The 288,358-nt window shown below is 42.3% G+C and overlaps 1 protein-coding gene and 1 pseudogene across 2 annotated transcripts; one reads left to right on the forward strand and one right to left on the reverse strand.

The window, feature by feature from the left end:
• Nucleotides 1–32,664: 32,664 nt before the first annotated feature.
• Nucleotides 32,665–160,415, reverse strand: prkx (protein kinase X-linked). 2 transcript variants are annotated; one of them, XM_060826288.1, is made up of 9 exons: nt 159,976–160,415; nt 117,682–117,850; nt 110,701–110,964; nt 73,912–74,031; nt 67,974–68,069; nt 52,382–52,439; nt 42,955–43,032; nt 38,384–38,526; nt 32,665–36,858 (listed from the first exon to the last, which is right to left on the reverse strand). In XM_060826288.1, the coding sequence occupies exons 1-8, from the start codon at nt 160,184–160,186 to the stop codon at nt 38,401–38,403; spliced, it is 1,122 nt and encodes a 373-aa protein (XP_060682271.1). In that variant the 5' UTR covers nt 160,187–160,415; the 3' UTR covers nt 32,665–36,858; nt 38,384–38,400. The 2 variants fall into 2 exon arrangements, with proteins under 2 accessions (XP_060682271.1, XP_060682272.1); XM_060826289.1 differs by lacking the exon at nt 110,701–110,964.
• On the forward strand, nt 64,038–64,439 carry LOC132816606 (large ribosomal subunit protein eL34-like; annotated as a pseudogene).
• Nucleotides 160,416–288,358: the final 127,943 nt, after the last annotated feature.

The raw sequence follows: 288,358 nt of genomic DNA on the forward strand, positions 1-288,358 counted from the left end.
GGAGGTTCCTGGTTACAGATGTTTCAGTAAGATTAGGGAGGGTGGTAAAAAAGGAGGGGGGGTGGCATTGCTAATTAGAAATGGTATAACGGCTGCAGAAAGGAAGTTTGAGGGGGATCTGCCTTTGGAGGTAGTATGGGCTGAAGTCAGAAATAGAAAAGGTGCAGTCACCTTGTTGGGAGTTTACTATAGGCCCCCCAATAGCAGCAGAGATGTGGAGAAACAGATTGGGAAACAGATTTTGGAAAGATGCAGAAGCCACAGGGTCGTAGTCATGGTTGACTTCAACTTCCCAAATATTGATTGGAAGCTCTTTAGATCAAGTAGATTGGATGGGGCGGTGTTTGTGCAGTGTGTCCAGGAAGCTTTTCTAACTCAGTATGTAGATTGTCCAACCAGAGGGGAGGCCATATTGGATTTGGTACTCGGTAATGAACCGGGACAAGTGATGGGCTTGTTAGTGGGCGAACATTTTGGTGATGGTGACCACAATTCTGTGACTTTCACCTTGGTTATGGAGAGAGATAGGTGCGCACAACAGGGTAGATTTTACAATTGGGGGAAGGGAAATTACGATGCTGCAAGACAGGATTTGAGGAGCATAAGTTGGGAGCATAGGCTGTCAGGGAAAGATGTGGTGGAAATGTGGAACTTTTTCAAGGAACAGATACAACGTGTCCTTGATATGTATGTACCTATCAGGCAGGAAAGAAATGGTCGTGTGAGGGAGCCTTGGTTGACGAGGGAGGTTGAATGTCTAGTAAAGAGGAAGAAGGAGGCTTACATAAGGTTGAGGAAACAGGGTTCAGACAGAGCAGTGGAGGGATACAGGATAGCCAGAAGGGACCTGAAGAAAGGGATTAGGAGAGCTAAGAGAGGGCATGAAAAATCCTTGGCGGATAGGATCAAGGATAACCCCAAGGCATTTTATGCGTATGTGAGAAACATGAGAATGACGAGAACGAGGGTAGGTCCGATCAAGGACAGTAGTGGGAGATTGTGTATTGAGTCGGAAGAGATAGGAGAGGTCTTGAATGAGTACTTTTCTTCAGCATTTATGAACGAGAGGGACAGTATTGTTGAAGAGGAGAGTGTGAAACGGACTGGTAAGCTAGAAGAGATACTTGTTAGGAAGGAAGATGTGTTGGACATTTTGAACAACGTGATGATAGACAAGTCCCCCGGACCTGACGGGATATATCCTAGGATTATGTGGGAAGCAAGAGAGGAAATTGCAGTACCGTTGGCAATGATCTTTTCGTCTTCACTGTCAACGGGGGTGGTACCAGGGGACTGGAGAGTAGCGAATGTTGTGCCCCTGTTCAAAAAAGGGAATAGGGATAACCCCGGGAATTACAGGCCAGTTAGTCTTACTTCTGTGGTAGGCAAAGTAATGGAAAGGTTACTGAGGGATAGGATCTATGAGTATCTGGAAAGACACAGCTTGATTAGGGACAGCCAGCACGGATTTGTGAAGGGTAGGTCCTGCCTTACAAGTCTTATTGAATTCTTTGAAGAGGTGACCAAGCATGTGGATGAGGGTGGAGCAGTGGATGTAGTGTACATGGATTTTAGTAAGGCATTTGATAAGGTTCCCCATGGTAGGCTTATGCGGAAAGTCAGGAGGCATGGGATAGAGGGAAATTTGGCCAACTGGATAGAAAACTGGCTAACCGGTCGAAGTCAGAGAGTGGTGGTAGATGGTAAATATTCAGCCTGGAGCCCAGTTACAAGTGGAGTTCCGCAGGGATCAGTTCTGGGTCCTCTGCTGTTTGTAATTTTATTAATGACTTGGATGAGGGAGTCGAAGGGTAGGTCAGTAAATTTGCAGAAGATACGAAGATTGGTGGAGTTGTGGACAGTGAGGAGGGCTGTTGTCGGCTGCAAAGGGACTTAGATATGATGCAGAGCTGGGCTGAGGAGTGGCAGATGGAATTCAACCCTGCCAAGTGTGAGGTTGTCCATTTTGGAAGAACAAATAAGAATGCGGAATATAGGGTTAACGGTAGGGTTCTTAGTCAGGTGGAGGAACAGAGGGATCTTGGGGTCTATGTACATAGATCTTTGAAAGTTGCCACTCAGGTGGATAGAGCTTGTAAGAAGGCCTATGGTGTATTAGCGTTCATTAGCAGAGGGATTGAATTCAAGAGTCGTGAAGTGATGTTGCAGCTGTACAGGACTTTGGTTAGGCCACATTTGGAGTACTGTGTGCAGTTCTGGTCACCTCACTTTAGGAAAGATGTGGAAGCTTTGGAGAGGGTGCAGAGAAGATTTACCAGGATGTTGCCTGGAATGGAGAATAGGTCGGACGAGGATAGGTTGAGAGTTCTCGGCCTTTTCTCGTTGGAACGGCGAAGGATGAGGGGTGACTTGATAGAGGTCTATAAGATGATCAGAGGAATATATAGAGTAGACAGTTAGAAACTTTTTCCCCGGGTACAACAGAGTGTTACAAGGGGACATAAATTTAAGGTGAAGGGTGGAAGGTATAGGGGAGATGTCAGGGGTGGGTTCTTTACCCAGAGAGTGGTGGGGGCATGGAATGCGCTGCCCGTGGGAGTGGTAGAGTCAGAATCATTGGCGACCTTTAAGCGGCAATTGGATAGGTACATGGATAGGTGCTTAATCTAGGATAGATGTTCGGCACAACATCGTGGGCCGAAGGGCCTGTTCTGTGCTGTATTGTTCTATGTTCTATGTTCTATGTTCTATATTCATTGGAGTTTCGAAGAATGAGTGGGGATCTTATACAAACATATAAAATTATGAAGGGAACAGATAAGTGGAATGGGTTGGGGGGAGTGGGCAGTGGGGACATGCTGAAAGATAAATGGAAGGGGGTGTGGGGCAGGGGGCAAGGTAGCTGGGAATGCGATAGGAAGATAAAGGTGGAGGTGATGGTGATAGGTCAGAGAGGAGGGTGGAGCAGATAGGTGGGGAAGAGCCTACATTTCCCATGGTCAATCCACCTAACTTTCACATCTTTGGACTGAGGGAGGAAACCGGAGCACCCGGAGGAAACCCACGCAGAGACGGGGAGAACGTGCAAACCCTACACAGACAGACAGTCACCCAACAGTGGAATTGAATTTGGACCCCGTGCTAACCGCTGAGCCACCATCCTGCCCCAATCTCTTTCTTTTGCTATTATTACCTCTACCAACATCAAAGTCCTGTATAAATAAATGTTAATCCTGTGAACTCTCTGAAGAAAAGTCTTTATCTCATGCTAATGATAATTTTTGAGTAGAATCAGCATCTCTCAGGTTAAAAACCTTTCTAGGACAAAATTGACCAATCTCCCCATGAAAAATAAACCCCTTCTAATCTGTTACATCTCCATTTCGTGCCAGGGTAAACACTTCAGACACATTGCATTTCACACAAGCTTTGCTTTCAGATGCGGCTTTCTCTGTGGAAATTCCAGTCATTTGGTGACATTGTCATTGGTTTATTATCTTCTGAAGCATTTATATGCTTTCCAATTCCTGCTACCAGTTTACTGCCCCACTTCCTGAACTTGCCAGATGTGCACTACCTTATGTTAATGACAGCAGATGATCTTCTTTACATCACTTCTATCAACGAGAACCACTTCTGTCTTCTGCCTAAAGCCAGCCACTTTTCCTTTCCTCCAGCTACACTGTTGGTCTCCCTTTAGCAACTTATCAAAACTTAACTATTTGTGAGAAATGTCACAGGTATCTTCCATAGCCGCTGCCTCTTTGACGTTTATCCAAATAGGACTTACATGCTACCAACTGCTATTCCCTTGTCCTCATGTTTTCAAAAGTCTGTTCTATCATAAATGATCAAAAGGTTTGTAAAAATTCTTTCACTCTCACAATGAGAGTGTCATTGGCATTTATTGTCCGAGAACTGAATAGCTTGACAGACCATTTTGCAGTGCAGATTCAGGTACATAGTTCTTTGAAAGCTGTGTCACAGGTAGACAGGGTGGTTAAGAAGGCATTTTGCACGCTTGCCTTCATTGCTCAGGCCATCGAGAATAAGACCATAAGACAGCGGAGCAGAACATAGACCATTCAGCCCATTGAGTCTACTCTGCCATTTACTGTAATCATGTCTGATAGGTTTCTCAACCCTATTCTCCCCGTAACCCTTGACCCCCTTTTACATTCAAGAACCTATCTATCTCCATCTTAAGTTAAAAATCACACAACACCAGGTTATAGTCCAACAGGTTTAATCGGACTCTAACTTTGTATCCTTGAAGGAGTCTGATATCACCAAGGTCATGATTATCCAAAAGCAAGTCGACTGGGGCTTGCCACGTGCTTAGGATGCCTGAGTTCTTTGCCCAGTTCAAAGAGGGCACTCTACCAAGAGGAGAATGAAGGAAGTGTTTCATAGAAATGCAACTTGAATGTCAATTTTTAACTTTGTACACCCCAGTCCAACACCGGCATCTCCAAATCGTATCTCCATCTTAAATATACTCAATGATCTGGTCTCCACAGCCTTCTGTGGCAGTGAATTCCAAAGATTCACCACTCTGTGGCTGAAGACGTTTCTCCTTATCTCTGTTCTAAAAGGTCTTCCCATTACTCTGAGCTTGTGCCGTCGGGTTTTGTCTCTCCTGCTAATGGAAAGATATTCCCAACATTCACTCTGTCCAAGCTATTCAGTATTCTGTAAGTTTCCTTTAGATCCCCACTCCCCCCCCACCTCACTTCTAAACTCTGAGTATAGACCCAGAGTCCTCAAATGTTCGATATGGGAGTTAGGATGTCGTGTAGAGGTTGTATAGGACATTGGTGAGGCTAAATTTGGAATGCTGTGTACAGTTCCGGTGACCCTGCTATAGGGCGGATATTATTACATTGGAGAGGTTTCAGAAAAGATTTACCGGGGTATTGCCAGAACTGGAGGGTTTGAGTGATGAAAGTTGGATAGACTGGGACTTTTTCACTGGATTATCGGAGGTCAAGGGATGACCTTAAAGAGGTTTATAAGATCATGAGGGGTATAGATAAGGTGAAGAGCATAGGTCATTTCCTTAGGGTAGGGGAGTTTAAAATTAGAGGACATAAATGTAAGGTGAGAGGAGAAGGATTGAACAGGGACCTGAGGAGCAACTTTTTCACACAGAAGATGGTTTATATGTGGATATCCTCTAGTATATGTTTATACTAGAGGAAGTGGTAGATGCAGTTACAACACTTTAAAGATAATTGGGCAGGTGCATGAATAGGAAAGATTTAGAGGGACTCGGGCCAAACACAGGCAGGTGGGACTAGTTTAGTTTGGGAAACTTGGTGGGCGCGGACAACTTGGACCTAAGGGTCTATTTCCATGCTATATGATGCTATGACTCCATAACTACTCTGCCAGCTCTTGTAGGCCAGGTCAGGTAAGAATAACAAATTTCCTTCCTTAAAGGTCAAAACATGATAGATGGATAATGACAATCAAAGATAGCTTTAGTCCATGAAGCCAATTCTTTCCCACAGAGTAATCCATCTCTATACATCATGCACCCGCTAACAAAAGCGACCTAAAATCCTGACGGGCACCCAGAAAAATTCTCTAACTCTCACAGACATAATGCAACTTGAGAGACTGTATTTTTATCCTCCCATAAGCCTTCATTGTTGAATTATTATCTGGTAGCTTTCCAATGATAGTCCTTGATCAGTTATACCAACGCAGAGACAATAGTATACTGGATTGCATTCAGTTATCCAGAACAGCCATCATCGTTGGCAATTACTTGCTAGTGAATATGACTGTCCAGCTAGAAAAGTCCATGTTAACTGGTCACTGGGTTCTGTCTGTCCTTGTGTGGCTGATGAGCCCTATCCTTGAGCCACATCACCAATCACACATTTGGCAGGTGTTTCCGGGAGATGGAATTGGTCATTGGCCTCAAGACAACTGGAATCCCTTTCTCTGGTACCTTTTCCGTATTTCCTCTTGCTGCACTCCAAGTCAGTTTCCCCTGAACAAGGATCGTCCAAGCATTGACATTCAAGTTGCATTTCTATGAAACACTTCCTTCATTCTCCTCTTGGTAGAGTGCCCTCTTTGAACTGGGCAAAGAACTCAGGCCTCCTAAACACGTGGCAAGCCCCAGTCGACTTGCTTTTGGATAGTCATGACCTTGGTGATATCAGACTCCTTCAAGGGTACTAATGTTAATAATGCCATTTACAGGTTCGGTGATGACACCACCATAGTCGGTTGAATCTCAGATAGTGACGGAACAGACTACAAATGGGAGGTGGAAGACCTGGAAAAATGGTGCACTGAGAACAACCTAGCTCTCAATGCTGGCTAAACCTAGGAACTCATTATTGACTTTTGGGGATGTTACTCATGCCCCCCTACACATTAATTGCACAGAGGGGGAATGAGTGGACAGTGTCAAGCTCCTGGGAGTGGTCATCCACAACAAGCTTTCTTGGACCATTCATGTGAACACACTGGTTACAAAGGCCCAACAATGTCTCTTCTTCTTCAGGCAGCTGAGGAAATTTGGCATGAGGGCGAATACCCTTGCCAACTTTTATGCGTACGCCATCGAGAGCATTCTGTCTGGATGTATCTGACCTGCTATGGCAACTGTACCATTCAAGATTGGAGACAGTTACAGAGAGTGGTAAATTTGCCCCAGACAATCACAAAGGCCAACCTCCCATCTATAGAATCCATCTACCAGGTCTGCTGTCAAGGAAAGGCCACCAGCATTCTCAAACATCCATCCCACCCTGGCAATGTTTTTCTACAAGCTCTACCATCAGGGAGAAGGTACAGAAGCCTGAACACACACACCAGCCGGTTTCAAAACTGTTTCTACTCTACTGTTATTAAAGTACTGAATGAACTCACAAACTCTTAACATTCGCCTGTACCTGTGTTTTTGTATTTGCCGGTTTATCTATTATTTACTTATCTATGCTACTTAACTCTGTGAGCTGCCTGTATTGCTCACAAGACAAAACTTTTTATTGTGCCTCAATACATGTGACAATAAATTCAATTCAATTCAATTCAATTCAATTCAAGTGAGGAATGCAGATGCTGGAGGTTAGAGTCAAGAGCGAGGCGCTGGAAAGGCACAGCAGGTCAGGCAGCATCCAAGGAGCAGGAGAATCGACGTGTTGGGCAAAAGCCCTTCATCAGGACGTTGTGCCTGAAATGTCGATTCTCCTGCTCCTCAAATGCAGCCTGACTTGCTGTGCTTTGCCAGCACCACACTCTCGACTACTAATGTTAATACACCTGTCCTCCTGATTGACATGGAAAATCCATCTCAAACAGCATCGATGTACTTCTCAAGAGTCTTGAAGTGGCAGTTATGCACAGTCCACATTTCAGGCCTATATAGAACAGTCAGAAAGATGAATGTCTCATACACAAGGATCTTGGTATCAGCCAGGATGTGACAATGGTCAAAGACTCTGTGATAGCCAAAGGAAGTGCTCAGGGATTGGATGCAATGTTGAATCTCTGCATCAGTATTAGCATTCAATGAGAGTGAGCTTCCCAGGTAAGGTAAACGTTCCACATTTGGAAGAATTTCTCCATTGATTTTAATGGAGCAGTGGACCGGAATGTGACCTGGAATGGGTTGGTAAAGCACTTACTTAGAATCACACTGCTTTTATCTAAAACGGTGTCAGATATTTAACTCATTCTTTTTAACAGTGATATTGTTGGTTTGTCTGAACTTACAAAGATCTTCTTGAGTGTATTTGTTTTTGGTGGGATGTATTTGTCACTAATAGGACCAGCATTTATTGCCCATCTCAAAGTGCCCTTGAGAAAGTGGTGGTGAACTGCTTTCTTGACCCACTGTAGTCCACTTGCTGTGGTGGACCCACATGGAGTTCAAGGATTTGGACCCAATGCCAGAGAAGCAATGGCGATACATTTCCAAAGCAGGATGGTGAGTGGTTTGGAGGGAACATGCAGGGGATGGCGTTCCCATGTATTAGCGACCACTGTTCTTCTAGATAATGGTGGTCATGGGTTTGGAAGGTGCTGTCTAAGGAGTTTTGGGGAACCACTGCAGTGCATTGTGTAAATGATACACACTGCTGCCACTGACCATCAGTTTTGGATAGAGTGAATATTTGCAGATGCGGTGCCAATGGTGTCAAAGTTCTTGAGTTTTGTTGGAGTTGCACTCATCCATCACATTGCTGACTGTGTATTGTAGTATCGTAGCACCTTATAATAACTTGAATGGTTTTATTTGTAGAGTTGGGAATTGATGACACGTTATTCAAAATCGCAAGTTTCATCTGCAGCGGAGAATCTTTTCAAATCTCTTTTGCCATCGGGGCAAAGCTGAGCTGGTTTTGCATTAAATCTGACCAGCTCACTAATAACGGAGAGTCACTGACAGCAAAAACAAACAAAAAACTGGTTTCCTTTCCTTAGCGCTGTTGTCCGTCATCTTAATGAGCCCATGAACAGCTTTGGGTTTCAAATTCATTGTAGAATACAAGAGCTGGAAAACAGAATGTTTTGCAATTTCCCGTCACCATCAGGCGAGTGGGTGGAGACTGAAGGTCTGGAAAAAACCCAAGTCCTAATTATTCCACTTAATTTGCAACCGATCAAAATGTGAGCACAATAGTTGTACAGGAAAGTCGTATTACCTTGGGTCTTAAATGTTAGACTGAACAACCTTGTTATGCTACGTCCACCAGTTTCATGATGAAGGCATAGAAACTTAGGGACGACATTGTATCTGTCTCCAATTTGACATCAATGTTACTAACCCTTCAGCACGATTCCTGACATAAGCAAAAATCTGACCTTTTACATCCAAACTCTTCCGGCATCTGTTGCACTCCCCCAGAAGATGTTGACTTTTCATGTGCTTCTGTTCTACATATAATGATGATTTATATTCATGTAGCACCTTTAACATGGTAAATGGTCAATGGCATTTTGCCCAAATTTCCCCTCCATGTGAAGCAGCCTAAAAATTATTTATGGGCAAGTTAATTATCTATGCAATTAAGAAATGACTTGATTTTCCCAAAGCTCCTTACAGTCAATACAGTATGGATGCCTGAATGGTGGCAGGTTTAGGGGCAGCACATTTGTCCATATCCAAGCAGGGGAGCCTGGTCTCCAATATCCTTTGCTGTTGGATAAAGATCTCGCTATTTCTTTTATCTATTACTACCAACTAAGGACGAAGGACCCGATACCCAACATGAGCAAAACTAATGTAGTATACAAAATACCATGCAAGGACTGCACAAAACACTATATAGGACAAACAGGAAGACAGCTAACAATCCGCATACATGAACATCAACTAGCCACGAAACGACACGACCAGCTATCCCTAGTAGCCACACACGCAGACAACAAGCAACATGAATTCGACTGGGAAAACACTACTATCATAGGGCAAGCCAGACAGAGAACAGCCAGGGAATTCCTAGAGGCATGGCATTCAGCCACAAACTCCATCAACAAACACATCGACCTGGACCCAATATACCAACCACTACAGCAAACAGCTGAAACTGACAACCGGAAGCGGCAAGGACAGACCACTATAAATACCGGAAGAAACATCAAAGAAGTGCTTCGCAGGAGGCTCCAAAGCACTGATGATGTCGCCTAGCCAGCGGACGAAACGTTTGCAACAAAAACTTCCAGCTCGGCGAACAGAACCACAACAACGAGCACCCGAGCTACAAATCTTCGCACAAACTTTGGACTACGAACTAACATGGGAGATAAAATAGGGAGGCAATGGCCTATTGGGGTTATTGCTAGACTATTAATCGAGAAACTCAGCTAATGTTCTGGGAGTTTAGATCAGAGTGGTGCTGGAAAAGCACAGCAGGTCAGGCAGCATCCGACGAGCAGGAAAATCGACATTTCAGGCAAAAGCCCTTCATCAGGAATGGAGGCAGGGAGCCTCCAAGGTGGAGAGATAATGTTCTGGGACCCTGGTTCAATTTTAGTTCAATAAAAATCTGAAATTAAGACTCAGTTGATCATGAACCCATTGCAGGCAAACCCCACCTGGTTCACTAATGGGCTTTAGGGAGAGAAACTACAGTCTGGCCTACATGTGACTCCAGACCCACAGCAATGTAGTTGACTTTAAACTGCCCTCTGGGTAACTAGGGATGGAAAACAAATGCTGGCCTATGAGACACTCTCAACTTGTGAATAAATATGTTTAAAAAAACAACATAATAGGTGACATTACCTTAATAGTGATTAACTATGCTACGCTTGGTAACAGCTCACACTATCTCCTACAGGACTAACCTAATTTACATGGTTGTTTTCTCTCTGAAGAACTTTCAAAATGCAGTCTCAAAATAATATTAGCCATTTTATAACAGATGTATCAGAAATTATTTAATCCTGCATGATAGGTGACTGAGTTAAATAGATTATGTTAACCTGCAGAATATCAATAGCATTATCTCGATACTGTTGAGATATGCAAAATAGCATGAGATGCACTGCACTGAATGTTGGTGGAGAAGGGAGCAACAAATCAGGTCAGTTCTTTCTATACAGTTCGGGTATATAGTCCAATAGGTTTTTTTGGAAGTAAAAGCTTTCGGAGTGCTGCTTCTTTATCAGGTAGCTATGGAGGAGCAGCACTCCAAAAGCTAGTGCTTCCAAATAAACCTTTTGGACTATAAACTGGTGTTGTGTGATTTTTAACTTTGTCCACCCCAGCCTAACACTGGCACTTCCACATCAATCTTATGTCTGTAGTAATTGTTCTTGTCTCTTTGTCTTACAGCTATAACTGACTCCACCCAGAGACAATCCTATATATTTCAGTAGGGGGGAGCTATACAAATGCTTCAGTGTTAACCCTTTAGGGCCAACTGCCTTTGTTTTTACAAAGTTAAAAGTCACACAACACCAGGTTATAGTCCAACAGGTTTAACTGGAAGCACCCTAGCTTTTGGAGTGCTGCTCCTTCGTCAGGTGATTGTACAGCATGTTCAAAGAGGTAGGTTTTGAAGTGGGTCTCAATAGAGGATAGCGCAGACAGACTTGTGGGATGGAGATGCAGGAATGGGAGGTGTTGGAATTCCAGAGATTCGAGCTGAGAGGATTGAAATCCATGGTTATCTGGGAAGGAGTCAAGGGAGTGGACGATTTGCACAAACATGTGATAAAAGAATACAGAGTGCCTGGGAAGCTGTAGAGTCGAGGCCTGCAGAGCTTGGGAGGGCCAGGTCTGAACACAATAATAAGAATTATCATGAGGTTTTGTGCTTCCTGGGAAACAAATTCGATCAACAAGGACAGGGTGATGGACGGACATGTTGCATTGCATAATGGGATATTACGTGCTCTGGTTATTACGCGATTATCTGTTAAAGCAACACAATCATGGAATTATTATGGTGCAGAAGGAGACCGTTAGGCCCCTCGTGTCTGCACTGCCTCTCCACATGAGTATCACAATTTAATGTCAGTCTCTTGTCAATGTGCACTGTTTCTGTTTAAATAACCATCCGATGGCCTTTTGAATGCCTCAATTGAACCTGCCTCCATCACACCTCCAGGCAGTACATTCCAGACCAGAATCATTCATCATGTGAAAATGCTTTTTCTCAGCTGACATTTATTCTTTTACAAATCACTTTAAACATGGGCCATCTCGTTCTGATTATCTTATGAACAAGATCAGTTTCCTCCTACTTTTCTGAAAATCTCCTCTTCTCTCTAAGGAGGACAAGTCCCAATCCCTCCAACCTATCCTCACCACTGACATTTCACATCCTTGGAACCATACATGTAAACTCTTTCCAATATCTTCACGTCCTATAATGAGGTGCCCAGAACTGAATGCAATACAAGTGCCTTGCACAAATTCAGCATCACCTCCTTGCTCTTGTACTCTATGTCATCATTAATAAAGCTGAGGACATTGTTTGCTTTATTAGCTGCTCTCTCCACCTGTCCTTCTACCTTCAATGATCTATGCACATATCCATGCAGTGCCTCTGCTCCTGCGCCCCCTTTAGAATTGTAGCCAATAGCGTCTATCCATTTCTCCCATAAATATATATATATGGCTTACCGGTAGAATGGATTCTAGACTGCGAGTGGGCGTGCCCACTGCGTTCGGAGGTCACGTGGTCCTCTGTTGCGTGCGCAGAGGATGATCACGTGATGCTCCGAGACGTGGGCGCGGTCACGTGGTCTCCCTGTTTCGTGCTCTGGAAGAGTGCCGGGAGGTCAAGTGATCGGCCGTTTCGCGCCCCGGAAGTGTGCGAGTCTGCCATTTTGCGCCCGAAAGGAGGCCGCGTGGTGCTCCTTTTCAGAGACAAAGGAGGGTTACGTGGGATCGGACATTCGGGAATGCGAGGAGGCGGGGAATGGAGTCAGAGCAACAGCCAATTAGAAGACAATCTCACTTGAGTGATGGTATGATGTTTTGTATGGTATAAAAGACTGGGTCAGGGGCAGGAATATGTCTTTGTTCTTTGTGAACTGACTTACTTAGTAGTTTGTCAGGGACAGAAAGGTTAAGACCCAGAGCTCTGTATACTTTATCCACTTACACTTTTAGTTTTATTCTAGCAGTAAGATTGAATATCATCTCCTATTGCTTTATTTAAAGAGCACGCAGGACTGGGCTCACACATAGAAGAAAGTAAGTTGGTAGATTGAGCCTAAGTCCAACACTCCCTACCAGAATGCATCAACTTACATTTCTCCACATTGAACTTCATTTGCCACATTCATTCCCCAATCAATTCATGTCCTTTTGAAATTCCATACTGCCGTCCTCACAGGAGCCTGTTCCAGTATAAGAGGTATCGATGCTCTTGGTGGATGTCTGTACCAGAACTGTATAGCAAGAATCAATCTGATTTGTTGCTCCCTTCTCCACAAACATTCATTGCAGTGCATCTCATGCTATTTTGCACACCTCAACAGCATCTGGATAATGATACTGATATTCTACAGGTTAACATAATCTATATAAAATTCAGTCACCTACCATGCTGGATTAAATAATTTCCGACACATCTGTTGTCAATGGCAAATATTATTTTGAGACTGCATTCTTAAAGTTCTATATGTATTCATCTATTAAGGTTTATTTCAAAATAATGAGTTAATTGTTGGCAGTAAAATCACCAGATGGGCCATTCAGCTCATCAGGTCCATGTTGGTTCTGTGAAGAACAATCCAAAAAGATCAAATCTCTCCTCTATTCCTACTGCTCTATTCAAATCTCTATTTTGGTTTAAGAAAGTTCAAATATATCCATTGCACTGCAGGAAATGTGCCTTGCAAATTTCTGTAAAATTCTATTCGCAAATTTCAAATTATTCCCATTCCTTTACTCAGGCACTCATTCCTTCACACGGACTCTTCATTTCTTTGATAAGTTACAGCATGTGGTAAAATCTAAAAGCAACTACTGCACTATTTGGGCTTCTTTTCCAGGTCTTAAGTGAATTACTCAGGAAGCTGTTGTGCCTGGAGCCTTGGACAGATGGATCCAACATACTGTCAGCTTTGGTTTCTCTTACCGGAGTAAGAAGTGCTCCAGGGAACAATGTTATGCATCTGTAACTGCACCATGACCTGCTCTCTTAAGCCTGAAGCACTTCACTGCACTTCCTTAGTCAAGGCCTCTTGTCACATTTAACTTGTGCCAACTTACTGGTTTGCCAACTCCGTTCTCACCTTGTGCCAGGATACTAGGCACACCAGTGGTTTCGCATATCTAACCTTGTGCACTTTTGATTTAATTGTTGGCGCATTAATGGAAGTGAGGATATCTTTGTTGACAAGTTGCGTGCACACCCCACCCTTCATTAGACCAGCCAACATTCTTCCTGATTAACATTCTTCCCTCAAATCTGGAGCAGTCAGTCCCAGCAGTGCAGAGTGAACTAAAAAAATTAGGGAAATGGTTAGCTCGTTCTGGGGCAGAAGTGCATTTTATATCCAAACTCCATTCGGTCTTGGCATTTGCACATTTTGATTCTGACCACAAGTAAAGAGGTGGAACTCTTTAAACATCCTTTGTTGATTGGCAGAATGCAGTCTTTGGAGATTGCTTCTCACTTGCACACAAATGAGGAACGGTGTTTCTGCAAACGATGGGCTCACACTCTGCTATTTTTTGTGAAATCACAGGCAATGCAGCCCAATAAATGACCTGCCATGGAGCACGAGTGACTTATGAAAGTGGTGTTACTGTAGCAATTCCTTCCAGAGATGACCGTCTCTCGAAGTGGACACTGATTCCAGGAAGGAGGGTTTTGTAAACCTAATGTTGCCAACTTCCACTCTTCCCATTCAGTTCTCGCCAGCACTTGGCAGTAGGGATGAGATTGAATAACAGCTGGTTGTTATGGGATAGAATGATGCAGATTTTTTTAAAAATGCTACTAATATTTACAAGAAACTGAAGGCTGGAAATTAACTCTTGGAACATTCAGGGAGGTATTTAACTCACTGCCAGGAGGCAAACTTTTCTGTGTGCAAAGCTGGTTTCACATTCTATGGTAGTTTTCAACCAGTGAGCTGTGACAAGGTGAGAGGTATGCCACAGAATTTCCGGGAAGCAGCGTCACTTTACCCGAATGCCGAAACCTCATGGGTGTTCCCGATCTCCTCTGAAGCCTCAGTGTGCATTACTGAAGGCAGTGTCTGCTGACACCAGGGCGGGCCCATCGACTGCTCACATACAAGCCTCCAGAGCTGCACATATGTCGACCTCCAATACTGCACGCACATGGCCGCATGGCTGGCACTGCTGCCTCTCAGCACCAGGGACCCAGGTATGATTCCTCTCTCAGGCAACTGTGTGTGGAGTTTGTATATTCTCCCTGTGTCCATGAGGGTTCCCTCTGGGAGCTCCAGTCCATGTGTAGGTTAGGTGGATTGACCATGTGAAATTGATCAGTGTCCAGGGATGTGTAGACCAGGTGGATTAACCATGGTAAACATCAGCTTACAGAGTAGGAGGTTAGGTGTGGGTGGGATGCTCTTCAGAGGGTCGGCACAGACTTGATGGGCTGAATGACTTCTTCCCACCTTTATAGGGATACTATGGCGGGGGGGGGCAAGAGAAATCTGGTCAATTATGCAGCCTGCTTGTCCATGCACAGAACCATATATTTCCATGTTAGCGCAGATTTTAAAAAGTTTTTCTTTGACATTATGACTGGATACAAGCTTTCGACTCTAAGAAGAAATTGATGAGTTTCTTGTCAAACAAGGTGAATATTCTGCCAATTCAGCTATTGATAAATCTGAACTCAGAGAAACAAGACATAACTGTTCAGAGACAGTACAAGAGTGATCTGGCCTTGGGATTTTATGGGTCGATTTGCCCCTTACCCATGGAGAGAAGCAGCAAACATTACCATGCTACCAAGTAAGGGCAACGTTTTTCTCTCCACAGATGCTGCCAGACCTTTTAAGGTTCTCCTACAATTTCTGTTTTTATTGCAGTTGTTTTATTTAGTCATTTACAGCCATTTGAAAGCCAACACCTTCAGTACTTCCAGAGCCTGAGGGTCCAAAACATCAAGTGGGCCCAAGGTCTGATGGCAGATCTCAGATAAAACTCAAGAGGCCAGCGGCCTGGTGCCTGAGCCCGGAGCAAAGCCAAACAAGGAGAAAGTGAGAGCTGCAGATGTTGGAGATTAGAGTCAAAAGTTGTGGTGCTGGAAAAGCACAGTTGGCCAGACAGCATCCAAGGAGCAGGAGAGTCAATGTTTCAAGCATTAGTTCTTTGTCAGGAATGGGTGGGGGGTGGGAGAGCGCAAAGTGGCTGAGAGATGAATGAGAGGGGATGGGGGGGGGGGCGGTGTAGAGAAGGTAGCTGGGAATGCGAAAGTTAGATGGAGGTGGGGGCTGATGGTGATAGGTTGGAATGGAGGGTGGAGCAAATGGGTGGGAAGGAAGATGGACAGTTAGGACAGTTCAAGAGGGTGGTGCCGAGTTGGAAGACTGGATCTAGGATAAGGTAAAAACAATGACTGCAGATGCTGGAAACCAGATTCTGGATCAATGGTGCTGGAAGAGCACAGCAGTTCAGGCAGCATCCAACGAGCAGCGAAATTGACGTTTCGGGCAAAAGCCCTTCATCAGGAATAAAGGTAGGGGCAGGGCAAATGAAGAAACTGGTGAAATCAACATTGATCTCAGGTAGTTGGAAGGTACCAAAGTGGAAGCTGAGTTGTTCTTCTTTCAGGCATCGGCCTCATGTACTTGCTGACACCTTAATCATGGCTGGTATGTAAAAGAAATATGGCTGTGATGCTTGGAGCTGAAGCTGCAAAACTGCTCAACAAAATTCCCCTCTCTGATAACAGTTAAACAGTGAATTGATGACATATTAGCTGATAGTGAGGAGATGCTGCAAGAGAAGCTAGCTGTGAGTAGGAAGTGTGCCTTGAAGATTGTCGAGTCCACCAATATAAGCAGATAGTACCAGCTGCTGGCCAACATTCAGTGTGTTGACAGGATCACCGTTCATGAGAACGTCCTCTTTTGCTATTTATCCCATTGAAAAGGGGTAGGAATGATTTACAAGAGTATTGCTGGGGGTCAAGGGTTTGAGCTATCGGGAAAGGCTGGTGTTCTTTCCCCTGCAGCGTCGGAGGCTGAGGGGAGACCTTACCGAGGTTTATAACATCACGAGGGGCATGGATAGGGTAAATAGACAAGATCTTTTTCTCAGTGTAGGGGAAAATCCAAACCAAGAGGGCATAGGTTCAAAGTGAGCCAGGAAAGATTTAAAAGAGACTGAGGGGTAACTTTTTCATGCAGAGAGTGATGAGTGTATGGAATGAGCTGCCAGAGGTGGTGATGGAGGCTGGTATAATTACAACATTTAAAAGAAATCTGGATGGGTACATGAATAGGAAAGATTTACAGGCATATGGGCCAAATGGGATGAGATTAATTTACGGTATTTGGCTACATTGCACATGTTGGATGATTGGCACTGGGAGGAGGGATGGGAGATGAGCAGCCCACCAGACGAAGGCAGCTCTGAGAGTCACATGGCAGAGGCGAGCTTTGGGTTGGACAGTGATAAGGTGGTGAGGGGCTGGGTGGAGAGCAGGAGTTAATGATAGTCAGCCTGCTGGGTCACTCCCGCTGATCTTTCATTTAATTTTGAAAGAATAAACATTTTTTAACCAAACTATATTCAAGTCTCTCTGGAAAAGAAAGAACTTAGTCACATACATTTGCTGGTGAGGTAATAGTGCTAGTGAAAACTTTTGAAGTGCAAAGCCTCATGGATTATCTTCAAGTTAAATGCAGATAGGATAGGGGTATTTAAGGGAATTTTAAATAAGAGCATGAATATGCAAGGAACGGAGGGATATGGACCAAGGGAGGGCACAAAGGATTTGCTTAATTTGGCGCCATGTTCGGCACAACATTCTGAGACAAAGGGCCCATTCCTGTGCTGTACAGTTCATTGTTCTATGTTAATGGGGGCAGAATAAGACTGACAGAGTGGGAGAGGAATAAGAGGCAGTGAGGGGGTAAATGTCAGAGAGATGGAGTGAGAAAGAGGGAAGACATTATGAAGGAAAGGGACAAGAGTGTGGGACAGCAAAATAGGAGAGAGAAAGTGGGAAAACAGCTGTAAGAAGAGAGAAATCACTGACTGAAGTTCAACTTATTTCTGAGCCCTACTTCCATGTGAATTCCTCCCAGAGCAACACAAAATCATGCAATGCTGCAGATTTGGATTCATGACATAAGTTTATTCAGCAAAATAAACCAAGCTATTTACACGATACAATATGAACATTTCAAAACACACAGTAAAAATGTAATTCCATCTATCCCATCACCCTGTCAGTGGGAACTAGGGATAGCCTGTAAATGCTGGCCCACACAGTGGAACCCCAACCCCATCAACAAATATATTTTTAAAAAATATCTGGAGTAAAAAACAAATTCTCAGAACACCTCACATGGGCTCCAGAAAGATGTAGGATGAGTAATTCCAAAATCTGAAGGGTGGGGTGAAATATATTGTTGAAGAGACAGGCGCGTTTATAATGAAACCAATCCATTACAACCCACAGCTCTTTAAAACTCCCACTTTAAACCTCTGCTTCGTTTTGCAAGGCTCTTCAAAAATCCGTCCTATCCTCATGTATAATCTTTTCAATCTCTTGGTTTTCTCTCAATTGTTTCCTCGTTTCCCCCTTTTTTCTTCTTCCTCTTTGTAAAGTCTCATCACCCTCTGTGTAAGCTGCAGAGCTAATCTACCTCATGAAAAGGTACTATATAAATGCATTTTCTTTATTTTTATTTAATTCTTACTTTCTTTATTTTTATTCTTTATCTAATATTTTTCCTTTTTACCCTCCTGCCTCCAAATTCATAACGTACAACCAAAATAAGGGATACCCTCTATATAGTTCAAAGTAATAAATAAAGTTGATTATACTAACTGGGGGAAGAATGACCACGATTTAAAGTTGGCCTCCCACAACCCCGCACCGCCCGTTTCTACCTCATAGTCCCACAACCCCGCACCGCCCGTTTCTACCTCATAGTCCCACAACCCCGCACCGCCCGTTTCTACCTCATAGTCCCACAACCCCGCACCGCCCGTTTCTACCTCATAGTCCCACAACCCCGCACCGCCCGTTTCTACCTCATAGTCCCACAACCCCGCACCGCCCGTTTCTACCTCATAGTCCCACAACCCCGCACCGCCCGTTTCTACCTCATAGTCCCACAACCCCGCACCGCCCGTTTCTACCTCCTGCCCAAAATCCACAAACCTGCCTGCCCCGGCCGACCCATTGTCTCAGCCTGCTCCTGCCCCACCGAACTCATCTCCCAATACCTCGACACGGTCCTGTCCCCTTTAGTCCAAGAACTCCCCACCTACGTTCGGGACACCACCCACGCCCTCCACCTCCTCCAGGATTTTCGCTTCCCCGGTCCCCAATGCCTTATTTTCACTATGGACATCCAGTCCCTGTACACCTCCATCCCCCATCACGAAGGACTCAAAGCCCTCCGCTTCTTCCTTTCCCGCCACACCAACCAGTACCCTTCCACTGACACCCTCCTTCGACTGACTGAACTGGTCCTCACCCTGAATAACTTCTCTTTTCAATCCTCCCACTTCCTCCAAACTAAAGGAGTTGCCATGGGCACCCGCATGGGCCCCAGCTATGCCTGCCTCTTCGTAGGATATGTGGAACAGTCCATCTTCCGCAACTACACTGGCACCACCCCCCACCTTTTCCTCCGCTACATCGATGACTGTATCGGCGCTGCCTCGTGCTCCCACGAGGAGGTTGAACAGTTCATCAACTTTACTAACACCTTCCATCCCGACCTGAAATTCACCTGGACTGTCTCAGACTCCTCCCTCCCCTTCCTAGACCTTTCCATTTCTATCTCGGGCGACCGACTCAACACAGACATCTATTATAAACCGACTGACTCCCACAGCTACCTGGACTACACCTCCTCCCACCCTGCCCCCTGTAAAAACGCCATCCCATATTCCCAATTCCTTCGTCTCCGCCGCATCTGCTCCCAGGAGGACCAATTCCAACACCGCACAGCCCAGATGGCCTCCTTCTTCAAGGACCGCAGATTCCCCCCAGACGTGATCGACGATGCCCTCCACCGCATCTCCTCCACTTCCCGCTCCTCCGCCCTTGAGCCCCGCTCCTCCAACCGCCACCAAGACAGAACCCCACTGGTTCTCACCTACCACCCCACCAACCTCCGCATACAACGTATCATCCGCCGCCATTTCCGCCACCTCCAAACGGACCCCATCACCAAGGATATATTTCCCTCCCCTCCCCTATCAGCGTTGCGCAAGGACCACTCCCTTCGTGACTCCCTCGTCAGATCCACACCCCCCACCAACCCAACCTCCACCCCCGGCACCTTCCCCTGCAACCGCAGGAAATGTAAAACTTGCGCCCACACTCCACACTCACTTCCCTCCAAGGCCCCAAGGGATCCTTCCATATCCGCCACAAGTTCACCTGTACCTCCACACACATCATCTATTGCATCCGCTGCACCCGATGTGGCCTCCTCTATATTGGTGAGACAGGCCGCTTACTTGCGGAACGCTTCAGAGAACACCTCCGGGCCGCCCGAACCAACCAACCCAATCACCCCGTGGCTCAACACTTTAACTCTCCCTCCCACTCCACCGAGGACATGCAGGTCCTTGGACTCCTCCACCGGCAGAACACAACTACACGACGGCTGGAGGAGGAGCGCCTCATCCTCCACCTGGGAACCCTCCAACCACAAGGTATGAATTCAGATTTCTCCAGTTTCCTCATTTCCCCTCCCCCCACCTTGTCTCAGTCGGTTCCCTCAACTCAGCACCGCCCTCCTAACCTGCAATCCTCTTCCTGACCTCTCCGCCCCCACCCCACTCCAGCCTATCACCCTCACCTTGACCTCCTTCCACCTATCCCACCTCCATCGCCCCTCCCCCTAGTCCCTCCTCCCTACCTTTTATCTTAGCCTGCTTGGCTCTCTCTCTCTTATTCCTGATGAAGGGCTTATGCTCGAAACGTCAAATTCTCTATTCCTGAGATGCTGCCTGGCCTGCTGTGCTTTGACCAGCAACACATTTGCAGCTGTGATCTCCAGCATCTGCAGACCTCATTTTTTACTCAAAGAAAATTTAACACTTAAACTGCATTTGTTTTTGGCTAATGAATGTTTAACGACAATGTTACATAATGCCATTACAGTTAAATGGAAAAAAATACAGTGACATTTTAATGAACTAGGCTTTTGCTGCCAAGTTGATATTCCAGTAATTTTACTGCAGGTCTATTAAAGCTGTGAAGCCAAGGCCAGTTTGGAGCACAGGGGCTTTTGTGAAGTGCTTGTTATCCTGAGCTGTCAGATAAAGAAAAACATACTTAGCGAAAAACTTGTAAGCTTGAGTTTTACAAGATGGCAACGGAGAATAGGGACACAGTAATCATCTAATTTCACTCCAGTTGTGCCCAACAAATATTTAGTTTACCGTTACACTCAACTGTTTAAAATCCAAGTTTTGACATTAGAAGTCAAAATATGACTTCAAAAAGAAAATCAGAATTCAGAGCTACTAGCAGCTGCACGCTGTCGAAATTCATACTTGCAAACCGAAGTTAACTATACCAAAATGAGAGAGTAAAAGAAATAAAATTTGAATTAAACAACTGTCATTGTTGTAAAAACCCACCTGTTCACTAATGTCCTTCAAGAAAGGGTCCTGCTGCCCTTACCTGTTTGGCCTGTGTAGTGATTGAAACTAGGTGGATTTTTACCTAATGATTGAAACTAGCTAGATGTTACTGACTGAGATCCTTGACTGGGACTGTTAATCTGGATGAATCAGGGAGCCCTGGCTGACTGATATAAATAGGGGATTCTCCAACTTTATTTTGATTTAATCCCTGCCCTCCCCTTCACTGTCTGATCACACAGCATTGCCCTTCGATGTGATGGGCCCTGTTCGTCACTGGCCACCCGGGTGTTTCCTTTCTTCCTGGGGTGGAAATTTGAATAAAGATTCATGCACCTTGTGTCTTTCACTGTGTCTCACACCTGCACACACACAACATGGGTGCTGGGGGAAAATATAAGCACTACTGCTGTTAGGTCGTAGTGTGGGGGTTAAAAGAAAAAAAATGAGTAAAACAAAAAGGGGGATTCTCCAACTCTATTTTGATTTAATCCCTGCCCTCCCCTTCACTGTCTGAGAAGGGCACCGCTGGTCACTGGCCACTCAGGTGTTTCCTTTCTTCTTGGTGGTAAAATATAAATAAAGACTTGCACACTTGGTGCTTTTCACTGTGTCTGACACCTGCACACACAAGACATGGGTGCTGGGGAAAAATAAATACTACTGCTGTCAGGCCGTAGTGTGGTGAACAAAAAAAAAGTAAAAAGAAAAATTAGCGTCAGAAAGAAAAACTGGGTGTTAAACATTCTGTTGACGGAGAGGTGCCTCTGAGGGAGATGGATCAGTGAGGGGAAAGACTCTCCACTTTTCAAAAGAAAGGGGATTCAGAAAGCCTCCTGACTTTAGGGATTGATCCTGAGCTGGCTGGTCATAGCCAGTGTACTGTGCACACATAAATATAGGGTAACTTGGTGACGGGATACTGGCCTCTGTGCAGTTATTTCAGCCTGTATGTAACTTCAGATCCACAGCCAAGTGGCTGATTTTTTACTACCCTCTGAAATGGCCTGGCAAGCTATTCAGTTGAACCTAACTGCTAAAGACATTAAAAAAAAGATTGATACTGGACAGACCATCTGGCATTGGTCTAGGTAGAAACAGCAATGATAGGCTTAGCAAAGTCTTCCTTAATAACATCTGGAAGCTGGTAAAAAATTGGTAAAGCTACCCAACAGATTTGTCAAGCAACAGCAGACCCTCTCCTTACAGACAATGTTCCAGACAGCACCATCACTGGCTCAGGATGCCTGGTCCAACTAGAAGGACAGCCCCAGCAGAGATGGCTGCACAGTGGCTTACATTCAGGAGGGAATTGACCAAGGAGTCCTCAACATGGACTCAGGACCCTATGAAATCTCAAGGCTTCAGGTATGGAAACTTTCAGCTGATTACCCCAGTGTCATCCCCACCCACTCCCTTTGTGGGCACGTCCGTATCTTTCCATGTTGAGCACTGCTTGGAGGAAGCACGAGGGTGACAAGGAATCTAAATGTGGGTGGGGAACATCAATGTTCACTAACAAGAGTGGTTTGGCAGCACCACTACTGACCAAGTTGGTCAAGCCTTAAAGAACATAGTTGAGATGGAAGCAACAAGAGGGAAATATTGTACTTCACCTTATCCTTGCCAACCTGCAGGTCACAAATGCATTTGTCCATGACAGTAATGATACAAGTGACTACCATACAGTCTATGTGGAGATAAAGTCCTACCTTCATACTGAGGGTACCCTCTCTTATGCTGTGATGCATCAGCACAGTGCTAAATGGTATAAAGTTCAAACAGATCAAGCAGTTCAAGACTGAACACCCATGAAGTGCTGTGGGCCATCAACAGCAGGAAAATTATACTGAAACACAAAGTGTGGTCTTTCCCATTCTATCATTAGCATCAAGCCAGAAAATCAATTCTGGTTCAATGGAGAGTGCAGGAGGGTGTGCAGGAGCAGCGTTAGGCATACCTAAAGGTAAGGTGTCACCTAGTGACGCTACAACACAGGATAACAGAATAAGTAGTGGTTGATAGACAGAGTAAGGTGAGCCCAGAACCAACAGATCAGAACTAACCTCTGCATTCCACCATATCCAGTCACGAATTGAAGTGTTACCCTAGTCGAAGGACATCCATCCTAGGATAACCCAAACAAGACATGCACAAGAATTCCTAGAAGCATGGCATTATCAGCACCGTTTTGCCTGAGGCTCACTAAAGATGTTACCTAGTAGGGTGACGAAACGTCTGGAAATGAATCTTCCAGGTCAGCGAGCAAATCTACATCCGAAACCTCAACCGGAGTTAGAAATCTTCTCAAAACCTGTGTTTTTGTTTTTGCCTGTTTACTTATTACTTACTACTTATGCTACTTAACTCTGTGATCTACCTGCATTGCTTGCAATACAAAGCTTTCCCCTGTGCCTCAGTACACGTGACAATAAATTCAATTCATTCATTCAAATCAACATTGGTCTTGAATATACTTAATGACCAGGTATCCAGAGTTATCTGTGCTGGATAATCTCAACTACTCAAGCTGTGGAATGAAGAAAAATACTTCCAATTATTTTGAGACCATGACCCTGGAAAGGAGAAATATCCCTCCAGCCTTTATTCAATCTAGCCTCTTAATAACTAGGTGTTTTAACTCGATCACCTCTTTTTTTTTTGAATATAAGACAACTCTAGCTCTCCATGAAAAACATATCTAGAATCCCTACAGCATGGAAGCCCAGGCTATTTGACCCATCCTCTGAAGAGCATCCCACCCAGACTCTCCACCTTTATTCTAGTCCTGTAATCCTGCACATCCCTGGACAGTATGGGACATTTTTCATGGCCAATCTACCTAACTTGCACATCTTTGCACTGTGGGTGGGAACCAGTACACCTGGAGGAATCCAATGCTGACACGGGGAAAATATTTTTTTTCCCTTTGATAAGACTGAAACTGCGCAGAAGCGATCTAAATGTGATCTCACGAAACTATGCCATTTTAAACTAATACACACATCCTGCAAAATAATGTGTCATTGGGTAGACCGGCATTCTTTGCCCACCACTAATTGATCTTGAGAAGGTAGCAGTAAGCTATGAGCTCATGTAGCATTAGTACACCCATTGGGCTCTTAGAAAATAGTTTCATCAACTGTCGCTACCTGTTCCCCTCTGCCTTTCCAAGCACTGCAGTTTTTGTTTCAGATTTTCAGCAACCACAGTATTGTGCTTTTGTGCTGTTAAATAGATCCAGGATGTAGATTCATCGACAATTAAAGAAAGTGATATCGTTCCAAATTGAAGATGGAGTTGCATGAGTTAGTTCCTAGTTCCCTTTTCTCCCTGGAAATCCCAATTTAGAATGTACTTTGGTTGAATGGTGGTGAAGGGCAGGGCCAGAAATAAATGCCCATTAACCAACCCTAAATCTGTGTTTATATTTCAAACTTGGCTTTAAATTGAGTAATAACCTTTTGTGCAACACTTTATCATGAGCTTTTTGAAAATCCAACTGTCTCATCTATCCATCCTACTTGTTACAACCTCAGCAACTGTTTCTTAGAAGCAGTTTCCTTTTCATATACCTGTGCTGACAATGGCCAGTCACATTATAGTTTAAGTGCTATTATCAAGTCTTCAGGCATGGATTTCAGCATTTTTCCGACTTCAGATTCCAGGCTAACTGATCTACTCGCCTGTTTTCTCTCTTTCCTTGCTTGAATAGAGTACATAGGATTTGAAGTTGCGAGCCCTTCACATCAAAATTCCTATAATTCAGTACAAATAGATTCTAAATTTACAGTTTAGATGGATATTGAGAATCGTCAATGTAGCAATGGGAAATCATATACTGATGCAGCCATGTCTGATAAAAGTACTTAGTGAAGCTCAAACTTCAGATATAAGATACCTAGCGCCCCGAAAACAGGAGAAATACTTCATTCTGCAACACTAAAGAATTATTTTAATAAAAACTATGGAACACTATTTAGGAAGACATTTCCTAACTCTTGTCATTGATTGGCCTTATAATGTCATAGTGTGATGATTATAGTAACATCCATATACCCCACTTGTCAAGAGAAATACAGGAGATGTTGCTGTATGACTGAATATGAATGGTTTTATTGTCACCTATTTTACAGCGTGAAAAGCAGCAAAATACAGTGAAAAGTTTTTCCACTGTCACCATGACCCAGCATCACCTAATAAATTAGGAAGAGAAATGACAAACAGCCCTTGAAAATAAACAAGCAACTCTTAAAAGCTTTGGGGTAGTAATCCAAAGTATTGAATAAGGCTCGAGGCAGCACAGTGGCTCAGTGGTTAGCACTGCTGCCTCACTTCACCAGGGACCCAGGCTTGAGTCCAGCCTTGAGCAACTGTCTGTGCGAAGTTTGCACATTCTTCCAGTGTCTGCATGGGTTTACTCCAGGTACTCTAGTTTCCTCCCACAATCCAAAGATGTGCAGATCAGGTGTATTGGCCATGCTAAATTGCCAACAGTGTTCAGAGATGTGTAGATTTGATGTATTAGTCATGGAAAATGTCAAGTAATAGGACAGGGAAATGGGATACACTTCAGAGGATCACCGTGGACTTGTTGGGCCTGTTTCCACACTATCGGGATTCTACCATAATAATCTAGTGACATGAACACAAATTCTATCACAACAGCCTTTGAATTTAAATTCAGTTTGTTCAGTAATTCACCTGGAAGGGGAAAAAAAACTAGCAATGAGTAATGGTGATACATAACTACTGAATGCAACATGCATCTGGTTGACTAATGTCCTTTAGAGAAGGAAATTTGGCATCCTTATCCAGTGTGGTGTACACATGATTCCAGACCATTTGAAATGGTCAACCAAATCATTCAGTTATCAAGACAGCTTGAGAAAAACTACAGAGTGGAGGTTCAACGTAGGAAAGTAAGAGATTTTATTGTAAACTCACTGAAGTTTCAAAGATGGCAAAAGTGTTTGTTTGAGGAAAGGTGAAGATATTATTGGTTACATCCATTATCCAACAATAGTAGCTCAGGCAAACCATTTAGATACCACACCCATGCGTGTGGCTTGATTTGTCATCACGTCTTAGACTTGCTGCAGAGAGTTCTACCCACTTTAATTTAGCATCACTGATATAATCAGATGCAAAACCAAAACTGCTGAGCATTAAAAGATAAGATTACAATGGGAAGGCTCCCTATTGTACATTTTACAGTAGTCGATTTGGCAGACACCTAACCTTGGCCTGCCCTCTTAGCAACAATGCAACCTGGAAATATAAAGAAGAATTTGTTTTTTTGGGGAAAGAGTACAGACAAAACATTCCAAATGTTCTACCGAAGAGTGCATAGCAATCATCATCACCTTCATGCTGCCCTATAAATAACACATTATTCTGACTGGGGTACATGCAAACGAAATTCAAAGGGAAGCACAGCAACTGCAGAAAGTAATCAGAAAGACTCATGAAATTTTGGCCTATCTTAACAGAAGTTGTAATACAAACGTGGCAGACGTTTCAATTGCATGCAGCCTTCATCAGACTCCATTTGGAATACTGCAGTTGTTTTACAATAAGTCTCAGGAAAGATGGATCAAGCTTTGATGGAGTTACAGTAGAGATTGCTAGAATGATACCAGGGCTTCAATTCAAGACCAACTAAAAGACTACAAGAGGCTGGATGAACTAATGTCTTGCTCCTGTCTACCATTGGATGGGTTAGAATTCTCTGACAATCATTGTGAATGCTAGCTGTTAAAGGGGCCCCGCCAACATATCCTCAAGACAAGCAGCTTGAGGGGTTCCTGCAACTCAGGACATGCACATGTTTCATGTTCAAACATTTAACAGTGATCTTTTTTTAAAAAAAGTAAACTGTTTAGTTTCAGAGTTAAAATCATCTCTTGGCACAGAACTTGTTCCCGATGTAGGCAAGTTCATTTTGCAATGTCATTGCTGCAGTAGCTGCCACACACTCACCACATGAAATACAATGCCATATTCTACCTTGTATTGGTCCAGCCAGCCATCACCAAATCCTTGTGGCCTAGCCTCTCCACCAAGGAGAGGCCCCTAGCAGCAATTCCTTGTCGTCAGGAAAGACAAACAATCATTCTTAATCTCCTCTTTGGTGGTAAGAAAGCCTGCTCAAAAGTGTTTGAGATAGAGTCACAGAGGTGCACAGTACGGAAACAGACCAATCAGTCCAACTCGTCCATGCCGACCAGAAATCAGAATCCAATCTAGTCCCTCCTGCCAGCACCTGGCCCATATCCCTCCAAACTCTTCCTATTCATTTACCCATCCAGATACCTTTTAAATGTTGCAATTGTACTAGTCTCCACTACTTCCTCTGGCAGCTCATTCCATACACGTACCACCCTCTGTGAGAAAATGTTGCCCCTTGGGTCTCTTTTACATCTTTCCCCTCTCACCTTAAAAATATGCCCCTTAGTTCTGGACTCCCCCCACCCCAGGGAAAAGATCTTGTTTGTTTATCCTATCCATGCCCCTCAATTTTGTAAACCTCTATAAAGTCACCCCTCAGCCTCTGACCCTCCAGGGAAAACAGCCCTAGCCTATTCACCCTCTCTCTAGAGCCCAAATCATCCAACCCTGGCAACATCCTTGTAAATCTTTTCTGAACCCTTTCAAGTTTCACAATATCTTTCCAATAGGAAGGAGACCAGAATTGCACGCCATATTCCAGTGGCCTAACCAATGTCCTGTACAGCTGCAAAATGACCTCCCACCTGTCTTGAGCTCCAGAATGGTTGAAAAACTCAGTGATGGAACCTCCCGTGCCTTAGCAGTGTTCACTTTTCACCATGCTGTATCAATTTCATGTCTGTAAGTGACAGCATTTATAACGTGTCCATGGATTGTGTGGTTTGGAATGGCCTAACTCTTCTTATTCAGTTGGCTATATGAGGCGTACACGGAGCTGTCAGTTCAGAAATCCTGCTCACCACGAGCATTTTTCTATTGGATTTCCTATTCTGGCATCGGGAATAGCTAACAACTTGGTCAGAGCTGAAAAGTCCAGGGTATTCTGAACTTGACACACTATAATTTCACCATAACCAAGGTGCAAAGAAGCAAAGGAAGGAATTTCAAGATAAACAATTTGTACTACAGGAATCTCTCATCAGGAAGGGATGTATAGTATTGAAAACAGGGCAGTGCACAGCTGTAGGAGCAATATGAAATGAAACGCTAGGTATAGATGACAACTACAGCACCTAATTTTATATAAGGAAATTTTTGGATCAGAAGATTAAAAGCAAAAGAGGGAGAGACTCAGAGGTGAAAGAAGACAATTCTGAACTTTCAGGCTAGGCAATGAAGGCATGGTTACCACCACAAATCAAAGCAGGTATTACAACAACATGCAGATGGGACTTTACATGGAAGTCCCTGTGCAATTTTGTTCAGCTAATCAACAATAAAATTGCTTTGATAAGGGGTATCAGGAAGCAAGATAAGTTCAGTTACCAGGAATATAAGTAGGACATTCAAGTCAGCTGAATTTTAAAAGTCACCTAATTGAACTTTTCTAATTGAGAAAAGGGAATTACTGCAAGTGACCTACGCACATTGCTGACAGGAAAAATCTCAACAAATTAAAGAGTAGGACTGAAAGTAAGCATAGTACATTCTTGACAAGTTTTATTTTAATTAGTAATACTGGCGTCAACTTTTTGAAATCATTTAATGCATTAGTTAGAATAAAGGGGGACCAATTTGAGACTGAGATGATGAATTTCTTCTCTCAGAGGGTTAAGAGTCTTTGGAACTCCTTGGCAGACAGAGATGCGGGGGCAGCATCGTTGGGTATATCTAATGCCGAAGTGGATTGATTTTTGATCAGAAGGGGAATCCAGGGTAATGGGGAAAAGGGCAGGAAAATGAACGTGAGGAATGTCGGATCACACATGATCCTACTGAATGGCAGTACAGGCTTGAGGTGTGCTCCAAAACATCCTCTGATACTTTGGTACAGGCCTCCAGTTCAGGCTGGTCTTCATTTTGTGAGAAACACTAGCCCCATCTCCACTATCACCCCCTAAAAGATCCTGCAGCACAGCATTTACACAATTCACCAGGTCTGAATGACAACTGCACTATTTCTATTTCATAGTCTTATCGGTAATGCTTGAAAGCCATTTCAGTAAATTTTTTTCCACAAACCTGTTGTTATGAATAGGAAGTTAATTCTCAATTCTAAAAACTAAACAGTAAATTGTAGACCTCCCCTTGTTAATTATGGGAATCTATCTAATCTCTCTCTAAATACATAAAACGTCAAAAATACAACAAATGTGCAGAAAATGTCCAACTCAAAAATTTGTCGGGTAAGGTAAACATTGATATATATCCACCACTGTTACATTATTAGTCTTAAGTGTAAGAGGCTCTGATGAAAGATTAATTACCTGGAGGTGCTCCACAAATGTAGATTTTTTTTTGGACTTTACATCTTTGCATGATAGAAAAAATGTTTTTGCTCTCTGCTGAACTAAGATAACATTAAAACTCACCTGGAATGCTGTTCCAACTTTGCAAACCAGTGCTTCAAGCATAGTGCACTTTTTGTCAGATGACAAAATTACCCAAAAAGTCAGCACAGGTTTTTGTGCATTTCCAATTCTCCAAACGCAATACTTGAGTCAAAGTGATGCTTGCTTTATAACTGAAAGGTGAGAATAAGATGGAATGGGGTGATACAAGTGGACACGATAGGATTTCTAAATATCTTGAAGATCACAGCTGCAAATGTGTTGCTGGTCAAAGCACAGCAGGTTAGGCAGCATCTCAGGAATAGAGAATTCGACGTTTCGAGCATAAGCCCTTCATCAGGAATAAGAGAGAGAGAGCCAAGCAGGCTGAGATAAAAGGTAGGGAGGAGGGACTAGGGGGAGGGGCGATGGAGGTGGGATAGGTGGAAGGAGGTCAAGGTGAGGGTGATAGGCCGGAGTGGGGTGGGGGCGGAGAGGTCAGGAAGAGGATTGCAGGTTAGGAGGGCGGTGCTGAGTTGAGGGAACCGACTGAGACAAGGTGGGGGGAGGGGAAATGAGGAAGCTGGAGAAATCTGAATTCATACCTTGTGGTTGGAGGGTTCCCAGGCGGAAGATGAGGCGCTCCTCCTCCAGCCGTCGTGTAGTTGTGTTCTGCCGGTGGAGGAGTCCAAGGACCTGCATGTCCTCGGTGGAGTGGGAGGGGGAGTTAAAGTGTTGAGCCACGGGGTGATTGGGTTGGTTGGTTCGGGCGGCCCAGAGGTGTTCTCTGAAGCGTTCCGCAAGTAAGCGGCCTGTCTCACCAATATAGAGGAGGCCACATCGGGTGCAGCGGATGCAATAGATGATGTGTGTGGAGGTACAGGTGAACTTGTGGCGGATATGGAAGGATCCCTTGGGGCCTTGGAGGGAAGTGAGTGTGCAGGTGTGGGAGACTAGTGTTATGTTTTCTCCTTGCTTTAATAAGTTTGGATTGTAACACACATCAGAATGTGAAAGAATTGTTTGTAAATTAATGAAAATCTAGCAACAGGATTCAAATAACCAAGAATCTTGCATTTTTAAGTTGTGCTGCTCATATAAAATGATCCATTAATGATCAATGCATTAGCTGTTATTTAACAAATTCCTCCCTATTGCATAATAAACCAACACAAGCACCAAATTAGATGATGCCTAGAGAAATTATAGCACTCAAGTAGTTCGACACCACCCAAAACAAAGCAGCATATACAACTGGGACACGCCATCCACTACCTTCAACATTCACTCCCCCCACCACCGATGCACAGCATCAGCAGTGAGTACCGTCTACAAGAATCATTGCAATAACTTGCAAACTCCTCAAATAGCACCTTCCAAATGCATGAGCTCTACCATCCATAACCACAAGGGCAGCCACTTAATTGAAACAGCATAACTTAAAGATTCCCGTCCAAGTCACATGCCGGAAATAATTTGGAGTCACTTCACTGTTTAATTACTCTCACTAGGTCAAAATCATTGAACCCCATAATTGCAATATGAGTATCGTGACACCTCAAGGACTGCAGTGGTTCAAGAAAGCAAGACCACCCCATCTCCAGATCAATCAGGAATGAGTAATATATGCTGGCTGAGACAGTGATGCTCACTTTTTGTGAATGAATCAAATAAATTAGCTCATTCATATCAATTGAAATTACTCCTCACACCCCATAGCATCTTCCCATGCAATTGCAGAACATTCCAATTTACCTCATCCTTCCTCAAAAACACAGACTTTCCAGGTGAAGCAGCAATTTACCAGCACCTCATTCAATCTAGTCTACTGTTTTGCTGCTCAGAATGGGACTCCTCTATCCTGGGGAGACAAAACGCAAAACGGGTGACCATTTTGCAAAACACTTCTGCTTTGTCCATTAAAATGATACCAAGTTTCCAGGTTCCAACACACAATGTTCCTTTGCCAACATTTCTGTCTTTGGTTTGTTGCAGTGCTCCTGCAAAGTTCAGCACAAGCTGGAGAAACACCACCTTATTTTCTGCCTAGGTATGTTCCAAACCTCAAGACTCAACATTGAGTTTAACAATTTCAGATGTGAACACTTTCTTCAGTGTTCAGTACCCAACCCCAGGTCCTGTTCTGTATGGGTTGTTCCCAGCATAGGCAAGCCATTTTCAACTGCTCACACTTCTCACTAGCACCTATTCAACATCAATCTCTCTTCCAGTTTATTAGCAAAAATCCCTCTGTCTTGTATTTTTTCCCCCTTTCTCGGCACTGTCTCCATTTACTTGACACATTCCTTGCATTCTCTACCCCAAACCCCCCAACTCCCCAGTACCTACCCCCATACCCAATCACCTGCATGAATACCATTTCATAGTTGCTTTCAGTTCTGCCAAAAGGATCATAGGATTCAAAACATTAATTTGATTTATTTCGACAGATACTGCCAGACTCTGCTGAGTATCCCCAGCAATCTGTTTTTATTGCAAATTACTTTGGTATGGGGGAGGGGACCGAAAGGAAAATGGCCATTCATATTACTCTCATTGCACATAGTAGCTCTTCTTTCTCCATTGCTCAGGTGATAAGCTGGGTGGTTCTGGCTTAGGACACTCATTACTAGCGATACTATTCCATGACCAGATCAAACTGACATGCTTCTACTATTAAGACATTACGGCTGACTTCTTTTTCCTTTTCTTCGTGCAGCGTTGCCACGAGGTTCTCAATATCACCGACATTCGCAAGACAGAAAACACTTGATTCAAATAACGAGTCGCTTAATCCTATCCTAGGATTTAGCAGAACTTCTCTTAAGAATCAAAATATTGAATAATGTTAAGGCTCAACATGTGTATACAAGTATGATCACAACACTATTTCAAGTCAGGTTTCTTAGCAACTTCCTAAGGAAAAAAAATACCCTGACACAATTAGAGAATGCTGGTTTATTAGGCATTGCAAAAATAACAATCCAAGGCGGCAAACCCAGTTGTTTGACAATGCTATAGCAATTTAAAGAATAAATCAGTTATTTTACAATGCTGCAAAATTGATTTACAGTATCAAACTTGTTCAAATAATTGCAGTAATTAAACAGATTTTGTATGAAAATGATAATAATCGCACCTCATTCAATTAATGCTGAAGAATGTTCCGCATCGTGTTTCAGCAGGTCTCTTTACATTACTTGATTTACAAATTGCACTTTAAAGTGACAGTTCAGGAGATAAAAAAAAACACTGATCTACCATGTGTTGTTTCAAGTTTTCATGGTAACAGCCATGACTCCCAAGCCTAGGGCAAATTTCAGATCTATAAATTAAACTATACTATTAAGGTAACCTCAACTCTCGAGAGGCTAAATCCACATAGCACCAAGCTCCTAGAATGTGGATTAAAGAAGAAACATCTGGCAGAATAGCATTTCTTGCATTCCACATCAGTTTAAGACAATGAAGCTTGCTAATGCTTTCAGTAATTCTCATGTAATATGCTACAATGGCCCTTTCTCTTGGCCCCAGCAAGAGAATAGCTTCTCCAGGGAGCTTATACCTGGGAAAGATTGAAGCAGGTTTGACTGGCAGCTCAACTAGCTGATCCTCTCACATTGAACTGAGGGTGGATCAGAGGCCACACTTTTGGCTTTGAGTCTACTATAACATAACTTATTCAGCAAATGTCAGAGTAACAGTTGAAGAGGAAGGGATCACACTTCCTAATGTTAGGAGTGGAGGAGTTTCTAGGATTTGAAAGTATGAACTGAATTCAGCCCACAAATAGGTACACGATGATGTTCTTTATTACCTTCAATATTTAACATGAACTCAAAAAAGCTTGTTGAACTACAACTGGTTTCCCCTCAATAGTGTTTATGAATCCACTTGTCAGATCACAGCTTCCAGTACACACAGGCGCTTTCATGTTTTAATTCCTAGGTCATATGATTCGACGTTGGGCAGCAAAGACGAAACCTTTGACCGTAAGGAACATAGAAAAACACTGCTAGTCATGCAAATTATAAATTGGAGTCTTGAAATTTGAGGTGGAGCCTTAAAGATCAAAATGGCCTGTGCTTAATGTCCTGAAGCACTGTCCTACAGCAGAACACTGTCCAATTTGGTTAGAATTGTTACAAAATGTAATATAAATTAAAAGATGAACCTCAACGAGCTGCTTCTTTATTACAAGTGAGGATCTCAGTCTTGACCAAGACTGCGTGCTATTCTCAACCATACTGTTTTCATCAGGTACCAGGAATCCACTGGGAATTAGGGTGGGAGACATAACGATACTATTTAAAATAAAAGCTGCAAATACGATCCACTTCAAATGGACTCCAACAGGTTCACAACTGGTTGGATTAAATGAATCTGGTCAGAGAGACCTGCAGCCTGAAGTCTATTTTTACAATCAAACAGTAGAATACACTGGTCGAGGCTTACAAGGACTAACAGTCTTCTGAAAAAGAAAACCAAATATTTTCAATTCTCCATTAGGTTTAAAGTGACTGAATTAGTAGAAGCTGTGATAGCAAACAAATGAAGCACCGAAAATAATTAAACAATGCCAATACCCTGATATCAATTACTTTTCAACATTAGATTGTCATTAGTTCCTGTAAAATAACAAGCACATTTGGCTAAAAAATGGTTTCCATCAACAAGTAACATTTGTAATTCAATATTTACAATTCAATTACATAACAAATACAGTATAAGCTGTACAGGGTGGCAGTCTATTCTGCATCTTAGAAGTCCTCAAGAAGTCAGTTGATAGGAAGGTGCCGTATTTTTAAAAAAACATTACAATGGCTACCACCATGGTCTTTTTACCAATGTAATTGGTTCATGTTTCTTTTGCTTGCCCTCAAGATGTGAACAGCACGGACGTCAGGTTGTGCAAAGTGATAATTAACTGTCATGATCAAAGGTAGAACTTTGTAAACTTACACTGCCTTCAAACTAACAGTGTAATGCTGCTAAAAATAGAACCAACATTTTTTTTTTAGAAACATTATTCAAGAGCACACATTTAACAGGAGATGAAAATAAAGTATTTTTAGTACATAAAACAAGTTAGAAATTTGTCTATGTACATTAATATCAAGGCTACTATGAATACAATATTCATACATGTTAAATTGTTCTTGGATAAAATAGTTAGTGGGAAAAAGGAAACTGATTTATAACCTTGACCAGTATCTCATTATATAAACATTCACAGAAACAAGGATGATTGGGGTTGACAAATTAAGTACACCATATATACACATATATCACAAAATGCCTTTACAACAGACATACCTTATTTCAAATTGCAGCCTCTGATTTCACAAATATAATTTTGTATAGCTAGCCATTCATTATCTGTCTAGCATTTTATTCATCAAACTCAAACAAGTAAAATACAGTTGGACAAAATCATTAAGAAATGTAAACTGTAAAGTTCAGTGCATAAGCCAGATTTAAAACAAAAACAGATCTTTATGGCCTGTGATTTTGTAGAGATGTTTATGTACTAATATTCTGTGAGAATCAGATACTATCTGTACAGAAAAACATAAGGCAGTATGCGGCATGTACACAGTGGGACTTGCCACAGAGTGACAATGCCACGATTCCTCATATAATGATTTGGGTCTGTTGGTAAGCGAAAAGGTAAGATATTGAACAGAACTCTGTTCAAGCAACACATAAAAGCTCACACAGTTGCCAGTCAAGTAGAGGAATTGGAGATCATTTATCTACAGTCTTGATTAAGAAGTAATACAGTAAATATTATTTAGAACATTGGTTGATGACCAATGTAGCCATTCTGTAAAAAGGAAGTAAACCTATTTCAAACAAGAATGGTCAAATGCAACAGTAGCTAGAAATTACTGTTTTGCTAGGGCTGTTCCAATCAATTAAACACATGATAAAAAGTGCACTCAAGCACTTTTCAAGATAAACACAATGGAAACCTTGTGTCATGATCAAGACAAAAATTATTTCCTTTACTGTTAAAACCTGGTACATAGATGTACAATACTTGTCAAATTACTCTTTCCAATATTTTTACTCAAGATATAGACAGGTTTATTCCACCTGTTATAATTCTTACCCATCTACATCCTCTCAATATTCTGTATTTTGGGGAAAAAAAAAGAAGTGAAATTGATACAAGAAACGCTTTCTGGTTCAACTTCCAGAAAAGAAAGAAATAGGTAAGAAATTTTAAAATTAAAATGCTGAAATGTTTGTTATTTCTCCACACTCCTAATCAATGACATTGAAGCTAACATCATGGTAAAGGGGTCAATTAGCATTCTGACTCTGTCAATGAACAATACAGTAATCAAATTGTAAGCCAGGGTCAGAAAAATAAATGAATCTGCAATGTACAGCCAACAGGAGCCAGTGATAACTCCGAAGCTCATTGCACTACGGCATCAAATACTTACAGTGTCAAATAAGAAAAAGAATAGCAAAATGCTGGTATTTAGGATGATCCCATTAAACAGAAAATTATACACATATATCTTTCATAAAAACCTTAATCTGATTCTACTCAAAACAAAAACCCTAAAACTTCGAATTGATTTTTATGCTTGCATAGTGCATCCACTTCAGTTATCTGTATTTACAAAGTGATACGATCCTAGTTTTACATCTCTATAAACACAAATAATTCTTCTCTTAAAAAATAAATCATTGTAAGGAAATACTTGTGCTTGTCAATCAAGGCAATTTTATAATAATAAAGAAATCTGGATAATACCACATTTTAGAATAAGCAGGAATTCAATTATTAAAAACAGGTGCTGTAAAGGACATGCGATAATATTGTTATTATAAAAAAAATCTGTTTTTCTATTTTACATAATCTATACCACATTTTCATGGAAAGAAAATTCCAGTTTAGACCTCCAACCTTTAACGTACACCTTTAAGTAACAGCCTACTGATAGGTACTTAAGTCAAACCATGTTTCTGAATGGAAACTTTCAATGTGCTTACTAGGACGAGGTCATATAGGCACAGGGAGGCCACGTGGCAAAAACAAAAAGAAAGAATAAAATGTGCAATTTGATGTATGATCCTTCTTGGAGCATGTTCCGTTTAGTCACACTTCTCATCAGTGCTCTGTGGGTAGAAAGAAAGTACATATATTGAGGAAATAGAGAATATTTTGCAACAGAGATGGTCTTTCTTTTTGAAAAAATTAAAACTTTTCAGGTTTCTGATCAACGAGATGGACTTCAAGCCCATCAGAATCTCACTGCTCAATGTTACATGATTTACTTGATGCTACCAAATGTAAGAAACTATACTGAAACATTAAATAGGGTTACAGATCTCTAATCAAAGAATTAATTAAACAGTGGAACAGAATGGTGTTTGGATCATCCAGTTTCTAGATGAGAATCCAGCAAAACTAAGTTCCACTTTGAAAGTTGGACAAATGTTGCATTTAAAAAAAAACTAGAGAAGACTGGTAACACACGGCATTCTGGTAGCACACATGAGTGGAAAACATAGCCAGAGTTTCTGGCAAATGACTCTTCAGTAATGCATGGAGATGGAACTAATCACTAAACTTAAACAAAAAAAACACTAACTGAACCAGACGGTGTCCAACATAGTGAAAGACATATTTCCGTCATACACTGTATTCTGCTGGCCAATTTGGAAACATCTCATAATTCAGTGTGAAAAGGCTATGTAAATGTTGATCCACCCTGAATAAATGAAAATGTTACCATTAGAGGTAAAAGTTAAAGAATATTGCCCTTTCTAATAAACCACAACCTTTTCACACCTCTCAACTTATTCTTCCTTGATAAAATTATTGTTGTGCTTATTCATTGATTTTATATGATAACTTCAGCCACACTGAAAAGGAAAATTGGTGTGACCGTGAGGAAAAAGCAGAGGAGTGAAATGATGGGACAGTTTTTAAAAAGGATGATACCTGAATAATGGCCTGAATGGTCTCTTTTGACACTTTATCAGTCTGACAAAAATGTTTCTAGTTTCCTGGAAACGTGCGCTCAGATTTCCATAGATGCTGCTGGACTGGATGAATACTACCAGATTTTACGACTTTTATTTCACATTTCCAGTACTTTGCATTTGGTCCATCTAAATTTTTAGAGCCATTCATTATAGTCAGTAATTCACAAGATTCAGTTTAGCTAATTTGTTCATAATCTTTAAAAATTTAGATAATCCCAGAGAAAACAACCCAATCTGCCTCAATTTAAATTCCTGATCCCAACCAACATATTATGCTTCTGCACAGACTCAAAGGTCAATTATCCTTTCAAACTAAAAAGCACAGACTTTGCAATTGAAAGAGTAACAGGAAATTCCTGAAGTTAATCCGAATAGGAAAAACATCTTTAATATCTCCAGAATGAATGGCTGTGCTTCTTTCGGAAGTAATCTTTATTTCCAATCTTGAACACCCAAGTTGTTTAAACATAATCATTAGAACCTCAAAAACAGACACAAACGAATTAAACAACAAAAAGATCTACCACCTTAAAAAAAATCTCAAATACTTTTTTCATATAAAAATGAAATATAAGATACTGACTTTAAAGAAAACCATATAATGCTGCATTAAAACAAAAGACTGTATGTATACAAGGTATATAGAGTTTACCTGGTCTAGTAGCATAATCAAAAAGTCTTGAAAATTTCCAGATCCTTGGGTGGAACAGGTGGGATCTTTTTCCACTCATTTTCAGGATAAGATTCAAAATTTGAAGTGTCCCCATCATGAGATAGCTTCGGTACTATTGGTGGCTGAAATAGAAAGTTTATTTTCAGGTAATAGCTTTTGGACAGATCTATAAAGGTATTGCCTGATGATCTGTAAGTAACAGAATTTTTATCTTCTGTACGGTCAAAGAAATGTAAAGATATCCTTCTTCAACTAACAGGTTTGCTGGTGGTTTTATTTTTGCAATGTTCGCTTAATAAACACAATTATAACTCGTATACATGAACCATTTTATGTTCCTCAAAGACATGACGACGTATTGTGTATTCCTGTAAACTCAATTCATTACAGCCATTCCTATGAAAAACATACCCTCATTACATTGGGTGTAACCCATTAATGAAAGAATCACAACAGTAAGTCAGAACTTTTCCCATTTTCTTTCTAGACTAATAGGAGCATGAGGATCTGTTTCACAATTAAGTTGGATCATGAAATGAATATATTTCTTAATTTGTATTCCTAATGTGTTTTCCTAATTCCTAATTAAACTATCCTCTCGGTCTTGAAAAATTCAATTGTCCCAGCAACTGCAACCAATGACAAAAATAATTCCACACATCCCTTTCTTTAAACAGAGCATTTTCTAATTAATTTCTGAAAGAGCTAGTTCTAAATTTTAAAATTCTGCCCAATTGATTCAGAATCCATTAAAGTCCCTCACATACATCTTATCATGTGCTTACATATAATATACAATATCACAATAAAACACCTATTAATCTTCTAAACTCAAGGAAATATAACCAAGCCTGTACTATCCTCAATTTAACCCATGAACTTCTGGCATCATTTTGGTGAACCTGTGCTTCATTCCATTCAAGATGAATAAATCTTTCTAAAGAGCTGATGCCCAAAACTGAATACAGTACACAAAAGTAAATTGCTGGAACAACTCAGCAGGCCTGGCAGCATTTGGAATCATAGAATCCATAGAGTGGGGAAATAAGCCAACTAGCCGATCGAGTCTGAACTGACCCTCCAAACAGCATCCCACCCAGACCCAGCCCCTCATCTTAGTCTTGTACCCCCATATTTACCATAGCTAATCCACTTAGCCTTTATACTCCTAGATGCAGACAATATGGGACAATTTAGCATGGCCAATTCACCCAATCTTTGAACTGAGGAAAGCAGAACACCTGGTGGAAACTCAAGCAGACATAGGGAGAACATACAGAGAGAATCACTCAAGGCTGGAATCCAACCTAAACATTGACACCAGTGAAAATGTTAATTCTGTTTCTTTCTTCAAAGATGCTGCTAAGCCTGTAGAGCAATTGCTGTTCTTGTGTTTCAGATCATCAGCATTCATGGTCCTGGTGCTTAACAATTGAAACATCAGTTCCTTACATTCAACTTCCTTGAGAGAAAGGCTGAAAGTTAGAAGTTTTTAGATTGCTTTTCCCTCAGTATGTTTTACTGCAGATGTTTTTGATGCATCTGAGCCTTTGTAGTCTGGTCTTTACCCTTTCTCAATGTGACTAAATTAAACTACTTGCAAATGAATAAGGTAGTCTATGACTCAATGACAATCTTTTCCTCAAATCCTTGTCTATAAAAAATTCTCATCTTCTACACAGCCTCTGTTTAAAATCTTTGATATATCAGGATATTAGCAACAGAGCATGACAGAAGCAATCTTCATTTTCCCTGCTACAATTAGGATCTTCAACACATTTACACCTCATCCGTCACTTTCAACTAGTTACTTATATTGGAGATAACCTTACTACCAACATTATTGTTACAAAAAAAAAATCACAATCATTCAAAACTGTATCAAGATGCAAAGAAAGGAAAATGGGTAGAAACAATTATAAGTTTAAATATTATGGGACATAAATTCAAGACAGCATGCTTACGATTTAGGAAGAGTGTGCATTTCTATTTAAATGTCCTGTTTATTTAACAAACAAATGATAGGAAATGAGTGTAGAAAACAAATTACTACAAAGATGCCAAGCAATCCTTTAGTCTCTAACATCAGACTTAGAAACATGCAAAGCTGATCATTATTGAAAGCTAAGTTTTGAAGTATGCACATCAATGGGCAACAGTCCAAATTTTCACTATTAGAAAGCCAATCTGAACTAAAAAAAAAGGAATTACATGCACATGGAGCAATGTGTCTGGGTGGGCAATGACTGCACATAATCCACAGATTACCTTATTTGGCTGCAGGAAAGCACATTTCTCTAAAGGAAAATTAAACCATCAAACTGCATAAAGGTAGAAGGGATTCAAATGGAAGATAATTGTTTCATTTTAAAAGTTGGCCCTATGGATGCTGGTTTTACAGATCTACTGCTTTATACAAATACTACTGTATGGCAATAAAGAGTCAACTTGGCAGGTTAATTCAATTAGCATTTAAAAATATACAGTAGACAGATGGCTGATAATTTTTCAGGATTGTAATGTCCACTTAATAACTTATTTACTTTCATAACCTCATGTTTATAGTTAAAAAATCAGGAATACCATAACAGAATGTCTGCCAATGTAATTTAAAGCCCCAAGAAACAAAGAAATTTAACTGAAAATTCCAGTGCATAGTTTTCAGAAAACTCACTGCAACTGATACCTAAGATGGTCGCCACCTAAAATGCATTCCAAATAGCAAAACTGACCTTAGAATCCTGCTGATTACTGTCCAGGCATGTTAATTATTATGAAGAGACTGTTTTTGTTCGAGAGGTCAGTAATGTTGTTTATTATTCATACACAAGACGCAGACTTAACTGGAATGAACACCATGCTTTGTTCACCTCTAACAGCTCAGAGCCTTCCTTGGCCACTTCAAGTTGAGTTTGCAATTTGAATGGGACTGGCATTGATCAAATCAAGGAAAGGCAACAGATTGCCTAATCCTAAAGTACATGAGCACACCAGTTCATTTTCTGAAACAATCCAACAGCTACACATTTTCAGGTAATTCTGCTGGCATTATATTCTCAACTGCCATGGAAGGATTGATGTTCTGTGGGTTAGTAGCTCAGTAATACATAAAGAAAATCCCTTCAACTTAAATTCTTCACATATACAGTGCTACTTTTTTTTTTAAACCATTTCCCCAATTATTTTCTAGTATCAATTTCCCCTCTTCATTGAAGCACCTTTGGACATTTCCTACTTTTAAAAGGTTCTAGTTAAGTGTATGCACTTACTTTAGATCAATAAAAGGTAATAGTTCAACAACAAATGTGAACATTTTAAAAGGTGACTTAATTATATAGCAGATATTAGCAACAGTGGGAAAAAGACAGCACTTGTGAGATTATTGATCTTCAAATCACACTGTGACAGTTGCACAGGATGCCATGACCTTCTAACCATAACCAGGTGAATGTCTCTCCTCTGGCACCACATGTCAGAAGACAAAGATTCAGTTAGCTCTGGTTGGAAAACTATGGCATCCAGCCTAACTGTCACAATGTGGGTCATTTCTGGGATTTGCTGGTGCTCGGCTTGGGGGTGGAGCTTGCAATGCTCTCTGGGGATAGGGCGCCACTTGTGTGCGCACGCATGCGTGTGTGTGTGGCGGGGGAGAAAGAGGGCGGTGCAATGTGGTGTGGATCTTTTGTGGGAGATATTCAGAAGTATTGAAGCTTGAATGTGGAGTGGCTTCTGTAGTTTGGAGGGTAGATGGCCTAAGGAAAGAGCAGTGTGTTTGGTTATTGATTATAATGGAAGTTTTGGAATGTCATAATATCAGCTATTGGCTGGAGGTGGAGGGATTGGACCTGGGAATGGAATTGAGCAAAGCTGGTTGTGAAGGAAGTGGGGCAGGCTGGGGTTGGAAAACTAAAACTTTGTTGAAAGATGGAAAAGTGTATAGTAGGTGCCACGGTGGGACAAATAAGCATCATAGTGGGGCAATTTATAAAACTTTTACTGTATTTTTCATGTAAGAAGTACCTGTGACAATAAAATTCTATTCTATTGCATTCACCAGTCATTAAAAATTCCATTCAACAGAGAATATTGTGAAGGTCTAGCAAATTTTCATTCTTCACAATTGAATTTTAATATGTGTGAAAAACTTAACCTTGCAAACGTTAGGGATACATTTAAGAAACTGGGGATAAATTATGTAAATTATCAGATTATATTACTTAATGCTTTCCAGTACATCAAAGAGGAAGGTTTATGAGCAGACTTACATCTGAACATGTGTTCATTGGAGAAAAGATCATACTGGAATAAGTGGAAAGCTTGCTTCCCTGTTAAACAGGATATTCTAAAGTACATACACAACAAGAATGAATTTTTCACATTCTGTTCCTAAATAAAACACTGCAAAAGCATGCTAAATACTTGAGACACCCATCCATAATTGGTACACAACAGTAAACTATTTAGTGGAGTGTCACTTTACTTGACTAGTGTGTTAAATCCAAAAATAACAAAGTTGTATATTTTGGAAGTAACCACTGTTCTTAACTCACCTTTAGTTTTCTTAGAGGCACTGATTCCCAGTCCACGTATTTAAACCATCTGTGTCGCTTAATGTCATCTGCTCCATTCTGAAAAATAATGGAAAGAAGTTTTAGAATTCTTACCCAATAAGGATTACATCTACACCAGGATTAAAAACGAGAGAATTTACTGTAATGCTATTGTCATGACTAGCCCATTACTGTGTACTCACTGCACAGTGGATAAAATTCTGTGTCATGAATTTAGTTTTGCATTGTTGAACGAACTTCAGGAAACATCTTGTTAAGGACTTCAACCTCAGAATGTACAGCCGAATAACACATCTGATGTGATTAAGAAAAGTCTAAAATATTTGCAAACATTCTACGATACGAGAAGAAAAAGGTTTCAAATGTCAAATCTATAACAAGAGTCACTTTTTTTGTGCAAAAAGCAAACAAATAGCTGGAATGGTTGGCTTGGGAAAGCGGATGAGGGAAAGATATCATGATTATTTAATGAAAAGCTATAACGTGTCACAAGGAGACAGCAGACTTATGGTAGAAACAATTGATCAAATGGGATGTTGGATGCGTTAATCCAAACCTATCATGTGGGCATTCGAAGTTGCATTGTAAGCGTCACAAAAGCAGGAAGAGTCCTTCGTTTTAGTGCTCAAAGTGCCAAGTAACCAGAAATTGTCTTCAACACAAAAAACTAATACTAGCTGGTATGTTAACATAACACAGAATTTCCAAATGTCAGCATGGCTCAATGGTAGCACTTATGCTAGATTCAAAAAGTTTCAGGTTCAAGACCCATTCCAGTACCAGGTGACAAACTACAGTTACTGGACAGTACTGAAGAAATGCTGCATTATTGGAGGTTCTGCTTTCAATGAGTGGTTCTACTCGGTGCTGAGCCCTGATTTGTACAATTTATATCAATGATTTGGATGAAAGGATCAAAAGTATGATAGCTAATTTTGCTGAATGGCAAAAATAGGTAGGAAAGTGAATTGTAGAGAGTTTATAAAAAGAGACTGCAGAGAGGTTAACTGAGTGGATAAAAATCTAGTAAACCAAGTATACGATGGGAAACTGGGAAGTTATAAATTTTGACAAAGAATAAAAGAATGCATATTCTCAAAATGGTGCAAGGTTGTAGAGCTCTGGGATGCAGAGAGATCTGGATGTTATAGCATATGAATATGAATCAGAGGTTATTCAGAAAATGCAGTAAGTAATCAGGAAAGCTAACAGAATGTCACCGGTTATTGTGAGGGGAACTGAATGCAAGAGTAGGGAGGTTATGTTTCAGTTATACAGGGCATTGGTGAGACTGCATCCAGAGTTCTATGTGCAGTTCTTTTCACTGTACTTATGGAAGAATGTTAATATGTTGCAAGCAGTTCAGAGAAGGTTTACAAGTCTACTAACTGGAATGAGCAGATTGTCTTATGAAAAAAAGGTAGGACAGACTAGATCGGTATGCTCTGGAGTTCGGAGGAGTCAAAAGTGACTTAATTGAAACATACAAGATCCTTCCTAACGTGAGAAAATATAGATTTAAATTTTTTTTAAAAATTTTAAAAGATGAGAAAGCTTTTATCTCAGAGATTGGAAGTCTTTGGAATTCCCACCCTGAAAAGTCAGTGGACGCAGATTAATTAAATATTTTTAAGGTGGAAGTAAATACATCCTTGATTACTAAGGGAATTAAAGATTATCAGAGATATGCTAGAACATAGAGTTGAGGTTAAAATCAGATCAGCCATGAACTTTTTGAACAATGGAGTAGGATCAAAGGGCCGAGTGGCCTACTCTTATTCCTTGTTTGCACGTTCGTCAAATCACAAACTAAACTAAGCACAAACCTTCCTACCTTTCCTCAGGATACCAGAAAAAGTTTGTAATCATTTCTAAATACATTTCAAGTAAGTAGTAAGAAATATAACTAAAAAGTACCAAGCGGGTGCAGTAGCACAGGCACCTGGGTGTGAATGTGCACATATCATTGAGGCTGGCAGGACAGGTTGAGAGAGCAGCGCATAAAGCAAACAGTGTACTTGGTTTTATTAATAGGGACTTAGAGTACAAGAACAGGGAAGTGATGTTGAACTTGTACAAGATGCTTGTTAGAATTTAGCTACAGTATGGTGTATTGTTGTAGCCGCCACACTACAAGAAAGGTGTGCAGAAACCTTTTACAAGAATGGTTTCAGGAATGAGAAACTTCAGTTATGAGGATAGATTGAAGTTGAGCCTGCTCTCCTTGAAGAGAATAAAGCTGACAGGTGATTTGATTAAGGTTTTTTAAAAGCATGAGTAGGCTGGTTAGAGCAAACAGGGAGAATCTGTTCTTTGTAGAGGAATAAAAAAGAAAGAGATTGCATAGATTTAAACTAACATGCAAATAAAACAAGGATAGCATGAGAAAAAAACATTTTCAGACAGCACTTAAGAGTATAGAATGCACTGCCTGGAAATATGGTGGAGACAGGTCCAATTGAGGCATTGGAGGCCAGGGGATGATTATCTGATTAGAAATGGCATGCAAGGATATGGGAAAAAGGCAGGAGACTGGTGCTACATAACAGAACCAGTGCAGGTATGATGGGCCAGTGTAGTGCAGCCAGCAGAACTTCTTGTCATTACAAGACAAATTTGACATCAGCTGCTGCTATTCACACATGCATAATAAACCTTAGAATTCAACTAGAATATTCCATCAGAAATTCTACTCCTCCAGTGAACAAGTTATCGTAGTCAATAGCAATAGATGTGATACTGAAATTGCTGTAAGAGCATCAATTTTGGAATACTTAACAATTACATCTGCACTAAAGATGAACTGGTTAGATTTGGTGCATTACTGTGAGAGCTTTCTTGCTGGATAATTATTACTGAATAACCTCTCTGGCCATCAATAACTATTTTTACAAGCTGAAGTCTTATTTCTTATAGATGACAATTGTAATTTGTATTTTTTGTTTCCTGGATGGGTATATGAATAAAAAAGATTTAGAAGGAGATGGATGAAATGCTGGCAAATGGGACTCTATCTGATCGGGATGGCCAGGCCACATGGATGAGTTGGAATGAAGGGTATGTTTCCCTGCTGTATAACACTAAAACTCTAAGATAAACACCATTAATATGCAAAGTAAAAACCAGAAGAATTAAGGGTCACTCAACCCAAAGCATTAACTCTGATTTCTCTCCGATCCTCCCAGACCTACTGAGCATTTCCAGTAATTTCTATTTTTGACTCAGAATCAATGTCCGAATGGAAGAATTAGAATAGCATCAACTGAATATGTTGGACATATTCTCACTATAAGGTTTGAGAAGTTATATAAATTCTTGACTGTAGGACTATTAAAGTTCAAAAGGGGTCTGTGGTTCAGCTAGCGGCACTTCTGCCACTGGGTTAGAAACTTGACATTCAAGTCCTACTGCAGGAATGACTGGCCATACAAGGATGTTCATGGAGCAACCAAGAGGTTTGATAATCAGTCTGCTAATCCTTCCACATGCCCATGTCGGGCAGTGACAATGAGAGAGATTCCTAATCAGCCATTATTGACAACAGGCATGCCCTTATGGCACTATATAGCAAAACATCTTCACGAGAAAAATGATCAGGTGGGCGATGTCCTCTGATGGCAAGGCACAGCAGTGAAGGAAAGGGGAACAATGAATAGAATGAACCATTTCATTCTGTCCACAGCAGTTAAACCAATGGGTCTAGCTTGCACTTCAAAGACAGTACATGCAAAACAAGTGTACAGAAGCATTATTGTAATGAATGTGTGGTAATTTGCTCAGAAGTTAATAGTTTGGGATATAGTTTCTGAACAAGCATTCTCTGTCCTACACTTAAAAGGCAGCCTAGCATTTGCCCTCAAGTGAAATGAATGCTATATCCTCTGACAAGGGCAACTACCTGAACCAAAACATCACAAGATGCAAATTGTTCTCAATCTTTGAAGGAGATGGTGGAAACAGAAAAAGATGAGGATAAGGTATAGCAATTAAGTAACATAATGACAGATGAGAAGTTCTGGAAAATGGATCATGTTGGCATACATTCTAGTGACATTGAAACACAGGAGCGATTTTAGTGAACTAAATAAGCAATAACTATTTTTGTTATTTGATTTATGGAAAGGTAAAATTTAAGAGCGAAAAAAAGAAACTGACAAGAATTTCTTTTCAACACAAAGGTTGTCAGGAAGAGAAATATCCTACTAGAAACAGTGGCGGATATAATATCTATAATCTAGTTTTAAGGGATGTAGGTAAACATCTGAAATAAAAATTCAACAGGAGGAAAGATGGAAGATTGGGACTCCTGCCACCCAATTTCATCAAACTTGGCATGTGAAGACTTATTCCCATTGCTTTGCTTTTGGCTACACACAGATCTCTCATTGGTCAACCCAACCACGATCGCCATCAAATTAATTAGTTAAATTGGCATAAACTAAATCAACAATCACTCAATGCGTCAATTACTTTATAATGGGATTTTAAAAAAGCAGCAGTTCAGAATCATTCCACATATCATTCCAGTCGACAACTGATTAAGGCAATATTTTTATTGCTTACAATAAAGAACATAAAACTACTCACTCTAAATCTTCCCCAAACGCAAACTTACAAACTCTTGGAATTGCTAATTACTGTTATATTGGTTCAGTTAAAAGATAACAGGTAAGTCTGGAAGCCATACTAATAAAATCCAGTCAACAAGCACTGCAATCAGCTAAGTTGGGAGAATGGAACAGATGTACAAAACATATTGCAAATATAATTTGGAAGTACTCATCTGATGTACAAAACAGAACTTGAAAAACTCAACGTACTAGGATTCAGCTGTTGCACCTTCAGCTAATTGCTGCACTGGGATGGTTGAATGGTAATGTGTTGATGAAAATCAGGCCATAGTCAGTCATGTGGAGTGGATGTCCTGTTTGGCAGGTTTCTAATGTTATGCATCCAAGGAAAAATTACAAATTAAGACGTATCTGCACCTGTGGTTTAACTTTCTAACAGAAAATAAATATTTCCAAATTGTTACGGGAATTAACATGTCAAATTCGAAAGCTATGTCAAATAAAAACTACCAAATAATCATGTGAACAAATGTTGCACCTAACTGAATTTTCAGTTTTATTTTTAAAAAATTGAAATATTCAGTCAACTTATTAGTATCATCCTAACCCAAAATCAAATTTTAACTTTGGTGTGTCAACTTATTTCAGCTGAACTTAAGACATCCACCATTGCTCTCAAGTAATTCTGTTAACTTGTGTCTAGTAATTCCAGTGTCGCCGTTTTAATTAAAATCAAGTGTTACCTTGGGATATCTGCTGATAAATGCAACCTTGTAATGTAGCTACTCAGTAATTTGACCTGCATGCAAGTTTAATTGAAACTTCACATTCTCATTAATTTTGCTCATGTGAAGAGTGAGCGATTAAGCATAAAATTGACAGCTGACTAGTAATTTGACCGTCCACTTGTTGCACTAAAAACTTAAATGATTTGCAGCTGCTTCGAGGATAAAACAAAACAGCTTGTAAATATGTGACTCCACAAAAATAATGACAACTATAATATGCTGGGATTTATTTATAGGATTTGGTCAACCTAAGTAAACTCTGAAATTCTGTCCTGTCTGGTTGGCCATAATCTCTGAATGGGCAAGAATCATTAAAAGCTGAGGCGACAGTAAAGCTGTTAATAATAGTGCCTTAAGGGAGATAAGCAGTTAAGTCAATCGGTTGCAAAATTCAAAACCTCAAGATTTCTTTTAAGACAGCACACATTATAGGGCAACAACTCTAATAAAGATGGGTTGTCATTAAAAACTCAGCTTTACAGAAGATCTATTCTTGACTGGTTTGACAAATATGTGACTCCAGAAATTGAGTCATAAGGTTTTAGGTGTCCTGACAAACCATTTAGTTTTATCATTCTGCATCAAAAATGAAATGAACCAGACGGATGACCAAGCATAACCTAGGCACCAGAAATGACAACAGTACACTCAGCTGTTCTGGCCCTGTAAAGTTCTCCTTTCCAACAGCTGGCGGCTCCTGCCAAAATTGGGAGGGCTTCTCAGATTAGAACAACAATCTGACAGTCACACTCACGGAATTACATGTCACACAAACGATTGAGACAACACTATTACCATGCCTCGGTCTGTCCTGCCTACAGGGCAGCCAAGATGCCAGCACAGTCGTATGCGATCAGGAGGGAGTTGCTTTGGGAGTCTGCAACATGAATGCAGACTCCATGAAATTTCATAGTATTAGGCCAAGCATGGGAAAAAATAACTCCTACTGTTTACCTTGTTCCGCCTCCGACCACTACACCACCACACTTCAGCGGATTAATCAGGTGATCCTTCATGTTGAACACCACATGGACAAAGCATTGAGGGTGGTAGAGTGCAGCATGTACTCTGTGCAGAGGACTTCGATGTCCATCATGAAAATAGGTTTGATAACACTACTGACTCAGTTCACAGAATCTCAGAACAGAATCCCTACACTTGGGAAGCAGGCCATTCAACCCACTGAGTTCACAGCAACCCTCTGAAGAGCATACTAACAAGGCCCAGACCCCTTACCCTTTCTTTGCATTACCCACAGCTAATCCAGCTGCCTGCACATCCCTGGACACTACAGGTGATTAAAGCATTACCAATCCACTTAACCTGCACATCTTTGGACCGTGGGAGAAAACCACAGCATCTGGAGGAAACCCATGCAGCCATAGGGAGAATATGCAAATTCCACACAGACCGACATCCTAGGGTGGAATGGAACCTGGGTCTCTGGCGTTGCGAGGCAACAGTGCTAACCGTTGAGCCACTGTGCCGTGATTACATCATATCCTGTCCTGGTCTCCTTACCTAAGAAAACATTCTTGTCTTAGAGAAAGTGCAAAAGTTCACCAAGGAGAGGAAATCTGATTCTAATGAATAAAATTCTGATCAGACTGGATTAAGAGACGAGGTTTCCCCTGGTCTTGGTACCTAGGTGGCAGTAGACTGAGATAGATAAAATATAGATACCTACAAGTCAAATGAGTCAGGGGGTATATGGACATAAAAGGAGTATTGTATTGAGATAGCACACAGACTGCAGGTGTTTCAAGAAGGCAGCTCACGACCACCTTCTCAAGGGAAATGCGGGATGAGCAATAAATGTTGGCCCCTCAAGAGAATAGAAAAAATCAGCCATGATCATGTTAAATGGCAGAGCAGGTTTAAAATCGACCAAATGGCCTACTCCTGCTCAGATTTTTATTTGTTCCTTCAGTGTTGCTGGATCAAAATCCTGCAGCTCCTTTACTTTGAACATCCTGGGGGGACTTATACCAAAATGGATGAAAATAGTTTAAAGGAGGCTAATCACCATCAGTTTCTCAAGGGTAGCTAGGGATAGACAATAAACACTGGCCCAGCTAACAAAGGTAAAATTCATGAATGACTAACAAAACGTTCTATTAAGGGTTAAAACAAGTCATCTTCAGCTCAAGGCATAATACTGTTCCTCTACGATAAAAAGGTTATTAATAAAATATTGCTGAATAATCTGAATGATGGAAATTATAAATTATACAGACACCGTGTAGTGTACTATGCTCATCATGAAGTTTTATTGTGGTCAACTATCATTGGCAACAATTCAAACTGCATTATTAGATTTGCTCCATGCATTCACTATTTGTGTACTTCTTGGAAAAAAGAGTTATATTCATCAAATTAATTACAGGAACAGAAAAGCCTACTGTTAAAAGATGATCTTCATCATTGAACAAGGTTGATTTGACAATTACATGCAATAGGCTTTTTAAAAAAAATGCAATAACTTCTAAAATCACAGTGAAAACTCTTGTGATTTTGCATTAAGGTTTTCCACCAATACACAACTATGATACATACTTAATTTATACCTTGGAAATCACTTGCATGACAAATTTGGCTTCACTTTAAAAAAAACTAGCTATAATTGTGCCACTAGCAAATGCCAATCTTTCAGTCTCATTGCGCATAGGCACATCCAGTCAACTTCTGGAACTATTGAGATGACATATTTGGAACACAGTCCACATACTCACCATCAAGACTGATTACTTGGCCTAGCTCAAGTTCCATTCATTGCCTCAAGATGAAAAATCTTTCAGATCACTTTAAGGTTTGTTGAAATCAATGAGTTTCTTTTTGTTACTCTGTTCTTTTAGACCAATTCTGCTTAGCTCATTGAAAATGATACAATTCAATTTTGCACCAAATTCTGTGGCATTCCTTATCAGAGGGCAATAGAGGCTGAGTGTTAAATACATTTGAGGCTGAATTTGACAGATTTCTAATCAGTAAGGGAATCAAGGCTTAAGCAGAAAAGGCAAGAAAATAGAGTGAGGATTATCAGCAGATTCAATGATCCAATTTTGCTGCTAAGTCTTATAGTCTTTTCCATATCTACCCTAAGTCTTACTGAGTTATAGTTATTATAACCAAAATGTTTTCCTACTGACAAACATTCCATCTGCTTGGGTTCCTTTCTCAATATTAGACCCAAAACTGTTCCTGGTTGGGTCTTCTATCCACTGACCAAAAAAAGCTCTCTTGGACATAATTTAAGAAATATGTTCTGTCCCTACCTTGCAGATTCAAACTATTCCACTTAATTTTTAGACAGTTAAAATCCCCAACTATTAATACCTTTTTTCATATTTCTCTAACAGTTGATAATATATTTGATCGTGTACACCTCAGCGACTATTTCAGGGTCTCTACGCAACACATTTGCCTCTTTTGTGTTTTTACTTTTACACATTTGACCTCTTTGATCCTCTAAAATATAATTTCTCCTCGCTGCAACCATTGTTTTCTTGATCAAGATTGTGAAACTCACTTTTTCCTTTTTAGTCTACGTTTCTTCTGCCTTCCAGGCTCCCACATTTTAACTTTTCCAATTCAGCTTCACTTCCCTCTGAAACTATTCTGTTTAAGCAATGTTATGATAAGCAGCTAGGACTTTACACAGCATTCCTCGTAGAAAGTAGCACTGGAGAATGGGGATGGGAAGGATGGGCATGCACACACGGGAAACAACACTTGAGAGTGAGAATGATCTTTACTCAAATCATTTGATCCCAATGATCTTTGCTCAACAGTACTAAAAAGCATTCATCAATTGAATTAAAATTAAAGAGTAACTGTACAAGTATCATGTGGCAACCAATTTAGAAATTACAGTTTCCTCTAAAAGTATTGATGCTTGCATATAATTAAACATAATGAATAATTTACAACAACCATCTTACAAGATAGTGGAACATGGTTTAGGAATCACTAACTTCTGTACTTTTAGATAAAATTCAAAGAAGTTAAGGTTACTTCACATTTTTTATTTATACATCTATTGCTTACCTTCATATTGCCTAATCGTCTTGTCCGGTCAATAACTAGAAGCTTTTTGATGAGGTCTCTAAAACAAAAAAGAAGTTAAATGTAACATCAAAAAACATTACTTCTCACATAACAACAGATCTGGTCAACATTAACAAACCATACATGAAGATGCATAAATAGAACATTAGTGCAGCCATAGTTTTCTAAAATACATTCAATGTCAGATTAGAAGTTATGTAATGCTTTTTAAAAACTGACATTTTAAACAATTGAAAGAATGATCCAAGAATTGAAATGATATAGCTTTGTACAAATTAATCTGAAATAGAAGTTTAGCATGGATGAATAATAAATGTTCCATTTCTCTTTTTAAAAATGTATTGCTGTAACTCTTGTTTCATGATTCAAGATTATCCCAAGACACAGACTAGAGGATAAAGTACAACAAAAAGTCTAGCCAAAAACATGATAATTGTCATAGTGGTGGGTATGTTCGCCGTGCTGTGAAATTGATTTGCAGACATTTCATCCCCGGTCTAGGTGATATCTTCAGTGCTTTGGAGCCACCTGTGAAGCGCTGTTGTGCTGTCTCTTCTGGAATTTATTTGGTTCTGTTCCTGCTGCATCCAGTTGCCTGTTCTGACTGTTTATTGTAGTAGCTGGAACAACTGGGACCAGCAACTGGAAGCAGCAAGAATGGAACCAAATAAATTCCAGAAGAGACAGTACAGCAGCGCTTCACAGGAGGCTGCAAAGCACTGAAGATATCACCTAGACACGGAACAAAACAACGGCAAATCAACTTCCCAGCTCACTAAACATACTCACAACTATGACAACCAGTACCAGAGCTACAAATCTTTACACAAGCCATGACAATTGACAATAAACAAATCTCAAACTACCACGAACAATTAAAAAAAAATACTGCTCAAAATCTGGAACAACAAAACAAAAATAACTGAAAATTTTAAACAGAAAATAAAGTTAATGCTTCAGGTTGAGATAACCTTTCTCAACCTGAAATATTAACACAATGACTGTGTAATAAGTGCTGATTGTTGTAGGATTCAATCTGATTCCCCGATGTCCTTTAGGGAAGGAAATACGCTGTTTTTAATTGGTCTGACTTACATATGATTCCAGATCAAAAACAATGTGGCACTCCTAATTCACCTATGAAATGGCCTTAGCAAACTGTTTGGTTCAAAGGTAGTCAAGGATGGGAAACAAATGTTGGCTAATAATGCCAGCATCCCTACAGTTAACTATGATGCTCCTTGACCAATCTCCATCAACTTGTTTTTCTATGTTTTATAATATATTACAGTCCAAAGACGGCCTGAAAGACAGCACCTTCCCTGAAGGAAGGTGTCAATTTTAATACAAGGCAACAGGAATTGGATTAGACCATTCAGCACATAAATTTACAGCAACAGTTCAAAGTCTGATTGTGCATCGAAAGGAAATTGAAGTTTAGTTTCTACAGCCTCCTACAGCCAGGAGAACTGGAGAAGTAATTTAGATTACCATATACCTTTGTGTGGAAAAATTGTTTCCTGAAGTCTGTGCTGATTCAGCACTAACTTTAAGACAGATGCTGGATACCTTAAAATGCATAAAGTGGATAAATTTCCATGACCTGATCAGGAGTACCATCGAACCCGATGGGAAGCTAGGAAAGTCACTGCTGAGCCCCGTGCTAAGATATTTGTATCACTGATAGCCACAGGTGAGGTGCCGGAAGACCAGAGGTTGGCAGACGCAGCTATGCCACTATTTAAAAAACACGGTAAGGAAATACCAGAGAATTATCATACCTAGGAGTCTGATTTGAGTGGTAGGTGAGTTTTTTTTAGATTAGATTAGATTCCAGAGTGTGGAAACAGGCCCTTCCACCCAACAAGTCCACACCGCCCCTCCAAAGAACAACCCATACAGGCCCATTTCCCTCTTGGCTGATGCAGCTAACACTATGGGCAATTTAGCATGGCTAATCCATCTGACCTGCACATCTTTGGACTGTGGGAGGAAACCGAAGCAGCCAGAAGAAACCCATGCAGACACGGGGAGAATGTGCAAACTCCACACAGACACCCAAGGCTGGAATTGAACCTGGGATGCTGGTGGTGTGAGGCAGCAGTGCTAACCACTGAGTCACCGTGCCACCCCATTGTGTTGGAGGGAATCCTGAAGGACAGGATTTGCACATATTTGGAAAGACAATGACTGATCAAGGAAATCAATGTGGCTCTGTGTGTGGGAAATTGTGTCTCACTAACTTGACTGAGTTTTTTTGAAGAAGTAACGAAGACGACTGATAAGGGCAGAGTGGTGGACATAATCTATATGGACTTCAGTAAGGCATTCGACAAAATTCCTCATGGCAGACTGGTTAGCAAGGTTGGGTCACATGGAATATAGGGAGAACAAGCCATTTGGATTCAGGACTGCCTTGAAGGTGGAAGACAAAGGGTGATGGTGGAGAGCGCTTTTCAAACTGGAGGCCTGTGACCAGCGTTGTGCCACAACAGATATTGGATCCGGTGCTTTTCATCATTTATGTAAACGATATGGTTAGTAAGTTTGCAGACATCATCAAAATTGGAGGTGTAGTGGACAGTAAAGGTGGTTATTCAGGATACAACAGGATCGTGATCAGATGGACCAATGGGCCGAGAAGTGGCAGATGGAGTTTAATTTAGATAAATGCGAGGTGTTACATTTTGGAAAAGCAAATCATGGCAGGACTTACACATGTAATAGTAAGGTCCTGGGGAGTGTTGCTGAACAAAGATACTACGGAGTGTAGATTCATAGCTCCTTGAAAGTAGAATCACAGCTAGATAGGATACTGAAAGTATTTGATATGCTTTCCTTTATTGCTCAGTCCATTGTGTGTAAGAGTTAGGAGGTCACCTTGCGGCTGTACAGGACATTGGTGAGGCCATTTTTGGAATACGATGTGCAATTCTGGTTTTCCTGCTGTAGGAATGATGTTTTAAAACTTGAAAGGGTCGAGAAAAAAAATTACAAAGGATATTTCCAGGGCTGGAGGGTTGGAGCTATAGGGAGAGGCTGAATATGCTAGAGCTTTTCCCCCTGGAGTGTTGGAGCCTGAGGGGTGATCTTATCGAGGTTTATAAAATCATAAGGACATGGATACAGTGAATAGACAACAGCTTTCCACGGAGTGGGGGAACCAAAACTACAGGTCATAGGTTTAAGGTGAGAGGGGATAGATTTAAAAGTGACGTAAAGGGTAACTTGTTCATGCAGAGGGTGGTACACCTATGGAATAAGCTTTAAAAAGGTGGAGGAGGCTAGTACAATTACAACATTTAAAAGGCATCTGGATGGGTATGTGAATATGAGCCAAATGCTAGCAAAGGGGACTTAATTAATTTAGAGTATCTGGTTAGCATGGAGGAGTTGGATTTAAGGGCCTGTTTCTGCACTGTACATCTCTCGAATGCTACAATGCCAATTGTGTTGGATTTCACCAACAAAATTAGTGATAAATTTTATTAGATGCTGTGAAACAGGGACAAGGGAAGGGTTTCTTCCTTTTTTTATTTAAACAAAAATCCCATACCCCTACAGAACCATTGTATTTCTGTAATTTTTAAAAAAAGTGTAATTGGGCATGGCCATTTGGTAGCACAAAGTTTCAGTACTGCCGATGGTATTTTTCAGTGTGGTGCACTTGCATGTACATTGAGTCCTATTCTTTGCCAATTGAAAAAACGTGTACATTTATGGCACGTGTATCAACTCAACAACAAATGAAATCCATTTTCAGTTTCATTTCTCAGGCAATGTCTTAACTTGAGTCAACTTGCTTGATTTAAACAAAACTTGACAACTGACTTGCCAGTCAACTGGCAAATTCTTCATGACAATGCTTCTTTCTACCAGTCACTGATTAACCAGTTAATCCAAGCTAAAACATCACTTTCCCTTTGTATTAGTATGCCTTGCAAATTATTCTAACTTATAGATCGAAAGCTTTTACAGTAATACCAAAGTCTTATTCAGGAACATATGGTTGAATGAATGAAGTACAAAAATGGCCAATAATTTTTTTTCTCTCTTCCACAATTAGAAATGTTTTATAGACATTGCTGCACGCATGTAAGAATGGATAACAAATGATGATCTGCCAGCAAAGCCCATATCCCATAAAAGAAGGAAGTACATTCCTGCTTTTCAATAATTTGAAATTTGAGAATGGCTGTCTTCATTTCACATGATGTCTGTTGTGAGATGTCAAGCATGCCATCAATAGAAGTGAAAAACATTTAGCCAGCTACAAACATAAGCCAAGCTTGCCTGCTTCTGAACAGGTTTGCTGAGACATCAGGGTGAAACTTGATTGCTCTCCTGGAAGAGTGACAAAAAGAACTTCTCCATATTCCACTTCCTGAGCAGGAGGTGTCTGTGTTTAAGAATAACTATCACTAGATAGAAAGTGAAGTGAATCTGTGCAGACAGTAATCAGTTTTTTTTTACCCTTCACCCGAAGGAAGAATGTGTGTTTCAGGTTTGGGGGATAAATAATTTTATTTTCATACTACAAATGGTGTGCTGACCAATCTGCATCTTCACTGAATGGGTTTTGTATTATAATAAATCGTTAATTTGGTCTGCATATTAACACTTTTATCTTTTGGAATCTTTTCATTCCAACTATAAAAAAAGACAAAGCAGACAATTGACCATATCAAGACTTGGGTAAAATACTTTTATTTTATGCTGCAACCCACAGAATAGTGGAAATAGAGTGACTATGCATTCCTCCCATTCAGTTGTAACAATAGATGCATTGAACAAACTTCATATATATGAGTCGCAACTGAATTGTGAATTCAAATTCAAAGCGCATCGAAATGTCTCAATAAGGCACTGATTTAACATTATTGGAAAAGCATACTATATATCCAAATAGGACCATGATTATTTCAACTTTAAAGTAGCTATTTAACAGATTGTAACCATCTGGATACCTGAAAAAAATTCAATTGCCTGTAAATGTTCAGAAATGTGCTTTAAATTGCTTTCACCTGAAGGTTTGTAAAATGATGGGCTGTGACGATGTTAGAATGGTATAAAAATAATACATCAGCATTACTGTTCAAATAAACCATCCTACTTAATGGCCATCTGATAGCCAACATATACAATATCCTGATTTGGCAAAAAATTAGTTAACACAAAAACCCATTAATTTCTGAGTTGGATAGCTAAACTTTTTCAGATTTCTCCACAATCTAAAAGTTGAACATGGCAGCGTGTCCTGAAGTTGAATGAATACTAGCTAACAGTTTCAAGGAAAAATAGTCTATCTGGTTTGAAATTAAAGTTCTGTTCAGAGCTAAGAAGTTGTGTAAACTCCTTTTGCAATAATTTATTTTTTGAATGGGAAACTGACCTGAAGGAATACTTTAATACAGAACTGCCCAAGAACTGAGGAACAGCAAGAGAAATGCATGCAACCAGAGTGTGCTCAGGTGACATTGAAAATGGACATTAAAAGCCTGAAGTGTCTCAAGGAAAAGAAGGTATGACACAGTTTTGAGGTGCCGGTAAAAATCAAGTTCAGGTAAGAGATTAAGTGTTTTTCACACTTCAACGTTGAGTGTAGAAAGCAGGAAAATTATTTAATTTGATAATGCAAAAGGCAGTGACTAAAGTGAGAATCATTGATATAGTTAATCAAACATCTTAAAGCTAAAGACATCAACCTCCTCCACTTTCAATAACTAATAAAAGTATAACATCCTGTATACTGTTACATCCTGTAACAACATTAACAGTCTCTATTTGATACCTTAAGCAAGATAATAAACTCCTATGAGTCCTGTTCATAGAGTTAGAGTTATACAGCATAGAAACATACCCTTCGGACTAACTTGACCATGCCGACCAGATATCCTAAACTTAGTGGACGGCACCGTGGCACAGTGGTTAGCACTGCTGCCTCACAACGCCAGAGACCCGGGTTCAATTCCCGACTCAGGTGACTGTGTGGAGTTTGCACATTCTCCCCATGTCTGTGTGGGTTTCCTCTGGGTGCACCGGTTTCCTCCCACAGTCCAAAGATGTGCAGGCATATGCTATGCTAAATTGCCTGTAGTGTTAAGTAAAGGGATAAATGTAAGGGAATGGATGGGTTGCGCTTCGGCGAGTCGGTGTGGACTTGTTGGGCCGAAGGGCCTGTTTCCACACAGTAAGTAATCTAATCTGATCAAGTCGCATTTGGCAGCATTTGGCCCATGTAGGTCATACTGCTCTAACATGTGCCACAAATGCAAATTCACTATAACACAATTGACAAAGTGGGGACACGGTTTCTAAAGCACGAAATTTCAAAAACATGTGCTGGCTCTTTTGGCAACATTTTAAGCACAGTTTCTAAAGCCTGATTTTTCTATAATGCAGGGTTGCACAAGAATGGAACCATTGCATTACTGAAGAACTATCTGTGTCCCTTTAAACCTTCCCTATTCATGTACCCATCCAGATGCCTTTTAAGTGGTTTAATTGACCCAGTTTCCATCACTTTCTCTGGCAGCTTGTTCCATACACGCACCACCCTCTGTGTGAAGTAGTTACCCTGTAGGTCTCTTTTAAATCTTTCCCCTCTCCCCTTAAACCTATGCCTTCCAGTTTTGGACTTTCCTAATGTGGGATGACGACTTTGGCGATTCACTCTTATCCATGGCCCTCCTGATTTTATAAATCTTCCTAAGGTCACCCCTCAGCCTCCAAAGCTATAGAGGAAAGAAAGCCTCAGCCTATTCAACCTCCCCTATAGCTCAAACCCTCCAATCCCAGCAGCATCCTTGTAAATCTTTTCTGAAACCTTTTGTATTTAACAACATTGTTCCAATAGCAGGGAGACCGGAATTGAATGCAGTATTTCAAAACTGGCCAAACCAGTGTCCTGTACAGCCCAAGCATAACATCCCAACTTCTATGCTCAATGCACCGACCAATGGAAGTTCTGGATTATTACCAGCAATTTCACTGGGTCAGGGCACTATTCAGCCTTGATAGCTAGCCCTCATTGTAAAAAGTGACCAATTGGTACCTTCCATCCATACCCATGGAATTGTTACCTTCAAGAGAAGAGTATGGAAAACATTCAAACTGGGGGAAAATCCTAATTCTATATGGAGTTAAGAGAATAGTCTTGTCATTTAGATTAACATTTTATAAAAAATACTTAATGTCATAAAGCCTTTTATCTGTTACATATTTTTCATCTTTCTTTCATTGTTTAATAATAAAATTTGAAAGGCACCGAGGTAGCTGTCAAAACAGCTATGGCAAGTTTAGAAGTGTGGCCGAAGAAACTCTCCTCAGTGGTCCACTCAATCACCTCACTAATCTGTTTAGATATTTGTTTTAAACTTACACCAAGAGGCTGCCAGCTTAAGGGCTCCTACAACGTCCATGAGAAAGATTTATTACATAAACACTAGCAAATACAATAAGCTATTATTCAAGGTATAGGCATGGAGGTCTTTGGAGGTAGTGAATACTTTTCCCATGGTAGATACTCATTGCTTTTTCTACATAAGTGCCTTCTACTTGAATTTAAATCTTGGGATACTCTAGCCTCGGAGCTTCCAGCCTTGTGCAGGAGGCCAAAACTAAAACTTTTAACTTTTTTATTGCAACAGTTAAGGTCTCCTTGCAATACCTCAAACTGTACTTAGGGTACCAATTAACATGTTCTTGCTTGAACTGCTTCTTATTCAACATAAATGGTAATCAGAATTTTACAGAAAAGTCATAAAAGAGCCATATTTTCCAAGTGCATAGTAAATACCTATGGTTTTACACAAGGCAGCAGTCTTCAGAATAGATTTTTTGATATAACTATTTCCATGAGTAACAAACAGCCTTAATTATTATTACCTGCCAAGTTATTTTTGCAAGTACAAATGCTTTATTCTTTTCAACTTTTTAAATTTTTAAGCTTAGGACAATTGAAACATTTTGTAATGCATTCTTTACTCAAGATACTTGCCTTCTCACAAAAGCAGATGAGACTTAGACTTTTCTTCACTGAACATGGTGACAAATTATTTTGTACACATTCTCCATTTTAAGCACTTTCAAGTGATTTTGTTTAGCACGTTAAAAATTAGTAACCTTCCCCAATAGAGCTGCCTTCAATTTGATTTTAACAGGTTCCCATTCATGTTCATTTTTTTTCTAAAAACTGGTACTTCACCAACCCTTGATATATCCCTTCATTAACCCTTGACGCATCCTTTTCCAACCTTCCCACTCCTCTCTTATCATTGTCTAATGTCTGAAAAGATTGACTAATAATATCTATTGTTTGCCATTGAGCAGGAGACCAGGGTGGCTAGCTGGTGTCAGGAAAGCAAAGTGATGAGCCCGAAGCAATACGAGTTGTTAAGAATTAGTAAGCTATTCAAAGGGATCTTTGGGTCAGTTGGATGCAAGGTCAGTATAACTCAAACATAATCCACCTACGTTTACATATTTTCTTATCAAAAATGATCTTCAAATCAACACATATTTTACAATTTTTTATATATTTATAAAAATATATATTTATCAAATTATTTATGGAATATGTTAAGACTTCTGGAGGTTGGAGAAGCTTGAGTTTTCTTCTTTGGAGCAGAAGAGATTTGGGGGACTCCTCTTACAGGCATATTAGATTAAGCGGGGCATAGGCAGGGTGAATAGAAAGCAGTTGTTTCCCTTGGTTGAAGAGTAAATAACAAGAGGGCATAATTTTAACGTGAAAAGCAATTGGGTTTAAGAGAGGATTAGAGGAAAACCTTTTTCACCCAGATAGTGGTGGGAGTTTGGAATGTACTGCCTGGGAGGGTAGTTGAGGCAGAAAATCTCAACCTTTAAAATACTCAGACGAACACTTTAAATGTCATAATATTCAAGGGTCTGGAACTAGTGTTTGAAAATGGGACTAGTGTAGATTTAGTACAACTTTGGCAGTACCGACTCGATGGGTTGAAAGGGCCCATTACATTGTCTGTTTTTATGATTCCAGATGAAGAACAGCCATCTAAATTTGCACATTGTTTTATGTTTCTGGGTTTTTCTTTTTCCAAACTATGATGAATGCAGAACAATAGCCAGAGCTTTAAATTAGTAAAAAGCAAATATACTACTCAAGCTGACACATGGAGAAAAATTTGATAAAGCACTGAAGGTGAAATCTTGAAAGCACTTAGAGACAAATGAATACAATAATAGAAAAATAACTGTCACTAATCTGTGTGGATAAATTGAAATAGGTTGAATGTCTTTGCTGAGTCATTATTTTCTTTGAAATAAATATAGGATTCTGCCATTCTGTACTTCACTTGCAATTCTAATGCTTTGATAACCCCTACAAGGCCAATGGGAAAATTCACAAATTGATCTATTTGTGGATCTTGTTGAGTGTGAGTTCCCTTAGTAACAGGCAAAGGCCTGTCCATCTGGAACTCATCACCTCAGTCCTTTTCTTTTAAAAAAAGAGACCAGGGAACTCCTGCAGTGCAGAGGTAAGTCCCTACACCTGGACTGAGACACTTGGGTCCCACTTGCTCCAGAGATGTCCCAGCCTGTTTCTACACAAGCTTAAAAACATCATGAATAATGGGTCTATTTAGGCGATCAATAATAAATTAGGTTCCAGGCTTCCTGAGATACTTCAGTTGCAATGCGTCAAGAAAAGCTTTGGACAGCCTTCCCTTCAACGAACACAGTAACTAACACGTTACAGGGAATAATAGGAATAGTAATTGGTAAATTGAAATCTTACAATGTAAGTGTAAAGGAATGGCCCCAATATGCTCAAAGAATGGGATACGTTCATCAGGCAAATGGGGATAAAAAGGAACCGCCAAAGTGTCATTCCTCTGGCCGCTTGTGGGGCTCTGACTTTCATTATCATTAAGAGTTTAACTTATCCTGTTTAGGAGCTGGGGTGGCTGAACTTAACATAAAATGGCTGTGAGATTTTTAGCAGACAAAAGATGGTTGAAAAGAATTGATTACTGAGGCAGTAGTTTAGACAGTCAGAATCGTGGCCTTCATCTTAGTGCTATGGATCAGGCCAGACCCCCTCAAAACATTTCAAGGAAGTAGCCCAGACTCTATCTTTTCCAGTTGTTTTAAGCAGGTGTAATGTGAATATTCGCAGATGGATGCAGCTAGCCCAACCACTTAGTTTCAAAAACAGGATTTTTTGCAAGATTACCTAATGAAACACAAACAAAAGAACAGAATACAGAATAACTTCAACTATCCAAAAAAAACCGAACAGACCATTTCAACTGAATGATGGTGCTCCAAATTCCTACATAATCCCATTAACACTCCTTGACAAAAAATGTAAAATCAAACACAGGGTCTTACAGGAGAGATGTCAGAGATAGAGTATGGAACGCCTTCTTCCATTTAGCTGTTTCTTTGACCAGCAGCCTCAAAACTGACTGACTGCTTTCTCTGAATAGCCAGACCACAGTAAAGCTGAGCTGGGAGAACTGGCTACTCACATTTCATTGTACAAGCATTTTTGTTAAACTTGAAAGCTTTTTTTCCAGAGGCGGTATCTGTTAGCTATAATCAAATTGCCCTAAAACCCATCTAAGCCAGACCTCATGGCATTCTGCGTCTATGACTCTTCTGAAAGAAAAACCAAGGACAACATGGTTATGTTGTTCAAGGAACAGCATCACCACATTAGTGAGAAGGAACGAAGGCATTGAGACATTAAAAATAAGGGAAGCTTGGATGCAGGTCCTTTACCAAGCTAATTTAACATTTGCTTTGTAAAACTGAATGGAAGGGGAAAGCTCAACCAACCTTCGCTAAAACCCTTTAAGTAATTATAATTACGCATACACATATATATTTATATAATAATAGTAATAGTTTCAATTTGCAGTAGCTTTAGTGTATTATACATTGAGAATTTAATTAGATTTCTGTAGACAGTCAGCTCCAGACACAGAGACTGTCTTGATAAGAAATACCCTTGAAAACTCTAGATATATAGATGGTTGCAACTAGTCCAAAGTTTGTTATATAGTAAACTGGGGAGAGGATTGCAGAAAAAAAAGCATGTTGACTACTTCCAGCAGGAACCCTCTGTAGAGGTGATTGTTTTAACAGACATACCACTGAGGGCCAGCATCTTACAGTGACCGTTCAATGGTCTTCATAGAAGAGACTTACACTATACCACTTGAGCAGACCTAGAAAGTAACAAGAATGGGGCAACGGGCAAAGTGACACAGGGTGTCCCATCATCACAAGAATGAGGTGGACCCCCTTTAATTCAGAGGGAAAGGGACTTGATGCCCCATTGGCCTTGCAGGGAGTATCACTAATTAATCTCAATATGGAGCTCGTTGAGTACAAGATCCCTTTGTTACAGGTAATGACCTGCCCAGATGGAACTTACCATGTGATCCTTTTCTTTTTAAAGCAGATGCAGGGACACAGTGATAGTGTCCCTACCTCTGATCCAGGAAACCTGGGTTCAAACCCCAACTGTTTCAGAGGCGTGCAATAATACCATTGAGCAGGCTGATTAAAATAAGTACAACCAGATGGAACACATCAGCTTGAAATTATTTCCTTTTCTGGTGAAGCCAGGTGCCAAGTCCAAAAGATGGGTCAGTGCTTGTCATATCGCCGTAGGTTGTCCTACAACACCCCCTCTAACAAAAGACTGTCTCATACAGCTGAGAACTGCAGTGTATTCCTGTACACCAAGATTATCAGCAAAATACAAAACTCTGCATCTGTCCTGGAAGACTTCATGGTATTCAGGCTGTTCAACCCAAGGTCCGAATTAGATTGTTAAAGACCAAGAAGCACATCAGTCGAGCGAAGTGTGTACATGACGGAATTATGCATGCATTCCTTATTGAGAAACAAAAGATAGTGATGGAAGTCCCAGGCACAAAGCCAGAAATCAAACTATCTAGTTTGCATAAACATGAAAATAAAAAAACTAATTGGAAAAAAAACAAAGCAAACCCAGGGGAGTCTTGTCGCACAGCAGGAATAGAGGTAAAAAGAATGACAGCAGGTGCTAGAAACCAGATTCTGGATTAGAGTGGTGCTGGAAAAGCACAGCAGTTCAGGCAACATCCAAGGAGCAGGAAAATCGACGTTTCGGGTAAAGGGCCTTCATCAGGAATAAAGGCAGAATGCCTGAGGGTGGAGAGATAAATGAGAGGAGGGTGGGGGTGGGGAGAAAGTAGCATAGAGTACAATAGGTGAATGGGGGTGGGGATGAAGGTGATAGGTCAGGGAGGAGGGTGGAGTGGATAGGTGGAAAGGAAGATAGGCTGGTAGGACAAGTCATGGGGACAGTGCTGAGCTGGAAGTTTGGAACTAGAGTGAGGTGGGGGAAGGGGAAATGAGGAAACTGGTGAAGTCCACATTGATGCCCTGGGGTCGAAATGTTCCGAGGCGGAAGATGAGACGTTCTTCCTCCAGGCGCAGGTGGTGAGGGAGCGGAGGTGAAGGAGGACCAGGACCTCTGTGTCCTCGGCTGAGTGGGAGGGGGAGTCGAAATGTTGGGCCACAGGGTGGTGTGGTAGATTGGTGCGGGTGTCCCAGAGATGTTCCCTAAAGCGCTCTTCTAGGAGGTGTCCAATCAGGAGCAACGAATACAATAAATGATATTGGTGCTTGTGCACGTAAAACTTTGATGGATGTGGAAGGCTCCTTCGGGGCCTTGGATGGAGGTGAGGGAGGTGGTGTGGGCGCAGGTTTTGCAATTCATGTGGTGGCAGGGAAAGGTGCCAGGACGGGAGGGTGGTTTGTTGGGCGGGGAACGTGGACCTGATCAGGTAGTCACGGAGGGAACGGTTTTTGCGGAAGGCAGAAAGGGGTGGGGAGGTGGTGGAACACGCAGAACACACCAGACGGCCTCCTTCTTTATAGACTGCAATTTCCCTTCCCACATGGTTAAAGATACCCTCCAACGCATCTCGTCCACATCCTGCACTGCCACCCTCAGACCCTACCTCTCCAACTGTAACAAGGACAAAACCCCCCTGGTGCTCACCTTCTATCCTACCAACCTTTGCATAAACCAAATCATCCGACAACATTTCCGCCATCTCCAAACGGTCCCCACCACCAGGGATATATTTACCTCCCCATCCCTTTCCGCCTTCCGCAAAGACCGTCCCTCTACCTGGTCAGATCCACACCCCCCAACAACCCACCCTCCCGTCCTTGCACCTTCCACGGCCACCGCAGGAATTGCAAAACCTGCCCAAACCTCCTCCCTCTCACCTCCATCCAAGTCCCCAAAGGAGCCTTCCACATCCAAAGTTTTACCTGCACATCCACCAATATCATTTATTGTATCCGTTGCTCCCGATGTGGTCACCTCTACATTGGGGAAGCTGGATGCCTCCTAGCAGAGCACTTTAGGGAGCATCTCTAGGACACCCGCACCAATCTACCACACCGCCCTGTGGCCCAAAATTTCAACTCCCCCTCCCACTCAGCTGAGGACACTGAGTCTCCTTCACCGCCCTCACCACCAGAGGCTTGGAGGAAGAATGCCTCATCTTCTGCCTCAGAACACTTCAACCCCAGGGCATCAGTGTGGACTTCACCAGTTTCCTCATTTCCTCTCCCCCCACCCTCACCCCAGCTCGGCACTGTTCCCATGACTTGTCTTACCAGCCTATCTTCCTTTCCACCTATCCACTCCACCCTCCTCTCTGACCTCTCACCTTCAATCCACCCCCATTCACCCATTGTACTCTTTGCTACCTTGTTGTGGTTCTGTTCGCCGAGCTGGGAGTTTTTGTTGCAAACGTTTCGTCCCCTTTCTAGGTGACATCCTCAGTGCTTGGGAGCCTCCTGTGAAGCGCTTCTGTCATGTTTCCTTCGGCATTTATAGTGGCTTGTCCCTGCCACTTCTGGTTGTCAGTTGCTCTCTGCTGCAGTGGCCGGTATATTGTTCTCAATATACCGGCCACTGCAGCGGAGAGCAACTGACAACCAGAAGTGGCAGAGACAAGCCACTATAAATGCCGAAGGAAACATGACAGAAGCGCTTCACAGGAGGCTCCCAAGCACTGAGGATGTCACCTAGAAAGGGGACGAAACGTTTGCAACAAAAACTCCCAGCTCGGCCTACAGAACCACAACAACGAGCTACAAATCTTCTCCCAATCTTTGCTACCTTCCCCCACCCTCCTCCCTGACCTATCACCTTCATCCCCACCCCCATTCACCTACTGTACTCTATGCTACTTTCTCCCCACCCCCACCCTCCTCTCATTTCTCTCTCCACCCTTCAGGCACTCTGCCTGAAGTCCTGATGAAGGGCTTTTGCCCGAAACGTCGATTTTCCTGCTCCCCGGATGCTGCCTGAACTGCTGTGCTTTTCCAGCACCAATCTAATCCAGTATAGCAATAATATCCCAATCTCTGAGCCAGGAAGCCCAGTTCACGTCATAATATCTCTGAACAGATTGTTTAGAAAATATCACAAAGCAGACCCAAAGAACTCTTGTGGGTGCAGTGTTACGATTCCACCCTCTGAGCCAGGAGGTCTAGGTTCAAGACGCGTCTCTAAACACGTTGATTAGAAAGTATACGCAGACGCACTAGTTAAAAATAAAAAAGAGGTCATGGGAACTTAAGTGGTGAGAAAACTGTTCAGTTGTATAAGAATACATCTATATATGGAAAAAACATAGGGTTCCAGTGCTCTTGTGGCACAGTGATAGTGTATCTCTGAGCCAGGAGGTGTGTGTTTAAGTCATACCTACTCCAGATGTAATTATAACATCTCTGAAGGCATTGATTATAAAGTATCAACATAAAGCAGGCTTCCAGAATATTATTTAGTAGAGATACATCAGTTTGTGCCTCAATAATTCACAATTTTCAATTTCCCCTTAACAAGGAAAGTAAGAATTTAACAAAAATGGAAATTGCTGGAAAAACTCAGCAGGTCTGGCAGCATCTGTGAAACGAAATCAGAGTTAAAATTTCAGGTCCACTTTCTAAATAATAATGAAACACTGTTCAAATAATTAATGAAGTTGCCCCAGCATGAGTTTACCTCATCTGTGCAACTTGGATTGAAAACTTGAGTGTCCTACCAATAAGGAAGTACTAGTAGGTTATGAACTCAGCAGGCCAAAGACAGGTACCAGAAAGATATAGAGGAACCAGTAAATGTGAGCACAGATATGAGTACTAACTTGCAGGTCTTGCTGGAAAAATGACATAGCAAATTTTGTCACTATAAATGTGCACAGTAATAATAGCAAAAAATCACTCACTCTTCAACTAAGACCTGTAAGCAGAGTTCTGATAACAGAACAAGACAAAATATGCTTAAAGTCACAAACAGATAATGCAGAATTGAGGTGAGGAAATTGTCCTTCACAGAGTTTTCAATGCACAAAATAAGCTTCCAGACAGAATATTGGAGGTGAAACTCTAAAGTTAGTTAACAACAGCGTGCTAGAAAATAAATTATTGCATGAGCCAAGAATACCTGCCGGATACATAATTATTTTATAATACTGCAATCACTGAGGGGTTTAAGTAAACTTACTTCACGTAGAAGTCCAGATGTCTTGGGAAGTCCAATTTTCCAGCAAGAATCTTTTGGTAAATGCCAAAAGGGTTGTCATCGAAAAATGGTGGGTAGCTGTAAAATAAATCATGCAGAGTGGATTAAAAGAAACTTTCTCCAATTTTTTTTTGTTTCCTAATTGATACAATGAAGTCTTCAGCAGCAGTACAACCAAGTGGATGGCAAAACAGCAATTGGTTTTACACCTCACCATTTTTCTTCCCTATTGCACAATAAAACTCCTGTATTAAACAGTCGGCTGTTTCATGAAAATTTATCACTATTCTTATACTAGTTATTGGCAACATTGCCAAGGTTAACAGACTATGTATTTACTATTTGGAAGCAAGGTCTCTTCTTCCCATTTGTGTGCCAACAAAGTCAAAAGGCAGAAATAGGTTTAGTAAATCTGGCACTGTACTTTGCATTGTGGCCTTCTCAATCCAAATTGTCAATAAATTTTGAATTATACAGACTTAATTTACAAAAGTTGTAGAGTATGTGTATCAAGAAGTGAAAACACTTTAATCATCTGATGTATGCTTTGACAGGTCAAATTGACATTGGGTTCAAACAGTATATCCTAGAACTGTCTAAGCAAAAAAAAGGTTCCATTCGCCATGTGCCAAGTCTGTGCAGGAGAAATTAACCTAGTTCTACTCTCCTGTCTTTTCTCTACAGCTCTGCAATGTTTTCCTCTTCAGACAATAATCCCAATCCTTTTTAAATCTGTAACAATCTGGCTCAACCACATCTTCAGGCGGTCCATTCCGGACTTAATAAGTTTTCCTTTATATTCCCTTTGTATTTTTTGCTATTCACCTTAATTTTGTGTCTTCTCATTCTTGCTTTTCCATCATTTTGGTGACATGTATTACATTCAATAATGTATTACGTATGAAAGAACTGAAACCAATATGGTTATTCTAACAGATGAGAGACTTAACAAACAGTCCATGTCTTTTTCAAGGTATAATGCCAGTTACATCACACTCTAAACTTTTACCATAAATTCTGTGTCTTACAATCTTATACTCCACAACCACCTGAAGGTGTAGCGCTCCGAAAGCTTGTGCTTTCAATTAAACCTGTTGGACTATAACCTAGCATTGTGAGAGTTTTAACTTTGTACACCCCAGCCCAACACTAGCATCTCGAAATTATGAGTGTATATTGGCTCATATTCATGGGATATCTTATATTCGGCCAATGCAGACAAGCCTTGGTTTAACATTTCAGTCATAAAATAGTTGGCAAACTGCTGTGTTTTAGTCCAAATAGGCTCATCGGTGTTACATATCTTCTATAATGTAGATGCCATTTCAATTCACTACAAACATCTTATGGTGGTGCAAGTATTATTAATAATCTAAAGAATGCAAGTTCAAGTTGAACCAGGACACATCGAGTATAAGGAATCAGTTTAAGAAATACACAGTGAGAAAGATGGCATCAGTAAAAGTTATAAAAGTCCAAATGATGCCATCATGTCCTTCGTGGGAACAAGCGTTATGCCCTTAGTCAATTGTTACGGACCAGGCCATGCCCCGTCAAAACATTAGGAAGGTAGCCTGGACCCTAACTTTTTCTTATTTTAAAAGCAGATGTGAAGTTGATATTCCAGGTGTGATGCAGCTGGCCAAACCACTCAGCTTTAAGCAAAACAGAATTTATTTAAATACTACACAAAAGAAAACAGAATTTAGAATAACTTAATTATTTGAAAATCCAACCGATGCGACATAGCAACTTAACTAAAGAGCTGTTCCAATTCCCGTAACATCCCACAAACACAGTCCTCAGCAAAAGACGGTCCTTACAGACAGGAGGGATTTTAGTGAGAAAACCAGTCAGGAACCATCTGCTGAAACCTGGAACCTTTTTTTTCTGGATTGCAGCAACTTCTCTGCTACAATTAAACCAAACTAGAAAAACCTGAACTGGGAGAACTGGACACTCCCCTGCCATTACTGAAGTAGATTATTTGGCATCTCTGCCTTTAAGAACTCTCTTGGACAAAAAAGGACAAAATAACCTTTTTAAAGTGACAGCATCATCAAACAATCTATTTATGTTCTACAAAGTAGATTATCCTTAACCTATCAATGGGAAGCATTATGGAATGTCCTCTTCCGCTTTGGTTGCAGCATGAACTTTGTCCCTGTCCTTTGCCTGCTGCACAATATGGAAATTGTGGTAATGACAAATGGCTCCAACGCTGACCCATTTCCTGTTTGGACCAGTGTCAAGCAGGTCTGCGCCATCGTCCCAATACTGTGCTTGATCAAGTGCTTCTTCACCTCACTGCCAACAAACTCCCCATTGCAGTGAAACAAACGTACAGAATGTATAGGAAATTATTCAACCTCTACCACCTTCAAGTCAAAATCAAAGTCTCCCCAACCAGTGTCATTGAGCTGCAGTGCAGACGTAATGCTTGTATAAGTACAATCTGAGACCATTGTCAGCATTTTTACGGAGGCATAGGAAACCATGGTTCTCTGAACATCCACAAGACAAGCATCCTTTATCAACATGGTTTGAGAGTTTGGAGCAAATCCTCTAACATCAAGGTCCGGGAAGATTGTGGGGGGGGGGGGGGGGGGGGGGGGCTTCAACAACACTGACCACTCCCAATAGTTTGTATCCAGTCGGCCAAAGTAGCTATTGATGAAGATACCTATCACCATCTCCACGTGCTAGCACAGACTTGGGCTACATGAGCAAACAGGTATCCGAGCACAACATCAGATCCAACACCAAGGTTATGGTTTACAGAACTGTGGTGGTTCCCACCCTGCTACATGGCTTTGAGACATGGACTGTGTACATCAGACAACTCAAGGAACTGCAGCAGTACCATCAACGCTGCCTGTTCAAGATCCTGCAAATCCGCTGGGAGGAAAGACACACCAAAACCAGTGTCCTCAAGGCCAACATTCCAGTATCGAGGCAGTGATCACCCTTGATCGGCTACGATGGCTGGGCATGTCACGCGCATGACTGACACAAAACTTCCCAAGCAGGTGCTTTACTTCCAGCTCCGAAATGGCAGGCAAACCTCAGCTGGACAAAGAAGGACTTCAATGCTGCTCTCAATGCCTCAATAGTGAAGTGCGGTATTCCCACCAATGCCTGGGAATCACTGGCACAAGACCGTCCAAAGTGGAGGAAGAGCATCCAGATGAGCATTGAACATCTTGAGACTTTATATCAGGAAAAAAAAGGAGTACACTGCCACACCAATGCCCCACCACCCCTTCCCGTGACCCCAACCTGCCCCAAGTATAATATAGCTCATGGTTCCCAGATCAGTCTGTACAGGCACCACAGGGACTCATCCTTGTTTGCAAGGGACCACTGATGATGACAATCTTTAACTACACTTCAAAATTATATAGAAAGCCAGAGTTACTTTTTCCAGGGCAACAAGGGCTAACTAATAATATGCTGGCGTACAATGCTTGTATCTTAAACGTTGACTCCATGCTTGCTGTGACTCAGCAGATTAAATAGTGCAAAAGTCAGAATTATGTTGGCAACTCAATATAAAATGTCTATTTCTCCAGAAAGTTCAAGTATAAATTATAAACTCGAGACAGGAAGCTATATTCATGCATATTTTAAATGAATTTGGATGTTCAGCAATTCAAACCAAGTTTTTTGCAAACTATTCAAAAAGTGATTGGTTTTTACAGAAATAAAACATCTCACAGCACTAAATAATGATAACTTGTCTCTACCAATTGGTACATTTGCTGCCAAAGAGCTCACAGGCCATAAATACTCCATCTTCAATCTTACAAACCATTAGAAATTTTTATGACTGGAGTCTGGAAAGTTTCCTAACAAAATGTATATTTTATACTTCGGTAACAAACAAATGAAGCTTTGAACAACGTCACAGGGAAAGAGGGGAATTCACAAAAAAAAAGCAGAACCTTAAGCAACCTTTGTGCTTTCTTATTAAACCCACACGTGTTAAAATATTAGCATTTCCCTTGAAAACATAGTACAAGCAATTGAACATCAAATTACTGTATATGAAAAATGGCCAATGTTTCTCAGTAAATTAAATTTTTCAGGAATACTTACCATGGGTTGCAAGATTATAAACTATACCAATAACATCCAAAGATATTTTTAAATAGCACTTTGGTAAGCGATACAAAACAGAATCTGACAGAGAAACACAAAAGATGATGCAAGGACTAATAACTAAAAACTTGGTCACAGACTTATGATACACAGATTCAAGCTGGACATCCCAGAGCTAAGGGCTTCACCAGCTGAAGGTATTGCCACCAGTGTTGGAGCTATAAAACCGGAGGATGTGTAATTGGTCAGAACTGAGATAGCACAAAGGATGCAGGTAAAGGAATTCAGAGATAGATAAGAGTGAATTATGCATGGATTCAAAAACAAGAAAGTGTCTTGAACTCTAGGCAAAGGCAGACTAAAAGTTGATACTTATCAGGTTTAAAAAGGTGATTAAAATGGTACAAGTTGGGACAACAGCAGCAGATGGACTCGAGCCGATTTTAGGGAGGGATCCATTCTATGTTACTTAAACATTTTTTTAAAATTACACATTTATGAAAGTCCTCGTACAGTTTACCAAACTGTATTAACAAGTTCAAGGGTTGCTAAATTAATACCTTTAATAGCCTAAAATATTGAAAGAAATCTCAAGTATATTAGAGGTGCACAGCACAGAAAACAGACTCTTCTATCCAACTCGTCCATGCCAACCAGTTTTCCCAAATTAAATTAGTCCCATTTGCCTCAGTTTGACCAATAATGCTGTAAATGTTTCCTATACACATACTTTCCCAGATGCTTTTTTAAAATGCTGTAATTGTACTTGCACCTACCACTTCCCTTGGCAGTTCATTGCATACACATACCATGGCTGTGCAAAAATATTGCTCAGGACCCTTTTAGATCTTTCTCCTCTCACCTTAAAAACACACGCCCTAGTTTTGAAATCCCCCTTCACTGAAAAGATCTTTGCAATTCATCTTATCTATGCACCTCATGATTTTATAAACATCCATAAGGTCACCTCTCCACGTCCTACTCTCCAGAGAAAAAAATGTTCCAGTCTATCTAGCCTCTCCTAATACTACAGGATGAATTTGTATAGAGCCAGATTTCTGTTTTGGGAACAATTTTTTTTTTCGTTATAGTCAAACTTTGCCAAATGACTTCAAACCATCTATTTCCAAGATGTAAAAGATGCTTAAAGTTTAGAACAAGTTTGATTTTCAATCAAAATGATTGGGACCTTCATCTTTCTCATAACCCTGTAAATCATCAAGAGTTCCACATTCCAGGGTTAATGAGTAATGGATTTAATCAGAGCCAAACTCTCCCTTGAACCAACATTCTCATCTGTGTTTTTTTTCAGCAGGTGTTGCTGGATAGTGATCAAGTGAATGGCTCTACTCAATTTTTCCTCTTCCAGCCTTGAGAACAAAAGCCAACTACAGCACTTCTAGACTGTTAGTTTAGTGGTAATAGACAAATAAACAAAGACAAGGATTAAATCCGTCAACATCCTGGCTATTGTGAATCAGTACCATATTGGACTGGTCTAACATTTAGCGAGAGGTAGAGAGGCTCTGTGAGGGCTTTAGATATGGATTCATAACTATTCCACGTAGCAGGTGAGTTGTCAAATACTGTGCACTGAAGTTAGCCTTTTGGAGTAAAGGCATAATAGTTTTCTCAAAAGGTAAGAGTTTCTCTTGTCTCCTAAGCTTAAGAGGGAACAGTTTATTTAAAAACAAACGAGGCTTCTTTTTCAGTAACTCAAAGTTTAAACATTGCCAAGAAACAGTTATCAAAATGAGTAATATTAACAACATGAAGAAATTGAGGGAATCATTTTCTTTTAAATTTCCAAAATACTTACCCTGAAAGCATTTCAAACATCAGCACACCTAATGCCCACCAGTCCACAGCTCTCCCATGACCTTTACTTTGTATAACTTCTGGTGCGAGATATTCTGGTGTTCCACAGAGTGTCCAAGTTCTAACAAAAAAAGGAAAAAAAAAGAAAATGTTGTAATTAATCTTCTCAAAAAAGAAAATCAAAGCAAACTTCCCTCACTGATGAAACAAAAAAAAATCAATGAGAAAGAAAGTTACCCACAACTTGGGTTGGTTTTATAACATACCCATTGCTTCAAAAGGTAAAACTGCTATAACATGTTTATCATTATAGGACATGCTTCCATTTTTGACTTAATGTCAGCAGTAGGTAGACTGACACATTCCAATTCACATAGCACCTTCCAAACCCAAGACCACTACGATCTAGAAGGACAAGGAGATACAGACACCTTGGAACATCACCTGTAAGTTCCTTTCCAAGCGATGCACCCTCCCGACTTGGAAGTACACTTGGTTCTGACATAATGCAATAGTTCCATTCTCATGCCATCTTGCCTTATAAAAAATTCGCACAATAGCGGCGTCATTTAAACTAATGGGCCCAGAATCACATTACAGCCAATACAGGTTAAGGAAAGCTTGCGTTCTCCAAATACCAGTCTAAATTCTTCAATCGTGTTAAAGAAACACACTTTATAGTGGAACCAACTGCATATGGCTGTTATTTCACTGCCACTGAGTCAAAATGCTGGAACTGCTACTCTAACATGAAGGCATACCTGTGCCAAGTGGAATACTGCAGTTCAAGAAGGCAATGCACCACCACCTTCTCCACGCCAGTTAGGGATGGACAATCAATGCTGACCCAGCAAACAAAGCCACATGGCCCTTTGAATAATAGAAAGCTCCACTTCCTTTTCCAAACCTCCAGAGTCTTCAAAATAAAACAGATTTTGGGTTCTACCCACTTATAGGGAAGTGGCATCATCCACAGACAAAAATTAACATATATGTTATAAGGTGAAAACTCACTCGTTCTCTCCATTATTTTTCAACCTCAACCACCTCTTCTATTTGGTCAGGTTGGCTATCTGAAATGAGAACGTAACCCAACGCTAGGAAATCTAAACTAACTGTTTTGGCTCCTACCACATTCTCTTTCCTTGTGTCACTGATTGCATGTTTCACCCTAGTCCAAAGAAATGTTTCTGCCCTGTGACAATACAAGTTAGGAATAGACAATCATGACATCCACATCAACACAAAAGTTTTAAAAGTCAACATCGATTCACTCATTCATTGTCAACATCACGTTGATCCACTCAATAGCACCTGCTTCTGCTGATATCAAATTTCCTCCACCACTGAAACACTTTTCTCGACACCTTCAGTGACCACTTTAATTAATGACCATAATTAGCCTCCATCTTGCACAAAATTAAACTTGTTGAAAGTGCAGCTGCCTGGATATTATTCATCATAGACCTTTGCTCGTCCATGTCCACAATGTTATCTCCTTGCTTCCAAACATATTAGCTCCAGGATCTCATCTTCAAACTCTTCCATTTGGTTTGCTGCACCATCATTTTACCTGTTCTTCCTCAAAATACCCTTTTGTACACCGACTCCAGCCCCAAGTTACTCCATTTTTGCCAATGTTTTCCGCATTGTGCAAAATAAAATAGTCACCATTCCACTGGACTCAAACAAAAAGTGAGCGTTTGTGAAAGGACGTGGCATGCTACTTCTGGCGTAAAGGAGATAATAAGAGCACAGGACAAAGGGAGGTCTTCAAAATAAGTCATAGAAACATCTGTATTTTACAGATTACTGAAAAAATTATATTGTACAATAATGTACAAATTGTATATCTAAAATTTGCTTCTTGGATACAGACAGCACTAGTAAGAATGAGAAAAACTGCACGGAAGAAGATAATTTATGTAATGCTGAGACCATAAGATACAGGAGCAGAAATTAGGCCATTTGGCCCATTACGTTTGCTCCACCATTCAATCATGGCTGATAAGGTTCTCAACCCCATTCTCCTGCTTTCTTCCCATAACCCTTGATCCCTTTGATATTCAAGAACCTATCTATCCCAGTCTTAAATATACTTAATGACCTGATGTCCACAGCCTTCTGTGGCAATGAATTCCATTGATTCACCACTCTCTGGTTGAAGAATTTTTTTTCCTTATCTCCGTTCTAAAAGGTCTTCCCTTTACTCTAAGGCTGTGCCCTCAGGTCCTAGTCCCTTTTACCAATGAAAACATCTTCCCAACATCTACTCGGTCCAGGCCATTCAACATTCTGCATATTTCAATTAGATTTTCCTTCAGCCTTCTAAACTCAATCGAGTATAAACCCAGAGCCGTCAAATATTCCTCATGCATTAAGCTTTTCATTCCTGGAACTATTCTTGTGAACTCCTCTCAACACGGTCTAGGGCCAGTACATGCTCCCTGAGGCATGTAGCCCAAAACTGCACACAATACTCCAAATGTGGTCTCACCAGAGCATTATTGAGCCTCAGAAGTACATTCTGTTTTTATATTCAAGAAATGTGTAGTAATTAATAAGTACATAAATATCAATTATTGCCAGTTCCTATGATTAAAATGCCACCTAATCAGAATTCTGAAAATCAGTGGATAATTTCAACAGTCAATGCTAACTAAAGTTATTTAAATCTGCATAAATTAGTAAAGTAATAACTTCAGTAAATGTAGCTTGAATGAGTAACAAAAACAATGAAGCAGCAACTTGGTTTGCTTTACCTATATTCTACTTTTCTAAAAGAGTTACAAGAGTCTTGCCATAAGGCATCCTGGATTTTTTATTCAAAATTTTTTTTTCAGTTTCCTAAAGTCAAACGTAGACCATGACAGATAAGGTGGAGTCAGAATTGGCCAGCTTGCCACTCAGTTCAAGGGCATTTAGAAATGGACAACAAATGCTGATCTAGCCAGTGATGCTCTCATCCCATAGAAGAACTAAGCAAAACATATTTCAGAGATTAAACAGTAATCCTCAGCATAAAACACAAGACACGGCTTTTCTGAAAATAAAAAGTCAAGTAATACTTTTTTGGGGGTTCTAAAATATTTTAATAGCTATGATCCAAGTAAGGCAACACCACCATCTGGTGTTAGAATAAGTACAGTGCATACCTTACATTATATATCATCTGTTAAACGAGTTCTACTGAACAGCTAAACCTTACATTGCTACAACATTCGACTAATAACTGAATATTTCACAACATTAAAAAAAGACTTCTGATTACTAAGAGAAAATATTACAGAGGAATACCAGGATGGACATTACTTGGAGAGATGAATAGCACTGTTATGAAGAATACAAAATCATTAGATGAAATTGGAGTAAGGGAGAAAGCAATGAAGTTTAAATAAGGCTGCTGTGTATGTAAATAAATGCATGGAGTACAGCATGAAACTCTAACTTCAACTGAGGATTGCTATGTGGGACTACAATGTTGTGGCGACATGAGAGATCTGGCTCAAGGAAGGACAGAACTGGGTTAAATTCTGCTTTTATGTTCAGAACAGTTAGGAATGGAAATTAAGGAGCCATAGAGGTATTGGTTAAGGAGAACATTGATACAGAAAGGAGACATTGCAGAGGGTTTATGCACAGAATAAATTTGGCTAGAACAAAGGATCGCAAGGACACAATTACACTGAGTTTTGAGAAGATTCATAGCTCAGGTTGAGGTTTGCTCGCTGAGCTGGGAGGTTCATTTCCAGACGTTTCGTCATTCTACTAGGTGGGGATGGGCCTCAGGCAAAGCAGTGTACATGATTCCTGCTTTCTATTTATGTGTTTGGGTTTCTTTGGGTTTCCTGTGGTGATGTCATTTCCTGTTTTTTTTCCCCTCAGGGGGTGGTAAATGTGTTTGTTGATAAGAGTTCTGGTTGGAATCCCATGCTTCAAGGAATTCTCGTGCATGTCTCTGTTTGGCTTGTCCTAAGATGGGATGTCTTATCCCAGTTGAAGTGGTGTCCTTCCTTATTGGTACATAAGGATACCAGTCAGAGAGGGTCATGTCATTTTGTGACTAGTTGATGTTAATGTATTTTGGTGGCTAGTTTTCTTGCCTGTTTATCCAATTTAGTGTTTGTTACAGTCCTTGCACAGTATTTTGTAAATGACATTAGTTTTGTTTGTTGTCTGTATAGGATCTTTCAGGTTCATTAGCTGCTGTTTTAGTGCGTTGGTGGGTTTGTGGGCTACGATGATGCCAAGGGGTCTGAGTGGTCTGACAGTTATTTCTGAGATGCCTTTGATGTAGGGGAGAGTGGCTAGGGTTATGGACATGATTTGCCAGCTCGTTGGGGTTTGTCGCTGAGAAAATCGGTGGACTGTGTTAATTGGGTACCCATTCTTTTTGAATCCACAGTATAGGTGACTTTCCTCTACTCTGCATAGTTCCTGTGCTGCAGTGTGTGTTGGCTAATTGAAATAATGTTCTAATGCAGCTTCATTTGTGGATGTTGGGATGATTGCTTCTGTAGTTCAATATTTTGTCCGTATGTGTTGTTTTCCTGTAGACTCTGGTTTGAAGTTGCCCTTTGGCTATTTGCTCTACTGTGACATTGAGGAATGGCAGTTTGTTGTTGATTTCCTCCTCTTTAGTGAATTTTATGCCAATAAAAGGTATTATTGATGGTCTTGAAGGTTTCCTCTAATTGGTTTCATTTAGTGATGGCAAAGGTGTCACCCACGTAGCTGACCCAAAGCTTGAGTTGGATGGTTGGCAGAGCTGTTTGTTCAAGTGTCTGCATTACTGCCTCTGCTGAGAGCCCTGATATCAGAGATCCCATGGATGTTCCATTGGCTTGTCTGTAGGTTTTTGCTGTTGAAGGTGAAGTGTTTGGCAAGACATTGGTCCAGTAGCTTGACGTTACGGCCCTTGCTGATGAAGTTAGTGGTGTTTGGAGTATGTGTCTTTGGGTCTTCTAATAGTGTAGTCAGTGTTTCCTTGGCCAGTTTGATGTTGATTGATGTAAACAAAGCTGTTACATCAAAGAAGACCATTATTTCATTCTCTTCTATCTTGGTGTCTTTGATGGTCTTCAGGAGATCTTGGGTGGAGTGGATGGAGTGGCGCGAGTCTTCCCTCAAGTGTTTCAGGCCTTGTTACTCCTTGGCTAATCTGTAAGTTGATGTTCCAGGTAGAGTGACTATGAGTCTGATGGGGACTCCTGGTTTGCGAATTTTGGGTCATCCATAGAAGCATGGTGTGTTGGATCTGTCTGGTTTCGTTTTTTGGAAGTTGGTCGTATTTATCTCTCCAGATTTCTGAAGTTTTTTTTGAGTAAGGTTGTGATTTGGTTCTCTAGTTGTGGGGTTGGGTCTATCGCCACTTGTTTTTATGTGTTGGTATCTGTAAGTAGTGTATTCGCTTTTTCAATGTAGTCTCTTTGATTTAGAATGACTGCCAGGCTTTTTTTGTCTGCAGGTAGGATAACAATGTTCTTACCTTTGTTTTCGTCTTTCCAGTGCTTACCTTTCTTGCGTATTGAGTGTGTTTCCTTACTTTTTTCTGCTTAACGTTAGTGCGACTATCTGTCTGATAGCTTGCTGGGTTTCTTCTGGGAGTTGGTTGTCTTTTAATGTTGTTTCTAATGCTAAGAAATCTTTGTCCGCATCCTGGCAGTTGTAATTTAATCCTCTTACTAAGATGGCTTGTTCAGTGTCTGTTAAGAGTCGGTTAGGTAAGTTTTTTTTAAATCCATGCTTCTGTGTTGTCAGTGTTGTTACTTTGTGTAAGTTTGTCTCGTTTCTTCTGAGGCCTAGTTTTTTCATTTTTGGTGTTTGTTGCTGTCTAATATGTATGGCTTGTTGTACTGTGTCTGTGCATTCACGGTCTGTTGCATAAGTAAAGATTTTTGGTGCAAAATTTCTCTGTTGTATTTACGGAGTCTGTTGTGGGCATCATTAATCATTTCTCTAAGCACTAAGCCGCCGTTTTGCTCTGCTATTCTTTTAGCTAGCAGGGTACTAAGGGGAGGTTTGTATTTAAGACACTTAGGTAGTACCTGTTTTCTTAGGGATTCGTGCAGGAAATACAGCTGTTTGCCGGTGGCACTCTGTCGGATGGCATTAGTTTCCCATTTTCGGGCCATTTTTAGCGTTTTGCACCCACAGATCTTAGTGAGTTTTGAGAAGATTTATAGCTCAGGCTGAGGTTCTGGATGTAGGTTAGCCACCAGGAAACATGAACACCAACTAGCCACCAAATGACATGACCCTCTCTCACTAGTAACCTTACATACAGATAAGGAAGGACACCACTTTGACTATGACAAGACATCCATCTAAAGACAGGCCAAACAGAGACACGCACAAGAAACCCTAGAAGCATGGGATTCCAACCGGAACTCTATCAACAAACACAGAGTTAGACCCCATCTATCATCCCGAGAGAAAAAAAACAGGAAATGACATCACCACAGGAAATCCAAAGAAACCCAAACATATAAATAGAAAGCAGAAATCATGTACATTGCTTCACCTGAGACCCATCCCCATCTAGTAGGGTGACGAAATGTCTGGAAATGAACCTCCCAGCTCAGTGAGCAAACCTACATCCATACAATTACATTGTTTGGTGCAATCTTTCCACCATCAACAAATCTGCAAGGAAATTAGAGAAGTGCAAATGATAGAATAGTTACAATGAAAAACTTGAAACACAGATTGGATGTTGGTAATGTTAAGAGCAGATAGTGGAAAGCATCCCTACACTGTGTTCAAGAGAATGCCTTATCGCAGTATGTGACCAACAGGAAGGGAGCACTACTAAATTCAGTTCTTCAGAAAGAGTTGGGTCATGTACATCAAATGTCCATTGGAGAACATTTAGGAGACAGTGATCATTGTATTGTAAGGTTTAGGATGACAATCGAAAATAGTAATGATCAATCCAGAGAAAAAATAATCAACTGGCAGACAGGCAATTTCAATGGGGGCAAGCGAAGAGCTTACCCAAACAGACAAGAACCAAAGGGTGGTTGAGAGAAACTGGAATTGAACATTGGGTTACCTTCAAACAGGACAGGATTTGGCTAGAGTCATGGCATGGAAATGGAAAAGGTGGAATTAAGAAAATCCAGAAATCACTGGATGAAAAAGGAGACAGAGACTAAGGTAGAAAAGAAAATATGGTACATGATCAGTGTCAAGTGGTAGATGCAATTCAGAAGGAAGATAAAGAATTAAACAGATTAAAAGAAAAATCTGGCAGCTTTCAAAGGAAAATTCCAAACTCTTTGGTGGGCACATAAACGACAAAATGGTGGTTAAAAGGATGAGTAGAACCACTCAGTGACCAAATCATGGAGGCAACAGACACGGTTAAAATCTTAAACAAATGCTTTGCATGAGTCTTTTCTGCAAAGCAGATGCTACGCAAGCCCTGGTGACTAAATCATGAGAAGTATTTAGAATGATATGGGGACGATAGTGAATACACTGGTGCTTAAAGTTGAGAATGCACCAGATTGATGTGTCACAAAGCTGGTCCTTTGTTCTAAAAACTGTTCCTTTTCTCAAAGATACTGGGTCCTTGATTTTTTTTTCAGAGGAGAAAAATGTGTTGCAGGAAAAGCGCAGCAGGTCAGGCAGAATCCAAGGAGCAGGAGAATCGACATTTCGGGCATAAGCCCTTCTTCAGGAATGAGGAGGGTGTGCCAAGCAGGCTAAGATAAAAGGTAGGGAGGAGGGACTTGGGGGAGGGGCGTTGGGAATGCAATAGGTGGAAGGAGGTTAAGGGGAGGGTGATAGGCCTGGAGAGGGGGTGGGGGCGGAGAGGTCAGGAAGGAGGAGGACAAGAAGGCGGTGCTGAGTCCAAGGGTTGGGACTGAGATAAGATGGGGGGTGGGGAAATGAGGAAGCTGGAGAAATCTGCATTCATCCCTTGTGGTTGAAGGGTTCCTAAGCAGAAGATATGGCGCTCTTCCTCCAGGCGTCGTGTTGCCATGGACTGGCGATGGAGGAGGCCAAGGACCTGCACGTCCTTGGCGGAGTGGGAGGGGGAGTTAAAGTGTTCATCCACGGGGTGGTTGGGTTGGTTGGTGCAGGTGTCCCAAAGGTGTTCTCTGAAACGTTCCACAAGTAGGTGGCCTGTCTCCCCAATATAGAGGAGGCCACATCAGGTGTGGCGGATGCAGTAAATGATGTGTGTGGAGGTGCAGGTGAATTTGTAACAGATTTGGAAGGATCCCTTGGGCCTTGGAGGGAAGTGAGGGGGGGAGGTGTGGGCTCAAGTTTTGCTTTTTTTGCGGTTGCAGGGGAAGGGGCCGGGAGTGGAGGTTGGGTTGGTGGGGGATGTGGACCTGACGAGGAAGTCATGGAGGGAATGGTCTCTCCGGAATGCTGATAGGGGATGGGAGGGAAATATATTCTTGGTGGTGGGGTCTGTTTGGAGGTGGTGGAAATGATGAAAGATGATATGATGTATCTGGAGGTTGGTGGGGTGGTAGGAGAGGACCAGTGGGGTTCTGTCCTGGTGGCGACTGGAGGGATGGGGTTCTTGGGTGGAGGAGCAGGAAGTGGAGGAGATGCGGTGGAGAGCATCGTCAACCACGTCCGAGGGGAAATTGCGGTCTTTGAAGGAGGAGGCCAGTGGGTTGTTCTTTTTTTCAGAGGAGTCATAAAACAATTTGGGCTCTGAAACAACTGGTTTGGTACAGAGATGAAAAGGGTATTGGGAGACCTTTTTGGCTATACTTAAACAGATGAGACTTTAGGCCACAGCTTTCATATTTTAGAAGTAAGCTGTATAATGAAAGGAGAGTGGTCAGTCCTAAAAGCTGAAGTCTTGTTTGAGTCAATTCAGCAGAGGGCTGTGTGCTAGACTCTCTGCCCTTCTAACTTTGACCTGTAAGCCTCTGTTTCACTTTTACTGTGTTTAAGGGGTTAGTTTATTAAGACTGTTGTGCATTTTTGGAACAGCATAATTAAATCTAGTTTGGGTAAACTAATGACTGAGAGCAATCTATATTCTATTCTTTGTGTTTCATTCCACAATTCTGTGAATATATTTTTGTCTGTTTTAAAACCTGGCAGTCAACCTAGCTAACTTACTCCAGGTAATTTTCACTGTACAGTTACAGAAACAAATTGCAAAGTTACGGTCTGACCTGCCTGCTTAAGAATGTTTTGAGTGGTATGGCCAAGTCCATAACAGATGCATCCAAGGACAATGAAGGAAGTGAGTGTGGAAAGTGTACAGGGACTGGCAATTCTCTGTCAATCTTCTCTGGATTCAGAGATGATGCCAGAGGACTAGAGAATTGCAAACATTATGTTCTTTTTCAAGAATGTAGAGGTAAACACAGCAATTATAAGCTACATGACAATTCTGTGATTCTGAGAAAATAAAAAATAATTTCCAAAGATGAGTGCTGGGTGTCCTGAAATGCGTAAAATTGGATAAATCCCAAGGACCTGATTAGGTGTACCCTAGGACTCTGTGGAAAGCTGGAGAAGTGATTGTTGGGCCTCTTTGTATCATCGATTGTCACAGGTGAAGTGCCGGAAGACTGGAGGTTGGCTAACACGGTGTCACTGTTTAATAAAAGTGGTCAGGGCAAGCCATGGAACTACAGACCAGTGAGCCTGATGTCAGTAGTGGGAAAGTTGTTGGAGGGAATCCAGAGGGACAGGATGTACATGCATTTGGAAAGGCAAGGACCAATTAGGGATAGTCAACATGGCTTTGTACATGGGAAATCATGTCTCACAAAATTGATTGGATTTTTTGAAGAAATAACAGACAAATTGATGAGGGCAGAGCAGTAGGCGTGATTTATATGGACTTCAGTAAGGTGTTAGACAAGGTTCCCTATGGGAAACTGGTTAGCAAGGTTAGATTTCATGGAATACAGGGAGAATTGGCCATTTGGATACAAAACTGTCTCGAAGGTAAAAGACAGAGGGTGGTGGTGGAGGGTTGTTTTTCAGACTGGATGCCTGTGGCCAGTGGAGTGTCACAAGACTTCTCATCATTTATATAAATTACTTGGATGTGAACATAAGAGGTAGAGTTAGTAAGTTTGCGGATGACACCAAAATTGAAGTGTAGTGGACAGAAAAGAAGGTTACCTCGGATTACAACAGGATCTCGATCAGATGGGCCAATGGGCTGTGAAGTGGCAGTTGGAGTTTAATTTAGATAAATGTGAGGTACTGCATTTTGGGAAAACAAATCTTAGCAAGACATACACTTACTGCTAAGGTCCGAGGGCGTGTTGCTGAACAAAGAGACCTTGGAGTGCAGGTTCACAGCTCTGTGAAAGTACAGTCGCAGGTAGATAGAATAGTGCGCTTTCCTTTATTGGTCAGAGTATTGAGTACAGGAGTTGGGAGGTCATGTTGCAGCTTTACGGGACATTGGTTAGGCCACATTTGGAATATTGCATGCAATTCTGGTCTCTTTCTTATCAGAAAGATGGTGTGAAACTTGAAATGGTTCAGAAATGATTTACAAGGATGTTGCCAGGGTTGGAGGAATTGAGCTATACGGAAAGGTTAAATAGGCTGGGGCTGTTTTCCCTCGACTGTCAGAGGCTGGGGGGTAAGCCTATAAAAGGTTTATAAAATCATGAGGGGCATGGATAGGGTAAACACCCCTGGTGTGGGGGAAGTCCAGAACTAGAGGGCATAGGTTTAGGGTGAGAGGGGAAAGATATAGAACAGACCCCCTAAGGGGCAATTTAGTCATACAGAGGGTGGTACATGTGTGGAATGAGCTGCCAGAGGAAGTGGTGGAGGCGAGTACAATTGCAACATTTAAGAGGCACCTGGATGGGTATATGAATAGGAAGGGTTAGAGTGCTATGGGCCGGATGCTGGCAGGTGGGACTAGATTGAATTGGGATATCTGGTCAGCATGGACGAGTTGGACTGAAGGGTCTGTTTCCGTGCTGTCATCTTTCCGACAGACTCTGTGACACGATAAAATGGTTTGACTTCTTCTACAGACCCTTCACACTAGATAACTGAAGTCCATCAAAAATGGGTTCTTAAACAACACAACCCTTGGACACATTAATGGATTCATTCAATAGTTTCAATCATTCAAAAGTAATGGCCCAGAATAGGCTGGAGCAGAGCGTGCCCATTTTGCCGATCTCCTGCCTCCTAATCAATCAAGTGGAAAAGACCTAGTTTTCAAAGTGTGAGCTAATAACTGCACAGTGAAGAAAACAGACCATATGGGACTTCGATGATTGATGGGACCAAAAGTTTGTTGTCTTAACTAATGAGATTTCAAGTTAGCAAAATAAACAGGCATGTTGGAGAATTAGAATTAAAACTGGCACCGAGGAGAAAGGAAAATGGATTGGAACAGTGAGTGAAAGAGGCAGAAACAAAAAGGAAAAGTATTTCAAAGTTTTAACCATTTATGAGGATAATTTACTGCCTATGGGAATTGTACTGTACAGTTTCAACATTGTTCTTCTTGGAGAGGTCAAGTGGCATTGCAAGAATGGAAGTTGAAGATTCAAAGTGGCTTTAAATCATTCTTTCACATTTCTACAACACACTTGATTTGCTTTACTGGGACAAATGCAACAATTTCTTGAGACTAGAAAGTGTTCAGAAGACTTCTTAGAGCATATAATGGAACACCACCAATAGTCTGGCAATCTGTGCTATTACACAACCCTAAGGGCTCCTCTTCATCACAAACTGCTACATTATTTGTACAATAATATGCAAATACTAGCTTAATGTTTCTTTTTGACCCAAGAAATTTGCTGAGCTCTTCATGTTAGAAGGAAGTCTTAAAAAAAACCATGTATATTAATTTTGCATTATCTAAAAAATATAGATGCTCAGTATCAAACTGCAAGATATTCCTCCCCAAAAGACCCACAAAATAATTACCAACTTTATACAATATCTGCACCTGTTTTACAATTAAAAATGACAACACACTTTTCTCAAACTGTGATGAAGCAGATCATTCCCAGGGTAGACATGCACTAAACGGTTCTGTAAAGAATAACCTACTCTTGATTAAAAATAAATTACTTAAAAATTTAGAAGCATTTTAATAGAAAATCTATTTAGCTTCCCACCACATATGTATATGTCTCCACTATGCCCTGGCATGCCCTTTGCACAAAAAGGACAAATTCCACTCTATCACTCCTCTCAAGCATTAGTAAAAGGACATAAAAGATCATCAATATGGCGTCCTCCAGGGACACTTGGTTCCTCACTTCACTGAAGCCTTGGTCCAGCTCAATTGAGCATGCTTAATCCCTGGAGGTGAGAAAAGAGAGATTGCTCTTGATATCAAGGCAGAATTTAATCAAAATAAAGCACCAAGAAGGTCTAACCAAAAGTGGAGTCAATGGGATTCAGGGTAAAATCCTCTGTTCGTGACAATCATACTTAGCACAAAGGAAGATGAGTCTGGTTGTTCAAAGTCAATTATCTCAGCCTCAGGACATCTCAACAGAAGTTCCTCAGGATAGTGTTCAAAGCCTAACCATCTTCAGCTGCTCGTCAATAACCTTTCCTCCATTATAAAGATCAGACGGGAGGACGTTCATGATGATTGAATAATGCTCAGCACCATTCATGACACTTCAGATACATGAAGCAATTCATGCCCAAATGTTGTATGACAGGGAGTTTCCCAGTATCAATATCCTGAGGATTATCACTGACCAAAAACTGAATTGTACCAGCCATATAAATACAAGAGCCATATAAATGCAAATAAAAGGGTGGGAAGTCTACATCAAACAACTCATCTCCTAACTCCCCAGTGCCTGTTCACCATCCCCAAGGCACCGCCAGGGGTGTGATATAATACTCTCCACTTGCCTCGATGTATGCAGACACAGCTACATCAAGAGATTTCACACCATCCAGCGTAAAGTAGCCCAGAGAATTGATAGATCATGCACCACTTTTTAACATGCAATTCCTTCACAGTTCACACATAGTGGAGGCTGTGTTTATCACCTATAAGTTGCACTGAAGCAGGTCACCAAGGCTCCTCTGATATTTATCAAATTCATGGCTTCGACCATCTAAAAATAGAGTAGCAGATACATGGGAACATCAGCAACTGGAAATTGTCCTTCAAAACACACACTAACATGACTTGAAAATATATTGCCGCTCCTTCAAATGTTGTTGTGTCAAAATCCTGGAATTCTTTCACTAACAGCACTAAATGAACTATAGTGGCTCAAGGCAGCAGCTGACCAACACCTTCGAAGGCAACTACAGACAGGCAAGAAATGCTAGCCTAGCCAGCAATGCCCACATCCCATGAATGAATAAAAGGATTCCCAAGTAATTTATACAATAAATAAAAATATTTATGATAAAATAGGCAATTGAGATACATGAAATTTTTTAGATTAGAGATTCTTAAATGACTAGATTATTTAATGTTGAATCTTGGGAAGAGTCTATAATTTTTATTGTATTTATTTCCTCACTACATCAAAAAATGTAGACAGAGGTCTTCTAGTACTCAATGGATTACCTTGCAAGAATCAACTATCAAAATGGTTTGCAAGCTTAGATGTGGTTATAGAAATATGGAGAGGAAAGCCATGGACAATTTTAACACAGGAATCAGAATTTTAATATCAAGATGTTACTATGCTGGCAATCAATGCAGTATAACAAGCAGAGAGAGATGATGGGTGAACAGAAGTTAATGCAAATTAGGATATTGGCAGAGTTTCGGATAAGCTAAAGCTGATGGAGGTTAGAGCGTCTGAAAGGCTGGTGAGGACAGCATTGCACTGCGGATTCTGGAAGACAAAATAGAAACAGACCATGATTTCCAACAAATAGACAGAAATAGGTGTCAGGAAAAGTGATGTTGGAGGTGCAAACAGGAGATCCTGATGATGGAATTAATAAATGCCTGAAGCACACAGAGTCGAATTGGTCAGTGAAGTTGCGAGTGGGGAGCTCAGATTCAGATAGTGACTAAGGTGGTAAGATGGAGTGATAACTTTGAAAACCAGAATTTAATAAAATTCTTTTATGGGCATGAGCGTTATTGGCTAAGCCAGTATTTGTAACTGTTGTTGTTCTGAAATGCCCTTAAGAATGAAGTAGAACCCCAGTTCTGAAAGGCTCCAGTTTGAGAGGGGTATATGGCAGAGTGGAGTCACGTGTAGGCCAGATTGCGTGGGGACAAACAAATAAACAAAGGATTGGGTCACAAATCTACCACAGGCATGACATTTGAACTTTCAAAACAAGTGGGAGAAAACATCTTAAAGTTCAGGCATGTTCAGACTTGACTCAGCCAGTAGGTGGTGTATGTACACCAATAGAAAGAGACAAAAGCAAACAAGTTCAATCACGATAAAAAGTGCATGTTATAAAGCCAGTAAAGAAAGAAGTCCCAAGGCAAAATTAGTACAATAAACAAAGGAAGCATCAGAGTGAAAAATAGCATTAAAAAGTGCTTTTCTGGATGAAAAAGTGAAGTAACTCACATAACATGATCTCTCAGAACTATGTTAGAAATTGTCAAATAATACCTCAAATGGGTATATATGTGCTACTTCAACTAGAACAGATTTATAATTTATTAAGCATTAAAAACCTTGCATGGAGTCAAGTATTTGGAGAGAATGAATGATTTTAAGACTGTGTAAATTTGCAAATATTCAGATATCTAAAAATAAACTATGGTATGAGCTGTAATGGTTTCTCTGCTAGCTTATTACGAGTAGATATCACAGTACAGTTGTATTACTTGTTTTAGTTTCTCGCTTGTTCACTGAAATATTAATCTTCCCCTCTTGACAGAAGGGGAAGCCCCCATAAAACTGTATTGAGCATTTTGCAATGAACACTCAAAATGTTGACTTTATAATACTGATGAAGAACTAATGTACAGGTCATTCTGTTATAATGCACGTTATATCAACACAAATTTGCTGTAATGTGATTTCTGCAGTGCAAACCTTTAAAACGTGTGTGGGCTGTAACATATTTACAGCGCCAACACTTTTAGTGCTTTTTCTAAAGTGTGATTGTTTCATACAACCATAGCATTACAGAAGAACTAATACATCACAATCACAGGTCTAACAAGAGGATATGAATGAGCTCTTTTCCAGGCAGAATTTTTCTTTGTGGCGGGGAATGCGTTAGCTGAATCAGCATTTAATGCCAATCCATAAACCAATGGATAAAAACAACTCAGGAGCTGAAGGAGGCCATTTGGCCTGTTGAGCCCACTCCATCATTCAATGAAGTCATAGCTGATCTGATAGTCCTCAATTTCACTTTCCTACTTTTACGTACTTAACACTTAATTCCCTTATTGAAATAAAAACGATATTCCATTTGCCTTCGCTATTTATTTTTATTCACTTGTGGGACTTGGGCTGGCTAGTATTTATTGCCCACCCCTAGTTGCACTTGAGGTGGTGGTGGTGAACTGCATCAGTATCTGAGGAGTTATGAATGGTGCTGAACATTGTGCAATCATTGGTGAACATCCCCACTTCTGACCTTATGATGGAGGGAATGTTATTGAAGAAGAAGCTGAAGATGGCTAGGCTAAGGACACTACCCTGAGGAACGCCTGCAGAGATGGACTGGAGTGGAGATGATTAACCTCCAACAACCACACCAGTCTTTCTATTTGTTAGGTATGACTTCAAACAGCAGAGATTTGCCCCAAATATTCATTAATTTCATTCATTGCTCACTACTGTCCTCCATGGAAGTAATCTACAATTCACATATGATATGGCCAAATGTGACTCCAGACTCACAGCAATATGGTTAAGTCTCAACTGCCCAATGAATGGTCAAGCAAACCACTCAACTGTATCAATATTTAAGTAAAACCAGACAGACCCCCAGCATTCACCTATGGACCACAACTGACAGTAGCAGGCACAGCCCTGTCAACCTTGCAAAGTCCTCTTTATCAACATGTGAAAGCTCGTGCCAAAACTGGGACAGCTGTCTCACACATTGTATCAGTCTGCTGCTTTACTAGTCACGTTCACTACATTATACTTTACAGACAACACCCCAGATACGTCAGTCAACATCCCTGAATATGTTGAACCCCACTGTCATGACAGAACCAGAAGTGACGGACAGTAATAAACAAGATGATGCTCAGTGAGCTCTTAATATTTATTCTGGAACCCATGAAGTCTCATGGTTCCAGGTTAAATATGGTCAGGAAACTTCCAGCTGATTACCATGTACTTGGCTGATGAATCAAGTTGTCCTTCATGTTGAGTAACAATTGGAGAATGTGCTATGGATGGCAAGGGCGTAAAATGTCCTCTGTGTGGGGAATTTCAAAGTCCACCACCAACAGTGGCTTGGCACTACTGATCAAGTTGGTCAGGTCTTAAAAGGACACAGCTGTTAGACTGGGCCTGTGGTAGTGGCGAGGGGGCCCACCAGAAAAAACATAGTTGACTTCATCCTTACCAACGTGCCAGCTGCAGATGCATCTGCCCTTGACAGTATTGGGAAGAACAACCACCGCAGAGTCCTTGTGGAGACTGTCCCGCTTTCACATCGAAAATACCCTCCATCGTGTTGGGTGGGTGTATCATTGTGCTAAATGTGACAAACTTCAAACAGATCTAGCAACTCAAGACTGTAGCAGAATAATATTCCAGCACAATCTGTAACCCCTTGGTCCAATATATCCCTCACTCAACAACTACCATCAAGCCAGGGGATCAATCCTGATTCAATGGACAGTTCAGGAAGGCATGCCAGGATCATAAAAATGTGGGGTTAACCTGGTAAAGCTACTTAACAGGACTGCTTGCACACCAAGCAGTGTAAACAGGAAATGATAGGCAGAGCTAAGCGATTCCACAACCAACGGATCAGATCTAAGCTCTGCACTCCTGCCACATCCAGTTATGAAGGAGGATGTGGCTTTTAAAATATCACCACGAACAATGATGGAGGGGTCCAACACATCAATGCAAAGATAAGGCTCAAGTGTTCACAGAAATCTTCAGCTGGAAATGCTGAGTGGATGATCCATCTCAACTTCCTCCAGTGGTCCCCAGAATCACTGATATCAGTCTTCAGCCAATTCAATTTACTCCACATGATGTCAACAAATGGTTGGAGTCACTAGATAGTTCAAATTCTCTGGCCCCCAACAATATTCCCGCAATAATTCCAAAGAACTAAAAGCTCCAGAACTTGCCACTACTCTAACAAAGCTAAATTGTGCAGGTATGTCCTGCACACAAGCAGGAGAAATCCAAATCAGCCAATTACCACCCCATCAGTCTACTTTTGGTTATCAGTGAAAAATGATGGAAAGTATCATCAATAGTGCTATCAAGCAACAGCTGTTTAGTGACGCCCGGTTTGGGTCCCACCAGAGCCACTTAGCTCCTGACCTCATTACAGCCTTGGTTCAAACACGGACAAAAGAGCTGAATTGCAAAGGCGAGGTGCGAGCGACAGCCCTTAACATCAATGCTACAATTGATTAAGCGTGGTGTCAAGAGCCCTAGCATTACCTGAATTTGTATGCCAGATTGTGATTTATGTACAAGGACTCCAAAATCCATCCATGACTTGACTGCAGGAAGCTTTCTCCATTTTAATAACATTCACCTCCCTTACTCTTCTTGACAAAACGCATAACTCTACATTTGCTCATATTTGTATTTCATCTGCCAAGGTTTTGGCACAGACCTGTCTATATCCCGCTGCAGGTTCTTTGGAGCAGACTTGCCACTTCCCTTCACACATATATTTGTCATAAGCAAGCTTGCCCATAGTACATTTGCTTTCCTCATACAAATAATTAATAGATTCATTGCAGGAAGTGAAGGTCCCAGCACTGATCTCTGTGGCACACCACTTGTTATATCTTGCCAACAGGAAATGTACCCATTTGTGCTTCCAGTTTCCTATCCAATCTTCTAACCATGGTATCTAATAGTGTTACCACTACATCATGAGCCTTTATTTTCCATAACAATCTTTGATGTTTCACCTTACCAAATGCATTATGCAATCTGAGCAAAGCATTGTCACCAATTCCCTGAGCCAGTCAAAAACAACCCAACTATTCCAATCCCATTTTCCAGCACTTGGACCAGAACACACTGTGCATTCGTATCCCAAGTCTACATCTAAATAGTTCTCAAATGTTGAGGGTTTCTGCCTCTATCACCCTTAGTGAGTTTGAGAAGATTTGGAGCTCAGCTTGAGGTTCTGCATGTTGGTTTGCTCGCTGAGCTAGAAGGTTCATTTTCAGATGTTTCATCACCATACTAGATAATATCTTCAGTGAGCCTCCGGACAAAGCACTGCTTATGATTCCTGCTTTCTATTTATATATTTGGGTTTCTTTGGGTTGGTGATGTCATTTCCTGCGATGATATCATGTCAGGGGGTGGTAAATGGGTACCCAATGAACACAGTCCACCAATTTCGCAGCAACAAACCCAAACAAGCAGACAAAACGTGTCCAGAAACCCTACACACACTCCCCTACATCAAAGACATCTTGGAAATGACTACCAGACTACTCAGACCCTTGGCATCACAATAGCCCACAAACCCACTAACACATTAATCGGCAGCTAATGAACTTACAAATGAGCAAAACTAATATCATTTACAAAATACATGCAAGAACTGTAACAAACACTACATTGGACAAACAGGCAGAAAACTAGTCACCAGGATACACAAACATCAACTAGCCACAAAACGACATGACCCTCTCTCACTAGTATCCCTACGTACAGATAAGGAAGGACACCACTTTGACTGGAACAATACGTCCATCCTAGGACAAGTCAAACAAAGACATACATGAGAATTCCTAGAAGCATGGCATTCCAAACAGAGTTCTATCAACAAACACATTGACTTAAATCTCATTTACCACCCACTGAGAAAAAGAACAGGAAATGACAACCACAGGAAATGACATCACCAATCCAAAGAAACCTAAACACATAAATAGAAAGCAGGAAGCATCAGCAGTGCTTCGTCTGGATGCTCACTGAAGATGTTACCTAATATGGTAACGAAACATTTGAAAATGAACCTTCCAACTCAGTCCAGATATATTTCCCTTACATGCTGAGTTCCAGATTCCCACCACCCTTTGAATGAAATGTTTTCCGTTATATTCTCATATTTTAAGCAATAATTTAAGGGCTAATTTCAATCGAAGATCTAGTCTCTTCTTTAATTGAGCAACTGACTGAACACTGCTGTTTTATTTGGGTGCAATTTAATTGTGCTTGGAATTTTCTTGAATTCCTCCCTTCCTTCGATTTCTGGAATTTCCGTGATGTTACTTCGTGTAACACCTGCTCAACACCACGCTCAGAGACAGTGTAATTTAAACTCCTTCATCGTTATTCTGGGCCCTGGAGGGAGACAGAATGATCGTCCAGGTGCACAGAGACAGGAGTTCCCAGTCATCTCTGGAACAGCAGTTTCTCATTGAACTTATACAGTCATTTTATAGAGAGGAGTATCCAGATAAGGCAATATACATATTAATTGGGTGACCGTTACAATCAGTGAGCTTCAACAGTAAAAGATTAAGCCATCTGCTGTTACACAACAAATAACTGACTTCACATAATGAATATTTTTCACTTTGTTAAACTAACCTTACATACTGAGGTGTTTCTAGCATTGTTAAATGGTTCTACATAATGAATGCTTTTCCAACTTGTTAAACCATTACCTTTGCTTCCAGCACCCCATTGTTAACTATAAGCTGTTATCAGACCTGAGTCATGCTCAGCTGAACCTCTTGTTTAACTCTTTCCCTGCCTGCGCTCAGCTGAACCTTGTTTCACAAAACTCAGAACTATACTCTTTCCCTGGCTACTTATACCCTATACACATTCTCATTCCCTCCTTTTATCATTTCATGATAAACAATGGCATTACCAGCTTTCATAAGACTCTGACAGCTAGTATTTAAGCTAATGGCACACACCATACAATGATTAGAGCAAAAATTACTAGTCTGTTACAGTAATGAGAGTTTGAAGAATCCTCCCATGTGGGAAAAAAAACACCAGTAATGTTCTTAACTCCACAGTCCTTAATGACCACTCCATCCCCTCTAAGTCGAGTGGAAAGGAGCCAGTTCTCCTAAATCTTCTTCAGTAAAGTCCAACCTGAAAACAAAATTCAGTCTATCCTTGAGCATCACTCCACAGAAAAATCTGATTTCTTGGATAAGGGCAATTAAATGTTTAACAAAGCTGATGAGACTTCCATCTTTCCAGACATGCTTCAGATGGAAGGTACCAGCGCATCTGAGTGTGCAGTGCAGCAGCTGCAACTGCAGGCTAGGTGAATGCAGCATTCTTTGCTGATTCTGCTCCTGCTCTGCTGTAAATGTAACAAAGGCATCTGGCTGTTTTGAAGTTAGCTTGATCAGTGAACCTTCATATCTCTTAAATGATCAAAAGACCAGATAAAGCTCATGTGGTTTAATGTCCATAGGAAGGCCATTGACAAAAAGAGTACCGACCTCCTCTTCATTGTTAGCTTCTTCACTTTGCGTGCTCGTGTCTGGGAAGCTGATTGAATCCATTGGATCAGGTAGTGGAGGGGTGGGTGGTGGCCCGAAGGAGTGCTTTACCTGGGAATGGTAAAACTCCAGAGACGATGCTAGCTGCTGAAAGTACCTTTTCATTTCCTTTCTTGTCCCTTCCTTGCCAACACGGTTATCAGTATGAAGACAGTCACACATTTAACTACACTAAATTGCCTATTTCAACCATCTTCGAATTTCTGAAGTCTATGACTCTGTTCACTATTTGTGACATTATCACGTTTGTACAATCCATAAACTTCTAAATTGAATTGTTTAGGCAGTACAATCAATTATAAACAATCAATGGTCCTAAAATCAAACCCTCAGGTACCTCACACAGATTATTCAAGAATTATTTTTCTTTAACAAATTGATACTTGGCTAACGTGAAAGCTGTCAGGAAAAGTATTTCAAAAGTCTGGAACAGCAAGAAAACAAAACGTTTTATGTGCTTTAGCAATTGAAGAGGCAATTTCAGTTCAGATTTAAATCACAAATATTCGTGTGAAACAAATGCTGAATTTTTAAAATATGTTCTCCAAATGAAATTTCCCAAATAAAAGAGTCAAAATTACAGTGGCAACTTTGGTAAAGATCAACACTCTTTGAATTTGCAAATGAAGGGGGCCAATAAAGTCTTAACAATAATTAACAGAACTTAAGTAACTCAGTCTCAAATTCTAATATTCTCTATAAAATCTTAAACTCAAAACGCACTCTTTTTTGTGAACATTGCATTAAAAAAACAGCAAAAATATTTTAATTGAATACTCTCATCTGATTCAAACATGACCACTGACCAACTGTTCCTTTTTAAACAGGTATTGTAGAATTTCAAACACATCAGGGGCTCAAGGCATTCAGTCAACTTGCTTTAAGGTTACAAGTTTTATAATTTTAAAAAGGACATAATGTTGTACAATTTTGACACAAAAACAAAATCTGTTCCATTGCACAGCCCACATAATATACTGAATGGAGGGCCTGATTCAACCAAGGCAAAACAGTCACTTGGAAGGCCTTTCTGAACCAGTATTTTAACACACCAGAAGTTTTAAATATCAAACACTCTCAGCATGGCACAATTTACATTGAAACTTTCCTTTTTCAACCCAAGTACTAGCACAACCGTCATTTCAGTTTTCTTGTTTATTTTACATCCTCTCACTGAAATTACACTGATAAAGAGAAAGCTCTCACAGCAGACCACATGGCGCCGCAGTCCAAGCCATTCTCTTCTCCTAGAACAAAGACTCAGAGCCTCAAATTTCATCCCACGGGGGAGGGGGGGTTTCACCATTTTCTCACTTTACTCCTCACAGGGGCTTGAATTCCACTAAAACACAGAACTCCAACTTTACTTAAACAAAGAAAGCTTGAAGCTCACAAACACAGAGAGCACGAACCTCAGCACAGTGCAGAGGACTTGAACCAGAAATCAACCCATCCCAGGGGACTCTAACCCTAGCATTGCGCAGAGGACTCTAACCTCAAGCCAAACCCACCCAGTACTGCTCAGAAGATTCAAAACTCAATCACACCTCCCCTCACCCCAGGGGACTTGAACCCCAGTACCACACAGAGGACTCTAACCTCAACTAAACCCATCCCAAGGGACTTGGACCCCAGTGCCATGCAAAGGATTTGAGCCTCAATCACACACCCCTTCCCCAATGCAGCGCAGAGGACACGAACCTCAATCACACACACCCCCTACCACCTCAATGTCATGCCTACCACCTTATTTTTCATCATTGATTCACCAAACTCACATGGTTTATAGGACCTAAGTTTACTTTGTTAACACCTTTCCTTTCTAATCACATATTCATAGAAGTTTTCAATACAAGCGGTGCCCATTTGACCCACTGTGGCTGCACCAACTCCCAAAAGAGCTACTCAACTTAGTCCAATTCTCTAGCCCTAGCTCTGCAGCACACTAAATTCACCACTTTCAAATATACATCCAGCTGGTTAGAACACAGGAAATAACTTAATTTCAAAATCATGACATCCACTTGAAACTGCAGGTAGAATCAGTTTATAGTTTCAAAACTATGGTACTGCATGTATGACCAGAGTATGACAATGGAAATGCAAACAAGATTGTGTTCATTTCTGAAACTGAATTTGAACTGGCAACTTTACCTATGTCAGCACAGCAAGAATCACATACAATATTAATCAAATACTGACCACGCTTGACTGCAAACAAGAATGAACATAGAACTGAACTGCTAACTGTGCACTACTTGCATAGTATTGGCCATAGCATGAGTGAAACTATTAAGTATATTATAAATTTAGTACACATTCCCTGGTGATTTTCTAGATACCTGCTTAGATCATAAATGAACGATAAAAACAAGCCAATAGTGTCATTCTTCCTCTGCCTATCCAGTCAATCAAATTTGATTCTAACCTGAAGCATCAAAACATTCGCATAAAAGGAATTAATTTTAAAATGTGTTACCTTGTTGGCAAGGTTCAGTGCAAAGGCTCAAGGGGGTGAATGGTCTTCTCCTGTTCCTATGCTCCAAAGGATACTGACAGCATCAAGTGCTCAACTTTGAAATCTGTTCACCGTGATAAACGCACAAATCACTAGTTGCTTTTCTATCAAATCTAGGAAAAGCAAGCAAGATGAGCCACTTTTCCATGCTTATTTTGTAACTTGAAGTTGGTTTCGGTTAAGCCTATTGCAATGAGTGACCTCAATGTTTCAACCCTGTAAAAGTCTGCACACAACATTTCAGTTGGCATATCTGTAAAGAATAGTGATATCAAGATAAATTGTCATATTCTTCATTGTCAAAACCTTAGGCTGGTACAAGATCCAATGAAACATTCCTTAAAGCTGCAATGGAAGAGAAAGAACCAGTTTACTCTATTACGGTGGTCAAAAACCAGAAGAAATAGGATCAGCATTAGAATATTTGGCCCATTAGTCTACTCAACCATTCAGTCATGACTGGTATGTTTCTGAACCACATTCTCCTGTCATTTCCATGTAATCCTTGATCGCCTTACCAATAAAGAAGCTACTTATCTCTGTCTGAAAGGCATTCAATGATGTGGCATCCACAACCCTCTGCTGCAATGGAGTTTCACAGATTAACATCCTCTGGTTGAAGAAATTGCTCATCAGCTGTCAAGAGAGGCTGTGTCCTTGGACAGCAATCTCTTCTACTGTTGGAAACATCTTCTCCACTTCCCTTCTATCTAGGTCTCTCAGTATTCTGTAAGTTTCAAATCAGTTCCCCCTCATCTTTCTAAACTATATTGAGTACAAATCCAGAGTTTTTAACCACTCCTCATATGATAAGCCTTTCAGCCCCAGGACCATTCTCAAACTTCCTCTGGATCCTCTCCAATGCCAGCACATCATTCCTTAGAAGCAGGGCCCAAAACTGCTCACAATATTCCAAATACGTTTTGACCACAACTTTATGCTACCTCAGCAGTACAATTATGCTATTGCATCCTATGCTGCTTAAGATGAAAGTAACATTGCATTTGCCTTCCTGTCAACTAAACCTGCACATTCACTTTAAGAGAATCTTGAACTAGAACTTCAAAGTCCCACAGCACTTCAGATTTCCAAAGCCCTTCCCCATTTAGAAAAGAATCTCCTCCTTTTCAGGTGACTGATTAATAATTACCCCTCAGTTAGCTTGGCTACCTTATTAACCTTTTCATGAAACTACTGAACTTTAATACTTGAGTAAGAAAAAAAAGATTAAACAGTTCTTTCCCATGCTTCCTTCAAATCCCCCAAATTATTTCCTCAGGCTGTGCCTCACTTCAGATATGATCTCTCCTTCCAGATCGTACAAAGCAATAGGAAGTTATACAGATATCTGTGTCTAGTTTTTGAGCTCGATTTACATTCAATTCACCCTTATGTCGTTCATAGGTAGATAGGTGAACTACCATTGGTGGAAAGACAAGATACTGATGAGTTATGAATACACAATGCATCTTAAAACTGGAATCTACAATTCTACTAACCACTGGATGGGTTATTCTTGTAATAGCTTCCTTTGATGAGAGAAATCCTAAGACAGACAATAAAGGAATGCACACAATGCAACAATACAACGCTGCAGTATGATGAAAAGATTTTTATTGATGTGATTAAGTGATAAACAGCCAGGGATTGCATTAAAAGAATATTTTAAAACATCAGTTTAAGCTAATAAATCAAACTTATACCAGAGTTCATAAGGTCATCTCAAAGTACAGATCATGAAGAGAACAGACTTCAAGTCATAGTTTGCGAGGGTATGTTTAACCTTGAAACTGCATGCCCAACCAACCTGCTAAAAAGAAACTGTGCTCAATTCAAGCACCTTCTGGCTAAAGATTTTGGCTTCATTCTCAAGAAATGAAGCATCCATGGAAATCATAGGCAATGCAGTTTTTCTTTGCATGTTATTTTGCATCAAAGTCTGGATAGAATATTTGGATGCGCTGAGTAGAGTGCCACAGGTATTGGCACTGGGACCTCAACTGCTTCCAATTTATTTGTAGGGCTTGGATGAAGGGAAGGTAGGCATTGCTGCCAAATTTGTTGATAGTATTAAGTTATGTAGGAAAGTAAGTAGCAAAGATAATATAAAAACCATAGAAAAATATATAAATAAGTTAAATGAGTGGGCACAATGAAGTATAATGTGAGAAAATGACAGTGTCTATTTTGGCAGCAAGAATAAAAACAGTATATTATCTAAACAGCACGTGATTGCATCTGGAGTACTGAGTATAGTATTGGTCTCCTTATTTAAGAACAATATAAATACATTGGAGGCAAACTGCAGAAGGCTTACCAGACCAGTGTCTGGAGTGATAGGGCTGTTTTATCAAAAAAGATTAGATATGCTGGGCTTGTATCCACTGGAGTTTGGAAGAGTTAGAGATGTCTTGAATGAAGCATCCAAGATCCTGAGAGGTCTTGACAGGGTGGATGTGGACAGACTGTTTTCTTTTATCTGAGAATTTAGAAGTTAAGGTTTGAATTTAAAAATCAAACATCACCCATGCAAGACAGAATTGAATTTGTTTTTTTTTCCTCTGTAAAGGGTTAAAGAGATTTGGACCTCTGTTTCTGAAAAAGTGGTGTAAGTATTTAAAGTATTTTTAAAGCAGTGAGGAAAGATTCTTGTTAAACAAGGGGGTGAATGGTTATCTGGCATAAATAATAAAATTAGAATCAAATCAGCCATGACCTTATTGAATGATAGAGCAGACTTGAAGGGCTGAATTGCTTACTCTGTTTACCTTGTATGCTCGTATAGAATAGTTTTAAGAAGTGAGCCTGCTTTTTCACTTCCATATTTGAGCTAGATTTGGCATAGAACAGATTCATTTGAGGGCAATTTGCACAAGCTTTTGAGGGAGAAGGAAGGAAGTAGTTCCAATAGTTTATTTAGGGAAGATAAAGATTGGAGACAAAGAAGCTTGAATGCAGCATTATCACAATCAAATGGCTAGTTTCTGTGACATAAATTTTGTTATCCTACGTGATTTGAAGTAATTAGAGTAATATTATGCTATGCCCTGCGGCACTGGGCTTCTCCAGTCTAACACGTTGATTCCTTGTGGCCACTTCCACCACATCAGAGGCATTCGACCATTGGTACTGCACTCTGATGAGCTTCTGATACTTTATGCACCCAGACATTGCCACCGCACTGTTGTTTCGCTGGCAGCCAATTCCATCGAGGTAGCAATTTCAAAAGCCACCTTGAAATCCACATCTCTCCATATTATTAGCTTCCCTTGGATGGCCTCATGTCAGAGGCCATAAACCAAATGATCCTGCAAGGCATCTTGGAGGAACCTTCCAAATTTACAATGTTCCACTAACTTCTTTAAGGCAGCCACAATGTGGGCAATGGACTCGTCTTTCTACTGTACGGGTGTATAAAAATATAAGTGTTCCACAATCACCAATAACTTTGCTTTGCTCTTGGTAGATCTTCAGTACGTGGTTTCTCTAGTTGCAGACTCCTTAGAAACCAGAAGGTCTTGCTCCCAACAGTACTCAACAAAACTGGGATCATTATGTCATCACTAGTCACCTTTAAGTATGCATCAACCTGTTCAGTGTACAAGAGTCCAACTTTCTGCCTTTACATTTGTGTCTGGTAAACATTCGCAGCCTGAGTCCACTAAGTGTAAGCCGCTCCTAACACTGACTGTATTAGCATACCATTCTTCCCTGACCTCGGCCACAACCAGAGCCCCTTCATGACCATCCTCTGCAAAGACCTTGGTAGGCTCTTGGATGAGTACTCTCATTGTCAGCCATCAGCTACGGCCCAAGTCCACTCATTACATTCACCCTCAGCCCAATTCTTGATTTCCCTCAACATTATCTGCATAAGCCTGCACCATTTTTCAAGTCCAGGTGACATCCCTCCTCCCAACAAAAAGGAAAACTGCAGTCATGCCATTGTTCTTTGGTTGGATCCCATTCTCCTTATTATGTTTCTGATTCACTAGAACTACAAAAAGAACGAGGTAGACAGAGGGGAAACTTGAACATGGAAACTTCATTCAGTGTCCTCTTGGCTCCACATTTGGTTTTAGACCACCTCCCCTAGTTCCCACTGACCTGCTGTCTTAAAAGGGGCAACACAAATCCATCTAAACATAAAGCATATTAGATTACTTATACTTCAAGGTATTTAACCAATATAGTTTTGACCGATTGAGATAGCTTCTGTCAGAAACTGATTCAAGTTAGGAAGTAGCTGCATGCTCGCATTTTCAGCATACAGCCTATAAAAGTAGTGGAGTGCCACAGGAATTACTGCTGGGGCCACAGTTATTTACAATTTCATCATCAGGTATGGAGCGACAACTTATGAGGACAGGTTAAATAGATTGGGCCTGCAAATTGTAAAATATAGAAGAACAAAAAGGTGGGCTGATTGAATCAAACAATATTCTTAGGAGGATCCGACAGGTAGATGCGGAAAGGTTATTGTCTCTTCTGGCAGATTCTTGGTCCACAGGGCATAATGTTAGAATAAAGGGTCACACATTTAAAACAGAGATGAGGGTCGTGAGTTATTTTCCACAGAGTGTTGTAGTGGCTGGGTCATTAAGTATATTCAACACTGAGGATTTTTAATAAGTGAGGGAATCAAGGGTTATAGGGGAAAGGCAAGAGAGTGAAGTTGAGGACTATCAGATCTGTCACAATCTTAACCAACAGTGGAAAAAACTCGACTGCCTGAATCGGCTGCTTCTGCTCCTAAGCGTTACAGTCCTAAAAAAGGTTAGATATATCATAACCAAATGTTATGCAAAGCCCCAGTCATATACCTCAGCCTAACCTGGCCTCCATTCACTAGTTTAGCATTTTTCCTACATTCCCGATTCTTTGGTTTCTTTTTTAAATCAAAGACATGCTAAATAATCATTGACAATAATCTCATGTCAAGCAAACATTATGTAATTACATTCTTTAAATTAAGTTGACATGAATGTTATGCAGTTTCGCGACTCTAATTCTCTTTCAGGAGTTTTTATACATCTTTCACACTTTGACATTATCACGCTTCTCAAATACATCAATCTCTTTAGCCTTCATCACATAGCTATCAAAAAATACTGAACTTGCTAAAACAACAGTGTCCCAAAGAAGATAAGTTTTTGAGTCTAAAAAGAAAACAATTTATTTAACAAGTGAATGAGACAGGATGAAGAGGAAAGGCAGGGTGGAATGTGATAGACTGCTGCAGGGAAGGCATGTTTCTCTCAGAATAAAGAAATGAGAAAAGGAGGGGGAGAGAAAACAAGTAAATGGTCATATCATAACTAGAGAGCATTTAATCATCAGTGATTGATGGAAAAGACAAAAAGAGAACAAACAGCTTACTTATTCACTTGAGCATTGCTGAACAAGAAATGCTGTGAAAGTTTTCATTTTTCATCAGGACAGATGCAATTTGTAAATTTCAAAGGAATGGATATTTTTATACTGCAGGAGATATCTAAATGGTTTTCAACCAGTGTGCCCTGAAAGTTTCAGAAGCATTGTTTTCCCCGAGTGTCGAGGCTACATCTGTGCTATCGATCTCCTCCGGAGCCTTGATGCTTGTCTCCATACATGGGCAGATTAAAGAAAATCCATGGTTTGGCAGCCTCCTTACATATGCATAAGACCAAACATTAGGTGTGAGTATACGCAATGATCACTTACCATATTTCTGGTATGAAAAGAAACAGCACATATACAGTAAAGAAGCAGACTATTAAAATGACTATTAAACTGGACTCTTGCCTGGACACATTTCCATATTTGAAAGCAAATATATTTGGATTTTTTTTTCAGCTATACCACTGAGCTCAGTCTTAGAGATGCCCTTAAATGCATTTAGCTTGACCGAGGTACATTAATTTCTAACGCTTTCTGACCATGGCATTGCAGTCATATTGCTGTTTGTAATAACATACTGCTGCAAGCTAACATATTCAACACTGTCATACATGAAAAACAACACGAGGGTGCACTTCACCGTGGAGCAGGGTGTTCTGGTGGTCTTCTCAATAATTCCTCCCCAGATCAAAAGGCTCTGCACAACCCTAGGTTTCCCACTAACCGGGTAAATGCAATTTACACTACTTTGCATTTTGCTCTGATCCACTGTTCATGAACATTCAAAAATGGTTAAGATGAACAGATTTTGAATATGTGTCTGTGCTCATAGTTGAGGAGTGTATTTTTGCCACTGGATTTGAAACATTAATCCATTGGATCCTTATTTACCTTGTTGCTTACACTATGGTACAAGTCTCTTCATTAAGGCTATAACCATAGTAAACGTGACATTTACGAGCAATCAATTTAGTTAGAAAAAGCGGGTATGTCATTGAATTGTTTGCTTCATTGAAGCTTGGAAACTACTTACCTAACAACCATCCTTGATATTAATGGTATTACCAATGAGTCACACATGATCAACATCCTGGGGATTATCATTGACAAGAATTTAAACTGGATTAGCCATATAAATACAGTGGCTCCAAGAGAAGGTCCAAGGTTAGAAATCCAGCAGCAAGTAACTCACTTTCTGACTTCCCAAAGCCTGTCCACCATCTACAAGACACAGATCAGGAATGTGATGGAATACTCCCCACTCGTCAGGTTGAGTGCAGCTTGACACCCTACAGTACAAAGTTGATTGATACCTCATCCACAAATGTTCACTCCTTCTGAGAAAAAGTGTATGGGTATAAGCAGGCAGGGAAAAAGAGTTAAGTTCTGAGTTTTGTAAAACAAGATGTTCAGCTGAGCATGAGTCAGATCAGATAAGAGCTTACAGTTAACAATGGGGTGCTGGAAGCAAGGGTAATGGGGTAACTAGGTGGTATAGCATTCACTATGTAAAGCCATTTAACAATATTGGAAGCATTCAGTAAGTAAGGTCAGGTAACAAGGGAAAAACTATCCATTGTATGAATCCAGTTAATAAGGTTAAGAACATTCATTGGATAACAGTAGAGGGCTTGGTCTCTGCTATTGATATTCGTTGATTGCAATGGTCACCCAATTAATATGTATGTTGCCTTATCTGGATGCTCCTTCCTGTAAAATGACTATTTAGTTCATTGAGAAACTGTTGTTTGAAAGAAGACTGGGATCCCATGTCCCTGTGCACATGGGCAATCATTCTCTCTCCCTCTAGGGCTCAGAATAAAGATGAAGGAGGTAAAATTCTACTGCATTTCATAGCGTTTTGCTTTGACTGAAAGGGGAACTGGCCGACACTCCACCACCAAAGGTCAGTACCTGCAACAAGATGCACTGCAGAAATTCTCCAAGGCTCCTTAGACACAACCTTCCAAACTCAGTCATACTACCATTTAGGAGAGCAATGGTAGCAGATACATGGGAACACCACTACTGCAAGTTTCCATCCTGTCCTGGGGATATACTGCCGTTCCTTCAGTGTCGCTGGGTCAAAATCTCTCCTTAACAGTATTGTGGATCTGCCTTAAAGTGAATTGCAGCAGTTCAAGGGGGAATCTTATCAACACCTCCTCAAGGGCAACTAGAAATAAATGCCGGCCAACAAGCGAAGTCCACATCTTATGGATGAATGAAAAAGTTGAGAAAAGGGTAATGACTGATTGACAATTCAACTTCGACTGGTCGACACGCCTTGGTCAACACAATACGTTTGTCTTTAAGCTTTGAAATAAATCTAAGAAGGATATGCTATGTAGTGAAAATGCTACATAGAAACAAACTTAAAAAAAAACATGGTAAGCAGAAGTGAACAAAGGTGGCCTCATGATAACGTCACTATACCAGAACTCCAAGCTAAGATTCTAAGACCACAAGTTCAAATCCCACCACAGCAGATGGTTAAATCAGAATTCAACAAAAAACAACCCTGGAAAAACAAGCTAGCCTAATGGCAACCATGCCATCACTGCCGATTGATGTCAAATCCTATCTAATTCACTAATTTTTTTTAGGGAAGGAAATCTGCCACCTCAATTTGGTCTGGCTTACATGTGACTCCAGACAAACAGTAAAACGCATAATTATTAACTGCCTTTTGGCCATCTTTCCCTCATCATATAATTTTTATTTAAATTGGTTATACATATTTTCATATTTCTGACATAGCAAATGTGACATCACTGTTAAAAATGGAACGGAGACAAAAGATGGGAAATTATACACCAGCGAGCTTAACCTCTGTAGTGGGGAATACACTCAAGCATCTTATCAAGGAAGAAATAGCAGCGCATCTCAAAAGAAACTGCCCCATTGTACCGACGCAGCATAGGTTCATGAACGGCTAGTCATGCTTCACACGTCTTTTGGAATTCTACGAAGTATTTCGAGCAAGGTGAACAATGGGGACCCAATGGATGTCGTGTACCCAGATTTCCAAAGGCCCTTGACGAGGTGCCACACATGAGGCTGCTACATAAGATAAAGATGCATGGTGTTAGGGGTAGAATATTAGCATGGATAGAGGATTGGTTAACTGACAGGAAGCAAAGAGTAGGGATAAATGAGTGCTATTCTGGCTGGCAGTGACTAGTGGCGTGTCTCTGGGATCGCTGCTGGGACCACAATTATTTACAATTCATATAGATGATTTGGAGTTGGAGACCACGCGTACGGTATCAAAATTTGCCAATGATACTAAGATGAGTGGCAGAGCAAAGTGTGCAGAGGACTGTGAACTTTACAGAGAAGCATAGATACATTGAGCGAGTGGGCAAAGGTCTGGCAGATGGAATACAATATTAGTAAACGTTAAGTCATACATTTTGGTAGGAGTAACAGCAAAATAGACTATTACTTGAATGGTAATACTGATTCCAGACCCCATAAAGTTTCATGGATTCAAGTCAAGCATGGGCAAAGAAAACTTGATTGCCACCTACTGCAATCGCTCAGCAAATTAATCAGTTCTCCTTAATATTCAATACAATTTGACAGGGCATACCACGGTAAATGAGGGTGCAGAATTTGCTCTAGGTGAGGAAGTTCCATGTTGGTTACCAGGAGTGTTCAGTGGCACCAAAACTGACTGACCTGTCCCTGTATCAAAGTGGGCCTTTAGCAAATGGCGACAAACGCAACAAGGGAAAAAGTACTACTTGATCTTGTCCTCATTACATCGGTCTGATGCAGATCCTCATCATAGTATCTACAGCAGTGCCTGATTATAAAGCCCCACCTTCACATTTAGGACATGATCCATCACATTGTGTGGTCTAACACCACGCTGAAGGATCAATTTTGAATACTGCTTGTCACTCAACACTGAGCATCCATAAAGGTAAGTTCTCATGACCCCTGAAATTTTCTTTCAACAAAGATGAATTGCTGACAGCCGTAGAATAATGATAAACATCCAGCTGATTTGAAACAGCTTGGACTTAGTGGTCACAGTCTTTCACAGATAGAAAGAAACACTGGCATCTGGAAATTCTATTACTTAGGAGCTTCTTGCACCTTCAAGGTGTCATTACTATTCTGACTTCTGGGTCCATAATAACAGAATTCCAAGGCCAAAAAGAGTTGCTAGGAAACAATTAGCATAGCCCAGGGCAATGCTCCCTTGAATCTTTTTTCTACCTGTGTATGTCTCCAGGATGCAAAGGGCTTCCCTGTGGCTGCATAGTTTAGAGGGATCTTTGACCCTTCATCTTCTCAAAGGTAGTTTTTTTCTCCCATAATAATTTTTTAAAAAAGCCATTGCTTAGCTTAGCTGTTTTGCGAATGTGAGTTGATTTGCAGGAAAACAGCAGGATGCTTATAGCACGAAAACATTTGACTTCTGCAAATAGCAGATGGGTTAGGTAATGATACTCACTTAATAAGCCAGCACAGGCACGATGTGCCGAATGACCTCCTTCAGTGTCAGAACACTTCTATGACCCTATGGGTCATAGCCCATTTACTGAACAAAATTCCAAGAAATCACATGATACTGCTCAATTCAGAAAATATCCAAACTACTCTATGGTTTCCAGTGTCCTTCAAAGTCCTTAAAAATGGATATGGATTTTCAACTCTCACACAACAGTAATGTTGCATCCAGCTGTGAGTGGTGTTAGACAATTAAATAATTACCTGGGGGATATGACTCCACAAATATTCTCAGCATCATTCTGACTTACTGATCAAGAATTCATCTATCTCAGCCTTAAGTATACACAAGCACTCTCTGGCAAGGTGTTGCAGAGACTCAACCCTTCAAGAGAAGGAATGCCCCATCATCTCAATCTTAAATTGGTGTCCTTTACTTCTAGGGGAAACATTAAAGAATGTGGCTGACTCTTATCTGCCCTCTAGGCAATTAGGAATGGGCAGTAAATGATCTAACCCATGATGCCCTCATCCGATGAATGAATAAAAAATTCCTCTCTACATTTACCCTATCAAGCCCCTTAAAAATCGCATGTTTCAATGAGATCTCTCATTCTTCTAAACTCCAGCGAGTAGAGTTCCAATATATTTAATCTTTGCAAATAAGGCAATCCCTCCATACTGGGATCATCCTCATGAATTTTCTCTGAACTGCCTCCAATGAAACAATATCTTTCCTTCAACAAAGGGGACCAAAACTGCTCATAGTACTCGAGATATGGTCTCACCAGCACAGTTGCAGTAAGATTTCCCAAATCTATACTCCAACCCCATTGAAATAAAGGTCAACATTCTACTCGCCTTCCTGATTATGTGCTGCACCTGTGTCCTAGCTTTGTGTTTCTTGCACAAGTACACCCAAATCTCTATTCAAAAGTTGCAGCTTTTTACAGTCTTTCTCCATTAAAAGATGTATTAAATACAAATAGATAAAATAAATAACTAAATAGAAATACAAATTGTTAAACATAAATATTAGTTTAAATTTTAAAAAGACAAGGCTGAAGCATTTGCAACAACCTTCAGACAGATAGGTTTAATGGCTGATCCATCGTGGCCTCCTGAGATTCTCCACTATCACAGATGCCAATTTTCAGTTATTTCAATTCATGCTACCAAGAAACAGTTGAATGCATTGGACATTGCAAAGGCTACGGGGCCTAATTATATTTTGGCAACAATACTGAAGATGTGTCCTCCAGAACTAGCTGCGCCCATAGAAAAGCTGTTCCAATATAGCCATAACACGGACATCCACCTGGTAATGTGGAAAACTGCTGGGGAATGTCCTGTCCACAACAAGGAGGACAAATGCAACCTGTCCAATTCCCATCCATTCCTGACGAAGGGCTTTTGCCCGAAATGTTGATTTTCCTGCTCCTCGGATGCTGCCTGATCTGCTGTGCTTTTCCAACACCACTCTAATCTAAACATCTATCCAATCCTATTAATCTTTTGTTTGGTAAATTTGTTAAATTTTGTAAATAGGGGAGGCGTTGACCCAGAGGTCAAATCACTGGACTGTCAATCCATAGAGGAGAATGAAGACTGCAGATGCTGGAGATCAGAGTCGAAAAGTGAGGCGCTGTAAAAGGCCTTCATAACCCTCATCCTGATGAAGGGCTTATGCCCAAAACACCGATTTCTCCTGCTCCTCGGATGCTGCCTGACCTGCTGTGATTTGCCAGTGCCATACTTTTTGTCTGTTAATCCATAAACCCAGGCAATGTTCTGGAGGCACCGGTTGAATCCCACCATGTCAGATCATGGAATTTGAATTCAATTAAAAAAAAAGCCAGGAACTAAGTGCCAAATGATGACCATGAATCTACTGTCGATTGCTGGAAAAAAAAACACCGGTTTTACTAACGTCCAGATGGAAACTGCCATGCTTACCTGGTCTGGCCTATGTGTGACTCCAGATCCACATCCATGTGGTTGACAGTTAACTGCCGTCTCGGGGTAATAAGCAATAAATACTCTGCTAGCCAGTAATGCCCACATCTTGCAAATTTTTTTTTAAATCATGTGATATGGGCATCACATAGGCCAGCATTTATTGTCCAACCCAAATCGGTTGTTAGAAAGATATTCAGCTGTCTTCTTGAAGGACTGCAGTCTATGTGGTGGAGATGCATCCATTATGCTATTCGGCAGGAAGTTCCAGGATTTTGACCAAGCAATAGCAAAGGAACAGTGATGGAGTTCCGAGACTGGATGGTCTGTTACCACATGTAGACCAGACCAGGTAAGGATAGCAAATTTCCTCTCCTACAGGACATTAGTGAACCAGATGGGTTTTAAAAAGGTAACCAACTTGACAGTATGGTCACCATTAGGCTATGTCCTCAGAATATTAACTGGTGTTCTGGATTACTAGCCCAGTGAGATTACCACTACACACTGTATCCCAGGAAAGATTAATAAAGGGGAGAAAAAAATCTGTGGACAGCTTCAAGTGTTTGGTCCAGCTGTTGTAAGCAGTACTTTAAACTTCAACAGAGCGATTGCCAAGTTTGCTGAAAAGCCCATTAAGTACATCAGATACTACCCGTCCTTTGAAAGCTGCTAGGTACTAGTTCAGCTTTGTTCCTCTGATGGGCTGTAACTGTCATTGCCAACTGTTTCAACCAGCTACATTGAGCCTTCTTGTTCATACTTATCTTACTGGTGTTTCCAGTTCACCTGTTTTCTTTTATTTGTTCAAGGAATGTGAAAAGCCAGAATTCATTGTTAATACCACAATGCCCTTGATTTAGAAGATAACTAATTTAGAAGATAACCAATGTCTAGTAAGCAAGTAATGAAGGTATGCACATTGATCAAAAAATACACACACCAAGAAAATCATTAACAAGAGTGCATTCCTAACTAAGCCCACCAGCCCATTTTTGATTTAATCACCAAAAATGTAATTAGCCTCCCATGAATTCTCAATTTAAGTCTTATGTAGGTCATGCAATCAAAAACACTGCTTTAGGGTCTGAACCAGCTATGTTTACCGTTGTAAAAAATTAATTTACAACACTTCGAAGTTTAAAACTCAACATAAAACTCAACGTAGACCAGTAACTCATACGAACTTTGCCATAGAGCCTTTGCGCTCTCATTTTTTTCATCAATAGTTTGGACAGAAAAACACACTGGCAGGAAGTCTAGCCTGACTCTTCATAATTCTGGTTCTTTAATTTATTGTTAATGGAAAAATAATATTCAAAGTGACAGGCCCGGCTGAGTTCAATCCTGTTCTACACTAATAGCAGTCCTTAAACATCAATCAATAATCAACGCCAAGATCAGCCTTCCTTTTACTCAGTCTAACAGTAGCAAGGCCAAATACATCAACTGAATTCAACTAATTCAACCCAACCCGGGACTTTCCAAGCCTGTGGCATTCAACTCTAACCATAGCATTTAGTCAGAAACGAATAAATTTCTAAACTCAATTGGTTATTTTCCAGACAAAGCATTTTTATGTCTAATACATTATTTTATCAAATCCTGAGCTATTTAACACAGAGTGAAGGATTATTTTATATATTGGAGGACAACCTCAAAATGAAATTTCAGAACACAAACTTAAAGCAACAACAGAAACGAAGCATGGACTGTTATTTTGCTTACAAATTAGTAGCATTGTACAACCAGGAAACAGACCAGAGTTCCAACATAGCTTGCTCCATTGCACAAAATGATCAAATATTTCTTGGTATAAAAGTGGGCAGACACTTTCATGATCAATTAGTTAAGCAAGGGTAAAGAGGACTCACCGGTCAACAAGTTTTTTTGCAAATCCAAAGTCAGTAAGCTTAATATGACCTTCTCTGTCCAGTAGAATATTTTCAGGCTTTAAGTCTCTGTAAACTATATCTTTGGCATGTAGATATTCTATTGCACACACAATCTCTGCAGAGTAAAAAAGTCCAGAACTATTGTTGAAACGTCCAAGATTACGCAAGTAAGAAAACAGTTCTCCTCCAGGCACGTATTCCATCAACATATATAAAAACCGTTCATCATGATGCGTCCAGTATCTGTTGATAAAATTATTAGATGGGAAAAATGACCATTAATCAAGACCACTAACTACTGTTACACTGAAAATAAGCAAACTGTTAAATCAGATCCAACAGCAAATTCTCTAGCTACTTACAACAGAAAACAACCCATTATTTTTGTATTGCTGATAGTACAAAGCTAGTTGGAAACACAAGTCATGAGGAGGACACAGACGTTTCAAAGAGATACAGATAGGTAAAATGACTGGACAACAGTATAAAAGACCACAAAGCAGTCACTCATTCTCCGAATACTTTTCCTCTGCTAGTTTCCATTTCGTATTTGGATTTATAGAGAGCACCAACTGGGTGACCACTTTCCAAACACCTACACTTGTCCGTAAAAATGATCCCCAGCTTCTAGGTGCTTACAATTTTGACAACCCACCATTGTGTTAGCTTGACAATGATCCTATCTCAATTCTGTTGCAGTGGTCCAGTGCTGCAGTGGTCAATGCAAGCCAAAACATAACACTTCATTTTCCACTTGTGGACATTCTTGAGGACTCAATATTGAATTTAATCATTTCAGAGCATGAACACCTCCTCTGACATTTATTATCCACCCCTACACCTCACATCCTAGTATGACATGGGCACAACCAACCCATTTTCACTCACTCGTAGCCCTTACTATCACTTTTCTAAGTTTCTTTTGTTCCCTGCCTATCTCCATTCCTTAGATTAACCTTTTCCTTTCTTCTCTTTCTCTGGGCCCCCATCTCCACCTAACCATTCACTTTTCTCCACCACCTCCCCACCTCCACCCCACATCACTAAAATTACGATGCTGTCAGTTCTGAAGGATCATTGGACTCAAAACATTAACTCTTTTCTCTCCACAGATGCTGTAACACCTGCTGAGTTCTTCCAGCTGTTTCTGCGTGTTTTAAATCTCCAGCAAATGCAGTTCTTTGTTTAATTTTAGGTTTTTAGTCTCTCATACATTCAAGGCAGGAAAACAGAGCAGAGTCAAGGTTAGCTCTGGTCATAATGAACAATGGAACAGACTTGACAAGCCAGCATGTTCTGCTCTTGTTCCTATCCCTTGTATGTTGTAACCTGTAGTTCATAGGGCAGGAGTAGCCCCAGCTACCAGTTGCCCAAGTCCAATACAAAAGTTCAGGCACAATATTGCATAAGTGTCCAACTGGAGTTACCTCAAGACATGGAAATGCTTGGTAACAAAAACGGGGAAGGCAGATTACCACCTAAAATGGCAATAAATTTAAAGAGAGGAATATGCATAGAAAGCTGAATGCCGTCATACAGCAATTGCTAAAAGTAAGCATACAGGTATAAAGATGGCAAAGGACATGTTGGCCTTCAGAATGATAGCATTAGAGTACAGGAACTGGGAGGAGTTGCTGCAATTGTACAAGGCCCTTGGTAAGACCACACCTGGAATATTGTTTGCAGTTTTGGTAACCTTATCCGTGGAAAAATGTTTGTGTGATAGAGCAGAGTACAGCAAAGGATTACCACACAGTTCTTGGGATGAGGGGATTGACATATGAGGAGAGGTTAAATCAGTTAAGATTATATTTGCGAGATTCAGAAGAATGACAGGGGCTCTCCATTTTGCAGCAGGAGCGGTGAGAACTTACCTCACAAATAGGCGGAGTGAAGGCTCAACAGTAATGGATGCGGACACGGATTGCTGGGCATGTGAACTGATATATTTCAGCTTTGGCTTATCCAGAGACAGTACATATGTACTATCTCCAACTCATCCTCCTCTAGCCAAGAAAAACCATGTGTGGAGGTTTGGTAAGGTCAGACTTTTTTGGGGTTTTCTCTCCCTCATCTATTTAATCTCTCAGCTGTTTAGAGCCGAGGGACTGGAGGCTAGGGCAGGTGCATGCTGATTTGCAGGAGGTGGGACATGAGGATCACCACTGGTGTCCCTGCTAATTTCACCTGCAAGAAGTGCACCCAACTCCAGCTTCTCACAGACCACATTAGGGAACAGGAGTTGAAGCAGGATGAACTTCAGATCATTCGGGAGGCTGAGGGGGTGATAAGAAAGGAATTCTAGAAAGTTAGTCACACCTAAGTTACGGGATAAAAGTAACTGGGTGACCATCAGGAGATGGAAAGGGAATAGACAGACAGTGCAGAGGCCCCCCTGTGGCTGTTCCCCTCAATAAAAAGTATATCATTTTGTCTACTGATTTGGGTGGGGGCAGGGGGAGGTGGTGGATGACCCACCAGGGGAAAGGCACAGCAGCCATGTTTCTGACACTGAGCCTGGCTCTGTGGCTCAGAAGGGAGAAAGGAGAACAATAGCGATACAGGATTCAATTGCGAGAGGGTCAGACAGTAGATTCTGTGGTTGCGAGCAAGACTTCCGGATAGCGTGTGGTTCCCAGGTGCCAGGGTAAGGGATGTCTCAGATCGACTCTACAGGATTGTTAAGGGGGATGGAGAGCAGCCAGAAGTTGTGGTACACATCGATACCAATGACATAGGTAGGGAAAGGGAGGAGGACCTGTAAAGAGAGTATAAGCAATTAGGTTGGAAGCTAGAAGACAGAACGAGCAAAGTAGTAATCTCAGGACTACTACCAGTGCCACGTACTTGTGAGGCTAGGAATAGAGAGCAAGTGCAAACGAACGTATGGCTGCAAGGCTGGTATAGGAGGGAGAGCTTCAGATATGTGGATAACTGGGATACCTTCTGGTGGGACCTGTACGAGAAGGATGGGTTGTACCTGAACTGGAGGGGCACCAATATTCTGGGCAGGAGGTTTGCCAGAGCTCTTCAGGAAGGTTTAAACTAGATTGACATGGGGTGGCAACCTGATCTAAGGATCAGATGATGGAGTAGTGAACAGCCAGGTACAGGGTGCAAAGTGTCTTTGTGGAAGGATAGGCACTTGATCGGACAAAGGTGTAGCCAGTGTGATGGGCTGAAGTGTGTCTATTTTAATGCATGAAGTATCAGGAATAAGGGTGACAAACTCAGAACATGGATCAGTACTTGGAACTATGATGCTGTGGCCATTACAGAGACAGGAATGGCATTGCTAAACAGGGAGATGGTAAAGGAGGATTTGTCTACAGCGTCAGTATGGGTGGATGACAGAAGTAGGAAAGGAGCAGTCACTATACTGGGAATTTTCTGCAGACCCCCAGTAGCAACAGAGGAGCAGATTGGGAGGCAGATTTTGGAAAGGTGCAGAAATAACAGGATTGTTCTCATGGGTGACTTAAACTTCCCTAAAATTGATTGGAACATACTTAGTTCAAATAGCTTGGATGGAGCAGTTTTTGTCAGGTGTGCCCAGGAGTGGTTCCTGATGCAATATATAGATAGGCCGACTAGAGGGGAGGCCATATTAGATTTGGTACTTTGCAACAAATCAGGCCAGGTGTCAGATCTCTCAGGTAGAGATTATTTCAGTGACAGTGATCACAACTTCATAAGCTTTACTATACTCTTGGAGTGCACTAGGAGCAGACGGTATGGGAATGTATTTAATTGGGGGAGGGGGAATTACAATGCCATTAGGCAGGAACTGAAGCACATAAAATGGCAACAGATGTTCTCACGGAAATGCATAACAGAAACGTGGAGGATGGTTAAGGTTGATGAAGATAGAGCAGTGGATGTGGTGTACATAGATTTTAGTAAAGCGTTTAATAAGGTTCCCCGTGGTAGGCTCATTCAGAAACTGAAGAGGCAGGGGATACAGGGAAACCTGTCTGTCTGGATACAGAATTGAATAGCCCTAAAAGACAGAGGGAGATGGTAGGTGGAACGTATTCAGCCTGGAACTCAGTGACCAGTGGTGTTCTAGACATTGGTTCTGGGACCTCTGCTCTTTAAAATTTTTATAAATGACTTGGATGAGGAAGTGGAAGTGTGGGTTAGTAAGTTTGCTGATGACACAAAGATTGGAGGAGTTGTGGATAGTGTGAAGGGCTGTTGTAGGTTGCAACAGGACATTAACAGGATGCAGAACTGGGCTGAGAAGTGGCAGATGGAGTTCAAACTGGAAAAGTATGAAGTCATTATTTTGGAAGGCCGAATTTGAATGCACAATACAGGGTTAAAGGCAGGATTCTTGGCAGTGTGGAGGAACAGAAGGATCTTGGGATCCAAAGTTGCCACCCAGGTTGTTAGGGTTGTGAAGAAGGCGTATGTGCATTGGCTTTAATTAGCAGAGGGATTGAGTTTAGGAGCCACAAGCTTATGCTGCAGCTCTATAGAGCCCCGGTTAGACCACACTTGGAATATTGTGTTCAGTTCTGATTGCATCATTATAGGAAGGATGTGGAAACTCTAGAGAGGGTGCAGAGGAGATTTACCAAGATGTTGCCTGGACTGCAGGGCATGTCTTCTGAAGAAAGGTTGAGGGAGCTAGGGCTTTTCTCATTGGAGCAAAGGAGGAAGAGAGGTGACTTGATAGAGGTCTACAAGACATTGAGGGGCATAGACAGAGACCTTTTCCTATGATGGAAATGTCCATCACAAGGGGACATAACTTTAAGATAACTGGAGGAAGGTTTAGGGCAGATGTCAGAGGTGGGTGCATGGAATACACTGGCAGCGGTGGTAATAGAGTCAGATATACTAGGGACATTTAAGCGACTCTTGGAATAGGCACATGGAAGTTAGTACAACGAAGGGTATGTAGGTTAGTCGGACCTTAGAGTAGGATAAAAGGCCAGCACAACAGAGAGACCAAAAGGCCTGTACTATACTGTACTGTTATATGTTTCTATGTTTTGTCAGGCAGTAGAATAAGACTCCTGAGCCAGAGCTCGCCCACTCTGTCAATTTCTTTCCTTTTTTGCTCCCTTTTCACTTTTTTTCCTTTGTACCTCCCGTCCTGGAGTGGCATTGGCCATGTCCAGGGTAAAGTCAGCAAAGATGTCTGGCCTCAGTCTGAAATCGGACTCTCGGCATTTTCAGCTTGAACATGATGCCGTGCACCGTCTGGGTTGGAAGGAGTGTTATTCTGAATTCTTCTATTTTTCTAATTTATTGTTTGACTTTTTATTTCATTATTTTTCTTAACCTTTTGTCCCTAAGAATTTGTACTTAATCTGAACGTGGGGACCTTGGTATTTAATATGGCGCTGTAAGGAGCAACTTGTACATTTTTCACTGTACTCACGAGTACATGTGACAATATAGCTAATTTTTGGAATTCTTGTAAAATTCTAACAGGCCGAGACAGAGAACAATGACAGCGAATACACAAGCAGAGGATGAAGACTGAGGATATGGAGGTCAACATTTATGACTGATATGAGGAGATTTACTCATCCAGACAGTAATTAGCATGTAGAATTTCTTACCAGAGTCATAGACTTATACAGCACAGAAACCAACCGTTCAGTCCAACTCGTCAATGTTGATCAGGTATCCCAAATTAATCTAGTCCCATTTGTTAGCATTTGGCCCACATCCCTCAAAATTCATCCTATTCCTGTCCCCATCCTCATGCCTTTTAAATTGTAAATTGTAATTGTACCACTACTTCCTCTGGAAGCTCATTTCGTACATGCACCAAACTCTGAAAAAGTTGCCCCTAGATCCTCTTTTGTATCTTTCCCCTCTCACCTTAAACCTATGAGTGCTAATTTTAGACTAACCTTGGCTATTCATCCTATAGATTCCCTTCATGATTTTATAAACCTCGAAGAGTCATCTCTCAGCCTCCGATGCTCCAAGGAATACAGCCCCAGCCTTTCTAGCGTCTATAGTTCAAACTCTCCAACCGTGGCAACATTATTTCACAACATCATTCAGACAGCAGGGAGACCAGAACTGAATGCGGTATTCCAAAAGTGGCCTGCATAACCACAACATGACATCACAAGTCCGATACTCAATGCACTGACCAATGAAAGCAAGCATTCTTCACCACCCTGTCTACCTGCAATTCCACTTTCAAGGAACTAAGCATCTGCATCCCTAGATTTGTGTTTGGCAACACACCCCATGGCCTTACCATTAACTGTAGAAGTCCTCAACAAAATTCAACAACTCATACTTACATTAAACTACACCTGTCACTCCTCAGCAATTGAGGCCAAAATACAATGATTTCAAAGTTGGATTTAGCACTTGGGGATAAAAGGGATCAAAGGATAAGGAGGACAAACAGGATCAAACTATTGAGTTAGATGATCAGCCATGATAATAGTGAATGACAAAGCAGGCTTGAATGGCCTACTCTTAACTTCTGTGTTTTCATAAAGATGCATTTTTGTGTAGAGAATTAGAGAAAGGCAGAAATATAAAAATTTGTACTGTCATCATACTCCGACCCAATGCAAATATAACTTGTTACTGAAAATTAATGACAATTTTTGAGCTGGTTTGACATTAGAAGAGGCTACACCCAATATTGACCTCAAACATTCTTTTAGCATGCAACTTTTCCATGCTGTGCAATTTTTCTAATGCTGAAGATGTGTTAAAAGTTTTCAAATTTTTTTTGCACATGCAGAAATATCTAAAACCCATTCCCAGCATGGTATTATTGGAAAACAAAGGCTGGAGCTCAGTATGGATTTAAAAATCTAACAATTTAATTAAAAATTACTATACATAAACTCAGCCATCCATGTAGGAGAGAAATTTAAACAAGCAATACTGTCTAAATAATGCATGAGTCTAATTAATGTACTGTATTAGTCAGACAAAATCATCTTCAGTCAACATAAGCCTACTTACAGCCTTATAAGAAATGGATGGTGGATCTCGCTTAAGATACTTTTCTCATTGTGCACATGCTGTTCCTGTTTAAGCCGGATTACATCAGGAATGCTCATCACTTTCAAAGCACAGTATTCTCTGGTCTTCTGGTCTTTGACTAGCAGAACTCGTCCAAATGTTCCAGTCCCTGCAAACAGAATAAAGAAGGAGAAACGATATAACCTGCATTCAACTGAAACCTTACTGACACTTGACAAGCCCAAGCAGCAATTTGCAAATTATTTGCTGTTTATATCAAAAACTTTGCGTTGAGCATTTATCTCAACAAAATTAGTCAATTGAATATCACATTAATAACTACACATCCAAATGGTAGAACATTTTCTGCTTTCAAAATAATTATTCAAATGCAAGTACCAAAATTACATAAAATTCACTTAACCGAAAACACCTTCATGGCAAGAATACATTTCACAGTAAATGCAACACTTATTGATCCAAGTATTTTGATTCAATGTTTCAAAGAAACATAGTTGTATTGACACCACTTAAAAAGCAAAACAATAAACTTTGAGTATGTGACAATGCAAAAATAAAGTGAATGAAAGTGGGTTAATAAGCAAGTTAACGTGAACAAAGAAAAATGTTTTCTATTTTAAACTTTCACCGTAGCACCTTCATGAACTATGGAAAGCAGCTTGGTCAGACCACCATTCACATTCTCGAAAGATCAGTGACCATTTCAGAAAGGTGCAAAGTGGCAGAATCATTTTATGATGCTCCAGTGATGCAGAAAAGCTGCTGTTTATTGCCCTGATTAAGAAGCAACCAGGTAATGTGGAATCAGAGACGTGTTGATTATTTGTTAAAGGAAATTTAAAAAATGATTGCGATTTAATTTACACAAATGACTAGACCTCAACTTGCTGTCGCGTGAGATCCACAATTGATTTCACTAATAAAATTACAAGTATTGGCTTTCCCACAATTCAACAAATGAACAAGTATAAATGATAAAATGTTTCTAAATAGCTTATATTAATCACAGGCTATCAAGTCAGGAACTGACTAGATTTTCCCCATTGCAGAGGTCAGTGTTAATAATAAATCAAACTTCGCACATTCCATGAGCGAGTTCCAACCACGGCTCTTAAAACGTATTTACATTGTAGTTGAGGATATTACATAGTAGATGATATTTCCAAATCATCAGCTTTCTCTGACATCCTTTAAACTTAGAAGGGGTTGATAACTGAAAAAAATAGAGGATTTGAACTTAGATGCGGAACATTGTGCACAAATTTTGATCTTTGGACTAGTAATCACCCTTGAGCAACTGGATGCCATATGCAAATGTTTCCTCCATCATGCCATAGCTACACCAATTTGCTTTCTGTTAATTATTGGCTATAAATGCAAATCTTTGGATTTTCTGTGAAAAACAATATGTTAAATTGAATCAGCTAGCATTTAAGTTAATCAATTCAGAAACAATTCATTTGTGGAACACATTCTGCTTCTCTTTAGCCGAGTATGCTAAATCTCATTTCCTTCAGTGGAAAACATCTCTGCCAAAAATCTGCTTAGCAACAGCAGTCATAAGCTATATCAGTACTGGAGATTAAGAAGCCAGATTAAATTATTTCTATGAAGTTACTGGATTTCTTAAAAAGCATTAAATATCTGATGGATAACAGTGCATGTTGTCAACCAAGATAGACTTCAAAAAACTACTTAATATTGCAATATAGCAGAATGCTTGCAAGGTGAATCGTAACTTAGTTTGGGAAATGGCAAAGTGGTAGCAGCAAAGGGTGTAAAAAACTGTCATAGTGGAAAATAATTGCTAGAAGCAGCCCCCAGGGATCCTTGTTGGGATCACTATTCACATAAACAAACAGATATTGCTGAAGTCCTGACCAACATTTATCCCTTAATTATAATACTTCCAAAAACATTTCAATTTGTGGGACCTTGCTGTATGCAAATTGGTTAAGCTTTCCTCCCTTCAACAATATGCTTTTAGTAACAGTCATAACATTCAAATGTTTTTCATTGGCTGTGAGCTGCTCTGTCAAATTCTGCAAGTTCTCAGTTTAACACATCTATGTTTGTAGGTGATAAACGGATCTAATGCAAAATATGCAATCAACATGCAATAAGCCAAAAGAAACCTAGATTGGGTAACTTGGTTTGGCAGATAAATGGGCATTGGTCAACACAGATACCTTTAAACAGTTCAAGATAGACATTCTTGCATGCTTTGCCTATCAAATGGTATTAGCTTTGAGGTAACATTGCAAAGTGACTTGCTGTTTTCCAAATGCCATCACTAAATTGTCTGTTTTCATTTCCATAACATTATCCAACTCCACCACAGCCTCAGCTGTGATGCTAAAACTCTTTTCCATTCCATTAGTTACCATCAAACTGAGCTATTCTACTGCACTTCTAGAAGGCTTTCCACATTTTAGCCCCTGGTGTCCAAAATGCTCACCACATGTGGCAAATCAGCCACAAACAGAAAATGAAACAATACCATAAAGCTGGAGTTCAAACTGAAACAATGAATGAGTATGGGTCTCTCTTAGAAAACTGTTATTTGTCAGCTGTCCCTAACTGAACATGGACGAAGCAACCATGTTACTATTTGGCACACGGGAATCATACGTCAGTCAGAACTCAACTTTATTTATCAGATGATAGTTCAATTGTTAGCTTTCTAATCGAACTGAAAGCTGAAACAAAGAAACAGAAATAAACACACCATCTGTTACTTTCTTTATTCTTGCTTTTTACGGATACATCTGTATCAAAATCTGCAGGACATTCACCAATTCACTGTGAAAGCTGGATCAATCTTCAAAAGTGACCAAAGTTTTTCAATGAATTTAGTGACAGGATATATGTTAATTATAGAGATTTCAGTTTTTGCGCAGCTGACACAGAAAGGTTTGAGAAAACAGCTGATGTATGTGAGCATTGAGCAATAATGCATAGTTGCAAAGAGAATCAAATTGGGCAATCTAGACAAGCAAGGGAAGTTCAGTAATGTGTTCAGCCATCGTCCGAATTACTAACATCACTGACCAAAAGGAGGAGTATGCTGCTGGTTTCAAAGGAGAGATTACAGGAGGATGGCTATTAGCCAAAAGATCTATTAAATGCGTGGACACTCGTTCAAAAATAGGAGATGATAGTGTTAAGTAAGGCAAAAGTCAGAACGTAGGGTCAAGACCTCCGATTTGTTGATTCTTTTCCTTCCAAGTAGCCATAATATTTCAACTCTGATAAAATAGCAACAGTTCACTCTTGATTCAATTTGTTTTTAGAATAAACTGGAGCACACCATTTCAGTTAGCAGATTGTCACCATCCTTTGAGTTTGTATATAACAGAGTTGACGAACAAACTACAAAATCCTTTTGAAGTTATTATCCTGGATCTGGCATTGACAGCCTAAGTCTTGATTGGTGAATGTTGAACACCTTTGGTAAGAACTGAAATCCTGTTGGACAATTCTGCATAAACTTGGTGTTATCTAAAATTCTGATCCCAATGTCTTAACTTCTGCCAAATCCCATTCACACTGTGATACGCTGATGACTGATCCACAGTGGTTTACTGTTAAACAGTGTCAACTTAAAGATCACCCTCAAAATTAAATCCCTGCTTGGTCTCATCTCTCATTATCTCTAATCTCCTCTAGCCCTCTATCAAGTCTAGTAAAACTAGTGTCACCAAAATAATCTATCACCATGCTATTAATATCACCATAGTCTTGCATTGTGAGAATAAAAGGTTAGAGGAAAATAGGGGGGAATTAAATTAATCTCAAAATGATAATCTTACTCATCCCTTAAGGCAAAGGTGGCTATGTTTGTCATCTTAAGAATTCCATTGCATTCCAATGACATACAGATGACTGCAAAGATACTATTGAACACAGGATAGGATACCGCAAATCATCGAGCTTTGGACAGATCACTAGTTCAGGATTGCCTCTGCTTAAATTTCTCTCCACTTGATACAATAAATGGATTTGGAGCAGGAATGAGTCACTCAGTCTCTTGAACCTGCTCCGTCATTCAATAAAATTACAGCTGATCTGATTATTTCACATTCCTGTCTGCGATAACCTTACACTCCCTTATCAAGAATCTACTTCTAGTCAAAAAATATTCAAACACTGCTTGTACTGTCTCTTGAGGAAGGAAGTTCCAAAGACTCATGGCGTTCTTTGAAACAAACATTTCTATCATGTGTAGTTGAAATTCCTTTACTTTTTGAAAGAGCAAGTACCATTTTTTTTAATTTGGTGGATATTTTCTTTTGGGATTGAGCCTCTAAGCTATCTGGTCACGCCTTTGGTGACTAGTCTTGGTTTAACTAAATTGAGATTTTGAAAATAGCACTGGTGGCTAAAATTAATTTCATCTGTAATGGCAATTAGGCCTCTTCAGTACAGCTCTAGATTGTACTTTTCATTATTTGAAAGAATGTTATTTATTAAGCAAAGAAAACTCCTTGTTCTCAATAGAGACAAAAGAAAACTGCAGATGCTGGAATCCAAAATTGACAGGCAGGAGGCTGGAAGAACACAGCAAGCCAGGCAGCATCAGGAGGTGGAGAAGTCGACATTTCGGGTATAATCCTTCTTCACGGCTAGGGGCAGGTGTGGGGGGAGCTGCAGATAAAAGGAGTGGTGGGGGCAGGGGTGGTGAAGTAGGGATAGGTAAAAGTATCCACCGACTCCTTTCCATCCCTTCCACTGCTCCCTGTCACCAAATTCATTCTTCCCACTGTTGCACCCTCTACCTGTCTTCACCTATCCCCAATTAGCCACCCTGACCCACCACCCCCTTTATCCACAGCTCCCCACCACACCCACCCCCAGCCCTGAAGGAGGGTTACACCAGAAATGTCGACGTCTCCACCTCCTGATGCTGTCTATCTTGTTCTCAATAAGCATCGTAAGCTGTTTACATGTGCTTGCCCTGCTATTCCACTGGTGAGGTAGGGGATCCATTGGGAGGGGACAGGCAGTTGAAAACCCAAGTCCAGATAGCCTAAGGTACATGCCATTGATGGCGAGATTTTCTGAGTGGGTGTGTTGGTGTTCCAGCATTCCACACACTACCCTTTTCCAGAATTAGCAAACACCCAATGTAGGAAGGAAATCTTACAAAGCAAACGGAAAACAACAACATTATCATAATTTTGATATACTGTGGCACATTCAGCATGGAATCAGCAGCAAGTAAACAATTAGTCAATGGGAAATCAAAGCATAGTCTTGAAAACCTTTGTCTTTGCTTGGAGTTTCAGATTTAGCTGCTTCCCATTCATGTGATACCTGACCGAAGTCAGGATCACCACCATGGAAGGTATCAGACACCATGGTGAACAGAACAAGAAGAGGAATGGCACTCGCAAAAGCCCTGTTTAACGCCATTAGATTTGTCACAATAGAGGGAATGAAAGTAGACAGTGGGGAGGGACAAAGTGTTCAATTTAGCATTACACAAGGAAGTACTCCTAGAGTAGTCAAGAAAATGGCCTCAGAAACAGTGATTGTTTTGATGGTAAATTTTCAAGATTCTATACACTTTGGAACAGTTCCTATGGATTGGAGGGCAGCTAATGCAACACCACTACTTATAAAAATGAGGCAGAGAGAAATCAGGGAATTATAGGCTAATGAGCCCTACATCAGTGGTAGGAAAAATGCTAGTGTCCATTTCCATAGAGTTACTAGCAGAGCACTTGGAAAACTGTGAAAAGATCAGGGATGCATGACAATCTTACAGGATTTTTTTCACGGATGTAACTAGAAGAATTAATAAGGGGGAGTCGGTGAATGTGGTTCATTTGTAAAACGTTCCAATATATAATATAGGCAGCAGCTTTGTGAAGTAGGGGGTTAAGTTGTGCTGTGATAGGGGAATAAGGGTGTATGCATCACAGGAAATGATGGAATATCACATGTTCTTGCTCCCTCTTGCAGCACTGTGGCTAGATGAAGCTAAGGCAAAAAATTATTTCTAAATAAAGTTGGTATCATCACCTTAACAGATTAATTTGTGAATATTCTTTAGAAACACAACGTGTCTTAGAATATTAAATTACCATACAAATTGTCATTATAAAACATGGAGCCACTGATGGTTACTCATACTTCAAATTTTTCTTGCGATCAAACTTCTCCTCCAATGAAACAAAACTTAATGAAAACAGAATATAATGGCTGCAGGAGATCTTGACAAAAGCACTTCAAATTCTAATAGGAAATCTGGTGAGATGCTTACTGTAACAGCAGGGGGATACAGTAACTACTTTAGTGGTTAACTTATATGACAACACTGAAGTTAACAACGGAAAGTTATGGACAAACCAAGTCATCGAATAAGCCTGGTTAGACTCAAAAGCCTGTTTTCATTTTGTAATTTTGCAATAATTTGACTCATGTTACAGTGATCACTACCGGCTATATAAGTGGGCGGCACGGTGGCACAGTGGTTAGCACTGCTGTCTCACAGCGCCTGACACCCGGGTTCAATTCCCGCCTCAGGCGTCTGACTGTGTGGAGTTTGCACATTCTCCCCGTGTCTGTGTGGGTTTCCTCCGGGTGCTCCGGTTTCCTCCCACAGTCCAAAGATGTGCGGGTCAGGTGAATTGGCCATGCTAAATTGCCCGTAGTGTTAGGTAAGGGGTAAATGTAGGGTATGGGTGGGTTGCGCTTCGGCAGGTCAGTGTGGACTTGTTGGGCCGAAGGGCCTGTTTCCACTCTGTAAGTAATCTAATCTAAAAAAAAAAGTAACAATTAAGCACTGAAAGAACTAAACGCAGAGTAACTGTCAACATAGGCATGTAATTTGCATTAAATCTCCATAGATTCTATCATGAATCTACATGGAAGGCTGGAATCAATAACTTAAGAAAGAAGATAAATTAGCAAGACAGAATAACAAAACACCACCTTCAGGTTGTTAGCCCTACAATGCATTCAAAAACTGGAATTATTCAGACATGTTCACAGGATTATCTAAAAAGAATTTCTTTCCACTGAAAGATGACTTACTACCATTCTAATCTGGCCAACATAGATTCCAGAAAGGTACAATGGATAAGGGCGCTGAGCTAACAAAACATGGCAGATAGGGACAGAGGCTGAAATGCAGTGAATATGGCATATGCAGACATTCAAAGTTTTTTTTAAAAAAAATAGTGCCACAAAGGAGCTATGGGATTAATATATATATCAATATTAATGCAAAAGGAGGAAATAGAGCAGGAGCTACAATTTTTCAAGTCAATATTTGTGAAACACCACAGGGAATATTCTTAAGGTGGTGGAATTCCTCAGAGTAGATATTTCCAAATAAACCTATTTAGACATGCAATTAAAGACCAATGAGACTTGAACCCAGGCCTCCTGGACCCCCCTACCACAAGTGCCCCTTGCACAATGCTCAACCATCTTCAGTTGCTTCATCAATTAGCTTCCCTTTGACACAAGGTCAGAAGTTTGTACGCGTACAAATGACTGCACAATGTTTGACAACTCCTCAGACATTGAACCAGTCTGTCTCCAAATGCAGCAAGACCTGAATAATATTCAAATTTGAGCTGAAATATGGTGAGTAAAATTCATACCAAACAAATGTCAGACCATGACCGTCAAACCACTGCTCTTTGATATTGAATAATGTCACCATCATTGAATTCCCACATCCTAGGGGGGTAACCACTGATCAGAAACTGAACTGGAACAGCCATATAAATACATTGGATACAAAAGCTAGCTACTGGCGAGCATCTCACTTCCTGCCTGCCAAAAGCCAGTCGTTCATTCAGGAGGTTGAATCATAGAGGTCTACAGCATGGAAACAGTCCCTTCCACCCAACTTCCCCATATCGCCCAGTTTTCAAAATTAAACTAGTCCCACTTTCAGGCGTTTGGTCCTTATCCATCCACACACATCCTAAACATGTACCTGTCTAAATGTTTGTTAAATGACAAAACTGTATTTGCTTCCACCTCTACCTCTAGCAACCTATTCCAAACAAACACTCACCATGCTCTGTTTGAAAAGAACTGCCCCTGTGGAAACTAGGTAAGAAACTGCAGGGCCCACAGTGGAGGTATCTGTATCATTGACAGCCACAGATGTGGGGCTGGAAGACTGGAGGATGCCTAATGCTCTTCCTCCCTCCACAAGGATCTGAGTCCCTCTCCCACTGCACCACCCCATTCATCCCCTCTGCCCTGAAGCAAACGCACTGCTACAACCACATCTCCCTCCTCCAACCCGGCACTGCCCTCTTTACCTGCCTCACCTGTCCATCTTCCTTCCCACCTATCCGCTCCACGCTCAACAACCTATCACCTTCCCAACTACCTCTCCCCAGCACCCCCACCCTTGTATTTATCTCTTATCCCCACTCCCTACCCCAAACATTTTTGATGCAGGGCTTATGCCTGAAACGTTGACTCTCCTGCTCCTCGGATATTGCTTGATCTGCTGCACTTGCCCAGCGGCACACTTTACAATGGACTCTCCAGCAACTGCAGTTTTCACTTTCTCTCATTATTTAAAGCAAGATTTTCAGGAAAGAAAAGACTGGAGAGGCTAACATCAAGTGTTGAATAAGTTGTTGGAAGAGTTTGAGACAGGATCTACAGGAAAGAGAAGGACAGATTAGTAAAAGTCATCACAGCTTTGTGCATGGGAAACCATGTCTCACAAATTTGGTTTGAGTTTTATTTGAAAAGTTGACCATGAAGATACATTAAAGTAGTGTGGTAGACATTGTCTACATGGCCTTCTTCCAAGTTCCACAAGATAGGCTGGCTAGTAAGGTCACATGGAATCCAGAGAGCGCTAGCCAATTGGAATAAAAATCAGGTTGACAGTAGGAGACAAAGAGTGATGGAAGAGGATTGTTGTTTAGACTGGAGCTGAAAATGTGTTGCTGGAAAAGCGCAGCAGGTCAGGCAGCATCCAAGGAACAGGAAATTCAACGTTTCGGGCATAAGCCCTTCATCAGGAATCTTTCAGGCATAAGCCCTTCATTCCTGAAGGGCTTATGCCCGTAATGTCGAATTTCCTGTTCCTTGGATGCTGCCTGACCTGCTGCGCTTTTCCAGCAACACATTTTCAGCTCTGATCTCCAACATCTGTAGACCTCACTTTTTCCTCCTGTTTAGACTGGAGGCCTGTTACTAGCAGTGTGCTGAAAGGATTGGCGCTGGGTCCACTGTTGTACATCATTTATATAATCAATTTGGATGAGAATGCAGGAGGCATGGTTAGTTAATTTATGGATGACACCAAAGTTGGTGGTATGCTGGACAGTGAAGACCGTTATCTAAGAGTACAACTGGATCTTGATCAACTGGACCAGTGGGCTGAGCAAACTCAAATGGGGTTTAATGCAGACAAATGTGAGGTGTTGTATTTAGGCAAGACAAACCAGGGCAGCACTTGCACAGTTAAAGGTAGGGCTCTTGGGAGTGTTGTTGAACAGAGAGATCAAGGAGTTCAGGTACATTATTTCCTGAAAGCGGTGTCACTGGTAGACAGGGTATGAAGATGGCATTTGGCATGCTTGCCTTTATCGGTCAGCGCACTGAGTACAGAAATTGGGACGTCATGCTGCAGTTGCAAAAGACATTGGTATGGCCACAGTTGGAGTACTGTGTGCAATTCTGGTTACCCTGCTAGAAGGAAGATATTATTAATCTGGAAAGGATGCAAATAAGTCTTACAAGGATACTACCAAGACTAGAAGGTTTGAGTTATAAGGATAGGCTGGGACTTTTTTCCCCTAGTGCGATGTAAGCTGAGGTCTTTTCCCAGAGTAGTGGAGTCCAAAGGGACACAGGTGTAAGATGAAAGGGGGACGATTTAAAACTGACCTGAGGGGTAACATTTTCCACATAGAGGATCATGCATATTTGGAATGAGCTGCCAGAGGAAGTGAAAGAGGTGGATACAATTACAGCATTTAAAAGGCATTTGGACAGGTATATGGATAGGAATAGGTAGAGAGAAACATGGGCCAAAAGCAGGCAAACAGGACTAGTTCAGTTTAGGACATCTGGTCAGCATGGATGTATGATTGAACGTCCCTCACTTACATGATGAGCATAGTTCCAACAGCACTTAAGAAGCTTGATATCATCAAGAACAAAGCAACCCACGGGATTTGCACTACATCTTTAAACATCCATCTCTAATGCTTAGTTGCGTACCACGTACAAAATGCATTTCAAACAAACGAAGATTCTTAGATAGCATCTTTTGGACTCAGGAATACTACCTTCTAGAAAGATGATGGCAGCCAACACATGGGAATGCCACCAGCTGCAAGTTCCCCTCCAAGCTATTCACCAACTTAACTTGGAAATATATCCTAGTTCCTTCAATGTCTCTCGGGCAAAATACTAGAATTCTCTCCCTAACGGCAATAAACGGCAATATACCTCCAGCACATGGCTGGTGCACTTCAAGGAGGTAATTCACAGCTACCTTTTCAAGGGCAAGTAGGGACGGAATAAATGCTAGAGGAGAAAGTGAAGACTGCAGATGCTGGAGTTCAGAGCTGAAAATGTGTTGCTGGAAAAGCGCAGGTCAGGCAGCATCCAAAGAGCAGGAGAATCGATGTTTCGGGCATGAGCCTTTCTTCATTCCTGAAGAAGGGCTCATGCCCGAAACGTTGATTCTCCTGCTCTTTGGATGCTGCCTGACCTACTGCACTTTTCCAGCAAACATTTTCAGCACAGAATAAATACTGGCTCAAACCAGCAATGTCTTTGTCCCATGAGGGAATAACATTAAAGAGCAAAAATGTGGTAGATGGAACTCAATGTCAATAGACAAAAGACATTACACTTTAGTTAAAGAAAGGTAAATTATTATTCAAATACAGTTGGGTAATGTGGAAGGGCAAGAGCATTTTGTGGTTCAAGCTGAGTGGACTTTATGACCAATGTATTATTGTACAAAGCAATAAAAAGCTAATGGAATGCTGTGTTTTATGTTAAATAGAATGAATATAAAAGTTGGGTCGTGTTGGTGAATCTATTTAAATCTCAAGGGAGATTACAATTGCCTGAGATAAAGTTGTTTTGGGCTCCATATTGCAAGAAGAATGTTGAGAAAGCATCACTTCAGATTCACTGGGATAAAACCATTATGAGGGAACAGAAACACTAAAAGATAGATTATGGGATGATATGATGGTACTAAACTGCAACTTCTTTTCATTTCTAAATTACGTATAATGTATTGTGTAGTCAAAGTACACAAGTGCTTTTAAAATATTGTTGCTGTTGAGATAAGTTTCTGGAAAAAAATCACTAGCAAGGACACAAGGTAAAACATTTCATTGCTACATGCCTGGAGATTATATATATGATAGGATTCATTCCCATAGCTCATTAAGTGCCTGCATTTACAGTACGGGCTACCAAGACTTACAACAGCTATGTTTTATTTAACAGTGACTCTGCACAACATGAATAGGCCAAACAGCTGAGACCTGTTGAAGTTAGCTCTAAATGAGTTTTCTGCATACACTGAAGATGCTTTCACATTCTTTAATACCATACATTACATGCACATTTGGGAAAAATCGCGTAGTCATGTGTACTTTCGACATTGCCAGCTTATTTACATCACACTACTGATAACTGCACACCGTCACTGCATCATGGCAATCTATATGAACGTGTGTTGGAATCAAACCTACAACCTCATGTGACTATGTTATTGAAACTGAACATCATGTACTCACAAATAGATGACAACTGACATGGGATCTCCTCTAGTCTCAGTTCAAGTTAATATACACTTTTGGTAGAAAGACCACTAACTTATTACATAGTTCCAATGTGTAAGTGAGCTGTTAATATTTCAATCTGCAGCTGCAACAAATTTCTTTACATAGTTTAATTAACTCCATCCTGCACTCAAATCTACCAGTGAAAGGGGGTAATCAAAGGGTTGCCTCACAGCACCAGGGTCCCAGGTTCGATTTCAGCCTTGGGCAACTGTCTGCGTGGGTTTCCTCCGGGTACTCCGGTTTTCTCCGGCATTCCAAAGACATGCAGGTTAGGTCAATTGGCCATGCTAAATTGTCCATAGTGTCAGGTGCATAATCCAGAGGGGGGTGGGTTACTCTTCGGAGGGTCGGTGTGGACTTGTTGGGCTAAGGGCCTGTTTCCACACTGTAGGGAATCTAATCTAATCTAAACTCCTTTTCCTTGATACAGTAGTTGAGGTCAGAAAATGCAGCTTCTATCTATCAAAAGCTTATATTCACCCAGGCAATATTTACACTGCAATTCACAAACTGCAAGATGAATCTCATTACCAACAATCTCATGCCCTAGTCATCTGATCTATTTAAGTGTGACACAGAGACTGGGCATCAAAACCACCCAAATAATAGATAGCCTAATCAAATCACCATTCACTTTATGTCACAAAACCTCATGAGAGGCTATGTCCATGACTTTTGATCATGATCAGAGACCAGTTAACCTCCAATTACCCTGGAATGGGACGGTGTCACAAAAATATGACTATGGGGTGAAGCGTGCTGCCTCAGTGCTACTGTGCAGTAAATCATGGAGTGGTTTTCTCCATTAACAGGATGCTGTCATCAAGCCAAAACTAAAATTTGCCTCAGACACAAATGGGTAATATAATGTACAAGCTCCAGTGCCAAGTAAGTAGGTCATATGCCCCATTGATTGGTTAACTATACCAAACAGCAAGACCTACTGACCATTTCCAGCAACACATTTTCAGCTCTGATATTCAGCATCTGCAGTCCTCACTTTCTCCTATAAACATAAATATCCAAGACCTTGTTTTACCTAGGCCAAAGGAATTTGTACATATATTGCAGCTATTTAAAAAAAGAGGGCATAAAGATAGCTAAATTCTACTGCATCCCATGACAACATCCTGACCAATAAGAATCTACCTGCCTGATTTGACAATTAAAATTAACTGTTAATGTCCTTGCTGTATTTCCATGGCAATTAGATTCATAGAAATGTATAGTGCAGAAACAGACTATTCAGTCCAACTTGCCCATGCCAACTGGATATCCCAAATGAATCTAGTCCCATTTGCAAGCATTTGGCCTACATCCTCTGAACTCTTCCTATTCATATACACATCCAGGTGGCTCTTACTTATTGTAACTGTACCATCCTCCACCACTTCCTTTGGCAGTTTATTCCACACAAACACACACAATCCTCTGTATAAAAACGTTGCCTCTTAGGTCCCTTCTGAATCTATCCTGTCTCAACTTAAATCTTATGGCCCAACAAATCAGCACCCTGTTCACACACTGTATAGTATGTTGCCTCAGTCTGATTTCTAGCATCCCCAAATCTTTGGTCTGTATGCCTGGATGCCTTTGATCAGTTGGTGGCGAACTGCCTTTTTGAACCAGTGTAATCCATTTTATTAGATGAGCCCACAATGCTGTTAGGGAGGGAGCTCAATTTTAATCCTGGTGACTTTGAAACGAGCAGCAATATATTTCCAAGCCAGAAAGATGACTGGCTTGGAGGGGAATTTGCAAATGGTGTTCCCACGTATCTGCTGCCTTTACCCTTCTTGATGGTAGGGTTTATGGGTTTGGAAGGTGGGTTTGTGGATATACAGCCCATCAAGTAGATCCCTTTGTTCTGGATGATCAAGCTTTTTTGAAGGTTGTTGGAGCTGCATTAATCCATGCAAGTGAGAATTATCTTGATTTTCCTGACTTGTGAGTTGTAGATGGTAGACAGGGTATGGGGAGTCAGGAGACGAGTTGCTCGCTGCAGTATTCTCAGTCTCTGATCTGTTCTGGCAGCCTGAACCTTTATACAGCTAATTCAGTTTAGTTTCTAGTCAATTGCAGCCCACAGGTTGTTGACTGTGGCCACCTATTATTTCTTTCAAACATCACAGTTCTGGTAATTAATTGGGACTACAGAGGAACCTCGATTATCCAAACGACCCGTACAGGGAATATTTCGTTTGCTAGATAATCAAATGCCGGATAACAGTTTAGGCAAGCATCAGGGCTTTGCAACATTGCCAGATAACCAGAAATTTGGATAATCGAGGTTCCTCTGTATATACACATACACAGTCACTTGACAAACCAGAGGTTGCACCATCAAATTTGATGTCCTGTAACTCTATTAATATATAATATGTATTTTTCTAATACTTGTTCATTGTGGTTGACTTTTTCAATCTTCAGGCAACTACTGCTCCTTCCAAACTGGGGTTCATCCTCGTGGGCCTTCCCTAAACTGCCTCCAATGAAATAATATCTTACCTTAAGTAAAGGAACCAAACCTGTTCACTGTACTCCAGATGTAATTTCACCATCATCTTGTAGTCCTAATAAAAAAATTCCTGCTCTTATACTCCAATTCCTGGAAGTAAGGGCCAACATTCCATTAGACTTCCTGGTTACCCATCACACTCATGTGTTAGCTTTCTACGCTCATGTGCAAATATCCTCAAGTCCCTCTGTTTTGGTTTTCTGCAGTTTTATCTGCAGAAATTATAGTCTTTTATTCTCCTATCCAAAACAAAACAAACTTGTCATTTTTCCACAACATACTGCATTTGCCAACTTTGTATCCATTTACTGAACTTAGCAATACCTCTCTGGGATCACTCATTTCATCTAAACAGGCCTGACCCAAACAGCCCGCAACTTAAACCACCCAAGCTAGAATTCAGAATGGCCTCAATCCAGAGGCTATGATGAGCCTGAACAACTTGAAATAACCAAATGGCTGAGTAGTTGCAACCAATTTTTGTCTGACCTTCAACTTCCAGTCTTCTATTAGAATTATATACTAACAAGCATTTATTATAGAACAGATATAATAGCTTACATGCTGTAGATAGAATAGGACGTATGGGGACATTGTTTGTGTGTCTTGGGTCGCCTTTGTGTGCGACCATTGTATGCCATGAGAACAAATCCTATCACATATCACCAGGTAGGTGACCACCCTTACACAAGTCCAACAAGGACTTGCGCAGCTTGGTTTGGAGTGTGGCAGATCCTTTAGTTATGAATTTTTATAGAATCATTGAAGAATCATAGAATTCCTATAATGCAGATAGAGGTCATTTTGTCCATTGAATCTCAAGTGACAGCTTAGATCGCCAGTAATGTTATCACCACAGCGGTTATCTTGGAGCTCAGAGTGAAAATACTCTTTCAATTTGTAAAAACTATGTCCTGGAATTAAAAATATCATTGGATGGAGTAAGGCTAGAACCAACCTCCATCAATCACATTAGAACTTTCCAGCAACTTTTAGTATTGCACTTATCAAAACTAGGACACAAACATGCTTGAAAAAATATTTTACACAGCTTGAAGGAGGACTCTGATGACTGGTTGGGCCATCATTAGCGTCGACATGCAGCAACCTGCAATTTTAGTCCAAACATTTAGATTCTGATTGGTTAGATTGTTGTTGAAGCAGCAGAACTTGGCTGTCTCCATGGCCTCTCTTTTTGATAAATCTATAAAACATGTGCAAATTCCGTTTGACTAAGTAAAACAAGGTCCCAAGTATTTATGTCTGTAACTTCTAGATAGTTTCTAATCAACCTGTTCACAGATGTTTTCAAACATCCTGGACCAGGTGTGACTTGAACATGGACCTCCTGGCTCAAAAGGTAGGGACACTACCATGGCACCTCAAGAGCCTTAGTGCACAAAAATGCATCACAGTGTGAACCCAGCTAATAATTTTAAATTGGTTTGATTTTGAATAAATCAAAATAGCAGAATTACATCTAATTTAAGATCCAACTTGCCACATTACCCTTTTACCATCCATGTACCAGTCTTCCATGTGGGATATTGTGAAAGGCTTTGATGAAAACTATTTACACTACATCAACTGCACTATCATCATCTTCACACTTAGTCCCTCATACAAAAAACATTAGCAATTACTCAGAAAAGCAATCACATGGAAAAATGTGGGTTGATTACGAAGAATGACTGATGAGGCAAGGGCAGTGGATGTGGTCTACATGGACTTTAAGGCATTTGATAAGGTACCTCACAGCAAGCTGGTATAAAAGGTTACCATCTCATGAGATCCGGGGGTGTGCTGGTCAGACGGATACAGCATTGCCTGGGTCATCGACATTAAAAATCACAACACCAAGTTATAGTCCAACAGGTTTAATTGAAAACACTAGCTTTTGGAGCACTGCTCCATCATCAGGCTTCCAAATAAACCTGGTGGAATAAAACTTGGTGTTGAGATTTTTAACTTTGTTCACCCCCAAGCCAACACCAGCTCCTCTACATAAATAAATGATTAGACAAAGGGTCAGTTAGACTCTAAATGTCAGCTCTTTTCTCTCCTTACAGATGCTGCAAGACTTGCTGAAATTTCCCAGCATTTTCTCGTCTTTGGGACCAGCTCCTCTACATCTTGGTCACAGAAGACCGAGTAGCAGTGGAAGAATGCTTTCGAGAATGGAGATCAGTAACAAGTGGTGTTCCACAGGGAACAGCGATGCTGTTTGTAGTTTTATGCAAGTGATCTAGAGGAAAACGTAGGTGGTTTGCTAAGTCGGCAGATGATACCAAAAGTAGCGGAACTGTAGACAGTGAGGAGGAGTGTCAAAGGATCCAGCAGAATATGGATAGATTGCAAATTTGAGCAGAGAAAATGCAGATGGAACTTCACAGAGTCATACAGCACAAAAACAGACCCTGCAGTCCAACCCTTCCATGCGAACCAGATATCCTAATCTAATCTAGTCCCATTTGCCAGCACTTGGCCCAGATCCCTCCAAACCCTTCCTATTCGTATACCCATCCAGATGCCTTCTAAATGTTGAAATTGTACCAACCTCCACTACTTCCTCTGACATCACATTCCATACACGCACCACCCTTTGCATGAAAACGTTGCCCATTTGGTCTCTTTTATATCTTTTCCCTCTCACCCTAAACCTATGCCATCTAGTTCTGGAAACCACCACCCCAGGGAAAAAACCTTGTCTATTTATCCTATCCATGCCCCTCGCGATTTTATAAAACTCTATAAGGTCACCCCTCAGCTTCCGATGCTCCAGAGAAAACAGCCCCAGCCTATTCAGCCTCTCCCTATAGCTCAAATTCTCAAACTCAAGCAACATCCTTGTAAATATTTTCTGAATCCTTTCAAGTTTCACAACACCCTTCCATTAGGAAGAAGACCAGAGTTGCACACAATATTCCAAAAGTAACCTAACCAATGTCCTTAACAGCCTCAACATGACCTCCCAACTCTGGTACTCAATACTCTGACCAATAAAGGAAAGCATACCAAAGGCCTTCTTCATTATATCTACCTGTGACTCCACTTTCAAGGAGCTGTGAACCTGCATTCCAAAGTCTCTTTGTTCAGCAACACTTCCTAGAACCTTACCATTAAGTGGATAAGGCCTGCTAAACTTTGCTTTTCCAAAACGCCGCACCTCGCATTTATCCAAATTAAACTCCATCTCCCACTCCTCAGCCCATTGGCCCATCTGATCAAGATCCCGTTGTACTCCTAGGTAATCTCCGTCGCTGCCCACTACACCTCTAATTTTGGTTTTAATCCCAATTACTTGATTGAAGATCAAATTCAGGTGCAAATTACACAATAAATGCAGGACCCTTCTGAGCACTGACATACAGAAGGATCTGGGCATACAGGTCACAGATCGCTGAATGTGGCAATACAGGTGAATAAGATAGTCCAGAAGGCATACAGCATGCTTGCCTTCATCAGCTGGGGCATTGAATATAAAAGCTTGCAAGTTATGTTATAGCTGCATAAAACTGTAGTTAAGCAACATTTTGAATACTGTGTGCAGTTCTGGTAGCCATACTACCAGAAGATAGATGCTTTCGATAGGGCGCAGAGAAGGTTTACCAGAATGTTGCCTGATCTGGAGGGTTTAGTTATGAACAGAGGTGGCAAAAGCTCAGATTGTTTTCACTGGGAAAATGAAGGCTGAGGGGCGACCTGATAGAGGTCTACAAAATGATCAGAGACATAGATTAGGTGGCTATTCAGAGGCTTTTTCCCAGGATGGAAAGGTCAATTACAAGAGGGCACAGGTTCAAGAAGACAGAGGGCAAGTTTAGGGGAAAAAATGTGGGGATAGTTTTTCAAACAGAAGGCAGTGGGTGCCAGAAACATACTGCCAATGAAGTGGTGGAAGCAGGCACATTTGATTGGGTGTATCTGTCAAGATACACGAGTGTGAGGCAAATCAGGGGAAAGAAACCACGTATAGACAATTAGTTGCGGGTCTAAATAAGGAATAGGAATCAGTACAGGCATTGTGGGCCGATGGGGCAGTTCCTGTGTTGTACTGTAAGGAAGTAAAAAGAACAATGGGGCACAGATTAACGTAATTTGCAAACAAAGCAATGGGAGGTGATAGCCTTGTGGTATTGTCATTGAATTAGTAATCTAGAGTTCCAGGTAATATTCTGAGGACCTTGGCAGATGGTAGACTTTGAACTCAACAAAAGTCAGGAATTAAGAGTCTAATGAAGACCATGAAATCATTATTGATTGCTAGCAATGTTCTTGGAAAAATCCATCCAGTTCACTGATGTTCTTTAGGGAAAGAAACTGCCATCTTCACCTGGTCTGACTTGTATGCAATTCCAAATTCACAGCAATGTAGTTGACTCTTAACTGTCCATTGATCATTAGGGATATTTAGTTAAGGATAACTGTTGGCCTCGTCATGAAGATGCTACGACAATGGATGAATGGACACTACAGAACAATTCTGGATCAGTGGTGCTGGAAGAGCACAGTTCAGGCAGCATCCGAGGAGCAGTAAAATCGACGTGTTGGGCCCTTCATCAGGAATACAGGCAGAGAGCTTGAAGGGTGGAGAGATAAGTGAGGGGAGGGTGGGGGTGGGGAGAAAGTAGCATAGGTGAGTGGGGGAGGGGATGAAGGTGATTGGTTGTTGGGGGGGGGGGGGGGGAAAGAGGAGGGTGGAGTGGATAGGTGGAAAAGAAGATAGGCAGGTAGGACAAATCATGGAGACAGTGCTGAGCTGGAAGTTTGGAACTAGGGTGAGGTGGGGGAAAGGGGAAATGAGGAAACTGTTGAAGTCCACATTGATGCCCCGGGGTTGAAGTGTTCCAAGGCGGAAGATGAGGCGTTCTTCCTCCAAGCCTCTGGTGGTGAGGGAGCGGCGGTGAAGGAGACCCAGGACCTCCATGTCCTCGGCAGAGTGGGAGGGGGAGTTGAAATGTTGGGCCACAGGGCGGTGTGGTTGATTGGTGTGGGTGTCCAGAGATGTTCCCTAAAGCGGTCTGCTAGGAAGCATCCAGTCTCCCCAGTGTAGAGGAGACTGCATTGGGAGCAACGGATACAATAAATGATATTGGTGGATGTGCAGGTAAAACTTTGATGGATGTGGAAGGCTCATTTAGGACCTTGGATAGAGGTGAGGGAGGAGGTATGGGCGCACGTTTTGCAATTCCTGCGGTGGCAGGGGAAGGTGCCAGGACGGGAGGGTGGGTTGTAGGGGTGCATGGACCTGACCAGGTAGTCACGGAGGGAACAATCTTTGCGGAAGGCAAAAAGGGCTGGGGAGGGAAATATATCCCTGGTGGTGGGGTCTGTTTGGAGTTGGCGGAAATGTCGGCGGATGATTTGGTTTATGCGAAGGTTGGAAGGGTGAAAGATGAGCACCAGGGGCATTCTGTCCTTGTTACAGTTGGAGGGGTGGGGTCTGAGGGCGGAGGTATGGGATGTGGACAAGATGCGTTGGAGGGCATCTTTAACCATGTGGGAAGGGAAATTGCGGTCTCTAACGAAGGAGGCAATCTGGTGTGTTCTGTGGTGGAACTGGTCCTCCTGGGAGCAGATACGGTGGAGGCGAACAATTGCCAAACAGAAATGTTCCCTCCCTGTCGGGGAACACTTCAGCAGTCAAGGGCATTCAGTCTCTGATCTTCAGGTAAGCATCCTCCAGGGAGACCTTTGAGACACACAACAAAGCAGAGTCAGCAAGCAGAAACCGAGAGTTAAGTTCCGTACCTATGAGGACAGCCTCAACCGTGATCTTGGGTTCATGTCTCAATACATGTAATTCCATCATCCTGTTCTGCATTTGTAAAATCTTCATTACTGTTCTGTTTTGACACCATCAGCTTGCTAACTTGTTATGATCTCTCTCTACCTTAATTAGTTTGTACAGTTTTGGACAACTTGTTACTTTGGTTTAGACCCTCGGAATGAGACTCTTCTATCTAACATATTGTTCCAGCCATTTGGGTTGTCTCCAGCACCATCTTGTCATACAGCCATAGAGATGTACAGCACAGAAACAGACCCTTCGGTCCAACTTGTCCATGCTGACCAGATATCCTAAATTAATCTCGGACAGTTTGTCAGCATTTGGCCCATATCCCTCTAAACCATTCCTATTCATATATCCATCCAGATACATTTTCGATGTTCAATTGCAACAGCCTACATCGCTCCCTCTGGCAGCTCATTCCATACACGCACTACTCTCTGTGTGATATTGCCCCTTAGGACTCTTTTCAATATTTCCCCTCTCACCTTTAATCTGTACCCTCTTGTTCTGGACACCCCCATAACAGGGAATAGACCTTGTCTATTTATCCTATCCATGCCCCTCATGATTTTATAAACCTCTGTAAGGTAATCCCTCAGCTTCCGATGCTCCAGTGAGAACAGCCCCAGTTTATTCAGCCTCTCCCTTTAGCTCAAACCCTCCAACTCTGGCAATGTCTTTGTAAAGCTTTTCTGAACCCTTTCAAGTTTTACAACATCCTTTGTATAGGAGTGAGACTAGATTTGCACACAATATTCCAAATGTGGCCTAACCACTGTTCTGTACAGCTGCAACATGACTTCCCAACCTCCAATGAATTCACTGACCAATAAAGGAAAGCATACTAAACACCTTCTTCACTATCTTATCTACCTGATATTCCACTACCAAGGTACTATGTTTCATAATTTTTTATTGTAATAATCTCTCTGCCAGATTTAATCAGACCATAGGTCATCCCTTCACTTGTTATTCAGCGGTTGACACTTTACGTTCACTGCCTGACACTTTTGGTCACCTGCAGGGGTTTGTTATTCAGCTGTTGACACTCTACACACACTATTTGCACTCTCTGCTTTTGATCTCTCTGCTTATAAATTCTGTGATATGAAGGAGCCAATGTTGGACTGGGGTGGACAAAGTTAAAAATCACAACACCAGGTTATAGTCCAACAGGTTTATTTGGAAGCATTAGCTTTCACAACGCTGCTCCTTCATCAAGTAGCTGTGGAGCAGGATCATAAGACACAGATGAAGGAGAAGTGCTCCAAAAGCTAGTGCTTCCAAATAAACCTGTTGGACTATAACCTGGTGTTGAGAGTTTTAACTTTATAAATTCTGTGCCTGTGTGCTTCCTTTCACTTCACTTGATTAAGGAGCAGCACTTCAAAAGCTTGTGATTTCAAATAAATTTGTTGGACTATAATCTTGCGTCATGGGACTTCCAATCTTATTCATATAACAATATGGAAAACTGAACTAAACACTTAGCAGGTCTGGCAGCATTTCTTGCACATGAAAGGTGACCAAAGGTAACTTTCTGGTTCAGATCATATTATGTTTGTGGCATTTCCTGTTTTCATTTCAGTTTGCTAGCATCTGCTCTTAGCAAACAGCTGCTGTGTTCATTAGTATAAATGAGATGGAGGTGATTAAATGGAAGCATTTAATTCACATATGGATGGAACTTATTTAAAGCTAAATATTGCAGTTATGTTGCACCTTTCACGACCCAACATGAGAAATTATTTTGTAGTCAGTACTGTAAATTACAACGTAGTATCCAACACAGCAAGGTAATTTGACAGGAAAAAAAAACAGGAGCAAGTGTAGACCATATAAGCACTCAAGTGCGCTCCATCATTTAACATGATTGCAACTGGTCATTGACCTTAACTCCATTTTCCTGCCAACTTACTGGGTGTGTTAATTCCCTGAGAAGCCGAAAAGACAGTCCAAATTAAATATGTATATTTAATCTTTGATATATTCAACAATGATACAAAGAATTTCAAAGATTTACAATAGTGGGTGGCACGGTGCACAGTAGTGCACACTGCTGCCTCACAGCGCCAGAGATCCGGGTTCAATTCCCACCTCAGGCGACTGACTGTGTGGAGTTTGCACATTCTCCCCGTGTCTGTGTGGATTTCCTCCAGGTGCTCCGGTTTCCTCCCACAGTCCAAAAATGTGCGGGTTAGGTGAATTGGCCATGCTAAATTGCCCGTAGTGTGAGGTGTAGCGGAATGGGTCTGAGTGGGTTGCTCTTCGGTGGGTCGGTGTGGACTTGTTGGGCCAAAGGGCCTGTCTCCAAACTATAAGTAATGTAATCTAAAAAAAAATTGAGATACAAATGTCCTCAATGACTAGCCCATTGTCCGGAGACTGTGCTCTGAAGTTCTACATTACTCAGTCTGGAACACTAATCTCTTGGATGTCTACCTTGTCAAAGCCTTTCATAATCTCTGGTTTAATGGCATCACTTCTCATTTTTCTGGTCTAAGGTAGCATCAGCCCAATTTACTCAATGAACCATTATGCGGGCATTTACTAATTTAGATAGAGATTGGTTAATGCAATTTACAGGAACAGACTTCCAGAGGAATGAGCAGACAGAGATAAAATTATTTTAAAATTGACTGCAGGGTTAGTTTTTCTAACTCCGCATTACACTATGTTCAGTGCTCCATTGGATTTCAGTGGCTTAAGTAAATATGTTGTAGCATAGTTCCTTCTTCAATTAAATGCTTTCTCAAGTTTTTGAAGACTCATACTGAAATGTTAATTCTATTTCTCTCTCTTCCGTTGCTACCAGACCTGCTGAGTTTCTCCATCATTTTTTTTCAAATTTGCAGCAGTATTTTGCTTTTATTTTAATGCTTCCTCAATTATGATATTTGCATTCTATTTAGTAGCTGCCCATTATTTGTCACATTAAATCAATCTGTAATGCTTTTAGTAATAGGAAAGCAACATAGAAATATACATTACATTCTTTATTAATGTACATTTTGTGGTATCTTGGTAAATTGAGTTAATTACATTAAATTCCTGTTAGGATTTAACAAAATTTCTGTAGTCCAGTTTCATGACACCTGAATTCTAAATCTCTGAATCTGTTCATCTTGGTAGGACGAGTAAACTTTAAATTCTATACTTTACATCTGACTACATATAACTCGCCTAGACTTTTTTTGGTAACATATCATTCCATTTTTGTGAAACCTGTGTCTCATGGCTGTTTTTCTTTTGACCTGTGGTGTCTCATTTTGCAGCTTGGGATTTCATTGGTATGGATGTGTGCAATGACTTAAAAGCGATTTGTCAGCAATGAATGCAACATCTGCTTACTTGCTGCTTTATGTTTGAATAGAATTGAGTTACTTTTGTTGATGGATGTGCTCATTTTTTTGCGTTAGTAATTTTAAATGTACCATTGCTTTGCAATAATTGGTATGATTTTGTGGCTTTAGCCGACATTGACAGATTCTAGTGTTTCCAAAAACTAGAATTGTTTAACTATCTTGTAAAACTCGAAGTGCGCTGGGAGAACTCTAAACTAGCTCATTAATCAAATTGTGGTGAGTATTTATGGATTTTAAGTAGATTGCCTATGATAGTTATTTTAGTTATCTGTTTGATACATTAATGTCTTGTTTACATGGATAACACATTAGAGCATAGATTAGTTGCTAGTTTAAAAGGTGTATAGTTTTCAGGTGTGACTAAATTTAAAGAGCAGAACAGCCTATTAGAATCCCTGCTCTTTGAATTCATAGTTCATTAAATTGCTCAATGTACTTTCCTGGACTATGATCCATTTATTTGAAGTTTTATACATTTCAGAATTTGTATATCTACTATACAACTTAAATAGGAGTGTACTCTCTTATTTGTCCCCAGCATTAATGTTGCCATATTTAGGATCTGCTGCCTAATGGCAGATGGGAACACACAGATCTTGCTATCTGTGAAGTTATTTTTCTAACCCATTGCATATTAGAACAGATAACTTTTTTAAAAACTATTTTCTGTATGTTTGAAGAGGGCCAGGCTGCTATTGAAACTGCAATGCAACAGTATGGGCCAGGAACCAAAACAGAGAAACTCCAGTTGATCTTATTTAACTTTACTGCTTAGGTTTTACACAACAGCATGCTGAACACTTAAAACAAAGACAGTATTATTATGTGTAAAGTTTGTGGCCACCAACTTTTGATTTCTCTCCGACCATGGGGGAATCCTTGAGGAGTGGTAGACAGCTAATGTGTTTCACTTTTCAAGAGGATGATAGAGATAAACCAGGTCATCACAGACCAGCGAGTCGTACATCAGTGGTAGGGCAACTATTGATAAAAATTCTGAGGCAAATAATTTTTCTTCACTTGGAGAGTAAGGTTTGATCAGACATAGCACAGCTTTGTCAGAGGGAAGTCATGCTGAACAAATTTGATTTTTGTTTTAAGAGATGATCAGATGTGTAGAGGAGGGTAGTGCAATTCATATAGCCTATGTGGATTTTCACATTACAAAGGAGGATGTGGTAAAGAGAAGATTCACCAGGATGTTGCCTGGGATAGAGCACTCCCTCAGACTTGAACATCCTACTTCCAATAAAGGAGACCATAACTGTACACAATGCTCCAGATGTGATCCCATGTGATTGCAGCAAGTCAGGACTTAATACCGTGAAAATTCATGAAAATTATATTCCCCATTTTTAGCCCTGAACAGTGCCCAGTCTACCTCTGATTAGCCTGCAAAGAAGTATCTCTAAACTTTTAACAGGTGAAGCAGACTGCCTGATGCTCTACTTTGCAGTGAGTATAAATAGTTTTTGCTAGTGACACGATGCAGCCATCTAACCAAAAAGACATCTTGCTTATGACATAAATGCTTGCGATGAGTTTGGATGCTAATATGATGCCATTAATGTAGGCCATACATCCCAATAATTGGTGCACTGCATCAAACAACACAACCAGTTGTTCATTCATACTACACAGCATGCCAATAATGCATTACCAGCACATCATCAGATATGACTCTGCTATTGAGACATGCCACTGAGACTTTATTAAGCCCTGGTTAGGCCCCATTTAGAATATGGTGTCCAGTTTTGGGCCCCACACCTCGGAAGGACATACTGGTACTGGAGCGTGTCCAGTGGAGATTCACACGGAAGATCTCTGGGATGGAAGGCCTAACATACGATGAACGGCTGAGGATCCTTGGATTGTATTCATCAGAGTTTAGAAGGTTGAGGGAAGATTTAATAAAATCTTACAAGATGGCTTACAAAAGGCGGATGCTAGGAAATTGTTTCCGTCAGGCAGGGCCCATGGGCATAGCCTTAGAGTTAGAGGGGGTCAATTTAGAACAGAAATGAAGAGACATTTCTTCAGCCAGAGAGTGGTGGGCCTGTGGAACTCAATGCCATGGAGCACAGTGGAGACCGGGAAGTTAAATGTCTTCAAGGCAGAGATTGTTAAATTCTTCATCTCGCAAGGAATTAAGGGATGCAGGGAGAGCGCAGGTAAGCAATAGTATTTACTGTGGAGAAGGGCATGGAAGACATAAAATGTAGAGAAATAGATGGAGACATCTTGAAAAATGCCCATACGATAGAGGAGGAAGTGCTGGATGCCTTGGAATGCATAAAGGTGGCTAAATCCGCAAGACCCGAACAGGTGTACTCGAGAACTCTGTGGGAAGCTAGGGAAGTGATTGCTGGGCCTCTTGCTGAGATATTTGTATCATCGATAGTCACAGGTGAGGTGCTGGAAGACTGGAGGTTGGCAAACGTGGTGCCACTGTTTAAGAAAGGTGGTAAGGACAAGCCAGGAAACTATAGATCAGTGAGCCTGATGTCAGTGGTAGGCAAGTTGTTGGAGGGAATCCTGAAGGACAGGATGTACATGTATTTGGAAAGGCAATGACTGATTGGGAATAGTCAACATGGCTTTATACATGGGAAATCATGTCTCACAAACTTGATTCAGTTTTTTGAAGAAGTAACAAAGAGGATTAATGAGGGCAGAACGGTAGATGTGATCTATGTGGACTTCCGTAAGGTGTTTGACAAGGTTCCCCATGGGAGACTAGTTAGCAAGGTCAGATCTCATGGAATACAGGGAGAACTAGCCATTTGGATACAAAACTGGCTCAAAGGTCGAAGACAAAGAGTTGTTTTTCAGACTGAAGACCTGTGACCAGTGGAGTGCCACAAGGATCGGTGCTGGGTCCTCTACTTTTCGGTCATTTACATAAATGATTTGGATGCGAGCATAAGAGATAGAGTTAGTAAGTTTGCAGAAGACACCAAAATTGGAGGTGTAGGAGACATTGAAGGTTACCTCAGATTACGAAAGGATCTTGACCAGATGGGCCAATGGAGTTTAATCCAGCTAAATGCGAGGTGCTGCATTTTGGAAAAACAAATCTTAGCAGGACTTATACACTTAATGGTAATGCCCTAGGGAGTGTCGCTGAGCAAAGAGACCTTGGAGTGCAGGTTCATAGCTCCTTGAAAGTGGAGCCACAAGTAGATAGGTTCGTGAAGGCGGCATTTGGTATTCTTTCCTGTATTGAGTACAGGAGTTGGGAGATAATGTTGCAGCTGTACAGGACATTGGTTAGGCCACTGCTGGAATATTGCGTGCAATTCTGATCTCCTTCCTATCAAAGATGTTGTGAAACCTTGAAAGGGTTAAGAAAAGATTTACAAGGATGTTGCCAGGGTTAGAGGATTTAAGCTATAGGGAGAGGCTGAACGAGCTGGGGCTGTTTTTCCTAGAGCGTCAGAAGCTGAGGGGTGAACTTATAGAGGTTTACAAAATTATGAGGGGCATGGATAGGATAAATATTCAAAGTCTTTTGCCTGAGGTGGCGGAGTCCAGAATTAGAGAACATAGGTTTAGGGTGAGAGGGGAAAGACATAAAAGAGACCTAAGGGGCACCTTTTTCACGCAGAGAGTGGTACGTTTATAGAATGAGCTGCCAGAGGAAGTGGCGAAGGCTGGTACAATTGCAACATTTAAAAGGCATTTGGTTGGGTACATGAATAGGAAGGGTTTGGAGAGATATGGCCGGGTGCTGGCAGGTGGGACTAGATTGGGTTGGGATATCTGATCGGCATGGGGCGGTTAGACTGAAGGGTCTGTTTCCATGCTGTACATCTTTATGACTCCATGACTCTAAGTGGTGTTGAAATGCCCATCAGCCATGATTGCATGGCAGAGTGGACTCGATGGACCAAGTGGCCTTACTTCCACTTCTGTTTCTTATGATCTCATGCTACTGGATATAATTTATTAAATAATCCAGAACGTGCTTAGAATTACTCCAGAAATTAATTTATCATTAGGCTTGCAGTAAAAAGCACTTATGAGCTAGAAATTACATATGTTTATACACAAGACCCTGTTTAATATTTGTAGAGGAAAGAAATTTGTACCTTTATTATACTTTTGTTCATTGGAACAAAAAAGGAGGCATGGATACAGGTGCACTCTCATGGTGACAACAATCTGACCTATCTACGAAATTGATTTGGGAACCAAGATTAAAAGCGATCTGTTTTTGCTGCATCTTCATACCAAAGGCCTCACTGGTCAGCACCCGCTTCTCATGCTGTCCAAACAGTTGTGCCCTTTTTCAAGGCTGTTTCTTGTGGTCCTCATCCCAACGAATGCAAGACAAAGTTTCAACTTCTTGTCTCCTTTTAGCAATGTTTAGGCTAGGTACATCCAAAAATTATTTTGTAAAAGGGAACCTTGGAATCTTCTCAATTTGTAAAGGGCAGAAATCTATGTTTGAGTCTACAGACATAGCCAAAAGTATTTCTGACAGGAGAACCAAAGCCTATTAGTGGGCGGCACGGTGGCACAGTGGTTAGCACTGCTGCCTCACAGCGCCTGTAGACCCAGGTTCAATTCCCGACTCAGGCGACTGACTGTGTGGAGTTTGCACGTTCTCCCCGTGTCTGCGTGGGTTTCCTCCGGGTGCTCCGGTTTCCTCCCACAGTCCAAAGATGTGCGGGTCAGGTGAATTGGCCAAGCTAAATTGCCCGTAGTGTTAGGTAAGGGGTAAATGTAAGGGTATGGGTGGGTTGCGCTTCGGCGGGTCGGTGTGGACTTGTTGGGCCGAAGGGCCTGTTTCCACACTAAGTCAAATCTAAAAAAAAAATCTATTGTAGAGCAGCACAAGCTTCAGTCTAATTTAACCATGCTATAGCAATGTTTGGGCTCTTGCAATAGGTTCTGAATATTTAAACTTCACATGTTTACATATCCAAAAGCAAAGGCACACATAATTTTGCATCACTGAATGAAAAATCTGATTTGTAAGATCTTTTGGAAATACATTATTAAATGTCTTTAAAAGTATTAAAATAAAACGCTATCTTAGCTTAAGAAACTGAATTCGAAACCAGTGAAAATATTATGAATAAAACATGGGCAACTTCAATAGTTCAAATTTTAAAATAGCTCAATTACTCATCCATTTTTTTCAATACTACACTATAAAACCAGACTTATCCTCAAGCCCTGGCAGAATTTGAATCCAGATCTTCCAACCTGACACTTTCTGATACAAATTCAGACAATAAATATGCCTTGGATAGGAAAGTAAAATGACAATGTAAAATGGTGGTATAAAAACATTATGGAATGTACACAGAACAATTCCAAAATGCAACCTGTTTTGACTTCTTGGCGTAAATCTGGGCTATTGTCAGCGTGATCTATAATGGCTACACTCTTGCAGGGAATACAATTAAATACAGATCCATAAACTTATGACAGATGTTTTAGACCAAAAGATACAGGAGCAGAATAAGACTATTTGGCTCATCAAAACTGCCCTGTCATTTGATCATGGCTGATATGCTTCTCAACCTAATTCTCCTGCCTTACCCCAGCCCCCAGACCCCCGATCACTATACTAATCAAAAACCTACCTATTTCTGTCTTAAATACACTCAATGACTTGGTCTCCAGCCCGTTGTGGTAATGAATTCTACAGATTCATCATCCTCTGTCTGAAGAAATTCCTCCTCATCTCAGTTCTCAACAGTAGTCATCTCTTTGCTCTTAAGTTATGCACTTGGATCCTAGTGTCTCTTCCTCATGGAAACATCTTCTCCATGTCCACTCTACCCAAGCCTCTCAGTATTACTATAAGTACCAATCAGATTCCCTCATCCTTCTAGACTTCATTAAGTACAGACCCACAGTCGTAAACCAATCCTCATTCCCATGATTATTCTCGAAAACTTTATCTAAATCCCCTCCAAAGCCAACACATCCTACGGGGCCCAAAACCGCTCACAATATTCCAAATGAAGTCTGACTGGATCCTTACACAGCCCCTCCTCTTGCATTCTCGCCCTCTTAAAATGAACATTAACACTGCATTTGCCTTCCTAACTAACTGTCACATGTTACCTTTGTGGCAATACCATTGCTTTAAGAAGTGTATTTTGTCCAGTTTTGTTGTGAAGAGAGGTTTTAAGACAAAGGCACCAAATTATCTATTCAAAGTTAATAAAGTAAACAGCTTGTGAGCTCTTGGAATTTATTTTATAATTAGAACAATAATGAATGGGTGGAGTCAGGCTCCAACAGCACCAGGGTTTTAAGTTTAGCTTTCAATAGTTACTGAATTTTTAAAGCTGGTTGTGAAAGCTGCCATATCTCTTTCTCTCTCTCTCTGCTGCCAGATTCGCATGTGTGGCAATCTGTTTGACTGACTTTGCCTTTGCCAAGGAATGGTATTATATTGTAACAGTTGCTATTTAGTGGTTAAGAAATGTCTTATTCAGTTAAGTTTTCCAATAGAGTTAAAGTTACACCGATTCTTCTTTCATTTGTTTCCATTTAACTGTAAGGTAAAAATAAAATTTGTTTGGCATAAAGCCAAGTAGAGTTATCAACTGAGCTACATCTGAAACACAGCACCTTACACTTACCTTGAACATAAAATAAAAGTTAGGGCTTTGGCTATCTACTTGATATATTTGAAGGCGATTTGGTCTGGCCCATAACACCTTGAAGACTATCCTGAACTAGAATTCCCAAACTTCTGTTTCAGATTTCTGAAGCCTTTCCCCATTTATTTTTAATCTATATTGGGCAGGCAGATTAGTTATTTCACTTTGTGCACTGGAAATAAATCACAGCACTTGCCAACAGAAGGGAACCACGTTTCATTCCTCAAACTGTAAAACATTTGTGAGCATTTACACAATTGTATTGACTGATTCCATCATCAGTATTTCAGTTTTACTTGCAATTATAAATTTTACTTTATTCCAACCAACTACGTTTGTAACAAATGATACAGGTACACATTCCTTTATCTGAAACCCTTGGGGCCAGTTGGTTTATGGAATTCAGATTTCAGAATAAGTGACCGTTTAATGGTGAAATCTAAAAAATCTTACTGAACAGCAGATACAGCTGTGAGTACTACGAGCACAAAGACAGAATTGATGCCGGCCAATACTAGGCCACAACACCACGTCGTATGTGACCGACATGGGTCGAGTGGGTGTGCAGTTGGGTTAACTGCTTGCACACCAAACAACTTTGTTATGCAGACAAAATCTTCACAACAAAAACTTCAGATTTCAGAGCTTTTTGAATTTCAGATCAAGGATTGTGTATTTGTATTATACTTAGACAAAATTATTAAGAGTATTAAGCTGTGAAGGATGTAAAGATATCTTAAGGTCATGAAAGGTGCTACATACTTATTTGTAAGTACTTTATTTTCCTTAACCGGGTCGGGTCGGGTCGGGTCGGGTGACTTGACTTGACCTGAACTTATTGCCATTTGTACCGAGGCACAGTGAATAGCTTTGTCTTGCGAGCAATACAGGCAGATCACAGAGTTAAGTAGCATAGATAAGTAAATAATAGGTAAACACCGCAAAAAAAAACACCGGTTCAGGCAAACGTTAAGGGTTTGAGTCCATTCAGTATTCTAACAACAGTAGGGTAGAAACTGTTACAAAACCAGCTGGTACGTGTGTGTTCAGGCTCCTGTACCTTCTCCCAAATGGTAGAGGTTGTAGAAAAACATTGCCAGGATGGGATGGATCTTTAAGAATGTTGGCAGCCTTTCTTTGACAGCGGGCCTGGTCGATAGATTCTACAGATGGAGGTTGTGACTGTCCAGGCTGAGTTCACCACTCTCTGTAATCGTCTCCGATCCTGAATAGTATAGTTGCCATACCAGGTCGTGATACATCCAGACAGAATGCTCTTGATGTAGCCCCATTAAAGGTTGGCAAGGGCATTTGCCGTCATGCCAAATTTCCTCAGCTGCCTGAGGAAGAAGAGACGTTGTTGGGCGTTTTTAACTGGTACGTCCACATGAAGAGTCCAAGAAAGTTTGTTGTAGATGACCACTTCCAGGAGCTTGACACTCTCTACTCATTCCACCTCTGTGCTGTTAATGTGGGGGGACATGAGTAACATCCCACCAAAAGAGTAAAAAGTTAGGTCTGCAGATGCTGGAGATCAGAGCTGAAAATGTGTTGTTGGTTAAAGCACAGCAAGTTAGGCAGCATCCAAGGAACAGGAAATTCGACGTTTCGGGCCAGAGCCCTTCAACAGTCAATAACGAGTTCCTTTTGTCGACATTGAGAGCTAGGTTGTTCTCAGTGCACCTTTTTTCTAAGTCTTCCACCTCCCGACTGTAGTCTATTTGTTGCCATCTGAGATTCAACCGACCATGGTGGTGTCATCAGTGAACTTGAAAATGGCATTCATCTGGTATTTGGCAAAGCAGTCATGGGTATACAGTGAGGACAGTAGGGGGCTGAGTATGCACCCGTGGGGGGGCTTCAGTGTTGAGAATGAAATATTGTCTCTAATCTTCACTGATTGTGGCCTGTGGGTCAGGAAACTGAGGATCCAGTTCAGAGAGTGGGGCTTAGTCCAGGATCACTAAGTTTAGGAATCAGTCTTGGAGGGATAATAGTGTTGAAGGCTGAGCACTAGTTCAATGAGTAGGATTCTTACATAGCTGTTCTTGGTGTCAATATGTTTTAGGGAGGAGTGAAGGGCAAGTAATCTTAACATCAGATATTTACAGGGAGAAAGGGAGGTCTGCAGATGCTGGAGATCAGAGCTGAAAATGTGTTGCTGGAAAAGCGCAGCAGGTCAGGCAGCATCCAAGGAACAGGAAATTCGACGTTTCAGGCATAAGCCCTTCTGCAGGATTCCTGAAGAAGGGCTTATGCCCGAAACGTCGAATTTCCTGTTCCTTGGATGCTGCCTGACCTGCTGGACTTTTCCAACAACACATTTTCAGATCAGATATTTACACCCTGTTACTGGCTCACAATGGAGAGAACAAAAAGAAATTTGTAAATAAAGTTTAGAATCTTGAAATATATGCTTGGGGTGTGGAATGCTATGACAGATTAGTCATAATAGTTGAGCAAGAACTTAAGCGTCAGTAGACTTCTGAATAATTGATAGTTCCTGTAGGTTTCGCATCAAATTTCTTTAGATATCCCTATTGACTATATAGTGCTGATCAACATCCAAGAACAAAATACATTTCAAACTTTCAACAAGAAAATATGAAAATGATTAGACATGTAAATCTAAGACTTGATACCAGCAGTAAGATATTTTGAAATCACTTAATATGATCAACATTCCCAATTATTAGTTGTTGGTTATGTCACCTTTGGAATATTGCATGTAATTCTGGTCTCCTTCCTGTCAGAAAGATGTTGTGAGACTTGAAAGGGTTCAGATAAGATTTACAAGGATGTTGCCAAGGTTGAAGAATTTGAGCTATAGGGAGAGACTGAATAGTCTAGGGCTGTTTTCCCTGGAGTGTCTGAGGCTGAGGGGTGACCTTATAAAGATTTATAAAATCGTGAGGGGCATGGATAGGATAAATAGATAAAGCCTCTTCCCTGGGGTGGAGGAGCCAAGAACTAGAAGGCATAGGTTTAGGGTGAGAGGAGAAAGATATAAAAGAAACCTAAGAGGCAACTTTTTCATGCAGAAGATGCTACGTGTATGGAATGAGCTGCCAGAGGAAGTGATGGAGGTGAATACAATTGCAATATTTAAAAGGCATCTGGATGGGTATGTGAATAGGAAGGGTTTGGAGGGATGTGGGCTGGGTGCTGGCAGGTGGGACTAGATTGGGTTGGGATATCTAGTTGGTATGGACAAATTGGACCGAAGGATCTATTTCCATGCTGTTCATCTCTATGACTCTATGCAATCTGAGAGGAAAAATTTGCCTCACTTTTTTCAAGTCAAAATTGTACAATCATTGAGTGTGTGTAAAACTCAGCCAGGTGATAACAGGAGTATGTGGTCATAACTGAAGATAGGCTCCAGTTCACTTACTACATTGTGTATATGTGGTTATGACAAAATGCCTGAGTGATGATGTGGTTATCGGACTGAATTAGTAACTCTAAAAAGGTTAAGAGTTCAAACTGTACTGATGCAAACTTTGAAATATAACTCAAAGCTTAGTTGATAATATGGGCTAGTTCCAGAAATTTGATTTATGTCATGAAATAATCTAAACTAAGTAAATCAATAGGAGCAAAAATATTTGTACGTTAACTGTCTTTTATCTTTACAGCTATGTCCACAATGTCCAATATAAAATCATAAACAAGCCATGCAAAAGTTCTGACTGATTGCCAAACTATGAAACTATTCACAAACTTCAGCAACTCATTCATGAATAAGCAGTGATGTCTTAATTTTATCCTTGTCTTATTCATTGGTCATACATACCCATTATCACTAATCCATTCCAGGATATTTTGGATGGAACAATGGTATTTCTTACACAAAAAAACAGAATATAAGAACAGAAATAGGCCATTCAGCCCATCTGCCTATCCCCCATTCAGTACAGTTATGGTTGATCGAGCACTTTCATGCCATTTACTCATCCCAATCCTATAACTTTGTATGCCACTGGTAATCAGAAATTCATTAAGCTCTACCTTAAGCTAAGCCCTCTGTGGTACAGAATTCCAGAGATTCATCGGAGTAAAAAATATTTCCCTTCTCTCAGATTGAAGTTTCATTCCCCTTTACTTTTAAAAAAAAAGTGTCTCATGGTCCTAGACTCCTCAACCTAAACCCCTACCTACCTGCACAAAGATTAAAGCCTTGTACTGTGATACTGCCCATGATCTATCTATTTAGTCATAATACCAAAAATGTTAAACATTCAAAATCGGTGACAAATGTTCATGACTGCATGACCAGGAGGAAAGAATGACTGGGTGTGACCATCCAACCCCTTCATAATCAGATCTTGCAATAAGAGCTCAAACTGTGATTATATTTTCATTCTTTGTACACTGAATGCTGTTTTATGGAAAACCATAAAAACTCTTCTCAAACCTCTGAGTTGTGTGTCGGTCGGCTGCAAAATCACTGATAACAATAATCCTAGTCAATCCTAACAAATGCGCAACGCGTAACACAGCAAAAAAACTGATTGTATCTCAACATGAAGTAATATCCAAAATCACAAACTGCTCAATCTATTACCTTCATGGCACAGTGCATATCAAGAGTAGGTCACTCCAACACAGTGAGCACGCAAAAGCCTTCCCACCCCACCCACACTGCTCAGACTGTAAACCAGGAGCCAAGAATAATACCTGGCAGCTGTTTTGTTGCTTTTATCACTGAACAATAGGAACTGACCAGTTTCAACAAAAAAAAAGCTGAATGCTAAAGCAGCACCCTGTGAGATACCCAAATGACCACAGTGACAGATGTCACAGCAAATTCCTCAAATGGAGTAAATGAATATAATTTGAGAGGCTGGAAACTAAGGGCAGTTCAGCTGAATGTTAAGTTGGCCTCAAAGTTTGCGATATCACATCAGATGTGCTCTCAAAGTCAAGCAGATTTCTAATTTCCATTTTTTTTTTAAATGTAATGGATTGAACTAAAATATCAGGGCTTTGCAACACCAGCTGGATTTCAAAGTGCTTCCGAAATAATTCCAGTCCAAATACAAACTAAACACATAACTAAAATCTCAAGACACCATCAACTGCAATCAAATGTTTGAAATGTAGAAGTTTTAATACCAAAAAGGATACATCAAATTTATCAATCTTTCACAGATTATAAAACATCCATTACTACTTTCATGGTATGCAGGTACTACATGAAATCAGCAAGGCAAATGACATGTTATGTAAAAAGGTAACAAATGGCATATTACAGAAGAGTTGGAGTATAAGAGGGAAGGAAAACATTGAGAGCACATCTGGAGTACGGTATTTAAAAGTATTTATTTTGTAGAGTGAGAATGTGTATAAGCAGACAGGGAAAGAGTTAAGTCATGAGTTTTGTGAAACAAGTGGTTCAGCTGAGCATGACTCAGATCAGATAAGAACTTACAGTTAACAATGGGGTACTGGAGGCAAGGATAATGGGATAACAAGGTGGAAAAGCAATAATGTCGAACCATTTTACAATATTGGAAGCAATCAGTATGCAAGGTCAGCTAACAAGGAGAAATGTACCCATTGTATGAATCCAATTAACAAGGTTAAGAAAATTCATTGGATAACAGTAAAGGGTTTGGTCTCTGCTATTGATACTCGCTGATTGTAACAGTCACCCAATTAATATGTATGTTGCCTTATATGGATTAAAATGACTATACAGTTCATTGAGAAACTGATCCTTCTGAGGCAGCCATGAACTCATGTCTCCGTGCACACGGGCAATCGTTCTCCTGACTGGAGAGTGGGGATGGGGGTGGGGGTGGGGGGTTGCAGGACGACAAGAGGAAATGCAACAGGATTTGCTACATTGATTCCCAGGGTGAGGGGGCTGCCTTGTGAGAAGAGACTGAAAAAGGGGCTTCTCACTGAAATACATAAACTCCTTAAAGTGTATGAGAAGGTAGAAGGTCAGTGGCATCTGATGTTGCTCTAAACTGTACAGCTTAAAGTTAAACATTCCTGAATACGTTGGCCACCTTGCACGACTGCATGCATGTCACCACATGCAGAGGTCATTTGGAGTCAGTCAATCTCTAGCCCAAAACCATGGATGCTGAGAAAGACTTACATTAATAGATCTTTAGGCACTAAGGGAACCAAGTCATATGGGGATAGGGTGCTTGGAAATAAAATCCTTCAAGAATGATTACATTGAGGCTGAAGAGGATCTATGGCTGACTCCTGTTTGTACTTCTGTGTTTATGTTCCAAAGCAAAGTTGTGAATCACATAAGTGTTAATTGCTGTCAATATCAGGATATTCGAAAACAATGAGATGTATTTTCAGTTGAATGTAATGCAACTTTGTATATTATTATGCCCAGGTCTCTTTGCTGAAATGAGGAGAACAAGCATAAAATGAATCAACATTTTTTAAAAGGATTTTCTATTCATTGATACCACCCTACAATTTCTAGGATGCAAAATTTCTACAACAGAAATGGAATTTCACTATCGCAGAAACACTTTCCTGAACACTAGAAGGTGATTATAGTTATGACTATTTAAAAAAAAAGTAATTTACAGGCAACTGACACTTATTCTCAACAAATTACCCAGTGATTTCTATCACCAATAGTACAAGAGGATTGCCATCTCCAAGGTTCATATTATCTTGACTTCACTGTCAGTGAATCAAGATCTTAGAAATCCTCAAAATATCTTGGCAACACAATCAGCTTAAAATGTTTCAGAAGTTTAAGGGGACAGCTGACCATCATCTTGAAGACAAATAGGAATGAGTAACTAATATTTCCAAACTAGCATCATCCAGATCACACAGATAAAACTGGAGTGATTCTAACACATTCAATTCCAATGCCACTTCCATATTATACAATTTGTAAATGTGAGGTCATTTAATACTCTACTGTCCATGCTCAATCTCACACTAAGTCCACTAGCCTATCACTATTTTGCTTACCAATTTACAGTAGACGTTGATCCAGTAACATCTTAATATTAAAATTTTCATCCTTCTAAAGCAAATTGTCCAAGCCTTCACCCAGCCCTATCTTTGTAATGTCTTCCAATATGTCTGCACTCCTCAAATTCTGGTCACCTGGTCAATGTTTTTTTCTAAATTGCATAGCCATCCAGTAACCCATAAGTCCCCATGTAGGTCAAATGTACATCCTTCCCTTTAACTTACCACATGTAGTTGGCTGTTGTTTTGATCCTGGAGAAGGTCATCCAATGGGTGTTTCAATCTGCTAAGTTATTTTTGTTTTAAGCAGAAACATTTTGAAAACTCAGGCACTTAGTAAAAGATTAAAGCTACAGATTCCACAATCATGAACAAACTATGTTTTAGTATAGGTGTTAGAAATGTGAAACAATCTATTCATAATTTATACTCTAATATCCTGAATTAATGAGGTAAATGAATTAACAGATATTTCTAGCTCAGCAAGCCGACATGTAGTTTCTAATACTACCTTTGTAGCTTTTACCATCTTAAAGCAACATAACTCCAACATCTAAAATGCAAGAGATTCCACAAACTTCAACTGGCATTTATCCTATTTTATGCAGTTAAACTTTAACGCTCTGGAAAACCCTCTCTGAACCTCCCCTCCTTTAAACCAAATCTTAGAACTTCCATCTTTCGCCAAGTTTTTGCCCCAATATCTCTTTAGTGTGGAATTATATTGTATAATGCTCCTGGAAAATGCCTTGGAGCAATTTATTACATCATATTTAGACTTTACTTTCAAATTGTTGTTGGAGAATTGTTCATTCTTTATGACAATGAGTGCATAGGGATTTTTAATCTCTGTTCTAACTGCCTGGAACTAAAATAATTCTTCTTTACAAAGTTACATTTTATCATGTAAACCTAGCCAAATTGTAACAATTTCTGTTGCATCAGGCAAATATCAAACCAAGAACCAGGAGTCCCTGATTAACTATTGGGCTGACAAATTTATAAGCAAATGTCAAAATAAACAGCCAATATTAAAAATGCAACCAAAAAACACTCAAAATTCACCATTGACATATACGGGTTAAAACTCTGACATCAATTGAAAGCACTGCATCATTTCTGTCAAGCACCTTATGTCAACTGAACATAGTAATTTACAATAAAATTCGTAATATTTAGAGGATTCATCGGAAAAATTTACCACAATTTCCAAAACAAGCTACAAATAAACTTATCAACTGAAGAAAGCTAGAAATGTAAAATTAGCCAAGATAATTGATTCAATTCTAACTGCATTAACTTATGAAATATGAGTGTCTTTGTCCATATGACCTCCAGGGTACTCCCCTTCTCAAATATTCTGGCTTTATCCATGCACTAAAGCCAAGTGCTGATCCAAAATGACAAACTTCCACTAGAATCCAGGTAGGAGGATATCATGTTATTCAATGGTGGAACCAATTCAAATAATCCCATCCTCACTCAACTTCATTTTCATATTTACAACTGGCTTTTTTAACATCACTGACAATTGAATATTTTGCACATTTCATCCAGTTAATGGTCTTCAGTGAGCAAATGAAATGTTTATTGCCATCACTAGATTTCCTCAGTATGTTCTTGACAGTGCAAAGATCTTGCTCAAACTAGGTTTCTTTCTTTTTAAAGAATGTGCGTTCTATTCACTTGCATGCAAAAAGCAAAATAAACATGGCTTGGTGAGACACCTGGTAACAGAGACAAATGAGTTTTGAAGGATGCTATCATTTATTAAACATTGCCCAGTAAACACATCAGTTCTGCTTTCAACACCAGCACAGTTTTAAAATTCCACAACCATAAATATGGAAAATCAGTGTGCAGTCAGCCATTCCAAGACCCAAACCTCCACTGTGAAAATGCATGCTGTGTGTTTGGCAATCTTCATTCAGGCTTTGCTGGTTCCCACTGACATCAAATACGTGAAACTTAAATCACTCTAGAGAACTCAAAACGGCATGCATCCCAAATTTTAAAAAGGTGAAGACAAAAAGTTTGAGCATCCTACACAAATTCATCTTTTCATTTAAAAACACCTTTTAACCCCAACCTCATTAACACTACAACATGCACTGAATGACTTAAGCTTGCAAGTCAGAGAGATGTATATCACAGAAACAGCCCCTTCGGTCCAACTCATCCATGCCAACCAGATATCCTAACCTAATCTAGTCTCATTTCCCAGCACTTGGCCCATATCCTTCCAAACCCTTCCTATTCATATACACATGTCTTTTAAATGTTAAAAAAAATCACAACACCAGATTATAGTCTAACTGGTTTAATTGGAAGCACACTAGCTTTTGGAGTGTCGCTCCTTCATCAGCTCCGAAAGCTAGTGTGCTTCCAATTAAACCTGTGGGATTATAACCTAGTGTTGTGTGATTTTTTAAACTTTCTACACCCCAGTCCAACACTGGTATCTCCAAATCATGACTTTTAAATGTTGCAATTGTTCTAGCCTCCACCACTTCCTCTGGCAGCTCATTCCAAACATGTACCACTCTCTACGTGAAAAAGTTGCCCCTTAAGTCCCTTTTAAATCTTTCACCTCTCACCCTAAACCTATGCCCTCTAGTTCTGTACCACCCCACCTTTAAGGAAAAGATTGCATCCATTTTTCCTATCCATGTCCCTCACGATTTTATAAACCTCTAAGATCACCCCTCAACCTCCAACGCTACAGTGAAAACAACCCCAGCCTATTCAACGTCTCCCTATAGCTCGAATCCTCCAAACCCGGCAACATCCTCGTAAATCTTTTCTGAACTCTTTCAAGTTTCACAACATCCTTCCGATAGGAAGATCAGAACTGCACGCAATACCTGTAGCCCAAAATTCTAGTAGAATATGTACCAAAAGGAGAATAAAAAGAAACAGAACCAACTACTGCGATAAAATGAAGGCAATTATATTTTGCATTTCAATTTCATTGAAATCGCAACCAATGAAGCATCATCACTAACACATCCACTGAACAAACACGATGAAACTAAGTACTGCAAGAGGGAAAGTGCAAAACTCAACACAATTCAATTAACGTCGAGCAGAAAAACACAAATTCCCAGGACCTGATCAGGTGTACCCGAGAACTCTGTGGGAAGCTAGGGAAGTGATCGCTGGGCCTCTTGCTGAGATATGTGTATCATCGATAGTCACAGGTGAAGTGCCAGAAGACTGGAGGTTGGCAAACGTGGCGCCACTGTTTAAGAAGGGTGGTAAGTACAAGCCAGGGAACTATAGAGCAGTGAGCCTGACCTCAGTGGTGGGCAAGTTGTTGGAGGGAATCCTGAAGGACAGGATGTACATGTATTTGGAAAAGCAAGGACTGATTCGGGATAGTCAACATGGCTTTGTGCGTGGGAAATCATGTCTCACAAACTTGATTGAGTTTTTTGATCAAGTAACAAAAAAGATCGATGAGGACAGTGCAGTAGATGTGATCTATATGGACTTCAGTAAGGCGTTCGACAAGGTTCCCCACAGAAGACTGATTAGCAAGATTAGATCTTATGGAATACAGGAAGAACTAGCCATTTGGACACAGAACTAGCTCAAAGGTAGAAGACAGAGGGTGGTGGTGGAAGGTTGTTTTTCAGACTGGAGGCCTGTGACCAGTGGAGTGCCACAAGGATCGGTGCTGGGCACTCTACTTTTTGTCATTTACATAAATGATTTGGATGCGAGCATAAGAGGTACAGTTAGTCAGTTTGCAGATGACACCAAAATTGGAGGTGTAGTGGACAGCGAAGAGGGTTACCTCAGATTACAACAGGATCTGGACCAGATGGGCCAATGGGCTGAGAAGTGGCAGATGGAGTTTAATTCAGATAAATTCGAGTGCTGTATTTTGGGAAAGCAAATCTTAGCAGGACTAATACACTTAATGGTAAGGTCCTAGGGAGTGTTGCTGAACAAAGAGACCTTGGAGTACAGGTTCATAGCTCCTTCAAAGTGGAGCCACAAGTAGATAGGTTCGTGAAGGCGGTGTTTGGTACTCTTTCCTTTATTGGTCAGAGTATTGAGTACAGGAGTTGGGAGGTCATGTTGTTGCTGTACAGGACATTGGTTAGACCACTGCTGGAATATAGCATGCAATTCTGGTCTCTTTCCTATTGGAAAGATGTTGTGAAGCTTGAAAGGGTTCAGAAAAGATTTACAAGGATGTTGCCAGGGTTGGAGGATCTGAGCTACAGGGAGAGGCTGAACGGTCTGGGGCTGTTTTCCCTGGAGCGTCAGAGACTGAGGGGTGACATTATAGAGGCTTACAAAATTATGAGGCATGGATAGGATAAATTGGCAAAGTCTTTTCCCTGGGGTTGGGGAGTCCAGAACTAGAGGGCATAGGTTTAGGGTGAGAGGGGAAAGGATATAAAAGAGACCTACGGGCAACTTTTTCACACAGAGGGTGGTACGTGTATGGAATGAGCTGCCAGAGGATGTGGTGGAGGCTGGTACAATTGCAACATTTAAGAGGCATTTGGATGGGTATATGAATAGGAAGGGTTTGGAGGGATATGGGCCGGGTGCTGGCAGGTGGGTTGGGATATCTGGTGGGCATGAATGGGTTGGACCGAAGGGTCTGTTTCCATGCTGTACATCTTTATGACTCTAAATAGACTTTGATCTGTCATTCCCAAACCGCCCATTTCATTCGCAAATACTCTTTAACCAGCAACGACCTTAATGGTGCGAAACCTAAGTGGAAGGGGAAAGGGAACCAGTAAAATAACTTGCTAAGTGAAAATGTCAGAACTCAATACTTTGGGAAGACAACTGAATAACTTGCCCAACTGAACAACCACCTGCTGAAGGAGCGGCACTTCCAAAGCTAGTGCTTCCAACTAAACCTGTTGGACTGTAACCTGGAGTCGTGGGAGTTTTAACCTGCAAGGCTGCAAAAGCGTGCAATGTGTTGACTGAGACGTGCCACCGGGAACACAAGTGGGACAGCCTCAGGGAAGGAAGGGGGCAATGCACTCGTGCAACTTCACGAATGCACCATAAATAGCATCTTGCAGAGATTTGCTCTTTTTTTTTGCATAAGGGCCAGGCCGATCAAGAGATCAGCGTGAAAGGGGGGGGGGGGGGGGTTAGGAATGTCGGTGGGTACTTCAGCCCAACCCCCACACCCAGGCACCGAACCTACCGACAGTAGCGACGGTTTCCAGCTCCTCCAACCGGTAATCCCGGGCTGCAGGAGGAAGGGGAGGAGGTGGTGGTGGTGGTGGTGGAGGAGGAGGCGGTAATTCCACGCCGGCTGCTGGCTGCTGCGGCGGCTCTCCTTCCTTCGACACCGGCAGGCGTAAGGCGGCCTCGGCCGGGGAGCAGCCCGGCGCCTTGACTCGCAGCGCTGCCATCTTCCCTCACCGCATCGAGCCTTCTTCACATCGACTTCGCCGCCGCCTCAAAAGGGGGTCAACTCGTGTATGTATGTGGGGGGGGGGGGGGGGACTGCTTTCAGTCTTCACACATTCACAGAAACCGGAGACATCGAAAGCTCAGGGGACGGGTCAGAAAACTTTTAAATGCGCCCGCGGGTCGTCCCAACATTCTCCGCCGCTCCCGCCACGAACCGTCCGACGGTTGGAAACTGAGGTGGGGGAGGGGCAGGGTTACAGGGGCGGGGCGAACAGGAAGGTGTGGTCACTGTAAGGGGGCGGGGAAGAATGAGCCCGCTCCTATTGGGGAGGTCGGCGTGGAGAGGGGGCGTGGCCCGGTTCCCGGAGGGGCGTGGTCTGGCGTGGCTGCGGTCGGGGTGGGGGTCAGCGTGAGAGGGCGTGGTCTTACCCGAGAGGGCGTGACTTGGTTGATGGTAAGGCTGGGTGAGGACCTAGGGTGGAGGGGGCGGGGTCTGGGGGAGGGGCGGGGACCGGGTGGAGGGGGCGGGGTCTGGGGGAGGGGCGGGGACCGGGTGGAGGGGGCGGGATATAGAAAGCAACTTTTTCACACGATGGGCAATGTGTGTATGCAATCAGCTGCCAGAGGAGTGGTTGGCAACTGGTACAGTTATAACATTTAAAAGGCATCTGGATGGCTATATGAATAGGAAGGGTATAAATGAATAATGGGCCAAATGCTGGCAAAGGGGACTGGACTTATTTTGGATATCTAGTTGGCATGGACGAACTGGTCCCAAGAGTCTGTTTCTATGTTGTACATCTCTATACTCTGGGTCTGTACTCGAAATACTTCAGAAGGATGAGGATGGACAAGAGTTCTCTCCATATTTCACTGTCACCGTCTCCTCCCTCTAACACTGTCCCTTCACCTGGACCCTTCCCTTTGGGCTTTTACCTGAACTCAACCTGTTCTTCAGAACTGTCGATGTGACATTGGTTGCCTCAATTTCTCTGCTTCACCCCTTACTCATTGAAACCTGTCTCCCTCTAAACCAAATGCTCTCCATGCTAACATAGTTCTGAAGCAGGATCCCAAACCTTACCTGTGCTATCATCTTCACAAGTGCTGTCAGAGCTGCTGACTTTTTTCAGTAATTTTTGTTTTTTGTATTTTATGGTCTTATCAACAGCGGGGAGGTGCTTTGAGAGATAGAGGATGCTGGGAGAGGCGATAGTTTTCAGTTTCACAGGCTGATAGCCCAGGGATGGGTTAGGTTTGAGTTTAGATTTAGTTTTAGGTTTCCCCATGTCTATTGGTGGCTGATAGTAGGATGGGAGGGGGGGGCATTGGTGGCGGTAGTTGACTGATGGTTCATTGTAGTGCCTTGTGCTCCCCACCAGTTCATGATGACTGACAATTAACTATCAGGAGAAAGTGAGGACTGCAGATGCTGCAGATCAGAGTCGCGAGTGTGATGCTGGAAAAGCACAGCAGGTGAGGCAGCATCCAAGAAGCAGGACAATCGATGTTTCGGGTATAAGCCTAATGAAGGGCTTATGCGTGAAATGTCAATTCTCCTGCTCCTCGGATTCTGCCTGACCTCCTATGCTTTTCCAGCACCACACTAGTTAACTATCAGGCTTTGTTTAAATTTTGAATAAAATGAACAAGGAACAAGAGTAGATGTTTAGGTCCTTCAAGCTAGTCAGGTTGACTGATTTCTCAAAACATTGTGTGTCATCACTGCAACCCTGCAAGACTAACCAACGGTGAGAGGATCATTCAATAATGGGCTGGGGTTGCGAGGTTCAGGACTCGAGGGAAAAGCTGGGACATGGAGTGGGTACATGATCACAAGCTGTTGCTCAGTGAGGAACCCTCAATCTTGGAGATAAATATAAAGACATTCCATTCTTGAATTTGGCACATCATCTCCTTAATATAGCTCCCTGTTAATCCAAAGTTCCGAAATCCCAACCAGCCTCAGTTAAAGCAGGTTGTGGGTGACTTTGGATCAGGTGTCTGATCATTGAAATTCTACCACACTACCCAAATTCACCACTTGAAATAAAATTCCAGCAACTCTTGCGCCAAAAGCAAAGCCAAGGAGAATACGTCAGGTGTCTCTTGAAGAGATCATACAGCAGAACCATGTCTGATTTGAGAGGTGTGGCATTCTGCAGTGTGGACCGAAAGGCCAGTTAAAATACACTATGTGTAACAGACAGTCCTCCATTGGTAGCACTCTTGTCTTTAATGTCACAAAGTTGGAGGCTCGAACCCCACTCTGAATACTTCAGCACAAAATTCTCAGCTATTATATGGGAGCTATCTGAAGTGCCATTATCTGGATCAGACACTAAACCAAGGCTCGTCTGTCTTTTCAATGGATGTAAAAGATCCCACCTCACTCTTGCAAAGAACAGAAGCATTCTGTCCAAAATATGTCCCTAAATCAAAATTGTATTTAAAAAAAAGTAGGTTATCTGGTTAATTATGTCATTGTTACTTGTAGGAGTTCCTGTGTAAAATTTACTGCCCTATTTTTTACTTTATGACAGTGACTATGCTTCCAAAATATCTGAGTGACTCTCCAGTGTTTTGCAAAGTCATGAGGTTATGAAATATCCAATAAAAATATGAGCCAGTACAAATAACAGAGGTCCACAAATCTTAATACTTTTTTTCTTGATGCTTCAGCTGCTAAACCAATAATATTCCTTCACAAGGAGATCAGCTGTTTTCCTACAAAGAGGGAAGGCTGATTATATTTGTCCTCTTAAGCACCTGGGAATGTTCTAATGTCATGGCAGCATATCAGCCTAGTTGTTGTTATTATCCATCAGATATCCATCAATCTTTAACTGGCAAGGAAGGGCAAAATGTTGAGAAAATGTGTAGTAGCCGCAATTAGATTCATTGCTGCACTGGAGTTGGTTCAAGGATCATGTTCTAATATTGGCAGGAAACCAGTTTAAAAGCGCTATGTGTTTGGCTCATAAACCCGGCAAAGGTTGAATATCAGATAAACTTGACCCTTTGGCTTCTGTTTACTAACTTCAGAGGGAAACAGCGATGATTTAATTTAGAAGCATTCATAAAGCACAATCGTTTCATATACAGTATCTGATATCCGGGAATGGGGGGAGGTAAATTAGTCTTTCAAATCCATTGAGACTCACTTCATTAAGGTTAGTAAACCAATATCAATGCAAGTATCAGGTGTCTGCAATTCTTGGTGAACAGATACACTTAGATATTGCTGAATATGGTTAGTTGAGAAAATAAAATTAAACAGGTACAGAGTTAAGAGATCTCCATGCAGTTGCATATTGGAATCAAAATACTGTGAGAAATTTTCCATAAAACATCATAAAATTCGACTAATAATCATTATGTCACTTAACACCAAATTAACCCGTGACAGGGCATAAACTGTAAACGTGTTTATTATCAATACGATACAACAATGATTCAAAAACCTTCATTATTGAGATTTAAATACATTTTAAGAAAAATGCTCAAGATGTATTGTGTCTGCAGAACATTCAGACATATAATCCATTCTCGTGGTTTGGATTAAGGCGTAAACTGTTCAACGTTTATCCACTTGTTTCTGACATGACCCAAAACCTTTCAGTGTGTTCCTCATCCTCTGCTCTTTGTTCAGATGAAGGTTCTACACCCGAATATCAACCTGTCTGTTTTCTTCACAGATGCCACTGAGTGACACCGAGCCTTGTCTGCTCTTGCTCTCCATCCACTGACTGTGGTTGATCCTATTTCTCCTCATCCAAAGTCATCCTCAGCATGACTGGAGGAGGACTTGTATTTCGGTTGGGAGCAACTGATCCGCGTGACCACCAAGAAATGAGGGAAGTGCTATGCTCGGAAAGAGACATGAGACAGTGAGATCCTTGCTGCGCCTGCACTTTGAGTGACCGCCATAAGTCATTATAAAACCCAGATCATAAATAACTTATGCTTGCTGACAAATTGACTAGAATCATTTAACTGCATAATTTATCCCCCATCGTTTTTTTTTCATCAGAATAGGATGCTTTTGAATAGTGGCATGTCATTCTAATGTCTTTGACAGAAATTACTCACAGAAGCGGAAGCAATTTCTCTAATTTGGCTCAGTCTTCTATTTTAGTCCTTATTCAGTATTCACAAGGGAACAGAGAGTTTTCTTGACGCCACCTTTTTAAAAAATTTTATACTGTAAACATCGGTGGCGAAGTAAACACCCAAGATAAGCTAAAAGTTAAAATTAAGATAGATTTTACGCAAGAGGTGTTACATGTGGAGTGAGCACTCTCACTCCTGAGTCAAAATGTGAAGAGGTTCACTGCAGATCATGGAATAGATATGGATTTCAGTGCAGTGCCCAAGCGTGGTACCGGAATGTAGTTGTGCTATCTAACGGAGACCCCATCTACCCTCCGAGGTCAATGTCATGGGTCCCAGGATATTATTGTGATAAAGAACGGGAAAGTTCTCCCTAGTGGCCTGGCGAATCTTTAATCCTGAACCAAAATCACGGAAGAAATATTATCGTGATTATCCCAGAGTTGGTTGTAGAAGTTTTGTTGTTGTCACATTTCCTACATTACTGAGGGTGACTATACTCACAGAGTTCGCTGGAAGGCATTTTTGGGTGTCCTGCAGTGAAAGGTACTAAATAACCGCATCTTTTATTAAACCACAAGCTGAGAAACAGAAAGCATGTTAATCATTGTACTTGATATTTAGTAAAAGCGATTGATTTCTCACTAAAGCTTATGATGATGGAATGAAGTCGCTGTCCTGTTGTAAAAGCAGCTGCTGGCCTTGCTAGGTGGTTGGGCAAATCCAATTCCTGCATGTCACAGGTTCACAGAATGGTCACAATGCAGACTGAGAGCATTCAATTCAATTCCCTATAAAGATGGTAAGCTGGTCTTACTCTTCTGCCTTTTCCACATAAACCAGCAGTTTTTTTTTTGATAATCATGCAATTACCTTTCAAGAGCCCCAATTGAATCTAAGTGGTGAGAAGATTCATAAAGCCAAAGTACAAAGAGATCTGGGAGTGCTAGTCCAGGATTCTCTAAAGGTTGACTTGCAGGTTGGGTCCGTGGTTAAGAAGGCAAATGTAATGTTGTCATTTGTCTCAAGAAGGTTGGAATGTAAAAGCAGCGATGTGCTTTTGAGACTTTATAAAGCTCTGGTTAGGCTCCATTTAGAATACTGTGTCCAGTTTTGGGCTCCACACCTCAGGAAGGACATACTGACACTGGAGCGTGTCCAGCGGAAATTCACATGCATAATCCCTGGAATGGTAGACCTAGCATTCAATGAACGACTGAGGATCCTGGGATTGTATTCATTAGAGTTTAGAAGGTTGAGGTGGCATCTAATAGAAACTTACAAGATAATGCATGGTTTAGAAACAATGGACACCGAGAATTTGTTTCTGTGAGGCAGGGATACTATGACCCGTGGGCACAGCCTTAGAATTAGAGGGGGTCCATTTAAAATCAAAATGAGGAGATATTTCTTCAACCAGAGAGTGATGGGCATGTGGAATTCATTGCCACAGAGCACATTGGAGGCTAGGACGTTAAATGTCTTCAAGGCAGAGATTCATAAATTCTTAATCTCAGAAGGAATTAAGGAATACAGGGACACTGAGGGTAAGTGGCATTGAAATGCCCATCAGCCACGTTAGAATGGCAGAGTGGATTCGATGGCTGAATGGCCATGCTTGCACTCCTATGTCTTATGGTCTTATGGTCTTATCTGTTTCTGATACACACCCAGGCAGTGCATTCCTAACCAACTGATGCATTTTAAAATTCCTGACATCCCCTTTAGTTCTTTTTCCAATCACCTTAAATTCAGATGCTCTAATTCCCAAGTCTCCTGCCAATGGAAACAGCTGCTTCCCTTATTCTCCACTTTTTTTCCAATGGAATTCAAATTTCACCTTTTGTCATGGAGAGTTTCAACCTATACCCCAGAACAATATCCTGAATGGTCTCATTACTAGCCCAGTGATATTACCACCATACTACCAATTTCCTAGTACCGCTAGCTAGGCCTGCCCTCTTTATATGTATCTACCAAACAGTATGGAAATGTTCCTCCCAACAAACAGCAAAAGTTAACCTTGAGAAGCAGGACAAATTCAATCTGGGCAATTCCTAGCTCATTCATTGACTCTCATTCATTGGCTAAGTGATGGAAGAGATTGCTGACCGTGCTAGCAAGCAGCTCTTGCTCAGCAATAATTTAGGTTTCACCTGTGCCCTAAACTCAGGAATTCCCTCACTAAATCATTCCACATAACAGGGCACAAATGTTTCTTTACAGTGATGTGCCTTACACCATTTTATTATAGGAAAGGGAACTATATATTTAAAGATAAATTGTTGTCATTGACAGTGCAAGCCTATTATATAGCATACACATTAGAGAGTAAGTTAAACTTTCAGCTGACATCCAAACATAAATATTTTTCATTGTACTTGAAAATAATCTACCTGCAAATATGTAGGGAGGAAAATAGGACACAGACTTTCATGAAAAGGCAATAAATGGATGTGAGAGAAGATTGTCGAGGATTCCTATAATGAGCTCACTCACAAATCAAGGCAATTTTAAACAAAAACTAGGAATTGCTAGAGAAACTCAATGGGTCTGCCAGCACATGTGGAGAGAAAACAGAGTTAATAATTTGGGTTCAGTGACCTTTCTTTAGTCTTTTTAAAACTGTGACACAACAATTTTGCTGAAATAGGAGAAACTGGTAATGCTCATTGTGTAGAGATGTAGTTAACATGAAGCAAGCCTGTGGTTTCCAATGCCTGGAGCCCAATTTGAGGATAATACTTTTGATCCTTAGATTGATCACAGTCATTTTAAAAGGAAACAAGAATAACTGGAGAACCTCAACAGGTCCATAACATTTTTGGAGAGAGCAAAAAGCCAGTCATAATCCAGTCATAACCAAATACACTCCTTTGTTACTTACATAGAACATAGAACATTACAGCGCAGTACAGTCCCTTTGGCCCTCGATATTGCGCCACCCTGTCATACTATTCTGAAACCCATCCCACCTACACTATTCCATGTACTTCCATATACCTGTTCAGTGACGTCTTAAACGCACTTAAACATGGTGAATCTACTACCGTTGCAGGCAAAGCATTCCATACCCTTACTACTCTCTGAGTAATTATCAAATTATCTTGAAATATTAGTTAATTTTCTACTTTTATGTATCCTCCTAGGGCGGCACGGTGGCACATAGGGTGGCACGGTAGCACAGTGGTTAGCACTGCTGCCTCACAGCGCCTGAGACCCGGGTTCAATTCCCGACTCAGGCGACTGACTGTGTGGAGTTTGCACGTTCTCCCCGTGTCTGCGTGGGTTTCCTCCGGGTGCTCCGGTTTCCTCCCACAGTCCAAAGATGTGCGGATCAGGTGAATTGGCCATGCTAAATTGCCCGTAGTGTTAGGTAAGGAGTAAATGTAGGGGTATGGGTGGGTTGCGCTTTGGCGGGTCGGTGTGGACTTGTTGGGCCAAAGGGCCTGTTTCCACACTGTAAGTAATCTAATCTAATCTAAAAATTTTCCTGGATTTCTTCTTTAACCTGCTCCACCTCACCCCCTTCCTCTAACTCTCTCCTTGAAATCTATTTGACTTTGGCCTAGCTTTTGGTCACATGCCCTAATATCTACTTTCAGGGTGTGATGTAATATTCTTTCTGTAAGCTCAGTTGTCATGCCTTGAAATGTTTTACAATGTAATACACATTACTTAAATCGAAGTCTTTGTTATTATGCTGCATTTTCAATGAAAGCAATGTAAAAATGAAAGCAGCCAGTGGCTAATCCAAACCTGGAAGCATGTCTTCAAAAACATTTCAAGCAATGCTAGAATTAAGTCAGTCGACATCTGAATGTGTGGCTGAAAATCTTCACCAAATAAAATATATGACGTCGAAAGAATTCTTCCTCTTTTAGAAGCTGACTGACACTCTACCATCTGCTCAGTAAGACATTGGAATTAAAGTAGGCCACTCAGCCCATTGAGTCAGCTCTGCCATTCAATGGAATCGTGGCTGATCTGAAAACCCTCAACACCACTTCTTGGCCTTCTACCTTTAACGCTGATTTTCTTCCTGTTTAAAAGCCTATCTATTTGAGCGTAGAATATACTTAATATTCCATCCTTAACAGCACTCTGTGGTGAAGAGTAAGTCTGTGGTTACTACCTATGTAAAAACAATGACTGCAGATGCCGGAAACCAGATTCTGGATTAGTGGTGCTGGAAGAGCACAGCAGTTCAGGCAGCATCTGAGGAGCAGTAAAATCGATGTTTCGGGCAAAAGTGGTTACTACCTTCTAAGAGAAGAAATTCCTCCTGATCTCTGTCTTAGAGGTACAACTGCTTATTCTGAACTTATACTCCCTGAATCTAAACTCTCCCACAAAGGGAAAGAGCATCTCCACATCTACCCTCTCAGGTCCCTTAAGAATCTTGTACATTTCAATAGGGTGATACTCCAATGAGTACAAGCCCAACATACGTAACTCTCCTCATACGCAGTCCCTCCATTCCCAATCGCTCCATCAATGTCAGCAAAATAAAGGAGGTGGTCATTGACTACAGGAAGCAGAGTGGAAAATATGTCCCTGTCTGCATCAATGTTCCTGAGGTGGAGACAGTTGAGACCATCAAGTTGCTGGGAGTGATAGTCGCCAACAATCTGTCCTAGTCTACCCATGTTAATGCAATGATCAAGAAAGCACAACAATGTCTCTACTTCATCAGGAAGTGAAGGATATTTGGCATGTCCACAAGGACGCTTAGCAATTTTTATAAATGTATTAATGATGTGGTTTGGCAACTGCTCTTCCCAAGACCACAAGAAACTACGGAGAGTTTGTGAACATAGTCCAGTCCATCACGCAAACCAGCCTTCCATCTATTGACTCATTCTGTACTTCCCACTGCCTCAGGAAGGCTGTTAATATAATCAAAGATCCCTCTTATCCAGATTATATGCTTTTCCACCCTCTTCCATTGGGCAGATTTAAAAGTTTATATACACACCCAACAGATTCAAGATCAGCTTCTCCCACATTGCTACGAGAACTTCCGAATGGACCTTTCAAATTTTAAGTTTCATGTTGATCATGCTCACTAACTTTTTTCTCTGCAGCCATAACATTGTATTCTTCGCAGTGTTCTGTTACTATTATGCTCTTTGTATGGTATGATCTACTTGAACTGCATGCAAAACAAAACTTCTCACTGTGCCTTGGTATGCTTGACAATAATAAATCAAATCAAATCAAATCATCATGAGCCAAGTGAACCTTCCTGCCTTTACCCTATGCATTTTCTAATTTTATCAGTTTTCCTGTTTATTTTACTTACTTCTCCTTTTGATTGTGAGCAAAATACTGAGAATTAACATGTTTGTAATTCAAGAATTGCAGAAGCTACATCTACAAATAACACAACTTGTTGAGCTTTGAAAGGTAGTTATTATAGTTGTGCTTTAGTTACGGTGCTGTCTGTTCATATTTTATGCCACCTGTTTCAGTTCACATGTAAGGTGGCAATTAACTTATGTCTGCCATCAGCCTTTTATGCCTCTCTGTTTGTGGGTAGTATTGTAGTGGAGAACTGCTCAGCACCAGCACTGACCCCCTACCTTCTGTGTTCCAATAATGCCTGCCTTGCAATCAATATAAGCTTGCAATATTTTGTAAAACTCAACAGGGGAGCTTGCAAAGAGATGGGGGAATAATCTTTCATCTGTCAGCTGCCTGATTAAATCCCTGACTCAAGTATTTCTGAGAAATATCTTATATATTCTATGTCATTGCATGTTCACATTTTTATTTTGAAACATGGACATTTTGCAAACACAATACAGTGTCATGAGTCATCATTAACAACCTTTTCTGCTCTTTGAATCAGACATAATTCTGGAAATACCCAAGGAACAATTTCATAATCCAGCCATTACTAATATGTTCCTACTAGCAATAAATGACATTCCACATCAAAATTCCATGTTAATATACCACCCACAAATCATTTTTGTTGATGAAATCAACCACTCATTCTTCCTCATATTCAGTCAGCAGCTTTATCTGTGTTTGTGGATTAATGGTGCTGGAAGAACACAGCAGTTCAGGCAGCATCCGAGGAGCTGTAAAATCGACGTTTTGGGCAAAAGCCCTTCATCAGGAATAAAGGCAGAGAGCCTGAAGCGTGAAGAGAAGGGCTTTTGCCCGAAACGTCGATTTTACTGCTCCTCGGATGCTGCCTGAACTGCTGTGCTCTTCCAGCACCGCTAATCCAGAATCTGGTTTCCAGCATCTGCAGTCATTGTTTTTATCTTATCTGTGTTTGTGCAGAGTTATCTGTCACAAGCTTTCTGATACGTCCTTGATCAAGAGGACAGTGGTAGGATCATATAACCACAATACTTAAGGAGGTGATCCAATCCATCATGTTTGCAATTAGTCTCTGAGTGAATTATTTGCTTAATGCTATTCCCTGCCTTCTCCCCATTGTTGTCAGAAAAATCCTCACCACTTTATGGGTTGCTCAGTGGTTAGCATTGTTGCCTTACAGCACCAGGGACCTGGGTTTGATTCCACCGTCAGGCAACTGTCTGTGTGGGGTTTGAACATCCTCCCTGTGCCTGGGTGGGTTTTGTTGGTTGTTCTGATTTCCTCCCACAGTCCAAAGATGTGCAGGTTAGGTATATTGGGAATTGTAGGTTGCCAATAGTGTCCTGGGATGTGTAAAAACAATGACTGCAGATGCTGGAAACCAGATTCTGGATTAGTGATGCTGGAAGAGCACAGCAGTTCAGGCAGCATCCGAGGAGCAGTAAAATCAACGTTTCGGTCAAAAGCCCTTCATCAGGAATACAGGCAGAGAGCCTGAAGTGTGGAGAGATAAATGAGAGGATGATGGGGGTGGGGAGAAAGTAGTATAGAGTACAATAGGTGAGTGGGGGAAGGGATGAAGGTGATAGGTCGAGGGGGGGAGGGTGGAGTGGATAGGTGGAAAACAAGATAGGCAGGTAGGACAAGTCATGGAGACAGTGCTGAGTTGGAAGTTTGGAACTGGGGTGAGCTGGGGGAAGGGGAAATGAGGAAACTGTTGAAATCCACATTGATGCCCTGGGGTTGAAGTGTTCCGAGGCGGAAGACGAGGCATTCTTCCTCCAGGCGTCTGGTGGTGAGGGAGCGGCGGTAAAGGAGGCCCAGGACCTCCATGTCCACGGCAGAGTGGGAGAGGGGTTGAAATATTGGGCCACAGGGCGGTGTGGTTGATTGGTGCGGGTGTCCCGGAGATGTTCCCTAAAGCGCTCTGCTAGGAGGAGTCCAGTCTCCCCAATGTAGAGTAGATTGCATCGGGAGCAACGGATACAATAAATGATATTAGTGGATGTGCAGGTAAAACTTTGATGGATGTGGAAGGCTCCTTTAGGGCCTTGGATGGATGTGAGGGAGGAGGTGTGGGCACAGGTTTTGCGATTCCTGCGGTGGCAGGGGAAGGTGCCAGGATGGGAGGGTGGGTTGTAGGGGGGCGTGGACCTGACCAGGTAGTCACGGAGGGAGCGGTCTTTGCGGAAGGTGGAAAGGGGTGGGGAGGGAAATATATCCCTGGTGGTGGGGTCTTTTTGGAGGTGGCGGATATGTCGGCAGATGATTTCGTTTATGCGAAGGTTGGTAGGGTGGAAGGTGAGCACCAGGGGCGTTCTGTCCTTGTTCCGGTCGGAGGGGTGGGGTCTGAGGACGGAGGTGCGGGATGTGGACAAGATGCGTTGAACGGCATCTTTAACCACGTGGGAAGAGAAATTGCAGTCTCTAAAGAAGGAGGCCATCTGCTGTGTTCTGTAGTGGAACTGGTCCTCCTGGGAGCAGATACGCGGAGGCGGAGGGATTGGGAATACAGGATGGCATTTTTGCAAGAGGTAGGGTGGGAAGAGGTGTAATCCAGGTAGCTGTGAGAGTCGGTGGGTTTGTGAAAAATGTCAGTGTCATGTCGGTTGTCATTAATGGAGATGGAGAGGTCCAGGAAGGGGAGGGAGGTGTCAGAGATGGTCCAGGTAAATTTAAAGTCAGGGTGAAATGTGTTGGTGAAGTTGATGAATTGCTCAACCTCTTCGCGGGAGCACGAGGTGGCGGAGCCTTCCATATCCATCAAAGTTTTACCTGCACATCCACCAAAATCATTTATTGTATCCGTTGCTCCCGATACAATCTCCTCTACATTGGGGAGACTGGACGCCTCCTAGCAGAGCGCTTTAGGGAACATCTCCAGGATACCCGCACAAACCAATCACACTGCCATGTGGCCCACCATTTCAACTCCCCCTCCCACTCGGCCGAGGACATGGAGGTCCTGGGCCTCCTTCACCACCGCTCCCTCACCACAGACACCTGGAGGAAGAGCGTCTCATCTTCCGCCTCGGAACACTTCAACTTTAAGGCATCAATGTGGACTTCAACAGTTTCCTCATTTCCCCTTCCCCACCTTACCTCAGTTCCAAACTTCCAGCTCAGCACCGTCCCCATGACTTGTCCTACCTGCCTATCTTCTTTTCCACCTATCCACTCCATCTTCCCCCCGCCCCCGACCTATCACCTGCACCCCCTCCCCCACTCATCTATTGTACTCTATACTACTTTCTCCCCACCTCCACCCTTCTCTCACTTATCTCTCCACCGTTCAGGCTCTCTGTCTGTATTCCTGATGAAAGGCTTTTGCCCGAAACGTCGATTTTACTGCTCCTCAGATGCTGCTTGAACTGCTGTGCTCTTCCAGCACCACTAATCCAGAATCTTGGGATGTGTAGGCTAGGTGAATTAGCCATGGGAAAGTAGGGTGGGATACTCTTCACAGTGTTGGTATGGACCCTGTGTCTGACTGGCCTGCTCCTACTCTGTAGGCATTCCATGATTCTACATCATGTCTAAGTTATCTAGTAGCTTTTTCTGTTACCACTCTCTGTACGGTAAGGAATGTCAAGATACCGCTTGGTTAAACGTGGGAAAAGAAAACCATTTTCTAACAAGAAGAGGCACTTTTCTTAAATGAGACACGGGTTATTGCATGACGTCAATTATGTACAAGTTTTATTAATATGACAGACATTGTTATAGATTCTGTGCTGAAGACCCAGTTGTTGATTCTTATTACTTCAAGTTCCAAAGTTGTTCTTCCGCCAAGTTCAAATGGTATCATTGTAGTGGGCTTAAGGTACTCCTCTGTATTAACCCTTTCAGACTGTTGGCTCCTATACAACTCTTATTTCACTGAAGCTCTTTTTCCCATTGTTAACTGTTTACATTTGTGAAATGTCTTTTGTGAAAATGTGTGGAGACATATGAAGCAGCTTTATACATTCAGCATGCTGAGAATTAGCCCTAATTACAACATATTCAGTAATAAAAGATTAGTGTCAGTGTCCCTACCTCGGAGCAGGAGGCCTGGGTTCAAAGCTCATCTGCTCCAGAGACGTGTGATAAAACCTTTGAACAGCTTGGTTAGAAAAGATATCCATAAAAGATTATTGCAAGTAAAATCTACAATATAGTGCAGATGTACTTTCAGATGATAAGTGTGTTGAATCAGGACTTATTGATTTCTTCCTGTGTATTGTCCAGTTGCAGTCAAGGTCCCTTCCCTTATCTGGTCTAATGTACATCCTTCGCATACTTCAGGTGATTGACCACAAAAGCAGTTGATTCTCTACTTGTGCCTCCTCCAGTTTTCCTCCTCTAACACAATCCGTGAAAACCTCTACCCTTTTCTCTTGTACACTTAAATGCATTATCACTCATTCAAACAATCTCTGTAGGAGTTAATGCTTTTGCAAGGTTTGTGAAGGTTTGTAGCTCAGGTTGAGGTTTAAGGTGTAGGTTTGCTCGCTGAGCTGTAGGTTTGATATCCAGATGTTTCATTACCTGGCTAGGTAACATCATCAGTGGTGACCTCCAAGTGAAGCGAAGCTGTTGTCTCCTGCTTTCTATTTATATCTTTCTCCTGGATGGGGTTCCTGGGGTTTGTGGTGATGTCCTTTCCTGTTTGTTTTCTGACGGGTTGATAGATGGTATCTAGATCTATGTGTTTGTTTATGGCGTTGTGGTTAGGGTGCCAGGCCTCTTGGAATTCTCTGGCATGTCTTTGCTTAGCCTGTCCCAGGATAGATGTGTTGTCCCCAGTCGAAATGGTGTTTTTTTTTCATCCGTGTGTAGGGTTGTGAGGGAGAGAGGGTCGTGTCTTTTTGTGGCTAGCTGGTGTTCGTGTATCCTGGTGGCTAACTTTCTTTCTGTTTGTCCTACGTAGTGTTTGTGGCAGTCCTTGCATGGAATTTTGTAAATGACGTTGGTTTTGTCCATGGGTTGTCCTGGGTCTTTTAAGTTTGTTAGTTTTTGTTTGAGAGTGTTGGTGGGTTTGTGTGCTATTAGGACTCCGAGGGGTCTTAGTAGTCTGGCTGTCATTTCTAAAACTTCTTTGATGTATGGTAAGGTGGTTAAGGTTTCTGGCTGTGTTTGGTCTGCTTGTCATGGTTTGTTCTTGAGGAATCTGTGCACTGTATTATTTGAGTATCTGTTCTTCTTGAATACGTTGTACAGGTGGTTCTCCTCAGAAAACAAACAGGAAATGACATCACCACAAACCCCAGGAACCCCATCCAGGAGAAAGATATGAATAGAATGCAGGAGACAACAGCTTCGCTTCACTTGGAGGTCACCACTGATGATATTACCTAGCCAGGTAATGAAACGTCTGGATATCAAACCTACAGCTCAGCGAGCAAACCTACACCCTAAAGGAGTTAATGCTTTCATCATTCTCCCCGAGAGGAAGGAAGTTTTTCTGAATTGCCTAATGAATTTCTTGATGACTGTTTTAAATGAATGATTTCTTTTTTCTTCCTCCACTTGAGGGGAGACATTCTGTTTGCATTCACTCTGTCAAAACTTCTCATCAATATGAATACCATTTCAAGGTCACTCCTCAGGCTTCTTTCTTTAAGAAAAAAGATCCAGTGTATTCATCCTTTCTTGATACCACAGCCAATAGCAGCACAATCCTCATATCATCCTGCACCCTCTGCAGAGCCTCTAATTATTTGTACACTTGTACAGGGTACTCCAGGCATCATGTGACTGAGGTTCAATACAAGCTTAGCTTTGCTTTTCTATTTTTCAATGATTTCTCTCTAGAAATAAACTTGAATGCACATTTTCACCATGAATGCCTGCACAGACAGATTCATTCCACCGTGCTTTTGATGTGGCAGTAAGATCAATCCATCTTTGTCGCATTTGAGAGCTGGTAGAATGCAGAACATTGCAACTTGTATGTCAGAACCATTGAATTGTAGTTAAAGTCAAGTCACCATAGTCTCACCAGACCATAGCTCTGCTCTTTCAAAACAGAGATAATTGATTCTGGTTTAACCTGAGGGCCACCAATGCTCAGGTGATGGGAGAGGTTGAGAAGGAGAGTCCTTCACAGCAACCTTGGCTGGTGCAGGGATTAAACCAATGCTGTCAGCATCACACTTGCTTCACAAACCAACTGTCCAGCCAACAGAGCTAAATTACTGATTTGGAGAAAATTAAAGCCACAGAAAGAAGCCACCTGGCCCATTGTGTCTGCACCAACTAAAGAATGACCACAACACCCTATCCCCTCCACCCAATCTAATCCGAGTGACATTGTACAGAAAGAGCACAATATCAATCTACACTGAAAAATGAAATCTGACACAAATAAATATCTGCACAGTGCACTTGAGAAGATTGAATGTAGTCTCCTAAGCCCAAAACACCGAGACATCAAATGTGGGAACACGTTACATAAATAGCGAGTGTGTTTGAAGGATAAAGTGGTAGACAGTTTTAGAAATGTGGTATTGCCTGAAGCCAAAGTATTGGACAGTAATCACCAACATTCAGAATAGATTTTCCCAATATAGCTGGTTCAGTTTAGTTACAGTGTACATACTTCTCAAGATGTTATTCAAAGAACTGGTTTTTGCATAAACAGTTTGACCATAAAAGAATATAAAAGTTTACTTCTGTTTCTAAAATAAAAGTTTCCGGAAGCTAACTTCATTCTCAAGAGACAGAAAAGGAAGTTCCTGAGGTCAAATGTGGCAAAATATCACTTTCTGTTCTTGAACAATTTTGTGGATGTCGTGATGTTGTGAAACTTGAAAGGGTACAGAAAAGATTTACAAGGATGTTAAAAGCAAATTACTGGGGAGGCTGGAATTTGAAACCAAAAGAGAAATGCTGAAAAATCTCAGCAGGTCTGGCAGCATCTATAAGGAGAGAAAAGAGCTGACATTTTGAATCTGACCCTTTGTCAAAGCTTTGACAAAGGGTCAGTTAGACTCGAAACGTCAGCTCTTTTCCCTCCTTACAGATGCTGCCAGACCTGCTGAGATTTTCCAGCATTTCTCTTTTAGTTTACAAGGATGTCGCCAGGGTTGGAAGATTTGAGCTACAGGGGGAGGTTGAATAGGCTGGGGCTGTTTTCCCTGGAGCGTCGGAGGCTGAAGGGTGGCCTTATAGATGTTTATAAAACCATGAGGGGCCTGGATAGGATAAATAGACAAGTTCTTTTCCCTGGGGTGAGGGAGTCCAGTACTAGAGGGCATAGGCTTAGGGTGAGATATAAAAGAGACCTAAGGGGCAACGTTTTCACGCAGGGGGTGAGTCGTGTGTGGAATAGGTTCCCAGAGGAAGTGGTGGAGGCTAGTACAATTACACTTAAAAGGCATCTGGATGGGTATATGAATAGAAAGGGTTTGGAGGGATATGGGCTGAGTGCTGGCAGGTGGGACTAGATTGGGTTGGAATATCTGGTCAGCATGGACAGGTTGGACCGAAGGGTCTTTTTCCGTGCTGTACATCTCTATGACTCTATGACTCTTGTTCCTTTCCCCACGGTCAGTTGCTGGTGGATGATAGTTAGTCAGCCAGCAAGATGTGCATAGGAATTCTGTCACCAACAAGTCCACCCAGTACATTCCCCAACACCTGTGGACATCTTTCCTGCGCTGACACCAATTGAGGAATGGAAGTGAGCATATACTACATTCCCACTGGTATTAACGTAGTGGTAGGTGGGCATACTTGCCATGCAGGAAGCACAACAGACAAACCTTCAGGGTTAAACAAAAATAGAAGTTGTGGAAAAGCTCAAAAGGTCTGGCAGCAAGAGCGAAGCGAAATCAGAGTTGACATTTCAAGTCCGGTGACCCTCAGAACTTTCAGGGTGGCCTGCAAAATGGCTCACATGTGTGTCCTCACTAACACTTTTTCTGTAGACCTCGCGATGCATTGTTGTAAAACATTTTGTCCTTGAGTTGTACAACGTTTGATGTACCCAGAGAAACATGTCACAAATCCAAATCATGCCATTTTAAAAATCAGCACTGTCAATATAGCTGACATGGCATGCATGTACATTTCCAAATTTAAGATGATGCCAGACTTGGTTAAATGTAACCTTGCTGTCAAGGGAAGACACTCTCACCTCACCTCTGGAGTTCAGCTCTTTAGTCCATGTTTGGACCAAGGCTGTAATGAGGTCAGAAGCTGAGTGGAACACAAACTAAGTGTCAGTGAGCATTTTATTACTGAACAAATGCTGTTTGTTAGCACTGTCGATGAATTTTTCTATCACTTGGTTGAGTGTCAACTGATAGGGTTGTAATTGGCTGGATTGGATTTGTCCAGCATGTTGTGGACAGGTTACACCTGGAAAAATTTCTACTTTGCTGGAGAATCAATAACATTGTGACTGTACTGGAATAGTTTGGCTGGGCATTTCAAATTCTGGATCACAAGTCTTCAGCACTATTGCTGAAATATTATTAGGGCCCATAGGCTTTGCAGTAACCAAGTGTTACTGTTTCCAAATGGCATGTGGAGAGAATTGAATTGGCTGAAGCCTGACATCCAGTTGATTTCTTTATTGTCAAGTATTTATTACAAATATAGTGAAAAGTATTGTTTGGTGTCATTGTACTCTGACACCGTTTTTTAACACAGAAAATAAACCAAAACACATAAGTTATAGTCTTATATCAGTAAAGTTAGGTGGTCTTCCAGCTCAGCTATGGGCCTGGATCCAGGCTACCCCACTCTGATGCCTCGAGTCCCTGCGGCTAAACCACTAACACTGTGGTAACTGCGCTTTGCCACACCGCCAGCACCAGAACAAAGAGTTGCCACTGTCTGGCACCATCTCGCCTCTGCCAACAGCGCCACCAAGAGTTCACGCTGGGCTAACCTCACTGATACACCGGCCGACAGTGCCGCATGGGATCAAACTCACCGCCATCACCAGCTTCGCTATCAGGTGCCCCAGCCTTACCGCGGGCTAGGAGCCTCGGCTCAGCCTGCAAGTCTGGATCGGGGGACGAAGCCTGGCACTGGTTCCTCACTCACTGGGGTACCACGGGCTGGGACAGAGCCACATCCGCCTCGTCCTGGTGTTACTGACACCACCACCGGATGCCTTCTCCTTTAATATTTACGTGCCATTCTGCACAGGGCCCTCTCTTGCCGATGCTCTCACTGATGCTGCTACAACCAAGGTGAACAGGTAAGAGAAAAAAACTTTGAAAAGGAAAGAAAGACAAAACTGAAGGAAAATGGTAAAAAAAAGAAAAGCAGGCAGAAATGAATGTGCCCTGGGCTTTGCAGCCTGAATGCTGTTTACCCATCAGTGTCCCTCACAATTTAATACACCTCAATCATGTCAGCATTCTGTCTCCTCCGTAGAATGAAAACCAGGAAAATCAATGTTTTGGGCAAAAGCCCTTCATCAGGATGCTGCCTGCCCTGCTGTGCTTTTCCAGCACCACTTTGATCTAAACCCTGGTTTGCAGCATCTGCAGACCTGACTTTTGCCTCGAATGAAAACCAACCCAGTTTAATTGTTGACTAATACTGAATGACATAAGTTACATACTGTATCTATTTCAAAACAATTGACATTAACATCCAGTCAAGATTCAGTGCAAATGCTCTGGTCAGACCACATTTGGAGTATTGTGCACTTTTTTGGGCCCATACCTCAGGAAGAATGTACTGGCCCTGGAGTGTGTTCACGAGAATGGTCCCAGAAATGAAAAGCTTAACATATGAGGAAAGTTTGAGGATGTTCCAGGATACAAATGCTACAGGAATGATAGAAAGGGGGTAAGAGAGGAGGGGGAGTGGCGTTTTTGATAAGGGATAGCGTTACAACTGCACTGAGGGAGGATATTCCCGGAACTATATCCAGTGAAGTTATTTGGGTGGAATTGAAGAATAAGAAAGGGATAATCACCTTTTTGGGATTGTATTATAGACTCCCTGATAGTCAGCAAGAAATTGAGAAATGAATTTGTAAGGAGATCTCAGTTATTTGTAAGAATAATAGGCTGATTATAGTAGGGGATTTTAACTTTCCGAACATATACTGAGGCAGCCATAACGTTAACCGTTCAGATGGAGAGGAATTTGTTATGTCTGTACAAGAAAGCATTCTGAGTCAGTATGTGGATGTAACTACTAGAGAAGGTGCAAAGTTTGACCTACACTAGGGAAATAAGGCAAGGGCAGGTGACTGAGATTTCAGTGGGAGAGCACTTTGGGGCCAGTGACAATAATTTTATCAGTTTTAAAATAGTAATGGAAAAGGATAGACCAGATCTAAAAGTTGAAGTTTTAAACTGGAGGGAGGCTAAGTTTGAATGTATTAGGCAAGAACTTTCAAAAGCTGATGAGAGGTAGATGTTTGCAGGTAAAAGGATGGCTGGAAAATGGAAATCCTTCAGAAATAAGAGAATGAGAGTTCAGAGACAATGTATTCCTGTTAGGATAAAGGAAAGGCTGATAGGTGCAGGGAGTGCTGGATGACAAGAGAAATTGAGGGTTTGCTTAAGAAAAGGAAGGAAGCAAATGTCAGGTGCAGACAGGATAGATCGAGTGAATCCTTAGAAGAGTATAAAGGAAGTAGGAGTATACTTAAGAGGGAAACCAGGCGGGCAAAACGGGGACATGAGATAGCTTTGGCAAATAGAGTTAAAGAGAATCCAAAGGGTTTTTACAAATACATCAAGGACAGAAGGGTAACTAGGGAGAGAATAGGGCCCCTCAAAGATCAGCAAGGTGGCCTTTGTGTGGAGCCGAAGGAGATTGGGGAGATACTAAATGAGTATTTTGCATCAGTGTTTACTGTGGAAAAGGACTTGGAAAATATAGAAAGTTGGGAAATAGATGGTGATATCTTGAAAAATGTCCATATTACAGAGGAGCAAGTGTTAGATGTCTTGAAATGCATTGAAGTGGATAAATCAAGTGTACCCTAGAACTCTGTGCGAGGCTAGGGAAGTGATTGCTGGGCCGCTTGCTGAGATATTTGTATCATCGATAGTCACAGGTGAGGTGCCGGAAGACTGGAGGTTGGCTAACGTGGTGCCACTGTTTAAGAAGGATGGTAAGGACAAGCCAGGGAACTATAGACCAGTGAGCCTGACCTCAGTGGTGGGCAAGTTGTTGGAGAGAATCCTGAGGGACAGGATGTATATGTATTTGGAAAAGCAAGGACTGAATAGGAATCGTCAACATGGCTTTGTGCATGGGAAATCATGTCTCACAAACTTGATTGAGGCTTTTGAAGAAGTAACAAAGAGGATTGATGAGGGCAGAGCAGTGGATGTGATCTATATGAACTTCAGTAAGGTGTTTGACAAGGTTCCCCATGGGAAACTGATTAGCAAGGTTAGATCTCATGGAATGCAGAGAGAACTAGATATTTGGATACAGAACAGGCTTGAAGGTAGAAGACAGAGGGTGGATCGTTGCTGGGTCCACTACTTTTTATCATTTATGTAAATGACTTAGATGTGAGCATAAGAGTTAGTAAGTTTGCAGATGATACCAAAATTGGAGGTATAGTGGACAGCAAAGAAGGTTAGCTCAGATTACAACGGTATCTTGATCAGATGGGCCAATGGACTGAGGAGTGGCAAATGGAGTTTAATTTAAATAAATGTGAGGTGCTGCATATTGGGAAAGCAAATCTTAGCAGACTTATACACTTAATGGTAAGGTCCTAGGGAGTATTGCTGAACAAAGACAACTTGAAGGTTTATAGCTCCTTGAAAGTAGAGTCGCAGGTAGATAGGATAGTGAAGAAGACATTTGGTATGCTTTCCTTTATTGCTCAGAGTATTGAGTACAGGAATTGGGAGGTTATGTTGCGGCTGTACAGGACATTGGTTAGGCCACTGTTAGAATATTGTTTGCAATTCTGGTCTCCTTCTTATCAGAAAGATGTTGTGAAATTTGGAAGGGTTCAGAAAAGATTTACAAGGACGTTGCCAGGGTTGGAGAATTTGAGCTATCGGAAGAGGTTAACTAGGAGCTTCGGAGGCTGACAGGTGACCTTAGAGAGGTTCATAAAATCGTGAAAAGCATGGATAGGATAAATAGACAAAATCTTTTCCCTGCGGTGGGGGAGTCCAGAACTGGAGGACACAGTTTTAGGGTGACTGCGGAAAGATATAAAAGAGACCTAAGGGCCTACATTTCCACACAGAGGATGGTGCATGTGTGGAATGAGCTGCCAGAGGAAGTGGTGGAGGCTGGTTTAATTGCAACATTTAAAAGGCATCTGGAAGGGTATATGAATAGGAAGGGTTTGAAGGGATATGGGACGGGTGCTAGCAAGTGGGATTAGATTAGGTTGGGACACCTAGTTGGCAAGGACAAGTTGGACCGAAGGGTTTGTTTCCGTGCTGTACATCTCAATGACTCTGAGTTTATACTCAATGGAGTTTGGAAGGATTAGGCGGAATCTAATCGAAATGTACAGAATATTAAATGGCCTGGACAGAGTAGATAATGGGAAGATGTTTCCATTTGTAGTAGAGACTGCTACCTTGGGGCACAGACTAAGGGTAAAGGGAAGACCTTTTAGAACAGAGATGAAGTATAAGTTCTTCTGCCAGAGAATGGTGAATCTATGGAATTCATTGCCACAGACACCTGTGGAGACGAAGTTATTCAGCATATTTAAGACAGAGATAGATAGGTTCCTGATTGACAAGGGAATCAAGGGTTAAAGGAAGAAAGCAGGAGAATGGAGTTGAGAAACGTATCAGTCATGATGGAATGGCGGAGCAGAACCAAGGGACTGAATTACCTAATTTCATACAATCCCTACAATGTGGAACCAGGCCCTTTGGCATCAACCCTCCAAAGAGTATCCCACCCAACCCATTCCTTTACATTTACCCCTGACTAATGCACCTAACCCACACATCTGAACACTATGGGCAATTTAGCATAGCTAATTCACCTAATCTGCACCTTTTTGGATTATGGGAGGAAACCAGAACATCCAGAGGAAGCCTGCACAGACGTGGAGAGAACATGCAAACTCTATGCAAACAGTCACCTGATGGTGGAATTGAATCCTGGTCCCTGGCACCATGAGGCAGCAGTGCTAACCACTAAGCCACCATGCCATTATGTTGTTCCTCTGGCCTATGGTCTTATGCTCTTATAGCTATCACATTTGTTAATTTGAGTATAAAATTGATCCTTTTTAAGCCATGTCACAGCATGATTCTGGAATTTGCAATGAGCCACATTACAGCACAAATGAATAATGTGTTGAAATCAATTCACCTCTCTGTTAGTTTAATAACAACATTGTCTGAAAATACTTTTCACTGTACTCCTGTACTTCTGTACTGGATTACAAGTGACAATAAAGGATATTCTATTCTATTCTGTTTATTTTTAAAATGGGCTTGTTTGATTTTGTCAAATTAGCAAAGAAAGAACTGAAGAAGCAGGATATTGGACTCAAAACATTAAAACTGTGATTTGGAGGAGCCGCTGTTGGACTGGGGCAGACATAGTAAAAATCACACAAAACCAGGTTATAGTCCAACAGGTTTATTTGGAGGCACTAGCTTTGTGGAACTTTCAACATTAAAACTGTTTCTCTCCACAGATGGTGCCAGACCTGCTGATGTTCTCCGTCAGTATATGTGTTTGTTGTACTGAAAAGAGTAATTTGACACGACTCTTTTAAACATTCCTGGTAACCTCCAGGTCAGAGTGAGTAGACAAGGCACTGAGTTCACAGGAAGATTGTCAAGTGTACCTTAATGTGATTCTCTATGTGAATACTAATGAGGTGAAGTAGGGAACATGAAGTTCAGCTGATTAATATTGTGAGCTGATTTGAATTTTCAAAACCGTGACATTGAGGTTTGGGACTAATCACATTTAGCTGTGTATATCACCCAAAAATTCTTTCCATTTCTCAATTTTACTTCTTCCAGTTGTGCAAACAGAAAATTGAGATGGATGTGGACTCTCAAGCCCAACTCTCATGTTTAGATAGAGTTCTTGTGTAAATATTCAAAATAGACTGTAATGGATGGTTTATTATTAATGTGTTTCAAACAGCTTAAGATGTCATGAGATGTAAATAGGCCATTGAGCTCAGCAGATGTACTGCAACAGCTGTGAGTAGAGAATTGGTTATATTAATGGAATCATAATTCAGAGGCTTGGCCAAACGATGACCCAAACGAGTGGCATGAGTTCAAATCCCAAAATGGTTTGAAAAATGTGTAACTTAGAACCGAAGTAGCACAGAGATATACCTCAGCAAGGGAAACCTGCTCTTCCACCTGCCTGGAACATGACTCCAATTCTGCAGAATGGAGTTAATTTTTAACACATTTTAAAGTTAATGAGCAGGTCATTCAATTGAGACCACCTTCTCTGCATGAGAATGAATTAAAGTAACTTTGGATCATGCACCCTTTTGCCTGTAGTTAAAGCCCGTTGAAAGGAATTGCATGAATAATTCCTGTGTCAAAGGCGACCAGGCAAGTTTCCAGAATCTTATTCACCGATCATGATGAATTCCTGAATTCATTTGAGGACCAGACTGAATTTCCCTATGAGCACTTTCAGCGCTTGAACTGCAGTGTGAGAAATTAGAAAAGCCAGTTGAGAATGGGTATATGTGAAGACGTTAGCCCAAGGCCCACTTAAAGATTCATCACGGTCTTCAATGCATAAAATAATCATGTACCTGATACTCCAGATCAGACATTTTGGTGCAACCCACTATTTAGTACTTCAGAAAATTCAGTTCCAACATTTAGCAAGCCAGCAAATAACCCTTGGGAATAACAGGAGTGGAGTGTGAACAGCAGGAAAAGGCAGTAGGAGAAAATTGTGGGTCCTGCAGCCAAGAGAAGGCTATTGCTATTAGTAGCTTTTGCTTTAAGGATGAAGTCTACTCAGGGCTGCAAGAGTGGTGACCACAAGTACCCTGTACACTAAGCCTTTTGATGGATGCACAGTCTTGATTTGTAAAAGTTTGACATGATTTTGGGTTTTCTTGTCAGTGCTCACCTTGAGAGAGGCAGTTTGAGAACTATACTACAAATGAAAGAGCCTTGGGAAAAGTTGATGAGCAGAGAGATCTGCGAGTTCAGGTCCATTATGTCCTGAAGGTTGCTGCACAGGTGGATAGAGTGGTCAAGAAGACATATAGTATGCTTGCCTTCATCGGACGGGGTATTGAGTATAAGAACTGGAAAGGCATGTTAAAATTGTACAAGACTTTGGTTCTGCCGCATTTAGAGTACTGTGTACAGTTCTGGTCGCCACATTACCAAAAGGATGTGGATGCTTTGGAGAGGTTGCAGAGAAGGTTTACGAGGATGTTGCCTGGTATGGAAGATGTTAGGAATGAAGAGGGGTTGAGTAGGTTAGGTTTGTTTTCATTAGAAAAAACGAGATTGAGGGAGGAACCTGATTGAGGTCTACAAAATCATGAAGGGCATAGACAAGGTAGATAGAGATCAGCTTTTTCCCAGGGTGAAGGATTCAATAATGAGAGGTCACGCTTTCAAGGTGAGAGGTAAAAAGTTTAAGTGGAATACACGTGGCAAGTACTTTACACAGAGGGTGGTAGGTGCCTGGAACGCATTGCCAGCAGAGGTGGTAGAGGCAGGCACGGTCAATTCATTTAAGATGCGCCTGGACAGATGCATGAGTAGGTGAGGAGCAGAGTGACACAGATGCTTAGGAATTGGGTGACAAGTTTAGACAGTAGATTTGGATTGGCTCAGGCTTGGAGGGTCAAAGGGCCTGTTCCTGGGCTGTAAATTTTATTTGTTCTTTGTTTGACAAGGTACTGGAACTATTTATTCAAATGCCTCTCCTTCAACAGAGAAAGCAGGTGGAAATTTAGCTAGAAGTAAAACCATACAATAGATTGATAAATTTTGTTAACAATCTGCTTAGAGAACAGATGGAGATCTAACTTTACTGGGCAAGATATGACCATAAGGTGAGAGTGAGAATTAGAAGGAAGATGTAAATAGGCAGTAGGGAAATGCAGCCAGGTTAAATAAGTGGACATGAACGTTACCACATTGTGAGATTCCTATAAACCATGCTGATGGAATTGATCACATAATTTTGATGTCAGACAGAGAGAAGGCACCAGTTCAGAGTGAGTACTTGAAGAGTGAGGTCTCAGGCGCTACATAATAGAGCTGTATATGAGCATCGACCATGTACAGGTGTAAATAATGGAGTGTTACAGTACTTGAGGAATTGAAGAGCTTCCCTTAGAGATAAGGAGCAAGGACTCTCAGGAACAAGGGTATCCAGAACTAGGAGGCACAGAAACATAGAAGGTAGGAGCAGGAGTAGGCCATTTCACTCCTCTCCCATTCATTATGATCATGGTGTCCATCAAGTTCGATACCTTAGTACTGCCCAGCTCCCATATCTTTTGATCCCTATAACCACAAGATCCTTTCCAACTCCAATGTGAAATAGAAAATGTTTTGGCCTTATCCACCTTCTGGGGTTGTAACTTCCACAGGATCATCACTCACTGGGTGAAAACCTTTCTCCTCACCTCAGTTCTAAAGGGCTTACCCCTTATCCTTCAACTATGATGCCTGGTTCTGGACTCCGTGAACCTTCAAGAACATCCTCCTTGCATCTAACCTGTCTAGTCCTGTTAAAATTTTATAAGATTCCCCCTTCATTCTTTTAAACACCAATGAATGCAATTCTAACTGACTCAATCTGTCCTCATACATCAGTCCTGCCATTCCAGGAATCAACTTAGTAAACTTTCACTGCACTCTGCAGCAAGAACATCCTTCCTCAGAGAAGAAGACCAAAATTGAGCACAATATTCCAGGTATGGCATCACTGATTCCCTGTATGATTGCAGAAAGACACCTTTGTTCCAGTACAATAATCTGAGAATAAGGCCAGACCATTTAGGAAAGAAGTCAAGAAATGTGGCACTGGAAAAGCACAGCAGGTCAGGCAGTATCTGAGGAGCAGGAGAGTTGATGTTTCGGGCATAAGCTCTGCATCAGGAAAGATTCTAGGAAGCGCTTCTACACAAATAGGGTGATAGATATTTGGAATTCTTTTCCATAATTGACAGGGAGTACTGGATCAGAGCCCCATTTAACTTCAGCAGAAGGCTCATACAATGGCCCAGTGGTTAGCACTGCTGCCTCACAGCACCAGGGTCCCAGGATTGATTCCAGCCTTGGGCGAATGTCTGTGTAGAGTTTGCTCATTGTCTGCGTGGGTTTCCTCCCACAGTCCAAAGATCTGTGGGTCAGATGAATTGGCCATGCTAAATTGCCCATAATGTTAGTTGCATTAGCCAGAGGGAAATGGGTTACTTTTTGGAGGGTCGGTGTGGACTGGTTTGGCCGAAGGGCCTGTTCCCACACTGTAGGTAATCTAATCTAATCTCACTGCACATTGGTGGCAGATTCTCTGAGTTTTAGTGCATTCCTCAGCATGTATTGGTGAACCTTAGAATTTTAGGGACCCAGGATTAAGGCATAGGGCAAGGGATTTAAAGGGGGATGTGAGGGAAAATGTTTTCACCCAGACGGTGTTTGAAATCTGGAATTTATTGCATGGTCAGGGTTAGAGACAAAGATTGTCGTAGCATTTAAAATTAGATGGACACTTGTGACACCAAGGCAGGCATGTCTATGGGTCAGGTATTAAAAAATGGGATTAGAATTGTTAGGTGATTGCTTTTGATCAGCACAGACTTGAAAAACTGAAGGGCCTTTTTATGTACTGTGGACCTCTATGACTCTTTGACTTGTTAGGTTATTTTAAAGATAACGCTTTTGAGAAAAAATTATGCAAATACATTTTCTACAAATGTAGTTTATTTCAGATATTCCATAAATGCCATTAAACATTTATTTCTTCATTACAGGTTGGAGGATTTGTTTTAAGCTTAATTCTAAATTGAGAGAGATCATAAGTCCATAAAGCCATAAGACAGAGGAGCAGAAGTTAGGCCGTTCAGCCCATTGAGTTTGCTCCGTCATTCAATCATGGCCAATAAGTTTCTCAGCTGAAAATGTGTTGCTGGAAAAGCGCAGCAGGTCAGGCAGCATCCAAGGAACAGGAAATTCGATGTTTCGGGCATAAGCCCTTCATCAGGAATGAGGAAAGTTTGTCCAGCAGGCTAAGATAAAAGGTAGGGAGGAGGGACTTGGGGGAGGGGTGATGGAGGTATGATAGGTGGAAGGAGGTCAAGGTGAGGGTCAGAACTCCGGCCTATCACCTTTCCTTGGATGCTGCCTGACCTGCTGCGCTTTTCCAGAAACACATTGATAGATAGAGGCACCTTATTGATGATGCAAATGCTTTATGTCAACTTGTTCTCTTTGTAAAATAAAAGTTACTGCCAAAGGCGTCAAAAATTAATTGTCTCACCACTACAAACATAACCTTGTTGAAAACAAAGCAGGTTGCAAATATCATAATTCAGGACTGGAACTACCAAGGGCTAATTAAGGTAGATAGCCAATGGCTTTTCCTTATGGTAGGGGAGTTTAAAACTAGGAGGCATGGGTTAAGATGAGAGGGGAGCGATGCAAAAGGGTCCGGCAGGGGTGGGGGGAGGCAGTTTATTCATACAGAAGGTAGTGAGTGCCTGGAATAGGCTGTGAGACATTGTGGCGGAAGTAAGGTACAATTTTGTCAATTAAGAAAACTTTAGACTGATACATGGATGGGATAAATATGGAAGGATGTGGATGCAAGCACATGGGACTAATTTAATTGTGAAAATTGAATGGCATGGGCAAGTTGGGCTGAACGGCCTGTTCCATGCTGTAGATTTCTCTGACTCTATGTAAGAGTTGGGTTAGTTTTACTCCAGTTATACATAGTCGCTATGAGAAAAATGTGTAGAATTTCTACACTTAGGTGCCACACAGGGAGGTTTGCTGGAGATGAGCCTACACATTTCCATGCACTCCCTGTTCTGCCCTGTGGCAGGTCATTCAACTGTTTCTTCTCTCGCCAAGAATGCAGCGTATGTGAGGCATGAGCAATTGGGTGTCAAAGCCCCAGGAGCAACTTAGCTACCTCTTTGCTTTAACTTTGCATTTCCTGAGTTATTACTGATGAGGTGTTTGTTGTGAAAGAACCAGCAAATGATTCACTTGTTTGCAGATTCTCACATTTTAATAAGGTGCTCTCAAAGGTGAAAGGCTCCAAAAGCCATAGGAAGATCATGGGACAAACTTTAGCAAGTTTTACCATCCAGCAGCAAATATGGTCCTCATGTTCAACTTATTGTCTTCAGTACTTCGGGAGGGAGTTTCATTGACGATAGGTTTCAGTATAGCAGAAGGGCAATCTGCCCAACTAGCTTATCAAGGGTGAGCTTAAGGGTCAGGAGAGAGCTCAGGAAGGTGCCGAGCCAGTTTCATCCCACCCCGATCTATTGTGGAGATTCTCCTCCAGCCAGAACATGCCCCACGGGTCAAATAAGACCCAGCCCTGTCAGCACTTGGGGTACAATGCTTGGGTGAAGGTTTGTTAGCTCAGTTGGCTGGATGGCTAGTTTGCAATGCAGTGGCCAAAAATGCAAAGCTCCACCACTGCAAAAACAGCCATGTTGAAAATATAACAGGTTGCAAAAATCATGATTGATGGCCGAAACTATCATGGACTAACTATGTAACAGTTGGGTTAGTTTTACTCCAGTTCTAGATGGTCTCTGAACTTGGGTTTCATGGAGGCAAGTTTGCTGGAGATGAGGTTTCCATGAAGATCCCTCCTTCTCAACTTCTCCCCTCACCTAAGGTGTATTGAAACTTGGTTTAAATCTCACCAGTCATCTCTCTCGAATGAGAAAGTAGCTCTATGGTCCAATAGGACTGTGGTAACTTTATCTTTACAGTGTCTGGAATGCAATATGGGACTGGAGTATTCTGCTTATGTGTTGATTTCAGAAGGTGAGAGCCACCACACCAGTAGAATTCCATTCCATAATAATGTTGGAGCAGAATTAGGCCATTTAACTTATCAAGACTGCTCCAGTATTTGATGATTACACATTACACATCAAATCCAGAATTGTCTGTACCCTGGTGAGCTGCTCCAAAAAGTATCTTATAGACATTTGACAAACTTCTTTTCTGGAGCTCTGCTACCAATCTGGTTTTCCCCCAGTCCACCTTCATGTTGATGTCCCCCATGATTATAGTAATAGTACCTTTCTTACATGCCTTTTCTATCTCCTGAATTGTTTTCTTCCCCATATTGTGGGAAATCATGTCTCATGAACTTGACTGAGTTTTTTGAGGAAGTAGCACAGAAGATTGATGGGGACAGAGCAGTAGATGTGATCTATAGTAAGGCATTCGACAAGGTTCCCCATGGGACACTGGTTTGCAAGGTTAGATCTCGTGGAATAAAGGGAGAACTAGCCATTTGGATACAGAACTGGCTCGAAGGTAGATGACAGTTGGTGGTGGAAGATTGTTTTCCAAACTGGAGGTCTATGACCAATGAAGTGCCACAAGGATCGGTGCTGGGTCCATTACTGTTGGAAATGAGCAAATGCACAAACAATTTGTGCATAACAAGCTCACACAATCAACAATGCTCAGATAATCTGTTTGAGTGATGTTCGGTGTGGGGTAAATCTTGTGAAGACTCAGATCATCAAGGAAAAGTGAAGGATGGGTATATGATTTCACAAAGTGAGCTACGCATCACAGTAGACCCAGGTTCTCACTTACTTCCATCACCACAGTAGCTACAAGTGGAATCTCTTCTGCCACACAGAGACTGTCTGGAAGAGGACTCAGATCAAAAGGAGAAATAAAGTGAAGTATTTCAGATTCTTTTGTTATCCCCCCTGGAAACCTAGGACTGAAGGCAAGTTACAAAAACCAATGTGTTGCATCGTGCACTCAAATGTACATGCCACCATTGCACTTGCCCTTGTATTGTTCCCAGACAATAACTAATCCCCTGCAACCACCCAAGTTCCCCTTCCTTTTGACTTCCAGTAAACACAGTTTCTCTTGTTACTTTTGCATAATTATAGCCTGATTTATTGCTTCAGGCTCCATGTTTCAACAGCAAATAGGCTATTGCTGTATTTGTGTCACTGGTAGCCAAGCAACTGACTGAGAAATGAAAGCAGTGAGCATTATGAGTAACTTGGCAAAGCACTCAAGAGAAGGACCTTCTGTTCTTGAGATTGTTTTTCACAGAATCCACAACATAGAGGTCATTCAGTCCAGGTGGTCTGTGTAAGTGTTCATGCTCTGCTTGTGCCTCCTCATGCCCAACTTAACCTTATACATTGCACATAACCTTCCTCACTATTCACTCTCCTTCCCTTTAAATACATCCATAATGCACCATGTGGTAAAGAGTTACATGCCCTATCCTCTTTCTGGCTAAAGATGTTCTTCCTACATTTGTTTGTGCAGGGGCCCGGTGGAGCCACTACTGCAATATGTGGACAGTTTGGTCTCACTTAGGAGGAGATAAGACTAAGAAATTTTCAGGAAGATGAAAACTAAGATTAATCAATATGAAATATTCTTGAATAAATCCACGAATTTATAAACATGGAATATAGGAACAGGATAGGATGGTTTGGTCCTTCAAATCTTCTCCATCATTCAATATGATGATTGCTAACCATCGAAGTCAGTACCCTGTTCCCACTTTCTCACATATCCTTTGATCCCTTTAGCCCTACAGCCGATACCTAACTCCTTCTTGAAAATACTAAATGCTTTCTGTGGCAGAGAATTCCACAGGCTCACCACTCTCTGGGTGAAGAAATTTCTCCTTAATCCAGTCCAAAGTGCCCTATCATGTATCCTTAGACTGTGACCACTGGCTCTGGACTCCCTGGTCATTGGGAACATCCCTCATGTGTTTACACAGTCCTTTTGGAATCTTATAGGATTCTATGGATGGAGCAAGCTCTAACCTCCAACCCTATGCATATTTCTGATATACAGCTGATACGGTTACTATATTTGAACACACAGCTGCATGTAAGAATTTTTTTGTATAATGGAGTTCCAGGATTTTGACCTAGTGACACTGAAGCAACAGCGATATATTTCCAAATCAGATGGGTGCGGCTTGGAGGGGAAATTGGTAGCGGTTTTATCCTGTATCTGCTGCCCTTTGCCATTGAGATGAAAGTGGTTGTGGGTTTGGAAAATGCTGCCCAAGGAGTCTTGGCGAATTTGTGCAGTGCACCTTGTACATGGTTTCACTACTGAGTATTGGTGGTGGAGGGTATGAGTGTACATGATACAAGTCAGCAAGCAGCTTTGACCCAGACAGCGTCAAGCTCCTGATTGTTGATGGAAACCGCACAGATCCAGGCAGTGGGGGAAATCTTGGAATTCCCTCCCTACTGGCATTGTGAGTCAGCCTACAGCAAGTGGACTGCAGCCATTCAAGGCAGCAGCTCGTCACCAGCTTCTCAAAGGCTATTAGGGATGGGCTATCAATGCTGGCCAGTCAGCGATGCCCAGGTCCCACAAATGAATAAAAAAATATATTCCATCACATTCCTGACCTGTGCCTTGCAGCTGGTGGACAGAGTCAGGAGGTGTGACTCACCGTAAAACTCCTAGCCTGTTACCTACTTTTGCAGTCAAGCTGTTATATTGCTGTCAACAATCATAATTGCTGTAGAAACCCAGCAGGTCTGTTGATAACTGTGGAGAGAAAGCAGAGTCAACCTTTTGGGTCCAGTGACCCTTCTTCAGAACTGTGTTGCTGCCAGACTTGCTGGGTTTCTCCAGCAATTCCTATTTTTGTTTCAGATTTCCAGTATCCGCAGTTCATTGGTATTTTTAGTCTTGACCAGTCCAGTTTTTGGTCAATAGTAACCCTCAGGATGTTGATAGTGCAAGATTTAGTGATGTTAATGCCAGTGAATATCAAAGACAGTAGTTAGACACTCCCTTGTTGGAGATGATCATTGGTGTGACATGCATATTACTTATCACTCAGCAGTCTAATCCTGGACATTGTCTAGATCTTGTTGCATTCAGACATGGTCTGATTCAGTATCTGAGGAGTTAGGAATGCAACATTGTGCAGTTATCGACAAACATTCCCCCTAATTATGATGCAGGCAAGGTCATTGGATTTCACCATGATTTTGTCAATGGCAATTAGGGATAGGCAATAAATGCTGGCTGATCAGGCCGTGCCTATATCTGATGTCTGATTTTAAAAAAAATTTGCTTAGCAAGTACATTCTCATTGATGCTCAGTTTGGATTTTGTCAAGACTACTGAGCTCCTGACTTTATTCCAGCCTTGCTTCAAGGTTGGATTAAATGAGCTGAACTCCATAGGTGAAATGAGAGTGACTGTCCTGAACATCAAGGCTATGTTTTATTAAATATGTCATCATGGAGCCAAGCAAAACTAGAGGCAATGAGAATCAGGGGAAAACTGTCTGCTGGTTAGTTCATGCAGAGCAAAAAGGAAGTTTGTTACAGTTGTTGAAGGTCACTTATCTCAGCTTCAGGACATTAATGTAGGACATTTCCAAGATAATGTCTAGGCTCTACTATTTTCAGTCACTTTATAAATGACCTTCCCTTCCATCCTAAGGTCTGAATAGGGATGTTAACGGATGACTGCACAATGTTCAGCACCATTTGGCACTCTGCAGATCATGTAGTTAACTGCGACCAAATGCAACAAAACTTGGACAATATACAGGTTTGAGATGATAAGTGGCGAACAATGTTTGCACCACACTAGTATCTGGCAATGACTGTCTTCCACATGAGAGAATCTAAGTATCGTCCCTTGAAATTCAATGGCATTACCATCATTGAATACCCCCCTTATCAACTCCTGTGTCTCCATTGATCAGAAACTCAACTGCATTAGCCATATAATTACATAGGGTACAAGAGCAGGTCAAAGGTTTTGAATTTTGCAGAGTTACTCACCTCCTGCCTCTCCAAAATCTGTCCATTATCTAGAGGGTACAATTCAGGAGTGTGATGCAATATTTCCCACTTTCCTGGATGAGTGCAGGCTCCAACAACATTCAGGAAGCTTGACAACATCCAGGAACAAGCAGCCTACTTATATCGGCATCACATCCACAAACATTCACTCCCCTTTGCACAGTAGTGACAGTGTACATGACCTATAAGATGTACCACAGAAATTCTCCAAAGGTTCGGAAACAGCACCATCCAAAACTCCGGCCACAACCAGCTAGAAGGACAACAATAGCAGATACATGGGAACACCACAAGCTGCAAGCTCCTTTCCAAGATGCATGACTTGGGAATACTCTGCAATTCCTTTAGTATCACTTGCTCAAAATTCTGGAACTCCTTCCCAAAACAATGTTATTGATTTAACTCCAGCAAATAAACAGCAGAATTTCAAGAGGCAGCTCACCGTGACCTTCACAAGGACAACTAGGGACAGGCAGTAAATGCTGGCCCAGCTAGTTATGCTTGCATCCATGAATAAATTAAGCAGGGATAGGGTAGGGAGCTGGTCTGTGTGGGATGCTTTTCAGAGGGTCAGTGTAGGCCAAATGGCCTGTTTACACACTGTAGGAATGCTACATAAAAGATGACTTTTATTTATGCGCTGTGGGCATCTCTGGCTCGGCCCATCCCTAATTGCCCAGTGGACAGTTAAAAGTTAATCACATTGTTGTTAGTCTGGAGACACACAAAGGCCAGACCAGGTAGGGACAGGTTTCCTTCTTGAAAGGACATCAGTGAACAGATGGATTTATCCAACAGTCGACATTGGTTTCATGACTCTTAATTCTAGATTTTTTTTGGTTCGATTCAAGTTTCACTATCGGCAGGATTCAAACTTAGGAGTCCCTCGGATATTATCTTGGTCTCTAGGTTACCAATCTAGCAATAATACTACAAGGCCATCATTGCTGGCTCAGTAACTACCCATTCCGAGATGCCCAGTTTTGGGTTTCCCATGACCAATCAACCCTGACCTCATTACAGTCAGAGGAGAGGTGAGAGTGACTGCCCTTAACTTCAAGGCCATAGGTGATCAGGTGTGGCATCACGGAGCCCTAACAAGCTATAGTCATTGAGAGATAGGGGAAAGTTCTCCTCTTGTTGGAGTCATAAGTGGAACATAGGAAGCTGGATATGGAGATCAGTCATCACACATCCTGGACTTTTCTGCAAGAATTCTTTGGGGAATATCCTGGGCCCAACCATCTCCAGCTGATGGTACTACAGAGCCACACAGTCTCTGATCAGTCATCAGCTCTGAGAGTTGGGAAGGATCTCCTTTCTGTAATGAGGGTCTCAATGTCAATAGGTTAGTCTTAAATTGGTTCAATCAATCCCAGAATGGCTACAGTAGGTTTGGTACCAGCTCTTCAAAGAATTCACTATTAATTCCACTCATACTGGTTAACTAGAGTTATCTGTAAGCCTGACAGGATAGATTCCCTTCTCTGACGAGCATTAGTTCTGCAGCACAGACTTGAGGTATTTGGCCCAATTAGTTTATGCCAATATTTATGATCCACACAACTCATCTCCCACTTTGCATCTTCTTATCTTCCAGATTATCTTTCAATCGTCTCAGCTTCACATTAAATGCACCCATGTTAATTGCCTCAACTAGTAAGACAGAGGCAAATTCCACATTCTAAACACTCTCCAGGTAAAAAAAAACATGTGTTCCTGAATTCCTGATGGGATTTATGATTAACTATTTAATATTAAATATTCAAGTCCCCCAGTTTCTTGATTAACCTGCAAATAGTAAGATCTTTTCTGCATCGAACTTATCAAATGTCAGGTGACTAGTAGCAGAAATGGCTATGAGGCTGGTTAAGAGTCACAATCAAGCATGCTGGGAATTTTGATTAGGCTAGTTTAAACTCTGACCTCAGTTAAAATTGTAGCCCGGGCATGTTGGGACCTGTCCTGTAAACACTGACTGTAAAAGTTTCCTGTATTGCCCAAATAAGGCAGGTGGTCTGCTCGACACACTGACACCATATTACCTTATATGAAATATGGAACGTGGCTGTTTACAACTTGTATAAACATTTGTGAGTTGTTTACCAGTAAGCTCCACTGGCTGGGATCAAACATTATGATCGGTGTGGGTCAATTCATTGGCTGAGTGCCAGAGAAGTTTCTGGAACAATGTATTTCACGATAAAAGTTTGCAAAACAAAGGAATTTGCAAGACCGAACTCTCAAGACCTACATTAGTGAAGCATGTGCCCTGAAGTCATCTTCAAAGAAGACCAAGAACCGTGAGGTAAGATTTATACTGAAAGCAAAATTGGCTACTTTACTCAAATCTGGGTAATATTTGTTTCAAGCCAAACTTGTTGAGTTAAAGTTAGAGTTAGGGTTAATTATGCATTAAGTTAAAGGAAGGTAAAATGAAGTTAAATAAAGTGAGTTCACATTGAATTTAAATTAGATGACTTAAGAAGTAAATGTTGCAACAAATGAATGTTTGATATTGAGTACTGATACCTAAAGAGTTAAATAATGTAGGTTTTGATTAATTAAAGTCTGAGTCAGTTCCCTGCCTTTTGTCTGTCACGCAAGGGAGGAATATATGGAGAAAAGGATGGAGTACTCCTTTTGAGCACTACATCTTTATTATTGGAAAGATTGCCATTAGTCTGCCTCTCAGCCTTCCTTTATCGTGGAAAAAGAGCTCCAGCCTCATCAGCCTTTCCTGAATAACATTAATAAACTATTTGGGTTTATGGTCATTTCTGTTTTCAGTTCCCAAACAATTCATTACCACACTTACTAAATTCAATCGCACAACTTGCTGTGCATAAGATTCAAATGCTTGACCTTGGGGCTGCTCGTTCCAGTAACCCTTGGCAGCCATACGCTTCATTTACAAATAAGTGATGGTTGCAGCAAAAATGGTTTGAAGTTCAACACCACCTACCCAAGGACAATTCGGGATGGAAAGAAATGCAGACCTCGCCTACATCACCTGAAAGAATTCACTTTTTAAAAGGTCAGTTGAGAATCAATCCAGCACCATGATGGACAAAATAGACTAACTGATTTTTTTGTTTTGCTTTATTTGTTGTCATGTGTATCTTGTTACAAAGTACAGTGAAAAGTGTCATATCGTGTCACCAGATATGAGGCACCATCTTGCCTCAACCATATCTAAGTTGTGATCTGATACTGCATATCTTTACTTCCTTCGGCATGTATTTAGGAACGGACTTTGTTTTTGTCTGCAGGTGAAAAAGATAAGACATCACACCCCCTCAGGTTCAGGTAAAAGGTTAATCCTTAACTAAGGTTCCATCAGAGTCTGTTGACCAGGTTACTAAAAGCTTTATGGAATATTGGGCTTGACAGAAAGCTAGAAAATAAAAGGATGGAAGTTATTTTGTTTTTATATAAAGAGCTCTGTTTAGAATGATTTTCAGTGCTCTGTTCCATCCTGGGCAAGACACCTGAATTAGCACCTGTTAGCGTTGGAGCAGATTTCCAACAATGATACCGGTACAAAAAGTGTTGAATTGTGAAAAGAGGGTGCAAAAAAGAGTCTTGTACACTCTTGAATACAGAAGATTTAGGGGTGGGTGGTCTAACTGAACTGAATAAACTAAGATAAGGAGTTGTTGAGGTGAGTGAGAAAGACAGAGAGCGATAGAGAGAGAAAGAAGCTAATTTCTCCCATGAGGAAACCTGGAACAACGGTGTCACCTTAAAAATACAGCAGCCTCCTTCATCCAAAAGATAATATAATTCTGGAACATTCTGCTCCAAAATGATGAGAGATCAATTTAAATTTATTGACAATTTTTTGGTAAACAAGTTTATTAAGGTTTACAGAGTCAAGGAGAGCGGGTTGAGTTAATGTTCCAAAAGTGATACTGTAATACAATGATGGGGCAGGCTTAAGAAACTGAATGTTTCTCTGTAGAAAACGTGACCACCACTTCTGTGAGGAATTTTCACATTCTCCCCGTTTCAGTATGTGTTTCTTCTGGATGCTTAGCTTCCTCCTACAGTCCAAAGATGTGCAGGTTAGGTGGATTAGCTATGGGAAATGCAGGGTTATAGAGTGGTGGTTGAAGGGGTCAGTGTGGGCTGAATGGGCTAAATGGCCTGCTTCTGCCCTGTAGAGATTCTATTTCAAAAGGAAACTTCTGAGGAAGCTTTGGTTGAAGGCTGCCTTGCAGAGCTACAAATGCTGATATCACCAGATTTGGGTTAGATGTTGGTGGGGGAGGAGAGTATTGACGTTGTCGGCTTCCCGATAGTAAACAATCAGGTGGAGCGAGGCAGCTGTTTCTTTCACAGGCCCACTTCAGCAAACTTTGAGCTGAATCTCAGGGCCCTGAATGAAACTAAGAATAGCTTTGCCTTTTAGAGTTGGAGGCAATTCAATGTTGTTTGGCTGGTAGCACTTTCTTTTTGATTTGTCAGCACGGCACGAGCTTAAAAAGAAGCAAGCCCAAGGGAGTTTTAAATCAACAAGTTTGTTCTCACTAACTACAGAGGACAATCCAACAGGAAGTAACAGTTCTTGTGGTTCTGTTCGCCGAGCTGGAAGTTTTTGTTGCAAACGTTTCGTCCCCTGGCTAGGCGACATCATCAGTGCTTTGGAGCCTCCTGCGAAGCGCTTCTTTGATGTTTCTTCCGGTATTTATAGTGGTCTGTCCTTGCCGCTTCCGGTTGTCCTTCAGCTGTCCGCTGTAGTGGTTGGTATATTGGGTCCAGGTCGATGTGTTTGTTGATGGAGTTTGTGGATGAATGCCATGCCTCTAGGAATTCCCTGGCTGTTCTCTGTCTGGCTTGCCCTATGATAGTGGTGTTTTCCCAGTCGAATTCATGTTGCTTGTTGTCTGCGTGTGTGGCTACTAGGGATAGCTGGTCGTGTCGTTTCGTGGCTAGTTGATGTTCATGTATGTGGATTGTTAGCTGTCTTCCTGTTTGCCCTATATTGTGTTTTGGAAGACAGCTAACAATCCGCATACATGAACATCAACTAGCCACGAAACGACACGACCAGCTATCCCTAGTAGCCACACACACAGACAACAAGCAACATGAATTCGACTGGGACAACACCACTATCATAGGGCAAGCCAGACAGAGAACAGCCAGGGAATTCCTAGAGGCATGGCATTCATCCACAAACTCCATCAACAAACACGTCGACCTGGACCCAATATACCAACCACTACAGCGGACAGCTGAAACTGACAACCGGAAGCGGCAAGGACAGACCACTATAAATACCAGAAAAAACATCAAAGAAGCGCTTTGCAGGAGGCTCCAGAGCACTGATGATGTCGCCTAGCCAGGGGACGAAACGTTTGCAACAAAAACTTCCAGCTCGGCGAACAGAACCACAACAACGAGCACCCGAGCTACAAATCTTCGTGCAAACCTTGAGTAACAGTTCTTGCAACAACACTATAGTTTGCCTTTTATCTCATTAGAATACTTCTAGATCTGAGTTTGAGAGCTTTTCTGAATTCTTTCCTGGAATGTGGGAGGCATTGGCATGGACAGCATTTACTTCCCATCTCTACTGTCCCTTGAGTTTAATTCCTGCCCTGGTGGAATTGAACCTGTAATCACAAGGCATGAGCTTTAGGATTACTAGTCCAGGAACATTATCATTGTGGTTGAAGAGTGTGGCGCTGGAAAAGCACAGCAGGTCAGGCAGCATCCGAGAAGCAGGAGAATCGACGTTTCGGGCATTAGCCCTTCATCTTGATGAAGGAATTATGCCTGAAACATTGATTCTCCTGCTCCTCAGGTGCTGCCTGACCTGCTGTGCTTTTCCAGCGCCACACTCTTCAACTCTGATCCCCAGCATCTACAGTCCTCACCTTCTCCTACATTATCATTGTGGAACAGGTAAACTGCATATGGTGATACAGGGCCACTAGAAACATGTTACATTACCCCTTGACCAAGGAGAGGGAAAACGAGCAGTGAGAGTTTTTTACTGACATTTAAATTCCAGTTCCATTCCAATATTAGAAGAGAAGCTGATGGTCCAATCTGTTTTGTCTTAATGTAAAAAAGATGAAGTTTGAAAGGGACCTGAGCAATGAGCTTTGTAAAATAGTCTGTGGTTTGGGTTGCAGTAAATATAATTACTGTATTTCATGGTTTCATGCCCCCGGCTAAAAATGCAGAAACTTGTTTTCAATATTTGTTGCAAGATACATTTTGTAGCTGGCCTGTCAACGTTAGTGGAAGACTTTGAGGTACTCTCAAGGTCAAACATTTGCATAATTGTTTACCACAGTTCGAACGATACCTGACTTCCCACTGTAAACAAATCGACTTGTCCAACAGCATCCAACTTGAAATTAAGCCTGTTAATGACTTGACAAAGCAAAAGTTAGTCTCTTGACATTTGGAGCTATTTCCACAAGCAGAGAATGATTGGCAGTGCCACAAACAGCACAGGCTAAATTTTGATACTCCTGTTCTATTTGGAAGTGTAGCTTGACTCAGTTGGGAGCAATTTATCTTCAGGTTATGTGGGGTGAGAGGCGAAATGCCTTTACAAAACCATCCTAATGTAGCATTAAACCAAAACTCCATTGCAATTTTGTTTTGCCTGACAATGATGCATTTTAGAGGAGGTGGTAGCTAGATCAGGGTGCTGTTAACCAGCTCAGGTGGATGTCAAACTCAATTGGATAGTAGAAGGTTCTGGATTACATGCAGTAATTTGCTGATTTTAAGTGGCTCGGGTCACCCTCAGATCCCTGGTCCTGACACTGGACTTATTTAAAGAATGTGAAATGGTGACGGCAGTAGACAGGTGTTTCAGGGCAAAAGAATCTCTGTGTTTATTTAAATACAAAAGGTAAGTGTAATGCAAGAAATACAGGTAAAAACACTAAACAGTGAAATTAACAACTATACAGAGGACAATAATTAAGTACACTTAAATTAAACACAGATTAAACACTATTAGAAGCTAAACAGAAAGTTTAATCAGGCTCCCTACCTTTGGAATCTCATGCACTGTCACCACCCGCCTTCCCCTCCCTGCTCACTAGATCGGAAACTTTGGGATCTCAGGAATTTAAGCTCACCATTGGGGAAATTTCAATTTGGGCTAGCATGGTGGTTCAGTGGTTAGCACTGCTGCCTCACAGTACCAGGGACCCGGGTTTGATTCTCACCTCAGGCGATTGCCTGTGTGGAGTTTGCACGTTCTCCCCGTGTCTGCGTGGGTTTCCTCCGGGTGCTCCGGTTTCCTCCCACAATCCAAAGATGTGCAGGTCAGGTGAATTGACCATGCTAAATTGCACATAGTGATGGTTGCGTTAGTCAGGGGCAAATATAGGGGAATGTGTTTGGGTGGGTTGCTGTTCGGAGTGTTGGCATGTACTTGTTGGGCTGAAGGGCCTGTTTCCATACTGTAGGGAAACTAATTTGAGAAAAAGTACAGCTGGCTGTTCCTGCTTGATGTACCTGGTGCTGGTTGAAGACTTTGGACAGAATAGGCCTTCAGTCTGGGTTGAGTCCACTGATGCTGTAGGACATGTAGTGGATCTGTCAGGGGGGTATTTGGTTTTCTTTACTTTCTGGTGGTTTTTGTGGGCCTGGTTTTACCTCTGGATGTGTCTGAGGCCTTGTGATGTCGGTCAGGTCAGTGGCTTTCAGAGTTTGTCAGTTCTTTGATCTGCTGGGCATTTCTTCTTAGTCAGTAAGAGTCAGAGTTTGGAGCTGAAAACAGGAGAAACTAATGAGAAAGTGGTGAATCTATGGAATTCATTGCCACAGAAGGCTATGGAGGCCAGGTCATTGAGTATATCTAAAACAGAGAAAGATAAGTTCTTGATTTCCAAGGGGATCAAAGGATATGGGGAGAAAGCAGGAAAATGGGGTTGAAAAACCTATCAGCCATGATTGAATGGCAGAGCAAACTTGATGGGCTGAATGGCCTAATTTCTGCTCCTATGTCTTTTGGTCTTATGGTCTTTGTCAACGGTGTAGTTTGCAACAACCTGATAAAGTTTCAAATATTGGGATTCCTAACTGTAGCTCAGCTGGATCTGAAATCTTGTCTAAGATTTTTCATTGTTCTGCAACTGTAACACGAAACTTGGGAATCAAAAGGAGAAATCAACCCATTTTGTGTTATCTGAATTTGCCCTTTGATCTACAGGGTTGTTGCATCTTTTGTTCCTTTTTGAATATTTTTTCCCCACCCACAAGAGTTAGCTATGTGTTTGCTTATAAGAAAGTGTGTTGTAGTGATTGGATTGATGTCCGCCGGGTGGATCACATTGAATATGAGTTCACTGACTGGGGTGGCTGATCTGATCCAATCAGGGAGCCCTGGCTGACATATAAATAGGCGTGGAAGGAGTTCTGCTCACTTCAGGAGCTGGCTCTGTGCTAGCTGAGTCAGTGTCATGTACTGCGCATGTGTAAGTAAAGGGTGATGGGATTCCAGCCTTTATGGGGTTGTTTTATGTGGGTTTTAGGATTAAGGGGGATATAGTTTAATTTGCTAGTGGGTTCCTTGATAGCCAGCTTGCCACTTCATTCAAAATGTGGTTTACCCATATTATTTTTGAGCTTATAGAAAAGTGAATGCCTATTTTGTTTTAGTTAACAGCAAGGAAGGGAAAAACAATTGACCATGGGATAGGACTTATACCTTTGGCACGGTTTGTTGAGCAGTGGGGCTTGTTTGTCAATGACCACCTCCTTCACAGAATCTTTGTAACCTAGGTGGTCCACTCTGCCTATGTTGGCCCTTTGAAAGAACAATTGTGCTCAATCCTCAATTCACTGCTTCCTACCTTATGATATCGGGATTGACAATCCTGAAAGATAAATGTAAATGACACAAAGACAGTTTAAGTTGGTGAATTATAATTGCTGTGTCAAAGGTATACTGGCACAACTTTAAAACTTAAACATGCTTTCTTATGTGGAGAATTGGTATTTAATTCTGATGGTGATATTGTTCTTGTGAAAGGAAAGTGTCAGTGGTACACACATGTCATCACTAATTTTAATTTTAAAGTCTGTCTGGTATGACTATCATTTGGCCAAGCAATGGACTTGCAGCTGTCATTCCAGAGTGTGAACAGTTGCTCATGTGTAACTGCATCCTGAAGAAAGTCAGACTCTTCTTATTACAGATTCCTCAGCAACAGTGAACAACCAGTAATGAGGAAGAGGTAGAACTAATAATAATAGCCACAGTGAGATGTGCCACTTGCAACTGTTGCTACTGTCTGTGTTGGGGCCCATGCCTGGAGAATGAGAATGATACTGTAACTTGGTTCTCTCTTCTCTTATTCCCTAATGTCTCTTGTTTAGCTGACCAGCAACACAAGCAAAAGTGGTGAATGTTTAAGGGACCAATTAGAAGCTGGCGAGTTGGTCTAGGGGTATGATCCTTGCTTAGGGTGTGAGCGATCTTCACCCAATTAAAGGGTGGCACGGTGGCTCAGTGGTTAGCACTGTTGCCTCACAGCACCAGGGTCCCAGGTTCGATTCCAGCCTCGGGTGACTGTGTGGAGTTCGCGCATTCTCCCCGTGTCTGCGTGGGTCCCCTCCAGGTGTTCAGGTTTCCTCCCACAGTCCAAAGTTGTGCAGGTCAGGTGAATTGACCATGCTAAATTGCCCAGTGTTAGGTGCATTAGTCAGAGAAATGGGTTTGGGTGGGTCACTCTTTGGAGGGTCGGTGTGGACAGGTTGGGCCGAAGGGCCTGTTCCCGCACTGTAGGGAATCTAATCAAATCCTGGATGAGCCTTTGTTTTGGGCAGCACAGTGGTTAATTCTGCTGCCTCACAACACTATGGTCCCAGGTTTGATTCCAGCCTTGAGCAACTGTCTGTATGGCGTTTGCACATTCTCCCCATGTCTGAGTGGGTTTCCTCCCACAGTCCAAAGATGTGCATATTAGGTGCATTGGCCATGCTAAATTACCCACAGTGTCCAGGTATGTGCAGGCTAGGTGGGTTAGCTATGGGAAACGTGGGGAGAGAGTGGGGAGGGTGTGGGTCTTGGGTGGGATGTTCTTTGGCAGTTGGTGCAGACTCAATGGGTCGAATGGCCTCTTTCCTTACTGAAGGGGTTTATGAGAATGAAATAAACATAGGAGCAGGAGTAGGCCATTCAGCCTATTCTACCAATCAATATGATCATCCAGCTTAGGACCCCACTCCTACTTTCTCCCCATGCCCTTTGAGCCCTAAGGACCATATCTATTTCCTTCTTGAAAACATTCAATGATCTGGTCTCAACTACATTCTGTGGCAGAGGATTCCACAGGCTCACTATCTCTGGGTGAAGAAATTTCTCCTCATCTCAGCTCTAACTGACTTAGCCTGTATCTGTAGTGTATAACCTTTGGTTCTGGTCCATCTGGTCATCACGGACTCCTTTTTGGATTTATTCTTGGAGTTATTCTGTCTGTACCTATTAGAATATTTTACTTCCAATATTCAATGAGATCATGGCAGATCCAGTAATCCTCAACTCCGCTTTCCTCACTATCATTGATTCTAATTAATTATGAAGAATGTCTGTCTCTGTTAGCCTTGAATGTACATGACAACCCAACCCCAACAACTTTTTCTAGTGAAGAATTCCAGATTCACAATCCTCTGAGAGAAGAAATTCCTCTTCATTGAAGTCTTAAATTGAGAGACCTATATCTGAGATGACACCCTCTGGTGCTGGTCTCTCCTACAATGGGGTACAAACTTTCCATGTCTACCTTGTCAATTCCTCTAAGAATATTTCATCAGGTTACCTCTCAATTTTCTACATTCCAATGAGTACAAGCCCAATATATTCAACCTATCCTCATAGGACATGTATGGTATCAGTCCATGGAAAATTCTGTGGATTGCCTCCAATGCTAATATATCTTTCTTAGATAAAGGGCCCAAAACCATTCATGTTCTTCTATTTAAGGACTGACTGGTACCTTGTATAGTTTTAACAAAGCTTCTGACCATTATATGCCATTACTTTGAAATTAAGGCCAACATCATAGTTTACTCCCGTTTATGTATTGAAATTTGACGCAGTAAATTTGTGATTCATGGAAAGGGACTCCCAAGTCCCTCTGTTTTTTAGCTTTGTGCAGTCTTTTGCCATTTAAAGAATCATCACCTCTGTTGCATGTGAGTTTGCTCGCTGAGCTGGAAGGTTCATTTCCAGACGTCTCATCACCCTACTAGGTAACATCTTCAGTGGGCCTCCGGGTGAAGCACTGTTGATGATTCCTGCTTTCTATTTATATGCTTGGGTTTCTTTGGGTTGGTGATGTGATTTCCTGTGATGACATCATTTCCTGTGGTGGTGTAATTTCCTGTTCTTTTTCTCATGCTTTCAGTTCTGGAGAAATGTTATCCTACTTGAGGGGTTTTAGTCAGTGAAGACTCCAACTGCTGAGAATGTGGATGGAAGTTTGAATTTGTCAGAAGTGGAAAGTTTAAGCCATCAGTATTGAGAAGGTTCATGCTGGCAGACTTTAAAAGAAGATTTAAGTGTTTCAGAAGTCAAAGAAGTAGAATTGAGAAGAGTCATAGAACATAGAACAATACAGCAAAGAACACGCCCTTCAGTCTTCGATGTTGTGCCAACCTGTGAACTAATCTAAGCCCATCCCCCTACACTATCCCATCAATGTCCAGTCCATATGCTTATCCAAGGATTGTTTAAATGCCCCTAATGTGGCTGAGTTAACGACATTGGCAGGCAACACATTCTAAGCCCTTACCGCTCTGAGTAAAGAATCTGCCTCTGACAGCTGTCTTAAGTCTATTACCCCTCAATTTGTAGTCATGTCGCCTCATACAAGCTGACATCATTATCCTAGGAAAAAGATTTCCACGATCTACCCTATCTAATCCTCTGATCATCTTGTATGTCTCTATCCAATCCCCCCTTAGCCACCTTCTTTCCAATGAGAACAGACCCAAGTCTCTCAGCCTTTCATCATAAGACCTTCCCTCCAGACCAGGCAACATCTTGGTAGATCTCCTCTGCACCTTTTCCAATGCTTCCACATCCTTCCTGAAATGGGGTGATCAGAACTGTACACAATATTCCAAGTACAACCACACTAGTGATTTGTATAGTTGTAGCATGACATTACTGTTCCAGAACTCAATCCCTCTACCAATAAAACCGAACACACCGTATGCCTGAACAGCACTATCCACCTGGGTGGTAACCTTCAGGGATCTATGTACATGGACTCCAAGATCCCTCTGCAAATCCACACTACCAAGAATCTTTTTCATTGACCCAGTATTCTGCCTTCCCGTTATTCTTCCCAAAGTGAATCACATCACATTTATCTGCATTGAACTCCATTTGCCACCACTCAGATTCTGCAGATTATCCAAGTCTCCCTGCAACCGCAACATTCTTCCACACTGACCACTACTCCACCGACTTTAATGTCATCTGCAAACCTGCTAACCCATCCATCTATGCCTGCATCTAAGTCATTTATAAAAACAGCAGTGGTCCCAAAACAGATCCTTGTGGCACACCACTTGTAACTGGACTCCAGGCTGAACATTTTCCATCAACCACCACTCGTTGTCTTCTTTCAGAAAGCCAGTTTTTAATCCAAACTGCTAAATTACCCTCAATCACATACCTCTACATTTTCTCCAACAGCCTATCATGTGGAACCTTATCAAATGCTTTACTGAAGTCCATGTACACCATGTCAACTGCCCTACCTCATCTCTATGCTTGGTCACCTTCTCATCAAACTCAGTGAGGTTTGTGAGACATGACCTGCCCTTGATGAAACTATGTTAACTACCTGCAATTAAATTGTTGCTTGCTAAATGATTAATCCTATCTCTTATAATCCTTTCCAAAACTGTTTCTACAATGGACAAAAGGCTCACTGGTCTATAATTACCTGGGTCATCTCTGCTGCTCTTCTTGAACAAGGGCACAACATTTGTAATCTTCCAGTCCTCTGGTACAAAATCTGCAGACAATGACTACTCAAAGATCAACGTCAAAGGCTCCAACACCTTCCTAGCTTCCCACAGAATTCTTGGATAAATCCCATCTGGCCCAGAGGCTTGTCTACTTTCATTCCTTTTAGAATTGATAACACCTCTTCCTTACCAACCTCGATCCTTTCTAGTCTAATATCTCATATCTCATTCTTCTCCTCTACAATATTTTCCTTTTCCTGAATGAAAACCGATGAGAAATCTTTGTTTAGCACCTCTCCGATCTCCACAGGGTCCACACACAACTTCCCACTTCAGTCTTTGACTGGCCCTATTTCTGCCGTAGTCATCCTTTTATTCCTCACATACCTATAGACAGCTTTTGGGTTGTCTATTATTCTACCTGCTAAAGACTGCTCATGTCCTCTTTGCTCTCCTTAACTCTGTACTTAAATCCTTCCGAGCTAATCTGTAACTCTCCATCACATCATCTGAACCATCTAGTTCAAGTTTAAATTTACAGCATTGAAATAAAAGTAACATTTCTCTGGGATTGAGCATCTGTAAAGGATTATATTGAGAAACAGGTTTTACAGTATATGTTAAGAACATCATGAACATGGGTTTGTATATTTTTCTTTTCTTTCACAGGCTGACAAGGTGGCTTAGTGATTCCCACTGCTGCCTCACTGTACCTGGGACCTGGATTTGATTCCACCCTTGGCAACTGTCTGTGGAGTTTGCACATTCTCCCTGAGTCTGGGTGCTCTGGTTTCCTCCCACAGCCCACAAATGTGCAAGTTAGTTGGATTGGCTATGCTAAATTTGGTGTTCTCCCAGATTCCTGCTTGTCTACCTTGGATTCCAGAACCTGCAGTGTTTTTTTCTCAAATCAAAATTGTCCATTGTGTGCATGCTCTGTGGATTAGCCATTGGAAATGCAGCGTTGCAGGATTTGGGTAGGATGGACTTTGGAGGGGGAGTTTGGATTTGAAGGGCTGAATGGCCTGCTTCCACACTGTTGGGATTCCATGTTCAGTGGCTAACCATGGTCGTCAACTGCAAAAATTATACCCATGATCGATCAAGCCAGGTTTCATTCTGGAATCTGGTTTGCCCAGTAATACAATCAACTGAGATTATAACAAAGTTAAAAATCACACAACACCAGGTTATAGTCCAACAGGTTTAATTGGAAGCACACTAGCTTTCGGAGCGTCGCTCTTTCATCAAGTGATAGTGGAAGGCTCAATCCTAACACACAGAATTTATAGCAAAAGTTACAGTGTGATGTAACTGAAATTATAAGTGGGTTCATGATCCGTAATCCTTTTGAGACCTTTCCTGCATGCCTGCACTCCTGTAGAAACTTGATGGCTGTATCGGTATGTGAAAGTGGAGAGGATCTCCAAGAAGATTACACATATCGACACAGACATCAAGTTTCTACAGGAGTGCAGGAAAGATCCCAAAAGGATTACGGTTCACGAACCCACTTATAATTTCAGTTACATCACACTATAAATATTTGCTATAAATTCTGTTAGGATTGAGCCCTCCACTATCACCTGATGGAGTGACGCTCCAAAAGCTAGTGTGCTTCCAATTAAACATGTTGGACGATAACCTGGTGTTGTGTGACTTTTAACTTTGTACACCCCAGTCCAACACCGGCATCTCCAAATCGAGATTAAAACAGTTTGCTTTTCTCACATTTTAATAGGATTGTGCAATGATGCTTCCATGAAAGGTGGTTCAATTAGTAGACATTACTAAACATTATAACAACAATAACCACAAAGTATAATTGCATGCAACTTTGATGTTATAAAATCTCCTCAGGAATTCACAGCAGCAGTATAAAACAAAGAATGACTATATCTTTCTAATGATGATGTTTATACAGTTGTTTTTGGGTAATTATTCCTTCCATGTCTTGTCCATGGGATGATTGCCATTCAGTTTAAAAATACATTATGTGAGGTGCCTTGAAACATGTGGGAAACCTAACAGGTACTATAAAAATTGTTCATTTTTAAAAAAATGAATTTGGCAAATGATTGTTTTATAACTCTTAAAATGTGACTTTTCCATCTCTGAATCAATGGATAAATCTGATTTAAAAAATGGCAATTACACATCAGAAAATCAATGTACAACTGACACATGACCCTGTAATGAAAGGACATTCATTGATCAATAAGTACTTCCTACATCCATAACTCATTGGAACAATACATACATATCTCCCCTTATGAAACATTACCTCAACTGGTGGAAAATAGCTTTTAAATTGTTGATTATTACCCATTTAAAAACACAATTCCTTCATGAATTTTATCCTGCAGTCACACACTGACTCTGAGTCTCAGATTTTGTGGAAGACAGCTTGCAAGAGATGGTCAAATTTATGCTGCTGGTTCCATGTTCCTATTTGTAGCACAGAAGTCAGCTACAAAATAGCAGATGCGGTAGGAACTGTAATGTGTGGAGAAAAACACTTTTGTCTCGAACTAAATTTAGAATGACACCTGTATTAAGTTTGACTGATGGAAAAACCAAATGTGGAGGAGCTTCTGTCAATGTTGCCTTTGATCAGTCACAAACATCAGTTGGCAGGACTGCATCTGTCTTTCTCTTTCTCTAGATGCCATGCTGTCAGATTTGTTAGAACATAAGATGTAACAGCAGGAGTACACCATTCAGTCCTTTAAGGCCATTCTGCCATTCAATGAGGTCATCTTTGGCTTTAACACTATTTCCTGCTCCATCTCATGAACGGCTCCTTTATATTATCCTGCATTGTGTTCCGACTTGAATGCAAATCGACCTGCGAATAAAACTGCGAATGGAACCTGTTCACAACCCAGGGACGACCTGTACTACTTACAAGTTCTGGACAAAAATCAATGTTGCATCACTGCTCGTGCTTCATAAATTTACACCAAACTCTTGATTGGAATTGCCCAGTGGTGAGCACTGCTGCTTCACAGCACCCAGGGATGTGTGTTCAATTCCACCTTCAGGTGACTTTCTGTGTGGAGTTTGCATGTTCTCCCATGTCTGTGTGGGTTTCCGCCAAGTGCTGTGGTTTCCTTCCACAGTCCAACGCTGTGTAGGTTAGGTGGATTGACCATGGAAATGCAGGATTATGATTAGAAGGTAGGAGTCTGGATCTGTGTGGAACATTCTTTGGAAGGTCTGTGTGAACTCAATGGGTTGAATGGCCTGCTTCTCCACACTGTAGCAATTTTATGATTCTATCTCTACATTCACTGATACTTCAATATGTAGAAATCTATCAATCTCTGTCTTTAAAATACTCAATGCTTTAGTCTTCAAAGCCTTTTGCGGCAGAGAATTCCAAAGTTTCATCACCCACTGGCTGAGGAAATTCCTCCTCATCTCAGTCCTATATAACTACTTATTCTGCGGCTGTCTCCCGTGGATCTAAACCCCCACAGCCATGAGATATACTATTTCTGCATCCACCCTGTTGAATACTGTAATAACACTGTATAGTTCAATGAAATCATCTCTCATTCCTCTACACTCCAGGGAATATATAGATCCAGTCTATTTAATCTTTCCTCATTAGTCATCCCAACACTTCCCCCATGGCAAATTTATCAGGTAAAGTTCATCTGATGAAGGAGCAGCGCTCCGAAAGCTTGTCATTTCAAATAAACCTATTGGGAATATATTGATTCCTGATAAGGGCTCTTGCCCGAAATGTTGATTTGCCTGCTCCTGTGCTTTTCCAGCACCCCACTCTTGACTATTGGACTATAACCTGATATCATGTGACGCCTGACTGCACAACTGAAGAATAACCTCGCTACTCTTGTATTAAGTTCTCCTTTCTATAAAACGTAACATTCTGTTAGCTTTTCTGATTACTTGCTGGATGTGCACATTAACCTTCTATGAGTCATGCATGAGGATTCCCAGATCTCTGTGTGTCTCAGAGTCCTGCAACCTCTCAGCATTTTGAATATTGGCTTTTTTATGCTTTCTGCCAAAATGGACAGTTTGGCCACTTTCCCACATTATAACCCATTGACCAAATCTTTGCCCAATCAGTTAGCCTATCTGGACCCCTTTGTAATCTCCTTAGATTCTCTGCAGAACTCATTTTTCCACCCATCTTTGTGATGTTAGGAAATCTATTGGCCAAATCTTTGACCCCTTCATCCAAATCACTTTTAGAATTGGTAAAGAGTTGAGGCTCCAAAACAGACCCTTGTGGCATACCACTCATGACATCCTGCCAGCCCAAAAAAGACCACTTATTTCTACTTCCTGCTTCCTGTCAATCTTCTATCCATGTCATCGTGTTACCCTCTGCACCGCAATAATGTTTGATGCGGCATCTTATCAAATTCCTCTGGAAATAAACTTATTGGGTAAGTTAAGATGCACCTCAGCAGGGCACATTGAGCAATCAATGAAAACTTTGACACACTACAAACTGTGCCACGTGAAGAGGCAAATATTCTTTCACTGACATGGTTACAGTGTGGAATAATCCTTTTAGACAGAGGAATTTTAGGAATTTAAATTGTAATCGGTGGGAATTGACCATCTGCTGCTGGGATTCTTGACAGGGGAATGACTGGAGTTATTAAAATTCATGGATTCTTCACAAATGGTTCCAGAATGAATCACCCAATGCCTCACAGGAGTTCACCCTCTTCATTCTACCAAGAAATGCTCAGCTGCATAAATAAATTTGATCCTTAGCTTCCCATGTTTAACGTCTTGTTGAATTACTGGACCCCTTCTGACACCTGGGTTAAGAAAACAGGAGATGTGTTCTGCGGTTTTATTGTAACAGTTTCTCCCTCAATGTAGTACTGGATGATTATCAAAGTTAAGAAAAATCTTTGCCATCCATTAATATTTCTTTCACTCGTACATTCTCCCCAGATTCCAAAGTTTTTTTTCCCTTCCTCCACACCTGCTCTTTGTTTAACTCTGTTTCTATTGCTTTACTTGTCTTTTCTTTGAAACAATCACAAACCTTCAGCACCAAACCACGTAACATTTCTCTCAGTACATCTGGAATTAACACCAAATGTAAAGTCAACTTTGCTTTTCAACTTTCAAGGTAGACATTTGCAGGTTCAAGCCCTTAACCCCTCAGTTTGACTTTGGAGGTACATCCTTTGGGAGTTTCCTCAAGTATTCGGTCATATCTTCAGCGGAAACCCGGGAGAAATGACATCAATTCCCAGTTACACTGTTATGAACCCCATGTCTACAATCTTCCTCCCTCACTAGCACCTGATGAAGGAGCAGTGTTCTGAAAGCTAGTGTTTTCAAATAAACACCTTGGATTAAAACTTGGTGTGGTGTGATTTTTGATCTTGGCTAATCACCAGTAATGTTTTTGTTCAAAGTAGGCAAAATTTGAAATCTTCAGGTACTTACAAAAGACATAATGCCCTAAGATTCCACAGTTTTTGACAAACAAACAAAATTTTCAGTCCAAAATTAAAGAAGTCATATAGTACAAAGAAGTGAATTAGGGATAGGAGTAGACCTCCTTGTTTCTTGAGTCTGTCCTGCCAGTTAATAAGATCATGGCTGACCTGATCCATGAACTTTCACCCTTTACTTTGAAAGAATCCATCTACCTCTGCCATAAAAAATACTTGTCTTCCATTGCCTTTTGAAAAAGTATGTTTCAAAAACTCGTGGCTCTCTATGAGGAAAAGTCTCCACACCTTGGTCTTAAATGGCAACCACTAATTTTTAAACACAGACCCTAGTTCTATAATCCCTCACAACAGATTCCTGAAGAAGGGCTCATGCCCGAAACGTCAATTCTCCTGCTCCTTGGATGCTGCCTGACCTGCTGCGCTTTTCCAGTACCACACTTTCAGCTCCAATCCCTCACAACAATCAACATTATTTCCCATGTGCAGTCTATCAAGACCCTTTGGGATCTTACACATTTCAATTAAGTTACCATTTGCTCTTATAATGTAATGGTAACCCTGATTTCTCCCCACAGATGCAGCCAAACCAGATGAGATTTTCCAGCAATTTTTGTTTCTGTTCTTGATTCCTAGCATCAACAGTTCTTTCAGTTTTCTTATTTACCTCTCCAAAGTGCCAGCCAGCCACTTTGGAACTTTTTAACTAATGAAGGAACAGTGTAGAAAAGAAGATGGTTAGCATTGAAGGAGCACTCATGGTCATAGGAGGTGGCAGGGAGAATTGGGAAGGCACATGCATTTGTTTATATTGAAGTGTTTAGACATTTGACGTTTTGACAGCTGCCGAGGTATGAATGGAATGATTGGCTTGCAATGCTCTCCAGAAGCTCAGGCTTCAGAACCTCAGTAATCATGGAGTTATTGAGTTGTAAACATGGGGAAGAGACCCTTTGATCCAATTCATCCATGCCAATCAGATATCCTAACCTAATCTAGTCCCATTTGCCAGCATTTTGCCCATATCCCTCTAAACCCTTGCTATTCATATACCCATCCAGATGTGTTTTAAATGTTGCAATTGTACTAGCTTCCACTACTTCCTCTTGCAGCTCTTTCCATACACGCACCACCCTCTGTGTGCAAACGTTGCCCCTTAGGTCCTTTTAAATCTTTTCCCTCTCACCCTAAACCTATACCCCCACCTCACAGAAAATACCTTGTATTTGTCCTATTCGTGCTCTGAACAATGTGCGCTTGACACTGTAACTCTTGCTATGTGACAATAAACAGAACTACCTGAACAAACTAGACCATGAGATACTGTAGGTAATAATCCTGATCTTCAATCAGCCATCAGGACACCTGACTTTCGATCACCAACAGGACTGATGCTAAAAGGAAACTCACCAAAGCTGCCTTATGGTATAAATTATATAGAATTATTGAGGGGGATGTCCTCACCCAGAGAGTGGTTGTAATGTGGAAGTCATTACCAAATGGAGTACAATGATACTTCTTTGGGGAGTAATTAAATCGTCTGTGTAAGAAATGTGTCATGTTACTAATCAAATCACGTTAAAGTTTATATGAATTGCTGAAGGGAGTTCACAGTGCATGTTTGCAACTCAACTACACATGCATTTCAGAGATTGTGTCATGTTTAATACATGTTTCCATGACTCAAACATTCACTTACTCCACCACCAAAACTCAGTGTGTACCATCTACAAGGTGCACTGCAGAAATTCACCAAAGATCATTAGGCACCTTCCAAACAAACAACCATTCCATCTATTAGGATAAAAGCTGAGATACATGGGAGTGCCACCCTCTGCAAGTTCCTGCTAAGCCACTCACCATCCTGACTTGGAAACTGTTCCTTCACTGTTGCTGGGTCAAAATCCTGGAATTTTCTCCCTAAGGGTATTGTGGGTCAACCTACAATGTGGACTGCAGTAGTTCAAGAAGGCAGCTCACCCCCAACTTCTCTAGGGCAGTTGGAGACATGCAACAAATGCTGGCCCAGTCAGTGACGTTCAAGCCCCACAAGCGAATAATAATCAAAAAAACGTTTGTCCAGCCAATGACATTCACATCTTATGAATGAATGTTTTAAAAAAGATGCCAGGCAAGTACATTAAGATAATATCCTACATCAGCTGAAATTCATGACAACTAAGAGTAGAATGGCCTATGTGTGGTTAGGAGGTTATGTTGACAAGGTGAGCTAATGTAAAGGGGAGGTTTGTATTGAGAATAGTCAGCAGTACAGACCACAGGAGCCAAATGGCCAATTTCTGCCCTGTAAAATATCATTTGACCCATACATTGGCTTGAATATTCTGATCAGCATCAGAAACCCTGCTTCCAACTCCAAGCATGTTAAAAATGACCCACTCACCTTTGGATGAATTCGGTGCTGGAGATTTCTGTTATGCATCTGTCCAGGAACCCGCAAACACAGCAGGTGCAAAAGGTTTTTATAGAAACCATGACCCACCTTTTTGGCTGGGACTTGCCCTGGGCTTAAAAATGCAGAGCCAGAGCTTTTCACAGCCATTGTTCGAAGAGTAGCATGTAAATTAAGTGTGGGATTAGGGTATGAGTTGGTGAGGTGGATAGAGTGCCAGGTAGGTGAGGTGGATAAAGTTCCACATGGATGAGACACAAGATGTCAGATGGGTATTGTGCAATGTATATGAATGAGTGCTTAGGTTAGGTAGGAGGGTTGAGTTGCGGGGTTGGGACAAATCCAGTTTGCTGGTGGTTTTGTGACAGGGGAATCCAACAGAACCCAATAAGTAGCGACTACAGAGGATTAGCTGTCCAGCAGAGTCACACTGCGTTGGATTGGAATACATAATGGTTAGAGGGAGGTGAGAGTATGTTTGGGGTTAGTATTGTGGCTCAGGGAGATCAAAGGTTTGAGAAAGTGAAATATGGGGTGATGTGGGGTGAGGAAAGTATTGAGTATGGTAAATCATAGAGTCATAGAGATGTACAGCATAGAATCAGAGCCTTCAGTCCAAATCATCCAAGCTGACCAGATATTCTAACCTAATCTTGTCCCACTTGCCAGCACCCGGCCCATATCCCTCCAAACCCTTCCTATTCATACACCCATCCAGATGCCTTTTAAATGTTGCAATTGTACCAGCCTCCACCATTTCCTCTGGCAGCTCATTCCATACACGCACCACCCTCTGCATGAAAAAGTTGCCCCTTAGGTCCCTTTTATATCTTTTCCCTCTCATCCTAAACATATGCTCTCTAGTTCTGGACTCCCACACCCCAAGGAAAAGACCTTGTCTATTTACCCTATCCATGCCCCTCATGATTTATAAACCTCTATAAGTTCACCCCTCAGCCTCCGACACTCCAGGGAAAACAGCCCCAGCCTATTCAACCTCTCCCTGTACCTCAAATCCTCCAACCCTGGCAACATCCTTGTAAATCTTTTCTGAATCCTTTCAAGTTTCACGACATCCTTCTGATACGAAGGAGACCAGAATTGTATGCAATATTCCAAAAGTGGCCTAACCAATGTCCTGAACAGCTGCAACATGATCTCCCAACTCCTGCACTCAATACTCTGACCAATAAAGGAAAGCATACCAAATGCCTTCTTCACTATCCTATCTACCTGTGACTCCGCTTTCAAGGAGCTATCAGTTTAATAGATATCCAGTCTTAAGAGTAAGTTTTTAATCCACTAACCCTTTCTTGAGTAATCATTAAGTTTATTCTGGATCAGTGGTGCTGGAAGAGCACAGCAGTTCAGGCAGCATCCAACGAGCAGCAAAATCGACGTTTCAGGCAAAAGCCCTTCATCAGAAATAAAGTTAACAGAGTCAGAATCTTACAAACTCTCCAAATTTAGGGGGCTTTTTTAGGACAGTTCCAGCAGCTGAACTGAAATATCCAATGCAAGCTTCAATTTCCCTGATGGTTCCCATTAGAATCTGCAGCGTCTGGGATTCCTCATGGTCCTGATATACATCTCCATCTGACGGAGTAAATGACTGTCAGGATACATGGGCCACTGCAACTGCTGATTGTTCTAGAATTAGAATCCTACTGTGTGGAAACAGGCCCTTTGGTCCAACAAGTTCACACCGACCCTCCAAAGAGCACCCTACCCAGACCTACCCCTACAACCCTACATTTCCCAAGGCTAATCCACCCAACCTGCATTCTATGGGTAATTTAGCGTGGCCAGTTCACCTCACATGCACATCTTTGTACAATGGATAGAAACTGGAGCATCCAGAGGAAACCTACGCAGACACAGGGAGAATGTCCAAACTCCATAGATACCAGTTGCCCTAAGTAGGAATTGAACCTGGCTCCCTGGTGCTGTGAGGCAGCAGTGTTAATCACTGAACCATGGATTGAAGGATAATTGTTTTGTTTGAAAAAAACAATCTCATTGACTCTTTTCAGTCCCCCTGCAACCTCAAAATAGCATCTTATCAAAAATATTTCATGTGGAACTAGATTAGCACTGGGACTGAGACATTCAATCTATGTTCCTGATTTTTTTTATTCCTTCTAGGGAATTAGTCCTTTTGACATTATTGTTCTCAGTGTGTTTCATATCTCATCAGTGATACACTTAAAGCTTGAAGTGGAACAGAATGACACAGTTGGTAAATACAGTTCCCTAAGTATATTGAACTGTACAGAGTGAAGAGAGGATTGGTTTAGCCTCTTGCACTATACCGAGCTGGCTGATCTCAGCTGAGCCAGGATTTATGATCTACAACTGGCTCTGAGCTATGGAAAGGTTCCCAGTCATAATCACCACCCATTGCCCCCCTGCTGGAAAAATAAATGAGTGCAGATGTTGGGGGAAGACACGATTAGACTTGGCCTCGCTCCTCACAGTTTAGGCTCATGTGTGTGGAATTATCTTCTGAGTGCCAGACATTGCTTGGGTAACTCAATGAGGTGGATTATTATCTTGTCGCCTGTTTACAAATTTTATCTCAAATTGGAAGTGGGCACTTTCTATCATAAAAGGATCATAAACTTCATGCCTGCATTCTGATGTCTTCAAAAGACAGCAAAACTGGTCTGTCCAAAAACAGCAATGTTATACCAATCCCAGGTCAGACAAAAAACTGCTCTTTCTCACAAACTTATGGCTCAGATCCATGTGGAGACAATCCACCACTAAGGCACACCGGGCAAAAATCAGTTAGAGAGTTAGGGACAGAGGGAGAGCAAGAGAGAGAGAGTGAGTGTGAGAGAGAGAGAGACAGACAGAGTGAGAGGGAGAAAGAGAGAGAGTGAGAAAGACATATTAGAAGCCACCTCAACTTGGAGATTAGGTGGATTGAATGCAGTGTTGCAGATGTCCAAAGTACGTAAGTTAAGTGGATTGGCCATGCTAAATTGCCCACAGTGTCTTGGAATGTGCAGGCCAAGTAGATTAACCGTGAAAAATGCAGGATTCCAGGGATAGCATTGAATGGTTGGTGTGGGTCTGGGTGGAATATTCTTTGGAGGGTCAATGACAGGCATGGATAGCGTGAATAGCCAATGTCTTTTCCCCAAGGTAGCAGACTTCAAAGCTAGAGGTTATAGGTTTAGGATGAAAGAAGAAAGACATAAAAGGGAGCTAAGAGACAATCTTTTCAGGCAGAGGGTGGTGTGTGTATAGAATGAGCTGCCCGAGGAAGTGGTGGAAATTAGTACAATTAAACATTTAAAAGGCAATATGAATAGGGAGGGTTCAGAGGGATATGGGCCAAGTGCTGACAAATGGGACTAGATTAATGTAGGATACCTGGTCAGGATGGATGAGCTGGATGAAAGGGTCTGTTTCTATTCTACACAGCTCTAGGATTCTGAGTGGACTAGTGAGCTAGGTTACTGCCCTGGAGGTGTGGTTTTAAATCCCATGCTGGAATTTAAATTTATTTCATCAATCTAGAATTGAAAGAGTCTCAGTAATGGTGACCATTGATTGTTGTAAAAGCCAATCTAGTTTACTAATGTCCTTTAGGGAAGGAAGCTGTCATCTCTACCTCAGTCTGGCACACAAACAACAATGGGGTTGACTTTTAATTGCCGTTTGAAATAGCCTAGTGTGCCTTAGTTCAAAGAAAATTATGTTTGACCACAAAAGATGGAGCTTGCCAGCAATGCCCACATCTCATTGGAAGAATCTTAAAAATGTAACAATGGCGGGAGCCAAAATACATTTAGCAGACTCCCACAAATAGCAATGCAAAGGCCATCTGTTTCTGTGATGTTGATTGAGGGATAAATATTGGCAAGAACACCAACTCCCCTTCTTTTCTTTGAAGTTATGGGAATGTCAGCATTGACGCCTGCACTTAGGCCCTGGAATGATACTTGAATCTGGTACACTGTGACTCAGGAGCAGGAATGCTACGCATCCATCTGCAGCTGAATCTCAACTTGGTAATTTTCCATTTGCGAAAATGACAAGCTAACATAATCTCATCGTCTCTGCCAAGAGATGGCTTGTGCTTTGGTTTAATTAATCCGTGGGATGTGTGAGTTGCTGGCTGGGCCAACTTTTGTTGCACATCCGTAGTTTTATTGGAGAAAGTGGCAGTGAACTTTCCTCGTGAATCGTTGGGTTGTAGAGAAACCCACAGTGCTGAAGGGAGGAAGCTACAAGATTCCAGACCCAGTTATAGTGAAGGAACAGCAATATAGTTCTAAGTCAGATTGGTGTGTAGCTGGGAGGGGAACGCACATGAATTTGCATTCTGATACTCCTGCTGCCTTTGTCCTTTCCAGATGAGTTTGGAAGATAATATCTAAGTAGGCGCTACACATGTAAGAATATCTCATACATTGTGAAAATTACTGCCTAATCTTGCATTGATATTAATACAGCACAGAAGACCTTCAGCCCATTAGGTCTATGCTAACCTATCCACATTAATCCCATTTTCCAGCACGAGGCACATAACCTTGAACCTTGTGACTTTTCACATCCTGATCCACGTCCTTACTCAAGGTTGTGAAATTACCTGTCCTTACCACCTTCCCAGGCAGTCCTTCCAGATTCCCACCATCCTCTGGATGAAAAATATATTCCCCAAATTGCCTCTAAACCTCCTTTTTTTCATTTTAAAATTATGACCCCAATTTATTGCCCATTGCCAAGAACCCTTGAGACGATAGTGAGTGAGATGACTTCTTAAACTGCAAGTACACCTACAGTGCTAAACAGACCTTTTCTTTGTGTTTGATAAAACTGACCACTTGCTTGGCCATATTTGGAGTGCTACATATAATTCTGCTCGTCCTGCTGTAGGAAGGATGTCAAATTGGAAAGAATGCAAAACAAAAATTTACAAGCAAGTTACCAAGACTGGAAGGTTTCAGTTACAAGACGAAGCTGGATAGGTTGGGACTTTTCTTCCTGGAGTGAAGGAGGTTGAGGGGTGACCTCATCAAGTTTTATAAAACCATGAGAGGTACAGATAAGGTAAATAGCCAAGATCTTTTTCAAAACTAAAGGGCACAGGTTTAAGGTGAGAGGGGAAAGATTTAAATGGGACTTGAGGGATAACTTTTTACATAGAGGGTGGTATGAGGTGGAACAAAGTGCCAGAGGAACTGATAGAGGTGTGTACAATTATAACATTTAAAAGACATTTGGACAGGTACATGGATAGGAAAGGTTTAGAGGGGTGTGGGCCAAATGCAAGCAAATAGGACTAGTTCGGTATCGGAAACTTGGTCAGCAAGGACAGGTTGGGCTGAAGGGCCTGCTCCTGTATTGCATGCCTCTATGACTCTATATTTCAGATGGTAAGTATGAATCAGCTATATTGCTGTAGGCATGAGGTCTCATATAGACCAAATGAGTTCAGGAATTTAAATTCCCCTCTAGTGGCATTGGTGAACCTTACAGGATGTTACAATAATCCAAAAGTTTTGTTGATACAATTTTCTTCTTTCATTCTCTTAATTTAATTAAAATTCCACAGGTTTTCTGATAAGATTTGAACTCTTATCTCCAAAACATAAATCTTAGTTTCTGGCTTTTCAGAACAGAGCACAGCGTTTCCCACGAAAACAGCTCACTCTGTAAAACAATTTCCCCATGGCTCACACCATGTTCCTTTTGCTAATTCCCTTAAATCTGTGTCCTCTGGATTACTGACCCTTCTACCAGTGAAAACAAATTCTCATTATTTACTCAATGGCTTTGAATGTCGGCACTAAATTACTCTTGAAATCTCATTTTCCTGAAATAAAAGTAATGAACCCAGATTCTTCAGTCTCTTTTAGCAACAGAGCATCATTAATTGAGAATGTGATAGGTTCAGATCACTGCTATTTGCCCTCTAAATAGGAATCTGAACTGTAATCTCTGATGCAACACTGATGGTGTGGTGATTTGACAATTAGTATTCTTTAGAACAGATTTTAAACTGAGACTCTGCTCGTGAGTTGTGTTGAACTGCAATCAATGCCATGGAACTGTTATGGAATATGAACAGGTTGTTCCCCTGATGTCCTGGCCAATATTCTTTGATCAGTTAATGCAGATTAATCGGTTGTTCATCCTATTGTTTTTGCTGTAAAGATGTCACTCTGGAAAGTGACGATGTACTCCCGAGTTGGGAACATTTCCAAATGGTTTGATATGGAATTATATAAATGCTAGTTTTTGTTTCAAGTTGTGAATTAGCACTGGAAAATCAAATTACTGTATGGTACATAGTTAGTTGTTAATGAATGATCAGATATCTGACTCAATTAAAACTCGACTCTGAGGTATGTGCTATTTGGACTAACATAGAAAACCATGCAAAGCATATCCCGGTGACTGCAATAATAGAGAGTGGGCTGCAGAGGCTGGTGACAGCAAACTAGTTCAGAAGTTGAAAGCAACGTAGTTGTGAAAAGTTCTTTCCTGATAGTCATCCATCATATGTTCAAGATCAAAGATGAAGTTAACATGTAAGACTAAAGTACCACACAAAGACGGCAGGTTACAACACTACTGAAGCTCGGAACAATGCATTCTCGCATTCTTATTCAAAATACATGGAATGATCCAAATGAAATGAAAGTTGCGGTTAGTTCAGTTGACCTAATGATTGTTTTATGCTGTAGAGTGATGTCAACCACATGATTCAATTACTGTGCCTGCTCTGTTTTCTCAACTTTGCCCCTTTCCTGAGGTATGGCAACCCTCAGGCTAAACTCACCATCAATCTTCTCTCTATCTCTATAGAGGTATCAGACTATTGTGACTTTCACTTCAAATACAGCCACATTTTAATAAAGTGATTCTATAGCTAAGTACAGGGAAAAAAACTTGCTATATTAAAAGGGCCTTACCTGTGTCCGGGTGTCAGTTGAAGGAGACTTGGTGAGACAATGCAGTGCAGCGTATATAGTTATAATGCTGCTCCCACTTTTGGTGATAGGACTTAAAAATTGAATGTGTTGGATGGGGTTCCAATCAAACAGGATACTTTGACCTCGGTGGCGTCAAGCCTCCTGATTTTTGTTGGAGTTGTACTATCCAGGCAAATGGAGAGTATTCCATCAGCAACCTGACTTGTACCCAGTGGGCACTCGGAAGACAATGCAGTACTTGACACAGAATCCCTAGTTCCTGACTTGTTTTTAAAACCACTTTGTTTGCAAGACTGACCCAGTTCAGTTCCTGATTGATGGCAACTCTACAAATATTGATAATGAGGTTTCAATGATGGCAATGCCATTAGAAGTCCAGAGGTAATTATCCGCATCAACAACAAAACAGCTCCTCTGGATGGAAACCTGAAAACCTTTACCTAATTTTAAACCTTGCACTTTCTATTATTGAATTACCACCCAGCACAGATCTATGTATCACAATGATCAACAAGTACATCATTTCCAAAATCAAAGATTCTGGATTGCTACACTGAGTCTTTCCATGCCTCGCCAAACACCCATCCAGAATGTCTTGACTCTATCGGTAAATTTAAAGGCAATGCAGTATTACATCTGAAAGATGACACCCATCCCTGCAGTGACCCTCCTTGTAAGTGCAGAATTCCCATTCAGGATAAAGTCAAATTGATATGGAATCCCATGGAACAAAGCAACATCATTCACAAAGTTAAGAATCATATGAGTTGGTGTCATTTCATTACTTACGTTTTGAAGAGAGATGACACACTACATGCATACTTTGATCCAAATCGACTAAACATTGCACTAAAAAAATGTCCACACAAAATTGTGATGCAGGAAGAACTTAACCCCAGATTTTCAGATTTTTACCAAACTTGATGACAAGAATGGAGAGTGAAACTTATATTTTTCGCCAGAGTTAAGGGAACTGACAACTTTTAGAATACAATTTGGTAGACACTTTTTTTTTGGATTAACATTTGGACTGTCCATTGGGTGGTACAATGGTTTAGTGTGTAGCACTGCTGCCTCTCAGCGCCAGGAACTCAGATTTGACTCCAGCCTTGGGCAACTGTCTGTGTGAAGTTTGCACAATCTCCTCGTGTCTGTATGGGTTCCCTCAAGGGTGCTCCGGTTCCCTCTCACAGTCCAAAGATGTGCAGGTTGGTGGATTAACCATGTTAAATTAACCCAAAGTGTCCAGACGGGTGCAGGTTAGGTTGATTAGCCATGGGAAATGCAGGGGTAGGGTAAAGAAGTGGGTCTGGGTCAGATGCTCTCTCAAGGAGTGCTGTAGACTCCATGGGTCAAATGCCCTGCATTCACAATGTAGGAATTCTGTGAAGACTTAGTCCAACATTATATGGATTATATCATTGTGAATCAACCAGTTTATCACAGTATTGCAGTTCTTGGAAGAACTAAACAATCTTATTTTCAACAGCATAAAATGTCCAAACACCATGAGCTAAATCAACTTCTTTTGGACCAACCTACTCTTCAAATGGTATTAACCCTGATACTACCAAAACAGAGGGAGCATGGCAGAGTTGCAGGGTTGAAATTCTGGAACTGTCTCTCTTACAGCATGTGGACCTACAGCTTTTCAAGAAGGCAGCTCAGCACCACCTTACCAAGAGAACTAGAGATGGGTAATAAATAATGGCTAGCCGGTAATGCTCATATCACATCAGTGAATAAAATAAAAGATGCCGTGCCACCAACTAAATGTGATTTACAAATATATCTTGATTGCTTCAACATCATAAAACCATCAGTTCCAAATTTGGTGATCAAAGCATCTCATGTTCAAGATTTGTTCTGTAAGGAAACACCATCTACGTGGCAGAAAGATCACATGAACAGTGTCCAAATCTCAAAAATGCTTTATCTTCCAGCATTTGTACTTTTCAATGCACCGATCCCTTGAAACTCATCAAATTAGAGTTGGAAATAGACACATCGCCGAAAGACTTCAGGGAACGTCTATTTCAGGATTTAAATCCTATTGTATTTGGTTTAAGATCCTTACAACAGTTTAGGTGAACTACTCCAACATAGATACGGAAACTTCCACTTCAGTTTCTGGAGTACAAATGTTCAGCATGTACCTATTCAACAAGAATGTCATTGTTTGTATCAACCACAAACCATTTGAGAAAGATCTGTTGAAAATCTTTCAAGTCTGCAGTTCCCTGATTGTAATGTCTACTTGTGAAGATGCAAATGTACAATTTTGAAGTTCATTTCAAACTAGGCTGACAGATGCATATTCCTGATGCACTTAGCTCACTTCCAAATCTCACAAAGAGCAAAGCTATTCCTCTAGGCCAACAAGTGGATATTATTGAATCCAATTGCAAAATCTTTGTCGATTTCAGTCGTTTTGGCTGGAACCAAAATGGAGTTACTACAGTTGATGTCCAACTGGAGCAGTTCAAGAAGGTCATCATCAGTGGGAGCTTGCCTGAACACATTCGTCAGGTCCCTGAGTAAGCATGTTCTCTCTGCCTATTCAGGGCTAAATTAGATTCTCTAATAATATCCAAGGACCACATTCCACAAGCTCTGCATCAAGATATGCTTGACCACATACACCGAGCTCCCATGAGTGCAGGAAAAAACAAAAAGTGCTTGGCATATGAACTATTTGGTGAACTGGTAAGGACAGGTCAACATCATCAACCTCAATCACCACTCAGTCTACACAAAACTCCTTCTGAAGCATGGTACACCTGACACACTCTGTTTCTAAGGATACAATGATATTCTGGTGACTGACGTTTTCACCAAATTTCCTTTTGGGATGTGAATCAAAGGTATCACTTGAGCATCAAGTGCCATATTCAGTATGCTTGGTGTTCCCTGACATATTTTGTTCAACAATGTTTCATCATACAGCAGTGCCCACTACCAATACATGAGCCAGAAGTGAGGCATGCAACACATTACCGCCTTTCCTCTCTATCCTCAATCTAATAATATCGCAGCATGTACAGTGAAGTTCAAGATTATTAAATGCAAAACTACAAGCCAAGATTTTCAGATAGTCATGTTAAATTTATGAGCTTCTCCTCAATGCAATGGTTTATACTTGTTGGAAGACAGATCCACACAGTTGTTCCATCACACACTCTTACAATCCAAACAAGTGTATGGGAAACATTGTTGAAAAGAATGAGTAAAATGTTATGATCAACATAGAGGGTTATCCCAGCATGGAAAAGGGAAAGCATCAGATTTGAGACCTTTATATGAATACATGTGATTGTGGAAAGATATATTGATTTTGTGTACAGTCCTGGATGTACAATGACCAAATGCTATGATGAAGCAGACATGAACTTTTGCACAGTACATAACCAATTGTGTATCATACAAGATGATTCTTATATTAAACATGACGCCCATTGATGAACAACGTTGACAACACATGGCACACACCGATCCACAATGGTAAACAGCCCCCCACAGAGTGAAGCTACATAACCAAGTTGTGATCATTGCAAATGGACAATATTGGGTTATACAGTATGATCAATCATTACCTTAGTCTATGAAAATAATGTGATGTGCATTCTTCAATATATAGTTTCCTATTCAGTAAAGGGAAAAGAGGGAGATGTTGTGGTAATTAGCTTTTACTTGTTTCAGCCACAAAAATGGTAATATCTCTGGGTGCTGTTGCTAAGCCTCAAGAGAAATGGGCCACACTATTTGGGGCAACCGTTTCTAAAACCCGGGCAAAAGTGAGGACTTCAGATGCTGGAAACCAGAGTCTAGATTAGAGTGGTGCTGGAAAAACACAGCAGGTCAGGCAGTATCCGAGGAGCAGGGAAATTGACGTTTCGTGCAAAATCCCTTCATCAGGAATGGAGGCAGGGAATCTCTAGGGTGGAGAGATAAATGGGAGTGTGATGGGACTGGGGAGAAGGTAGCAAAGAGTACAATAGGTGGATTGAGGTGGGGATGAAGGTGATAGGTCAGAGGGGAGGGTGGGGGAAGATAGCAAAAAGTACAATGGGTGGATGGGGGTGGGGATGAAGGTGATAGGTCAAAGAGGAGGGTGGAGCGGATAGGTGGGAAGAAAGATTGCCAGGTCGGACAAGTCATGAGGATGGTGCTGAGCTGGAAAATTGTAACTAGGTTAAGGTGGGGGGAGGGGAAATGAGGAAACTGGTGAAGTCTACATTGATGCCCTGGGGTTGAAGTGTTCCGAGGTGGAAGATGAGACGTTCTTCCTTCAGGCTTCGGGTGGTGAGTGAGGGGTGGTGGAGGAGGCCCAAGACTTGCATGTCCTCGGCAGAGTGGGAGGGGGAGTTGAAATGTTGGGCCAAGGATGGTGGGGTTGATTGGTGTGGGTGTTCCGGAGATATTCCCTAAAGTGTTCTGCTAGAAGGCATCCAGTCTACTCAATGCGAAGGTGACCTCATCGGGAGCAACGGATACAATAAATGACATTGGTGGAGGTGGAGGTGCAGGTGAATTCCCATTGGGCGAGCGCAAAGGCCACCTGACAAAGGATTCCTGTCTCAACATAGGTGGCCAAAGACCAAAGGTCCAGCCTGTGAACACAGCCCGCCAGCATTTGCTTTGCTGTTGAGAGCAGTTTGGATAATTCTATGACTATAGACAATAGGTTCAGGAGTAGGTCATTCTGCCCTTCGAGCCTGCACCACCATTCAATATGATCATGGCTGATCATCATTAATCAGTATCCTGTTCCTGCCTTATCTCGATAACCCTTGATTCCACTATCCTTGAGAGCTCTATCCAACTCTTTCTTAAATGAATCCAGAGAATAGGCCTCCACTGCCCTCTGGGGCAGAGCATTCCATACACCCACCACTCTCTGGGTGAACTCGTTTCATCCTCATCTCTATCCTAAATGGTCTAGCCCATATTTTTAAGCTGTGTCTTCTGGTTCGGCACTCACCTATCAGTGGAAACATGTTTCCTGCCTCCAGAGTGTCCAATCCATTAATAATCTTATATGTCTCAATCAGATCCCCTCCTCAGTCTTCTAAACTCAAGGGTATACAAGCCCAGCCGCTCCAGTCTTTCAGTATAAGGTAATCCCACCATTCCAGGAATTGACCTCATGAACCTACGCTGCACTCCCTCAATAGCCAGAATGTCTTTCCTCAAATTTGGAGACCAGAACTGCACACAGTATTCCAGGTGTGGTCTCACCAGGGCCCTGTACAGCTGCAGAAGAACCTCTTTGCTTCTATACTCAATCCCTCTTGTTATGAAGGCCAGCATGCTGTTAGCCTTCTTCACTACCTGCTGTACCTGCATGCTTACCTTCATTGACTGGTGTGTAAGAACACCCAGATCTCTTTGTACTGCCCATTTACCTAAATTAATTCCATTGTGGTAGTAATCTGCCTTCCTGTTCTTGCCACCAAAGTGGATAACCATACATTTATCCACATTAAACTGCATCTGCCATGCATCTGACCACTCACCTAACCTGTCCAGGTCACCCTGTAATCTCCTAACATCCTCCTCACATTTCACCCTGCCACCCAGCTTAGTATCATCAGCAAATTTGCTAATGTTATTGCTAATACCATCTTCTATATCATTAACATATATTGTAAAAAGCTGCAGTCCCAGCACTGATCTCTGCGGTACCCCACTGGTCACCGCCTGCCATTCTGAAGTGGAGCCGTTTATCACTACTCTTTGTTTCCTAACAGTCAACCAACTTTCATTCCAAGTTAGTACCCTGCCCCGAATACCATGCGCCCTAATTTTGCTCACTAACCTCATATGTGGGGCTTTATCAAAAGCTTTCTGAAAGTCCAGGTACACTACATCTACTGGATCTCCCTCGTCCATCTTCAGAGTTACATCCTCAAAAAATTCCAGAAGATTAGTCAAGCATGATTTCCCCTTCATATATCCATGCTGACTCCGACCTATCGTGTTACTACTATTCAGATGTGTCGTAATTTCATCCTTTATAATAGACTCCAGCATCTTTCCCACCACTGAGGTCAGACTAACTGGTCTATAATTTCCTGCTTTCTCTCTCCCACCTTTCTTAAAAAGTGGTACAACATTAACCACCCTTCAATCCGCAGGAACTGATTCCGAATCTATCGAAATCTGGAAAGTAATCACCAACGCATCCACGATTTCTTGAGCCACCTCATTCAGTACCCTGGGATGTAGACCATCAGGCCCTGGGGACTTATCAACCTTCAGACCTAACAGTCTCTCCAACACCAAATCCTGGCAAATATAAATTCCCTTAAGTTCAGGTCCTTCAGCCACTGTTACCTCAGGGAGATTGCTTGTGTCTTCCCCAGTGAACACAGATCTGAAGTACCAATTCAAGTCTTCTGCCATTTCTTTGTTCCCTGTAATATATTCCCCTGTTTCTGTCTTCAAGGGCCCAATTTTAGTCTTAACCATTTTTTTTTGCCTTTCACATACCTAAAAAAGCTTTTACTATCCTCCTTTATATTTTTGGCCAGTTTACCTTTGTACCTAATCTTTTTCTCTGTATTTCCTTCTTAGTAATCCTCTGTTGTTCTTTAAAAGCTTCCCAATCCTCCGTTTTCCCACTCATCTTTGCTATGTTATACATTTTCTCTTTTAACTTTATATGTTCCTTAACTTCCCTTGTCAGCCACGGCCACCATGCCTCCTCCTAGGATCTTTCTTCCTTTGTGGAATGAACTGATCCTGCATCTTTTGCATTATACTCAGAAATATCCGCCATTGTTCCTCCACTGCCATCCCTGCTGAGGTATTACACTATTGAACTTTGGCCAGTTCCTCCCTCACAGCTCCATAATTCCCTTTATTCAACAGAAATATTGTCACTTCTGATTGTACCCTCTCCCTCTCAAATTGCAGATTGAAGCTTATTGTATTCTGGTCACTACGTCTCAATGTCTCCTTCACTTTGAGGTCCCTGAACAATTCTGGTCCATTGCACAATACCAGATCCAGAATTGCCTTCTCCCTGGTAGGCTCCAGCACCAGCTGCTCTAAGAATCCATTTCGGAGGCACTTCACAAAGTCTCTTTCTTGAGGTCCAATACCATCCTGATTCTCCCAGTCTACCTGCATGTTGAAATCCCCCATAACAACTGTAGTAACATCTTTGCGACAGACCAATTTCAGCTCCTTATTCAACTTACATCCGACATCCAGACTACTGTCTGGGGGCCTGTAGATAACTCCCAAGAGGGTCTTTTTACCCTTAGAATTTCTCAGCTCTATCCACACTGACTCTACATCTCTGATTCTAGGTCCCCCCCCGTACAAGGGACTGAATATCATCCATTACCAACATGGCCACCCCACCCCCTCTGCCCGTCAGTCTGTCCTTACGATAGCACGTGTAGCCTTGAATATTTATTTCCCAGGCCCTGTCCATTTGAAGCCACGTCTCAGTTATCCCCACAATATCGTATCTGCCAATTTCCAAAAGAGCCTCAAGCTCATCCATCTTATTTCTAATGCTTCGTGCATTCATGTATAGTATTTTTAATTTGTTACTGCTCTCACCCTTCCCATCAACCCCTATTTCACTCAACCTTACAGCATGATCCCTTTCCGAGTTTTCTGCCTCATTGATACAGTTGTCTTTCTTGACTGCCCTTGTTCTAACTTTCCCTCCAATTTTCTTATACATCCAGTTTGTCCCCTCCCCCCTGCTACTTAGTTTAAACACAGCTGTGTTGCAGTAGCAAACCTGCCTGCCACAATGCTGGTCCCTAACCTATTAAGGTGCAAACCGTCTCTCGTGTATAATTTATGCTTACCACAAAACATACCCCAGTGATCCAAGAATTTAAATCCTTGCTTCTTGCACCAGTTCCCCAGCCACACGTTCAAGTCCATTATCTCCCTGTACCTGGCCTCTCCAGCCCGAGGAACTGGAAGCAAACCGGAGATAACCACCTTGGACGTCCTGCTTTTCAGCCTTCTTCCTAGTTCTCCGAAGTCCCGCTGTAGTATGTGCCTCCTCTTCTTCCCGACATCATTTGTGCCGACATGTACCACCACCTCTGGCTCTTCACCTTCGTCCTTGAGGATTTCCTGCACTCCGTCTGTGATGTCTTTAACCCTGGCACCAGGAAGGCAACACACCATCCTTAAGTCCCGCCTGCTGCCACAAAAACCCCGGTCCGTTCCTCTCACTATGGAGTCCCCTATGACCACGGCTCTGTGCGATGTCCGACTCTCCCGCCAACATTTGATTGACAGACTTGGCTGCCTCGCGGACTGGCAGTGTCATCTGTCTCTACTGTTTCCAAAAGATTCAACACACCCACTCAAATAACAATCACTTACCTTCCCGACCGGCTTTGCATTCCGACTTCACTTCCGTCCAGCTCCCATCGCTCTCTGCTGCAAAAAGAGAAATGTTTCCTTTGATCTTACCACCATGGGAGACCCTGGCAGGAGCATGGAGCCCAGATAGCATCACTCTTAGGGTCATTGGAAAACATAACCTTACTGTAGCAAGGTTAGGGAAGAATCAAAGGTCAAAATGTAAGTGTAATTTTAGTGACTTTTTCTAATTTTGCATTCTTTCAAACAGCAGTTCTTTTATGTTTTAGTGTCAAACAATGCTGTGGGGCATTAACCAGCAAACACTATTCAAACCATTTTCGCAAGAATCTTATGTTTCTTTGACTACAGATGATGAAATGACTCCCCCGGGTTTTAAAATGGTGTCACCTGATACTGTGATATAAATAGCAATTACCATGAACAAGTGCAGCGCTATTATTAACCCAAGCAGCTACAATAGGAATGTGTCACAAACAGGATGTTTTGCTTTCCGAAACCTGTTTTTTGCTGGCTGACCTGTGCCAACATGTTCCCTCCATGATCCAGGTCACAGTGTTCCCTCAAGTCCCATTATTCACTTGGCTTCCACAGCTGTACACAAACAGCAGATTGTGTTCATGCTCCTTATTGCCACTAACTGAAATTGGAGCTGAACAGTCTGGTGGTTGCCACTCCCTCTTTCTCTCTCTTCCCCCCCCCGCCTCAATCATATTTGCAAAAAAGCACATCAATTTCTCCAGGCAGTATCCTTGATTAATCAAGAGCCATTGTGCAAATAGAGGCCATTTGGCACATTGAGTCTGCAGTGTACCCCTGAAGGATATCCCACCCAATCACCGTATATACTTGAGTTAATCCATCTGGCTTGCACATACCTAGATCCTACAGACAATTTAGCATGGTCATTCTACCTAACCTACACATTTTTGGACTATGGGAGGAAACTGGAGCATTCAGAGGAAATCCACACAGACATGGGGAGAATGTGCAAACGCCACACAGACAGTCGCCCAAGGCTGGGATTGAACCCATGTCCCATGAGGCAGCAGTGCTGACCACTGATCCACCGGGCCACTCTATTTTACTCTGTGGCAGGCAGGCCCTGCAGCAATAAGGGACATGGATCAAACCTCTGCACCATTGCTGTTTCTCTTCCTTTATTCTTTTGCAGGGTGTGGCTGTTGCTGGCAAGATGCAACCCATCCTAATTGCCCTTGAACCGTGTAGCTTTCTCAACCATTTCTGAGGGCAATTAAGAGTGAAGAACATTGCCGTGGGTCTGGACTGACATGAATGTCAGACTGGGTAAGGACCACAGTGTGGCATGGTGGCTCAGTGGTTAGCACTGCTGCCTCACAGTACCAGAGTCCCAGGTTCGATTCCAGCCTCAGGCAACTGCCTCTGTGAAGTTTGCACATTCGCCCCGTGTCTGCGTGGGTTTCCTCCCACAGTTTAAAGATGTGCAAGCCAGGTGAATGCTAAATTTCCCATAGTGTTAGGTACATGAGTCAGAGGGAAATGGGTCTGGGTGGGTTACTCTCCGGAGGGTTGGTGTGGACTGGCTGGGCCGAAGGATCTGATTCCACACTGTATAAAATCTAATCTCTACATTTCCATTCCTGGAGAGGTTGGTGCCTCATATCCAATATGGCAGTCATTCCGAGTTAAAATTGCTAGGTACGGCTCGGATTTCCATGGCCATATTTTTCAATGACTAGTTCATTTGGCAAAATGGGAAACTGACAATTGTTGAGGTGTATTGAACCTTAATCAGTTTATCATTAAGGTATGATCTGTTTAATGGGCAACTTGCCATTGCTTAGCAAGAAAACCATTCTGCCATTTGTCAAAAACATAAAAGATGGTGTTCAATTAACCTGATGTCAAGCTAGGCCTCACTGGATCTTGCCCCACTCTGTCACCGTTACAGCACAGCCCATATTGCTCAGTCCTTGGCAGAAGGTTCCTGATGAAGGGCTTATGCCCGAAACGTCGACTCTCCTGCTCCTTGGATGCTGCCTGACCTGCTGTGCTTTTCCAGCACTACACTCTCGGCTCTGATCTCCAGCATCTGCAGTCCTCCCATTCTCTCAGACCCCTATATCCTGTATGACAGTATCACCTCACAATTGAGAATAGAAAAGGGAACCTCTGAAAACCAGAAAGAGGTCCCCAAAAGAAAAAGATGTTTTGAGCCCATTTAAGCAAAACTAGCTGCATTACTAACAGCCTTGCATAAGGGAGGTTGCGGCCTACTGGTAGCAACACTCAACTATTAATCCAGAGATCTAGGTAATGGCTCTGGGGGCCCAAGTTAAAATAATGCCTTGGTAGGTGGTGAAATTTGGATTTGATTCTAAAAAAACCTGGAATTAAGGGTCTTATGCTGAATCTTTGGGGAGTGGGGAAAAACTATCTGGTTCACTAATGCCCTTGAGGGAAGAAATCTGGCCTACATATGACTGCAGACCCATAGCAATGTGGTTGACTCTGAAACAGTCCTGTATACAATTAGCAGCACCTTCATCCTGTGAACGAACAAGTTTAAAAAAAACCTTCACCAATATTTATGTTTCAACCAACAGCATATCCATATCCTGGGGACCCAGATTAAAATTCTGCCATGGAATTTGAATTCAATTTAAAACAAAATCTGGAATTAAGCATCCAATGATGATGAATCATTGAGGAAGGGGGAGCCCTGTTTGTTTCACTAATGCCCTTTAGGGAAGGAAAGTGCCATCTTTAGCTGGTCTGGCCTACATGTGACTCCAGACCCACAGCAATGCAGCTGACTTCTAAACTGCCCTCTGTAGTTAGCAGCATCCTCATCCTGTGACTAAATAAATTAAAAAAGAAGCGATGGCAATCTGGCCAATATTTATCTTCCAACCAAAAGCATATCATCTGTCCTTTCTCATATTCCCCCCTGTGGGAGATTGCTGTGTGCAGCTTTAATGTTACCCTTCCTACACTGCAATAGTAACTACCCATCAAAAGATACCTTACACTTCATTGGCTGTCACACTCTGGGGACCTCTCAGGCTCATGCTATTTGCTGATTATGTGCAAATCTTTTGTCGTACCCGATCAGGGAGGTCAGTTCAGACAGGATAGCCTTTTGTTTGCGTGGATGTAAAATCAAATTCAGTTGATTTTCCTCAAAGACTTGATTGCTACAACAAACTTGGCAGTCTTCGGGAACCAGCTGATGAAGTGCTTCATCCCACTCATGAAAAGCAGGCCAGCCCCCCTTCTGAGTGCAGCTGTAATGGCTTTTACATGCTGTGCCTGGGTGTGGGTTTAACATGAGAAATGTCAGTCCTCTGAGTGAACAGCAAACAACCTATTGACTTTTCCCAGCACTTAATTAGCACACCGGGCCAAGTATCTTTGCTATTTCAGTAACACTCCCTCTTTGATTCTTACATTGAGTGCCTTGTTTTCTCTTCATTTGGCGTAAACAACAATTATGGCTCACTTGCATACAGCCTGAACTTGCTTCTGAGTTGAACACCAGATCATAACCCCAGATTCTTTATGTGACACTCTGTGCCAACATCTGTGCCAATGCTGCCACTGCAATCAATTTCTTGAAAATCAGACGAGAACTGACCAGGCTAATTACCACTTTGAGTATTCCTGCCTTGATTTGTACTCTCAGGCTCTCACCGTCTCTGGCAGTAAATCTGTAATCATTAATTCAAGGCTTGCCTGTTGCTTGTACAAAGCTATTGGCATGGAACAGAGTAAGTTGTGATTCAGTTGCGCTTTTTAAAATTCATTTATGGGACCTGGGCATCACTGGCTGGGCCTGTATTTTATTCGAGGAGAAAGTGAGGTCTGCAGATGCCGGAGATAAGAGCTGAAAATGTGTTCCTGATGAAGGGCTTATGCCCGAAACGTCGAATTTCCTGTTCCTTGGATGCTGCCTGACATGCTGCGCTTTTCCAGCAACTCATTTTCAGCCCAGTATTTTATTCCCTAGTTGCCCTTGAGAAGATTAGATTAGATTGCTTACAGTGTGGAAACAGGCCCTTCGGCCCAACAAGTCCACACCGACCCAATGAAGCTCAACCCACCCCCACCCATTCCCCTACATTTACCCCTTCACTACGGGCAATTTAGCATGGCCAATTCACCTAACCTGCACATTTTTGGATTGTGGGAGGAAACCGAAGCACCCGGAGGAAATCACGCAGACACGGGGAGAATGTGCAAACTCCACACAGAGAGTCGCCTGAGGCGGGAATTGAACCTGGGTCTCTAGCGCTGTGAGGCAGCAGTGCTAACCACTGTGCCACCCACAGAAGGTGGTGGTGAGCTGCCTTCTTAAACTTCTGCAGTCCATGGGCTGTAGGTACACATACAATGCCATTAGGGAAGGAATACCAGGATTTTGATCCAGTGACAGTGAAGGAACAGCGATTTGTTTCCAGGTCAGGATGGTGACAGACTTGGAGGGGAACTCACTTGCGTTGGTGTTCCCATGCAGCTCTGCCTTTGTCCTTCTAGATGGAAGTGGTTTTCGGTTTGGAAGGTGCTGTCTAAGGATCTTCCGTGAATTTCTGCAGTACATCTTGTAGGTAGTACACATTGTTGCTACTGACTGCCAGTGGTGGAGGGAGTGGATGCTTGTGGCTATAGTGCTGGCTGCTTTGTCCTGGTTGGTGTCAAGTTTCTTGAGTATTGTTGGAGCTGCACCCATCCAGGCAAATGGGGAGTGTTCCATCACAGTCCTCACTTGTGTCTTGTAGATGGTAGACAGACTTTGGGGAATTACTTGCTGCAGTATTCTGAGACTCTGACCTGCTCTTTTAGTCACTGTGTTTATGCATAGCAGTAAATTGGGAAAGAATGTAAGCACATTAGAGCATTTCACAAGATCTTAGGACATTAGATACATGAGAGGATTGTATGAGAAGGTGAAACTGTGTTGGAAGATCAGTCACAATTATATTGAATGGTGGTGTAGTCCCATCAATCTATTCCTGCTCCTTATGGTCTAAAACATTTTATAGTCAATGCAGTGTCATTGAAGTATAGTTAACGTTGTAATCATAGAAACAGGAAATAGCAACAGGAATAAGCTCTTCAGTCTTTAAAGCCTGCCCTGCTATTCATTATGATCATGGTGATCATCCAGCTCAATTGCCCATTTCTGCTCTTCCCTCATATTCATTGATCCCTTTGGCCTTAGGAACCATATCCAATTCCTTCCTGAAATTGTACAATGTTTTACCTTTGACAGTGTGGTGCTGGAAAGGCACAGCAGGTGAGGACAGGCGTATTGACGTTTCGGGCATAAGCTCTTCATAGGAATATCATCAAGATGCTGCCTGACCTGCTGCGCTTTTCCAGCACCCCACTCTCGACTCTGACTGCAGCATCTGCAGTCCTCACCTTCTCCCAATGTTTTACCTTCGCTTGTTTTCTTTCATAGTGAATTCCACAGGCTCACCACTCTCTGGAAGAAGAAATTTCTGCTTATCTCAGTCCTACATGGTTTAACTCATATCCTTAGGCTATTACCCTGAGTTTTGGACTCCTCCACTATTGGGAACATCCTTCCTGCAACCACCCTGATTAATCCTTTTGGAATTTTATAGTCTCCTTTGAGATTAACTAGGAGAAAATGAGGACTGCAGATGCTGCATATCTGAGCTGAAAAATGTGTTGCCGGAAAAGTGCAGCAGGTCAGGCAGCATCCAAGGAGCAGGAGAATCTACGTTTCGGGCATAAACCCTTCTCCAGGAATGAGGAGGGTGTGCCAAGCAGGCTAAGATAAAAGGTAGGGAGGAGGGACTTGGGGGAGGGGCATTGGGAATGCGATAGGTGGAAGGAGGATAAGGTGAGGGTGATAGGCCGGAGAGGGGGTGGGGGCGGAGAGGTTGGGAAGAAGATTGCAGGTCAAGAAGGCGGTGCTGAGTCCGAGGGTTGGGACTGAGATAAGGTGGGGGGAGGGGAAATGAGGAAGCTGGAGAAAGCTGCATTCATCCCTTGGCCCCCACCCCCTCTCCGGCCTATCACCCTCACCTTAATCTCCTTCCACCTATCGCAATCCCAATGCCCCTCCCCCAAGTCCCTCCTCCCTACCTTTTATCTTAGCCTGCTTGGCACACCTTCCTCATTCCTGAAGAAGCACTTATGCCCGAAATGTCGATTCTCTTGCTCCTTGGATGCTGCCTGACCTGCTGCGCTTTTCTGGCAACACATTTTTCAGCTCATTTGAGATTAGATTAGATTAGATTCCCTACAGTGTGGAAACAGGCCCTTCGGCACAACAAGTCCACACCAACCCTCCAAAGAGGAACCCACCCAGACTCATTTCCCTCTGACTAATGCAGCTAACAGTATGGGACAATTTAGCATGGCCAATTTGCCTGACCTGCACATGTTTGACCTATGGAAGGAAACAGGTGCACCCGGAAGAAACCCACGCAGACACGGGGAGAATGTGCAAACGCCACACAGACAGTGACCCGAGGCTGGAATCAAACCTGGGACCCTGGTGCTGTGAGGCAGCAGTGCTAACCACTGAGCCACTGTGCGAGATGTGCCTTCATTCTTCTGAACTCCAATGAATATAATCCCACTCTTATGTCAGTTCAGCCATCTGAGGAATCAGTCTGGTCAACATTTGCTATACTCCCTTGATAGCAAGAACAAGGAAGCCTGCTGCACCTTAATGTTTACTTTCAATGATTGGTGTATCAGCACACCCAGGTCTTGTTGTATATTCTCCTCTCTCAACTGAGAGCCATTGAGATAATAACCTGCCTTTCTGTTTTTGCTTCCAAAGTGGATAACTTCACAATTATCCATAATGTACTGGATCTGCCATGCATTTATCCACTCACTCAATTTATTCAAATTGTGGTGCATTTGCACATTTTTTTGTCTATTTAATATACACTCGCTTTGCCTCAGACCAATGTAGAGTTGACACCTGTCACATGTTGGAAACAATGCATTTACAGGAGATTTAAGATATCCTTGCAATCACAGAATATCATGCTGCAACTCTCCCTTGCCTGTTTATTTTAGCTCCAAGTCAACACCCAGACTGAATCAATCAAGCGCAACACATGTACATCACTTGCTATGATTCATGTTGTTGTTGTGGTGTCAGACCATAGGGCCACTTTCTTATCACAGAGAGACAACTGGTTGTGATTGTAACCTGAGAGCCACCATACCTCAAGTGCATTAGGAGGTTGAGAAGGAAAACCCCTCATAGTAACCTCGGACAGTGATGGGAATTGAACCCATACCGTTGGCATCACGTTGCTTTGCAAACCAGCTGAGCCAAACTGCTTCCCTGGGGCTCATGTAATTGAGCACAGAACAAATGAATAATAAGCCATGGGAGGAAACACAGCAGGTAACAAAGTGCCCAAGCAATACCCATGGGATAATTTAGTCCTGGGTAGGGATCATTTAGTTGGATGTCTGGCTTGTAATGCAGAGTGAGTTAAACAGTTTAGATCCAATTCCTGCACTGGCTGAGGTTAACATGAAAGGACCTCCTTCTCGACCCCTCCCTTCACTTGAGGTGTGGTAACCCTCAGGTTAATCTACCACCAGTTGTCTGTCTTGGTTGAGAGAGCAACCCTGTTGTCTTGGAAGACTGCAATAACTTCCGCTCACAGCTTAACATTGAATTTAAAACACAGCATCTCCAGCAGAATTCTCTCACTGGGATTTTATGCTAGATTTTATGCTAAATTAAATCTCAGAGGTGGGTCTTGACGCTACACCTTTTTTTTACTCAGAGTGTTAAAAAGTGATGGATCCTCTTAAAATGACTTTTGGAAGAGGTGACTGAAATAACAGCTCCCTTTATAGGAAAAGGCTTGTGAAGACACAGAAAAGAGGGGTGTTGCCCAGCTGAGTCACTGTTTATAATTGACTCATGCCTCAATTGTTCCTAGGTAGAAAATGCAGAGACCAGCGTAAATCCTATCATGGAAAATAAAGACCTACCTATTTTCTGAATGAGGTGATTATACCTCTTGTAAAAACATTGGGTCTCAGGTGAAAGACTAGTGGAATAGCATACAAAATCGTTACCACATGCTGCACTGCTTTGGAAACTTCCAACAAATTAGGGACAAGCTCAATCAAGTATTCCAGTCCCCAAACAACAAAACGCAACCCTCGATGGAAAATTACATTCTGTTACAGGACAAACACTATCATTTTTCCCTGTTGTAGCAGACATGGATCTGCGATGGGACTTGGAGATTTCCTTAATCCCATGGGGACAGTATGACATTTGGTTGCTCTGAATACAAGTCAATTATCTCACTGAGTGGTTTACATGATCATTTCTCTCTGCCTATACATAATTGCATCAGGTTGCTTTGAAAGACTCTTGATGGCACCGAAGTTCGATCCATTCCTTTTGAGCCAAAAGGCCTTGGACCAGGACCCAGTTGCTTAAGATATGTGGCAGAACAGTGAAATAACCCCATTAAGGCCAGTATCCTGTCACCAAGTCACCCATGTGCAATGGACATGACACTGACCCAGCTAGCTCAGAGCTTGCTTCTAGAGCGAGCAGAACCCCTGACACTCCTATTTCTTTATTTTTCTTTTTCTTTCTTTCTTTTCACACATGGAGAGTCCTTGACACTGATCCAGCTCCCTCAAAGTCGGCACAATGTCTGACCCCCCATTCTTTTTTTTATGGCGTGCATGTGCGTGTGTATGAGAGAAAGAGGTGTGAGACACAGTGAGAGACACAAGGTGCACAAATCTTTATTCAATTTCCACCACCAGGAAGACAGGAAAACACCCGAGTGGCCAGTGACAAGCACTGTCCTTCACATCAAAGGGCAATGCTGTGTGATCTGACAGCCAGAGCTCCCTGATTGGACAAGGTTCACAGCCCCAATCAGGGACTCATCTCCTATGATGTCCAATGAACTGACCTCATTCCAATCACTATAAACAGGTCTGAGCAGGTTGTTTTAAAAACCTGTGTCAGGTTGTCCAATGGCTGTACCTCTGTTCTAACACAGGACTCGAGTACACAACATGAGGTAGCAATTCAGTGAAGCAGGTTAGGCAGCATCTGAGGAGCAGGAAAATTGACATTTTGGGAAAAGCCCTTCATCAGGATTCCTAATGAAGGTTTTTTGCCCAAAACGTCGATTTTCCCACTCCTTGGATGCTGCCTGACCTGCTGTGCTTTTCCGGCAACACTCCAATCTAAACTCTGGTTTCCAGCATCTGCAGTCCTCATTTTTGCCTAATTCAGTGAAGCACTGAGGGAGGTCAACAGTGTTAGAGATACCATCTCTTGAATGTTTTAAAACAACCAGCGAGAAACCAGATTTGGAAGTGGTGACAATGTGGGATTTGTTACCAATGGAGTGATTGACATAATTTACATACATGCACATATATGGGAAGCTGGGTATGAACACGATGAGAAAGGGAATAGAGATTTATTGACAATGGTGGATGAGGAGAGAATGGAAGGGCTTAAGTAGAGCATAGACCGGATGGGCTAAATGGCCTGTTCATTTTCTTTATTTGATGATGGGTTCTGTGCTCACTGGCAAGGTCCCCAATTGTTTCCCAACCTTAATTTCCTGTGAACTCATTTCCCTGTTTCAGGAGAGGTGATGGCCTAGTGGTGTTATCGCTGGACTATTAATGTAGAGACTCAAGTAATGTTCTAGGGACCTACATTCAAATAGCAGATGGTGGAATTTGAGTTTTAAAAACTCCAGAGTTAGAAATTTGACAATGACCGTGAATCTGTTGTTGATTGTTGGCAAATAAAAACACACCTGACTCTTTCGAGAAGGCAGCTGCCATCATCATCTGATCTGGCCTACACATGGCTAGACCCACAGTAATGTGACTGACTCTCAACTGCCCTCGAGGCAATAAGGGACAGGCAATAAATGCCGGCCCAGCCAACAATGCCCACATCCTGTGAATGAATCCAAAAATTGAGGTGTCTTTCTCTGCATTTCAGAAGGCAACTTAGAGCTAATCTACATTATTGTGGTCTGGAGTTACATGTAGGCCAGACCTGAAAGACATTAGTGAATCAGAATCAACCTCTGACATTGGCGAATGTAACTATTGCCAATGCTTTAAATGTTTTCAATTCCAGGATTATTAACAATTCAAATTTTACCACGTGCCTTGTTGGCACTTGAACCAGAATGCCACAAAATCTATGAAACATTATGGTGCAGAAAGGATGTCATTTGGCCCATCGTGTCTTTAACTAAGTAACCATTAGCTGGAGTATTTTTACGGGTGAAGGACAGGATGTTTGGAAGGGACTTGGGGGAAAATAACCATCCAGAGGGTGGTGTGGGTCTGGAATACACTGCCTCGGAGGGTAGCTGAGGCAGGTAACTTCATAACCTTTAAAATGTACTTGGAGAAGCACTTGAAATGTCATAATATTCAAGGCTATGGGCCTAGTGCTGGGAAGTAAGATGGATGTAGATGGGTCAGCATAGATCTGATGGGTCAAAGTGCCTCTTCTGTGCTGCATGACTCCATGACCATTCTGTGCCTGGCATCCTGTGTAATCCTATGCAAGGTTGTGTTAGTCCTCCCAGGGTGATGTAAGAAAAGACACACACAGAAGACCAAAGGAAGTTTCCAAGTGTTCTGGCCAATACTTGTCCTTCAAGGAACATGGCCAAGCAATAGATTCCTGAAGAAGAGCTTATGCCCGAAACGTCGATCCTCCTGTTCCTTGAATACTGCCTGACCTGCTGCGCTTTTCCAGCAACTCATTTTTAGCTCTGATCTCCAGCATCTGCAGTCCTCACTTTCTCCTCCAAGCAATAGATAGACTGGGCACTTGTCTCATTTCTGTTCAAGGCACCTCATTGTGTGCAAACTGCTGGCTGTACCTGCCCACACTACAACACTGTACTGTCTTTTGTAGTAACTTACTGATTGCAAAACACCAAGGGATGAGCTGGAAATGTGGAAGGTTCTGGATAGGTTTGTGTTGTTTCTTTACCTAGCAACCTCAGCAAAGATGTGATCTGCTCGGTGGCCACCAATACTTCAGAGGCAGGGGGAATGTTTTCAAGTTTTCAAACAACTGCTTAACCTCCGCTGGCTTGCTGTTGTTGGCTCTCCCTGGAATGTGCCGTGCAAAGATCTCACTCAACATGAACAATCCTGAATTAAACGTAAAGCCCCAAGAACTGTTCTCTTTGTCTCAGTGGATTTTGCCCATCTATCAGTTTGAGCCCATTCTTGAAAGTCCAGGCAGTGGTCAGTGCTCTCGCTTGTGTGTCATAAAACCCGTGGGTTCAAGACCCACTCCATATTCTTCAGCATTGATAATTGTGGGACTGGAAAAGCACAGCAGGTCAGGCAGCATTCAAGGAACAGGAGAATCGACATTTCGGGCATAAGTCCTTCTTCAGGAATTAAGGAATTCCTGATGAAGGCCTTATGCCCGAGATGTTGAGTCGTCTGCTCCTTGGATGCTGCCTGACCTGCTGTGCTTTTCCAGCGCCACACTTTTCGAATCTGACTCTCCAGCATCTGCAGTCCTCAATTTCTTTCATATTCTTCATCATGTCAACTTAGCTAACAATCCAGCGCCTGTACTGAGGGAGTGCTGCACTGTTAGAGGTGCTGTCTGTCAAGTGAAAAGCCAAGGTCTGTCTGCCCTCTCTGAAAGATGTAGGCGATTGCTATAGCCATCAAGCCTTTAATGTAATAAAACATTCCAATGTGCTTCAGAGTAGCGTTACAAAGCAAACTCTGATACTGAGCAACATATTATATCAGAGTCACAGAAGTATACAGCATGGAAACAGGCCCTTCGGCCTAACTCGTCTATGTCAACAAAGTTTCCTAAACTGAACTTGTCCCACCTGTCTGCGTTTGGCCTTAGCCCTCTGATTCCTTCCTATTATTGTACCTGCCCGAATGCCTTTTAACTTAGTAATTGTACTCACCTCTAACATCCCCTCTGGCAGCTCGTTCCATTTACACACCACCCTGTGTGTGAAAAGTTGCCCCTCAGGTCTCTTTTAAATCTGTCCCTTCTCAGTTTAAGCCTATGCCCTCAAGGTTTGGACTCTCTGGCCTGTCTATTCACCTTATCTATGCCCCTCATGATTTTATAAAGCTCTAAAATGTCACCCCTCAGTCTCCTATGCTTCAGGGAAAGGAGTCCCAGCCCATCCAGCATCTCCTTCCAGTCTCTGTAAATCCTTGTAACATCCTTTCCAGTTTAATAACATAAGATGGCCAAAAATGTGGTCACACCAGTAGCTTTTACACAGCACCTTAAAGAAGTTTACCAAGGTGGAGAGGCTTTTGGAGGTAATTCTCAGACCAGGGCAACTTAAGTGACTGCCCTTCAATTACTTTCATTGGAGGTAAAACTTTTTGGGACATCCTGAGGTCATGAAAATTTAAGTTCTTACTTTTGGACTTTTTTTTACTGTGGACTTTTGTTTGCTGCCTGTAGGAGATGCTGCGCTTCCAGAGTCAAGGTCTGAGTATCTCACTGAACAAGGTGAAAAAGCTATAGTTCAACAGGTCTCACATACTCATTAGTACATCTCAGTTTGGATTGCAAAGTCCCATATGAGAATAGGTCAGGGATCAATCAAACAGCTCAGATAAAATGTGACAGGGCTCCAGAATTATTTGCAGTTACGTAACATTCCATAGCAACAGTTAAGAGCTTAGACGGCATACACACCTTCCCAGGGGTGATTAGAGTCAAACCTTATTATTTCAAAATCTCCTGAAAATTTTCAAAGTAGTCTTTGCCGATCCAATCTGTTTTAGTAATTACTGGGCATTGCGTGAGCGGCACTTCTCCACCCTTGCAATATTAATATCTACCAAACCATTTGTTTTGCCTTGTTTTGTTCCTCCTCAAGCTGATGATTCAAAAGAAAACACACCTTCCGAGTTTCAAGTGTCTCTTTTAATTGTGTTTCTTTGATTGTGTTCTTGGCCATCTCACCCAATAGCTCCTTAAGTGGCTCAATGCAGTGAATAGAGAGTGAAAGAATAAAGATGTGCAGGGCGTTGGTGAGACCAATCTACTGACAGGAGCCCAGAAGGCTTGATGGGTGAATGGAATGTGTATAATGATTATCACTGGGGCCTGTGCCCATCAGGGAACCCTGGCTTGGCCAGCATCTTCCCCTCCCTTGATGTGCTTGCAAACAAGTGTGTGGTGGGTGCTCCAATCCAGGATGATGTCTTGATTTTTCAGATATGTTTATTACCTTGAGAAGGAGCTCAAGACCTTAAAGCTATTGTTCTAATAGCCAAGGTGCTTTCTGGGTAACTTAGTGTGCCCTCGGCTTGTTCCCTCTAATAGAAACACAGAAACATAAAAAATGGGAGCAGGAGTAGACCATTCAAACCCACTCCACCATTCAGCAACATCATGGCTGATCATCCAACTCACTTCCCTGTTCTCACTCTCTCCCACCTCTCCCTTTGACCCCTTTAGCCTTAAGAAATATATCTAACTCCTTCTTGAAGACTTTCAAAGCTTTGGACCACTTTCTGGGGTGCACCTCTTTTCCTTGGAGTTGGGGGTGGGTGAAGATATTCCCACTCCCCAAGGTAGACTCAGGACCATTAAAAGGCAGCAGTAGTCACTAACTCTTAGAATGCCAGCAAGCCGCTGGCATACGGTGTGAGATCATTCATGCACAAGGTGATCAATTAGAGAAAGGTGCCCCTTACCTCACCGCAAGTAGGACTGGGGAACAGTGCTCCTCCAATCACAGGCTGCTGGTCTCCTTTACTTGGTGAGAATATGTCCAATAGTCAGCCTATCAGGAGTAATTGTGAAAGAGATGCAGCCTTTGATTGGAGGAGCAGCAAGGGTGTAGGATAGAGTAAGTAAGCAGTTGCTAGGGAGATTGGAGATGCCTTCTGCTGGGACCACGATGTCTTTTACCTGAGTGTGAGAGTGGGTTGTTGGAACTGGGGCTGGGAGAGGACCATATTTTACTGAGGCCTTAAGCTGGGCCCAACTTAAAGAGGGTGGAGGTGAGGGTGTTCATCTCGAAGTGATGGGGAGGAACATTAGAGGAAAGTGACTTCTGCCTGGACAGAAGTTAGCATTGTGCTTATTCTGCAGTTGAGAGGGTGGGATTAGGGGCAGGGGGAAATTACAGTTAGGGGTTGGGGAGCATGGGGGTAGTGGAGGAAAAAAAGCCTTAAGATGTTGGAAGAAATGGAGGTTGCAAGGAAACTGGGTGAAGGATAAGGAAACTAATAGGAGAATGTGCAGAGACAAGGCAGTGGGAACGGGGATGTTGGTGAAACTGCAGAGAATGCAAGTCAAAGAGAGAGAGAGAGAGAGACACTGCTGGGATTGGGGTGGAGGGAGCATGTGTATGTGCACTGTGGCTGGGTCAGAATCCTGGAACTACCAGCATTGTGTGTCTGTCTTCAGCAAACGGAGAAGATTCTGAACTAGGGGACTGGCCTGGAATTGTTACAGAGTCATTGTCACAGAGATGTACAGCATGGAAACAGAACCTTCGGCCCAACTTGCCAGCACCCGGCCCATATCCCTCCAAACCCTTCCTATTCATATACCCATCCAAATGCCTCTCAAATGTTGCAATTGTACCAGCCTTCACCACTTCCTCTGGCAACCCATTCCACACACTCACCATCCTCTGAGTGAAAAAGTTGCCTCTTTTATATCTTTCCCCTCTCACCCTAAACCAATGCCCTCTAGTTCTGGACTCCCCCATCCCAGAGAAAAGACCTTGCCTATTTATGCTATCCGTGTCCCTCATGATTTTATAAACCTCTATAAATGTCACCCCTCTGCCTCTAATGCTCCAGGGAAAACAGCCCCAGCCTGTTCAGCCTCTCCCTATAGCTCAAATCCTCCAACCCTGGCAACATCCTTGTAAATCCTTTCTGAGCCCTTTCAAGTTTCACACATCTTTCTGATAGGAAGGAGACTAGAATTGCATGCAATATTCCAACAATGGCATAACCAATATCCTGTACAGCTGCAACATGACTTCCCAACTCCTGTACTCAATACTCTGACCAATAAAGGAAAGCATACCAAATGCCTTCATCATTATCCTATCTACCTGCGACTCCACTTTCAAGGAGCTCTGACCCTGCACTCCAAGGTCTCTTTGTTCAGCAACACTTCCCAGGACCTTACCATTAAGTGTATAAGTCCTGCTAAGATAGCTTTCCCAAAATGTAACACCTTATATTTATCTAAATTAAACTCCATCTGCCACTTCTTAGCCCATTGGCCCATCTGATCAAGATCCTGTTGTAATCTGATTTGCCTCCACAGATGCTGCCAGACCTGTTGAGATTTTCTAGCAATTTCTGTTTTCGTGACTGAAATCTCACTTTGGTGCTCAACTTGCTTGCCGTTCCCAGGCCTTCCAAACTAGCTCAGCCTTCCAACCGTCTAAGATCACCGTGATCCTCCAATTTGATTTCTTGGACGTTCCCCTATATCTCCTTTGCCCCACCGTTGGTGGCCATGCCTATAGATCTGCTTGTAACTATTTGATTTGATCAATGTAGACATTGAACATGAGGAACAAAGAATAGGCTGCTTTCCAGATAGTGAAGAACTCAAAATGGTAATGGACCCGAGAGAATTGTGAGTGCAGACACATATATATTGTATCAGGAATGATGACATTGTCACTTTAAGAGGTTGTTTTGTACTTTTTCTTCGACGGGACATTGTCAGGCAGAGGTACCAAGCCATCTGTAAGACAGTAAGCAATTTGCGAGGTCTTGGGGTTTTTTGGAGCTTCAGTCAGCGTCTCCCAGCTGTTTTTTAGATTAGATTAGATTCCCTACAGTGTGGAAACAGGCCCTTGGGCCCAACAAGTCCACATCGACCCTCCGAAGAGTAACCCATCCACACCTATTTCCCTCTGACTAACATACCGAACACTATGGGCAATTTAGCATGGCCAATTCGCCCGACCTACACATTTTTGGACCATGGGAAGAAACCGGAGCACCAGGAGGAAACCCACTCAGACACGAGGAGAATGTACAAACTCCACACAGACAGTTGACTGAGGCCTGTCTCGGTGCCTCTATTGACATATCCTTTAATCTAATTTGCCAATTCATTCTGCTTTCATACCCTCATAATTTCAATGTAGGTACATAGATCACTAAAATGTCATGAACTTGCTGCAAAAACAAAGCATTGCAAAAAAGAGTGCTTTTAATGGCCACCAGACATACCAGAATATTTTACAGTCAGCACAATTATTAATAGCTACAACCATGATTGCAGTGTAGGGAATGTGGCAGCCCATTGGTGCACTGTAAGCTCACAAAAACAACAGTGTAATGGTTGTAATGAGATTAGCCAGGTGGATCTCATAGAAGAGGAGCTTCCTCACTGGGGCTGCTACCTTGGACCAACCAGAGAGTCCTCACTCACAGATAGAAACAGGAATGTCAGAGTGAGTTTTGAGAAGATTTGTGTCAGAGGTTCTGTTCATTCCGAGTGCTGCCTCTGAGGGAACTGGATCAGTATGTGTGCGTGTGCAAGGACTCTCCTCCTTGAAGGTGTCTGAGAGGAAGGGGACTGTCTTTGGACCAGCTGCCCCACATCCCGAGAGCTCTGAGAAGAAGGAGGAAGGAAGGAAAAAGAAGGAGAAGAAGAGGAAGGAAGAGGAGGCAGAGGCAGAAGGAAGTGAGAGCTTTGAGTCCGGGGCCTGTTTTAGGAGCTGCAGCCTGGGCCTCACCCAAGTCAAGGGAGTGTTGCTGCTCACCTGGGGTTCACTCCCACTGCTGGTCTCTGGGACCCCACTCAGACCTGCCTCAGCTGCTACTGCTTGGGGCCTGCCTCACTGCTGCTGCCTGAGACTCGCCTTGGGCCCCTCCCAGGACCTCCACCGCTGCTGCTGTTAAAGGCCCACCTCCACCGCTGCTGCCCAGGACTTGCCTTGGGGACCCCCCCAACAGGTCTGCCCCCACCGTTGTGACCAGGGGCTTGCCTGGGATACGCCTTGGGACTCTCCCAGGACCTCCACCACTGCTTCTGCTGGAGGCCCACCTCCACTGCTGCTGCCTGGGACTTACCTTGGCGACCTTCCCCCAACAGGCCTGGCCCCACTGCTGCTGTTGCCTGAGGCTTGACTTCAGCACCGCTGCCTGGGACTCGCCTTGGGCCCCTCCCCAGGACCTCCACCACTGCTGCGACAAGAGGCCTACCTGGGATTTGCTTTGGGACCCTCCCAGGACTTTCACTGCTGTGACCTGAGGCCTGCCTCCACCTGCTGCTGCTGCCACTGCCTGAGGCCTCACCTGGACTTAACAACACAGCTGGTTCCTGGGGCCTACTACCTTTCAGTAGCACAATGTGGCGAGTCCCAAAATTGAAGGGCCCAGCGGCACCTACGCCGGGGTAGCCACTGCCTTAGGGGCGTCTACTCCAACCCCGGCTGCAACCCTGACCCCCTTCAGGCACCTGACTAACGCCTGGGGGTCAAGGCCTATCTCCACCCCAACATGACCATCGAGGCCTGCAGTAAGGCCATGGCTAGTGTGGTCAGCCCACAGGCCATCGTCGCTGCGGCCAGGATGTACGGGAAGGCTGTCTTTTTCCTAAAGACCGAGCAGGCGGTCCACCTGGCCGTGGAGAGGGGGCTCACTCTGGGCGGACACATCTGCCCGTCGATCCTTCAGAGGTTACGGCCCAGAGGTCGTGCTCTCCAACGTCCCACCCTTCATTGCCAGTGAGCTGCTTCTTCCCCACCTCACCACCTTGGGGAGATCCGGTCGGGTGTCCAACTGCTCCTGCTCGGTCTTAAGGACCCCGCCCTCCGTCACGTATACTCCTTCTGACGCCAGGTGTTTATTTGCCTGGCTGGGAGGAGGTCACCGAGGGCTCATTTACCCTCCTCCACAAGGGCGCAGCCTATCGTGTCTTTTGGACGGCGTGCGGTGCCGTGAGGTGGGGCACATAAGAAAAAACTGCCCTACCCAGAAGGCCGATCAGCCCCCACCAATGGTTGAGGGTGGCGCTGCCGCACCCACTCCCCCTCCCCCGAAGTCAACACCAAAAGCCCCGGCAGTGGTGGCTAAACCAGAGGCTTCCAATACCTCAGCCTCTGGCAGGGAGGGGGGTGAGCGTCCGACCTGCCGGAAGGCGCTCAGGAAGACGCAACATGCCAGGCCCGCCCACGGGGAGACCACCCTATCACCCTCCCCTACAACTAGCCCACGACCTGCCCCGCCCCGGCACGATAATGCCCCGTAGCGTGCCAGCGTCGCCCCGGCATGGGAACCCTGACCCCCAAACTTGTACATGATCCTGCCCCTGCTGCACCCACTGACCCCACACCCAACCCCCGTCCCATTGCAGAAACCCCTAGGGCTTCAACGCCTACTCCTGGTGCTACAATACCTGGCCCGGTGGCCCCTGAGCCTGAGCCCGAGCCCGAGCCCCGCCCCACCCCACCCCACCCAGGTACTGACCTGGGGGGATCCACCGTTGCCTCACCCCCTGCAGCAACTGTGTCTCTGGATCCCGGAGAGGGAACTGGGCCCATGCCCCACCCACCATCTTCTGATAAACCAGGGGCTGGGCAGGAAGTGACACGGCTGACCTTCCCCACCCTGGCCACACTCCCTGCCTTCCCCCAGGCAATAGTATTCTGGGAAAGGCAATGGGAATGGGAATGTTGGGGAAACTGTAGGGTATGCAAGTCAGAGAGAGAGAGAGCTTCAGCCGTGTAAAGATCGGTGCGCCAAACTATCACTGCGCCTCCCTTGTCTGCCGGTTTGATGGCGAGGTTGGGGTTGGAGCGGAGGGAGTGCGTATGGATCCTTCCATATCCATCGCAAATTCACCTGCACCTCCATACTCATCATTTACTGTATCCACTGCACCTGATGTGGCCTCCTATACATTGGGGAGACAGGCCGCCTACTTGCGGAATGTTTCAGGGAACACCTCTGGGGCACCCGCACCAACCAACCCAACCGCCCCATGGCTGAACACTTTAACTCCCCCCTTCCACTCCGCCAAGGACATACAGGTCCTTGGCCTCCTCCATCGCCAGACCCTGACCACACGACGGCTGGAGGAAGAGCGCCTCATCTCCCGCCTAGGAACCCTCCAACCACACGGGATGAATGTAGATTTCTCCAGCTTCCTCATTTCCCCTCCCCCCACCTTATCTCAGTCCCCACCCCCGGATTCGGCACCGCCCTCTTGACCTGCAATCTTCTTCCCGACCTCTCCGCTCCCACCCCCTCTCTGGCCTATCACCCTCACCCTTACCTCCTTCCACCTATCGTATTCCCAGCACACCTCCCCCAAATTCCCTTCCCCCTACCTTTTATCTCAGTCCACTCGGCACACCAGCCTCATTCTTGAAGAAGGGCTTATGCCCGAAACATCGATTCTCCTGCTCCTCGGATGCTGCCTGGCCTGCTGTGTTTTTCCAGCACCACATTTTTCAATTCAGTACCTGTTCCCACTTTCTTCTCCTACCTATTGATCCCTTTAAACTTAAGAACTAGATTTAACTCATTTTTGAAAATATTCAACATTTTGCCTTCAACCACTTTCTGTGGTTGAGAGTCCTTCAGGTACATCGCTCTCTAGGTACAGACATTTCATCTCATATTAGTCCTAAATGACCTAACCATATCCTTAGACTGTGACCCTTCATTCTGGATTTCCCTGGAACATCTTTCTGAGGTTTATCCTGTCTGGTTGTGTTAAAATTTGATAGATTTCTATGAAATCTCCCAGTCATTATTCTGAGATCCAACGATTATTGTCATTGTATCTGGAATTATTCGAGGCATTACTTCTAAGCAACAGCACTGTTTAGACCTTTTTGATTATTTTGACATGAGCACAGAAATCAAGGCTGAGACCCCACTGCAGTACTTCCTTAATACCCTGGAATACTCTTGTCTATTAAATTTAACTTTGCAATTTCACCCATAGAATCCAGGTATAATTCGATAGAATTCATGCTGCATTCCCTCCAAGGTATAGTTATATCTTACCTAAGACATGGAAACATAGAAGATAAGAGCAACACGAGGTCATTTGGCCCTTTGAAACTTCATCATTCAACATGATCATGGCTGATGTGTCAGACATGTTAATGTTCTGATGAGACATTAGTTTCAGGCCTGTGCTCTCTTTCCAGTGGATGTAAAGAATTGCAGGATAGTATTTTCTCGAATGGTAAATGCAATCTGCCCTGGTTCCTTGTCAAAACTCATTTCCAATAAACCTCATAAAAGCAGACTATCTGATTGAAATAACTTCACAGAGGCCGGTATCCTGTCACCAAGTCACCCTTTATTTACACATGGAGAGTGCTTAGCACTAATCCAGCTCTCTCAGAGCCAGCTCTCAGAGTGAACAGAACCTCTGACACACAAATCTTCTCAAAACTCACTCTGACACATCTGTCTTCTTTCTGTTTTCTTCTTTTAACCCCCACTCTCCCGCCTAACTGCGGTAGTGCTTATTTTTTCCCCAGCACCCATGTTGTGTGCAGGTGTAAGACACAGTGAGAGACACAAGTTGCACGAATCTTTATTGGAATTTCCACCACCAGGAAGAAAGGAAACACCCGAGTGGCCAGTGACAAGCAGTGCCCTTCACCTCAAAGGGCATTGCTGTGTGATCAAACAGTGAACTGGGAGGGCAGGGACTAAATCAAAATAGAGTTGGAGGGGGAAATAATACACTCCACTCCCTGCAGTGCCCACCTCTCCCTGAACAACTCCAGGGTGTTGGTGGACACAGCATGCTCCTTCTCCAAGGACACCCGGGCTCTAACGTAACCTTGGAAGAGGGGCAGGCAGTTGGCCCTAACGACCCCCTCCACGGCCCGCTGCCTGGACCTGTTTATGGCCAGTTTAGCCAGGTCCAGGAGCAGACCCACGAGGAGGTCTTCAGACCTGCCCTCCCTCCTCCGTACCGGGTGCCCGAAGATCAGGAGCGTGGGACTGAAGTGCAACCAAAAGCAGAGGAGGAGGTTTTTGAGAAAATCAAAAAGGGAGTGCAAACCCAATATACACGTGGTCCATGGATTCCACAGCACCACAGAATGAGCAGTTGGGCTGGGAGTCCGTGAACCACCACAATCTGCGGTTGCAGGGGACTGCTGCATACAGCACCCTCCACCCCAGATCCACGAGAGAAAGGGGGAGGACTCCTGCGTAGAGGGCCCTCCACTGGGGATCCCCACCTCCTGGTGGCAAATGGGCACGCCAAGGCGCGTCCGGGCGGTGGATGAGGGAGAAGAGGTGGATGGTGTGCAGCAGCAGTCGATATAGGACCCGCCTTTTTACGTCCTTAAAAGGGACAAAATTAAAATTCCGGAGGCGGCTTAGGTTGTGGGGCACAGGCTCCCGCGGGAAGTACAGGACCTTGGGGCCAATGTGAAATTCCATTCGGGCTGTGGTGAGCGCGGACGGAATCCCACTGCACACCTGAGCATCCTCCAACTGGTGCACTACGTGTGGTCCAAGCACCGCCGTTTTAAGGCGTCAGATGGCAGTGGCCACGTACCGGACGTCCACCGCTGCCCTGCTCGCTATGTCCTGCGGTAGCGTCCAGCCCAGGCCCCTGGCACCCAGCACGTCCCCGACCCTGGTCATCCCTCGCCGCCACGGCCCTTCCCTCCAACAGCCACTCGAACCCGCGAGTACGGAGGTGAGGATTCCTGAGCAACAGCTCCCTGATGACAGCCGCTACTCCTGCCGGAGGGTAGGCGCGGCGCGATTCGACCATGTTCCAGACAGTGATCAGGTTCTGGTAAAAGACAGCAGCGCCTTGAGGGCGACCTCCAAACCGTCACGGTCGACGAACAGGAGCTGCGTGTCGTAGTTGAGGTTACACACCTGGTGGAAAAAATACGTCGCCAGGGCGCACCACCTAGGAGGAGGCTCGATGTAAAGGTATCGCTGCAAGGTTTGAAGGCGGAACATCGTGACCTGGGTGCGGACGCACACCAGCGACTGACCGCCCTCCTCAAGAGGGAGACTCAGAACCTGCGCAGCGAACCAGTGCATCTTTTTGTCCCAGAGGAAGTCGACCAACGTTCTCTGGATGTCAGCGACAAAGCCAGGAGGAGGGACCAAAGTGACCAGCCGGTACCACAGCATAGAGGCCACCAGCTGGTTTATGACCAGCACTCAACTCCTGTAAGATAGCACTCAGAGCAGTCCTATCCAGCGGCCTAGGCGAGCCGAGACTTTGGCCTCCAGCTCCTGCCAGTTGGCCGGCCAGGATTCCTCAGCTGGGCTGAGTAGACCCTCTGGTCTCCAACATCTGCAGTCCTCACTTTCTCACAGATACTGAATTGGATGATCAGCCACGATCATGTTGAATGATGACGAAGGTTCAAAGGACCAATTGACCTCATGTTGCTCTTATCTTCTATGTTTACATGTCGTAGGAAAGGTATACCTTGAAGGGAATGCAGTATGGATTCTATAGAATTATACCCGGATTCCAAGGGGGAATTTGCAAGGTAAGATTTAATAAACAAGAGTATTCCAGTGAATTAAGGAAGTTGTGGAATAATTTTATCAAAGCTTCCATGATAGTGTGGGGAAATAATGGAGAGAAACACCTCCTCTGGCTGGGGAATCAAGGATGACGGCATGATCTAACATCACAGTAGATCTTTCAGGACTCTTTTTGTCATGTGTATTATTTGATTTGATTTATTATTGTCACGTTTACTGAGATACAGTGATAAGTATTGTTCTGCATGCTATGCAGGCAAATCAAGCTTTACAGAAGTACACCAGGATAATAGAACAGAATGTAGAATATAGTGTTACAGCTAGTGAAGTGATGCAGAGAAGTATCAACTCTCATATACGAAAGGTACTTTTATAAGTCCGTTAACACAATGGAAAAAGCTGTTATTGGATTTTTTGTTACATGTTTTCAAACTTTTGTATCTTCTGTCTGATGGAAGAGGGTGGAAGAGAGTGTAACCAGGGTAGGAGGGGTCTTTGATGACGTTGGCTGCCTTCCTGAGGCAGCGGGAAGTGTAGACAGAGTCAATGGAGGAAGGTTGGTTTTCATGATGGACTGGGCTGCATTCACAACTCTCTGTAATTTCTTACGGTCTTGGACAGAGCATGTGCCATTTCAACCTATGACACTGCACTGTAGCACTAGCGACATAGCCTGTGTCTGGAAAGTACTCTGCGTTGTATGTATTAATTTCACAATAAATAAAAGCAACTGAGATCTTCAAGTAAAAGAAATCCTCATTTATGTTACACCTAGATAACCCAAGATTGCCATTAAACTTCAGATAACGGGTATAAGTTTGCAACTCACTTCCCGAAATGGAAAGTAATGTTGTATCAACAGTCAACTTTAAACCTAAGATTACTAGGTTAATATTTACCAGGGGATTTATGAGTTACTGGGGGAAGTGAATGGCATATGGAGTTATATAAAAGGTCAGTCGTGACCTTGTTAAATAGACGTCGAAGCTTGAGGGACTAAATGGGCCACTCTTCTTCCCAAATTTAGAATTGAGCTGTTTCCAGACTTGGGGCCGATGCACGTTAGAAACAACTGTGGTGAAGGTGAATGTAAACTGATGAGAGTTAGGGTAGGTGTGATTGAGCTTTGGTGGAACTGAGTTAATGGGGTGAGATATTAACCATTCCAATCCAGGAGGACCTGATGTGAAAGTCGCGCTTGTCTGGCAATTTGCTTTTTTCGAAATATGGGCACTGATCTCATTTCCTTCGGTTTCCCTATGACAGTATTTACATAGTTTGTGATTCCGGGTTATTTTGAGTTCGAACTGTGTCATGACACAGGCGAGAGAAAGTTAGCAGCCGAGTTCAGCTCTCCTGACCATCACTTTGACCCAAGCAGGTAAAGTGAAGATTTACCTTTTTCCATCCATGACAAATTCACCAGACCTGCATCCTCAATGCAGAGAAGCTGGATATTTAACTCATTGCTGCTTGTGGGTGATTGTTAGCAGTGTATCGTTTCAGTGCCACAACATGTCAGCAGAGTAAGTCAGTGTCGGCAGGAGAGCAAAATGTCAGACATTGATTAGAAGATCGAATGAAGTTTTGAGGACTGATTGATACATTCTTTGCTTCAATCAGCTCAGGCAGTTAATTTTCTTTGGAAGGGATGCCACTGACATGTAAACCTGTTTACAAATCTCCTTTTCACACACACAATTGCCGTTGCCTCTCTGTTCTTTCAGATTTGAAGTTTGAAATAGTCATTAGAGAGTTCAATACAGAACAGACACAAAAGGAGAGAAATATCATTCAGAATTCAGGTAGAGCAGTCAATTGGTTCCACTTTGTTACTTGAGTCTACAATCTTGGTAATGGGAAAATCATCAAATCCCTGCTGTGCAGAAAGAGGCTATTTGGCCCAGTGAATCTGCACTGACCCTCGGATGAGCTTCGCACCCTATCCCCACAATTCTGCATTTTCCATGGCTAATCCATCTAACCTGCACATCCCCGGACACAACCATGGCCACACATCCTTGTGGTGTGGGAGGAAACCAGAGCACCTGACAGAAACACACACAGGGAGTGTGTGGGGAGAACATGCAAACTCCACACAGACAGTTACTCAAGGCTGGGATTGAACCAGGGTGCCTGGCAGTGTGAGGCATCAGTACTAGTCACTGAGCCACCCTGGTGTCCTTGTACAACATGGTACCATGTTATCAATGGGATCGACCTTGGTCAGGTTCAAGTTAGATATTATTATGAAAACAGTCAGGAACCATAGCATGCTTGAGCTATTCCTCACCTGTTTTCGATTAACAAGGAAAGCCCCACAGTCTGTGATCTTAACAGAAGATTTTCTTATCACCAACGAAGAACAAACTAAAGACCTTGAATTTAGATTGAGCCTTTCTTGGCCTTGGGCTATCTCAAAACACTTTAAGAACCAAAGGGCTGTTATGATTAAAAAGCACAGAGAATGCTGGAGACACTCAGCAGGTGTGGCAGCTTTTGTGCAGGGGACAGCAGAGGGAGTAATTCAAGTCCAATATAACATTCTTCTGAATGTTTCTGACCCCACTGGGTCTCCCCAGCACTGTCTGTGCTGGCTTCAGTCTTTCAGCATCTGCAGTATTTTGATTTTAATTGAGTGCTTTTTTTTATTGTCTGGACCCTATTGTAAAATAGGAAACATGGCAGTTTATTTGAGTGCAGCAAGCTCCCATAAACAACAATGACAGGCAATTTTCTTCTGCATGATGCTAGCTATCTGTTTTATCCTCAGGGAAAGGCTCGAGGAAGTTTGTAAAGCAACGGACCTTCAAACAATGAAGGTCTGGAGTGCTGTGAGGAACACAAGAGAGCACTTTACAATTCCATTCGTGGAATTGAGCAATATCTCGAGGCAGATCAGACCCACCTGAATTGAATAATTCTGCGTCGAGTTTAACATCGAGTCATGGGGATATATACAGCACGAAACAGATCCTTCGGTCCAACTTGTCCATGATGACCAGATATCCTAAATAAATCCAGCCCCATTTGCCAGCACTGGACCCATATCCCTCTAAACGCATTCTATTCATGTACCCCATCCAGATGCCTTTTAAATACTGTCATTGTACCAGCCTCCACCACTTCCTCTAGCAGCTCATTCCATGCACGCACCACCTCTTCATGAGAAAGCTACCCCTAGGGTCCCTTTCAAATCTTTCTCCTCTCACCATAAACATATGCCTGTGAGTTTTGGACAATATGGAAGTTCTTATCTGATCTGAGTCATGCTCAGCTGAACCTCTTGTTTCACAAAACTCAAAACTTTCCCTGTCTGCTCATGACCTCTACACATTCTCAGCTCCATACCTTTTTTATTCATGTACTTATCCAAAATTTGTAAACATTGTAATTGTACCCGTATCCACCACTTCCATCAGTCGGTCCTCAGTCCATTGACCCATTTGATGAAGGTCTCTTTGTATTCTTAGATAACCTTCTTCATTGTCCATTATACCACCAGTTTTAGTGTCATCCATAAATTTGCAAACCATGCCTTCTATACTCTCATCTAAATCATTTAAATGATCCAATTGTTGTATCTCTTATTTTCTTCTTTTGCAAAATACTTTAAAATCCAAGCTCTCTGGTTTTCAACCCTTCATCAGATAGAAACAATTTTTCCATGTCTACTTTGTCTAAACCCGTTATGTTTTGAAAACTCCTGTCAATTTCCTCTTTGCCATTTCTACAAGGTCAACAGCACAACTTCACCCATCTTCCCTCATAAATGAAGTATCTGATCCTTGAAATCATTCTCATGATGCAACCCCTTTTACATTCTCTCCAATCTATTCACATCTGTCCTCCAGAATTGTGCATGTTACTCCAGCCACAAGATGGGACACTACCAGTGCATCTCTGTGCGTGGGTGCAATTTTTAAACAGAGATCAAAAATAGAAGAAGTAAGTATTAATCAAGCAACCACAACCTAAAAATGAGTAAAAAGCTTGTAACAATTAAGTTCATGTTACTGAACACATTTGCTATTGACTATTTCACAAAGCCTTTGACAAAGGCACTCTGTTTACTATTATATTAGCCTCAGATCTTTTTCTCAGTCAACACTTCCGTTAGTCATATTTCATCAGAATGCTTGTTATTAATCTGATACTGTGTCACAATACCTCTGGAGTCAACTTTCTGTAAAGCTTTAATCCTGAAAGCGGATGCAACAACACAATGCTTAGCATAGCAGTGTTCAGCAATCACTGCAACGTCAGTGCATACCTCAGCGCAGACTCACTCATTCTTGTTCAGCTGCGTCTCCCAATCGCATGATCTCTGTCTCTTTGGAAGCAGGCGTAATAGAACAATTCCCCTCCAAGTCACATGTCACTATGTAGTAGAAAGTGAGGACTGCAGATGCTGGAGATCAGGGCTGAAAATGTGTTGCTGGAAAAGCGCAGCAGGTCAGGCAGCATCCAAGGAGCAGGAGAGTCGACGTTTCAGGCATGAGCACTTCTTTAGGAATGAGGAAAGTGTGTCCAGTAGGCTAAGAGAAAGGGTAGGGAGAAGGGACTTGGGGGAGGGGTGTTGGAAATGCGATAGGTGGAAGGAGGTCAAGGTGAGGGTGATATACTGGAGTGGGGGTGTGGGCGGAGAGGTCAGGAAGAAGATTGCAGGTTAGGAAGACGGTGCTGAGTTCGAGGGTTGGGACTGAAATAAGGTGGGGGGAGAGGAAATGAGAAAACTGGAGAAATCTGCATTCATCCCTTGTGGTTGGAGTGTTCCTAGCTGGAAGATGAGGCACTCTTCCTCCAGGGGGAGTTGAAGTGTTGAGCCACGGGTTGGTTGGGTTGGTTGGTGCAGGTGTCCCAGAGGTGTTCCCTGAAATGTTCCGCAAGTAGGCGGCATGTCACTCCAAGATAGAGGAGGCCACATCGGGTGCAGTGGTTGCAGTAAATGATGTGTGTGGAGGTGCAGGTGAATTTGTGGCAAATATGGAAAGATCCCTTGGTGCATTGGAGGGAAGTAAGGGGGGAGGTGTGGGCGCAAGTTTTGCATTTCTTGCAGTTGCAGGGGAAAGTGCCGGGACTGGAGGTTGTGTTGGTGGGGGGTGTGGATCTGACGAGGGAGTCACGGAGGGAGTGGTCTTTTTGGAATACTGATAGGGGTGGGAAGGGAAATATATCTCTGGTGATGGGGTCCGTTTGGAGGTGGCAGAAGTGACGACGGATGATACGATGTATATGGAGGTTGGTGGGGTGGTAGGTGAGAACCAGTGGGGTTCTGTCCTGGTGGCGGTTGGAGGAGCGGGGCTCAAGGGCAGAGGAGCAGGAAGTGGAGGAGATGCGGTGGAGGGCATCGTCGATCACGTCTGGGGGAAATTGCAGTCTTTGAAGAAGGAGGCCATCCGGTCTGTAAGGTATTGGAACTGGTCCGCCTGGGAGCAGATGCGGCGGAGACGAAGGAATTAGGAAAATGGGATGGCGTTTTTACAGGGGGCAGGGTGGGAGGAGGTGTAATCTAGGTAGCTGTGGGAGTCGGTCAGTTTGTAGTAAATGTCTGTGTTGATTCGGTGCCCGAGATGGAAATGGAAAGGTCTAGGAAGGGGAGGGAGGAGTCTGAGACAGTCCAGGTAAATTTGAGGCCGGGGTGGAAGGTGTTAGTAAAGTGGGTGAACTGTTCAACCTCCTCATGGGAGCACGATGTAGCGCCGATACAGTCATCGATGTAGCGAAGGAAAAGGTAGAGTGTGGTGCCAGTGTAGCTGCGGAAGATGGACTGTTCCACATATGTCACTATGACCAGGACATGCTTCACATTTCCTACTGCTAGATAGAAATCCTGGAACTCTTTTCAACTCTGCACTCTGCGTGCAGCTAGGCCATATGGCTTCAAGAAGGAGGTCAGTGAAAGTAACCTGGGGAGGAGAGATGAATGTGAGTTGTGCAGAGAATGTCACCCTGCCCCCAGGTACATCCCATTATAGCACTAGCCCCAGTTATAAAGAATTGAAACGAGAATGTTGAAACGTAGGCATTAGGAATAAAGGTAGGCCATTCGGCCCCTCGAGCCTGCTCCACTATTCAAACAGATCATGGCTGACCTTCTCCCATAAAGCAATTTTCTCACACTATTGTCATATCACTCAATGCCTTTAACATATCGAAATCTATTAATGAAATGCTGGCTAAATACACCTCAATAGTCCAACATCACATCAATGTAAGCTTAAATATTCTTGTACAGGATATGGGTGTCTCCAACAAGGCCAGTATTTGTTGCCCATCCCTTCTTGAACTGGATGGCTTGCTAGGCCATTTCATAGAGTCATAGATTAAAACAAATGTACAGCATGGAAACAGACCCTTCGGTCCAATCCGTCCATGCCGACCAGATATCCCAACCCAATCTAGTCCCTCCTGCCAGCACCCGGCCCATATCCCTCCAAACCCTTCCCACTCAATTCCCCTCCAGGTGCCTTTTAAATGTTGCAGTTGTACCAGCCTCCACCACTTCCTCTGGCAGTTCATTCCAGACACGTACCACCCTCTGCGTGAAAAAGTTGCCCCGTAGTTGTCTTTTATATCTTTCCCCTCTCACCCTAAACCTATACCCTCTAGCAAGTTTTGAGGAGATTTGTAGCTCAGGTTGAGGTTCTGGATGTAGGTTTGCTTGCTGAGCTGGAAGGGTCATTTCCAGATGTTTCACCACCCTACGAGGTAACATCTTCAGTAGGGTGGCGAAATGTCTGGAACTGAGCCTTTCAGCTCAGCGAGCAAACCTACATCCAGAGCCCATACGCCCTCTAGTTCTGGACTCCCCGACTCCAGGAAAAAGACTATGTCTATTTATCCTAACCATGCCCCTCATAAGTTTGTAAGGTCACCTCTCAGCTTCCGACACTCCAGGGAAAGCAGCCCTAGCCCGTTCAGCCTCTCCCTGTAGCTCAGATCCTCCAACCCTGGCAATATCCTTGTAAATCTTTTCTGAATCCTTTCAAGTTTCACAACATCTTTCCAATAGGAAGGAGGGCTGTTAAGAGTCAACCACCAATGCTGGTGAGTCTGGAGTAACACATCAAAGGCCATTAGTGATCTAACTGCGTTACTACAACAATCAACCATGGGATCATGGTTACCTATTAGACTAGTCTTTATTTCCAGACTTTGTTAAATTGAAGTTTTACCATCCAACTTGATGGGATTTGAACCCATGTACCACAGAACATTAGCCTGAGGTTCGAGGTTAACAGTCCAGTGACTTGATCACCACCGCCTCCTCGCCCCTCCCTCCCCTCCCCCCTTTATAAATATTCGATGTGAGTAACAGTTAAAACAGGATTTGCCTACACTTTCTGTTATGGCTACTCTGCTGTGTCCCCACCCTATTCATTCACATGTTTGGTTTCAAAGACTATGGCCAGATTAACGTAAAAGCCTTGGAGGATAGAACATGGACATGGCGCTGAGAGTTTCTTCCGGGGAAGGCTACACAGAATGTTAACCAAATTCAGTCATGGGGCGTGAGTGTGTTTGGCTGGACCGACATCTATCAGTCATCCTTAATTGCCCCAGGGAAGGTGGTGATGAGCTGCCTTCCTGGACCACTGCAATACGTGGAACGTATACTGTCAGGGAAGGCATACCAGCAATAAGACCCAGCGACACAGCGCCTGCCAAATGCCATGAATAACTCTATGACATCCTATGAAGTCATTTAACAGCACATTCAAAACCAATATGCTCATTTTCTAGGCATCAGCGTTATCCAATGACTTGCTCCCTCTGATGGACACATGCATAATTACATGGTCTTAAGAATTAAAATTCCACACTGTAGGGAATCTAATCTAATCTAAAAATGTTTCACACAGTCCTGCTGCTGACGATCATACCATCTGGGTCTGTTCGCTGCGTGGCGGTTCATAGGGCAGCTTGGGTATAGTTTTCACAAATCTTCCAGAGGCTGCTACTTTACAGAAAGGACAACTTGTGAGTTTACTCGTCTTGTTAACCCACATATGTGTGTGAGACTGTAATGTACTGTGTTGATTTTACTCTGCTCAGTGATGTATAAACATTTCCTGAGTCAATTCTGGAGCCTATGACGAGTGTGGTAACTAGCGGTGCCTTTGAATCTGATTTTCATCCCCCAGGTGACTGGCAGGAGTTGGGAAGGTTTTGTTTCTGTCAACTTGCCTCAGGAGAGGAGGAATATTATTGCTGGAGATGGTGCTGGCTGCAGTCAGGTCAGCGGATCCTGGAAAATGCTCATTGACAGCTACAGGGACTTCCAAGTGTGGAGAAGCCCACAAAGGAGCTCTGAGACGACCATTGCATCTTCATGGAAAAGGCATGGTCCTCTAAGACTTGCCCTTTATTCCCCACAGACTCCATCCATGCCAGCTCATGGTTCCTACCCTTCTACTCATGACCCCACTTCAGTCTACACCCCTCAAAGCCTGTTGAGAGCTTAGAAATCCATCAGTCTCTTGAACCTCTGACCCTTTCTTGATTGATGACTTTGGCTGTCTGATTTCCGTTATCAATTCCACAATGTTAATTGACACAAAGTGTAAAGGGTTCAAGTGCTTGCAGTTTCAGCCATTGGAAAGTTCTAGATGATTGACATTTTCATTGGCTATAGTGAATAGTAGCTTTTTTAAACAGAAACATCTTTAACACATATAGTGAATGACTATTGTCTTTAAAAGTGTACAATTGTCAGTATAGGGTTCATTGTTCACTGTGAATCATCATAGGGTTCGGCCACATCCAGCTAAAAAGTACCTTTCAAACAGGAAAATGCATGTGAGATCTCCATTCTCTGTATTTCTGTTCCCCATTTCTTCCTTGACAACAGCCTCATCCAGTCCCCATCTACGGAGCCACTCCTTCGCTCTTGGCTAAAAGCTGTTCTCACATGCATCATCTACTTTGTTAACTCCATTGACTACTTCCAAATGAACGGTGTTGCCATGGTGATCCGCATACTTGTCTTTTTGCCAGTATTCATTGTTCCTGTCATACTCGGCACCACCTGTTCACTTCTTTTTCCAACACAGTCATGATTGTGTCAGTGCCACAGCCCTCGATCACTCTCCGTTTGAAGATTTTGTCCATTTTGTTTTCCCAATTTCTACCTTTCTCTCACCTTCACCTGATTCAGCTCTGATTCTACCCTTTGTGCTCCTGTGTATTTTATTTGGAAAATGAGTCCTCACTAATGTAAAGGCCAAGGCTGTGGGGGTCCAATGGGGACATGAGACTGACTGAATCCCCTTTGGATAGCCATGTGGACTGTATCTGCCCAATGCTGTGAATAACTCTGTGATATCTCATGATTTTCATGTTACAGCACAGTCAAAATCACGACTCTTATCTTCCAGATACCAACATTTCTCAACAGCTAGTTCCCTCCAATGGGCACATGCACAGTTACATGATCTTGATAATGAAATATTTCACATTGTCCTGCTACTGTGTTTTCTCAGACACTCCTACCACTTGGGTTTGTACGTTTCCTGGTGGCCAAGAGGGCAGGTCAGATAGTGTTTTCATGACTTTTGCTCATCTTCCAGGGATTACTACCTTCAGAAAAGATAACGTATGTGTTTACATGCCTTGTTAATCATAAGTTAGAAGTGCAGAATTTGGCTATCTGGTCCACCAAATCTGCTCCACCATTCCATTATGCCTTGGTATGTGTGTGGGCTTCTGAGACTTTATGGCTGCTACTAATCTGCTGAGTTATATTATAGGATCACAGAAATAGGTCTTTCAGCTCGACACCAGCTATCCTCGCCCTGGCCCTAGCCCTAATCTCAACCCTAGAGCTAACTTTCCAATTTTTCTCTCGACCTTTGCACGTTACTTTTACCCAAGCCATCATTCAGTGCCTTTGTGAATGACTCTGAGGGGGGGAAATATTTAAAAGGGACCTAAGGGTCAACTTTTTCAATCTGAGCGTGGTACGAGTATGGAATGTGCTACCAGAGGAAGAGGTAGAGGCTGGCACAATTACAGCATTTACAAGGCATCTGGATGGGTATATGAATAGGAAGGGTTTAGAGGGATATGGGCCAAGTGCTGGCAAGTGGGCCTAGATTAATTTAGGATATCTGGTCAGCATGGATGAGTTGGACCAAAGGGTCTGTTACCATGTTGTACATATCTATGACTCCATACAAATTGTAATCATGTAGGATGTGCTTATCTTTGGAATATACCCATCAGTTCTGAAATGTAGGGCACGTACACTCGACATGACTCAGCGTATTCCCTGAAATAGCACAGATGAAAATCGGAAAGCCCAGGAATAGCATCAGGATTGCCGGAGTTGAGAACTGTCCATCATTTTCCAAAGGGAACCTGGATCATCCTGGCCAGGTGAAACTCTGCACCTTTACTATTCTCTCTCACACCAGTGAGGAAGGAAAATGTCAGATGAGGTGAAATACTACAGCCACAAATGCAGCTCACACTCTCATCCAATGAAAGAGTATTAAGAAATAAGCAACTATTAGAACATTAAACAGAAGAACAAAGTGTTGGGAATACTCAGAAGTATGACAGTATTTGTGCAGAAAAAAACAGGGTTAAGAGTTCGGGTGATTTTAAACCTAGATATCGGAATGGTACAGATAAGAAGTTCAGCAACAGTGGGGTTAAAGTAGAGGTGAAGGTTCATGATGAGATACCTTATTTACTCAGTGCCACAGAAAGGTTGAGAATATGAATGGAAAATTTTTTAGCGTCTTTGTTAAAGTTTATGATAGCACAGGGCACCAAGAGTCAGATATCCTTGCTTGGCATAACTAACAATAAATGCTTGTGTGGCCTCCCCACAGTGAGCTTACCATGAAACAATGGATGAAAATTTTCCATATTTTATTTATTCAAGGGGCTCACTGATGAGGCAACAATTATTATCCATTCCTAATTGCCCAGAGGGCAGTTAAGAGTCCAACACATCACTGTGAGTCCCATGTATGCCAGACAATCAGAGTTTCCTTCCCTACAGGGCATGAGTAAACTAGATGAGCCATTTAACCAGTAGTCACATAGTCCCATCAGGGCAATTCTTTACCGTATTCAGATTACATCATTGACCATGGAGGGATGTGAACCCATATCGTCTGGATAGTAGCCTAAATGCTAACCCAGTAACTTTACTGCGATGCCAATTACTGGAATATTTAATCCTATGATGAACATTCTCTTTATAAGCTGTGTTGCAGTATCTAGTCAAGTCTTCTTTTATAGTACCTCCCAATACATGATCTCTTCCACAGAGAGGGGCAAGGGCAGCAGTTACCTTTCAAGCCACATATCACAAGAAGAATATATAATAACTATAAAAAGAATATTTTACTGGTCATCACTGGTTCAAAATACCAGACATCCCTCCCTAACAGCACTGTGAGTGTGCACCTATCACATGGACTGGAAAGATTCATGAAAGTGGTTCCCCAACTTTCTCAAGTACAATTAGTAAATGCTGGCCTAGCTAGCAGGCCAATTTCATGATGATAAATAGATATTTTAAAAAGGATCCATGTGAGACTGCCTTTCTATCCCCATTTCTTCTGTTGAATAGAGGCTGCACCAATTTCCATCCACCTCCATGCTCCTTCACTCGTAAATCATCTTGTTCTCATGTTGAATATCTTCTCCTTCACCTCCACTGATTTCCTCCAAACTAAAGGTGTTGGTATATCTTTTCATGCACATATTTGTTCCAGTCCTACTTAGCAACTTCGTCCTTCATCACTTGAATTTGGAGCATGTATCAGTCCCATATTCTGCTTTCACCCTTAACTGGAAGATTTAATGATCTTTGTTTCCCATTTCCACCTCTGTCTCACTTCACTGAGCAATGGAGTAGGGCTCTTCAGCTGGGGCTTGTCTGCCTCGTTCTTTTCTGTTCATTTTGTTCTGTTTTTTCTTGTGTTTTTGTTTCCTTCGTTCTTCCGGCATCTGTCATGTCCTGGATCCCAGGCCTCAGTGCGAACTCGGACTCTCTGCCGAAGTGGTGACCTCTTGGCCAGGCATGGCAATCTCTTGGTGGCCCAGCAGGCTAGCATGGTGGGCTCTCAGCCCAACGTGACCTCAGCATGGACTCTTGGCCTTGGTTCTGGAGTCAAGGCAGGGTGCAGACTAGACGCTAGGTGTCAACATGGACTGGGTTGGAAGGAACTTTTCATTTCTTTATTTTTCCACTTTATTCTTATGATCTGTAATGCTTGAATTTTTTTATTTCTTTACTTTCTAATAACTTTTTTCGAAAAATTTGCACCTCAGAATCTGTACCAAGATATTTTTGTACCTAAGACAACGTCCGTAAGTGGCAACTTGTAAACTGATCACTGTGAATACATGTGACAATAATTCTAATTCTCCTTGTCTCCACTTCTGAAGACAGCTCTCAATCAGTATCTGCCATTATATGACATCGATAGTGGGAAAACTAATCGAGGCCACAATATTGGAAAGATAAATTTACATTGAGAAAAAAAATAAGTTAGTACTAGATAGTCAAAATGGCTTCATCAAGGTTGAAACATGACTGACAAATTGAATTGAGTTCTTTGATGAGGTGGTACAGATACGAGATGAGGGTAATGCTATGGATATTGCAAATTTTGATTTTCAGAAAGAATTTGATCTGGTACTACATGCCATGTTGGTTAGTGAATTAGAAATATTGGGGGTTAATGAGCCCTTAACATCCCGGACTAGAAGTTGGCTAAATGATAGGAAACAGAGGATAGGTATAGATAGACATTTCTCAGATTGGACGCAAGTGGATACTTCAGATGCTGCAGATTAGAGTCAAGATTAGAGTTGTGCTGGAAAGGGACAGCAGGTCAGGGAGTGTCCGAGGAGCAGGAAAGTCGATGTTTCAGGCAAAGCCCTTAATCAGGAACTTGCAATTTCTCAGACTGGAGGCAAGTTGAAAGTGTTATTCCCCAGGGGTTGGCGTTGTGTCTCTTACTGGATCAGTGGTGCTGGAAGAGCACAGCAGTTCAGGCAGCATCCAAAGTGCAGCAAAATCAACGTTTCAGGCAAAAGCCCTTCGTCCCTTATCTTTACTGATTTATATAAATGATTTGGAGATGGGTGTTGTGGGCAAAATCTCTAAATGTGCAGATGATACTAAGCTAGGGAGGATAATGAATTGTGAGGAAGTCACTGAGTGACTTTAGAGGGACATTGATAAGTTGTCTAAATGGGCAGAGACCTCACAGGTGAATTTTAAGGCTGGAAAAGCGCAGCCGGCCAGGCAGCATCCAATAGCAGAAGAATCGAGGTTTCGGGCATAAGCCCTTCTTCAGGAATGAGGAGGATATGCCAAGGAGGCTAAGATAAAAGGTAGGGAAGAGGGACTTGGAGGAGGGGCATTGGGAATGCAATAGGTGGAAGGAGGTTAAGGTGAGTGTGATAGGTTGGAGACGGTGTGGGGGTGGAGAGATCGGGAAGAAGATTGCAGGTCAAGAAGGCGGTGCTGAGTCCGAGGGTTGGGACTGAGACAAGGTGGGGGGAGGGAAATGAGAAAGCTGGAGAACTCTGCATTCATCCCTTGTGGTTGGAGGGTTCCTAGGCGGAAGATGAGGCACTCTTCTTCCAGGCATCGTGTTGCTATGATCTGGCGATGGAGGAGGCCAAGGACCTGCATGTCCTTGGCGGAGTGGGAGAGGGAGTTAAAGTGTTCAGCCATGGGTGGTTGGGTTGGTTGGTGCGGATGTCCCAGAGGTGTTCTCTGAAACGTTCCGCAAGTGGGCAGCCTGTCTCCCCAATGTAGAGGAGGCCACATTGGGTGCAGTGGATGCAGTAAATGATGTGTGTGGAGGTGCAGGTGAATTTGTGATGGATATGGAAAGATCCCTTGGGGCCTTGGAGGAAAGTGAGGGGAGAGGTGTGGGCGCAAGTTTTGCATTTCTTGCGGTTGCAGGGGAAGATGCCGGGGGTAGAGGTTGGGTTGGTGGGGGGTGTGGACCTGACGAGGAAGTCGCGGAGGGTCTTTCCGGAATGCTGATAGGGGAGGGGAGAGAAATATATCCATTGTGGTGGGGTCTATTTGGAGGTGGCGGAAATGACGAAGGATGATACGATGTATCTGGAGGTTGGTGGGGTGTTAGGAGAGGACCAGTGGGCTGCAGCAACCGCCGCTGTGAACCATGATGTCACTTCCACCCCGACTGACCATGCAGCCTCCGTGTTCGCCGCCCAGACAACCGCCTCCACGATCACCAGGAAGACCATCAGCGACAGATTTGTGGCCTCCGCGGAGTCCACAATCACTGGGAACAACACCGTTTCTGCCGTCGCCGCAGCCACTTCCGCCCCCGGAGTTGCCGTCGCTGCCTCCAGTGACGTCACTCACCTGCACAATGACCATGCCACATGCGTCTCCGCTCCCGCACCGATCTCTGCCCCGCGCCAATCTCCGCCCCGCGCCGATCTCCACCCCCACGCCCAACTCCGCTCCCTTGGTGATCTCTGCCCCCACGCCGATCTCCGCCCGCACGCTTAGCCCCGCTCCAGCCCCACACCAGATCCTAGCTCCCAGACCTGCTGTATTTTCACCATCGCTCCAGACCTCCCCCTCTCTGAGGATGAAAGATCAGTCCTCAGCAGAGGCCTCACCTTCATCCCCCTACGCTCCTGGATTCACGAGTTCAACACGCGGCGAGACATCGAACAATTCTTCCACCGCCTTCACCTCCGCACCTACTTCTTCAACCAGGATTCTCGCCCACCCTCTGATGACCCCTTCTCCAGCCTCCAACACACCCCATCCACCTGGACACCCCGTGCTGGCCTCTTACCCACCCTCGATCTCTTCATATCCAACTGCCGCCGCGAAATTGACTGCCTCAACCTGTCCACCTCTCTCACCCACTCCAACCTCTCCGTCGCAACATGCAGCCCTCCACTCCCTCCGTTTCAACCCCAACCTCACTATCAAACCAGCAAAAAAGTGAGGCGCAGTATTAGTTTGGTGCACCGACCTTTATACCGCTGAGGTTAAACACCAGTTCGCGGACACCTCCCCTACTGCCCCCTTGACCATGACCCTACCTCCCACCAACAAACCATCATCTCCCAGACCATCCGTAACCTCATTACCTCAGGGAATCTCCCATCCACAGCCTCCAACCTCATAGTCCCACAACCCTGCACCGCCCGTTTCTACCTCCTGCCCAAAATTCACAAACCTGATTGCCCCAGCCAACTCATCATTTCAACCTGCTCATGCCCCACCAAACTCATCTCTACATACCTCGACACGGTCCTGTTCCCCTTAGTTCATGAACTCCCCACCTACGTTTGGGACACCACCCATGCCCTCCACCTCCTCCATGATTTTTGCTTCACCGGCCCCCAACGTTTATCTTCACCAAGGACATCCAGTCCCAATACACTTCCATCCCCCATCACGAAGGCCTCAAAGCCCTCCGTTTCTTCCTTTCCCGCTGACCCAACCAGTACCATTCCACTGACACCCTCCTTCGACTGTCTGAACTGGTCCTCACCCTGACCAACTTCTCTCTCCAAACCTCCCATTTCCTCCAAACCAAAGGAGTAGCCATGGGCACCCGCATAGGCCCCAGCTATGCCTGCCTCTTTGTCGGATATGTGGAACAGTCCATCTTGCGCAACTACACTGGCACCACCCTCCACCTTTTCCTCCGCTACATCGATGACTGTATCAGCGCTGCCTCGTGCTCCCACGAGGTGGTTGAACAGTTCATCCACTTTACCAACACCTTCCACCCTGACCTCAAATTTACCGGACCGTCTCAGACTCCTCCCTCCCCTTCCTAGACCTCTCCATTTCTATCTCGGGCAACCGACTCAACATGGACATTTACTATAAACCGACCGACTCCCATAGCTACCTAGATTACATCTCCACCCACCCTGCTCCCTGTAAAAACGCCATCCCAAATTCCCAATTCCTTCGCCTCCACCGCATCTGCTCCCAGGAGGACCAATTCCACTACCGAACAACCCAGATAGCCTCCTTCTTCAAAGACTATAATTTCCCCTCAGATGTAGTTGACGATGCTCTCCACCGCATCTCCTCCACTTTCCGCTCTTGAACCCCGCCCCTCTAATCGCCATCAGGACTGAACCCCACGGGTCTTCACCTACCACCCCACCAACCTCCAGATACATCGTATCATTCTTCGTCATTTCCGCCACCTCCAAACAGACCCCACCACCAAGGATACATTTCCCTCCTCTCCCCTATCAGCCTTCCGGAAAGACCACTCCCTCGTGACTTCCTCGTCAGGTCCACACCCCCCACCAACCCCACCTCCACTCCCGGCACCTTCCCCTGCAACCGCAAGAAATGCAAAACTTGCACCCACATCTTCCCCCTCACTTCCCTCCAAGGCCCCAAGGGATCCTTCCATACCCGTCACAAATTCACCTGCACCTCCACACACATCATTTATTGCATCCGTTGCACCCGATGTGACCTCCTCTACATTGAGGAGACAGGCCACCCACTTGCGGAACGTTTCAGGGAACACCTCTGGGACACACTGCACAACCAACCCAACCACCCCGTGGCTGGACACTTTAACTCCCTCTCCCACTCCGGCAAGGACATGCAGGTCCTTGGCCTCCTCCATCGCCAGATCATAGCAACACGATGCCTGGAGGAAGAGTGCCTCATCTTCCGCCTAGGAACCCTCCAACCACAAGGGATGAATGCAGATTTCTCCAGCTTTCTCATTTCCCCTTCCCCCACCTTATCTCAGGCCCAACCCTCGGACTCAGCACCGCCTTCTTGACCTGCAATCTTCTTCCCGACCTCTCCGCGCCCACCCCCTCTCCGGCCTATCACCCTCACCTTAACCTTCTTCCACCTATTGCATTCCCAATGCTCCTTCCCCAAGTCCCCTCCTCCCTACCTTTTATATTAGCTTGCTGGGCACACCCTCCTCATTCCTGAAGAAGGGCTTATGCCCGAAATGTCAACTCTCCTGTTCCTTGGATGCTGCCTGACCTGCTGCGCTTTTCCAGCAACACATTTTTCAGCTCTGATCGCCAGCATCTGCAGTCCTCACTTTCTCCTGGATGAATTTCAAGGCAGAGAAATGTGAGGTAATGCATTTTGGTGGAGGAAACATGGAGAAATAACACAGGTTCAATGATACAGCTTTGAGACGAGTACAGGAGCAGAGGGTTCATGTGCATGACTCCCTGAAGGCGGCCAGGCAAGTTGAAACAGTGTTAATAAAGCTTTTAGGGTTCTTGGGTTTATAAATTGAGGCATAGTGTATAATTAAAATTGGAATTGGGTTTATTGTCATGTTTACTCAAGTTACAATAGAACAGGAGTACAGAGAAAAGTGTCCAATGTCGCCAACACATAGCGCCATCTTAGGTACAAAATACCTTGGTACAAATCTTAGATACTCAAAATAGAGAAAGTTTTTTAAAAAAGCATTACATTACAATAAAGATATATATAGGATTAGTTAGGAAAGTAAGAAATACTTAGTTTTTCTGTAAGGGCTCCCATGTGGTCTGACCGGGCTCCACTGGTTCCCAGCTGGTAGCCATCTTCACTCTAGACCCAATCACCACCGGCCGTGCTCTGCTTCAGGCTGCTAGCCTTGCCTTCTCCACTCTGAATCCATTGACCTACTCACTGCTCTCCAGGCCCACTAACCAACACTGCCCCCCCACACTCTGGTCCTGTTGACCTTCCCCCACTCCACTCCAGGCCACTGACCTTCCCCGCTCTGATCTGGGCCCGCTGACCTTTCCCGCTCCACTCCGAGCCCACTGACCGACACCGCCGTCAACTCCGGACCTGCTGACTTTCCCTACTAAATTCCAGGCCATTGACCTTCCCTGCTCCACTCCGGGCGACTGACCTTCCCCGCTCCACTCCGGGGCCCACTGACCAACCATCCCGTCAACTCCGGACCTGCTGACTTTCCCTACTAAATTCCAGGCCACTGACCTTCCCCGCTCCACTCCGGGCGATTGACCTTTCCCGCTCCACTCCAGGGCCCACTGACCGAACATCCCGTCAACTCCGGACCTGCTGACCTTCTCCCACTCAACTCCAGGCGACTGACCTTCCCCGCTCCACTTCCGGGCCCACTGACCAACCATTCCGTCAACTTCAGTCCAGCTGACTTTCCCCGCTCCATTCCAGGCCACGGACCTTCCCTGCTCCATTCCAGTCCCCTTGAACTTCCCCGTTCCATTCCAGGCCTGTTGACCTTCCCTGCTTCATTCCAGGCCACTGACCTTTCCCTGTCCACTCCATGCCACTGACTTTCCCCACTCCACTCCAGGCCACTGACCTTCCCCACTCCACTCCGGGCTCACTGACTGACACCCCCCCATCAACTCCTGACCTGCTGACTTTCCCTGCTACATTCCAGGCCATTGACCTTCTCCGCTCCACTCCGGGCCTGCTGACCTTCCCCTACTCAACTCCAGGCAACTGACCTTCCCCGCTCCACTCCGGGCCCACTGACCGACCACCCCGTCAACTCCAGGCCCGCTGACTTTTCCCGCTCCATTCTAGGCCACTGACCTTCCCCAATCCACTCCAGGCCACTGACCTTCCCCACTCCGCTCCGGGCCACTGACTGTCCCTACTCCGCTCCGGGCCACTGGCCTTCCCCACTCCACTCCAGGCCACTGACCATCCCCAATCCACTCCAGGCCACTGACCATCCCCCCTCCACTCCAGGCCACTGACCATCCCCACTCCACTCCAGGCCACTGACCATCCCCCCTCCACTCCAGGCCACTGGCCTTCCCCCCTCCGCTCCAGGCCACTGACCTTCCCTACTCTGCTCTGGGCCACTTGTCACTCCCACTTCACTCCAGGCCTCCTGGCCACCGTCCCCTCCTCTGGTTTGCTGGTCACCCCCATTTCAAGCTGCTAGCCATCCCTACTCCACTCCAAGCCCGCTGGTGATGGGAAAATAGAACAGAAGAAAAAATACAAGAGAGAGAAAGAAAAGAACAGCAACGGATGAAGCCGACAAGTTCTGGCTGGAACGTCCTGCTCATCTTCCATCTTGGATTTGTCAAAGCAATAAAGTGATGCTATATCTCTACAAATCATTGATCAGACCAGATCTGGAGTATTGTGTTCAGTTCTGGGCATTGTATTTAATGAAGGATTCTAAAGCCCTGAACACAGTGAAATGGAGATTTATTGGAATGACACAATAAATGATGGAATTTGAGATACAAACCAAGATTTAAGAAATTGGGACTATTCTCATTGGAGCAGAGAAGATTAAAAGGTTCCCTTATTGGGGTGTTAAAAGTTATGAACAATTTTGACAGGGTAAGGAAGGATATTCCGATTCTGTTATTTGGTGTGCTAATAATGAGGGTTTTGCGATTTCAAGATTTTCAGCAAGAGAGCTAAGAATGAGATAAGGAGAAATTTCTTTCTTCAGAGAGTTGTTAGGCTTTGGTGTGGGTTACTTGAGAGAAAGTGGAGGCAGGTTCCATAGGCCATTTCAAAAAGCAGCTGGATGTACATTTTAAAAATGGGGGGGGGGGGGGGGGCGGTACTGACATAGGCTGGTGAATGGGTAGCACTTTCAGCAGTGGTCCAGATATGATGCCGAAATGGCTTCCTTCTCTCCTGTAAAATTCTACAAATCTATGATTCTTTAAGAGCACCAACTCTTACAGCCACTTTGAAACATCTCTTCTACCTCATTCTCCCAGGTTTTCTTTCTCTGCTGCATTTGTTCATCCTAGCACTTCCAATAACCTTCCACTTTCCTCACTTGAGAATATTCTCTACCTTGGTAGCTTGGAGCCTCAACTGTGTCTACACTATATTGCACAGTTACATTCTCAAACCTTTCCTTCCTTATCCCTAATGGACCCTGTTGCCCTCATGAACTACCCTACCAACATTTGTTTAAATAGACCGTCCTCTGCATTTTCTGTTAGCTTTAGAATGATAACACCAAGAAAAAATATCTTTGCCTTCATTTTCATCATCTGAGGGATCATTCCTTCTAAGATGCCCTGGTCCGGGTTTGAAAAATGTTATTGTACTTACTTGCTATTAGCTGTGTATCCTCTACCTCTGCTGTAGCTGCCTTTGTGTGCCAAGGTGCAGGAATTTTGAATGTTTTGAAGCTGTGCTTAGTGTTAGTAATCAATGATATGTATATGACATCGGAGCTCAGGGGAAAAGGAGATTGTTGATTATGATGTGATCACACTGATATATTCAGCTAAAACCTTTATGTTTGGACAGCTAAAAGATGATCTCATCATATAAATAATTGTACGAGACATGAGATGATGTTGTGAGAGCATATCTGCTGAGAGAGGAGGAACTTGCACTCAAGGAAGTTGTTAACATGTGCAGAAGTTACATAAGGACTAGGAGCAGGAGTAGGTCATCTGGTCCTTCGAGCCCATTCCACCATTCAATAAGATCATGGTTGATCTTCCCGTGGACTCAGATCCACTTACCCGCACTCTCACTGTACCCCTCAATTCCGTTATTGTTCAAAAAGAAATCTACTTTAGCTTTAAAAACTTTTACTGGAGTAGCATCAAGCACTTCACTGGGCAAGGAATTTCATAGATTTACAACCCTCTGGATGAAGAAGTTCCTTCTCAATTCACTCGTAAATCTGCTCCCCCTAATTTTGAGGCTATGCCCTCTTGTCCTAGTTTCACCTGCCAGTGGAAACATCCTCTCTACTTCTATCTTACCTATTCCCTTTATAATTTTATGTTTCTATAAGATCCCGTTTCCCGCCACCCCCCCCCCGCCCAATTCTTCTAAATTCCAATGAATATAATCCCACTCCACTCAGCCTCTCCTCATTAGCCAACCCCCCTCAACTCTGGAATCAACCTAGTGAACCTCCTCTGCTACCCCTCCAGTGCCAGTACATCCTTTCTCAAGTAAGGAGACCAAATTTGCTCACAGTACTCCAGGTGTGGCCTCACCAGTGCCCTATATAGCTGTAACATTACCTCTCTGCTTTTAAAGTCAAACCCTTCAGCAATGAAGGACAAAATTCCATTTGCCTTCCTAATTCCTTGTTGTACCTGCAGACCAACCCTCTGTGATCCAGGACACCCAGGTCCCTCTGCAGAGGAGCATGCTGCAACTTTTTACCATTCAAGTAACAGTCCTTTTTACTGTTACTCCCACCAAATTGGATAACTTCACATTTATTAACTTTGTATTTTATCTGCCAGGCCTTTGCCCACTCACTCAATGCGTCTTTGTTCCTCTGCAAAGTTTCACAGTCCTCTGAGCAGAGCCAAATCCACTGTCTACACCTATCGCCCAATTTCTAAACATCTGTATCCCTCTACTCCCCACCTCCTCATGCATCTGTCCAGACGGACCTTAAATGAATCTACCGTGCCTGCCTCTACTACCTCCGCTGTCAATGCATTCCAGGCATCTACCACTCTCTATGGAAAGTACGTTCCGCGTATATCCCCCTTAAACTTCTCAAATCTCACCTTGAACACGTGATTTCTTGTTATTGAATCCCTCACCCTGGGAAAAAAGCTTATCTCTATCTACCCTGTCTATACCCTTGCTGATTTTGTAGATGTCAATCAGGTCCCTTCTCAATCTCCTTTTTTCTAATGAAAACAAATCTAACCTCTCAACCTCTCTTCATAGCTAGCACCTTCCATACCAGGCACCATCCTCGTAAACCTTCTCTGCACCCTCTCCAAAGTGTCCACATCCTTTTGGTAATGTGGCAACCAGAACTGTACGCAGCATTCTAAATGTGGTTGAACCAAAGTCTTGTACAATTTTAACATGACCTGCCAGTCTCCTATGCTTTCTGCTACTGCACCAATCATTGTATCATCTGTAAACTTACTGATCAGACCAACAGTGCCCTCTTCCAGATCATTTATGTATATCACAAACAATAGTGGCCCCAGCACTGATCCCTGTGGAACACCAGTGGTCACCTTTCTACATTTGGAGAAACTCCCTTCAACTACTACGCTCTGTCTCCTGTTGCTTAACCAGTTCTTTATCCACCTAGCTAGAACACCCTGCACACCATGTGACTTCACTTTCTCCATTAGTTTACCATGGCGAACCTTATCGAATACTTTACTAAAGTCCATGTATGTGACATCATTCAACTTGGTCACTTCCTCAAAGAACTCTATTAAATTGGTAAGGTATAATCTCTCCTGCACAAAACCATGATGCAAAGTAATCAATGACAATCTCACCCATTTTCTCAGGTTCGACACACAGCCTTCCTTTCTTATCCTTTAGTGGACCAAATCTTTCTCACGTTACCTTCTTACTTCTTATATGACAATAAAAGGCCATGGGATTCTCCTTAATTCTGCTTGCTAAAGTTTTTTCGTGACCCCTTTTAGCCCACTTGATTTCTCATTTAAAATTGTTCCTACTCTCCTGATATTCCTCCAAGGCCTGTTCTGTCCTTAGCTGCCTGGATCTTATGTACGCTTCCCTTTTCCTTTTGGCTCGTCGCATGATTTCTCCTGTCATCCACGAATCCCTTCCGCAAGGGATGAATGCAGATTTCTCCAGCTTTCTCATTTCCCCTTCCCCCACCTTATCTCAGTCCCAACCCTCGGACTCAGCACCGCCTTCTTGACCTGCAATCTTCTTCCTGACCTCTCCGCCCCCACCCCCTCTCCGGCCTATCACCCCCACCTTTACCTCTTCCCACCTATCGTATTCCCAGCGCGCCTCCCCCATGTCCCTCCTCCCCACCTTTTATCTTAGCCTGCTTGGCACACCCTCCTCATTCCTGAAGAAGGGCTTATGCCCGAAACGTCGATTCTCCTGCTCCTTTGATGCTGCCTGCCCTGCTGCGCTTTTCCAGCAACACATTTTTAAGCCCTAAGTGTATCCCAGTCAATGTTGGGAAAACTAAAATCTCCCATCCCCACTGATCTGTTGCCTCTACATCCTTCCATAATCTGTTTACCTATTTGTTCTTGTTCTTATTTATTCATTTGTTAATGATTGCAAGAACACCATAAAAAGAAAGGTAAGCATGTCCAGCATGGGAAAGGCTATTCTCTAACTGCATCAAACTGAATCAAATTGCATTTAGGTATTTAGCTGGAAAGAAGCAAAGCAAGCCTATAAAACCGATTGCTGGAGCGATGTCAGTTAATGATTCTGATGAATTACTATACAACAGGTTGGCATCACCCCGTCTGTAAGTGATAAATTGTTAGTGACTGTTCATATGATTAATGCATAAGGACCAGATCAATTGAATGCAAAGAGTTAGGTGGACTAAGTTGCTTTATCAACATTTTGCGCTTCATGGACATGTGTAAAATAGTTCAAGTGGTGAACCAAAGGTGAAGGCCAAAATGTAAGCTGGAGGGTAAAAGATAGAAGATCAATCATGGCAAGGGGGCAACTGAAACCGAGAGCCTATGCAATGGGAAGAATGAAGTTCTGAAGTTCCAGTTAGTGGATATTTAGTTAAATCCATTCTTCCTAGCTTAACCAAGTGTAAAAGTTGGATAATTAGCACTGGGAGAAAGGATGCCAACTCATGGAACATTTCAGGGAATATTGCTGGGACACACGCAGCAAATAACCCCCGCTGCCCTGTGGCTAACCACTTCAACTCCACCCACCCACCCCACCCCCATTCAACAAAGGACATGCAAGGCCTCCTCCACTGTCAAATCCAAGCCACCCAATGCCTGGAGGAAGAACACCTCATCTTCCACCTTGGGACCCCCCCCCCCCCCCCCCCCCCCAGTCACTTGGCATCAGCATCGATTTCACCAGTTTCCTCACCTCCCCTCCTCCACCTTATCCCCAGATCCAACCCTCCAACATGACACCGCCCTCTTGAAGTGTGCTACCTGTCCATCTTCCTTCCCACCTAAGTGCTCCATCCTCCCCTTCGACCTATCACCATCACACCCCACCTCTGCCTACCTTTCGCCTTCCCAGCTGCCTTCCCCCAGCCCTATCCCTACCCTCCTATTTATTTCTTAGCCCCTTCACCACCCCCACCCCCAACATTCCTGATGAAGGATTTATGTCTGAAATGTCAATTTTCCTGCTCCTCAGCTGCTGCCTGACCTGCTATACTTTTCTAGTGCCACTCTTTGGACTTGATGGCATTTATGGGCAGATGAGCGAAATATGTAGCATGACAACACAATTACTATAGATGACTTTGATCTGCATATAGACTAGGTAAACCAATTAAGCACTACAGCTGTGGAGGACTAGTTTATGGAGAATGGGAGATGGTTTCCTCAAAGAGTATATTGGGACACCACATTGCAGCTGTACAGGATGTTAGTGAGGCCACCTAGAGTCATAGAATAATAGAGTCATACACACCCTTCTGTCCAACCCGTCCATGCTGAACATAATCCCAGACTAAGCTAGTCCCACCTACCTGTCCTGGCCCATATCCCTCCAAACCTGTCCTATTCATGGACTTATCCAAATGTCTTTTAAACATTGTAATTGTACCTGCATCCAACACTTCCTCAGAAAGTTCATTCCACACACAAACCTCCCAATGTATGTCTTTTGTCTTTTTTAAGTCTTGTCTTAAAATTCCCCATCCTAGGCAAAAGGCAACTGCCATCAACTCTATCTACACCCCTCATTATTTTATAAAGTTCTGTAAGGTCACCCTCTCAACTTCCTAAACTCCAGTAAACACAGTTCCAGTCTATCCAGCCTTTCTTTATAACTCAAACCTTCCACCTCTAGAATACTACAAGTGATTCTTGTTGCCCTTTTATGGAAAGGGTGTTGTTAAACCTGAGAGACTGTAGAAAAGGTTTCTAAGGATGTTGCAAGGATTGGAGGGTTTGAGTTATAGGGAGAGAGTGAATAGGCTGGAGCTTCATTCCCTGGAGTGTTGGAGACTCGGGGGTGACCTTATAGAGGTTTATCAAATCATGAGGGGCATGGATAGGGTGAATAGCCAAGGTCTTTTTCCTAGAGTGTGGGGAAAGTCCAAAATGAGCGGATGTGGGTTTAAGGTGAGAGGAAAAGGCCTAAAAGGGACCTAATGCAGCAACGTTTTCAAACAGAGGGTGGTGCATCAAATGAACTTGCAAGAGGAAGCAGTAGATATCAATACAGTTACAACATTAAGTGACTTTTGGATAGATGTATGAATAGGAAAGGTTTAGAGAGATATGGGCCAAATGCAGGCAAATTGGACTACTTAGTTTGGGAAACTGGTGTGGACTGAAGGATCTGTTTCCATGTTACATGAATGTATGACTCTATGACTTTCAGTAATGACAGCCATCTTCTTATGTGTCAGAGATGAGACCAATCATTGGAGAGTTTTCCCCAATACTCATTGATTCTGGTTTTGCTAGGACTCCTTGATGCCACATTTGGTTGACTACGGCCTTGATGTCCAGGGCTGTTACTCTCACTTGACCTCTGAGATTCAGCTCTTTTGATCACGATTGGACCAAGGTTGTAGTGACTTCAGGAACTGAGTGGCCTTGGTGGAACCAGAACTGGACATCACTGGAAAGGATACTACTAAGCAGGTGCAGCGAGATAGTATCTTAACAAACAAAGTATGGTGTGACTTGTATGCTGTGTTCTTGAGATTTTTCCACTTGAATAAACCTTTGACCCCTAGTGATTTTATCTCTGCTATTGTGTGTGTGTGTGTGTGTGTGTGTGTGTGTGTGTGTGTGTGTGTGTATGTATGTGTAGATGTGTCGACTTTGGGAAGTATTCCACTCCCATCTCTCTCTCCAGTTCCCAAGAAGACTCATTGAATTAGAAACATAACTCTATTCCTCTTTCCAGAGCTGTTGCCAGACCTGTTGAGATTTTCCAGCCACTTTCTATTTTTGTTTTGGACTTCCAGCCAATGCAGTATTTTGCTTTTGTTTTGGTGCTGAAGACATTTGGTTGGGACTAAGTGGAAGAAGTTTGAGTCTACTTCTGACCAAATCTAAAGATGCGCAGATTAGGTGATTTGTCCATGCTGAATTACCCGTAGTGTTCAGGGATGTGTAGGTTAGGTGCATTAGTCAGGGTAAATGTGGGATAATAGAGTAAGGGGAATGGGTCTGGATGGGTTACTCTTTGGAGAGTCACTGTGGACTTGTTGGGCTGAAGGGCTGTTTCCACATTGTAGGGATTCTATGACACGTGCTACTTGACATGAGATTGCTTACAATTAATACTATACCTCTGAGACAGAAAAGTAATGTTAAATTCATTACAATGAAAAGTACAAATAGCAAATATCTCTGGACATGTATGTACATACATGAATAAAGTAATTTATTTAAGTACGACCTTGCGTAAACAGGCAAGACTTAGAATCCCTACAGTGTGGAAACAGGCCCTTCGGCCCAACAAGTCCTCACCGACCCTCCAAACCTCATTCCCCATTACTCTCCATTTAACCTTACAGTAACAGGGACCCAGGTTCGATTCCAGCCTTGGGCGACTGTCCGTTTGCAATGGGCACATTCTCCCCGTGTCTGCATGGGTTTCCTCTGGGTGCTCCGGTTTCTTCTCACAGATCAAAGATGTACAGGTCAGGTGAATCGGCCAGGTTAAATTGCCCATAGTGTTAGATGTATTAGTCAGAGGGAAGTGAGTCTGGCTGGGTTGCTCTTCGGATGGTCAGTGTGGACTTGCTGTGGGCCAGTTTCCATACTGTAGGGATTCTAATCTAATAACACTGACTAATGCGTCTTATCTACACATCCCTAAACATTATGGGCAATTTAGCACAGCTAATTCACCTAACTTGCAATCTTTGCACTGTGGGAAGAAACCAGAGCACCAGGAGAAAACCCACACAGACATGGGGAGAATGTGCAAACTCCACACAGACAGTCACCCAAGACTAGAGTCAAACATGGGTCCCTGTGCTGTGAGGCAGTAGTGCTAACCACTGAGCTACCGTGCTATAAGCACAAAGCAAAGCTACAAACATCTCTGGTCATGTTCATACATCATGAATAAAGCAGAACATGGTCTGATTTAAGTAGAACCTTGTGTAAACAGGCAAAAATGGGACTTTGATGCAGTGGTAGTGTAGTAGCTCTGGTCCAGATGAACCACTTTGAAATTCTATGTGCCCCAAAGGCATGTCATAACAGATCCATACAGGTTGATGAGCAAAGCGACACAATTAATTCTTCACAGGAATTCAAAGTGAAAGTTTTATGGTGTTTCTTTTTCCTTTGTCTTCACACTGAGTCTCTGGGAATTTGAGACACTCAAGCTGAAAAATATTTTTCTGTCAGACGGGTAAAATATAAATCTATCCTTTTGGTGGAGCTCTTGTTCTGTCTAAACTATCATTGGCAGATGTTTTATTATCAATTTTCAGAGGCTTTTGTTGAAAATTTAAACAACTCAACGACAGGATTCTCTGACAAGAACATACTTTCAGAATTCAGAAAGATTAATAATCTCAGATAGGCTGACAATCTCAAGTATTTGAACCATTTCAGGTCAGTTAGTGATATTAGTAAGGTTAATAGTTTTTGGTGTGTTAATAATCTTTTGGATAAATTTAAAAAATCCAATTATATTAATATTCAGCCAGGTTCATTACTTCAGATGCAATAATAATCTTTTATTCATAATCTATCATACAATTTCAGCATTCGTGATTACCAGATCCATATGTGGTCTCGATAATCATGTTTTTTAAAATCACTAATAGAATGTAGGCATTGCAGGATAAGCTATCACTTATTGCCATCTCAATAACTAGGAATGGGCAATAACTGGTGATGTTCTCATGTATCTGTTGCCCTTGTCCTTCTGGATGGAAGTACTCGTGGGTTCAGAAGATGCTTTTAAGGATCTTTGGTGAATTTCTGCAGTGCATCAGTGGTGGATGGAGTCAATGTGGTGCCAATTAAGGGTTTGCTTTGTCCTGGATGATGTCAAGCTACTTGAGTGTTGTTGGACCTGCACTCATCCAGGCAAGTGGGGAGTGTTCCATCGCACTCCTGACTTGTGCCATGTCGATGGTGGATATGATTTGGGGAGCGAGGAAGTGAGTTACTTGCATTATTCCTAGTCTCTGACCTGCTTTTGTAGCCACTGTAATTATATGGTGAGTCCAGTATAATCCAGTACAATCAATATCCAGTAACCCTCAGGATATCGATGGTGGAAGATTCAGTGATGGTATCACCATTGTATGTAAAGGGGCTGTGGTCAGATTATTTCTAATTGGAGGTGGTCATTACCTGGCAATTGTGTGGCATGAATGCAACATTAAGAACCTAGTGTCAGGGTGAAGGATGGCTTTTTCAAATTTAATGGAAAATTCTATCAATATGTAGTTACTATTCCCTCATGATTCTTTCTTGAGTCGCTTCTTTACTTTAAAGGTGTTATATAAATATTTATTGTTATTGTTATGGATCTTTTGAAAATTTTGGCTTGATTCCCAGACAGGTTATTGCCTGAGGACTTTCAATTTCCCAGACAAAACCATGTCCACGAAGCAGACCTTTTTAATCAACACACTCAAAGATATTACCACATCTTAGGAGCAGGCAGGATTTGAAACCAGTCCTCCTAGCTCAGAGAAACTGCCTTACAAGAACCCCCAAGACTCTACATTATATGGTATTCTCAGTATGAAAACAGTACTAATTAAACTCATGCAACATCATGCTCCTTCCACAGGCAAGGGAGTGCAGAACCAGGTAACATAATTCTAAGGTAGTTGCTAATAAATCTGACAATTCAAGAAAATGCGTTGACTAAAAGTATGGGTAGAATGTGGAATTATGGGAGAAGGAAGGAGAGAGGAGGAAATGGAAGGCAGTTGTGGATTTGGGGGCAGAGGGGAATGTGGAGCATAAACATTGGGATGGACCTGGTTGAATTGTTTACTTCTATCCTGTTCATTCGGTGTCATCTTTTGACTGTCACAGTGATATATAACTTCTCCCTGCCTCCCCTCCTGTATCTTACACCGCTGTCTTCCAGCAGCTCACTCAGTTGGGTTTTCAGATACGTTAAGCTATTCTAAACTCAGTTCTCTTTTGTCAATGTTTCACTCAGTAGTCTGTAAATAAATGCTGTTTTGTTTAAACCAGTAGTTAGGCCTTCTCTATCACTCCTGGAATATCCACTATATGCCTGCTTAAAACAACTAGAAAAGTTAAGGGCTGGGCTACCTTCTTGAAATGTTTTGAGGGGGTCTGACCTTGTCCATAACACATGTTACTGCCATTTGTTCTGTCATTCAGTTAAAATCAAAGTGTGCTGTTTCACAACCCTTAGGTCAATTGGAACAGTTTCTTCCTTCCTACTCTGTTCATATGATGTCCACGGGTTATTCTGAAGCTTTCTATCAAACCTTCACTTAGTCTTTCCTTTTCATAGGGGAACAGTCCCAGCTTCTCCAGTCTATCAATGTAACTTGGGCGGCATGGTGGCACAGTGGTTAGCACTGCTGCTTCACAGCGCCTGAGACCCGGGTTCAATTCCAGACTCAGGCGACTGACTGTGTGGAGTTTGCACGTTCTCCCCGTGTCTGCGTGGGTTTCCTCCGGGTGCTCCGGTTTCCTCCCACAGTCCAAAGATGTGCGGGTCAGGTGAATTGGCCAAGCTAAATTGCCCGTAGTGTTAGGTAAGGGGTAAATGTAGGGGTATGGGCGGGTTGCGCTTCGGCGGGTCGGTGTGGACTTGTTGGGCCGAAGGGCCTGTTTCCACACTGTAAGTAATCTAATCTAATCTAAAAAAAAACTCAAGTCCTCAAGCTTGGAGCTATTCTTGTGAATCTTCTCTGCACCTTCATTAATCCCTTCGTATTGTACATTCTCCAGAATTGTGTAGAATACTCCGACTAAAGCTGAATATTTATATTTCATATTTATATATATGATTATGTGTCATAACAGTTCATCATAACTTTGTACAATACATCTTGACCAATAAAGCTTCAGGTACCAGGTGTCTTTTCATCACTTTCTCAACTTCCCTGCCATTTTCAATGGTTAGTGTGCAAAATCCCCTCAGCCCCTTTGCGCTTGCTTCCCCTTTTAGAATTGAATGTTTTGAATTATATTGCTTCTCCTTACAGTTCCAACCATAATCTATCTCTTCAAGCCTCTTCGTATTAACTTTCATCAATATAGTGTTGTGGAGTATTCAGAAGATAGTCTAGACCCTCATCCTGAGGTATAAGGAGTTGCGTTCTAGATGTAATTTGATTGGTCAAACTACTAGATTTGAAGTAAAACACACTTTATTCATTCACTATAGTTAAAGTACAACAAAATAAAGAAGAAATTGCAATAACAACTTTGTTGGAAAACTTAACAGAAAAACAGAGTATTTGATGCTAAACAGTAACTGTTTCAATACAGTAACAGCCGATAAACATACCCTTTACAAATACAAATTCTGAAAAAATTAGATTATCTCACATGCAACTCCATCAGCAGGAAGAGAACTCCAAGTTTTAGCTGAAACAGAGACAGTTTTAGTCAGAGTATTCCACATCTTCAAGACCACAGCTACAACTGCTATTGAAAAACTAAAAAGCTAAAAAGCTAAAAATCCTGGTTCTGTGGGAGCCTGCTCCACCCATTCAAGCTGCTTCTATTGTTCCTACTGTAAAAAAAACCTCCTAAGCTTCAAAAGCTGTTTACTTCATTGGATTCAAATAGACACCTCTGTCTTAAAACCCTCTTCAAAAAAAGAACAAAATACATCTCTTAAAGCTATAGTATTGTGAAAATTCACTTCACATAATGTAACCTATTGATGACCGTACACTGATTTCTGAGGCATTCCACTAGTTACAGCATTCCAATGTGCAAATACACTTTTTGTGCGTTTTCCTTGCTGCATTTAGTCTTTCTTGTCTAGCAACATAAACATTCTGTCCCCACGTCACAATGGCAGTCTAGTTTCTATAAGGAAAAGGAGCAATGTTAGACCATTCAGCCCATTGGGTCTGCTCTGTCAGTCTGATCATGACTGATCTGATAATCCTTAGCTCCTCATTTCTGTCTTTTCACAAAAACCCTTGATTTCCTTACTAATTAGAACTCTGTCCATCACAGCCTTGAGCATATTTAACGACCCAGCCTCAATGTCCCTCGAAAGTAAAGAATTCTAGAATTCTCAAAGCTGCAAACTGGAAGAACAAAGCCAGCAAATGCTTGGGAACAGCTTCCCCTCAAGCCACAAACCACTTTCAATGGGTAAAACATCACGTTTCTTCACTCAGATTCAGAAACCTGGAACACCGTTTCTCTCAGAAGGATCATATAAATCTATAACATTCGAACAAAATGGGACAAGGTAAATGCAGGAAGGATGTTCCCGATGGCAGGAAAATGGACATCGTCTTTTCCCTGGGGTCGGGGAGTCCAGAAATAGATGACATAGGTTTAGGGTGAGAGGGGAAAGTTATAAAAGGGACCTAAGGGGCAACTTTTTCACACAGAGGGTGGTGCATGTATGTAATTGGATGCCAGAGGAGGTGGTGGAGGCTGGTACAATTACAACATTTACAAGGCATTTGGATGGGTATATGAAGAGGAAGGGTTTAGATGAATATGGGCCAAGTGCTGGCAAATGGGACTAGATTAGTTTATGATATCTGATAGGCGTGGTCGAGTTGGACCGAAGGGTCTGATTCTGTGCTTTACATCTCTATGACTCTACGATTGAGGAATTCAGAACTAGGGTTTACAGTCTGGGGATACAGGGTAGGCCATTTAGAACTGAAATGGGGAGAAATTTCTTCACCCAGAGAGTGGTAAGCCTGTGGAATTCTCTGCTACTGAAAGCGGTTATTGCAAAACATTTAATATTTTTAAGAAGGAGGTGGATATAGTTCTTAGAGCTGATGGGATCAAGGAGTGTGGGGGGGGGGGAAGGGAGAGCTGGAAGCTGAGTTGGATAATCAACCATGAACATATTGAGCAGTGGAGCCAGCTCAAAGGGGCCAAATGGCCTTCTCTTGCTCCTATTTTCTACATTTCTGTCTATACTGCCGGTGTATTTGGTATGATTTGATTTATTATTGTCACATGTACCTCAGTACAGTGAAGAGTTTTGTCTTGCATGCAATCAGATAATAGCATACAAGGACTTACAGATCACAGGATGATTGAACAGAGTGAGGAATACAAGGTTAAGGCTGCACAGAGGCTGTATAAAAAGCAAAATCAACATTAGATTTGAAATTTGAGAGGTCCATTCAGACATCTACTAACTGCAGGGAAGAAGCTGTTCTTCAACCTGTCAGTATGTTTGTTTAAACTTTTGTATCTCCTGCCCGACTGAAGAGGTTGGAAGAGATTATAACTGGGTTGAGAGTGGTCTTTGATGATGTTGGCTGCCATTCTGTAGTAATGAGAAATGTAGGCGGAGTCAATGGATGAAAGGTTCCTATTAGCAATAAGTGGACTGCAGCATTTCAAGGAGGCAGCTTGTTTACCAGCCTCAATGATAGCTAAGAATTGGACAATTTAATACTGGCCTTGGTCATGATACCCATACTCTAAGAATGAGTAACATTCATATACTTTCATACGCAGACATCAGCTTTATATGCTTTCCAAAAATTATTTGCATGCAAAATCCCACAATCACACACAAATAAACACATTCCTGATGAAGGGCTTTTGTGCGAAATGTTGATTCTCCTGATCCTTGGATGCTGCCTGACCTGTTGTGCTTTCCCAGCACTACACTCTCGACTCTAATCTCCAGCATGTGCAGTCCTCACTTTTGCCACAAATAAACACATTCCAGTGCACCCACACACAGAGATACCTCAGTTCTTGACTGATCAATTTATTTGCAGGAATTAATTCCTGTATCCAATTAATTTACAGCACTCAGTGAGATACGCTTGTATTTGATGCTTCAATTTTGAGGTCAATACATGACATTGTGCATACTGGTTTGTGGGTGGGTATAGGTCCCCTATGGGATACCTGTGAAAGATCAAACCTGGAACAATGTATACTGCTAGACATGGCTCATTTTTAATCAAAAGGGGCTTTCATTTGTTCAAATCTATTATTAAAACAGTGCAGTGCAACCACATCCCACTTGATTGACTCATTCAGAGTATTGAGTTTCAGTACAAGGGGGAAAGTTTAACTTAGATGAGGTGCGAATGTACCTGCATAAATCTGGCTTGTAGCTTTTCGGAGACATCCACGCTTAACACATTAAGGTAATGGATAACTTTGATTTCAGTTAAATAATGAGGCGAGATGAGTCTGGAATTTTCTCCTTAGTGCAGAAAAGGTTAAAGGCAGATATAATAAAAGCATTCAAAATAGCAAAGACTTTCAGAAGAGTAAGTACGGGGAGTTAGTTCCCATTGGCAGAAGGGTTAACAAGCAGAGGACGCAAATTTAAGAGAAATTGGTAAAACAGCCCGAAGGACAAGTTGGGACTTCTGAAAAAAATGCACGAGTTGCTATAATGTGCAACGTATTGCCGGAAAGAGTGATGGATGCAGATTCAATCACATCTTTCAAAAGGGAATACATATGGAGGAGATTTGCAGAGCTGTGGGAAAGAACAAAGGGAGTGCACCTAATTGGGTCGCTCTTGTAAAGAGCTGGCACAAACACGGTGGGCCAAATAGCCCCCCTTTCAGGACTGGTTGATGCAAAACTGGAAGGAGTTAGAGGTAAAGATTAACAAGAAATATTTTCTTGCAATGCAGCTAATAAAGTAAAGCCATCTTATAAAAGGGAGCTCTTCATGATTAGAATGACTGACTGAGAGCCACCATGGGGCCCTTCAAAGCCAAACCTGATCTCATCTTTATTGAATGTGGCTGGTGGATGGACATGCACTTGTTATACAACTATGTTGTTGCACATAACTAGAACACACACATACACATCTATTATTATGCAACAATGTATGTACATATGCACAGCACAAATAGATACATGGATACACACACAAATACACGCAGACAACATAAACACATACATGCACATAAAACACACACAGACCAACATACACGCAACATAAATACGCATCCATGCAAAGAAATGTACACCGACCAACACATGTATATGGACACACTCACATGCACACGTGAACAATACACCCCCAGGTACAAGTACACACGCACATGCACATGCGCACATACATGGACACACTCACATGCACACACACACACACCCGCACACACACACACACACACTGGCTTATGTGTTCCTTTCCCTTGTACAGGAATATTGATTCTAATGAACAGTCACCTGACTCAAAACATTAATTCTGCTTTCTTCCTATCGATGCTGCCAGACCTGCTGAGTTTTGAACACAATTTCTGTTTTCAATTCTGATTGAGATCAACAATTGGGTGTTGCCTGAGGCTCAAACTTTCCAGTCCATGTGGCTTTGCATTACTGAGGTCAAAGACCTTTTAGTATTGAACCATCAGGGGACCTGTCCATTTTTAACATTAGATAATGAGCAATAGATATTGCAAGTAAAAAGTGAGGTCTGCAGATGCTGGAGATCAGAGCTGAAAATGTGTTGCTGGTTAAAGCGCAGCAGGTCAGGCAGCATCCAAGGAACAGGAAATTCGACGTTTCGGGCATAAGCCCTGATGAAGGGCTTATGCCCGAAACGTCGAATTTCCTGTTCCTTGGATGCTGCCTGACCTGCTGCGCTTTAACCAGCAACACATTTTCAGCAATAGATATTGCAACTCAAAATTTCACAGCCATTCTCTCAATGACTAGAAGACTGTATTTACAGCTCATATACTTAATGTTAAGAAATAGTGAGTGTATAATTTCATACTGGAGGTTTTCAGTGGAACTGATATTTAATTACAAAGCTCATAATAAAAAGAAATCTGCAAATTCTACAAAGACTGTTTTGTGTAAAGGGTTTTAAATATACTCGCAAAATGGAAATAAAACATAATGGGGACAATGATAAAGCCCTTTCATTATTGCTTGAGTAAGAAATTTTGTAAATGATGCTTGAATTATAGATTACAGCTCCAAATGTTATATCAAGTGTCTGCTGTGTATGTACATCAGGTAACTCGAATCATGTAACATCAAACAGCCTGTCTGCCTGCTACAACTTTGCAATGCAGATTCTCAGTATGGGAATACAGCTACCAAATCCCAGATGTGACTCTGCATCTGCTCCCCTGGTCTCTGTGGAGGTTCTCAACTTCCCTGAAGTTGCATCTGTTAATGTCAACAAGCAAGATTCTTATGAGGACTGAGTGAGTGGTTCAGCTGATTCGAAGATTGGACTTTTTACTCCTTGTTCTGATGTTAATCCAGACTTGTGTGCTGGGTCATGTGACCCCTTTCCATCTGTCATGGTACCAGGCAAAATAAGGGTAAGAAAGATATGGTGCTCATGTTGTGAAATTTGTAATATGCAGCAAAATTTCTGACTTAATATTCCTGCGGCAGAGACTGGCACACTGAAAATTCAATTTGGATTGTGGGATAACTGAAAACTGAAGGAAGTGCGGATGCTGGAAATCAGAAACAAAAATGAAGGCAAAAACTTAGCAGGTCAGGCAGCATCTGTGGAAAGAAAGCAGAGTTAACCTTTCAGGTCCAGTGACCCTTCTTCAGAACTGGACCCAAAACGTTAACTCTGCTTTCTCTCCATAGATGCTGCCTGACCTGTTGGGTTTGCCCAGAATTTTCTGATTTTGTTTGTGAGATAACTGGGCTGTTCTTGTTGGCCAGGCTGCTTTCGGATCCCTGTGAACAGTTTTGGTCACCCTGCTAAGATAAGAATGGTGAAACAGACTCAATATATCACATGGTCCACTCCAGCTCTGATTTCTTATGTTTTCCCAGATCTGCTGTAGGATACCAACCCATATTAAAATCACACAATGCAACATTTATTTAGAAGAAATTTATCCTCATCCAATGTTGAAGGACTAATACATCTAAAGGAGGTCACAAAGGCAGGGTTGTGGCCAGATTTGAAAATAAGGCCAGGGATTTGGATTCCAGGCAATTGAAAATGACAGGAAACAATGTAGGCAAACACAGATGAGGGCAATGTGATGGGGCAGGACACT

Source organism: Hemiscyllium ocellatum, chromosome 6, assembly GCF_020745735.1.
Source record: "Hemiscyllium ocellatum isolate sHemOce1 chromosome 6, sHemOce1.pat.X.cur, whole genome shotgun sequence".
Taxonomy (NCBI): Eukaryota; Metazoa; Chordata; class Chondrichthyes; order Orectolobiformes; family Hemiscylliidae; genus Hemiscyllium; species Hemiscyllium ocellatum.

What these genes read in the sequence shown, in the direction of transcription:
- prkx (XM_060826288.1), bottom strand. Translation starts at nt 160,186, where the DNA reads ATGGCAGCGCTGCGAGTCAAGGCGCCGGGCTGCTCCCCGGCCGAGGCC. An exon ending in GGAAACCGTCGCTACTGTCG is followed by an intron (nt 117,851 to 159,975) that starts GTAGGTTCGGTG and finishes TTCTGTTTGCAG; the next exon opens with GGACTGGAACATTTGGACGA. An exon ending in CATCTGGACTTCTACGTGAA is followed by an intron (nt 52,440 to 67,973) that starts GTAAGTTTACTT and finishes TTTTTGTTTTAG; the next exon opens with AGACCTCATCAAAAAGCTTC.